The sequence below is a fragment of the Uranotaenia lowii genome, chromosome 2 (assembly GCF_029784155.1).
Source record: "Uranotaenia lowii strain MFRU-FL chromosome 2, ASM2978415v1, whole genome shotgun sequence".
Classification (NCBI taxonomy): domain Eukaryota; kingdom Metazoa; phylum Arthropoda; class Insecta; order Diptera; family Culicidae; genus Uranotaenia; species Uranotaenia lowii.
In genome coordinates, this window is record NC_073692.1 from 371700542 (window position 1) to 371944334 (window position 243793).

Genomic DNA, 243793 nt, shown 5'->3' on the forward strand with positions numbered 1-243793 from the left:
CTCTTTTTGATTCTTTTTTCACTTTTTGACACCTTTTGTTTCTTTTCAAACCTTTTTAACTGTTTTAACTGTTGAACTGTTGAAGAGTCAGAAAGGGTCTAATTTTGATTCTTTTTAACTCTTCTCTGTACAAAGAGAAAAAAACAGTTTCAAGACATTTTTTTTCTTTTTTTGACATTTTTGTTTTTTTTAATTTATATTGACTCCATTGATTCTTTTGACTTTTTTCTCTTTCTCCCTTTTTTTCAAACTCTTTTTAACTCTTTTTTTTATTTGTTTGACTCTTTTAATTTTGTTTCTACAATTTTGGATTTTTTCTTTTTATCCTTTTTGGTTCTTCATGACTCTTCTTGACATTTTTTACTTTTTTTTACTCTTTTGATTTTTTTTGACTGTCTTAAACTCTTCTGAACTCTTTTATATTTTTTTTCTCTTTTTGACACTATTTTTTATTTTTGACACTTTTGTTGATTCTTTTTACTCTATTCGACATTTTTTTAACTCTTTCTCGCTCTATCTTTATATACTCTTTTTGATTCTGTTTGACTCTTTTTGACTTATTTTTGAATGTCTCAAACTTTTTAACCAATCTTTTTTTCTTCTTCTCTTTTTGACACTATTTTTTTCTCTTTTTCTCTTTCATTCTTTTCGACTATTTTTACTCTTTCTCGCTCTTTTCAACTCTTTTAAACACTTATTTTATTCAGTTTGACTCTTTTTGATCCTTTCTAACTTTTTTTGACTCCTTTTGACTCTTTTAATTTTTTTTCTCTATTTTGTATTTTTTTTTCATTCTCTTTGGATCTCTATGACTCTTCTTGACATTTTTACTTGTTTTGACTCTTTTTGACTATTTCAAACTCTTTTGAACTCTTTTATATTTTTCTCTTGTTGACACTATTTTTTTTTATTTTTGACACTTTTGTTGACTCTTTTTACTCTTTTTTAATCTATTGAATCTATTCAATATTTTTTTTTTTACTCTTTCTCGCTCTATTTTTTTAACTCTTTTCGAATCAATGGACTCTTTTTAATTTTTTTACTCCTTTTGACTCTTTTCATTTTTTTTGACTATTTTGGATTTTTTTATTTTTACTCTTTTTGGATCTTTATGACTCTTTTTGACAGTTTTTTACTTGTTTTGACTCTTTTTGACTTTTTTCGACTGTCTTTAACTCTTTTGAAATCTTTTATATTTTTAATTCTCATTTTGACACTATTTTTTCTCTTTTTGACACCCTTGTTGCCTTTTTTTTTACTTTTTTTAACACTATTGATTTGTTTTTACTTTTTTTTACCCTTTTTCGCTCTTTTAAATTGATTTTTAATCTTTTTTTCAGTTTGATTCTTTTTAAAAAATTTCAACTCCTTTTGGTTCTTTTAATTTTTTAAAATTATTTTGGATATTTTCTTTTCATTCTTTTTAGACCTATATGACTCTTATTTACGTTTTTTTTTCATTTGTTTTGACATTTCTTTTTTACTTTTTTTGACTGTCCAAACTCTTTACAAAAAAAAATTGTCTCTTTTTGACACTATTTTTTATCTCTTTTTGACACTTTTGTTGAGAAAAAATACTCTTTTTGAATCTATTGATTCTTTTAGTTTTTTTTAACCTTTCTCGTTCTTTTCAATTCTTTTTTACTCCTTTTTGATTCAGTTTAACTCTTTTTAACTTTTTTCGAGTCCTTTTGACTCTTTTAATTTTTTTACTATTTTGGATTGTTCCTTTTTATTTCTATTTGGATTTTCATGACTTTTCTTGACAATTTTTACTTGTTTTGACTCTTTTTGAATATTTCAAACTCGTTTGAACTCTTTTATATTTTCTATTTTTATTTTTTCATTTTGACATTTTTATTTACTCTTTTTGACTTTATTGATTCATTTCGACTTTTTTTTTACTCTTTCTCGCTCTTTCCAACTCTTTTCAACTCTTATTTGATTCAGTTTGACTCTTTTTAAGTTTTTTTTCACTTCTTTTGATTCTTTTCATTTTTTGACTGTTTTGGATTTTTTCTTTTCACTTTTTTTGGATCCTTATGACTCTTCTTGACATTTTTTTTTGACTCTGACTTGTTTTGACTCTTTTTGACTGTCTTAAACTCTTTTGAACTCTTTTATTTATTTTTTTATTTTGACATTATTTTTTTTCTGTTTTTGACACTTTTTTTTGGCTCTTTTTACTCTTTTCGTCTCTTATGATTTTTTTCGATTTTTTTACTCTTTCTCGCTCTTTTTAACTCTTATTTTATTCATTCTAACTCTTTTTGACACTTTTTTAAGTTTTTCAATCCTTTTGACTCTTCTTTTTTGACCATTCTGGGTTTTTTCTTTTCACTCTTCTTGGACCTTTATGATGCTTCTTGACACCTTTTTACAATTTTTGACTTTTTTTACTCTTTGACACTTCCGAATTTTGTTCACTGTATTTGAATCTTTATGATTCTTTTTCACTCTTTTCGACAGTTTTTGAATCGTTTTGACATTTTCATTCTTTTTGTCATTTCATGACTATTCCTCACTTTTTCAAACTATTCTTGATTTTTTGACTCTTTTTCAATATTTTGATTTTTTGTGACTCTTTTAGACATTTTTATTTATTACTTTGGGCTCACTTTGATTGTCTTCAAACTTTTTGATATATTTTGATTATGTTTGTCTTTTTTATAGTTACTCTTTTTGATTCTCTCTAACCTTCTGTCTTTTCAATATTCTGACTTTCTGACTCTCTAACTTTCTGATTCTCTGAAATTCTGACTTTCTGACTTACTGACGTTTTGATTTTCTGGCTTTCTGACTTTCCGATTTCTTAATTTCCTTATTTTCTGACTTTATGACTTTCTCACTTTTTTCTGACCTTCAGTCTTTAAGTCTCTTTCAGTTTGTTTCAATCTGTCTGAATCTTGTTCAATTGTTTTCGATCTTTTGCAGTATTTTTCATTCAAAATTTCAGTATTTCAGTCTTTCAGTCTTTCAGTCTTTTAGTCTTTCAGTCTTTCAGTCTTTCAGTCTTTCAGTCTTTCAGTCTTTCAGTCTTCCAGTCTTTCAGTCTTTCAGTCTTTCAGTCTTTCAGTCTTTCAGTCTTTCAGTCTTTCAGTCTTTCAGTCTTTCAGTCTTTCAGTCTTTCAGTCTTTCAGTCTTTCAGTCTTTCAGTCTTTCAGTATTTCAATCTCTCAATTTTTAAGTCTTTCAGTCTTTCAATCTTTCAGTCTTTCAGTCTTTAGTCTTTCAGTCTTTCAGTCTTTCAGTCTTTCAGTCTTTCAGTCTTTCAGTCTTTCAGTCTTTCAGTCTCTCAATCTTTCAGTCTTTCAGTCTTTCAGTCTTTCAGTCTTTCAGTCTTTCAGTCTTTCAGCCTTTCAGTCTTTCAGTCTTTCAGTCTTTTAGCCTTTCAGTCTTTTAGTCTTTCAGTCTTTCAGTCTTTCAGTCTTTCTGTCTTTCAGTCTTTCAGTCTTTCAGTCTTTCAGTCTTTCAGTCTTTCAGTCTTTCAGTCTTTCAGTCTTTCAGTCTTTCAGTCTTTCAGTTTTTCAGTCTTTCAGTCCTTTTGACTTTCTGACTTTCTTACTTTCTAACTTTCTGACTGTATGACATTCTGACTTTCTGACGTTTTGATTTTTCTCTGACTTTCTGACTTTCCAATTTCTTAATTTTCTTAGCCTTTTCAGTCTTGTTCAGCCTTTTTCAGTCTTTTTCAGTCTTTTTCAGTCTTTTTCAGTCTTTTACAGTCATTTTCAGTCTTTTCGTCTTTCAGTCTTTCAATCTTTCAATCTTCCAAGATTTCAGTCCTTCTGACTTTCCGACTTTCTGACTTTCTAATTTTATGACTTTCTGACATTCTGACTTTCTCACTTTCTGACTTTCTAACATTTTGACTTTCTGACTTTATGACTTTCCGATTTCTTAATTTCCTTATTTTCTGACTTCATGACTTTCTGACTTTTTTTATATCCTTCATGTCTTTCAGTCTTTCAGCCTTTTAATCTTTCAGTCTTTTTCAGTCAGTTTCAATCTTTTTTAGTCTTTTCCGGTCTTCAGTCTTTCAAACTTTCAATCTCTTGGGCTTGATTTTTTTGCATTCTACTTTTGATATTTTTACTTTCTGACTTTTGACTTTCAATTTTTTTACTATCGGAATTCGTCAACTGTTAACGATTTTCAACTTTTTAGCTTCTGACTTTCGACTTTTGACTTTGGACTTACGATTTTCGACGTTTGACTTCCGACTTACGACTATTGACTTTTACTTTCGAATTTTAACATTCGACTTTCGACTTTCGAGTTTCCACTTTCGAGCGATTTTCATCGTTCGACTTTCAACCTTGTCTTTCGAATTTCAACTTTCAACTTTCGGTTTTTGAATTTCACTTTTAATCTTTCGACTTTTCTATTTCAACTTTCGACTTTCGACTTTTGACTTTCAAATTCAGACTATCTGACTTTCTGACTTTCGACTTTCGACTTTCAACTTGTTGTCTTGGCACGATACGAACATTTGAAGAAGAGTTCAGAAGCTCGGAACAAATCCCCTAGTCATGTTTTCCCTTCCAACAAAACTAATATTCTAAGAATGTTTCACCCTTCAGCCCCAACAAACAGAAGGATAACCGAAAAAAAAACAGGACGCGCCAGCGAAAATGAAAATAGCGAAATCGTGTCAAGAGCTGATTTGGCGGTAATAAATTAGAAAAAAATGCTTCGGGTTAGAATTTATTTAGACACAAAACCTCCGACAGGCCGATAGAAACATAAAATAAATGGATAGGATACAAAGGGAAAACAAAAATAAACTTGAAACGACGACGTTTGTGGTGGTGCTGCTGCTGCTTCTACTATGTCCCCTAAAATGCGATTAATCTTCTTCAGTCGAATCGGGACGAACAAATGCGATAGTCGTATCGGGAAAATCGTGGCCGCGAGTTTCCTTAAAAAGGAAAATTATCAATTTTTTAGTTTCGATATCGAAAATTCGCCAAAATTGAGTACTACATGATGCTCAATCGGACCGCAAAATTGCGGCTTCAGCTGGTAAATAACTATTGTCAACTAACCAGAGGATAGCAAATGGATTATCAGTGTGCACAACTTGGATAGCTCAAAGGATAAATTGTTTATGAAGTTAAATTATACTATTTAAAACTTTGCTACAGCCGTAGCTCGGGAGTTCCGGAGAACTTGGGCCAAACTGCAGGGCGGCATGCAATCTAAAAAAAAAAAGTTACTCCACAAAGCCACGGATGGAATATACACCACGAGTTGATTTAAATTTGAACAACACCGATATGTGGATTAAGTTTTGCTTTTCCGATTGAAAGTTTTAATTGTTGATAAACAATTATGGGGCGGAAAAACTTCCTCGTCACGTTTCGGCTGCTCGGGATGATACCGCTGTATGGAAGTCGGTTTAATTTGGATTTGAGGCTCTTTGAGGAATAATATAATTGTTGATTTGATGTGTACGTTAAAAATAGCGCTAACAATATTAAGGCTGAGGGAAAATAAATGCCTATTTTTTTGCTTTTACTATGAATCGTTTAAAAAAGGTCAACCGTCTTAGGAATTGTTGATTACGTTTTTGTGTAAGAAACTGGTTCTTAACATGATTTGCGTTTGGCGTTTGGAACCAGAGGGATATTAGATTACCCTTGATGGCATAATCTCAAATCTGCAATGTTATTGCATGAACGCAAACAAAAATGATTAAATTTCGGACATGTTTACCAATTCTACTTCATACAGTAAGAGATGAACCAGCTGAAAGCTGAAAATCTCTATAATGAAGACATTAAAAAAAAATACATCATACAAACTAAATATAATTCCCTCGATCTCTTGAGGGTGCTTTTAAGAGTTTCCAAATAATACATTCGAACCTGGATAAGCGAGAACTGGATAAGTGAAAACCCTCTAAAAGTGAGAGAAAGCCATGGAGAGGGAGGGGTTGGGGGGGGTTTCGAAATTCAAATTAACCTTGAAATAATTAAATAAAAACAAAACCAAATTACAAATTCACAATAAATATGTAAACTGATTGATTTACGTGGCCTAATGGCTAACGTGTTTTGTTTATAAGTCAGAGGTCCAAGGATCGAAGCTCTCCACCCTCGATCTAGAATGAGAAAATTTTGTTGGTCTCCGGACGGAAAATGAACACATATATAACGAAATGAAATGATGCTACAAACAGAACGGAAATTGTAAACTCTACGTAGTACAAAAAGATCCTAGAGACGAACCAGCTAGAGTGTTCTACCCGGGATTTCCCGGTCGGGAATTTCCGTGAATTAGGAAAATTCCGGAATTCCCGATTCCTGGGAAACGCTTAAAAAATCCCGGGGATTCCCGAAGCCAATAAAACGTGCTAGATTACTAAAAATTTACACGTTCAAAATTGGAAAAATTAATCGGATTGAGCAATGTAAATGATAGTTCTACCTTGATGGCTTAGTCTTAAATACTATTTTTCTTAAATCTGATTATCACATTGAATTTGATAAAAAAAATGTTTTCCAATCGAAAATTTAGTGTTAAAGTGAAAAACGACAAAATATCTTTAAAACCAAACAATTTCAATAGTGAAACGCTAAGGAAAGAATCTGAATGTTCTGTTTTGCAACACTCATCATTTAGAACTTCCGTTTCGGATGTTGACAGGTGCAAAATCATCAGCAAAGAAATGACATATTGTAAAACAAATGGACAGTTATCTGAAAATCTACGATATTTTATGAATAACCTGAAGTCTAGCTAACTAATTTCTATCGATAGTGAGAAATCTTTCACAATTATTCCAGATTTTTGCAGCTAGATTCAAACCAGTTTGTCGGTTAAAATGCTTTGTTTTTGCGTCTTCGGTTTGCTTATTGAATTTTTGAACCATTAAAAAAGTTTGAAATCTTTTGCAATACTAGGTCCTACCTTAGATTTAAAAATACCATATTGGTAAGGATTCGTACGCAGTACCTAGAAGGTAAGAATCTTCATGTTGAAATCTTCATTTTCAATTTTTCCCGGGATCCCGGGAATTCCCGGGAAAAGGATCGTCAGATTTCCCGATTCCCGGGAACGCTAAAATGGCCAGGAAACGGACACTCTAGAACCAGCCAAAGCATGAGAGTCTCTATAAAAAAGACAGACAATTGAATTTATTTCTAAAACCATTTTCCATACTCATAGTCATGACCATCACAAACAATCAAAAAAAAATTCCAAATGATACGATTCAAAATGAATTAGAATCAAAGTTTCAAACCAATGCTATTTCCGATAAGTCATCAGGTTAAATTCTTCAAAATGATGTTCCTTATTTTAAACTAAATGTTTTCTTGAATTAAATTTTGAAGCAATCTAGTTTGCAAATTTCAAATCAATATTTCCGAAATACCATAAAATGAATAAAGGGTGATACGGTCAAAATTTGGTCAATATCAACTTGACGTACTTCTTTCAATTTTGCATTTAAATACCTGAACACCCCTCATTTTGAAAGTTTGTGTGTGTAGAATGTTGCTCCTATTTTGATTTTGGAATTCACTCTTCAGTTGTCAAAATGCCGTCCAAGGAAGAAGAGCAGCGTATCAAAATTTTGCTCGCGCATCGCGAAAATCTGAGCTACTCGCACGCAAAGCTGGCAAAATCGCTAAAAGTTGCCAAATCTACCGTTACAAATGTAAATAAAGTGTTTGGGGAACGTTTGTCGACCGCCAGGAAGTCTGGATCGGGGGGAAATCGAAAACCGGAAGCCGCTGAGACGACAAAGAGAGTTGCCGGTAGTTTCAAGCGAAACCCTAACCTCTCTCTCCGAGATGCCGGAAATAAGTTGAGTGTATCGTCTACACCAAGGTCTTTTGATACACTAGGTTTTCCGACTTTCACAGTAAGTAGGCGAGGAGTGAGCGGGGCTCTCAATGAGTTTGTTTATTTTTTGCTCAGCTTTTCGGCGGTTTGTTGGTAAACAAACTTCATGAGTTCCGCATAGTTGCATAGCCTACATAGCCAAAAGGGCTGAATCGGGAATTCGATATTCGGTAACACCTCCTGAACATATACACACCTTGGTCTACACCGTGCATCGAGCCAAAAACGAGCCGGACTATCGACTTACAAGAAGGTAGTGACTCCAAATCGCGATGATAAACAAAATACGACGGCCAAAGCGCGATCCCGGAGGCTGTACACGACGATGCTGACGAAGTTTGACTGCGTGGTAATGGACGACGAAACCTACGTCAAAGCCGACTACAAGCAGCTTCCGGGACAGGAGTTTTATACGGCAAAAGGAAGGGGAAAGGTAGCAGATATTTTCAAGCACATGAAACTGTCAAAGTTCGCGAAGAAATATCTGGTTTGGCCAACCATCTGTACCTGTGGCTTGAAAAGCAGCATTTTCATAGCTTCCGGGACTGTCAACCAAGAAATTTACGTGAAAGAGTGTTTGAATAAACGTCTGCTGCCCCATGGAGATTTTTTCCAAGCGAAAATTTTCACCGTAGTATCGAAAAATTACTTGACCTTAAAAGGTTAGAAATTTGGCTTGCCTCCGGCGGAATCCACTCTTAAATCTCAAAACTAAACATTTCATTTCACGACACTATATGACGTCTACGAATCGATACAAATTTAAAATTGTTAATTTTGATTTGCATTTTAATTAACCTTTTGTATTGAAACTCTAAACATAAATTACAAAAACCCTACCTCGTCTTTAGTGTAGAAATTTAACTAAACAAGAACAGAGTTGGAAACGAACCATTTTAACTTGAAATTTAGTTATTCGAACACTAATTTTATACTTCGACAAGTTGGAAACCATGTAACAGGCGTTTAGCTCTCCCAGAATCAGCAAAAAGAAATCTTAAGTATAATACCTTTTACCTTCTGAAATTTTCTTCAAGAAACCAAGTTTCAAGTTTTGATAAATTACACAAGGTCAAAGAATTTGTATTTTTCCTAGGTGCAATGAATTTAAAACGTAATTTTGACTTATTTGAGTACTCTGAATCTAAATATGCCTTTTTTCTATCAGCTTTTATTATTGAAATAACTTTTCAAAATAGGTTGAAATTATTTATGGAAGCTTTGCACTTTTTTGACAAACTTGAAACCAAAAACATAAAATTTTGAAATAAAAGATTTGAATCAATTATCAACTTTCATCAACACTTCAAATCATATCGAGTTCTGCGATAAAAGTTACCTATTTGTTTACTTTATATCATTTAACGAATTTTTAAGGAAAATTAAACCAAATGGACTTCCGAAGTTTTAAAAACTGATGAATATTATGGGAGAGTGGGGAATCATGGGCCACTTTTTTTCGTTGTTCCATAGCTTCTTTATTATAAAAGATAAAATGAAAATAAAAAATGGTATGGTTTTCTACATTTTCAAGGTATCATAAGGATTTTTTTAAAAATTTTAATAAGTTATTTTCCCCACATTCTGACTGTTTGAAAAAAGCAATATTTTTTGAATTTTGAAAAATGGTGGGGAATCTTGGGCCACCAAATCCAATTGACCAAATAACATACAAAGTTTATGAGTTGACCCAAAACTGTGATTTCCTAATTCATTTCGTTATTTAAAAGAAATTTCAGATGATGAATTAAAAAAGAGAGCTGTGTATGATCGCATAGATTCCAAAACCTGGCTCGCGAACGTTTTGGCAAAATTTCTTATATAGGATGGACAAAATATTTTTCATAACTCTTCATTTGGCATAAGAAAACTTTGCAGATAGGTTAAACGTATTTTAAGTTCTGAAAGTGTATAAAAACATAAAAATATAGGTGATTCAAGATGTGTGGCCCACGATTTCCCACAAGCTATGATTTGCAAATTGGTTTCGTTTGTGTGACTTATTGATGTTCCATCAAAAATTCCTTTTCCATGTGAAAGATCATGACAAAACTAAGATCATAAGCGTATGAGCATATTTTTGTTATGCACTTTAGGTTCCTCATCGATGAAATTAGCGGGTGTTTTTTTAATTATGTAAGTAAATTTTTCTAACTTTTTTTTAGCTTGAAAAATAAAAGAAGCATATGATGCGTATTTCAGTCAACAACATATAGGAATATATGCTCACGCAAAGCGACGACAATGACAGTTAGTTTGAGATTTTTATCTCAACACACATCTGAGATATTTAAAAGGGGCCCACGTTTCCCCATGGCCCACGATACCCCACTCTCCAATACTTTTTAGAACATGCATCATCTTCATCATCAAAATATTATTTGATGGTGAAGATGATGCATGATGAATGAAATATAATAAACGAAATCAGAATCAGAATTCTTATTAAATGTAAGTTTGATAGTTAATCAGTTATCAATGATTGATTTCACTTAAAACTGTCACATTTAAAACTTCATATAATCAAAACTAATTGTGTTAGTTCAAATTTAGACAAAAGATTCGAGTTCAGGACGCTAAAATCTACCAAATTAATCATTGAAACATAAGCACTCAAATGCTGTTCCCAAATCTTTAAGTGTTTTTATAACGGTAATACGTGTTTATTGAATAAAAAAGTCCTTCTTTAAGGTTAAAAACCTATCATTCCCATCTTCATATTTTTTTTAAAATTTTCAAATCGAGTAACCAAATTTTCTAGTACAGTTTTTGAAGTTTTGAAATAAATTTATCGACAGACAAGCTGTTTAAATTTTAAGAAATATTTTCGATAAGTTTGTCTATGATTTTCAATTTTGATTTTTTTTTATATTAAAAACATAAACCTTTAAATTTTTCCCTTATCAAAAATTTACATTTCAAATAGCATTTTTTTTTTAATTCAAAACACTTCAGCTGAATTTTTCAGAAATGTCAATTAAGATGAATAGTAGATAACAATTATTGTCATTTTCCTAACATTTTATCATGGTTAGGGGAGAGTGGGGATACTTGATCCCCTTTTCTTATTTTCACCATATCTTTTTGGAAAAATTTAGCAACTCGCCGTCTTTGACATTTTCTGACAGCTTGTAAGTTTTTTTGCTCCAAATACTAGAACGATACTTGAACCCGTTGATGAACTAGAAGCCTTTTCGTGGGAGTAAAAAACTTGCGATTTTTTTAAAGTTAAGGGAAACTTGATCCCCTATTGAAGGAGACTTGATCTTTTATTCAGGAAGCCCTATTCCTTGTATAAAAATCAAACAAAACCTCAAGATAGAATGTTAGTTGACTATTTTGGTCATGTTTGTTCTCATTTCACAATTTATAGCAGACATAAGAAGAAAATTCTATAACTTTGTCTCAACGCTAATAACATTGCATACTTAAAGGCGTTATTTTTTTATAATTAAGAGAACATTAATTACACTAGTTTACAGCATTTTTGAACTCAGTAAACTGAAGGTCATTTCCAATGTAAAATCGGGCGCTGAATTTGAAAATGAAATTCAAAAAAATCTCAGTAGAACCGTTTTTGAGCTATGCTCCAAATATGAAATTTCGAAAAAATTAAAAAAGTTCTTGTACTTAGATTAAAATATCTCGGACGGCATAACAGTAATTTGAAATCCCTCTTTTGCATATTGAAGGTGATTAAGTTTTCTATCGATCATCTGAACACTGTTTTGGCGTTTGACCAACAGTATTGTTGATATTAGTGACTTTATGAGAAAAAAAATTATAAAAAACGCATTTTTTTAGAGAAAATTTTGTTGTAACGAAGGTTTTAGACTCGATGGTAGCATTTAAAAAATCTTATTTTCTTTTGCGCTTAAATGTCAATTTAAAACAAAGATTTCAAGTGGTTATTTATCAAAATCGGTTGAAAATTGAAGAAGTTATGGCTACTTTACCATAACTGAAAATTTTTGAGTTTTTAATAATTTAACGAACCGCAGTACACTTATCATAGTATAGGAAGAATGAAACATGATAAATCTCACTCGCTCCAAGTCAAAATTATTTATTAGCTTACCAGAAGGTCACATGCCAAGTTTCAGGAAGATCTGACCATAGGAAGGGGTTGCTTAAGTCTCAAACGTGAATTAAATTTTTAGGTATTTTGCCCGGAAGGAACGAAAAATACTGGTTTTTTATCAATAACTTTTTTCATCCCTAGCTGATTGTTTTTTATGGTTAATTTTCTTAAAGCCTAAGTTGAGACAAATATTTTACCCGAAGACTGTAACTCGATTGGATTTGAAACAGAAAAGTTATTGCGGTTCAAAGATTGTATTTTGGACAAAAATTGTCGTATAAAACGCAATGGGTAAAAAGTACTCATTGCGTGTTGGACAAAATTTGCGGCCTTTGAACCGCAATAACTTTTCTGTTTCAAATCTAATCGAGTTACAGTCTTCGGGTAAAATATTTGTCTCAATTTAGGCTTTAAGAAAATCAACCATAAAAAACAATCAGCTTGGGACGAAAAAAGTTATTGATGAAAAACCAGTATTTTTCGTTCCTTCCGGGCAAAATACCTGAAAATTTAATTCACGTTTGAGACTTAAGCAACCCCTTTCTATGGTCAGATCTTTCTGAAACTTGGCATGTGACCTTCTGGTAAGCTAATAAATAATTTTGACTTGGAGCGAGTGAGATTTATCATGTTTCATTCTTCCTATACTATGATAAGTGTACTGCGGTTCGTTAAATTAATAAAAACTACAAAAAATACTGTTATGGTAAAGTAGCCATAACTTCTTCAATTTTCAACCGATTTTGATAAATAACCACTTGAAATCTTTGTTTTAAATTGACATTCAAGCGCAAAAGAAAATCAGATTTTTTAAATGCTACCATCGAGTCTAAAACCTTCGTTGAAACAAAATTTTCTCTAAAAAAATGCGTTTTTTATAATTTTTTTTCTCATAAAGTCACTAATATCAACAATACTGTTGGTCAAACGCCAAAACAGTGTTCAGATGATCGATAGAAAACTTAATCACCTTCAATATGCAAAAGAGGGATTTCAAATTACTGTTATGCCGTCCGAGATATTTTAATCTAAGTACAAGAACTTTTTTAATTTTTTCGAAATTTCATATTTGGAGCATAGCTCAAAAACGGTTCTACTGAGATTTTTTTGAATTTCATTTTCGAATTCAGCGCCCGATTTTACATTAAAAATGTTGGTCAGTTAATCAAGTTCACGATTTTTTTAAAATTTTGTAAACTAGTGTTATTTTTGCTCTTTTCTTCAGACAATTGTTTGAAAAATATTAGTTTTTGGATAAATATTAGTAATTTCGTAATCAGCAATCATAACGATCAATTCAGAAGAAGAATATGCTGTTTGGAAGGGGGATCAATTGTACCCAAGTCTAGGGGATCAATTGTACCCATAATCAACATTTTAGAAAAAAATTTCTGAAAACAGTTGAGAGTTTGCTTTGAAAATATGGAATTATGAAGTTCATTTTACGCTCGAACGATTGATACATTGTAACAAATATTTTTTTCATAATTTTCCCATGTAAGGAACATTTTAAAGTGATGAAAAAAGATCTTCAAGTTACATTTTGTGAATTTTTTTAAACAAAGTTCAATTACTCAAACAATTATTTTGTTAAAAAAAATTTAACTACAAGCATTGTTATTTTGCTCATTTCGGCACATTTTTCTAGAACATTTGATATTTGTAAAACATTCCAGTTTCGAGATATAGCTAAGGAATCAAGTATCCCCAGGGATCAAGTATCCTCATTCTCCCCTAATGTTTTACCTGATCTTACATTTATTCTTACATTACATTTTTTTTTAAATCTTGTTATAGAAATATTTATTTCAAATTTGAAAACTGGATAGCTTAGAAATTTTTTTAGGACAAAATTCCAGTTCAGCCTAAGGAACATCATTTTGAAATATTTATCAATAACTTCCCGAAAATATCATTGATTTGAATCTTCCATTGTGATTTGTTTTGGAAATTTTGATTTATTTTATCAGTAAAATTTATTATTTTAGAGTTTGTGTGAAAATCATGAGTAATAAAATGATATTAGAAATTCATTTTCTTGTTAATTGTGTATTTTTGGTTTTGCTATTATTTTCAGCGAAATTTGAAATTCAAACCACCCCCTTCCCCCTCCCCCTTTCAAATCCTTACGGCGGGCCGCACTCAAAATATCACTTACTAACAATTTGTAAAGCTTCATGGATAGTAATAGAGAAGTATTAAATGTCACTCATTTATTATAACAATTTTTTTACGGTAAAAAATACTGTAAAAGGAAGGCAAACGAATTCGTATATGTATTATTTATTTGAAATGTTTGAAAGAAAATTCAACACGATTTTTCAAATTCTAAACAGACAATACCAGCTCGAATTGATAAGGTACATCACTAAATTTTAGAAAGTTTTTATGGAAATTTGTTGATTGATTTTAACTTTTTGCAAACATTTTTTCTTAAGTACAAACAGAAACATCTTTCTGTTTGCTTTTTTTATCAAAGAAGAAAATTGCCGAGGCTTTGTTTAAAACAAATTTGAACTGTTTTCTGAAAACAATAATTCTATTTGTACTACTTCTCAGCGCTTTAAATTCTTCTAGAAAGATATTTTGATTTGGAAATCACTCTCTTTTGAGCGTTGGACCTTGAATCTCTATAGAAATTTATTGATTTAAATTCCTTTTTCCATAATATAAATTTTTCCGAAGGCATAATTTCTAGCTACAAACGAAGATAAACCAATGTTTTAAAAACTAAATTCTGTTTGAAATAAGGCGTTGAGGAAAGTTTAGTAAATTCACAGATATTAAAACGAATTTCGTTCAAGTTTCAGTTCCCAATCTTGATTTCTTGAATCCGAGGTAAACTTCCCGGGTTTTTTTTTATTAGAAAAACCGTCATCTGTAATCTGAGTGTTACTTTCTCGCCTTTCAAAAGATTTTCCATTGTCCAATAGCATTTCCACATTTTCCCCTTTCTGGATAACCATCATTTGCTTCTATTTTAATTTAATCAAAAACGAAAATTTTAAGCCTTTTTTGGTTTGTGTACCAGTTTGAACCGTTTATTCGAAACAAGTTTTTTTTCAAACAGATGGTTTTTTTCTTCATAATGAACTTTCAAAAGCCTGAAGCTATACCACAACGATGACAAATAGCTTGCAAAGTATATTTCTAGTTTTAAGAGATATCTCTGTGTCCTCAGCATTAGATTACTTCCATTGGAAATTTATTCACTTAAAATTTCCATTTCTGTTCGTATCTTCGAGAAGTTTTTTCGCGAAGAGTCGATTTTATCATACAAGCAAGGTAAAAACTGTTTTTTTAATTCGAAGTTCCGTATAAGATCAATGAATTGATTCTTTTTAATAAGGTTTTCCCAGAATAATTTTTACCAGATTTTTAAACAAATTTCTCAAAAATTACATTTACCGTTATTGATTTTTGATGGATTTAACAGATTTCATGGATTTTCTTAATAAATTCAGATATCATTGGGATCGGATTTTAAAGCTAATCTAACTTAGATAATGTGGATTGCTTATTTTAAAGTGAAATCACACACTTTTTGAGCAACGGACTTAGAAATGCTTGTGATAATCTATAGCCTTCCGATTTTTTGTTTGTTCTCCCGGTTCGCTTTCATGTTTTCTTCAAATTTTAAAGTGATAGTTGAATAACGGGGATAAAAATGTCATCTGCATAAAAAAAACTCAAATTTTGTGTTTCGCCTATCAATATTGCACTTTCCCTTTAAAAGAACATAAGAAATTCCTGAATAAAGTTAACCATCTGAATCACTATGGGACAAGGTTGCCATGTCATTTTTTTTTGTTTAGTATGGATGGACTAGTGTTTTAAGACAATCATCGAAGAAAAAAGTCGAAAAAAAATTTTGAAATAAAGCTTCGCGAGCCGCATTGTTTTCGAAGAATTTTTTCAAAGTATAACTTAAACGGCCATCCAACACCTAAATTCAACTTTGGCAAGGGATGAATAAGCCATTGAAGCATAAATAAATAAATTCAACTTGCATCGGATTTTGAATAGATGCATGAAAATGTTCGTGATTGATTGAAACTAAAAGTATTGATAGAGATCATAAATCTGTAGTATAAACAGCGATTTAACAAAAACTACTTTTTAACGATTGAATGAGATTTTTGCATTTTTCGGCATGTCTCAACCAATTTCTCTAATTAAAATTCGAACAAATCGAACAAAATCTTCAAAAATGACCCAAATAACCAAAAGTCATATAGTTACTTAATTTTTACGTTAAAAGTTCACATTTGGCAGAATAAAAGTTAATCTAGAGAAATGAAAACCGATTTTCGTAAGTGCTCAATTTGTACTTCTGAACGATCATGAATGGGGAATTTCAACTCTCGTACTTTCTAATGAACTCCTACGAACTTTTTGGTTCCATTCTGAGTAACTAACGAACTTTTTTTTTTCAAATTAGAAAGGGTTACTAACCAAGTTTTGAGATTTTTATTTGGAATTATGGATTTTGCGAAATCATGTGTGTACTGTTTTGAGACAATGTAGAGCAGCATCCGTTTGTTCTTGATTGATGTGGAAAAAAATACATCGTTTCTCAATTTGTTCAATCAGAAGCACATAGTGCAAAACAATGCATTTTAATCCTAACTTGAATGACGTATGACTCCCACCTACATTTTCGTTCACAGATAGACAAAAGTATCACTTGGTTGGATAATAAATTCTGCCTGTGCCGCATAAATCTGATAAGATAATCGATTTTATTCGCGTCTGTCGTTGCAAGTTGCAGCAATCGTTATGAACCTGCAAATAGAACACACAAATTTGTTACCGCGGTTGAGGTTGATTTTTTTTCTCCTTCCGATTGACACGCAGTGATTTGTCTGCTGATCGTAAACTTTATTTGCTGTCTAACTTTTTTACATCACCATTTGGGTTAGAGCTAGCGCAGTGGAACATCAAAAAAAGGAAAGAAACAAAAACGCCGACCTGAAACCAAACAGAAACAATTGCGGTCCCATGATTTATGTTTCTTGGTTATGACTTCTGAAGTAAGCCTTCCATTCACTAGGTATTGTCCCGGTTTAGTAAGTTCCGATTGGGCCAGAGCTGTTGTTGGGGAGGGGGTGAGGAGTTAGTGTAAAAATAATTCGGGCTTTGTATTATTGAATTATTTTTTGAGCTCGAAGGTTGAAAGGAAAGGATTAGGAAAGACAAATATAGCTTAACGGGATACGCGACTCTTCATTATTTTCGATCCTGTTTATATTACAAGATGGATGCATGTACCAACTTCACACTATTTTTTGCGATGAGTACAATTTCGAAAGTCTAAAAAAAAATTTCTTTTTGAGTTTATTCCCGAAGTATACACTCAAATCTAATTTAGCTTTAGAACACATCTTGATCTTCAACAACATAATCATCATACACCTGTATTTTAAGTTAAGCATGATTAATTCTTCAAAATAGCGTGTGTACTAGACTGCCCCAAATTTGTATAGGAAATTCAAAATTTGTATTTGTAATAACGGGAAGGAGTCGCTCAACGAGCCTGAAGTTTGTATGGGATTTTGAGACATTTTGTTCAGGAGAAACATGAAAAACCAGTTTTTCATCAATAACTTTGGTTTCCTTCGGCCGATTTCTTTTAAAAATAGGTTTTCTTTAAGCCCAAATTATTACAAAGATTTCATCCCAAGACTGCAATTTGACTCGAATTTATATAAAAAAGTGATTAGGCTTCAAAAATGGGCTAACTTTTTTAAGGATGGTATTCATAACTATTAAACATTTCGACGCAGCATTAATCGTGATGAATACCAGTTTTAAAAAAGATAGCCCATTTTTGAAGCCTAATAACTTTTTTATTTTAACTCGAATCGAATTGCAGTCTTCGGATAATATATTTGTCATAATTTGGGCTTTAAGAAAACCCATTTTCAAAAGAAATCGGCCCAAGGAAACCAAAGTTGTTTCTCCCGAACAAAATGTCTCAAAATCCCATACAAACTTCAGGCACGTTAAGGTACTACTTCCCGTGATCCGATCTGGCCCAAATTTTACATGATATCTTTCACTAGGCCTAGGAGTAATTTCAGGCTGCAGCACATAACTTTTTTGAAAGCCGGGTCATTAGGGGCTCTCTAATGTGTACCAAATAATTTCGATTACATTTTGGTAAGACTGTCAAAGATTTAATCAATTGTTTATAATCAATCTATATATATAAAAATGAATGTTTGTCTGTCTGTCTGTTCCCTATAGACTCGGAAACTACTGAACCGATCATCGTCAAAATTGGCATCTGAGAGTTTTTGAGGCCGGGGATGGTTTCTGTAATACTCAAAACTCCATCCGACTTAAGAAAGGGGGGGCTTCCACACAAAATATGTAATTTTTCGAAACAAATTAAAGTCATGACATCCATTTTCTCGAGATTTTTTCTTTGGGCGGTTTGTTTTTCGTCTCCAAGGTCGAGGCGTCGCAAAAGGATAGTAACCCAGGCATAGCATACTGATCAGTGGGAATATTTTGGCGCGTATTTCTCAACCAAGAATATTTTCAATGCAAGGGGTGGCGATATGAAGCCTTGATGTGATTTTTTTCTACATGATTCCTAGCTCATTTGTACTGCACATGGTTATGTACATGGCATTAATTTTTAGAGATTTTCTTTTCTTTAAGGGTTTGTTTTTCGTCTCTATGGTCAAGCAAACGTCGTCGCAAGTGGATAGTAACTAAAGCATACTGTTTATTGATCGCTGGAAAAATTTAACAATCAGGCGCCTGTTTCTCAACCAAGTACCTTTGTTTCTTATGCACGTGGGGGCGATATGCAACCAAGATGTGTTTTTCTTGCCTAATTGCACGTGGTAATAAATGACGCCTAGATGTGACACGGATTGGTATTTTATCAATCGAATCAAAACCAATTGAAAGATTTGCAAAAATATTTCCATATTTAGTTCGTGCTAATGTAGGTAGCATTCGACTTTTCATTCTAGGAACATTAGAACATGTTCAAACGTTCAACTTTTTCTGTTAAAAAAAAAATTAAAAATTATGTTTTCTTCTAGAAATTGTTACTTCGGGCCAAATACACAACTGAAACGAATTTAGAAATGAAAATTATTTTAAATAATTCTGAAAAAACCATCGTACTTTTTGATTATATACCAATTCAAGTACGTACTTAACATGAAAAGTTTTTTTGTGTTACATGGCTGCATAAAAGAGACTTTTGATCCACTACGTTTTTGAAAAGCGAGACTTTAGAACTGATATTCAACTGGACGCAAAATTTTTATGAGGAATTTTTAGTATACCTTTGAAGTGTTAAAAACAATATTCCCTCCTGTCAACTTACACGGTGGGGCAAGGGCAAACGTCCAAGAAATTCATCTTCAAAATGATTCAATATGTTGGAAAGACCAGAAGGGGTATTCCGAATGTTGCAACTGAAGTGGATATTGAAAATTCTTAAATGTCTTTGTAAATGAAGGTCATTCCCTTTGAACAGCATTCGTTAAAAGTAGAGTAACAAACATAAATTTATACTGCAGGAATACTGCAGATATATCAGTGAAACTTAATAGAACAAAAAACAGGAATACTTATTAAATCCATTTTAATGCCATTACTCTGACGCATCTGTAAATAATCTTTGCATTGGCACTTGCCCCAATATACGGGACAAATGTAATCTTAGAAATTTGTTTTTGTCAACATTTTTCAATATTTGACTTTCAAAGAGAAAGAAATATACTCAAAAAACTGTCTCGATTCACGCTATTCATCGGTTTTAAAAATTCTATCTCCATTAAGTACAATTTGCAATAAATTCCAATATGCGAATCTTTTTCTTTCAATTAGTCATTTATGTAAACTCGAGCCGATTAAATTTGCCTACCTTCTTCAAGCAGTGGGGGAATTTGGGGAATTGGAAAAGATGGGGGATCTCTCATGTAAATTTAAGATCAAGAGCTTTTCAAAGAAGGGGTCATATTTAAAAAGGTTTTTTTTTGGATACAGAGTACAAATTTCAGATCTTGAAAAACGAGTTTAGAGATCAAGTTTCAATAAATAATATATACCAATTTTGAATTGCAATTCAGAACTGCAGCTGCAGCTCTCATTTCAAAGTTGTTGGTTCTGAAGTATGATGAGGTTTGATTTAAAAAAAAGCTCTCTTAAATATAAATTTGAATAAATTTTTACAAATTACATTTATTTTCGGAAGGTGTAGCAAAGCACAACGGGTCAGCTAGTGTTTTAATAAATCTTTCTTCAGTTTTAAATTTGAACAACGAAATTTGTAAAATTTCAATAGAAATGAAATGATAACTTCATGATCACATCTTAATGTTTAGTTTAGTCTAAATTGAATTAGTTACTAAATAGGGAGGTAATCTAAATTTGATATGGAACCACAAAATTTGATCTACATTATCAGTTCAGGTGCAGTTTCTTAAATAACCTTTAGTAAATTTTAAAATCGATATCAAAGTGTTCAATACTTATATAGCATAGAAAATATCGTGTGGTGCTTATAGACTTTAATGGGAGAAGAGAGTTTATTAACAACATTATATTTGTCCCGGAAAGAAAAGGTTGTTATTTTTTGTCATTTTTGTCATTTTTATAATTTTTGTCATTTTTTCATATATGCATTTTTTGCACTTGATTTTTGTGTGTGCTGTTAATAGTTCACAACTTGGTGTAATTTAACATTAAAATTAAATTCCTATTCCGTTTTTCTGGTCTTTAAAATATTTTTGAGGATTGCCCTTTTAAAAATGAACGGACCATTCTAGTGGAAAATTATTTTGAGAACTTGAGCTTGCTTAAACTACGGTTCACCTACGGCCCCTCCTAGCCTATGATATGATGGTTGCACTCCGTGATTGATTCGAGGTAATCAATATTGCACAATGAACCAAATGAAAGGTGACGGAAACAAGCATCACAATCTCACTGTACAATTTTTAAATTTCACTTTAGCATAATAACGATGCTGGCCAAGTCCATTTAATCGATTATGTCTCGTAGAAGGCAGTTTCTGGTACCGTAAAACGGGGTAGCTTTGATCACCGGGGTAAATTTGACCAACAATATATTTTTCCACATTATCATCAATAACTCAGTCTATAGTTTGAATTTTTGAAAACTGTTTTCTACGTTTGAAAGCCTATTAATTGAATATCAATTAGGCAACATTTGGTTTGTATTTGACATTTTTTTCTGTTAGTAAAAAATCTAATTTCAAAATCTTAAAATATCTATTTTTCCAAGGCTCGCAAACAAACAGCTCTCCTTATGATACCAAGAAGCATTTAGAAGCAAACGGGTTGTTGAATGTGAAAGAACAACTTTTTTCCTTTGTATATGAACAGTTATATTGCTATTTTTATATTCATTTAATGATAAATTGTTGACATTTAAAAAATAAGGACATTGTCCAAGAGTAAGCCCGTATTGGACAAATGGAAAGGAACCCTAACAGATCGTTAACTTTGAAGAAAAAATGAAAATGGAAATAGTGGAAAGGCCAAGGAGAATGTGTGAAGGTAAAATTTCATTTGTATTTTGAATAGTAGAATAGTCGTCATGACAATTAAGAAGTAACATTAACATTTTATCTCAGAATCCAAATTTAAACCAAATAATTAATCTTATATTCCATGAAGATACAGATATAAGACTTCAAGAGAAAAATTCAAAACCATAAATCAGATTTTATCCAGAACCACAATTCAGTGTCTTAAATTCAAATCATAAATTCAAATCAAATTCAGACACGAAAGCCCCAAGGGTGCTAAATTGTCGTCAGTAAAAAAAATTTAAAATCAATACGAACTACAAATAAAAATTAAAATACAAAACTGCAAATTGAAAAATTGTTTGATAAAATGTTTTAATTTAATTTCATATATTGAAACACAAAAACGTTTTGACGTAATGTGCCAAAAATTTTAAATGTAATAGCGATTACAGTTTTCAATAAAGAAAAAGATTCTCATCAGATCAAATATGAAACACAAACTTTTCTGAAAAAGTTCTTGTCGATGTGAAAACAGTTGAAAACATAAATTCTGAATGGCGATTAGATGTTTGAAACACGGAATCACTAATTAACCCTTCAAATCATGATTAATTATTTTTCGTCAAAAATCATTTCAAACAGTTCCAAATGATGTGCGCATCAAGAAAAAAATTCACATAAAATACGATTTTTCACTTTTTTCATACAATAATTGTTGCTAATTTGTTACTTCATGAAACGAAGGGTATAGTTATTAGGTATTTAAATATTTAGATAAGGAATCCACATAAGTTTAGTACCTTCGAATATTATCTCCAGTCTTCAATACTCAGAAAAATCATGAAACTGAAGGAACAACACCAGACTTGAACATCTCAATGAATCTAATCTCTGTTTTATTTATTTATTTTCAAAGAATCACTCATGAAATTTTGCAATTCCACTACGAGATTTTTTTTTGTTATGAACATAATTTCAGAATGGAATGTCAATTAGAAAATGATACGCTGAATTCAGGATATTTATTTCAGCGGAGGATAAATATAAAATAGAAGTACCTCAGGATAAAAAATATAAGACTTTGGTTCTATCAGCTGGAAAAGTTTCAATTCGTATTTCGAATCTTATACTGGATTTGGAATAGAAATTCAATAGAGAAACTCGGTGTTGCCGATTGCACAAATTTAAGCAACTACAATAGTTTTTTTTTCCACTCTTGTTGTTTTTTCTCAAAATTCATTAAAGAGAGTGAGTGCATACATGAATTTCGCATTATTTGTATGCTTATACTGATTCTTTTGATGGAGGACTGGCAACTTTGCCGCGTGTTTGTCGTGTTTTCGAAATCGGTGATATAAATTTACTTTTATCGTGTGGAATACGATGTATTTATTCCTATTGAATAGTTGTTCGGTTCTGTGATATTGTGAAGTGAGGGGAAAAAGTGAAATATCTATGAAATAAATGTGATTTGATGATGTTTTCGCGTTTTATGGATTGATTGAAAAATATTTCCGAAATGGCGGCGCGTTAAAGAAGTGTTCGGTGATTTGAAAGCTTTCGTTCAAAAAGGATACGCTTCGCGTATTAAAAGCTCAAACTTTATTCAACGAACGTTACAAACGAGTCACAGCGTTACACCATACTAATTTAACGAACATTGGTTTGTGCCTTCGCTGAACTACTCCCATGGTGTCTGTGGATATAGTGTGTTTCTTAAGGAGGATGTGACAAGAGATTGATGCAGCAAGATGAAAGCTGGTGAGATTGTTCCCTTTTTTTCATTTTCTTTTAGAACAGACTAACTTTTCATATCAAAACGGAAAAAAATCGGAAGAATAAATAATTGAAATTGAAATCATTGATTGTTCGGAAATTTGAAACATTGGAATTTGGTTTATTCCTTTAAGAAATTTTTAACCTTATAAAATTTAATAATTAGAATTTTTAAAAATTCGATCAATTGAACTCTTTTAAAAAATTTGAATCGTTTTATATTTTCTGGGAACTAAGATTTGAAAATTAAGAAACATTCAGAAAATTCTATACCTAATATTTTTTAAAGACAATTTATCTATTTTAGAACATGAAAAAAATAAATCATATGGAATTTAGATAGTAAGATAATTTTGAATATATTGAATATTACAAATTTAACTTTGAAAACAATAAAACTGTAATTTGGAAAATTAAATGTAATATTTCTCGAATATTTGAAAATTTTAACTTGGTAATTTATAAATATTCATAAAAAAGTTGGCTTCTTTATTCAAAACTAAGGAATCAATAAAAATTTTCAAAATAGCGAGTGTGAAAATTGTGATTAAGGTGTTCTAGAATAATAAAACGAAATATTCCGATCAAATAACATTCGTAGATAATTAATTGTTTTTGCTTATAAATTTATAATACATTCTGGGGCATTGGGGGGGCACCCAAATGAAGCGATCCTTGAGGAGAGCATTGGGCTACCTCACCAGCAAGGGATCGTGGATTGAGGGAGGGTCCGTCTCCCCACCCAGTGGAGCGCTTAGCTTTATAACGGCTCGAATCAAACGCTACATAATTTTAATATGTTCTTTCGGTGGAGACAATTTTATTCCTTTCCCTACTTACAAATGTAAGTGCCTCTGCTCACATTTCTTTTCCCTTGTAATAGTTCACTCAAAGTCATTTTGGAATTTTATAGTTGATGAATCTTGGACAAGTTATGAAGCAAAAGTTGCTCGCTGCTACCGGCTGTGCCTTGCTAGCTGGGTGGTAGAAATACATACATACATACATACTGATTCTTTTGAAGTAAACATTCTTGATTGCCAATTTTAATTTTTTTTATTTCCAGCAAAGCTCTGGAAAACTCATAATTTCGAATAGGTCTCAATGTTTTTTCACTGTCTTTGATTTTTTTTTCAAATTTGCAACAATACTTGATTTTTACCGGATATTTCCTGTAATTTCCGAATTTGTAACACTCCTTTATTCGTTCGAAGTTGGGCGAGTTTTAAATTCCTACGGGTACAATTCGATTAACAAATTATAATGAAGTTGTATATAGTTTTTCTTTCTTACGTTTAGTGGCCTTACAATTCGTAACCCTTTGCCTGAACCTTTCAGCTTTGTGCCTCCGTTTTTCACCTGAACTTTCAAATTGTACATTAAGAACGCGCTTCAATAAGTTCTCTAAATATTTCTCACCTTCGCTGGATTCTTTTGCCGTTCAACAAACTTGCGCACCACCGTACTACCTGGTTAGCACTTTAGCCTACGTTCGAATAACGTTAAATTAAAAAAGGTATACAATCTACTTTCCGTTGGCCTACCTTAGCTGAAATGTAATAAATTTCACTTCTACTCACTGCCGTACTAACGCACAAAGGTGTACTGTTGATTAGCACAAACGTTTGGTGCGATACAATCAACTTAAGAAAAAAAAACTATTTTTGCGTTTCGCAATCCACCTATTGTGTTTGTTTACAATTTGACCTTATGTTTTGCTTTCGCTTTCCCGCTTAATTCGCAGCTTTCTTTTCTCCCTCTCTCATCGTCCCAATTTGAGAACTGTCATCTCTATGAGTGCGTTCAATGCTGTCGGCACGTTAGGCCCGTTCAGTGACATTTCCCGTTTAAAATACTGGAGTATTTATTAAAAAAGTCTTTAATTTAATTTAGGTAAACAGAAGCTTTCTATAAACTGCATATTTATGAAGTTCCTCACAAATAATGTAAGTTTTCAATTATCTTACAATTTTACATGACGTTTGTACTAAATGATAATGAGAAATGATTTTTTTTTATTCTACATCTTCTTTCTCCAAAAACTAATAATAACTGTTGTTATCTAGTAAAGTTTCTTAAAAGCCAAGAAAAAGTGATTTCAGCCACAGCAGAATTCGTGAATTTTTTTAATGTGAAGAAAATATTTAAAAACCAATCCTAATGTTTGATCTACTGGAACCTCCTAAAATATATTCCTAATTCAATATTTATTCAATTGCCCACATTGCCACCCTCCCTTAATCCGGCGTTGTGTGCAACGTATAGCTCTTAACTTCAGCTTAGTGATAAGATAACGCAAAACTGAACCTTATAATTGAATATTGTCTGTGACATATTTTAGTTGCATTACAAGGTTTCCAAAACTATAAATTTTGTAAAAATCGGTTGGGAAACAAGAGAGTTATATTGGTTCTAGTCCGGGGTGTCAAATTGACATTCCAATTTCGAAACAGATAAAGATTATTTTATTACCTCAAACAAATGCAAAGCTATCTCAACTTATTTTGTATAAATCTATTTATCTTAATATGCTTCAAAAATTGTATGAATACCTAATTATCTACCAATTTTTTGCTGCTTTTCAACATTCACAATTATACTGATCTGATTCACTATTTTTGGTTATCAATTCCATTTTCTTTGAGGCTCCATAAAAAATTTTCGGGAACAAATAATAGCTACAAAAATATAATATTTTCGATACCAGTTAAAAAGATAATATGCTCTAAAATATTTTTTTTTGTTGGGGTGCAATCTGTATATTGATTTGATAACAAATAAATTGGTTAAAAAGTAGGAGAAAGCTTTATTTTGTTCATTTATTTGTTTCTACAAGCAGAAACTCTTCAATTTATCTTTGATTTGTTATTCATTTATTCGAAAATAACAACGTTTTGAAAATTCTCAACTAATTTCAATATGCCATTGAATTCATTTGTTAAGTTGATTCGTTTTTCTCAAAAATACAAGGCGAGAGGCACAACACTGGCAATCAACCAATTGACAAGCATGCTAATAAAGATGGTGAATTGACTGTTCATCCCGGAAGATTCCGACAAATCACGGCAATACTACGGAAACCTTTTCAAGAGAAATATTTCATGCTCGAATTCAAAGAGAAATAAGGAAATGAAAGGTTATGAACTTTAAAATTACCAGCTCCATAATAATAAATATTTATCTAAATGCTAACACTATTCAATATAGAAAGAGATAAACGATTGACTTATCTTGTAAATCTATAGGAACGCTCTTAACTAGTCCCTCGCGATGGGTATACTTTTCAGCAACATTCTTTCCGTCCGTAGGGCGCAGAACCGACTCTTATTTTTCCAAACACTTGAAACTAGAACAAATGCACTTCACTGATTTCAATACAGTAAACCACACTTTTAACGAAGAATATAACTTATGACACTTATATCCAATTTTGAAAAACTCCAAAACTCACCATATTTTTAATCGCGACAAAGGGAAAAAAGTTAACTCGGCGTCCGGAAAAAACGTCCGTTCTCGAGCACGGCTTGCTGCGACCTTGTGAAAAGTAATGTTAAGATGTCATATAAACATTCAACGGTTTAAAATTTCATTTGGAGCTTTTTGTATTTTATTTTATATGGCAACTCTGAAATACTCCAATGATTTTTCGAAAAACGTTCCAGAAAGACGATTTTTTGTCCATTTTTTTTTTTCGAGATAACACCTGATTTCGACTAAATTCAAATTTCGATTTTCCTGATTTCCTAGTACCTCCCTTAGTTGATTTTTGAGGGAAATAAATCGAAACTTTGAGTGCTTTGAGGCACCTAAGTCAACTCCGATTGGACTGAAATTTTGAAAAGGTCAGTTTTTTGACCCAATCTTCAAAATGTAGATTGAATGTAGAACTGTACAATGCACTAGACAGTTAACAACTATTCTCAAATTAAAAATTATCCAAACTATGTCTCTGCTCTGGTTTTCGAATTCAGGATACCTTTTATTTGAATTCATTTAACTGTTTGTATAAAACAACATAAAATCATGTTTTGAAAAATTTATAGCTCTTACCTACACATATATTTTTTGAAAAGCGAAGGGGTACAGTTCTCTGGCTTTCTTCGTTCAACTATTATAAATATTTATCTCGAAATTTCGAAAACTTTAGCTAGTGATTTTTGATCCTTGAGTCCTGACTGTACGCAGTAATTTTAGCCAATCTAGAAGTTTAGAAATAACAAAACATGAATATCGAGTTATTTTGATTACTTTTTCAGAAAAAAATGTTTTTAATGTTGGTACACTTACAAAATTTTATTAAAAAAAAACTTTTTTAATTACTTGAATTTCAGGGCCTTCTCCATTTTCGGAAAACTATTTAAAAATAAAAAGTCATAATTTGAAAATGAGTTTCGTTGTTAAAAATTATTTGGCCTCATGATCTTTGCGCTCAATTTTTATAATTAATTACTAATAATTTCATCAATCCCTTCCCTACTTCCAGCGCGAATCGCAGAAGAAAACACTCCCGGTCACGATGAGCAACGCCCGGAAGCGGCCCAAACCGTCGAAGCTGCTGGTCGACGAAATCGAAGTGGTGGGCAAAAACCTACGTGATGAAGCGCTAAAATACATGAAGGTAAAAAAAATAGTTAATGCTGGCTGCCTGAAAAAAAATACAGTTCGGTCCCATTCGGGCAACTACAAATGACGAAGCGACCGACACGAGCTTCTATCACCGAATGTTTTTGCCTACTCAACACAACTTGAAGGCTAAAGCTAAGGAAAAAGCTATTTCCGGACCTAGAGAGCTTTAGGTCTACTGACTGATCTAGCACACGGATTAGAGCAAACGAAAACCGTCTCAGCTTTCGTCAACGTTTTTTTTGTTATGATTCAAGCTTGTTTTGTTGTCTTCCCTGTGCTTTTTCAGGTGCGCAACTTCAACAAAGCTTTGGGCCTGTACAATCAGGTGAGTACTAAAAGCTTGGTTTAGTTTAGCACACTTTAAATGCACCTCCCGATAAACTGCATTTCTTGGTTTTGGGATTCCGGTGAAAAACTTAATGAATGCGATTATTTTAATATTTTAAACTTTTCAGATCATTTAAAGTTTGAAACAAGCCTGATAGGGGATACACCTTCGTGGTATCCTTTAATCCGTTTTAATTCATGAATGCTTGTTCTAGAGCCGAAAAATCACTTAACACTTCAATTAGCTACTTTAAATGATAAACTTACGCTTGTAAAACTATTTTCCATCATGAATTTGTTTTTGAGATATTTTATTTTGAAATAACGAAGTGATTTTTTCCCTTTTAACCCTTTTCAGTTTTAATTTCAGAACAATAAAAAGAAAGTATTTTTTTATGATTTCAGCCAGCACGTGACAACTTGTTGGCATCTCGAAGATTGTGTGCGTTCCCCAAAAAGATTTCATTTACATTTGAAATTATTGAGCCAAACAGTCATTCGTAGTTAAGAATTATAAATCCAATCCCAACACAGTATTTTGAAGATAATGGGGGGAAATAAACATATCGACATGCCATCGATGATTTTTGAAGGACGTGCGAATTTATCCTCGTCAAACAGAAGGAAGGTTTGTTTGGGTGTATGCATGACGAGGATATATTATTTCTCGACAATAAATTAGTATTACGGTGGTCCAAGCACTTTAAATATGTTTGGATTCACAGTTTTTTTATAGAGCTAAAAATATTTTTTGATGGTTTGCTCTATGGAGCCACCATCCATTAATTTTTTTCTGTAATCTGGTTTAAATTTTATCATTTTCATATGCTTCTGAAAATTTTTTATATTTTCCAAAATAAAGATTTTCTGCAATATCGATTGCAGTGTCTAAAATATGATTTTATAATTTATTCTCTGGAGCCACCATAAAGTACAATTTCAAAGTATTATTTAGGTCAAAAAATTTTGTTTAAAGTTTTTAAGTTATGAAAAAATATATTTTTTATGACATCGACTTAAGACTTACAGAATTTAAAATATGTCTTTGGTAATTTACTCTCTGGAGCCATGATCATTGTGGTGCATTAATTATGATGTATGTTAAAAAATTCCGGTTAGAGACAAATTGTTCCACCTTAACTAAACTAGACCACGTTCGGTGTTCTTGATTTTGCGAATAACGGTTTCCCGCTCTTTTTCTGTCACGCAATGTTCGTTCGTTCTCATTCCGCATAACAACAGTACGATACTTTGGTGATGGGACTGTTGTTTTTGTATCATTTTATTTATATGTGAAACGTGTTGTTTCTATGGGAATCCCGTACCTTTCAGGGACGGGAAACTTTTTACTAAGTCTTATCTGTAATGATAAAATTGGGATTTCGAAACATAAAATATTGGAACAATTGAAGATGTTCAAACATAAAACATATTTCTTATTTTAAATTCTCTTTTAAATTTCAATACCCTAAAAACCTAAAACTCATAAGCATCTATACGGGTTTATTCCTGGACGAAACATTTTTATCCATATTACTTAATAAAAATACTGAGGTTAAAACTGTGGTTCTCAAATTCATCTTTCGAATCTTGTTCAAATAGAATGTAAGTACCTATTTATCAAGATAATGTCAAGATTATGAACGTTATAGGTGGGTAGAAAGTTAGAGGTTTCTCGCTTATCAGGAATGCATTTCAGTCAATAAAATTCGCTTTTTCGAGTAAAAAAGTCTATTCAAAGCAAGGCGGAATATTGTTACTCCTCAACAAATGAGTCAATTTTCAAAATAAGTGTCAATAAACATGTTAGAAAATTAGATCGCCTCCCGCAGAATTTAGTCCTAATCACTCAAAGCCTAAGACATTTCATTTAACGAGGTCTCCAAATCGATATTAATTTTAAATTGAAAATTTCAGTTTGTAATTCAATAGAATAGACCATGTCTATTGAAACTCAAATTTTGACACAAAAATGTGTTGTAGAATGGGCTTTTATTAAGAAGCATAACCAACAAAATTCAGAATTTGAAGCTAAATTACAAATTCATTGATTGAATACTTATTTTGCATGTCTACAAATTGGTAGCCATATAATACTTACGTAAGATAGTCAACAAAATTAGCCAAAAAAACTAAAACCTATAAAATTGAGGTTTTAGTTTTTTGACTCATCACTTTGATTATTAAAAAACGTCATTACACTTTTGCTGCTTATAATAAATATTCTTCAAGAAACACATTTAGCTTCAGTTTTATTTTATGTTTCTTGTTCTTCTAATTGCTCAATTCCACATTCAAAAGGGTTTTTATAAATAACACAAAGCCACAAAATTCACATTTCCCTAAGGTGCGAAGAACTTTAGAGCAAAATATTCAATAAATCAATTGAATCCAAATATGCAATTAGTTTTTTTTTCTGTCAGCTTTTGTTTTTAAAATCACTTTTGAAAATATTCAAAAATCATTAAAAAACACGAAACTTTTCTGACAAAACTTTAAAACAGAACAAAAAAAATTAAAAATAAAGGTTTTCATTTAATTAACAACTTTTTCTAAGATCTCAAGTTATTTTAAATTCTGCGAAAAGAGTTAGACAAGTTTTCTATTTGTTTACTTTTTCCCATACTGTTGAATAAGGGAATTTAAACGATTTTTCCACGAAGTTTCAACAAAAATTCAAGCAAACTTTAGCAAATATGTACGTTTGATTAAATAAAACATTTTTTTACTTTTTTCAGTAATTTCAGCGATAATTAATTGTTATCTAATTTTTTTAGACTGTACAATTTATTTTTTAAGACTATTCACCATCATCATGGTCAAAATATATATATTTATATTTCTATTTCGATTATAGTCGTTTTAACATTTGGCGGAATCTTTTCCCTAATCAAATGAAGTAAAGGGTGATACGGTCAAAATTTGGTCAAGGGAAAACGCGTTTAAATCGGTGAAATCGTTTATTTAAAAAATCATATTAAAATTTTTTTTCAAGTTCAATTAGTATAAAATTCAGGAAAAATATTCAGTTAGGCTTCCGCTTTTCCAAATCCGAATTGCCGGGCCTTACGCTTAACCCCTGCCATCAGATTTTGTACAGCCACCTTGTCCACCTTCTTTTCCGCAGAAAGCCAGTTTGCCTTGAACTGATGCTCGTCCTTAGCAGTTTTTTGGCCTTCTTTAGGTTCCGCTTGACAATATCCCAGTATTTCTCGATTGGGCGGAGCTCTATCGTGTTGAGATGTTTATTGACCTTGGGAACCACCTGCACGTTGTTGGTGGCGTACCATTCCATGGCCTTTTTACCGTGATGGCAAGATGCTAAAATCCGACGGTACGGAACAACCGTGTTTCTACAGGAAAGGCAGCAGACGTTTATTCAAACACTCTTTCACGTAAATTTCTTGGTTGACAATCCCGGAAGCTATGAAAATGCTGCTTTTCAAGCCACAGGTACAGATGGCTTGCCAAACCAGATATTTTTTCGCGAACTTTGACAGTTTCATGTGCTTGAAAATATTTGCTACCTTTCCCCTTCCTTTTGCCGTATAAAACTCCTGTCCCGGAAGCTGCTTGTAGTCGGCTTTGACGTAGGTTTCGTCGTCCATTACCACGCAGTCAAACTTCGTCAGCCTCGTCGTGTACAGCCTCCGGGATCACGCTTTGACCGTCTTATTTTTTTTATCATCGCGATTTGGAGTCACTACCTTCTTGTAAGTCGATAGTCCGGCTCGTTTTTTGGCTCGATGCACGGTTGTAGACGATACACCCAGCTTATTTGCGGCATCTCGGAGAGGGAAGTTGGGGTTTCGCTTGAAACTACCGGCAACTCTCTTTGTCGTCTCAGAGGCTTCCGGTTTTCGATTTCCCCCCGATCCAGACTTCCTGGCTGTCGACAAACGTTCCCCAAACACTTTAATTACATTTGCAACGGTTGATTTGGCAACTTTTAGCGATTTTGCCAGCTTCGCGTGCGAGTAGCTCGGATTTTTGCGATGCGCGAGCAAAATTTTGATAAGCTGCTCTTGCCGCCGACCGTGGCCTAGAGGATAGCGTTCAAGTCTTCTAAGCTAGAGGTCATGAGATCAAGTCTTGATCACGGCAAACATAGTACTCTTTCTGTGGGTTGGTGGTGTTAGTAAAATGCTAGCCATTATATCCTTGAAAGATGTACGCTTAGTCTTAAGTAGAATTTAGATCTCTTCAAAGAAACATGAAGTTTCACTGAGATCCTATATGTGTGTGTGTTCCTTGGACGGCATTTTGATAACTGAAGAGTGAATTGAAAAATCAAAATAGGAGCAACATTCTACACACACACACACCTTCAAAATGAGGGGTGTTCAGGTTTTTTAAATGCAAAATTGAAAGAAATACGTCAAGTTGATATTGACCAAATTTCGACCGTATCACCCTTTAGTAACTTATCGGACTTGGTCTTTTGCATGTGGGCCGTTCAGGCGTTCATCGATGTACTGTTTCTACCTCTCGATTATTCATGATTATCCGTCCGGAAGTCTTGCTTACTATGGACTCCACAAGCAACTGCGGTCGAGAAGACTTAGCCCTCGCACGAAGTGTAACCTGTATATGACGCTTATTAGACCGGTTGTTTTCTATGGGCACGAGACATGGATATTGCTCGAGGAGGACCTGCGTACACTCGGAGTATTCGAGCGACGAGTGTTAAGAACCATCTTTGGCGGCGTACAGGAGAACGGAGTGTGGAGGCGAAGGATGAACCACGAGCTCGCGCGACTCTACGGCGAACCCAGTATCCAGAAGGTGGTGAAAGCTGGCCGCATACGCTGGGCGGGACATGTTGCGAGAATGCCGGACGGCTGTCCTGCAAAACAGGTGTTCGCTACGAATCCGGTAGGAACAAGACGAGCGGGGGCGCAACGAGTGAGGTGGTTAGACCAAGTGGAGCGTGATCTGGCGAACGTGGGGTGCCCGAGAAATTGGAGAACGGTTGCCATGGACCGAGTGAACTTTTGGAATTATGTTCGTGAAGTTATGTCGTGAGACGGAATGCTATGTAAATAAATAAAAAAAAATCCGTCAGGATACTTCCGTTGTTATCCTGTCATATTTAGGCTTACGACGCGAAGCCTTTACGGGATGTGTTGAGCTTCTGATAGAACTTTCGTGTTTCCAGGGAACACGAAGCAGCTGCTACAACTTCTCAAGCTCCTCCTACTCCAGGTGGTGTTTTTTTTTCTCCTGAAAAATTCGGAGTTGCTGACGTCGATGATGTCCGAGAAGTGCCAGCTGTTTATCAAAACGTGGTCGATCAGGTGTACTTGTGTGGAAGGCGGTGCTGGAAAAGGTACTTCGTAAGGCCATTTGTTTGGAGGCGGCGAAATCGATTAGTCTGAGGCCGTTTTCTTTGGTCTGTCGGTGTGCGCTGAACATTCCAAATGAATTCCTCTTTCTGGAAGACCTGAGTGTTAAAATCCTCGATGACGATCTTGATATCATGTAGAATTTGCGACTCTTCAATTCGTTGAAGAGCGCGCGGGCACAGCCCATGAAATTGTATGGGGTCTCGAGGTGCACATTGTCTACCATTCGCCAGCCATCACATAGAGTAATCACAGTTTTCTCGTACCTCATTACTCGCGTATTGCTTACCACTTTCTACTTGTTGATTATTCAGTTAAAATCCAGAATTAGTCGATTCTCATTTACTTGTGGCGTATGGGAAGCGAAAATCCTTGGTAACTCCCAGTAAAACTATGTACAAACGTTACGTGAACAGTTCTCTTTGAAGCTCGAAAGATACTAGACGTGTTCTCTCGAGCTCAGAAAAGCTATTTAAAACACATAGTGTGATCTAATCGCTTTACCGGTGTTTGCAAAATGACGAACGATGAAGTACCAAATACTGGTCAACCTAGAAAACGATATTACCAATCGTCGCATAATGGTCCTTTCATGATTATTGTCGAAGCGAAAGATTAAAATACGTTATCGCCGTCCACGGTAGCAAAACAGTTGATCCAAGTGTTTAAGGATGATTTTGTCAAAGCTATGCCAATGTCGAAACAAAAAATGAAAACATCTCAAGCGGCTAATAGCCTTGTGGACTATAAAGCAAAAAACTTAAGTTTTGTGATACCCCAAAGGCTTGTAGAAGTGCTGGGTGTAGTGCATATTGAACTTAACGTGAAAGATGAAGAAAGCGGTTGCTTTCGATAAGAACAAATATCAGCAAGTGGATAATCCAAAGTTATTGGAATCTCGACGTGTCAAGAAGAAAGAAATAGAAAAAGATATTTGGCCCCAGAGGGCGGCAACGTTACACTTTTTGTCTATGTATCGTGTGACCAACATCTTTTAAATATGTGCTCGTAAATCTCATTTTTAAGCTTTTTTTTTCCTCAGATTTAAGCTTTTTTTTGCCTTGAGAGCATAGGAGATGAAAGCTTAAATCTGAGGAAAAAAGCTTAAATCTGTCAAAAAATGGGAAAAAAGGGGAAATCTGAGAGATGTGCTCCACATGGTTGGAATAGAATTGCCGGCCTCTGGTCCGAAAGCTCAACAAAGAAGAGAAGCAGATAAGATACGTCAAAACTGTTTCTCCCAAGGACCGACTGATTGGTTTTCGAATATGGGGAGAAAAGAAGCTCCTCGTCAAATTCCGAATACACCAACCAACCGTCTTGAGGTGTAATCATCACAAGCAACACTCACTCCACAAATAGTGATTTAAAGATCAAGCAGTATGAAGAACTAGTCGGGTGATACCCAAACAATTTCATCTGCTAGATGACAGAAGAAAAGATGCCTTTCTAGCAGTCGCCTCGATATGCCGTCTTTGGAACTACATCTTGAAGATCAAGTTGGTCAAGTAGTCCAACAATATGTAAGCAGTAAGGCCATGGAAATCTGATTCGGGAGTTGGCCAACTCCCGGAAGTGCTCCAGATGTGATGAAATTCCGAACAAAAGCTGAAGAGCTACTCATGGCGAAAATGAAGCAGGCTCCTTACGATTATAACACCTTCACAATGACCACCTCAAACTCATCAGTCCAACTACAATTCATGCAATGGATTGGAGAGGCGTAACGTCAAAAATAGCGAGTATAAATAGTATAATAAACAACACGAAACTCATTTGGATGATTCGATGAGCTTCAATATACCGGGATTTTATACATTCAGGAAAGATCACACTCGAAACTCGAAGGGAGTTTTAATAGCAGCAAGGAAAGAATTTCAGGCAACTGTTTATTGACATTCCTGAAACGATAGAAGGTGTGGCGTGCCAGATCAAATGTGACATCTAATCCGATGTCACGATTGTATCAATTTATATCCACCCTCACTCTCCGTTATCATGTTCTGACATAGAATCATTTTTGCGATCATTATTACAACCATGTATTGTTGAAGGAAACTGGAACGCGAAACATGCACTGTGGGGTGATCATCAACAAAATTCTAAAGGAACCCATCTGGAAGCAGCACTGGAAGCCTCTGATTACGTTGTCTTAAATTTCGGAGATTACACTTGGTTTGACGGACCCCATGCCCCTAGTGCGATAGACATTACCTTGGTGACATCATCTATCAGCCTTAATTTCGAATGGCAAACGTTAGAACCAGTGCTGCAAATTTTCTTAAAGCACAAATGATACTGACTGTGATTTTCTATCAGTGTAAAAAGCTTTAACTGAAATGAACGGAATAGAAAAGTCAACAAATATAAAAGCTTCTGATCGGCTCGGTCATCTTCGCGCGAAAAGAAAGCTGTGTGAGTGTGTCTATCAGTCAGTAGAAAGCTCACTCGTAAACCCGAACTAACTTGTTTCACTCGAAAGCTATGAAAGCGTCTTTCGCTTAGGCATTTCTGTCACTCACTGTATTTGATCAGTGACTGAAGCTTAAGTATTCAATCAGTGTCAGCGAAAGTTGCTGATAATTTCAGCAAGCATTTGTTTTTGCCATTATTGCAATTTGTGAATTGGGGTTCGAAAAGAAATGGCGACTTGAAAATCGCTTAGACTGTTCTGTACGATTATTTGAAGGGGGGACAAGAGGTTTATTGAGAATAGAATTTATGGTAATTAATAATGACAAAAATATGACAAATGAGGTAAACATATGACGAAAATCTCAAGAACGATTTTCGGCAGAGTTCTGTTAGTAATTATTTTTCATTGTATTGTAAATTTCAGTCATATTTGTCAGATTTTTTTTGTCATTATTTTTTCATACTTTTATCACCTTTATCACGTTTTGTCATTTTATTGCCATTTTTTTGTCATATTTGTGTCATAATTTGGCATAGTTTTGTCCCCCACATTCGTCCCACAGGCCCCCTCGCCAGCGTTCGTCTCGCGAACCCGAACACTTATTTCTAAACCTTCCCACCTCTTTGCACCATTTGTAAAAGACGTATTTTTTATCACAATCCTTCAGAATAGTGATCTCAGCAGTAATTATGAAATATCCGCATGTCTAGCGAGTCGAACAATCTTTGTCACCATTCAACTAAACTTAATGATAATAGAATGGAGCTTTTTTCACTTTCAGCAATGTTCGCTTGAAACTGTAAATGAAGATTGGATAACCTCATGAACCTGCAAAGAGCCTGAATATATACTGAGCACCGATGTTGCCGATTGGTGAATGAGTGTGCAGAGAGCTTTCAGGACCGAGCTTTCTGTTCATTCTCGTATGAATCTAGTTGGCGTTGAACTGACCGATACACTGCAATAAAGTCAGCTGATAATTTCTCACTGACACTGAAAATTTGCAGCACTGGTTAGAACACCCTTTCGGCAGTGATCACGTTCCAATTGTCTTTGGAACGCAAAATATAAGTGGAGCACGTCGAGAACATACAATTAATTATAAGAAATTAGACTGGGAAAATTACAATTGAAAAATGGAAGAGACCGGAGAACGAATATGACCTACGAAGATTTTTTCCAAGCAATACTGCAGAGCCTTCAACAAGCTTCGCCAACATCGAATTCTCGGAAACATCGGAAAATTCCAATGCTTTACTGGGACGCTGAACTAACAACAGCCCTAAGAGAATCGAGAAACAAGTTCAAGTTGTGGCGTAGGTGTTTGGAATATGAAGCTTTCAACGAATACAGGCAAGCGGAAAATCACTTCCATCTGTACCGTTGAGCCGTCAACACGTACGCCGGAGCATCGTATCGTTGCTGTGTACCTGCAGGAACATTTTACATTATTTATTTTTTCCTTACCTGTATTTCAATCAGCACTTTTCAGTGCTAAAATTATTTTCATTTTCTTTTATTCATATTTTCTCTTTTCTTTCCAGCATGGGGAAGTCTTCGGCCGGCTCAAGGGCCGGAAGAAAACGGATTGCTGAACCTAATCCAGGGCCATCTGCCAAAAAAGTTGAAATTTCCAATTCATTCGATGTCCTTCATAACATCGGTGATGAGGAAATATTCATATTTAATTCTGATAAGAGTAATAAGAAACCTTCTTCTTCTTATACTCTTAAAAACGAAAAGATTCCACCAATAACGGTCACGATTCCTGACTTCAATGCCTTTCGAAAAGAAATCGTCACTTCCGTCAAGGATGTGAAGATTTCTTTTCAGATCGGTCGAAGGGGAACTGCTCGTATGTTGGCGGAATCTTTTAATGATTTTCAAAAGGTTTTAAATTATTTGAATAATAAAAAACACCAATTTTTTACGTACGACGCTAGAAGTGATCGTCCATTTAAAGTTGTACTTCGTGGTCTCACTGGCGATCAGACTCCGGATGAGATCACAGCTGAATTAAATTCTTTGTTAGGTTTTTCTCCAATTCAAGTAATTCAAATGAGGAAAAGAACCAACACGAATAATACCAGTAGTGTTGGTTTTGCTCCTGAACTTTATTTGATCCATTTTAAAAAGGATCAGGTTAATAATTTGCAAATTCTTGAAAAGGCTCGTCTTATGTTTCATTGTCGAGTCAAATTCGAACCTTTTCGTAAATCTTCTACCAATTTTTTACAAAACATTACGCAATGTCGTCGTTGTCAAGCTTTTTGTCATGGCACTAAAAATTGTAGAATGAATGCTAGATGCATGTTTTGCGGCTCATTCGATCATGAAAAATCTAAATGCCTTTTTGGTGGTGATAAGCCAAAAACAGAATTTTTTAAGTGTGCGAATTGCGCAGGTAATCACTCCTCGAATTCGCTAGATTGTCCCATCAGGGCAAAAATTATTGCTTCTAGGAAAAATCCCAAAGTTTCCAGAAATGTTTCTTCTCCTCCTTCCTCTTTTTCGTCTTCACACGTCGGGCCGGCAAACAACCTGCCTGTTCGCGGTCAGCCTCGGTCGACATTGGAATCACGGCTGGGTAATACCCGAAGTGATTTTAATGTTACCTGTGCTGAATCTGCGCCCCAGACTCGTTGTTTATCGTTCTCAGAGGTGGTTGAAAATGGGTTTCCCTCTTCAGGTTTAACTAATAAAAATGGGAAAAAACCAAGTCTCAACGTTCATGCGAAGGCTTGGGAAAATCCCCGAAATTCAAATACTTGTTCTTCTCCTTCATTTTCTGATCCTAACAATTTTGTTGATTTGGGTGAGATTACTGAGGAAAAATTAAAATTTTTGCATCAAAATTTAATGGAAATGATGCAACTTATGTTGAAAGCAAATTCAATGTTTGAAGCTTTCCAAACTTCTTTTAATTATGCTAACAAAATTATTATGACTTTACGATTCCCTCATGGATCCAAATAGATGTTTAAATATTATGAATTGGAATGCTAGATCTTTGCTGGCTAACCAAGATGAATTATTTTTATTTTTGAAAACTCAAAACATACATATTGCTGCCATCACTGAAACTTTTTAAAGCCAGACAATAACTTGAAAAGCAATGCTTTCTTTAAAATTTTACGAAATGATCGACTTGATCGACAAGGCGGGGGTGTAGCTATTGTCATCAATAGTCGTCTCAAATTTAGACTTCTTCCTTCTTTCAATACAAAAGTCTTAGAAACAATTGGAATTGAATTAGAAACTTCTATGGGGAAAATTATAATTGTTGCCGCATATTTGCCTTTCCAATGTAGCGGTGAACAGAAAAATTTTCTGAAGGGAGATTTACAAAAACTCACCAGAAATAAATCTAAATTTTTTATTATTTGTGACTTTAATGCAAAACACCGATCTTGGAATAATATTTCATCAAATTCAAATGGGAATATTTTGTTTAATGACTGCTCTGCAGGTTATTATACTGTTGAATATCCTAATGGGCATACTTGTTTTTCTTCAATTAGAAATCCCTCCACAATTGATTTGGTTCTAACGGATTTAGGCGAGCATTGTAGTCAATTAGTTACTCATGCGGACCTCGATTCAGACCACCTTCCAGTAACATTTTCTTTATCTCAAAGTCCCATTGAAAACCCTTTAAAATCAACTTTTAATTTTCAAAAGGCTAACTGGGAACGATATATGAATTTTATTGAACGTAATTTAGATGTTAACGTTCCACTGAATTCAATAGAAGATATTGATTTGGCTGTAGAAAATTTGACAACTTCAATAGTCAATGCTAAAGCCGCTTCAATACCTAAAGTTAAACATAAATTTAATCAACCTTTAATTGATGATGATCTTCAGTTTTTGATACGACTGAAAAACATTCGTCGACGCCAATATCAACGTACTAGGGATCCTTATTTGAAATTAATTTATTGCGACCTTCAAAAAGAGATCAAACGTCGTTTAAATTTCATTCGTAATGAAAATTTTGCTAAAGCAGTAGAGGATATAAAACCCTACTCAAAGCCATTTTGGAAATTAACTAAAATTTTGAAAAAGCCCCAGAAGCCAATTCCTACTTTGAAAGATGGGGATAAACTTCTTTTAACTAATTCAGAAAAGGCTCAAAAGTTAGCCCAACAATTTGAGTCTGCTCATGATTTTAATTTAAACGTTGTAAGTCCAATTGATGCTCAAATTTCCCTAGAATTTGATGATATTCTTTCCAAGCAAAATGTGTTTGAAAGTTCTTGTGAGACAAATATTGATGAACTTAAATTGATTTTCAAAAAATTTAAAAATATGAAAGCTCCAGGGGAAGATGGGATTTTCTATATTCTTATTAAAAAGTTGCCTAAAAGCACTTTAAATTTTTTAGTTAAAATCTTCAACAAATGTTTTCATTTGGCTTATTTTCCCAATAAATGGAAAAATGCCAAAATAACTCCAATTTTGAAACCTGGAAAAAGTGCTTCAGAGCCTTCAAGTTATCGACCAATTAGTTTGCTTCCTTCTTTAAGTAAACTATTTGAGAGAGTTATTTTGAATAGAATGATGATTCACATTAATCAGAATTCTATTTTCCCTGATGAACAATTTGGTTTTCGTCATGGACATTCTACTACACATCAACTTTTGAGTGTAACTAATATGATTAACGCTAGCAAATCTGAGGGTTATTCAACTGGTGTTGCTCTTCTTGATATTGAAAAAGCTTTTGACAGTGTTTGGCACAAAGGTTTAGTAGCTAAATTAGCTCGATTTGATTTTCCTGTATATCTCACCAAAATTATTCAAAATTATTTGACTAGCCGAACCTTACAAGTAAGCTATCAAAATTCATGCTCTGAAAGGACACCCATTAGAGCTGGTGTCCCTCAGGGTAGTATACTTGGGCCAATTTTATATAATATTTTTACTTCTGATCTTCCTGATGTACCAGAAGGAAAAGGTAGAAGATTATTTGCTGATGACACTTTGCTTTCAGCCAAAGGTCGAAATTTACGGGTGGTACGCAGTAGATTACAACAAAATTTAAATTCCTTTTTGAATTACTTGAAAATGTGGAAAATTTCTCCTAACGCTTCCAAAACTCAACTTATTTTATTTCCCCATAAGCCAAGAGCAAATTTTTTAAAACCTAATGAAAATCATTCCATAACTTTTAATGGGGTTTCATTAGAATGGTCTGATCACGTGAAGTACTTGGGACTTACACTTGATCGGAATCTTACTTTTAAAAATCACATTGAAGATATTCAATCTAAATGTAATAAATACACTAAATCTCTTTATTCTCTCATCAACAGGAAATCCAGGTTGTGTCTGCGAAATAAGATGTTAATCTACAAACAGGTATTCCGACCAGCGATAATGTATGCAGTTCCGATTTGGTCTAGCTGCTGCGCGACGAGGAAGAAAGCCATCCAGAGGATTCAGAACAAAGTTCTGAAAATGATTTTGCGGCTTCCACCTTGGCACAGCACCGAAGATCTTCATCGGATTGCGGGAATTGAATCTATCGAAGAGATGGCCAACAAAATCATCTCCAACTTCAGAGGCAAATCGATGCAGTCTTCCATCGCAGAGATTCGTTCTCTTTATGTTTAGTTTAATTTTAAGATAGTGTTTAGTTTTAAGTATAAAATATTTTTGCTATTACTGGATGTTCTCCTACATTAAAAACTTGATTGCGCTCAGCAAATTAAAATCTTATAAATAAATTTTTATAATCTAGTTACTTATAGGGCTATGAACAGTTCATTATTGAGCTGAACACCTAGTTTAATGCAATAATGTAATATAAGTGTAATGATGATTTGATACAAATAAAGACATATTTAAAAAAAAAAAAAAGGCAAGCGGAAAATAATTTCTAGCAAATGGTAAAACTCAAAAAACAAGAGTTAGTTTCAAATAAATGAGATTTAACAAAAAAAAAACAAGAGTCTTGGAGAAAACGTTGCGATGATATTGATTTACAAACGTCCGTGCAACATCTGTGGAGATGGACTAAGCTCTATAAAGGCAGGCAAATAGGTGAGCAAAAATCGATACGAAATAAAGATCAACTAATCGAATTTTTAGATCGGCTAGCGCCGCCATCATTATTTTCTCCTTGTGTCGAAAGATCGGAATGCTTGTGTGGAAGAAGTACCAACTTTTTTACAATACATGACCTACAACTCAACATCATAGATGGAAAGGACACATCTCCAGGCGTTGATATGATAAGCTACTCCGCTATCAGAAATCTTCTTTATTGTGCCCAAGTTTGTTTGCTGCAAATCCCAAATGAAATCTTTAATACGCAAAGCATCCCAGATTCTTGTAAAATTTTCAAAGTGGTACTAATCCTCAAGCCTGGTAAACCTAGAGACAATCCTAGCTCTTACCGCTCAATTTCACTCGCCTCTTGTTTACGAAAACTGTTTGAAAACATGATAAGAACCCGACTAGAATTGCAACTTGAAACGAACAAATTTATTCCAATGATGGCTATCAACGGCTTTAGGAAAGGGAAAGGGACTATGGATGCCCTGCACTTGATGAAGTAACTTCGGATTTTGGTGCGAGTAAGCACCAGTGTGTAGCGTTGACATCAGAAGCGCGTATGACAACGTCAAGATAGACATTCTAGCTCGAGAACTGAAAAGGCTCAGAGTAGACGAATGTCTAGTGCGAATGGTTTATTTTTTGTTTCGGGAGAGAATTCTGACAGCGTCAGTTGATGGTTCCGCTTATGTGAATCGATCAACATGGATGGGTCTTCCTCAAGGTGCACCGCTCAGTCCTCTATGTTTCAACATTCTCATCAGTGGTCTAATGGAACAAACGATAAGTAGATCAATTAAAATTAGCTTCGCTGACGACATTACCATTGCAGTAACTGGCACACTAATTACTGATAGCGTCAGAATACTGCAAACTGCTCTTGATGAAAAGATCAAAGGAATGCAAGAATTGGGACTCGACATTTCAGCAAGCAAATGTATTGCAATGATCTTCACAAAAAACCGAATAAGAGCAGACGAAGCGCCCCGGTTATCAATCAACCGATTTTTCGTTAATTATGAGAATTGTGTAAAACTTCTTGGATTATATCTCACCCCACCCCCCTCCCCCCTTTCATGGGGAACTCATTTCAAACATTTGAAGAAGAAAACCTCCCTCTACACTAACTTCATGAGGTCGGTGGCTGGCCAAAAGTGGGGATGTCATCCTAGCGCACTGTTAGCTCTATATAAATCTTCAGTTAGACCAGCTCTCGAATATGGTGGAATATTCTTTGCTGATGCGACAAAAGAGGAACTCATCTTACTTGATCGCATTCAATGGAATTGCTTACGAATTGCTGTAGGTTCAATCAAGACGACACATACTGCTTCACTAGAAGTGATGGCGGGCATCATGCCGCTAGAAGAACGGAGACAAATCGCCGCACAAAAGTTTGACAATCGAAGAATTGCCTTACAAGAATGGAATACAAAATATGCTACTCCTGCTCTCGAAGGACGAAGACCATTTTCGAACATAAGGAGGGCCATTCTTCTCATAAGAACCACATTTGGACCAATCGAAATACACTCAGTTCTGCCCTGCTTCAGGTATTCTATAGAGAGCAGATTTGAAATCCTATCAATAGATCTAATAACTCAGAATGCAATCAACGGACAGACCATAAGAAACATTCCACGAATTATCGGTAGCATAATCCGCAGAAAATATCCCAACTGTTTCGTACTAGCAACAGACGTATCTAAGGACAATATATCATGTGGATACGCTGTTGTCGATGAGGATAATTTTGTGAAGCGTGTTTAAATCCCAGCATTTTCCTCCGTATACTTGGCTGAATTGATGACGATCTACCAATCTGTTTTATACATAGAGGTATCAACAAACAGCTTTCTAATACTAACGGACAGCCTAAGCAGTTTGAAAAGCCTGAACAACAGGGAAAAAATCTCAAATCAACCAAATGTGTGGTATGAAATCCGAATGAAAATTTATCAGCTGCAGAATGAAGGTAAAAATATCAGCTTTCTCTGGGTGCCATCACACACTAATGTTGAACTCAACGAAAAATCAGATCGCGAGGCCAAAGTGGCTTGTATGAATGAAGACCATCCACCAGTACCTATTACAACGTGGGATGCTAGCTACCCTAGCCGAGAGAAGGCTTTAGTTTAATAAATAAAATAAATAAATAAATAAATAAATAAAACTTCTTGGATTATATCTCACCCCACCCCCCTCCCCCCTTTCATGGGGAACTCATTTCAAACATTTGAAGAAGAAAACCTCCCTCTACACTAACTTCATGAGGTCGGTGGCTGGCCAAAAGTGGGGATGTCATCCTAGCGCACTGTTAGCTCTATATAAATCTTCAGTTAGACCAGCTCTCGAATATGGTGGAATATTCTTTGCTGATGCGACAAAAGAGGAACTCATCTTACTTGATCGCATTCAATGGAATTGCTTACGAATTGCTGTAGGTTCAATCAAGACGACACATACTGCTTCACTAGAAGTGATGGCGGGCATCATGCCGCTAGAAGAACGGAGACAAATCGCCGCACAAAAGTTTGACAATCGAAGAATTGCCTTACAAGAATGGAATACAAAATATGCTACTCCTGCTCTCGAAGGACGAAGACCATTTTCGAACATAAGGAGGGCCATTCTTCTCATAAGAACCACATTTGGACCAATCGAAATACACTCAGTTCTGCCCTGCTTCAGGTATTCTATAGAGAGCAGATTTGAAATCCTATCAATAGATCTAATAACTCAGAATGCAATCAACGGACAGACCATAAGAAACATTCCACGAATTATCGGTAGCATAATCCGCAGAAAATATCCCAACTGTTTCGTACTAGCAACAGACGTATCTAAGGACAATATATCATGTGGATACGCTGTTGTCGATGAGGATAATTTTGTGAAGCGTGTTTAAATCCCAGCATTTTCCTCCGTATACTTGGCTGAATTGATGACGATCTACCAATCTGTTTTATACATAGAGGTATCAACAAACAGCTTTCTAATACTAACGGACAGCCTAAGCAGTTTGAAAAGCCTGAACAACAGGGAAAAAATCTCAAATCAACCAAATGTGTGGTATGAAATCCGAATGAAAATTTATCAGCTGCAGAATGAAGGTAAAAATATCAGCTTTCTCTGGGTGCCATCACACACTAATGTTGAACTCAACGAAAAATCAGATCGCGAGGCCAAAGTGGCTTGTATGAATGAAGACCATCCACCAGTACCTATTACAACGTGGGATGCTAGCTACCCTAGCCGAGAGAAGGCTTTAGTTTCGTGGCAATCAAAATGGCAGAATGGGATTAAAGGAAGATTTTTCTTCGAAATCGTTGATCGAGTGTACCCTGAGCCTTAGTTTGGTGCTTTCAATCCGAATCGCGGAGAAATTGTCGTACTTTCAAAACTCATCAGCAATCATTTTCGAATACCATCACATCTCAAACGGAACAACATCATCGACGACGATAGCTGTGATAATTTAAGACGGGGCTACGCGGGCCGCATTGACCAAAGCCACGGGCCGCATGCGGCCCGCGAACCCCAGTTTGACATGCCTGATGTACAAAGAACATCGAAGGGACGTTTGGACGACGCTTAGAATGGAGAAAACGTTACCACAGATTCAACTTATTCTACAAAACCGGAACCCTAAAGTTTTTAAAACAGTGGCAAACTTCTTTATAAAATGTGATATAGACATGTGAACCACAAAATCGAAACACCTGGTCCAAAAATGTGAAAACAAGAAGCCAAATTATTAATAAAAAAAAGTTACGTGATATCACGACTTTTCCACTCGATCAGAATGTCGAAAAGTAACAGCCCCACATAGTTGCTGGGAAGGCAATGCGAAAATTCAAATTTGCAAGGAAGCAACATTCGTGCGATTCGTGCCAAAAAGCCGTCCAGGTTTTTGGAAGGCAGCCCCCTCATACATATGACAAATCGATTATCGAGTGCTATGTTTCCATGACTTTTCCATCTCCACTATAAAGAGATCATCAATGACTGGCTAGCGTGCTGCACCTTGTTGAGGCACTTCGCTCCAGGCCAACCGACGAACATTGTGGATGTGGTGTGCCGTGTGGTGGTATTTCCGGAAAAGGAACCGGTGACGCGTCGTTCCGTCCAACAGCTATTTTCCAACCTCATTTTTTTACACCTCTCTCTCTATGTCGGAATGCCATAGGAAGTCAGTGGCAAATACTTGAGCACATTCTTATGCATGTTGTCCTTTTTCGCGTTTCCAATAGCAGTGCGGCGACGATTCCGGTACATGGGGTTTGTTTAGTGTTGGAAGTTAGTACTTTGGTAACACTTTGCAGCGAGGAAGTTTTTCGCCCTGGCACCGTTTGCTAGCTGGTTGTAAATTTTCAGGAGTGATAAAACTGTGTCACCTGGTTGAAGATAATTGATTCGAAGAACCTTACCTTGGACTGGGTATTTAGATAGCGAAAACTTTCCCAAAAAGAAGTTAAATTAAACAATGAGTGGAAAAACTGCCGTTGGAATACTGGGTGGAGAGGATGAGCTGCTGCAAAGTTTCGTGCGTGTAGGAATGGAGGGTGATGATGGCCACAGTCGCCACATTCCACGGATTCAACATCCGGAACCTTCCTCGGGGGGTGGTCATCATGCCACCGGAGCTGGAGGTTCGAACAGTGCTGGGGGTGGTAGTGGTGGTGTTGGTGGGGCTGGTTCTGGAACCCATGCCGTGAATCATCCGGCACCACATGTAGAGAGGACCAACACTCATCATCAGCTGATGGTCACACCGAAGGTGGAAATTCAACGGCAACATTCGGAGCATTTTTCGGATCTTAGCGACAAGAATGCTCCCACCAAGTATAGGTATCATGCATAATCGAGCAACAATCCATAAACTTGTAACACAAATTTAAGTCCAATTTAAAAAAAATAATTAAGGTATACACTTTGAATTTAAAAAGCTTTAACTTATTGTATGGCAATTGGGGGTCTTCAACACACGATTTATCGACAGGTTTCTTGTCTAGAGGATTGATAGAAAATTTTCATTCAGTTTAGTTAACAGTTTGATACTTTTTATCATTCATCAGAATCTTCAAGAGTTAATCAGGAGTTTCAATAGGATATTCAGGCATTTAAGGAGATTGAAAGGAAAAGGAGTCGGAGTAGGCGTCGATTTTTTTCCATCCTGCCAAAACCATTTTCTAAAGTGAAAAAGTAGAAAAACAATTAAATTGTGAATTGTGGACATTTCAGTGATGGTTCCTTCCTTCAGTTCCTTCAGCTGTTGCACAAGCTCCAAGTTAGGTTTGCTGCGTAAAAAAACTTTCCCTGAATGCTATTTCCTGTTCCAAAAACCGGATCCATCGGAATGTAAACCGAAGATAGAAGCACCAGTTTTCCAGGCCGACTCATTTAACTTTAGGATTGGCATTTCCGATGAGCCCGTTTCTTTATGTTACCGTAAAACGGGGTAACATTGATCACCGGGGTAGCTTTGATCAACATGGAATTTTGCCATATAATCATCAATAACTAAGTCTAAAGTTAAAATAGCTTATAACTTTTTTCTACGTTTAAAAATCTAAATGTTGAGTTTCAAGGTAAAACTTGGTTTGTTTTTGAAAATTTCAAATGTGTGTAAAAATGTGATTTCAAAATCTTGGTTGCGTGTTGTTCATTCAAACCACGGATTTAGTAATTTTACTATGTTGCTTGTGTAGGAAGAAAGCACCTCAAGGCACTTTTTGTAACTTAGTGAATCCCGTGACTATATGTATTAAAAATTTAATCAAAAAGATACATATAATTAGCCATACATTCAAGTGGAAAACTGCCTTTTGTGAATTATCTAAAAGGCTACGGTTGCCGAATAACCGTGATCATGAGTAGGTTTGGGTAATTGGATTGATGAAATGGATTTTCAACCTAAATGGTACTGTAAATAAAATAAACTTGAAAGGCCTGGTTGTGACAGGCATTGAATCATGATAAAATTGCAGGAACCTCTTCAACGAGCCCATCGATATGAAGAAGCGACGATACTTCGACGAGGTCTACACGGACAAGGATCGTGCTGCTGCCGTAAGCATCGGTAATATTGGCTAACAAATCATGTCCACCGAATGAAGTTAACGATGATTTGTAAATTATACCCCTAATATCCTTCTATAGGAAGCTTCGACATCAAGCAAAATTTGATGAACAAACGACGCCAGGAGCAGAACCAGCAGACGGCAATCCCGGAAGAAGCGGACCCAAGTGCCATCCTCGCCCTCGGAATGCGTGAGATCAAGAATCGTAACCTGGAAAATGCAGTTTATTTCCTCTCCAAGGCACTTGCACCAAAATACGCTAAAGCTTGTTAATTCGCGCCGTTTTTTGTTGGCTCCATACTGATGGGTTTCTTTTTTTTTTGCATATTTTTGGTCCTACGCACAATACAGGCTCTGGAGATGAACAACAACGACCAGAGCGCGCTGGTGGCCCGAAGTAAATGCTATCTGCAGCTGGGAGAACCGGCCAAGGCCTTACAGGTTAACCAGACGTTGATGATCATTTTTGGGGTTGGCTGTTTTAATTAATCCGTTCTGCTGATTGTTTTCTTTTAAGGATGCTGAAACTGCTTTGCTGCTGGACAAGGGAAACATCCGGGCCATTTACCAGAAGGCCGAAGCCCTGTACTATTTGGGACAGTTCGAGCACAGTCTGATGTTCTTCCACCGGGGACTCAAGTTGCGGCCGGAGCTGGCCAGCTTCAGGTTAGGTTGGTATAAAAATGACAAGAGACAAAAATGACAAAAATTACAAAGATTATGAAAATTATAAAAAATTACAATAATTACAAAAATTACAAAAATTTAAAAAATTACAAAAATTAAAAATTAAAAATTACAAAAATATAAAAAAATAATAAAAATTACAAAAAATAACAAAAATTACAAAAATTATAAAAATGATAAAAATAACAAAAAATTACAAAAATTAAAAAATTACAAAAATTACAAAAATTACAAAAATTACAAAAATTACAAAAATTACAAAAATTACAAAAATTATAAAAATTACAAAAAATTACAAAAATTAAAAAAATTACAAAAATTACAAAAATAACAAATATTACAAAAATTACCAAAAATTACAAAAATTACAAAAAATTTAAAAAAAATACAAAAATTATAAAATTGAAAATTAAAAATTACAAAAATTATAAAAATTATAAAAATAACAAAAATTACAAAAATTACAAAAATTACAAAAATTACAAAAATTACAAAAATTACAAAAATTACAAAAATTACAAAAATTACAAAAATTACAAAATTACAAAAATTACAAAAATTACAAAAATTACAAAAATTACAAAAATTACAAAAATATCAAAAATTACAAAAATTACAAAAATTACAAAAATTAAAAAAATTACAAAAATTACAAAAAATACAGAAATTACAAAAATTACAAAAATTACAAAATTACAAAAATAACAAAAATTACAAAAATTATAAAAATTATAAAAATTACAAAAAAGACAAAAAAGACAAAAAAGACAAAAAAGACAAAAAAGACAAAAAAGACAAAAAAGACAAAAAAGACAAAAAAGACAAAAAAGACTAAAAAGACTAAAAAGACAAAAAAGACAAAAATTTGATAAAAAAAACTAAACATTGCAAAAAGTCCAAAATGTCAAAAAATTAAAAATTACAAAAATTATAAACATGTCAAAAATTTAAAAATTACAAAAATATAAAAAAATACAAAAATCACTCTAATTGTATATAATGACAAAAATAACAATATCGAAGAAAAAATTACAAAAATTACAAAACAGAAGTTACAAAAATTTCGTAAATTGACCAAACACAAAAATTTAAAATAATTTTAAATGTAAAAAAAATTAGAAAATTTAAAAAAAACCCAAGTTTTGCAAAACCAAAAACAAAAACATCAATAAAAATATAATCAAAATCACAACAAATACATAAATGATAAAGATATAAATAAAATATGAATAAAAAAAATCAAAATTTAGTTACTAAAAATGACAAAAATTTCCCAAAAAAAATTCAAAAACTTCAAATATTCCAAAAAAATTACAGAAAAAGACAAAAATCAAAAGTATTATAAAGAAACAAAAATCACAAAATTTACAAAAATGAGAATTTCAAAGCATTCTAATATATCATTTCGTTTTTGCCAATTTTATGTACCGCCTTCAAGAAACTGATGATAGTAAAAAGTATTTTATTTTCTCCATTTTTGCGTTTTTTTATCATAGAAAATTCCAATAAATTCATAGATCAGAATTTTTCTGAATTTGAATTTTTTGTTTTTGTCAATTTTTATTAACTGCTAAACTAACAAACCGACATGCACGATTTAAACGATTTAGAAAAATTTTCTAGTTCCAGAAATACATTGCATAAAAAAAACTGAAAAACTACAAATTTCTGTAAATTTAGTTTCTTACATCGGTAAAGAACGTCTATGAGTGTTTGAAATTAAAAAATTTGATATATTTTATATTTTGACTTATGTTTTTAAAAATATCTAAGATTCCTCCGAGACCCGAGATTGAGTTTTCCTTACAAAGTTTGCTTAAGCTCCCTTATTCTTCAAGACGAGTAAAAATTAACAAAATCCGGTTTTCGAGAAAAATGATCATTGATTTAAAACCTTTATTTTCGATTTCTTTTCAAAATTCTATAGTTATTATAATGTTTACATTTTTTGAACTTACATAAGTTTGCATTTTTTGAAAGTTAACTCTTGAATCTTAAATTTGTCTGCAAGGCAATGTGAATATTCGATTTGCGTGCCTACATCAAGGCGTTTTAACCCTTTAAAAAGCTTTTTTTTCCTGAAAAAATTGCTCAGTTTTAACGTCTACAAAGAATTCAACAAAAAAATTTCATTGTCGAGGAATTTTGTTTTACCTTTTTATGAAAAAATGCATAACAACAGGGATCAAAACTCATATCAGAATAGTTGTAACTCTTGACTGTAAATAGCTTTTTAATGTCCAAAAATACATGGACCGAGGATGTCTGATGTCACAAAAGAGGTAGTTTTTCGAAAAATAAGTTAGCATACCCTGCCACAAGGCAATGTTGCGTTTTCGAGGGTTAATATTAAAACGCCTCGATGTAGGCAAAAAATTCCGAGTATGAAATATTTATATTCCTTCCCAAACGAAGGTGTAAAATGGTGATTATTCGTAACAAAAAATTTATAGGATTTTGTGTGGTTTCTGGATGCAATGATAGCAGAAAAAAAATTTAAAAAAAAGTGACCTTCAAGAGTTTCTCACTCGTAAAATCACTAATCACATGTACCATTACATTTCAGGTGTGCAAAAGACCCAGGAAGCGATCGAAAATACGATCGGCAGCAATCCCAAGAGCCAACCGCCCCCAGTCAAGAAAGCTCCGAAAGCGGAAAAACCAAAACCCGCCTCAACCGGTGGCAACAACAACGGCCACGGAAACGGAAACGGCAATGGCAATGGGAACGGTGGCAAGAAACCGCCGCTCACCCAGGAGGAAATTGAACGGCGGGCTGCTCGGCGTTTGCTGGGCGATCTGTACGTAGACAAAGAGTACCTGGAGAATTTGCTCAAACATCCGGACCTGAAGAAGGCCGACACCAATACCGAGGGAGTCTCCGAGTATGCCAAGGACGCGATCAACTTCCTGAACAATCGGCAGGAATTTTGGCGCCAACAGAAACCCTGCACCAGTCTGAACTCGGCCAAAATCGCCGATGGAGGTGGAATACCGAAATGGTAAAGGAATCGAGACAGTTTCGAATCGTTCAACAACGGTTGTTCCGGCCGATACAAATATTTTGTTTATTTATGTCGTCCGTTCTTTAGAAAAAGAATTGCATTTAAGCAGAGCATCACTTTCAAAAGAAAAAAAAATCTTCTCATTTTTAATATTATTTGATTGCCCCTCCCTTCAAACAGCATTATAACGATGGTCTGCAGGACATAAACAATATGATAACATTTGTATCTGGGCCATTTCCCCCAAAAAAAAAAAAACAACAAGTTATTAAAAGCATTTATTGACAGACATATTATTGTTACTAATAATTACACAGGCGCGGTGCTGTTAGAGCTGTGCAAAGCAGTTTAAAGCTGTAGGAGTTGATTTTTCTATACACTTTCGAAGCAGAAGCAGAACACACATGTGATGGTACGATACAATATGGTACTATAGTTAAGTTTTTGGCTTGATCGAGTCGCCTCCCCCCTTGCGAGTAGAACACGCTCACGAGTTTTGTTTTGAGGATGTTTTTTGCAAATGAAATACACGTCATTATCGAAAATACTTTGTTGTTTTATTGTATTCCGTTTTCTGTTACCAATCTCACATTTCATGTTTTTTTTAAATCCAATATTCTCTCGTTGCCTATATTCAAGGCGATTAATTTGGTCTTTGAGTGAGATGTTTGACATGGAACATGTTTGTCATTTTTTTGGAGTAGACGTTCAGGCGCTCGCTTACAGTACCCAAAAATCAATCGAGGGGTATACATTGATTTTAAATGGGTTTTAAAACAGTTGCTGTTCAATTTAAGGGATGAATAATCCGGATAGGGTGAAAATCCTCGAAAAAGAATAGACGAGAGAATTTTTCAATTTTTATGTCCTGAGGTATTTGGACATTCGTAGATCTGCCAGAGTATTTACAGATCCTCGAATATGCTTCTGCGGTTTGGTGCCCATATTATCAAAACGGCTCTGATCGCATCGAAGCCATCCATCGACGTTTTTTGAGGTATGCCCTTCGACACTTAAACTGGCAAGACCCTTTTCGACTTTCCAGCTACGAAAGCCGCTGCCGCCTGATCGACATCGACACGCTGCAAGCCCGCAGGACCGCCACTCGTGCTTCTTTCGTCGCTGATCTGCTTTCATCAAGAATCGACTCTCCTGCACTTTTGGAAGTTCTTCCACTTAGCGTCCGACCTCGTGGTTTGAGGAATCGGGATCTTCAGCTCTTCGTTCCTGTTAGACTAAACAATTACGGGTCCATTTCTGCAATAATTGGCGTCATCAAGACTTTTAACCGCTTCTCAGAACATTTTGATTTTGACGTTTCGAAGGTTTTATTCCGAAGAAGAATTCTTAGTGTTCTAAGTTCAGTGTAGATTTGTATTTGTTGTTAGTTTTTAATTTTAAAATATCATTTGGATCAATATATGATCTGTTGATTTAATAATAAATAAACGTTAACACTTGAAGTTGCTCAATTCAGGAAAACTTTAAATTCGTAACCTTTTTCGATCCCAACCTCATAACATGCTTCACGGCATTCCAATGCTTGAGACATGGATTTGTGTTGAATCGGCTGAGCATGTTCACAGCGAACAAAATATCTGGACGTGTACTTTGGGCCAAGTACATCAGACAACGCACGGCTTCTTGGTAGGGGATGTTCTTTATTTCTGCTGCCTCTTTCTCCGAATTGGGACACATCAGGTTCGTCAACTTCTCGGATGCATTCATCGGTGTACTCGTTGGTTTGCATTGAACCATGTGGAATCGTTTTAGTAGTGATTCAGCGTAGGCCTGTTGATCCAATTCCACACCTTCGCTCGTCCTCTCAATCCGAATTCCCAGACAGCATTTTGCGGGACCAAAATCTTTCATCCGGAAGTTCGAGTTGAGTTGCTCCTTCAGCTTTTTCGTCGACGCCTCATCGTTGCTAAGAATGATAAGATCATCTACGTAAATTGCAACCATTAGTATCTTACCACCTTTGGTTGCAGTGTAGACACAAGGGTCGAATTTCGTGGGTTTAAGTCCGAAACGCTTCAAAGAACCATTAACCTAACCAAAGAACCTTATGGTTCCAGACTCGACTTGATAGTTTGAGTTCGTAAAGTGCCTTGTTGAGCTTGCAGACAAGTAACTGCTTCCGTTGGTCTACGAATCAAGCTGGTTGCTCCGTGTAAACGTCTTCCTGCAGCTCCCCTTGAAGGAAGGCTGTTACCGTATCCATTTGATTGATGACTGTGGCATCCTAGATATGCCTCTGGCTCTCACAGCCAGCATAGTATGAAGAGACAACCTTCTCATCATCAGCGACAGCAATCGCTTGTACAACTGAGCCTCAAAGTAGCTAGGCTTCGATGATGTCAGTTGTGCACCAGTCTCGAGAGAACCCTGTAAACGGGCCCCTCGGGATTCCACATTGGCGATCCATGCCAGATATTTTTTTTAGGTTTTTCCCTTTGGTGAGAGGGAGGAACAGGGCTAGTGCTTGTGGGCAACCTAAGCACTGGCTGTACAAAGCCGCAGGGCAAAGAGGGATTCGACCAGCCTCAATGGCACAGCTCGTTAAGGCAAAGAGGGATTCGACCAGCCTCATTGGCAAAGCCCGTTAGGGCAAAGAGGGATTCGACCAGCCTCATTGGCAAAGCCCGTTAGGGCAAAGAGGAATTCGACCAGCCTCATTGGCACAGCCCGTTAGGGCAAAGAGGGATTCGATCAGCCTCATTGGCAAAGCCCAATAGGGCCAAGAGGGTTTCGATTGTCCATTAGGGCAAAGCTTAATAATGCTTAGAGAGACTAGTTAGTATTGTTTATTGAAAAAGAAAAATATAATAAATGAACAGAAAGAAAATACAATAGAATTAACATAATGTATAATTTGAATAAAATAAAATGAATGAATATATAAACGACAAAATAAAATAAAAGTAAAAGAGAGAGGGTTCAGCCCATGCAAATCGACAATAGCCGGGTTTCAGCCCATGGCAGTCGATCAATAATAAAACAGCCGGGTTCGGCCCATGGCAATCGACAATAGCCGGGTTCTAGCCCATGGCAGTCGATCAATAATAAAACAGCCGGGTTCGGCCCATGGCAACCGAAAGTAAGCCGGGTTAAAGCCCATGGCCATCGGTAACAAAACAAATAATCAATGAGCCGGGTTAAGTACATGGCAAATAAAATACATAAAAAGAACTAATAAGAACAAACTTAATATAAACTTACATTAGAATAACTCTAAAGAAAACCTGAAATAAAAATAATATCAATCGATTTGAATAAAGGGAGAATGTGGCATCCTAGATATGCCTCTGGCTCTCACAGCCAGCATAGTATGAAGAGACAACCTTCTCATCATCAGCGACAGCAATCGCTTGTACAACTGAGCCTCAAAGTAGCTAGGCTTCGATGATGTCAGTTGTGCACCAGTCTCGAGAGAACCCTGTAAACGGGCCCCTCGGGATTCCACAATGACCAGTTCGTGTTTGGCTGCCAAAGCAAACAAGTATCGCAGCGAGCTATATCGAACGACCGGGGCATAAGTTTCGGTATAATCTGGTGTATTCCTTACCGTTATCCGACCGGATTGTCATCAACTTGCCATTAGTTTGACGCTCCGCCAAAGTGAGAAAATTCTTGAACACCTTCAGCACCTCGAACTCGGTTTTGGTTTTCAAAAAATAAACGAAAATGCGCCTCGTTTTATCGTCGATGAACGTTATATAAAAACGATTTCCGCCTAGAGAGTAGAGGTGTGCACCACCTCGAGCACTTCAGTCGCCCGGTGTCCATTCTTGAGAAAGGGTAATTTAGATTGCTAACCCAGTGGACAGATGGCACAATCTTCTTCCGACTTTCCAGTGAGCTTGATTCCAGTAACGAGACCGTCCGCCAGTTGTTTCAAGCTTGCTTGCTTCGCCTATGTGGCCCAAACGTCTATGCCACAGTCCACTTCCAGCATTTTGACACGCCACCGCTTTACTCGGTTTCGCCTTTCCATGGACCATTTTGAACTGGTTGTTGGTATGAACACCAGTGACTACTAAATTGCCATCCGAGTTGTACACCTCCGTTGTTGTCGAAATTCACCTTGTACCCCCTCTGGACAATTCTGCTAATCGATAAAAGGTTCGTTGTAAGACCGGGAATCAGTTGCACGTCTTTAACGGTAACGCTTTCTGGATTGACATCATGATTCGGCTGGAGTCTGACAGCTCCGCTGGCCACTATTTCCATGGTTCCACCGTTCGCTGCCACAACTTGTCCGCTTGCGTCCTCCAAATCGCACCAAAGCTTTTCGTTGCTCGTCATGTGTGCGTATACCGCTGAATCGAACAACCAATCGTCAACATCGTGCTGCTTGAAAGTCGACAGCGACATAGACAATGTGTCTCCTTTCTTCTGCTGCCTGCAGTCCCTCGCAAGGTGTCCAAATTTTGAACATTTCCGACATTTCGGGCCTCTGGATTGGAAAGGGGTTTCCTTTTTCGGTTGCTGTTCTTGTTGCCAAGGCTTGTTATTTTTCACAAACCGTTGCTTGGTTGCGAAATTTTGTTGATTTTTTTTGGTTATAGGTATCGGTTGCTCTTGGAGAAGTTTGGTTTTTATCAAATCTCCTGTAATAACCACGCCTGAATTTTCAAGGGCCATGATCATTGGCCGATATTCATCCGGGAGTCCGGCCAGCAGGATCATGCCTATCCAAAGTTCCGGGAGCTTGAAACCTACGCTGTTGAGCTGGTTCGATGTCGATATCACCAGGCTCACGTACTCTTCCATAATGCTACAGGATTCCAAGTCGGATTTGATGAGTTTGTGTAACAAACCGACTTGTCTCGTCAGTCCCTTGTCTTCGAAAGCCTTATCTAGTTTCTCCCACGCCAAACGCGCGGTTTCCGCATCTTCAATGTGCACATACAAGATCGGATCCACCAACAATATCAGCTTCAGCTTGGCACGAAGATCGACTTTTTCGTCCACCTCCTCGAATGTTCCATCCGGGTTCGGTGTAGGTTTAATAGCACCCCACAATCCTTCGAGTTGTAAAAACGTCTTCGCCGCAAACTTCCAAGATGACATTTTGGCTCGGCCAGTTAACCGCTTCATTGACGGTAAAGAAGTACTTGATCTTGACGAATTTTCCATTTCGTGAGCGATAGGCCCATAACCTATCAGCAGAGCTTAGTAACAACTACTTGTTCTGATTGTGGTTACTAAGAAACTAATTTATTAACAAGAAAAACTTGTTCTCTAAATATTCAAGGCTTGCTAATCTTCGATTCCAACATAAATATGTTGTTTTCAATATATAGATCACTCATTGAATCGTTATTGTAAAGTCGGAAATAAAACAGTGGAGATAGAAACAGAAAATTTTAAAGCGATTGAAATTATTCAATAGAAAACAAAAATCTCCGTAACAAGAAATTTGAAAAACGACACGGGAAATTTCGAAACGTAAGTGCGTAAGTTGAGAATGTTATAAGTATATAAGTTTCATAAAACGCCTAGATGTAGTCATACTTCAGTTTCAGATGGAAGAAAAATATACGTGTTATTTAAATCATTCTTGTGCAGTGAATAGTTGTATTGCAACTTCAACTTTTCAAGAGATAATATTTTCCTTAAACGAACTTTTTTTCATCAAATCGGTATTTCGCTCATACGAAGCTATTAAATTTGTGGTACATTTTTGCTTAAGGGAAAAGTGATTTCCGAATAGGCGCATAGATTGTGAATTAGAATGTTTTGGGATCTGGGGCTATTTATAAACGCCAGTTAGAATAATTTGAACTTTTCAGAATTTCGGACGATTTATTTGAAACAACACACACTTTTTATAACCTTTATCTATAATAAACTTCAGTTTCCTGGCTGCCCTTTTTTATTACTCGGCATCGGAATGTTATACGAATGATTTAGCACAACGATTCCCACGGGCGAAGTGATCCAAGGCAGACGAAACAAAATGCGCGTTCGGTCGTTGTTTTGTTTACGTCCGACTGGGTGGCGATTCTATGCTGTTGCGAGCAAAATTATCGCGTTCGTATCTTCATCAAATATATTTGAAGGTATATATATAGGTATATATATATATATATATATATATATATATATATATATATATATATATATATATATATATATATATATATATATATATATATATATATATATATATATATATATATATATATATATATATATATATATATATATATATATATATATATATATATATATATATATATATATATATATAAGGTATATATATATATATATATGGTAGGCGTGCTAACTTATGTAATGTAAAAGCAGCACCTAGAAGTTTATTCTTCGCCTGCATTCATGTCCTAGAGCTTAGGTCTTTCTGTGTTCGAAATTGCAATGGATGTTCGGTAATTGATGACAATTTCGATTATTTTCATCGCAAACTTTTATCCACGGGACAGTTCCGATCAATCCCTACCACTGGATATCTATCCCGTCAACAACAGTATTCAAAACTCCTGAATGTAGACTCAAAAATGTGGGTTTAAATTTTATTAAAAGTTGATAATTTAAACGCCCATGCGTAGGCAACGCCTTAATTTGGATAACATTAAGCTGACGCATTTCTCATGAATATTTCGATTTTTTTTTTCATTATAAAACCTTTAATTTTCCACTATTTTCAGATTATTCTGAAATAATTTCATTTTTTATGTCAGTTTTTTTTTGTTTGTTCAATATTTAACGCCCCATTTTTAAGTACCTTATAATAGAAAAATTTGAAATTTTTTTCCAAAAAATCATTACTTTTCCTGCGTGTACTTTGAGTTTAGCATGCTATAATTTATGCTCCTTTAAGCCTAGCATGCTATAATCGAGCCCGCATCAAAATGTCATTTTACCAAATCGGCAGATCACACGAACACTGATGCACCATTCATGCATCCAATCCAACGAACGAGCAAGTGTCAAAACAACACTCACACACATGCTGCCACATAAGAATATCCACGAAGAGGGTGACTGCATCTTTTATGTACCCGCTTAATTATATTTTTGTTATTTTAATTTTTAAACACCCTCCTAAAGTAGGGTGCATACGTATGAACTTATTATATTTTTTAATTTACTTGTTACTTTGGGGAAAGTTTTCGCTGGTGTTGAGTACGAATAAAATAATCCTTGCCACAACCATAACATGTTTTGATGCGGGTCTTGTGTCGATAGGAGGTGCACCAACCTTCACCAAACACTGATGTTCGTTGTTTGTATTCATATTATGGTGCTTGTTGTTGGTGTTTGAGCGATATAGAACGAAAAGGAAGGAGAAAACTTTTCAAAAAAAAGTTTGTTTTCGACATTCTTCCACACAGCGCCACCGCGAAAGTTCATTAGAGTTTTAATCGAATACATGAACTGGATTTATTTTTCCTGTTTTAAGCGAAACATCAAATTCTAAATTACTGTAAGTGTTGTGCAAAGGTTCGATAGTGATAAAAGTCGTTCGGGTTTGACCGAGAATTTCGCGACAGTCCCGTTTCGTTGAGGTTCGCTAAGGATTGCGGATGGTGATTTTTTCTTACTTCCACTTGGTGCGGATAGTGACCAGATATGGATCCAGTGAAGGATCGAAGAATAATACATAGCGAAGCGCAATAGCTCAGACTGCCAAGCCTTTTACCGAAAAATCTGCAAATCGCTGCTCAAGAAACATCCAGCAGTCTTTAATCGAGCAATTTTCGCCCCCAGATATGTGATACCCTAAATCGTCACACCTATATTCTTTATGGCTCTGGTGTGTTTTTTTTTTTTTGTTCCAATATCTTTTTGCAACACACCAGCTAAGGCATGTTTTCGAATGCTGATGATGGCTTAACAGCAGTATGTTCAGCAGCGATTGAGGAATTTGCAAAATGATGCCTGCGATGCTCATATAATGATGGGTGGTGTTAAGCGTTGAAAAATATTTTCAACATGTGTCATTTCCGATTTCCGGGAAGTGTGCGATGCGAAGAGAATATCGACCTCGGGGAAACCCCCTGCATGCATGAATGTTTTTTCGGGGATCGTCGCTCCCCCGCGGGTCATCGTATCACTTCCTCTCTGGCCCGTTTGCCCTGTTGTCCACACCCGTCTCAGCAGCACCAGTGAATTCATGTCAAGTGTTGTGTTGTGTTGTGCTTTGCTTTGCCGAATCGATTTTGGTGTGGTACCCTACTGGCTAAGTACTGCTTGCTAGCTTGCTGGTTACATGGATTAGTTGCAGAATTTGGATGTGCCAAAATGTGGATTACCTGCTTATTTGGAGAAGAAATAAATATTTCGTATACTTAGTTGAACAAGATATCATCGAGGATACAATTGCAGGGCTAGAAGCGACCATGAGGCAAAAAAGTAGGTAAAAATAGTAACTTTTAAGTAAAATTAGGGTAGAGATAGTGACCAAATCAAGTCAAAAAGTAACTCAACAGTGATTTAAAAATTCCTATAGAACGATTCCAATACAATTTTGCTTGTTGAAAATAAATTTTTTAAAAGGCTTTTGGCCTCACTAATAGAAAGGCATATGTTGCACAAAAAGGAACATTTTACCTTAAAGAATTTTGATGATTTAGGAATATCGACTACAGAATCCTAAAGTTCTGAAATATCAGAGGGGAGAGAACTGAAAGATCGTACCCTAAGGGCTACGAGAACTGAGCCCGACGCATAATTCAAGTTTATCCATTTTATTTGAAAAAAAAAAAAAACAAACCTTTTCCAAATTCACCCTACACCCAAATCAGATTTTTTTTTTTCAAAGCCACTAACATAGTTGAAGAAGACTTAAATAAAAATTGAAAATTCTACAAATGTACTGAAATTAGAAACTAGCACTTGTTTGATGAAAACCTTTAAAAAATAAACTCGAGATTAGGGGTAGCACAATTTTGAAGAAAAAAAAATCACAAATAAATAAAGAATGTCGTGATAAAAAAAATTGGAGGATCCTTATAAAAAAGTGACAACACATTGATATAAGATTGAAAATAGCTTTGCAGTATGTTGACCGAACATTGAGACTCCCAGAAGCTTAGAAAAAATTAACGAAAGATTCAAGGTAATCACACGAAAAAGCGCAGAAATTTCACTAGAATAAACTTATACGTAGAAAATATTTTTGTTAAATCAAAACTAACTCAAAGAACATTTGTCATTAATAATGAAACATAAAGCAGAATATTAAATAATCATAAAAAAAATTAAAAGGTTTCATGAAGTTTTAGAATGTCTCGAAAACTTTGCAAAAGTCCATGTTTTTTTGGAAACATCTCAGAAGTTCCTCAGAATGCTGTAGAAAATTTATGAGCCAACCTGCAAAAAGGTAGAGATATAACTGGAATAGGTTTGAAATCATTAAATGATACCAAGCTATCTTTTAAAGGATAATGTCTATAAATATGCTAACTTTGAAGTAATAATTTTCGATTCGATTGAGTCACTTTTCACAAGTTCACCTCAAATTGAATTCAACCAAAAACTTGATTAGCATGACAAATGTTACCTGCCATGCCATTTTTAAAAGTTCTAATACTTTTAGCAATTTTGCGATACAGCACTCGCTTTCATCATGATATAGAATATGACATATGCATATTTTTGGAAGCTTTTAGAGTTAGGTGTCGTGAGTATTAGTTTTCATAATACTTGTTGCTTTGCGAAGTTCACAGCATCGACGTGCTTTGTATTTAGCAATTATGTACACTAGGTTTACGGAAGAACATATCCATTTTTGTTTAAATACAATTTTTCCAACCAGAAAATGATCAAGTTTTAACTATATATCAAGGCAAAACAATCAACTTCCTTACTGGATTTGAGTCATTTATTCAATTTCGATTGTGTGAACATACTTACTACGTGTCTTGAAACGAGTGACATAAAACGAAATTTTAAATAATTAGAAAAAAAATGTTTAAAAATTAGCACAGTTGCTAAGTTATTATTGAAAAATGTGACTTTAGTGACCAAATTTCGAAATAAGTAACATCTGAGTGACCAGTCTGAAAAAAGTGACAAAGTTACTAAAAAGTGACCAACTTCTAGCCTTGCAATTGGATATCTACAGCTGAATTATCTATTCAGGATCAAGATAGTCCTCATGGAGTAAAATAATTGCTGGAAACAGTTGTAGGAACAAACCCATATTATTAGTCTCTTTTTGTCATCCTCTTAAATGCCTGCTTATCTTCAGAGTTTTTTCAAAAATTCATGATAGGCACATATCGATAAATAGTTTTACACTACAAGCATTGCTAAATCTCATTCAAATTCCATCCTAAAAACTATTCATACGTTAAGGGCACTTAAACCCAAAATTTGTCTTCTGTTAAATTTTAATAACTAATATCGACTTAGGATTAAATATTCTTGACTTATGAATCTTGATTCTAATATCAATGTGAACCCCATTATGAATTTGTATTCTGAATATCGATCCTAAACTCTGATCCAAACCATTTCTGCATGGCTCTGATTCCAACCTTTGATCCTGTAGTTTTAGGTAAGTAGAAATCTTATTTTCACTTATATTTTCAAACTCTGACTATAGACTCAAATTTTGGATTCTGATCGCAATTCGAATCCTGATGATTGATTCGAAATTTTCATTCATGCATTTTTCTGAATTAGATGTTTAAATCCTGATTCCGAGCAAGTAGCATTTTACTTGGTTCAGATTCTTCAAATTCAGAAGAACTCCACTCTTTAAAGATTTGCCGTTTTAATTTACTTTTTACTATATAACTACATAATTTCTGCATTGAGTGAGGGGGACAGGTTTTTTCTGTCATCGAAAAATTAAAGAAAAATTCAAATCCCGGAAAATTGACTGAACTAACAAATCAAGTAACGTAAACGGATCTCCCGGAGAGCAAACAATCTCCCCCCTCCAAATTGAAGTAGCTGTTTTGCCGAACCGCGGACTCCTTTACATCTATAGATCCTATAGGATTGGCATTTTGGTGAGCCCGTTCCTTTATTTTACTCTATTTATACTTTCTATTTATACTTTAGTTAGTTTTGCAGTGTAAATCCATTTTAGTAAAATATCTTTTTTAAAAATTTAGATTTCCGTTCGTGATCAAAAATTTAAATACCTGCTGATATGAGTTTTTTTTATTGGCAAATATTTAACGTAAGATTTGTAAACGTTTGAGTACATGTCATAAACATGAGGCCGCTTTAAAACACGATAGCTGTTATTTATTTTAATTATCGCTTCGCTTTCAATGTAAGGTTTTGCCTATAACAAATGATAGTTTATTTTCTAGGTTCAATGTAGGTTCAAACACTAGAAATCTTTTGTAATTTTTGTGGATTACTTCAAATGTGTCATACGGTAGCAACCTCGAATGTTTGTTTTATTATTCTCAAATGAACGATAATCACAATTTTGGTGTTGTTTGTAATCAGGTTTCGCTAGGATTTTTTTCATAGATAATCTTCGAATGGTGTTTCAGGAAAGCTTCGAATTGTTTAAATCGCATCTTAAAACTGTAAAAGGAGAGGTATGATGGTATCCTATTTATCTCTCTTATCTTGGAGTATCTAAATTTTAATTCAACTGGTAGATAGTTCAAGTAAATAAACTGGGTTGTTATTGAATACAACCATTTTCTCTTGTTTTAAAGTTACATGAAAATTATACGATTTTTGTACAAAAAATGTCGAAAATTTCATTTTTCTTTAAAGTGCTTCAAAATGTTGCAAATAATAGGGATGAATTCTAATATTCAAACGATGCGTTTAAATCCAATCTTTTCTTAGTTAATATGTTAGAAGTGGTTTATAGCTAAATTAGTTTATAGTTGGCGTTTTACACAAACAATAGGAGTACAGGAGAATATTTGGTTTATTTTTTAAGATCACAACACAGTCAAAAGTGTCTCCAGATCATATCCTTTTGCCCACTCTTCTTAACAAAATTATTTGCTAGGATGCAGAGGTGACCTCGGTCCTAAAGCGCAAAGTTATACCTTTCATTCCTTTCTCTATTTTTCCCAACTATCTATTGACTACTAGGACGTGGCCGGCGCCTTTATTGACGATCAAAGAGAGAGCATCAGTTTTGTTCAATGAGAATTAGCTACTAATCCCAAGTACCATTCTTTTGACCTTTGTACAAAATTGATGGCCTCGGTCAATCACGGAGTAGCAGCCATTGGCAATGTTGGCAACTTGTTCTACTGAGCCACGCCTGCGACTAGGGAGTTCGAAATGCATTGCATTATTAAAAAAAAAGAAATGGATCTCTTTAAAGGAAATTTTCTTCCATTGAGATCCTTATCGTAATATTGTTTAATTATAGCATACATTTCCTCGCAGTAAATAATAAACTTTTGTGTTCTCAGCATGATTAAAATTTTGTTCGCGTTGAAATTTCTTTGTTTTGCTGCCAGACGTGCTGAGAACAGTAGCGTCCATTACCAGGGGGCTCAATTGAGCCTCTTGGTGTGGGGGAGTGTGGTGGGCCGCTACAAAAAAAAAATGCATAAATGTGATTTTAATAGTAAAGTTGTTGAATGCCGTACAAAAATATGATTTGTTTTGATTAACAAAATAAAAACTTAATATGAAGCATTTCGAATTTCATAGTTTAAGGTGGATGTGAGTAGACAACCAAGCTAAGCTAAGCTAAGCTATAACTACATAATTTCTGCATTTTTGCATGCTTGAAATTTTGAAATGTAGAAACATAAATTTAACACTTTTAAAAAATGATTAATGAATTTAAAAAAAAAACTATAGAGAATTTAGCAAAAAATTAATAACATTTATATAACACATATTTTTATAATTTGACTGTTGCGTTTTGACTTGGCAGTGCGAAATTCAACACAAGATTAAAGCTCAAAGATCTGTCAATTAAAAATTAAAGTTCTGAATATCTTATCCATTTCATACTCGGTATCCTAACTTTTGAGATTGAATTAGCGGTATTTTGATTCTCAATTTGATTGAAGTCTAAATGGATTACCCAAACCATCTTCCTACTTATGATCAGCACATAAATGCGAAAAAATAATAATTATTATTATCATATTGAAAACATTGTTTTCGAATTTCGCTAGAAATTGTAACAATACCAAAAATCTACAATAAATAAGATTTCTAAAACCATTTCCCTATGACCATCACGCAAATATTGACCCGACTTAAAATTAATCAGAACCAAATCTTCAAATCAATGCTTTTTCCGGGGTAAGGTACACCGGGGCAAGTGCAAACTCGGGGCAAGTGCAAACGTTCAACTTTTCTCTGTTACAAAAAAAGTAAAAAATATTTCTTCTTCTAGAAATTGTTGTTTAGACCCAAACAAACAATCTGACATAGATAAACTAAACTTTCTTTAAATTTTTCACTAAAAACACGGCACTATTTGATCACACACGAATTCAAGTACGTACTAGACATGAACAGTGTGTTTTTGTTTTGCATATTTTGGCTACAAAAAAGGGCATTCAAATCCGAATTTTCGTTAAAAGGTGAGTGTTTGAGACCGATATTCAAGTGAAAGCAGAAAATTTATGATAAATTTTCAGTACACCCCGAAAGTTGTGAAAATAATATTCGCTCTTGTTAACCCACACTGTGGGGCAAGTGCAAACGACACTACCGGGGTAAGTGCAAACGCATCTTTAAGCCATGTAACATCAGCCATTTCAGAAAATTCATCACCAAAATGGTTCAGCATTATATTAAAATGGTCAGAAGGGATATCCAAAGTGTATAATTTTCCAGTTTTTTGTAAACGTTGAGAATTTTCTTTCGATGGAAATATTTTTATTGCCAAAACATAGATTTATTTTTCAATAGTTTAAATTGTTGAAAACTTAAAATAATCTATGAAATTAGTTTTTTTAAATTATAAATATAGTTTGCAATGTTTGACAGTACTTAATCATGCTAAAAATATTTTTAAAAAAAGTTCGAAATCAAATATGAAGTCGTATGTAGTAGAAGACTTAGAAATGTTTTTTTTTTAACTTTTTATGACTACTACAAAAAATTACATTGTTTCCTTTTAAAATTTCTTCAAAATTTGCAACTTCAAAATCTTGCCTTGAACTCAAAATCCATAAGTCCTGATGTCCAGATATTTTAAATATTATAGGTAGTTTATTTCAAATATCAATCAATTTAAACTGCTAAATTTAATTATACTACGTTTGGAAAATCGAAAATTAATGTTTCTTATTTTTATAGATTTTACTATACTTTTGATTTTATTATAATAAATTTAGAAATCAAAATTTGAAATTCCTTTTGCAATTTCTTCTATATTCATTTCGAAACTCAAATTCCTCAGTTAAAAATTATGTGTTTTGTAACTAGTGGCATACACAATTCTATGAAAATTTGGAATATCCTTTGGAAATCCATTAATTGACCTACAATAAGTGCATCTTACAAATAACCACATGTCAATGACTATGCCAAATGACTGAAAATTTGTGATGAAGTAGATAATTATAGATAATGTTTTCAGTGTATAAAAGTTAAAATTTTTAGCATTGAATTGCATGAAATACAATTATAATAACTATTCAAAAATGTAATAGGATTTTTTGGCAAAAATCTGTACTGAATTCTAAGAATATATTTTTAAAACTAAGCTTAAACAGAAGACAAGCTCTTCGGAAAATGGTAGGGTCAACTAGAGGTATCATGATCAAAGATCATCCTTTTTTGTTTTTATATTTGTTAATTATTACCCAGATTAATATGGGGTAATAACATTTTTACTGAATTTACAAAGGAGTAACATGATTGAACGCCCTAAGAGCAATTTTAAATTCTGGAGACGTGGATTTTGTGAGCTGTAGTAACACAATTGATATATGTAACATATCAACAAAATTTGTAAACATGATTTAAAACCCCTTAACGATTTTATGTAGGATGTTTTTTCTATCGTTTATATAAATGCGATGAAAACCTTAAGATAGAATCGAATTCGTCTAAGTCATAGGTCGGCAATCTGTGGCTCGCGAGCCTCATGCGACTCTTTGGATGCAAAGCTGCGGCCCTTTAGCTCACTTTGTTAGTATCTATAATCTATATATATAAAAATGAATTTCTGTCTGTCTGTCTGTCTGTCTGTCTGTTCCCTATAGACTCAGAAACTACTGAACCGATTTGCGTGAAACTTGGCAGATGGGGGTATTGGAGGCAGGGGAAGGTTCCTATTATGGTTTGAGACCCCTCCCCTAACAGGAAGGGGGGGAGGGGCCTCTAAAACAATAGTCAATTTTTTGCATAACTCGAGAACCAATCAAGCAAATGGTATCAAATTTGGCATGGGGTGGTATTTGGGACGGGGAATATTTCTATGAATATAAGGTACCCCTCCCTCCTCTCAGAGGGGTGATAGGAAGGGGGGAGGGGGGCTACCATAGAATTTTTCATATAACTCGAAAACTAATCAAGATATTGGAACCAAATTTGGCATGGATAGGTATTTTGATACGAAAAATATTTCAATAATTATTTGAGACCCCTCCCTCTTTCCAGTAGTAAGGGGGAGGGGCCCTCTTTCATATTTTTATACATAACTCAAAAACTAATAAAGCAAATGGAACCAAATTTGGCATGGGAGGGTATTTGGATGCGACAAATATTACTATGATTATCTGGGACCCCTCCCTCTTTCCAGTAGGGAGATATAAAGGGGGGAGGGGGCCTCTTTTATAGTTTTTACATAGCTCAATAACTAATTAAGCAAATGGAACGAAATTTGGCATAGGCGGGTATTTGGGAACGTGACATATTCTTATGATTATTTAAGACCCCTTCCTTTTTCCAGCTACAACAGCAAATGGAGCCAAATTTGGCATGGAACGATATTTGGGTACGAGAAATTCTTCTATGAATATTTGGTATCCCTCACTCCTTCAAAGAGGTGGATGAAAAGGGGGAGTAGAGGTCTCCCTTACAATTTTCAGTATAACTGGAGAACTGATCGAACAATTGGAAACATATTTGGCATGTGAGGTTATTTGGATACGAGAAATGTTTCTATTATAAATGAAAGCCCCACCTTTTTTCAGCGGAAAGATATAAAAGAGGAAAGGGGGGATTCCATACAATTTTTTAGCATAACTCTAGAATTAATCGAGCAAATGAAACCAAATTTGGTTTCATTAAGTATTTGAGTACGAAAAATACTACTATGAATATAAAGTTCTCCTCCCTCCAGTCAATGGGGAGAACGGAAGGGGGATGGTACTTCATTTCAAGTTTATGCATAACTCAAGAATTTACTAGGCAAATTAATCCAAATTTGGCATGGGATGATATTTTAATACGAGAAATTTTTCTATGTGAAACAAGGAAAGGGAAGAGGAAAGCTTGCATTTAACTTTTTTTTTTACAAAATCCAAGAAATGAACAAAACTTAACATGAAAAATCATTTTGGTATGATTCAATGATTATCTGACACACCATCCTCCTTAAAGTGAGTAGGTACATAGGATGAGGGAGGTTAGCCCAACACAATTTTGTTAGCATAAGTTCTCAATTTATGCTCACAAAGCCAATAAATGGAAACAAATATGGCATGGAAAGGTACTTGGTTATGAGATATGTTTCTACGATTGTTATAGACCCTTACGCTTTAAAGTGGAGAGAGAAGGGGAGGTGTTTTGAAAAATGGGTATGATTATTAAAGACCACGACCTTCATTCAGCAGAGGATGATGAGAAGGACAGGGGGGAGGGGCTCTCTTATCAGTTTTTAGCATAAATCCAGAACATATCAAGCAAAAACAACCATATTTTAGCGTAAGATTAATTTGAGACCCTCCTTTTTCAGGGCAATGCTAAGAGAAACAGATTTAAATTATCAGAACTAATAGAAAATTAGTTTAAGTCATCTTTGTATTGCAATTCGAAACTCCAGCTGCAGCTCTCATTTCATAGCGGTTGCTTTTGAATTATGTTATTATTTGATTCAAAATAACACCAATAAAACAATAAAATTTTGAATAATTTCATTTGTTTTTAAAAGGTGTAGCAAAGCACACCGGGTCAGCTAGTTATATATATTTTTGAACAAACTATTTATCAAATCGTGCAAAAAGTGATAATTGCGTTTTGTAACCGGGCTCACGGAATTTCTTAGGTCCAGATGAAAATTTTACAATTACATCCACTGTACGTACAAGCGGAAAGGTCTAAATAGCAAAGCAGTATTTTATGAAGCTTAATTATTCGCTTTTCACTGTTTTTGAAGCATCAGCATAGAAATCAAGATTGTATTTATCTTTATCCTTAAATGCAAAAATAATTATTGTTTAAAAACAACAAAAATTAATATCAAATTATTTATTTCCAACACCTGTGTATATTTTTGAATTAATCGAACAAGTTAATCATTTACAAAAAAGTAGGTTAGACAGCCTCTGTTTTGTTATCAAACAAGCACATTGGTTGGATTGAAAACGATAATTTAAATGTATCTGAATATAGATACCTCATTAGCATTCCAGATTGCCCGGTTTTAACCGGGCTTGCTCAGATTTTCAAAGAAAAAATTGGGAATTGCTCGGTCCCGTCCGTGATATAGAGGATAAAGGTCTGTTTTTCCAGGATTATTCACAATTTCTACGACATTCCAAATTTTCAACTTGTTTTAGTGAAATAAATTTGCATTCATTTTTTTTTTTTAATTGTAACGCCGCTGATGTGCCTTGGTAAAAATAATTTTTCATGTGTTTAATTTTCAGCTTTGTTCTTGCCTTTTTTATGGTAATTTAGAAACCCAATGCCCGGATTGGCCAGACCTGGATACGTACAAAAAAAATCTGAAAAGCTTGCTCAATAAATAACGGGTTGAAAAGTGAATAGATCCATGAATTTCGCATACAAAAATCCAAAACTATGAATTGAGAATAACAATTTAAAGTTTTCAAACTCGAATCGTATTGAGAATTAATGAAATTTTTAATTTTAAAAATATTTTTGAAAACATAATCACAGGCTAAATACTTGTAATCAATGACTAAATAACCTTTGAATCTTTGAACACATTTACAATTTCAAGTGTGATTCCTGCAGCCAATATCAACCAAAATCATACAAATTTTGAACGAAGTTTAATTACCTAACAGAAATATTTTTTCCATTTTTGATTAAGAGTTATTCATCGTTGATTTATTTTTATAAATTTTTGTTTCGAAGTTTTTAAAAATATTCTTGAATTGATTTTGCCAGTTAAAATGTAATGTTTCATTATAATTTTAAACGAATTTTTCTATGAAGGCTACAAAATCACATTATTACAGATTTAAACTGGCCAAACCACTGACTTTTCTCCAGTAATTAAGCTTAAGCAAACATTGATGAATATTGAATGTATTAAATTTAATTTTTCATTCAATCAGACGCACAATACTGAAGAATCACATGAGACATAAAAGGAGAAATTTTGAAAATGCATAAAATTCTGAAGACACTCTCGCTTGATGTCATGAATTTTAAAAATTCTACCAGTTGTCAGGAGCATAATTTTTGAAGATTAAAATTTACGGCTACATAAGTTTTAGTTGAATTTAACCTCATACTTTTGGATTTTGGAAAGGATTAGCTAAGTCTGGGGAATGTCATAAAAAAGCTTGATAATTTCAAGAACATTTATTTCCTTTTATTTTGTTATTTAAAAAACTTTCCTTTACCGAAGAATTTATAAATGTTCTGTTTATGTAAACATGTGCAAATTTTTCACTTTATTTATAATCATGCAAATTCATTTAAGCTTTCTTGACTCAATATTTGCCAACGCATTAAAATTGAAATAAAATCAAGCCATGTTAGAAGAACTGACGATCCAGAAGAGAATCCATATCAGAAACAAACTTAAAAGAAATATACAAGAGTTAGAAGAAAACTCTAATAGTAAAGTTATTAGATGATTTAATGTTATTGTTTTTCGGCATATCAGTCTTTATTTTCTTGAAACGATGTTTTAATTGATCCTACGATTCAATGCTGATTGGCATTTTCCTTAGGGAATTAATCTATCGTTCTGCGTGAAATTTCTGTGCTTATGTGAAGCTTATTGTCCACTATTTTATTCTCAGCATTTTTTCAAAATTATATTGCTTAAAAAGTTCGATCATGAAATGTCGTACAAAAATTCGAAATAAGTTCAAACATACAGGGACGATTAAAGAAAAAAAAAATAAAAAGGGGACATATTTTTTTTGTTAAAAAAAACAATAAATCTTTAACGTGGCTCTTTCAAATTCTCACATTTTGCTAATTTTAAGTTTTTGGCTCTTCCGACTCAAAAGGTTGCCGATCACTGGTCTAAGCGATCAATTATTTTAGTGTTATGAAACAACCAAATCAATGAAATAAGTTGAAAGTTTTGCTTTATGCCGACAAAAATGGTCAATAAAAGTCTGGAAAAACCTGAATTTTTGTTCGGGAAAAAAATGAAAAAGTTGTGGCCACCCTGATGTATGAGACTCCCGTCTCCTCTTCCTATCTCACTCAAGGATGTAGAGAAGGGTCATAAATAATTATAGAAAAATTACTCGTATCAAAATACAATCCCATACCAAATTCGGTGCCTTTCGACTGATTAACTCACGGCATTTAAAAAAAACTGCGGTGGCCCCTACTTATTCCTATTTTTTGATTGGGATCAAGGAGAGGTTTAAATAACCATAGAGTCTTAAGTTATCGTCCAAAAGTTTCGGATCATTCTTTTAAAAACATGCAAATTTATCTCATTCATATCTTTCTTATCTAACACCGTATTGCAGATCTGAAGGGTTCATTTGGAAGATTAGGAATTGTTGTTTTTTCATAAATTCATACAAAAATTATATTTTAAAGTGATAACCATAAAAAATTTACCTTAAGATAATTGTTTTTTTTTTTTTTAATTCACACTTATGATTCTGAATTTTTTATGGTTATCGATTTAAAATATAATTTTTGAATGAATTTATGAAAAACACAACAATTCCTAAGCTTTCAAATGAACTCTACAGATCTGCAATACGATTTTAGATGAGAAAGATATGAATTTGTAAGCAAATAAGATTTAGGACTGAACGAGAACCCCTGGTCACAATCATTCACCACAAAGTATACAAACAAAACTTTCCTTCAGCATTTCAAAAACAATTCTTTAAAGTATTTTTTTTTTGTACTGTTAATTTCCGTGTATACCAAGTGACATTTAAACTGATTTAAATATTCTCGTATCCCAACATCTCACACAAAAATATTTTGTATTCTAAAGCAAGTTGAGAACTATTTCACTCTATATAATTTACTACGGCAAATTTGCAGCCATTCCGTGCACCTATGTTTAAATATCCATTAAATTATTCAGTTTCATAACTTATGTCTTGAAATATGAATAATGAATACAAAATTCATAACTATTTTACTCATACTGGTTTAGTATATAAGATATTTATAATCTAAAATTACTCAAATTACTCGAAGGGCATGTATCAATATCAAATCTACTGGGAGCATTGTTTTGAATGAAGATTGCGAATAAAACTAAAAGAAAGCGACGAAATATATCTTGTTTGAGTTCTGTTATAGGGTTGTGAATTTTACCAGTCCATGGTGAAATTTATTTCGCTTATTAAAAGAGACCATTTTAAAGATCATTTTGACTGGTGCGGTCTTTCTAGTGTTAATGCGCAATAATAACTTAACTCTTTAAATCAATAAGATTCTTTTATTTATTTGCGTTTGTTTAAATAGATTTCCTAATTTAAAAAAAAAAATGGTATGAATGGATTAGAATTTTTAAATATTTTTCCTGATTTTTTCATTAGTTGTGGTTTAAACTCTCACGCGAATCATCATTCTTGAGCTTTTCAACGAAACATTAGGGCCACGAAATTTGTCCCAGCTCATTCCTGTATCGTTGGCCTTCACACCCTGTCCAAGATATCTCCCATTGAGGTTGCTGAAAAAAAGTGATCAGATTGTAAAATTGAGTGGAACATTCCAATGTTAATTCAAAATGACATGAACGGTTTTTGGTATCTCGGCTTAAAATCACTGCGCACCTTGTATGACACCCAAAATCTCCGTACCACCAAGCGCCAGTTTTTTCGATTGCACAATTTCGCTCCCACGAATCGTTGTCCACATCGAAGGTGCTGAACTTTTTATGGAGATGCTCAGAGAGCCCATCCCCTGCTTTGCCACTGTACAGTCCGAGACTCTTCAGTGTGTAATGTTCTGCCTTATCGGCCACGCGGAAATAGTCGTATTTGGCCACCACGAATTTACCCTCAAAGTCATTCAATAGCACGTGCAACTCATGCGGCTTGGAATAGGTGAGCTGGTGGATCTTCTCCAATCCTAGCCAAAATTCACCTCGCAGATCTCCGAAACCTTCTTCGTAGTCCTTCCAGCCTCGGTAGAAGTCCACGGAACCGTTGAATCGGTTTTGGATCACTGTCCATCCACCACGTGGATAATCAAAATCGCATAAGGCTTCGAATGATTGGTATTCGGCTTGTGGCTTCAGCCGGTATACACCGGTTTGCATCTTAGGGATATCCGAGCACGTTTGTGGAAGTGCGGTGTTTTGCAGCAATTGTTTGATATCACTATCGGTTGAAGCAGAAAAAAGACATAATTCATAAGAATCTTTTTTTTCCTCTTTATAAAATCACTGCACAACATACTTTCCCAAGTCTTCCGTAGATTTCATATTTCGCCGAAGTTCCTCAATATCTGTCCGATACGTCTGATGGTGTTCTGACAAGCTTTGAGATATATTCTGTAAGCTAAAACGTTTGGAAATCAATCAAAATATAAATAAAACATAGAGAAAATGACACGGATCTTACTACAATTTTATGGTATCCAGCGACGAGGGCTCAAAAAGCTCGAATCCGAAGACGCTCGATGATTTGGGCACAGGGCCACACAAAACAAGTGCAACGAGACAAAACCTCAGATTGAGTTGTTTAATCAACATTTTGAACTGATGACTGTAAATTTTTGGGGTGTCATCATGCTTTTTATATCTAGAAGTTCGTGTTGCAGTTTGTGCAAAAACTCTTATCAGTCCACTCAAGTATGTCCGTATCCGGCCACGTGGTTCCCATTTTAGCTGGCACTATTTTTTCATGCGGTTCAAAGTTCACACGAAAACGTCCTCAGCCCCTTATTAGGTCGAAAAAAGGCAATTATATGTTTACATCATATTCGACTTCATTCAACCGCAAGCAGTTTGGATCGTTAAGTTGCTATTGTTGATGATTTTTGTCCACCGCTCTAAGAAGATCTTATCAAATTTGGTTATTCCGAAACAGCAAATCGTTAGCTGATGATGATTTCTCCGGTTCAGATAGGTTTTGAAAGGATAGAAATATTATGTTTAGACGTTTTAGTTATTCGATCGAAAAGCAGCAATTTCCTGAACATTGTTGGTGGAGGTCTGCGTTCCCAAACTAATATTAACAATTTTATCTGTTCAAGGATGCAGAAGTAACCTCAGTCCTTAAGAACAAATTCATTCCGTTCTCTTTTTACTACCTATCTTTTGACTACTAGGAAGTGGCCGGCGCCGTTATTGATGTTCAAAGAGAGCAAAGTTTTGGAAAAACGATTTATCGGATTTGATAATTACTTCATATGAAAAACTCTGCAAAACCACAGTAATTTCATCTAATTTCATCTAATTTCAAGAAAGTTTTTATATAAAATGATAATTTATTGACCTGAAGCCCCTACTGCTCTTCAATTGTAAGAGAAAGGGTTCAACTTAAAACAGGAAAAAGTAGGAAATTTCAACTGATGTTCATCAAAACTGAAACATTAAACAAGGACGTAAAAAGTAGTTTCTGTCTACAAATTTCAACAAAACGAGAAGATCTAAACGCAATTCATATGTAGGTATAGACAGTAGTTCAGAAATAAATGGCTCCATATTTTTTACACCTGCAAGCCGTTAAAAAAAATCTCAATGACTACCGTCCAAGAAATTGACAAGTTTTTAAATTGTTTTTGAGAACATTCTGTTCAGTAGAACGCTACTGTGTAGGTACAGAGTTTTCACAGTATGAATCATGTAATAAGTATTGCCGTATAGTTTCCAAGAAAATAGAATAGAAATATATTTTATTGGTTTGTTGTTTAACATTATTTCAATTGTAGATACTTCAAAAACAAATATTTAAACTAAAATCTGAATGTATAGAGTTTACAAGAGTTCAAAATAAATCTGGTTTGAACTCCAAATGAAGCCTTCAACATCCCGCATTTATTTTTAACTAGCTGACCCGGTGTGCTTTGCTACACCTTTCAAAATCGAATGATATTTTCAAAATTTATTAAAATTTTTATTGTTTTGTTGGCATTATTTTAAATCAAAATAAATCATTATTCATAAGCAACCGCTATAAAATGAGAGCTGCAGCTAGAGTTTCTGATTGCTACACAAAAATAACTTAAGCTAATATTCTGAATCTTGATTTGTGTTCAAGATCTGATAATTTTGATTTGTTTCTTTAAGCTCCGCCCTAGAAAAGGAGGGTACCAAATAAATCGTACGCAAACAACCCAACTGATAAAATATGATTGTTTTTGATTGATATGTTCTGGATTTATGCTAACAAACTGATAAGAGAGAAAATCCTCCCCCCCCCCCCCCCCCCCCCTATCCTTCCCTTCTCCATGCTGAATGGAGATCGTGATTTTTTATAATCATACCCATTTTTTCGTTCACAAAAATCTTCTTGTATCAAATATTGTTCCATTCGTTGATAATTTTTTAAGCTCTACAACAAAATTTATTTGGAACCCCCTCCTTTTTTCTCCTCTCTACACTGTAAAGCTAACGGTCTATAACAATTGTAGAAACATATCTCGTAACCAAGTACCTTTCTATGCCAATTTTTTTTTTATTTGTTGGCTTTGTTAGCATAAATTTAGAACTTATGCATGTATTGGGTTCACCTCCATCCTCCTATTTACCTACTCACTGAAAGGAGGATGGCGTGTCAGATAATCATAAAGTCATACAAAATAACTTTCCATGTTAAGTTTTGTCCATTTCTCGGATTTTGTAAAACAAAGTTAAATGTTAGCTTTCCTCTTCCCTTCCTTTATTTCCAATTCTATCATCCCACTGCAAGAAAGGAACTGTTTGACATTAAAAAATTGCTCGTATTGAAATACCATTCCATGCCAAATTTGGTTTTATTTGCGTTATGCATAAACTTGAAAGGAAGTACCAACCCCCTTCTATTCGCCCCGTTGAATGGAGGGGCGAGAACTTAATATTCGTAAAAGTATTTTTTGATACCAAATTTTATTTCATTTGCTCTATCAATTCTCATGTTATGCAAAAAAATAATGTATGGTAGCCCCCCTTTCCCTTTTATATCTTTCCGTTGAAAAATTTATTTATTTATAATAGAAACATAACATAATAAAAACATTTCTCGTATCGAAATACCCTCACATGCCAAATATGGTTCAAATTTGCTCGATCAGATCTCTAGTTATACTGAAAATGGTAAGGGAGACCTCTTCTCCCCCTTTTCATCCACCTTTTTGAAGGATTGAGGGATACGAAATATTCAAAGAAGCATATCTCGTACTCAAATATCGTTCCAAGCTAAATTTGGTTCCATTTGCTGTTGTAGTTCTTGAGTTATGCAATAAAAATTGTATGGAACTTCCCTCCCTCTTTCCTTTCTCCCCGCTGGAAGAAGGAAGGGGTCTCAAACAATCATTAGAACATGTCACGTTCAGAAAAATCCGCCCATGCCAAATTTGGTTCTAATATCTTGAATAGTTTTCGAGTTATATAAAAATTGTAAGGTAGTCCCCCTCCCCCCTTCCTATCACCCCACTGAGAGGAGGGAGGGGTACCTAATATTCATTGAAATATTCTCCGTTCCCAAATATCACCCCATGCCAAATTTGATACCATTTGCTTGATTGGTTATCGAGTTATGCAAAAAATTGTCTTTTGTTTGGGAGGCCCCTCCCCCCTTCCTGTTAGGAGGAGGGGTCCCAAACCATAATAGGAACCTTCCCACGCCTCCAATACCCCCACCTGCCAAGTTTCACGTAAATCGGTTCAGTAGTTTCTGAGTCTATAGGGAACAGACAGAAAGACAGAAAGACAGACAGACAGACAGACAGAAATTCATTTTTATATATATAGATAGATAGCTTAAAAGAACTGAACACTATTAGGACCTGTTTCCAACAGAAATGATTTTAAACAAATCATTTAACATAACTATTAACATTGTCGGCGCGACTAGCAACCCTGCTCGGTCGAAAGATGACGAATCACCCTGTGCTGCTGACGAAGAAAAACAGTTTTTTTTAACTCGGCTATCGTAGTTCAGAGTTTGCCGGACAAAAGTGCGCGTCAGTTCAATCGCCAAAAGTTTAAGTGCCGCTTTAGTTTGCCAAGATTAGCTAGCTCACAAGTTTCTCCATTTTTGGGACACCTTACCGTTATTGGTATCAAGAGAAGATTGTCGTAAGTTTATAATTGTTTAGCTAGAGGCGTTTTTATTGATTGTTGTTGTTGTCTAGTGGTAGTTCCACCAGGATTCCTTTTTGACCATTATCTAACGCCGATTAAAACCATTAGGGCCCGGAAGAAGTGAAAGCTTTCCTCCTTCTCATTATTCAACCGTAAGTAGCCAGGAAACAAGCGGAAAGTAGAAATATCTGATGAAGTTTTCTTTAGAAGGCAATTTTCACACGGTCACACGATAGGCCGAAACTCAATCCGGAAAGCGATTCGTAGGCTTAAAAGTATTTATCGCACTAAAATGTAAGTTTTCTTTTAATTTGTAACTCTAAACCATGCCACTGAAATTAACCTCACTTTCAGTTTTGAAGCTGTAATAAACTTAAAATACTGCTATCAGAAGTTAGTGGTTTTGCCTGCGTTTTCGATTCCGGAAGTCTCAACATTCTTCAAAAATTTTAATCCACGATGAGTCTGATCGGAAACGATGTTGGTCAACGAGGAGGAGATCCGGAACCAGCGCGAACAACAAGAGGCGAGGAATCTAACCTCAATTATTGTCCAGCTTGTGACAAATCGGAGTCATTTGATGACATGTGCCAATGTGATTCGTGTCTGATTTGGTGGCACTATAGCTGTGCTGGTGTTGGCGCATCAATAGCGGAACGGGATTGGGAATGCCGGAACTGTACCCTCCGGAAGAAGGCCCCAAGCGTAAACAGCAAAATTTCTATCTCCAGCCGAGCAGAATCGTTGCGTCGGCTACGTGAGCGGCAGGAACTTGAGCTCCAGCGAGTGTCGCTGGATATGCAGCAGCGTTTTCTTGACGAACGGGAAGCGCTGATGAACGAAACCGGTTCTAACAGGAACGATCATCGAACGGAAGAGTGGGTAGCCAACCTGGTCCCAACTGCTGGTGCAGTGGGTGGCGAGCCTGCTCCATCCACAGCAGCGTTGCTAGGTGAAATGTCACGATGCTTCGTGACGATGCAACGTCAAATGCAAGAGAGTGCAGGTGAGCACCAACCGACGCAGACACAGCTGATGAGTATGCGGAGCCAACTCAAGCAGTGTCGAGAACTTATTTCAATGATGGCAACCGGGGGAACGAACGACGTTCTTTCGGTAGGCAGCCAGTCGGGTTCAGAGCGACGGCAGCTCGCTCGTCCGGCAGCAAGTAGCAACATGGCAGCCAAGCAGACAGGTCAACATGCTTTGAAGTCACTCACCGGGACAGTGCCGAAAAGGAAATCGGTTACCATCGAAGCTCCTGAGTTAGAGGGAAGTATTGGACCACTTGGTTAGTGTCAAGCCTTTGATTATGCTACAAATATTAAAAGCCCCACAACATATGAATCAGTCTTGGTGATTGGGCAGCAGCGAAACCATGTCGCGCCCCCAGAACCCGATATTTTAGAATAGCAGCGCAATATGGTCGCACGCTCCACCCACACAGATGTAAACAAATTTGAACCCCAATATCAATCCCCATTTGCAAACATTGAGACTGCACATCGACGACAATCTGGAAATGCTAATTCTGTGCCAACGATGGTTCAGCAGCCCTTGTCTAATTTTCAACAAGTTCCCCCAACGACGGTGAAAGAGTCATTTGCACAACATTTACCCCCACAATTAGGAGTGTCGCAGCAATTTATGCCTGATCAATTAGCGCACTCGTTGCCCAATTTAGTGCCTCAGTCTGTGCAATATAATATCGTACCAACTACTATTCCTTCTTTGCCACCTTTGACGTCTTTGCCCATTGCGACGTCACATGCAAGCCAATTGCTAACATTTCAACCAACACAAATCCACCAAACCTCCCAGTCAAATGAAAACTTTTTGCCCCAGTCAATCCCGCGAAGTAATGGAACCAGAATTCAGTGCACTCCAAGGAACGATTTCGGTGCGCCAACGAACTTGACGCCCCAGCAGTTAGCAGCCAGGCAGTCTTTTTCACGGGATTTGCCTTACTTTTCCGGTGATCCAGCGGAGTGGCCGATATTCATCGCGAACTACGACTACACAACGGCGGTGTGCGGTTTCTCGCATGGCGAGAACATGCTGCGTCTACAACGATGCTTGAAAGGACAAGCCCTGGAGGTGGTGCGGAGCAGCTTAGTACTTCCGGCCACAATACCTCATGTCATCGAAACGTTGCGATTGCGGTACGGGAGGCCAGACCTGTTGATCAACAACCTACTGCAGAAGGTGCGTGCGATTCCGATGCATCGGGTGGACAAGTTGGAAGGGTTGATAGAATTCGGAACGGCTGTACAATCACTGTGTCACCACATCGAGACAGCCAACGAGTATGACCAGCTATGCAATCCTCAACTGCTTCAAGAGTTGATTGCTAAATTACCGGATGATCAAAAGTTGTTGTGGGCTACCTATCGTCGTACACTACCGGTGGTAAATTTGAGAACCTTCGGAGATTATATGGCAGAAATAGTTCGGGATGCAGCGAGTGTAGTTCCTTTCAAATCCGAGCAGTATAAGGCAGCCAATCGTGAGAAACCTAAATTCAGAGGGTTTGTGAACTCTCATTTTTCATCACCCGTAAAGCATAACCCAGAGAAGCTGAAGGACTCCGAAGCGGTAGTGAAGTGTGTTTGCTGCGAGAAGAGTGGTCACAGTGTTTACCAGTGTTATAAGTTTAAAGCATTTACTGTGTCAGAACGTTGGACTTTTGCTCGAGAATCGCGTCTTTGTTTTTTGTGTTTGTGTAACCATGGAAGGCGCCCTTGCCGAAGCGGCATCAAGTGCGACATCGAAGGCTGCGACATCACCCTTTGCTACATTCGTCGCCAGAAAATGGGACTGCTCAGACTGCTGAGAACCACACCCATCGACTCACGGATTCAACAACTCTCTTTCGCATTGTACCTGTTAAGGTGTATGGAAAGTCTGGGACGGTGGATACCTTTGCGTTTCTAGATGAAGGATCGGATTCGACGCTTGTGGAAGATGGTCTTGCAAAACAGCTTGGATTATGTGGTAGTCTTCAACCTCTATGCTTACACTGGACAGGAAATGCTTCGCGAATGGAGCGCGATTCACGCGTAGGTAGCGTTGAGATTTCGGGTTCCGATGATGGAAAGCGGTACGTCATACAAAACGCTCGGACTGTAGGATGTCTGAACTTACCGAAGCAGAGTTTCCAGGCGGAGGAGGCAGCGTTGAAGTACGATTATCTCCGTAGAGTTCCGTTATCCAGCTACAGTAACGCCGAGCCAAAGATTCTCATCGGAATAGACAACCTTTGTCTGACGGTACCCTTAAAAATAAAAGAAGGTGATGAATTCGGGCCAATAGCAAGAAAGACCCGGCTTGGATGGTGTGTTTATGGTGGGCGCCGCGGAAACAGTAGTACTTCCTTTAACTCTTACACTCGCAAGGGTAAACCAGATGAATCCCTCAACACTGTTGTGAATCAGACGTCTATTATTGACGACGTTGAAGCAGCGATATCGAGGCCGCAATCAGAACAAGATACGCGGGCACTTGCGAATCTGGAGCAGACCACGAAGCGTGTAGGTGATCGCTTCGAGACAGGTCCATTGGAGGTACACGGCAATGTAGTCCTCCCGCATAGCAATGACATTGCCAAGCGGCGCTTGAAATGCTTCGAAAAAAGAAATCTGGACCAACATGAACCGACAGCGGCGATAAAGACCATCTATGAGCAGCTCCAGCTGGAAGTCTACCCGGGGGAGATCACTGCTCTCCAAGAAGGCGATAACGTTACGGAAAGAAGTTCGCTCACTAGCCATCTATCATTACTTGACGGAAAAGTTATGCTCCGGAACAGAAGCCGAATTCGTCTCCGTATTGTGACTCAATGTATTAGCGGTAGCTGTATGGCCGTGCGAGCCGTGCATTTTGAGGCGGTGTCCTCATACTCCGCCACTACCAGTGTTCTTGCATTCGGACGGTTTGTGGGACGCCGCGGTGCATCGGCTAAATTCTTCAGCAGCTTCGGGACGAGCTATGTTGGGGCATCAAGATCACTTCAGCAGCAGATCAATCAAGGGCTCTTTAACACTTTAACAAACGTCGAGTGGAAGTTTCTGGGGGCACCACACCTAGGGGGCGTGTGGGTAAGACTGGTGAGGTCTATCAAGGTGGCAATTGAAGATGGGTACTCTGAAGGGAAACTAGACCACGGGGGGTTCAATAAATTAGTAGTGGAGGCTGAAAGCATAATCAATACAAGGCCTCTGACCTACCTTCCCTTCGAATAATCCGAAATCGAAGCTTCAATTTCAAACGATTTATTTTTGGAGTGTTCGAACTATTCCAAACAATTCACGGTTTCAATCGAAAACCTGTACTGATTTTAGCTGAGAAATAAATTTCTTTTTAAATACTTCAAAATAAAGGTACATTTTTTTTTTTAGGTTTCAGTAGTGTAGTGACAATAGTTTTGACCACACTAGTCAAAAGTGTCTCCCGATCAAATCCTTTAACCCAAACCTCCAAACCAAAATTGTTTTGCTAGGATGCAGAGGTGACCTCGGTCCTAAAGCACAAAATTGATCTGTCATCCTTTCCTACCTTTTCCAATCGATCCATTGACTACTAGGACGTGGCCGTTATTGATGTGTCAAAGAGAGATCATCAGGTTTGAGCATCATGAATGTGTTGCCAATCCCAGGTTCGATTCATTTGACCGCTGAACAAAACTGATGGCCTCGGTCAATCACGAAGTAGCAACCATTGGTGATGTGAAACTCGTTCTACTGAGCCACGCCTGAGATCGTGGAATATCGAAATGTTTTTATTTTTTTATAATGATATTTTCCAAATTGAAAATATTTTAAAATAACTAAAACTTGCGTTGGTTAATTTATACGAATGAAAATGGTGATGAAGCATTTCGGATTCAATGAATAAAGGTGGATTTGAGCGTTTGTAATTTTTCAATCAAAAGAGTAAGGTTTAGTAACATTTGTGATTGGTTAAACACGTTTTCAACTAGTTTCAATCAAGCTAAGCTAATGCGCAATGATAACATAATTTCTTTTTGCTTTGCGCTTTCAATATTAACAACAAAACTTGGTATGTATTCCGTTTTTTATCAGTTTCTTATTGATCATTCACAAACTCACCCATTTCCCAACATGTACTTTGTCAGTATAACGAACTATATTCTGAAATTCTAAATGAACCTTTAAGCCTTTTATTTTGACAACTGGAAGAATTTTATTCTATTAAAATGTTTTATCAATGACTGATCACTGGCACTCTTGAAATAAAATTTAATATACTCTTCTTTTTTAACAAGTTAAATTAAATTATCAACTAATGAATAAACTCTCCTTAGTTCAAAATGGATTTTTTTCTAATCAGAAATTCACATTTTAAATCGCGAGTTTTTTTCAAATTCAAAATACTATAGCGGAATTTTTCAATCAATCTTTCAGTTGAAAATGAAAGAAAAATGGAAATCGAGATGGATAATAAATTTAAGCTATTATCATTTTCCAAAAAATTAATCATTGTTAAATTTTGACCTAATCTGACATTTATTTTATAACTCAGATTTTCTATTGAATTTGTGTTTAGGGAATACAAATTTGAATTTTGAAAACTAGACTGCAAAAAATGATTTTAAGCAAATTTCTAGTTCAGAACTTGAAACATGATTTTGAAAAAAAAAATATCAACGACTCATCGAAAATAGCATTGATTTGAAACTTTCATTGGGATTTGTTTTGAGTTACTTTATCCGTTAAATTTTTTTTTAATTTTTGTGGTAATCACAATTAAGAAAACGGGGTTAGAAATCCGTTTCCTTACTTATTGTGTATTATTGGTATTGTATTATTTTTGGTCGAATTTGAATTAAGAAAACTCCCCCAGCCCCCATGCTCCGCATAGGCCTGGTGCTGTGACATACTTACTGGATATGTACAAATTTTATCCAATGTTAACCTTATCTTATCACACGCATAACTACTGAGCTGTTTGTTTTGATAGAAGATTGATTCGATTTTTTGCCATCCAGACCACTTCGAATATCCACAAAGCCTGGAACTCGTAAGACATTGAGTGTCTATACTGTCGGCGAAAATTGCTTCTCGATTAAGCGAAGTCTAAAGCAGTTAAGCGCAGAGGACCGATCGCAAAGCGTGGAGTACAGAAAAAAAACTCTTTCAATTGTATCTCCCCGAGACGGAGGACGCGCGATTCCATGATTTGTCAATTCCCGATAAACAACGACGACGACGACGAATGACTCAGCCTACAGCTTGGTTGTTTAGTGCCCCGGTCAAATGCAACAATTTTTTTTAAACTTTTCTTTTCATATTTTTCTTTTGCAGGAGCAATGTGAGTGGAAACACACCCAATACACAAAAGTATCCAGCCAGACATCGAGAATCGCGCACGGTATCATCCATATGTATGATAGCAGTAGAAAAAGAAATGTGAGATGTGTGTCAAATGCAGAAGCGCCGTTCTTGGACGATTGTGGAGTGCTCTTTTTTTAGTGTGCAAAGTAGTAGAGTGATAGAAAAAGTTGGGCAGCATCAACAGAAGTGGGGAAACGTGAAGAATCTTTCCTCCCCTCCCTGATCAGCAGAAGCCTCCTCCTTGGGCTCCTCCGGGAAAGCACCCCGACCATAGCCAATAGAATCTTATTAAGACAACGACGACAGAACGTTATTATTCCTACCACCAGCTAGAGTTAGTAGCAGCAAGCAAGCAACAGGCGCCACCACAGAACCGCCCCATTACTTGGTGGGAAGGCGCGGATGATCTACGGTGGTGGTTCGTCCCCCGGACCATAACTTGCCGGAAGACTGGACGACTGTGCAATATTCAACCTTCATCAAATCATACGCGCTGTAGAAACCATCGACGAAGAGCTGCGGAAGGGCACGGGAACCGGAATAATGCCACGCAACGGTGAAGCTTCCGGCGGTGGCGGCGGCCTGGATAAGGGCTTCAGCTGCAAACCGACACCGGACTGGCTACATCCGGACCATGTCATCATGAACGAAGGTGTCACGTTCGATGTGCGGGTAAGCGATTTTTAATTAGGCCTTCTGGCCAAGTCGAGTCGAGCCGGCTCTCTCGTTCGTTGTGTTCTCTTTCTCCTTTTCCCTATGAATGTTTAGTGTTGGATACACAATTTGGGCACTACCTTGTTAGCTGGGGCGCATTTGCATTTATGATTACGCAAACGAAATAAAAAGAAAGGAGGAAAGACGGGTCCGCCGCTATTATGCTTATGCACTTTTAGTTTCTATGCCGCCATTCTATTCTGTTTAGGTACCTACCTACTTAGACTGATTCGTTAAGCACCTAGGGTTGGGATTATTGAAGAACGAGGACAGTTTAAAGTGGCGTTAAGCTGCCAATTTGACTAGGACCTTCATCTGAGACAGGCGTTCTCGACGAGAGTTTAGGATAATTGTTTTATCTAGGAGACATTTACCGTTTATTGATAATCATGGGCATCCGTGGGTTCAATTCTAGATGAAATCGCTCCACTTGGGACTAGTAAATGTTATAATTTGTAGCGCACTAGTTTTGAGATCAAAACAGTGAATCTTTCACGTACACAGAGGAAATCTTATTATAAATTTCATAAGATACATCTTATGAACCACTTTTTTGCGTCCAAACTAATTCTTCATAAGAGTCTTATGAAATTCTTTCAATTTTCATACGATGTTCTTATGTAAAATAGAAGAAACGGCATTGTGAAAAAATGATGAACACATTCATTCATAGCATCAGTTTTTTTTTTCATCATCTAACAGTACGAAGCAATCGCCAGTTCATAGTTATTATAGTTTTCCTTCAATGTTAAATGTTATTGTTATCTCCGGAATGGTAAGTTGGATTTGATGTTTTTGGTGTGAACGTTGAATATATTAGTAAACTCGTCATAAGACAATCTTATAAATTTCATTAATTTTTCTTATGGCGCCACTTCATAAGAGAATCTTATGGCATACATACATAATAGTATTTTTCTGAGTGTACGTGCGAGGCGCGAGGTATCATGAAATTGAACCCTATACTTATACAGAAGATTCTAAAATATCATAAGATGGTTGTTTTACAAAAACACTCATTAAAATTTCTTGGATCAAGTCAATATAATCGAATGGTTTGAAATAAACTTACACTAACTTAATTTTTTTTTATCATCTGTACGAAGTTTCACATTATTAGCTACTCGCTAAATTTGAAATACTCAGAGCCCGGCTAACTTTTACTCAGACGTCGCCACATGTATGAAGCAGCCGACGGCTGATCTTAACGAACTCAGAAATCAGCGGAAAGATTACTCAGACGTTTCCTGCCGTCTGAGTACTGTCGCCACTCAGAGAACTGGAGTGCTTGAAGGCGACAACTGAGTAAATGTTGAACAGTTTGTGCGAGGCGGTTGAACTTGGTTGGTTTTGTGCAGCAAAAACTTGAAATTTTACATGGTGAATATATTGATTTTAAAGGTAATTTTTAGATGTTGATACGGTTTTATTTATATTACAGAATTCTGCGACGAAGTGATGATGGTCCAAATAGATTTGCCATCTAGTACGGCATAATGGGTCCCGACCCGGGAGACAAAACCAGACGGGCAGAAAAAAATTCAAAAAGTTTGCGGATTTTTTTTTTTGAATAAAGGTGTATGAACAATATTTTGACTTTTATTATTCATCAATCAACAAATCCATCATTTGTCTGAATAATAATACAGGTTTTAGTTATTCTAGCATGAAAAAAGCGGCCAAAAACCGCTTCAGAATTATTCACGCATTCTGAGTAACCATGACTCAGTTTTCGCGAAAAGGGCTGTTAGTCAGTTCTGAGTAAATGCCGTTTAGTCAGAACTGAGTAGGTGCGGTTTTGGCGACAACTGAGTAACCGCCACTCTGAACTGAGTAGCTGAAAGTTAGCGAGTATTTTTTTTTTTTTTTTAAATATATCTTTATTAGTACCAATTCATCATTACATTTATATTACATTAATACATTAAATTAGGTGTTCAGTTCAATAATGAACTTTCAGAGCCCTATAGTTTAATAATCACTAAAATTTATTTATTCGACTTAAATTTGCTGAGCACAATCAAGCATTTTTATAAAGGAGAACATCCTGTAGTGAAAAAAAAAATATTTTAAACTAAAAACTAAAGCTATCCTAAAATTAAACTAATTGTAGAGAGAGCGAATCTCTGCGATGGAAGACTGCATCGATTTGCCTCTGAAGTTGGAGATGATTTTGTTGGCCATCTCTTCGATAGATTCAATGCCTGCAATCCGATGAAGATCTTCGGTGCTGTGCCATGGTGGAAGCCGCAAAATCATTTTCAGAACCTTGTTCTGAATCCTCTGGATGGCTTTCTTCCTCGTCGCGCAGCAGCTAGACCAAATCGGAACTGCATACATTATCGCTGGTCGGAAAACTTGCTTATAAATAAGCATCTTATTCTTCAGGCACAGCCGGGATTTCCTGTTGATGAGAGAATAAAGAGATTTAGTATATTTATTACACTTAGATTGAATATCTTCAATGTGATTCTTAAAAGAAAGATTCCGATCAAGTGTGAGTCCCAAGTACTTCACGTGATCAGACCATTCTAAAGAAACCCCATTAAAAGTGATGGAATGATTTTCATTAGGTTTTAAAAATTGAGCTCTTGGCTTATGGGGAAATAAAATAAGTTGAGTTTTGGAAGCGTTAGGAGAAATTTTCCACATTTTCAAGTAATTCAAAAAGGAATTTAAATTTTGTTGCAATCTACTGCGTACCACCCGTAGATTTCGACCTTTGGCTGAAAGCAAAGTATCATCAGCAAATAATCTTCTACCTTTTCCTTCTGGGACATCAGGAAGATCAGAAGTAAAAATATTGTATAAAATAGGCCCAAGTATACTACCCTGAGGGACACCAGCTCTAATGGGTATCCTTTCAGAGCATGAATTTTGATAGCTTACTTGCAAAGTTCGGCTAGTCAAATAATTTTGAATAATTTTGGTGAGATATACAGGAAAATCAAATCGAGCTAATTTAGCTACTAAACCTTTGTGCCAAGTTAGCGAGTATATTGTCTTAAAATAACTAGAAGTACTGCAGAAGTTTTTCTCATCAAACTGAAAGAAAAAATCTTCACTGAAGGATCCATATATTTTTTGGTTTCAACCAACAGATATTCATTTTGTACCAAATTGGAAAAAAAAATTCGAACAAATTAACATTGAAAAAAGTAAGTATAAAAATATGACTGAAAAAAAATAGATTGTAAATCTTTGTTGATTGGTGAACATTCATTATTTGCTGCAATTTGAATGTTATTAATAGCAGCATGTTGTTCAAACATACAGGGAGATTGATCTTTTTTATCTATGCTTTGTGGACTTATTCACCCTTTTAAATTTATCATTGTTTTTCATACATTTTACTGTTGACAACAGAGATTTGAGATTCATGCAATGCCGCATTAAGGGGAGACGAAAGGTGCAATTGCCAAGTTTTAACATTTAACATTCTACAAATCTGCGGAATACCTGTCGTAAAATTTATAACATTGATAAATGTGATACATTTTTTCAACGGCTGCGTAAATGATTGACTCATTCGTTCATTTGACACATACACGAACACGAAATACATTCATTACATAACAGATCACACGAAGCCATGGTGTAATATCTATAATAGTTTTTCTCTTATATAAATTAAGAGGGCTCCCTAGAGTAAGCAGTGAAGAAGTTCTCCCGCATTTTGCGGGTTGAGAATACGAACATCTTGGTATTTAATTTAAAAAATTTCAACCAAAAATCTGGACAAAATAAAGTGTGAACCGAAAAAAAGAAGAAAATGACTGGTGATCTGCCATGAAAATTTTCATTCATTCACGTGGACGGCGAAATTGATTTTGGATCAGATCACTATACCCAAGAAAATATGATCATTCATGAGTCATGTCATGATAGAAATATTCCGATAATGTATGATGAGAATTATATTCATAAAAATCTCATGAAAACGATTCTGTTTTTGTGTCTCAAAGATATTAAATCGAAATACACATTCGGTGTTATTCCTGCTTTGGCTCTGATTGTAACTTCGAATCTTTTTTTTTACATTTAATTTGAATTTTGTTTCTCAAAACATGATTTGAAACTATAATTTAGATTTGAGACACTGAATTGTGGTTCTGAATATAACCTGATTTTAGGTCTTTGAATTTTTAAACTCTTTTATCTACAGTACCGTTCACAATTGTATAGAAATTGGAACCACGCCCACTGTCACTTCGACTTTGATCTTCCATAACTGTTTCCTCTGATGATATTTTTTGATCAAATTTTCCGCGCAAGATATATCAACTATCACACTATTATATCACAAAATTGAGCTTTCTAAAATTTGTATGGCCTGAGATACAGTAATTCTACTAAAATCGGACTGTTTGGACTTTTACTTTTCAAACTGCAATATTTAAGAAACTGCGCTACGCTTTTATTGAAATTTTGCATAGTGATTGTTGAAACATAAAGCATGCCTGAAGTTTTTGAAAATTTCTATCGATGGGATCAAAAGTTACGCGATGTACAATATTTCAGACATGAAACTGAAAATGGGATTTCTTTAGAATTTTGGACGATTCTTGAGAACAATATCTTTTCCATTCACAAATCAGTAAAAAAAAATGTCTGACAAAAGCTATAAAGAAAAGAAAAAATGGAGTAAATGATCCATTTATGTTATGAAATCAGAATATCACGATATTGTTTTAAGCTTTTGATAGCAATAGATTTACCGGTTGTTTAACATAAGATATGGTTTTCCTATGGAAACATTCGTCTAAAATTCTATAGAAATCGCATTTTTAGGTTCATGCCTGAAATGTTGTACCTCACTTATTATTTTATAGGTACTTCTTTGTCGAAGACTGCGAAGCGTTTTAATTAAAACTTTGAAAAATATCTAAAATTTTGGTTTGAAATTTCATTGAATTCCGTGTTAACAGAATGGAAAAAAAATTAAATTAAATTTCTATAACTTCAAAGTCTAAAATACTTGCTGTCTTCGGGAAAGTTGATAATTGCGAAAAAAAATTTAACTTTTTAAATCATGTTTTATTCTACAGTGTTGTTGAAAAGGGCACAAATTTCTCAAATGAATTTTAACTTACTTTCAAAAGTAATTCAGAAAATCAGAGTAGGAAAACTAGGTATATAGGAAAAAAATATTTAATTGAGCATTTGGATTGCGCCTCCAAAGAAGTCAAAACCTATATTCAAATTTTTGGCATCACGGAAAAATTTAAATTTTGTTGCCCCTTTATTATCGCACCTTTATCTGAGTCAATTTGATGTTCCTATAATATTTGTGACGTAAATAATTCAAAATTCATTTGAACTACAATATTAAATTTTTAAACAACTGTTGAATGACATATCCCTTATTTGAAAAACGCTATATTTCGTCAGTTAAATGTGTGATAGCTGGTCAATCTTTGATTGAAAATATGAATAAAAGGCATGCAAACAAAAAATATCGCGTTTGAAGGTTGAAGTGAAAGTGAGCATGCAGCTTATTTAAAAGAATTATGAATGGCACTGTATATCAGTATCACAACATTTTACAATGATGACCAAAAAACGGAACTTAGTTCGGTCATTTTATCCTGATTTATCCTGATTTTTATTTTCAAGCTCTCTGATTTTATGAAAAAAAAATGTCGGCAACTCTGATCACCACCCATCGACTCGCACGCTCCTTTTTTTAACTCAAAATTAAGTAGTTTTGGTTCAAAACAGCACTTCAGTGGCAGCCCTCAACTTTGAGTTTGACTGGACAATCGCAAAACTAAGTTCTGATAGGCATACTCAATACTAATTTCGGCAGCCGAACTCAAATTTATCCTTTTTATTCGAGGGTTTTTTTATTTTCAGGGAATTAAAGGATGGTTAAAAAATTTTGTACCCGGATTTTTGTACCCGTTGCTGTTCCGGTACATTGAATTGCAATTACAAAGCGGTGGAAAGTTTTGACACTGGCGGCCAAAGAAAAATTCCGGATGTTACTTCCCACGGGAAGTAAATAACATCCGGAAGTTTCCGGACATTCGAAGCCGCTCACCATATGATGACAATAACGGACAGGATTTTACGCTGACACGATGGACATTCCATTATGAAGTTCCTTCATAGTCTTCCGGTAATTGTTCCAGAACGACAAAATTTTGAGTCGTGTTCGTTGGTTGCTGTTCCGGTTCGAAGTGAACTCGCTAAGTGTTTTCAGTCCAACAAAAAGAGTTCAATTTTTAGTTCATAAGGTTGAACTCAGCTTTGCTTCCTCGCCGAAGGAAAAAAGGGATAAATTTTAAGTTCGCAGTTCGAACTCCGTTTTGAACCATCGCAAGGAGGAAAAAGGGTAACTTTAAGTTGTATCGAACTATGTTTTGAACCTCGGTAGTACTTAGTTTTGAGTTAAAATAAAGGAGCGTGCGGCATTTTAGCCGAGCGCGCACATGGTCGATTGTCAAACCCGAAGCAATCGACCATGTGCGCGCTCGGCTAAAATTCCGAGTCGATGGATGGTGAATTGAGATGCCAATGTACCTGATTTTTCAGGATTGCCTGATTTTTCGAGATTTAGCCTGACAACCTGATAAGCCATTGAATTTGCTTGATTTTTGAAAATATGCCTGAATTTGCCTGATTTTTGCGAATTTGATGAAAAATGGTTAGTAAGGAAGTGCATTAGGTACTATTGCTGAAGTTAAAAAGTGGGAATGAATTAATGAAAATCTTTCGATTGCTTTGATTCAGTTTAATTAGTAGAATCATTCAACCAAATAGGCTCACAACACATATAAGAGTGAAAATTAGGAGCGATGACCAAAAAAAGGTCATCACTTTGAGCGAAATTTCCGTTACTTTAACGTTGCCTGATTTTTAGTTCACCAGTTCCCTGATTTTTGAACAAAAAAGTTGGCAACCCTGGGCATGGATGGTGTGCCGTACGGTATGAGAGTAAAAACCAGTCGGCCGCCTTACTTTTATACCTTTCGAAGACCGGGAAAAATAAGATTTTTCATTTTCGACCATCCAATCAACGATGAGCAGGCTTGATATGTCTTCTAGAAAAGATGTCCTTTAATTGGAAAGTTTTCGTGACGCGAGATCCGTTCGTGACTTTCAATTTACCCCTCTATGGTGTTGCCGTAAGACGTAATTCTACGTCAAAAAAAAGTTGGCAACCCTGTTGGTGAATGTGGTGATTGAGAAACAACAGAGATAAAAATAGTGGGCCACATCTCGGCAATGTTATTCAAACCGTGTGGAGCACATCTCTCAGATTTCCCCCTTTTTTCCCCTTTTTTAACATATTTAAGCTTTTTTTCCTCAGATTTAAGCTTTCACCCATCAAACATAAAATCGCACTAAAATGATAACTCAAGTCATTAAAAACGTTACTGCGAATCGTAATTCCAACTAACGCGTAAAAATCGTTACTCGAAGTCGGATTAAATGGTTTAAATCGGATATAATAAAAAGTCCGCCATGTTTGTAGATTTTGAAGACGATTTCGTTCCTTTGCTTTCTCCCGCGTGGGTCAAGTGAGAGAACAGTTTTGATGTTCTCTCAGCGACCAGCAGTGCAACCAGATTGCTAAAAATCAGATCTTGTATTTGCAAGAATTGCCCAATAACAGAAGCAGTAAACATTGTCGCTGGCAACGGCTCGCATGCATTGAGAGAAAAAACTTGTGCTCTCTTGCATTCTCTTAGTGTGTATGAATATGGTGTCGAATATCGCCCAAATCGTAAACTATTATCGTTATAGCCAGGAGTTGAAAATATGTACACGCAGAGAAAACTTGGATTTTGATACAAAACAAAACTGACTTTGATTCAAAACATTCAGTTTTTTGAATCAAACTCCTGTTTTCTTTGAATCAATGAATTATCGTTCTGATTCAAATGAATAATTTTTGAAAGAAAGAATTAATTTTTTGAACTGAATAATTTTGGACTTTGATTTTAAACAAATTCTTTGATTCAAAAGAAATTTGTTCAATTGCACATTTCGTTAAAAACAAAGTAAATTTTCTTTCAACCAAAGAAAATTGTTTTCAACAGAAAGGAATAATTTCTTTAAATTAAAATTTTAAACTTAGAAGATATTTTGGATTGAGCAAGAACCGAATTTCGAATGAAGTTTGTCCGGTTGTGTTGAAAATCAAAACTAGTGAATCAGAGATAGCTTTAGGAGGATTCAGGATGAAGAATGGTAAGTGTGTGTTAATCCATTTATCAAAAAGTGAATGTTTAAGATTTTATAAAAACTCTTGCATTACAGGACCACGGCAGATTCCGCCCCAAATCCAGCGGTCTGATTATCTTCGGCCCGATCTTCAGCGGTAATGACCAGTTGGATGACCACTAAAGCTAGCAACCGGAGCTGCTTCCGGAAGTCTATTGAGCGGCCCAACAAGAATGCCTTCAGGCCAAAATTTGGACCAAAATTATAGTGAACCAGTGTTAGTGTTAATTTTGTGAATAAAAATGAATTTAAAATGTAAATTCTTTCTTTTTATTATTCAAAATTCCTAATAGGAACTTCGGGACAACAGAAAATATTTCTTCCAATTGGAATAAAAGGAAAATTGTTCAATGAACCAATCCTTTTAAATCTAAATCTAAATTACATTGTAGCAAACGAGAACAACTTTGCATCAAATGGAACTGTTTTTTGTTTCAAAGCATTAATATTTTGATTCAAAGATTTTTCAAAAGAAAAATTCTTTGAAACAAAGCAAAATGCCTTTGAATCAAAGGAATTTTTATTTATCCCAAAATCAAAGGAAAAAATCCTTTGTTTTTGCGGCACTTTCCTTTGAAATAAAAAATCTTTTCGCTGCGTGTACGTATGTATATTGCCTCCACTTTTATGGGTAAATGCTGTTTTTTCGAGTTTCATACGATTATTTTATAATGTTTATGAGACGTATAACAAAGTTGTTGAGAAACATACCTACGAAAATGCTTGCTGGGCATCTCCTATGCTCTCAAGGCAAAAAAAGCTTAAATCTGAGGAAAAAAAGCTTAAAAACGAGATTCACGAGCACATATTTGAAAGCTGTTGGTTACATCTTGGTTGGTCAGATACATAGACAAATCGTGTAACGTTACAGGGATCTGTAGTGGGCAAAGAACACGTGCGAGATATACATACATGGAGTATCGATAGAAGATCCAGCGGTTCACCGACGGAGCTCGACATGTACGCATACTGGAGCTTAATTCGTCACGTTTACCGTGGTGTAATTGGCAAACGCGCCGTTGTGCTGAAGCGGAAATTGCGTGTTCAAGTCCTGCCGGTTTTATCTTTTTCGAGTAATTTACGGCTTATTTTCTTTCTTTCCATCATATTTCATGTTTCTTTAAGAAGTATTACCACCTTAACAAATATATACTATACGTTACTCTGCATTTTCGCGATAAAATAAGTTGTTTACAACTTGTCATTCCCTTTAGGGGCCTATTCTACAATCCCCGCGACTTCGCGCGATAACTTTAAGACTGTATTAGTTTTCTGTAGTTTTTGTTAGAGTGATTGACTCACGCGCTCGACTTGCACCTCGTGTGACTTTATAACTGTCATGAAATAGGCCCCTGAGTTTTCAGAGAACGCTCCTTGAAAATTCAGCTTGAACTCTAATTTGTTTTAATTCTCACACAAATATTTTAAATTACAATTTTTTTCAGTACATCGGTTGTTTGGAGATCAAAGCATCGATGAAAACCCTGGATTTCGCTACACGATCACAGGTTGCAAAGTAAGTGTTTTGCTAAATCTGAGAGAGGCTCTCTTTTCATTACTAAATCCTTTTTTTAACCCCAGGGAATGCATCAATCGGGTATGCGAAGCCGCTAGTCTCAAATCATCCAAGAAACGGCGGGTCGACAAACGGGTGCTGCAGTGCATCTCGGACACCCCGGACATGGAGCACGCCGGCACCAACGTCACGCTGACCGTGTCCAGCAAGTACCTCTCCCTAGTCAGTGTGGATACCGGTGATGTGATCGCACAGCACGACATGCCACGAATATCTTTCGCCTCGGGCGGGGATACGGTAAGAGTTTTGTTATGAATTACTCATAGATGAACATTTTGTAACAAATAACTGTTTCCGTTTCTAGGATACATTGGACTTTGTAGCCTACGTGGCCAAAGATATGGAAGAATGGCGTGCCTGTTATGTGCTCGAGTGTGGCGGCGGAGTGGCTCAGGACCTCATCGCAACCGTTGGGCAGGCCTTTGAGTTGCGGTACAAAGAGTTCTTTAATAAGCCTGAAACACAGAACAAATTCCGGGAATTTGTCAAAACCGATAAAGAGTATTACAACGATCTGCCGGACAAGATGCCTCCGGACCTGTTGACGGAAAACGATCACTCCTCGCAGTCTCACAGCTCCTCCAGTGTTAGGGTACGCAAATGAAGATCTTGACCTTTTCATGAGTTCTTCAATCGAATCCTTTTCTTTTTCAGACACGAGAAAGGATATCTAGCAATTTGATAGATCTGAACACACCACTCCCCAATCACGACTACGTGAACGACAAACATTCTAATACCAATTCGCACAGCAATAAGTCAATATCTTCCAGTTCTATTGTGAAGGATGTTTTTGATATGCGTAAGTTCAACCTCATCTTAATACAATAATACATAATCAAATCAACCTCTTATCTACAACGCAGAACCATTTACGCTTTCGTCGGAGATTCAGAAGTCGCAGCTGCTGACCGAGTCCTGGTACCACGGCAATATCAGCCGGGCCCAGAGTGAGCATCTACTGAAGAACGACGGTGACTTTCTGGTGCGAGAATCGGCCGGGACGCCCGGGCAGTACGTGCTGACCGGGATGCAGAACCAACAGCCCAAGCACCTGCTGCTGATCGATCCGGAGGGTATTGTAAGTATTGAAAATCGTAGCTGAATTTTTCGTTCATAATTTCGAGTTTTTCGTCCATAATAATAATTTTGGGGAAAAAAATCAGACGTTGCAATTGCTTGAAAACTGGTTCAAAAATATTCAATTACTTATCGCAAAACACAGGGTGTTAAATAAGTTCGAATAAACTTTTGGTCTTATTGTTGTGGAAAACCCGTAGCACATATATCAAATATTTACTACAGTAATTTTATACTATTATCAGACAAACTATTCCTGGCGTTGAAGAGTTCATTTTCATTAAGTGTTCAACTTAATCTTCCTTTTTACTTCACAAGTACTGGTACAGGCGAAAAAAACGATATTTTGGACCACAATGAATGGCTCCAAGTGCACTAAAAATAACTCTTTTGGCTTAATTCTCATAATCGTTGATATTGTCGAGAATAAACGAGTACAGAATACCTAAACTTGTCTCATTTGGTATGAAATTTCTAAAAAGTATGTGCGCGCCAGCTGATTTCCATAGAAAAGATCATCAAAATGGTTGAGAGTAGAATTGTTCCACATCCTAACAAGAAGAAAAACTTTAAATAAGTGCTCGTGTAACTACGTATTAAGTTTACATTGGCCATTCATAATTCTTTGGGTTTTTTTTGCATGAAGTGTTCATTTTTTAAAACACTTGTTTTTGGAAATTTACCGGAAGATCCGGGATAGCCGTCAAAACATTCGTTAGACCCTCATATATTTATAATTGTCAGATAAATGTGTTCTTGGCGATTCCAAAAATCAATGAAACACTTAAATACAGCAAAGCTGGCAGAAGTTAAAGCACTTTGAAAATAAAATTGTTTTTATGAAATTTTTTCTTCCGGAGCTCAAACATATCAACTTGATTTTAAAATGTATTGAGAAACTAGAATAAATTATCTATACAATGATTTTAATAACATCAACATCGATTTATATTTGCCACGAGGCCAAATTTCCCAAAAAAGGTTAAAATAAAAAGTTCAAATAAAGTAAAAGTTCCCCATCCCTCCAAATCTCACCCTCATGGATTAATTCGGTATGTCATACATATTGTCAAGTACGATGGACTATGAAAACTTTTAAAGCTTCTTATAAGGGATTAAGGTTAAATTTCATCAAAACAAATGGTGAGATTGATCATTAGATCAAGCTTACCATTTAATTTTTTTTATTCTGGACAGTTGATTTTAAATTATTGTGATCTTAATTTGTATTCGAACTTATTGAACACCCTGTAGATTGTTTTGGCACTTGCGCCTTTCTGAGTTTGGAAACCTCTATTGTGAGGTGAAAAGCCAACTTACATAAAAACTATAACTCACTGAGAGGATGTTAATAATTCAACACAATCTTCATTCAGTTTCAAAGCAGCTACCCCGACGCTATATATTTTAAATTGAAAAAAAAAACACGTCCATGTCAAACATTCTGCGTGTTTCACCTTTCTTTCAAAATGTGCCAAAATATATAAATCTACCTCAACCTGCATTCCAATTTTCAAAGACAAATATTGTTGCTCAGTTTCAGGGTCAGTTTAGGAATGTTTCAGATTATTTTCAGTTTGCTAAAATTTCATTGAGAGATTCATTTTCAGCGAAACCTCATTTTCCTGTAATTTTGGGCATAATTCATTCCGGAGAATCACAGGAGATTCATTCAAGTCCGTTTTTTTTTGTAAGTCGGGTTTTATTACCTCGAATTACAGCTACAACCATTTTGAAATTTTTTTTTTTTGAGAAAAAATAATCATAAGTTAAAGCCCATTTACAGTTCTCGTGAAAATGAACGGAAAAAAACGACGGGATCCACAACAAATCAATAAATATATGTAATATTTACTTTTCGTATATATGAAGTATGAAGTATATAATTTTTTTGTGGAACAAAAAAATAATAAAAAATAATAATGTAGAAATATAGCTATGAATCAGTCCTAATTTTTCAAAATAAGGAAAAAATATTCAAAATTAAATTCTTTAGTCCCTGCAGTTAAACTATTTTTTTCAAATGTTTATAATTTTACTCAATGAAACTTGTTTGTCGTATACTAAGGGCAACATATGTAAAAACAACGGATCGATTTCGTATATTTCTCGATTGAAACTTTACATTTTCTATGTTTTTTTTTTTTCGAAGATATTAAGATAATTGTTGTAAAATATCGTCCACTGTGTTGCTGATGCAGAGGAGAGAATAACGATGGGAGAGTAGACTGAGTCGATTTGGGGTCATTTTTAAATTTCTCGAACCCCCCCCAGGGCTTCGTTTTGATTCAAAAGTCATCCATTATTTTTTGCAGAATTTTTAAGTTACGTTTACATGAGTAAATTGTATGGGAAAATTGAATATTTTGTACTGAAAAATCAACATCATTTTTGTTTCTTCTGTGGAACCGAACCTGCTTGAGATGTTTTTGCCAATTTAAAAATTCTTTAAAGGATTTTTTCCGTTGAACAACTTTTATTGGTGATTGATGAAAATAAGTTTGAAATGATGTTTATGACGCATCTAGATAAAGATAACGTAAGTTTATCATAAGAATGGGCGATAGAAACGCTGCCGAATTTAGGTGATGGTTTTGCATTAGTACACGTGGTATGCAGCTAATATTTCACCCAACTTTTGACATATCTTAAAACAAATTCAATCGTGTTGGGAAAAAGAAGTAGAAATGTTGACACTTTTAGCACATTTTTAAAATTTTACCATGCTAAAACATTTTCGAGATCTGCGGCTTTCAAGTTTTTTTTACAACACTTGTTCTATTTTCGCATGCTGTGATGCAAAAATATAATAGCGCCAGCACTAAATTTTACTTCGGAAGTCCGGACTTCCGATTTCCGAAAGACTTCCGACAAAGAATAGTGAAGTATTAGATTGTCTGTGTTTTGTTGCCAGTTCACCAGCGACGTTTCTAAATTTTTTATTTAAATTCACAATAGCAATATTTCAATCACATACGGCTGAAATAGAAACAGTGCTGTAAGAGAAATACAACGCCCAAAGATCTTGAAATCATCTTTACATGGTAAAATTTTCAAAATGTTCTCAAATTGTCCAAATTTCTACCATTTTTTCCCTACACAAGTGAACTTGCTCTTACTAGTTTTTCTTAAGGAGAGAAAGAATATTGTGAATTTAAATAAAATTTTTAGAAACGTCGCACATAGAAGTACTCCATGGAAAAAGTTGGCCAAAACCCGCTAAAATGATTAAAAATCTTTTTTTCGTTGTTTTCAAGTATACACAACTCATTTTTAACCAAAATTTCAAATTTCATAATTTTGGTCTTTTCGGGTCATTCGCTGCACCCTTATAAAAAGTTTGTTTTTAAGCAAATTCGAAGCAAACCAGCCGATCAACTATCAGAAATGATGAAAAATACAATTTTTGAAACAAACAAATCAAACCCATTAAAAAACGTGTGTATAACACAAAGTAAATGCACGACATGCTCGCTATCTGAATCAAAATTAGGGACAAAATACGCTTAAATTTTGAAATTTCAAAATTGAAAATAGATCGAGTTCGCAAATATGCGCACGATTTTTCTTTTGGACATGTTTAAGGAAGTTAGAAGCATTCGTGTGATACGTGAAATTTTTCCCGGCGGAGCCCGGAAGATATACTTAAACAATAATTTGTGAAAAACTAATACAAGTTTTTTCGAAAATATTGCACTACTTTGTTTAGTTTCTCTACTACATGTGTTTATCAAGAATTAATCGCAATTTCAGCCACAATTCATTGGTTATATTAAAACTGAAGATTTGTAGAAGAAACTTTGTTCATAGTCTCATTATTGTGCGTGTTACGCAGCCTGTGATTGTACATGATTATACCAAATTTTGGAAAACAAAATTTATAATTTTGATACATCAATGTTACGAGTTATGCCATTACGAACTCACTATACTGATGGTTTAAAATCGATAATACTAATATGCAACAACTATCTAAAAACCGAAAACCCGAAACAAAATTATATTTTTTTGAATTTTAATTTCGAGGTTTTGGCCAGGATTTGGGGTAAAATACTCCTGTGTGCGTCGCTGGTGAACTGGCGACAAAATACAGACTTCCGACAATCTAGTACTTCACTTTTCTTTGTCGGAAGTCGGAAGTCCGGACTTCCGAAGTAAAATTTAGTGCTGGCTATAACCTTTTCGAATTCATCGCCTATTGAGTAGGGCTAAAAAACGAGGAAAGGGTAGGCTATGGCCGAAGAAAGATTTAATCAAACTTCAAAATCAGGAAAAATGGAAACCGGACGAAGGAAGACTGGATAATCTTTTATGATGGAACAAATTTGGTGGCATCCAATGGTACTTTCGGAAAGTAAACGATCCCGTCCTTCGAAGATTCAAGAACCAAGTTCTTTGGCGGACTCCTCCAACATCTATAGGAATGGCATTTTATTTGGAATTCCTGGTGAGCCTGTTCCATTATTTAGATTTTACATTTTTTCCTTTTTTTGTAAGCACTTCACTAAGGTTCTGAGGTACATACATATTTATTTCATGATCTTCAGACAAGATACTATAATTTCAATCATATCTTTTATTTCTATTTTTTTCTGGAAATGAATTCTGATTTTCTAAGGACAGATTAATTTACTTGAAATCAAATGCAAAGGAAAACTTTTGAATTGCATCTCAGACATGTTTTCCAATCAATTCCTTTTACACCACTCTCAACCAAAATTATTTTGCTATGATGCAGAGTAGACTGCCTCAAATTTGTATGGGAAATTTCAAGCTTGTGAAATGTTATGCGCTGCAGGCTTAGATTGATCCTAGGCCTTGTAAAAGGTCTCATGCCAAATTTGGGCCAGATCGAATCACGGGAAGGGGTCGCTCAACGAGCCTAAAGTTTGTATGGGATTTTGAGACATTTTGTTCGAAAGAAACATGAAAATCCAGTTTTTCATGATTAACTTTGGTCTCCGTCGGCCGATTTCTTTTGAAAATGGTTTTTCTTAAAACACAAAAAATGACAAACATTTCATCCGAAGACTGCATTTCAATTTGACTTATGATAAAAAAGTTATTAGACTTTGAAAACGGGGTAACTTTTTTCAGGGTGATATTCATCACTGTCAATGCTGCTTCAAAATGTTCGAAGCAGTGTCTCTCATTAATAGTGATGAATATCACCCTGAAAAAAGTTACCCCATTTTTGAAGTCTAATAACTTTTTTATCATAAGTCAAATTGAAATACAGTCTTCGGATGAAATATTTGTCATAGTTTAAGCTTTAAGAAAACCCGTTTTCAAAAGAAATCTGCCGAATAAGACCAAAGTTATTAATGAAAAACCGGATTTTCATGTTTCTATCGAACAAAATGTTTCGAAATCCCATACAAACTTCAGGCTCGTTGAGCGACCCCTTCCCGTGATCCGATCTGGCCCAAATTTGGCATGAGACCTTATACTAGGCCTAGGATCAATTTAAGCCTGCAGCGAATAACTTTTTCAAATGTCGGGTCATTTTGGGGTCCCAAAGCACAAAATAGATCTTTTATCATTTTCTCTTTTTTTTTTCAATCTATCTATTGATTAATAGGACGTGGCCAGCGCCGTTATTGACGTTCAAAGAGAGAGCATCAGTTTTGTGCAGTGTGAATGAACTGCTAATCTCAAGCACTTTTAGCGAGTCCTAGAGGATCTAAAAGTGTGCTAATTCATTCTAATTTTCACTATTCATGAAGTGAAAATGATTGATTCCATGAAGGTAGGGAATATTAGAGGTTTTATCAAATAAAAAAATTTAGATTTTGGAAGCGAAAAAAAAATATTAATACTCGTTCATCTAGCTGACTAACAAACACGCCTGACTTGACGCAATAAAAAAGCTGCCGTAGAAATAAACAAAATGCGGTGGTCAAATCGTGCACAAAATATTGGAGCCGGGGAGATACTTTGAAGAATTACGTAAAGGACAGCAAAACAAACTCTTTAGCAGGCACCTGGTAGTTTTCCAGTCAGAAACTTTTCGTTGGCAAGTCTCGCTTGGATGTTCTGGAGATGAACAAATAGAAAAAAATTAAAAATTTGATGTCTAGCATTTGAGGTGGCTGACGAACTGTGAAAGCTGCAAATCAGTCTATATTACATAACTATTGTCCGGTAGGAACAAGACGAGCGGGGGCGCAACGAGCGATGTGGTTAGACCAAGAGGAGCGTGATCTGGCGAATGTTGGATGCCCGAGAAATTGGAGAACGGTTGCCATGGACCGAGTGAATTTTAGGAATTATGTTCGTCAAGTTATGTCGTTAGACGGAATACTATGTAAATAAATAAAAATACATAACTATTGACACAATAAATGGCTAAATTTATAAAGAAGGTTGCCTCCAAATGCGACCTTTTTCCATGAATAACACTTCCATAGATCCTACAAAGTTGATGCTATGTTGTGTTTGGATCTGGAATGGATCTGGAAAAGCTAAACTTAGCTTTTTAAAATATTGAAAGCTTTTTTTTTACTTTACTGTACAAAATCTTTATTTTATCCAGTCTAACTTTCGTAATTTCAATAAATGCTTATTTTGTCGCACACGTTGTAAAATTAACGTAAATTAGGGGAACAGATTTAAATTTTAAAGGTAAAATTTACGACAAGACATTTGTAATAAGGCGGCATCCATAAATTACGTAACGCAAAAAGTGCACTTTTTCAACCCCCTCCCCTCCGTATGTCACAAATCGTAACACTTCGAAGTACCCCCCTATGAAAATTACGTAACGCTGATAATTACCCCCCCCCCCCCATATTCTCATGTTTTTATATACTGATTTTCAAAGGTCAGAAAAGATTTTAACATAAAATTTTTTCACGTTCTTCAAAACGGAATTAATATCTATCCAAATCGCTTCTTAATAATCATTGATGATAACTCTCTGATAAACTTAAATTATTGTCTTATTCCGAGTTGCTCTGTGCTTGTTAACTGAGAATCTACCTTATTTAATTTATTTTGTTCAAGGAGAATAACTTGAAATGCAAAATATACTCCACTTAGTAATATTCGTCGGAATAACCAAAATTGCATTTTTCGAATCAATTGAGAAAAATAGTAAATTTCCCGTCTCAAGGTTGAATTAAGTTCTTGGGGGAAATGTACCTAATATTCGGTTTTCCAACGGATATTTCACGGATATCCAATACACATTTTAAAGAGTGTATCTCAGAATCTTTAAAGAGGAAAGGTTAAAAACTAGGTTCAATCATGTTGAAGCTTACAAATTTTAAGCTGATTTTGGTTCGCTTATTATTCTGCAAAAATTGCATGACATCAAAATAGCTGCGCTGATTAAGCAAAACTTTTTAAGGAAAAATCGTTACGTAACGATGAGCATACCTCCCCCCCTCCCCTATGTCACAATTCGTAACGCTCGACCTTACTCCCTCTCCCCCCTAGGAGCGTTACGTAATTAATGGACGTCCCCTAAACAATAAAAAACCCTTTGTTGAAAAATATAATTGAGGCGCTTAGGATCAGAGGGGTGCAAGTGCCGTAATGATGATTTCGAGAAAACGGGCCTCAAAGTTTTTTTTCTAAATCAAAATTATGAAACCAATTTTTTTACTAAATTTTCGATGGAGTGTGTCTCAAGAGGTCTAAAATGAACGATTCTGAAAGAAAAACCAAAGTTTTTACGATATTTATTTTAAAACGGCGAACTACTTTTATTGATATTTTTCACTTGCACCCTTCTGATCCCAAGAATGACACTTGCACCCCTCTGACTCCAAACAATATGATAGCATCCTTTTGAAACCTGTATGTAACGAGTATTTTCAGTATGATACTAGATGTTTTGTTTTTGTTCACACATTTAATTTTCTGCGTTTTCGGGCTTCAAATTTCTATGCAACTCATAATGAACGAGGTTTGCAAGTTCCACTATCCTAATCCCCAGAATTTGTTGAAAACTTTCAATCTCTCTTTTTCCTTAATGGATACACAAGAATACCTGCATATATGTTCATTCATTGGAATCAACTGTTTAGCTGGTCGCTTTTTCCGGTAGAACCGACGTACGCTTCCCCTTGGTTTCGTAGCTTTTTCGCAAGATGAGTTTCCAGACTGCCTGATTTCGTTGGCGTTTTTGGGGTCTTGATGAATGGCCAGTTGACTCTCCAGGAATGGACTCATTCTTGCTAGCAACTGCAGCAGCAGCAACTTCTGATTCTCCAGAAGAACCATGGATGTTTAATTTTTCTTTTTTTTTTGTCTAATTATACCAGGCCTCTTTCCTAAATAGTTATGTAAATATTCCTTAAAAGACTTAATGTAATTTTTTATAAACTACCTGTCGCAACGACTCATCTGAACTTTTCGAAGTTTCATTTTGTTCCGTGGGATAGGATGTGACATTATGATCAGAGCCTGTCGAAAAATCTGAATCCTCTGTGCTTTCATCCGAGAGATTTTTCTTAGATATATTTGCCAAAAAATTATTGTTAAGTGCGTTTCGTGTTTGCCTTTTATCATTATTAGCATTAGCTAAATTTGCCAAAAAAAAAAAATATTTTAGAATTTTTTGTATACCTACATAACAATGAGATTTTCACGCCGACGAAGTTACACCTGAATCTATTTTCATCACTTCTCTATCTGGGGACTTTGGATTATCCTGGTCTGAACCAGTAGAAAATCCTAGTCGGAGTCGGAGCTAGATGATGTTGTTTTCAACTGACAAAAATGTATACGTTCAAATGAAATCAGCCTAAAAGTATAATCCCTTGGTGTCAGAAGGATTTTCATTAACACGTTTTTTTTATAAATAGCTTAAAAATATCGAAATAATTTTTCTTTTGACCTGTGTCTTCTACAGAATGTTAATCTATACTTTAACTATCCAAAAAACAGTTAATCTCAGTTTTGATAAAAATTCACTTGCACCCCTCTGATCCTAAGTGCCTCAATTGAAGTCTCCTTAAGCCTCCTTCTAGGATTGACTTCAATTTTTATTTTGTTTTTTGTATTCATTATTTTTATCTAGTTTTATCTTGTTTTTTGAAAAAATCTTGATATTTACGGCTTATGGTCCTCCTTTTCCTTGATTCTCATGTTTCTCTATAATTTTACACAATCTTTGAATTTTTTTATAAATACTATGCAATTGTCAGTTGTAAGTTATTTTAAAGTAACATCTAATTGTTTGTATTGTGTAAATTAAGTTTTCATTCTGGATGTATCCAGGACATAGCAACTTACGCGGTTTCTTTTTGTGCGGTACATTTCTTCCGCATAATAAAAGACCTGAGTGTATATGTTCTCTCTCATGTAATGGAATTTCAAAAGTACGGAGTGTTGAAAATTTTTTTCAGGCTGACTAAGCTGGAGCTTAGTGAGCCAAATATGATTCTATTCGAACAAAAGGATGGTTTCGTTCGAAACCGGTTTTCGTTTGAAAGGAAAAGGACCCTCAAGAACTGCCTAACGCGCAAATGTTACCAAAACCATATTATTCGTCCTTCCTCAGGTGCGAACCAAAGACCGAATTTTCGAGAGCATCAGCCACCTGATCAACTATCATTGGACGAACTCGCTGCCGATCATCTCGGCCGAAAGTGCCCTGCTGCTGCGGCATCCGATCCTCCGGACCACGGATCTTCTCTCCAAAGCCAAACAACAGCAACAGCATCAGCAACAACAACAACACACGACGCAACAGCAACATCAGCAACAAGCGCAGGCGCAACAACAACAACATCTGGGACTTCAATGAGGGTGCGAGTGCCAGTGCTGCTCGCATGGCGGCGGACAATCGCCGGAGCGGGCGGCCACTGGCTGCAGCAGTAGCAGTAGCGGGGGAGGTTACAGGCAAGGGAAAAAATAGAATCAGAAAAAAAACGCAACACTGGTGTATTATGTATTATTGTAAATTACTGAGAAGAACTGACAGGGGGTTAGGAAGGGAGAGAAGAATAAAAAAAATACAAAACTCAAAGAACTGTAAACTGGAAACTCTATAGATCCTACATATATATATTTTTCTTTTTACTTATATTTAACAACAATATAAAAAACAAAAAAATACTATACTATTTCATGCTACAATGAAAGTTCAGAAAATGTTGAGTGACATTTACAAAACGTATCAGCAAAAGATAAAATTATAGAGCAAAACAAAACAAGGAGCAAGCAAGCACTTTTAAAGTTATATTCCACTCCACTTGAGACACCTGATCTATCAGCATTGCGCGCATGTGTTGTAACACAACACGCACTGAACAAAGCGAAAACGAATAAAGTTTTGACTTCGAATGAAACAAAGAGATTAACAACATTATGAAAAGATATAACAAATTATAGAAACAAAACAAAAACAAAAATATTCTACCGCAAGCGGAGTCTGACATCAGAACAACATTTAAGAAACAAAAGTTTAGAAGTTAGTAGATTTCTTCTATGAGAAAAAAAACAAAACATACAATTACTGCTACCCAAAATGGTAATAAAAAGAAAGAAAAAAAATCAAACAAAACTAAGGATTATATATATACTGTTATCAATTACAGTGCTGTTGGTTGAAATCAAGATTACATTAAACAAAGTCAAACAACAAACGAAAGAAGAAAAACACACTGAGTAGAGCAATTTATTTTTGAAATGTCATATTTTCCTATTCTTCTTTACAATTTTCAGCTACAAGCAACCCAAATAACAAATGGAACAAAGTTAAATGGAGAATCTAAGAAACAAAAAAAAACCACACACACACACACACACATGAATACAGACGCGTACACCCAAAAAACAAGCTAATAGTATTACGCTAGTAAAACAATTTCGAACAATGATAAACCAAAAAAAACACACACACAAACCACATCAACAAATGACAAGTTAAAGCAGAAAAAGAATAAAACAATACACAAACAAAACAATTTACTCAATTCAATATTTTACTCTCAAAGCATACAACAGAAAGCAAACCAACAAACAAAACAAACTTGTGAATTTGGAAGTTCAAATCGAACATGTGGAAGAATGTGGATGTAGTTTTACGACGGAAGTTCGCTTTCAAGTTGCTTCTCGAATCGATCACAATTATTATTAAAATTTTCAGTTTTTCAATGATTTTTGATGAAATGTGTTTTCAGCCTGTGAGTCAAAAATATTTTGTTGAATATAAAAGCTATGAATTTTATCTGTAAAACAAATAACAAGCAGGATTTCTGAATTTTAAATGTTATCTGGACATTTTTTATCAAATCGAGATTTAAAAAAAAATATGTAATACGCAAAAAATTGATTATCTTTGAAACGTTTCAAAGAAATCGATTCTTTACATCGGCTTGGAATCATGGAAGATTTAGTTTTATTTTTGCAATTTTTAACAGTATTTCATCGACAGGTATTCAATTTTCACCGATAAACTCGAACTTGGAAACTAAAGTCAGTATAGATACTTATTACTTGGTTTAATTTTAATACCGAATTATTCGAATTCCTGTTAGCGTTTTTTTCGTCAAGCCGATTTCAGCTGGCTGGATGAGATCAAATCGTGCTTAGTTGAAGAACGTTGACGAATGAAAGAAGAACTACTGTATATGATCGAGCAAAGTATAAACGAAAAATGAAATAGAAATCAATGAAAAAAATAGGAAGCTAAAGCGAAACACAAAAAAAAAACAAAAATGGTCAACCAACAAGCAAAGCGACGAATAGGTATATGGTGGTGAATGGGAAAGCGCATTTGTGAATGGCTAGAAAGAAATTCTGTGTGTGAGTAGTAGGTAAAAGGTGAGGTGCGGGTGTAGATTTTGAAAGTTACAGAAAAAAAACCGAACAATTCTAATTATTATATAGTAATTATTACCGAAAAAAAACAAACAAAGAAATGGTATTACAAATTGAGGAGAAGACGAAAAAAAAACATTTGTGGGACAGGGGAAAGAAAAACAGGCCAAGAAAATTATGACGAGTCAAACAAAAATTTACCAGTAGTAGATTGTTGCGAAACTAAGCAAAAAAAAAACATGAGAGCCAATTTAGAGAAAAACGAAAAAAAACTGCGATGTAAACAATTTACTCGTACCTACAGAAAAGGGGAAGGGGGCGTAAATAATAGGAATGGAGAGAACAGTTGGAGAAACAATGCTTGACAAAAATAAATGATTCAAATACAGTTAAATTTTAAAGTAGGTAACTCTGATGGCTGATGACCTTCCCTGAGAATCGATACTTCACGATGATTTGCCCTTGTGAAATCACAAGGGTTTTTTTCTATCTTTGTTAAAGATTTAAATAACATCTATCAATCAAGTAGTGAAATAACAATGTATCATATGTGTGTAACACGTGGTTTCGCCATGGTTTTGAGGCCAAAACCGAGGGTGCGTGCTATACAACTAACATTAATTTAAAGTGCATTCATTTCCTCTGCCTTCAGCAACGCTTGATTGCACGCGGTTTTAAAAATTTCATCCTTTGCGATGTCTTATAATCGGTACGCCTTCGAATTCTCATCAAAACCAGTGAGAATATATTCGATCGCCGTCTTGTCCCACTTCTTACGCTTGCACTTGGGTACATGTGCCATCACGGTAGTCCCGAACACTCTCACGTGTTGCAGGTTCGGCTTGCGCCCAGATCACGCCTCTTCCGGCGTAACATCGATACCTTTCGTGGGTGATCTGTTTACCAAATAAACAGCAACAGTGACCGCTTCGGCCCAGAACGGTTTCGGAAGATGCGCCTCGAACAGCATGCATTTGGCGCGCTCGACTATAGTGCGGTTGACTCGTTCAGCGAGTCCGTTCTGCTCAGCAGTATACCCGACGCTTGTTTGATGCTTGATTCCGTATTCCTTCAGGTGAGTTTCGAACATCGCGTGGCGATATTCTTTGCCGTTGTCCGTTTTCAATGTCTTGATTTTCCTTCCGGTTCGAGTCTCGGCCATACTCTTGAACTCCTTAAATTTTTGTAAAACGGGCCGTTCAAATATTACGTAACGCAATTTTCAATAATTTTCAACCCTCCCTCCCCCCTACGTAACACATTCTTATCCTATTTTCTATTAAAAAGTCTCAAATGTAACAAACTGCTATACCCCGTCCCACTCTTAACGCGTTGCGTAATATTTGAATGGTCCCAAACCTCTTTTTGGCTCTTGGTTTGCAAAAAATAGATGAAAAACTTGCGGATTTTGTCATCGATAAAGAACAAATAGTAACGCCGACCTCCCAACGATTCCTCTTCCATTGGACCAAATATATCGGAGTGGACCAAATCCAGAATACCAGTAGCTCGCGTTCCGACATGACTGAACGGCAATCGAGTTAGTTTGCCTTCAGCCCACACCTCGAAATCTCCACATTCTTGACCGTTGAACTTTACACCATTGTAGCGAGACCATCCTTCAGCAGCTTCAGATTCTTGATACACATGTCTCCCATGCGTTTGTGCCACAATCCAACAGAATCTGGAGTTAGACACGCCAGGACAGACGACTTCTTTTGATTCAGCTTGAACAAGTCGTTGGATCTGCAACCATCTGCAATCAGCTTGCCTCAGGAATTGTGAACCTCACATCCATGCTGGTCGAATGTGACAGTGTGACCTTGTTCTACGATTCTTCCGACAGACAGAAGATTTACGGCTAGATCTGAAACCAATTCCACATTCTTGAGGTCTATGGAATACTTGTTGCAGGTTGGTTTAAGTTTTGCTATGTCTTCGCCAACGATTTTCATGGACTGTTTGTTGGCATCGAAGATACTCCCCGTCGATTCTTTGATATTTTCCAAAAGGGCTTCGTTTTTGTTCGATGTTTCACCGCTCCGGAGTCGAAGTACCATTCGTTGTCCTCGGTTGTATACAGTGCTGACAATACAACACAAAATGCCTCACCTTTCTTGTCGACTTTGTTCTTGGTTGGTTCTCTGGCCATACAATCCTTGGCGATGTGCCCGAATTTTTTGCAACGACAACATTGGGGTCCTTTCGCTTTATTCGGGCACCTGACGAATTTTGAGGTACCTTACAGTTGTTATTCTTCAGCTTGGAAGGACGTCTTGAAACAAAGGGTTGAGTGGGATTGACCTCGGGCATCTCGATCTCCTGTGGCAATTTGGTTTTTATGACGTCACCAGTAATTGCAATGCCAGAATGTTCGAGACCCATGACCATCGGACGATATTCCAACGGCAATCCCGCCAACAACATCATTCCAATCCACCTGTCGTTCGAGGGAAAATCTATTCCTGTCAGTTGATTGGCGGTTGTAATCATCCGATTCACGTACGCTTCCATGGTTCCACAACTTGATAAATTCGTCGAAATGAGCTTGTGTAGGAGAGCCCATTGACGAGTCAGACCGATGTCTTCAAATGTGTTGACCAGTTTCGTCCAAACCTCAGCACTGCCGTGTTACGCCGAAGTGACGTATAAACCATTTTCGTTTTAAGCGAATAAAAGCGATTTAATCTTTTTCCTCTTTATTCGTTAATCTGAGACTTTTCATAAAATGTGATCTGTAGAATTTATGCATAGATACATGACAAATGCAGCCTTTTGAAACACAACTCTTTATTTTGCGTAAAATTCGTATAATTACTTCAAATGGATATGCGTCAGTTCGGCGTATAAACGTTTGTTTTGATTAGACGATTCTCCGTCGGAGTGACGTTTATCCTTAGTCTTTTCGTGCAGTTAGAACAAATTTCGTTTTTAGTTAAAATGGCCAGTGCGTTGGATCTTCTTGAATTGTATTCGAGTGAGGAAGAAAATTTTAGTGATGCTGTCGGAGAAACTTCTCAAGGTATGTATTTCTTTGTACATAAAAAACAATTTCCGTTTGTTCGTTTGTTAGTTTTTTTTATTTGACCTCAATTGCCCTCTCAGTCCTAGTTTTAGCGTTAAGATAAGACCTAGACAATAAAAAATCGGTATAAGTGGGTGCTAATTATTACCAGGAATGAAGGAAAATGTCAGATTTGTAGAAGACTCATAATGTTTTACATTGGATTTAGATGAAAATTGACATACAGTTGCGTTCAAAAAAGAATGAATTTGCGCGAAGCGGCGTACCCACTTCCAACTTTGACAAGCTGCCATTTCTCTCTCGGTTGATATTTTTTCATGAAATTTTCACACAATTTAGTTCAACTATCTAATTAACGCTCTACGAAATTTGAAGTTTTTACAATGACTGGAAACAAAGATTTAAGCAATCCGTTTTTAAGAAAGGTGCTCAGCGACCAAAATTGGCCGAAATCAAAGAGGTGAAATTCGTCAGAGGATCGTTTTCGTTTCATTATAAATCGTGCTTTAAAGGAGATTGGAAGGGATTTTCATTATTTACGGTGAAACAGCTCAAGGAAGTATCGCGGTGACTTTGACCTTCAATCTTCTCTTCACTTCAGAAATGAAAATAGAGGAATAGAGGTTGAAAGAAAAAAAAACGATTTTAAAGAAACTTTGTCCACTAATGCCAGATAATAAGAAAGATTTTTGGGAAAAGTTCGAAGAAAAAAAGTTTCTGGAAGAATTCTAATTTGTAACTTTTGTTTTTTTAATGATTTTCTTACTAAATGAATATTTGAATTTTTTAAACATTATCTCATTTTTGAAACCAGAATTCTTCTCGTTAATAAAATTAGAGTGCACAGCTTTAAAAAAAACAACATTGTTGCTTGACAAACAAACTTACCACAAACAAATGACCACACAAACAAATTTCTTTGTAACAAAAACAACGCAAAATTAATGAAGAATAAGTTTTGTTCTACAAATGTTAAATAATTTCTCGAATTTTTTTAATTAATGTAGATGTCGACGTTTGCATTCAAATTTTATTTATCAAAAAGGCTCGACAACTACTTTGTTTGAGAACCCTTTATACTAAGGAAAGGGGGAGGGGGGGGGGGGGCTTTTTTATTTTATTCTCAACCGATTGTCATGTTAAAATATGATTTTTTTCAAATCTGAGGAATGTCGCCTGTAAATTATACGGGTTATTGAAATTGTTCTGTATCACTTTCAAAAACGCATGGATATACGTCACTTCGGCGTATAAATCGCACTTTTGGCGATTCGTTTTTATCGATTTTCTCAAAAACTGTTTGATATTTTCTAGATTTGTTGAAAGCATTTGATAGCTCATAGGAAAACGCACACAATAGCGTCAAAAAGTCAAAACCGAAAAAAATGGATAAACGTCACTTCGTCATATCACGGCAGTGCAGCAGTGGTGTTCAGTTTACGGCGTTTACGGGTTCGAGAAAAAGAATGATTCTTCCTCGCGCTATTCGATCCTTCCTTGGATCCACAGCAGGCAAAGAACCGTCCGGATTGGCAATTCGCTGCACCACGTCCCAGAGTTCTTCCACTTCCAGATAGGTCTTGACTGCGAACTTCCAGGTCCTACAGTTCTCCCGACTGACCAACCGCACTATCGCTGGGTGGCCCTGGGTGGCAAAGTTCTGGTTCCGAGCTTGCGGACCATCTCCGCTTCCGCCTTGGCTAGCAGCAACTCTTGTCGTTGTGCTCATACTGTTTTAACTACTTGCTGAAACTTCTTGCAGAAACGCTTCCTGATTATCGTTACTTCTCTGGGCCCATAACCTAATGGGCAGAGTAAAATGAAACGCGTGTGGTTTTCGTAAGGGCAAGTAACATAATGAAAATTTTAATTATTCTTCATAGTAACCAATGTTGTTTGAGAAAACCTGATTGCTTCGATGAGAAAACTTCTTCAAAAGTAACCTTAAGATATTTTATGGAGGTTACTGATCCGAGTGAGTTTTCCATTTAAAACGTAGTCGCAAATGATTGAGGATCTACTCCTGAAGAAGCTTATGCACTCACACTTTCTGCCATTCCACTCCACCATGCACCATTAGACTGAGTCGATTTGGGGTCATTTTTTAATTTCTCAAACCCTGGGGTCTTAAAAGCTTCGTCTTGGTCCAAAACTCATCCATGATTTTTTGCAGAATTTTTAAGTAGATTTACATGAGTAAATTTGAACTTTTAGGTTTGTATGGGAAAATTGGATATTTTGTACTGAAAAATCAACATCATTTTTGTTTCTTCTGTGGAGCCGAGCCAGATGATGGTTTTTGTGCCAATTTATAAATTTCCTCAAGAAAATTTTCCACTGAACAATTTTCTTGAAGACCGTAACTTTGTATTTTATTAGACAAAAAAGTTATTAGCTGTTTAACAGGGGTATGTCTTTTCGCATTGATAAACAATAAACTCAATTGACATCACTGCTGGGTGCCTAGCGAGGTATTGCATGACTACTTTTCATGCATGCAATACTTCGCGAGGCTCCAGCAGTGATGTCAATTGAATTTATTGTTTATCAATGCGAAAAGACATACCCCTGTTAAACAGCTAATAACTTTTTTGTCTAATAAAATAAATTTATGGCACAAAAACCATCATCTGGCTCGGCTCCACAGAAGAAACAAAAATGATGTTGATTTTTCAGTACGAAATATCCAATTTTCCCATACAAACCTAAGTTCAAATTTACTCATGTAAACGTTACTTTAAAATTCTGCAAAAAACCATGGAGGAGTTTTAGAGTAAGACGAAGCTTTTTAGACCCCAGGGTTTGAGGAATTCAAAAATGACCCCAAATCGACTTAGTCTAATGCACCATACCAGTAATCTGTCGATGTCATCTTAAAGCGCAGCGCAATCCACTATCGAATCTACGATTCGGTAAATTTTTAAATCATCAGCAAACAGTAGTTTTGGTGATTGAAGGAATGTTGCTAAATCGTATATAAACAGCACGAAGATAAGCGGTCCTAAGTGGCTGCCGTGCGGTACAGCAGACGGCATGTTGAACACAGAAGAGTGAGTACCATGGATGTTGATAAAACCATGACGATTAAGCAAGTACGACGACAATCATTTGGTTACCCATATAGGAGAGCCGTAGAGAGTAAGTTTTTCTATGAAGATTCTGTGTGGAACTGTATCGAAGACCTTGACGAATCCTATGTACATATATTGAGTCCATTTGCAGTTTCTTATACGTTGCGGTGTTCAACATCGCTTCGGCTTGTGCCATCGTCTTGACACCAAACACCTGCACATGCGAAAGATCCGGTTTGGTACCACCCCAGGCGTCCTCTGGAGTCAATGAATGCCCGTTCAGCCCAAAATTTCTTCGTAAGAACAGCAGTCAACGTACCCGCTCGGCCAAACCATGTGTGTAAGTGTGTAATCGGTGGACGTCTGATGCACAATGATGATGCCTTTGTGACCTTGATGTCGGATTTTGCTTCAGAAAGTAGATGAATATCGCAGCTGCCGGTCGGACTTTCAGCCTCTTTGCTGGAATCGAACTTCGTATCCACGCAGAGAAATTTGGCTCACAGAGAGCAAATTGCTGGACATCTTGAAAATATACGTCACGTCGTCGTTAACTTGAATTGAATGACCTGGTTGATACTTGCGTTTCAATTTAGGAGAAATGCCTTCTGAAGAGTAAAAATCCCTTTTTTAACCGTTCCGCTTGCTACGATTCATTGCACCTTTATCGGCAGCTATGACGACACCGCTCGCTGTTTGAGGGTTACTAAGCAACCATTCGTTTTTCCAACCTTCGTCTTCTCCCACGGTATATTACACCGTATTCGACACCGTGGTCTTCTCCCTTGTGGCCAGTTAACAAATCACTCCTTGGATAGGTGCCCAAACTTGAGGCAACGTTTGCACTTCGGTCCCTACGGTTTGTCTGATGGAACAAGCCCCTATTAAGGTAAGTGTCAATCGAGGAACCCTGACACTGAAGTAGTGGTCAGTTTCCTCAGCACGCTGTCAGTTTGAGTAAAATCGGTCGGGATCAAAATTTTTGTGCAGACAACATTCTGTGACATGGCGTATGGTGCTGCCTATACAAATTTCAGGCCATTTACTCAGCCCCAGCCGGAGTGGTGTTTTTTAGTTTCTGTTACGATCAGCAATCGTGTATGGGCGAGCAAAGAATCAAACAGTCTTCGTGGAATCATCGAATTTGCACATGCATTTGAGTAATGTATGGTGGCCTTAATGAAACTCAGTCAGTGAACAGACCAATTAGTTTGTAGTTCATCGAAAGATTCACTATTCCTAAAGAGAGAGTTAAAGTTTTTCTCTCTCAACACCCCCATAAAAATTCATTTCTATTGCAAGGAGACGAATCACTACAGGTAAATCATTTGATTTATTTTTTATTTTCATACTTGATTGTTAATTCTGAAAAGCGACCTTTTGATAAAAGTTTGCCACTTCTTATCTCGATAATCAATTTGTCACCTGTAAAAAAGTCCCCTGCATAAGCGCGTTTGCGATTTTTTTTTGTTCCTAAATCCGGCTAACATCGATAATATAGAGATTTGACGCGCCCGCAGCTGCACAGCTGTTCATTATGATATAGGTCTCTCTCTCGCCTCGCATGCTTTTGTGGCCGGCTTCTCAGCTGACACCAATACTCATGCAATACGCGTGGCACAGAAAAGTAATCTCCACATTTCGCATCCCATCCATCATCCATCGTTTGAAGATTGCCATCCGCATCGCAGAAGCAAACAAACTCCGGTTCCACCGAGTCGATTGACGAACAACGATCCAATGTCCTCTTGAAATTCGAACTGTGTGTGACCTTTGGTATCAGTGTAAATTAGAAGCGGAAGGCATACCTGTTTTCTGGTCTTGAGGGTTTTTGTTCTAACAATCACCAATCCTGTGGCCATGCTGCACCGGTTCATCACGCGAGGGCTCTAGAGTTCCAACAACATTGTCGTTCGGCCGAATCAGTTCCCCCAGCTGCAGATACGCGTCTTTTCCAATCAATTTGTTGCCGCAGCCGGTGGTCGTGAAACAACAATTGATAATCGTGGGGGATTCGGCATAATTGGAGTGGCTCGCTGCAAACAGGTATCGTTAGTGTTTTTATTGCTAGGCATATCTGGCATTTGAACTGGAAGCTCACATAAACGTGTTCCGCTTTTCGAACGTTGGCTCAATAAGCTATTACTTTCACCGAAATACGAGTTTTATGGTGTTTATGTAAAGAAAGTAGTCTTATTTTAGATCCATTTTTTGTTACAAAGTGCTGACAATTTAAGATTTTTTTTTTTAAGTTTCAATCATTTTTTTCTTTTATACATTACAGCCCCTCACGATGACCACCAGGGGAAAAAGTTCAAAGGCAACAACCGGTAATATCGGAGTCTACAGTTTGACCAAAAACTTGCACTTCTACAGCTCTAGTCGAGATAACTGGGCCAAAGATTCTAAGACGTTAAGGTAAGGGTTCGTACAATTAAGGCAAATTGAAACCGAAAAATTTATTAATTTAATCACGTTATTGACACGTGCGGCTAGTTGAAACTAGAAGAATTGTTTATGAGTGAAGAATAGGCAAACATCAGATGAGCTTTCTAGGATAAATTTTTATAGTTGGTTAAATTGTAGGTCTATTGGCAGATTTTTCAGAAAGCACATGTGTAATACACATTCCATCTGGCTTCATGTGTTTACGAATGCGGTAAAGAATTTCTATCACACATATTTTATACATTTTACCTGTCCATAAAATATAGTGTGTTCAGGATCGCCCCTAATGGCATGGATTGATAGCATCAGACTGGCAAACGGCAGACCATGTGCAACTCGAGACCTCATACACCCAAAGGTAGAGGTCATATCACCTCTTGTCTTACAACTTCGATTCTCAGGTCGGGTGTCCAACCCCGGTGGATGCTTTGGGTAATAAAATTCAAGCAACGAACAATGAACAACAAATTTCGGATGGAAATCGGCAAAGACCCAGGCACGCGACGGAAAGGGACCAGCGATTGGGAACTTGGAACATGCGCCGATCTCCAATTCGCGATAGAGCTGCAGGGGGTATGCTGGAAGGGCTCCACCAAGATGGTCATGCGAACTATCAGAGCTGCAGCAACACACACGAGCTTGGAAAAGTGAGTTTTATAGTGATGGGGAAGATGAAGAAGCACGTGATCGAGTGGAGGCCGATCGACCCAGGAATGTGCCGGTTGAGAATCAAGGGTCGGTTCTTTAACATCAGCATCATCAACGTGCACAGCACTCACCTCGTAAGTACCGGTGAAGACAAACACGAATTTTACGCGCAGCTGAAACGTGAATACGACCGCTGGCCAAAACATAATATCAAGGTCGTCATCGGGGATTTCAACGCTCAGGTCGGCCAGGAGGACAAATCGACAATTGGAAGGTTCAGTGCGTACCAACGAAAACGGCCTCAGACTAATAGATTTCGCCGCCTTCAAACGAATGGCCGTACGTAGTTTCTTTTTCTAGTACCGTTTCCCACACAAGTACACCTGGAGATCACCGTACCAAACGCAATTACAGATCGACCACGTTTTGATTGACAGCCGGCACTTCTCGGACATCATCGACGTCAGATTTTGTCGAGGCGCCAACATCGAGTCGGACCATTATCTGGTGAAGGCGAAGATGCGCCCAAAACTCTCCGTAGAGAACAACATACGAAACCGACGCCCGCTTCGGTTAAATATCGCACGAATGAAGCAACCTGAGGTCGCGACAAGCTACGCGTAATCGCTCGAAGCAGCGCTGCCGGCCTCTCGAGGACTGTTGAGATACCATCAAGACAGCCATCAACAGCGTTGCGGAGAACGTCATCGGGCATGTGGTACGAACTCAATTGAACAACGAGGAAGGTGAAGGCCGAAGAGAACGCCGCGTGGGTGGCTGTACTGCAAAGAAGCATCGTCGAAACGAGGAGAATCACCAACAGCGGAAAATTAAGCGAGTCCGAATTTTCCAGGAGAGAAAGAGCCACCTGGAGGAGTAAGAGCTGGAACAGCTGCAACGCATCCCACAAAGGCTTTGTGCCGCAAGCCGAAATGTGCCAGGATAAGGACGGAGGCATCCTGACGGATAATCGTGAGGTGATCAAAAGGTGGAAGCAGCACTTCGAAGAACACCTGAAGGGTGCACGTGCAGATCAAGGAAGCCATTCACCAGCTGAATAGCAACGAGTCGGCAGGGAAGGATGATATCTTATGTGAACTAATCAAAATGGGCCCGGACAAGTTGGCCGAATGCCTACACCGGTTGATGGTCCGGATCTGGTACATAGAATAGCTAACGGAGGAGTGGAAGGAGGGGGTAATATGCCCCATCTACAAGAAGGGCGACAAATTGGACTGTGAGAACTACCGAGCGATCACTGTCCTCAATGCCGCCTACAAAATGCTGTCTCGAATCCTACTCTGCCGCCTAACGCCACGGGCTAACAGATTCGTGGAAAGTCATCAAGCCGGCTTCCTAGAGGGACGGTCCACGACCAGATTTACATAACGGCAAATCCTCCAAAAATTCCTTGAACACCAAGTCCCTACGCACCATCTACGATTGATCGTGACGAGCTATGGAAAATCAAGGCGATCAAAGCGACGATGGATGGAACGCTGTGCTGTGTGCGGATTTCAGGTGAACTGTCAAGTTCATTCGAGTCGCGCATGGGGCTTCGACAAGGCCTGCATGATGTTCAACGTGGCGCTAGAAGGTGTTATTCGAAGAGCGGTGGACTAAATTCGGGGCACGATCTGCTTTGCCGATGACATTGATATAGTCGGCAGAACATATGGAGGTGGAGGAGATCTACCGCAAACTGAAACGCGAAGCAGGAAGGATTGGGTTGATGATTAATACGTCCAAGACGAAGTACATGCTGGCCTGCGGATCCGCGACCGGCCGAACCCGCTTGTCCAGTAATAACAAGGTCACGATCGACGGCGACGAGCTGGAGATAGTCGAAGACTTTGTCTATCTCGGCTCACTGGTGACCGCAGACAATGACACCAGCCATGAGATCCGACGGCGAACTGCGGTCGAGAAGACTTAGCCTCATTAGATCGGTTGTTCTCTAAGAGACGTGGATATTGCTCAAGGAGGACCTGCGTACACTCGGAATATTCTAGCGACGAGTGTTAAGAACCATCTTTGGCGGCATTCAGGAGAACGGAGTGTGGAGGCGGACATGTGGCGAGAACGCCGAACGACTGTCCTGCAAAACAGGTGTTCGTTACGAATTCGGTAGGAACGAGACGAGCAAGGTGGTTAGCCCAAGTGGAGCGTGATCTGGCGAATGTGGGATGTCCAAGAAATTGGAGAACATTTGACATGGACCGAGTGAATTCAAGGAATGTTGTTTATGAGATTATGTCGTGAAACGGAAAACCATGAAAATAAATAAATAATGTTCGGCTTTCGGTCTTTCGGTCAAGAGTTCATCCAACAGCTGTTGATGAACATTTTTTGAAACACGTCTTCTAGTGTTGATAGTTAGTTACAGAATGAAGAAAATTTTGTTGTACATTAATAATTCCTATTGCTTCACGATTCATTATCAGCTTCACAGCGGCGCACAGTGGGCCAGGAACCTCACTTTTGCGGTCAAAATTGACTACAGGCCAGAGGCTTCGTTGTAGCTCATCGGTGTCTTCGACAAAGTTACTCGACTATATTTGCGCTATCTATTGATGGATTGGAATTAGTTCTATTTTTCTCCGCAAGGTGGCGCCAAAATCTAACTTTTTACAGAAGCAAGATACAGGCATGGTTTCTTCTACAAAGTTGTTTATTATATCTTTTACATTAACTTTGTAGAACATTGTTAAGCTCTATGTTGTGTACTTACCTTGCAAAAATAATAATTTAAGGAAACCTCGCGAAAAATGGTTTTTTTTTCACCTTTTTTTGTGTTTAGCTATACAATACCTCAAATTTCCACAGTATTCGATTGGAATTGACTTAAATGAGATATTTTAGTGAAAAACTTATTCGTTTCGTAGATTTCTTCTGTCAAAATCACAAAAAAATGGTTAAAATTATACATTTTTCAAATTGCAATAACTTGCTTGCGAGCAGTTTGGCGCACCTCATTTTTCGAGAAGTGATAGTTGTGATTATGATCTAAATGCATGTAAAAAATGTCGGTGGGTTCTCGTGGGTTCCTTGCCAAATGATTTAATAAAGTTGGTAAATTTTCAATACAAATCCACATATTTTAAGACCTTTTTCAAAGAAAACATCCGAATTTCTCTTAGAAAAGTCGAATGTTCATTATTCAGCACATTTTTCGCACTTTTGATCAAATTAGAAAAAAAATAAAAATTTTCAAAAATTAATTTAAATAAAAACAGTTTTAAATATTTTTTTTATTTTTTTTGTTTTGATAAATTTTACCAAATGTGCTCAATTGCTTAATTTAGCATCGCAATGGACTAAAGCAATAATAAAACGACGAAAATTCGATTTTTCTACGAGAAATGCGGATGTTTTCTTTGAAAAAAGTCTCAAAATGTTTGAATTTGTATTGAAAATTAACCAACTTTATTAAATCATTTGGCAAGGAACCCACGAGAACCCACCGACATTTTCTACATGCATTTAGATCATAATCACAACTGTTACTTCTCAAAAAATGAGGTACGCCAAACTGTTCGCAAGCAATTTGAGGTATTGTATAGCTAAACACAAAAAAGAGGTGAAAAAAACCATTTTTTCGCAAGGTTTCCTTAAATTATTATTTTTGCAAGGTAAGTACACAACATAGAGCTTAACAATGTTCTACAAAGTTGATGTAAAAGGTATAATGAACAACTTTGTAGAAGAAACCATGCCTGTATCTTGCTTCTGTAAAAAGTTAGATTTTGACGCCACCTTGCGGAGAAAAATAGAACTAATTCCAATCCATCAATAGATGGCGCAAATATAGTCGAGTAACTTTGTCCAAGACACCGATGAGCTACAACGAAGCCTCTGGCCTGCAGTCAATTTTGACTGCAAAAGTGAGATTCCTGGCCCACTGTGCGGCGTTAATCCATCAGCAAGTTGCTCCTCAGACGTAACGTAGTTGATGTTGATCACTCCTCTCTCCAGTGCATCTCGAATATAGTGATGTCGTACATCGATGTGCTTTGTTCTTGCATTGTAACCACCATTCTTAGCCGCCGCGATTGTACTTTGGTTATCGCAGAGAATAATAATTGGTCCGATTTTCTAGAACTGTGACATCAGGCTCTTCCACCACAAAGCTTCTTGGACTACTGCCAAAAGTGCCATATACTCTGCTTCACAAGTGGATAATGCTATTGCTGGCTGGCGCTTACAGCACCAAGAAAACGCAGCCCCTTACAGTTGAAATATGTAGCTGCTCGTTGACTTCCGATTGTCCAGATCAGATGCCCAGTCAGCATCGCTGTAACCAATAACCTCCTCGTTCGCATCCTTCTTGTAAACCAGTTTCAGTTTCGAAGTTCCACGCAGGTCGCGGAAAAGATGCTCTACAGCACTCCAATGTTGTTGACTAGGATTTGAGTTGTAACGGCTAAGTTGATTCACGGCGTAGAGAATAACCGGTCGGGTAACCTGCGCTTCTTAATACGGAATGTTGTCCATCTGTTTCCCATCTTCGGTTGTTTCAGGGGACATATCTTTGTTCAGCTTGCCCACCATCGGAATCTTTGCAGGTGTACAGTTCGCCATGTTGAACCTAGCCAGGATCGCTTCGATGTAAGCTTCTTGATCAAGAGCAAAAGCGTCGTCGGTCCGACTGATCCGTATGCCCAAGCAACTCTTAGCCTGGCCGATCTTTCATCCGGAAGTTCGTATTCAGGAACGTCTTGATGCGCTTGATCCAGTCGTTGTTGCTCGAGAAAATCATCACATCATCGACGTAGACCGCCATGAAAATAGCCTCTTGATTTTCGACAATGTAATACACGCATGGCTCGTAGTTTGCTTGAGTCAGACCAAACTTCTTAAGCATGGAATCCAGCTTGTCGTTCCAAACTCGGCTCGACTGTTTCAGCCCGTCGGCATACCAGCTTCTCTTCGTGGGATCCTCAAACATCAACGGCTGCTCCATAAATATTTCCTCTTCAAGTTCTCCTTGGAGGAACGCCGTTACAGCATCCATCTGTTGAATCTGCCAACCGTATAATGAAGCCAGCGCAAAAAGGTACCGCAGTGAACTGTGACGCACGACGGGGGAGTACGTTTCATCATAGTCCACCCCCTTTTATCACCAGGCGCGCTTTGTATCGGTCCACATTTCCGTTCGAGTCGTGTTTGGTTTTAAACACCCATTTACACTTGATCGCCTTTCTGCCTTTTGGTAGTTCCGCCAAGGACCAGGTTTGATTGCTCATTAACGCATCGTACTCCTCCTGCATGGCTACCTTCCATTTGCCTGCATTGAGACGGGACATCGCTTCCCGCGGGGTGGTTGGATCATTTGAGAAATGTTGCGGAGTAGCCACTCCACTGAATTGGCTCGGCTCGGCATGACTCTGTAGCGCACCTCGCGCGGCAACAAACTGATCATACTTGCCTGGTAGATGGTACTCCCGACCGCTTCGCCTCAACGCCAGTGACTCAGGCGGATATGAAACTCGGCGCGGAGGGAGCACAGTCACATTGGTAAAGGTATCTGTCGATCTACTACTAACATTGCTAAGCGCCTCATCAATATCGTCATTTTCAAAACTGCTCTCTAGGATTTCCAGGTTGCGGTTTGCGATTATCGGTTGCGCCTTCATCGATGAATATCACGTCTTGGCTCTTGGTGATCTTCTTGGTCTTCAAGTCATACAGACGGTAGCCCTTGGTGTCCTCTTCGAAACCAAACAAAATACCAGGTTCCGATTTGGCATCCCACTTGCGTAGTTTGGGCTTCGGTAGATGCACCATGGATTGTGTTCCGAAGATCCTCACGTGCAATAAGTCCGGTTTCTTTCCACTCCAGAGCTGTTCAGGTGTGCCATGATGACCTCTCGTAGGGGAACGATTCAAGAGATAAACCGCAGTCGATACAGCCTCAGCCCAGAAAATTTTCTCCAGCTTCGCTTCGAATAGCATGCATCTCGCACGCTCGACGATTGTCCGATTTGTTCGCTCAGCTAGGACGTTTTGCTGTGGCGTGTGGGTAGTTGTTGTCTGTCAAACTTCCGGTTTGTATACTCCAATCCGTTGTCAGTTCGTAGAGTTTTTACCTTACATCCGGTTTGCCGCTCAGCCATCACATGAAATCTCTTGAAGATTTCTAGTACTTCGTCTTCGGATTTTGTTTCAAGAAAATAGACAAAAATCCTTCTAGACTTGTCATCTATAAAAGTGACATAATATCGGCTTCTTCCGAGCGACTTCACCTCCATGGTGTAGAGGATATAGATGGAAAATTAGAAGATAAAGAAATGAAATAGAATTGAGCATCCATATGCATACAAAACAGGAAAAGTTCTGAACGAAAAATGTTCTCTTTATCAATTTTAATCCAGAGAGTAAAAACCCATCGATTTGGCTCCGCCCATTTCTCTGACGCTCGGGTATTTGACGCTATAAAAAGAGCGTACCCAGCGCAGTTGGGCTCATTCGTTTAACTAATCTCGAAGTGAAAGCATCGGTTTCTCCAAGATGACGGTTCCTCCAAGATGACGGTTCCTCCAAGTTGACGGTCCCTCCATTCTCCAAGAAGAAGGCATCAAATGGAGAAGAAATTGGTCTTGTTTGGTTCAGCAGTTTTCACTGCTGCCAACAATCAAAGAGTTTCCTCGATATTCATTTCAGAATAATTGTAAAATTACGACACATGGGTCCGCAAATGTCGGAGTGAACTATTCCCAAGAGATTGGTAGCACGTGTGACTGTCTTATGAAATGGTTGACGACTATGTTTACTCATAGCACAAATGCAACAATCAGCAACCGTCTACTCGCTCAGTTCAACGCCGGCAACCAGACCATCTGCCATCTGCTTTAAACTTGCAGAATTCAAGTGGTCCATTCGGTGATGCCAAATGTCCAGGGATACTTTTAATGAGCACGTCAGTGCCCTGTTGCCTACACCGTATTGCTCCAGTTTGAACAGGTCATTCGTATGGGTACCTTGAGCCACTATGTTGCCATTCTGGTTCAGCACTCTACAGCCCGCGTTGTTGAATACCATGCTATATCCATTTCGGACAATCCTGTTGACGGAGAGTAGATTCACGGACAATTGTGGAATGTATCTCTCCCTTATTGACAGCTACAACGGAAACATTCGAGGGCTTCAGAGCCTTCAACAGCGCCTTGTTGTGAGTCATGTGCACTGTTGCTCCGTAATCGAAAAACCGATCGGTGGCGTTGCGTGACTCGATCGTAGAAAAGACAGTGCAAAAAGCTTCACCTGATGTATTTTAGCACTCTTCGGACCTCTCGATTCTGCTTTCGGATAGTTTGCAATTTTGTGTTGCTTGTTGAATACTCCACGCTTCCCTTTAGTCAGTAGTGCCGCATCCGCCGAGGGTACCTGCAGCTCCTGCAGTAGCTTGGTTTTGATGGCATCTCCTGTAATTGGGGTGCCGGAGTTCTCTAAGGCCATAATCATTGGCCTGTAATCCTCCGGAAGACCACACAGCAGCAACGCACCATCCATTCGTCCGAAATTGGAAATCCGATCCCGTTGAGTTGATGTGCCGTAGAAACCACTTGATTCACGTACTCCGACATTGAAGAACAGCTTCCGAGATCCGCTTTGACCAGCTTGCGCAAAAGTTCTACTCGCCTGGTAAGACCCGAATCTTCAAATGCCTTCTCCAGGTTTTGCCAAACTTCCATCGCTGTCGACGCCGATTGCACGTGGATATAGTTTGTCGGATCAAGTAAAAGGATGATCTTGGCCGTTGCTTTTCGGTTCTTCACAGGATCGACATCGTTGAAAGTTCCCAAAGGTCCTTAAGCTCTAGATAAGTTTGCATGGCAAACTTCCACGTCACCCAATTTTCCCGTCCGCAGAGCCTTTCGATCGAAAAATCTTTGCTTGCCATAACTTCGGAGTTTCAAGTTCAGAAACGATAGGTCCATAACCTATTGAAACACGTCTTCTTGTGTTGACAGTTAGTAACAGAATGAAGAAAATTTTATTTTACATTAGTCATAGCTTACTACTACTACAATAACATTGCTTCGACCAGGGGCACATGTTCGACTTCGATAAAGCAACTGTTCTCGATAGCTCCAACAAGCACCAACGGCATCTAGAAGTACTCGAGATGTGCTACATACAAAGCACTCCGAACACCGTCAACATCCAGAGTGACACAGATGAAAAAGCGATCTCCTACGGCGAAGTGTTCAACACACTCCCTCGGACTGCTCACAAGCAATTATTTATACTATCACCTACCGCACTTTATTTGTTACCCTATCTATTGTTCATAAATTTATGCTTCTTCAGGCTAACAACCCAGCTGGACAAACCTCTAGTGATAATTTTCGCCTGGCTGCTCGCTTCGGAAAAGCATCTGAAAAAGTTTTCCGAATTTTACCTGGAGCAGGGCTTCGAAGTTCTGGTGGCCCATCTCAGTCCCTGGCAGCTTATATGGCCTGTTCACGGATCTCAAGCGATCGCCAACGACGTGCTGGCATTCCTACGCAACAACGACCTGGAGCACGGAATGGTAATTCATGGGTTTTCAGTCGGTGGATATCTGTGGGGCGAATGTCTAGTCAAAATTCACCATGATGAGGCGAACAAAGTCATTCTGGACAAGATCAAGGGTCAAGTTTGGGACAGTGTGGCCGATATCACCGAAATTCCGGTCGGAGTGCCGCATGCCGTCTTACCCAAGAATCCAACGCTCCAGAGCGCCCTGAGGGGTTACATGAAGTAAGATCCATTATCAGTGGAAACCCATTGAACCCTTCACTAATGTACTTTCTCGTACTTCCAGTTATCATTTGAAGTTGTTCCACGAAGAGGCGACCCAGTATTATGATTTCAGCTCTAAAACGTTCTTCAACGAGCCGAGCCGTTGTCCGGCCCTCATGCTGATATCGAAGAGCGATCCAATCGGGACGGAAAGCGCCAATCAACGGCTGCGAGCCACTTGGGATGCTTTGGGAATGAAGGTATTTATTTCGTTTATTATGGTCATCTTATTTAGGATCAAATACTTTTACATTAATGTTAACACTTTACTCCTACAGACAACCATGAAGGTGTGGGATCGTTCGCCGCACGTAGGCCACTTTTACAAGTACAGGGATGAGTACATCGAGCTGTTGCAGGCCCACTTGAGCTCTCTGCAGCTTACCGGTGTTCAAGCGCGTAAAGCTAAGCTTTAGTTACCTATCTACCAAAGGTTTTTAGTTGAAGTGAAACCCCTTTATGAAGTAAGAGTGAAGAAAAGATCCCTAAACAACCAACACTCCATGACCTGTGATACCCCGAATTGACCTGCGCGTAATTATTCGCGCCAGTTTTCAGTTAGCAACAACAGACAGTCATACCATACCATACTTAGTCCAGGAGAAATCGAACCACAACAGTGCGTGACGTGTAGATCCTAATCTATCAACCTTCCAAAAATACCGAATCTATCACGGGTGTGTGCCTCCGTTTTGTTTTTGTTACCACACGAATAATCTAATGATTGTGATTATGAAAAACGCTCTATCTAGATAAGGTTTGAGTTTTAGAATATCAACAGAATAAAAAATTAAAAATAAAACAACCATTTACGAAAATCTGATTCGCGCTAATCTTTCCATTCGAACGCCCTCTGCCAGCTCGTATTGTTGAGTGCGCAATTCAAGTGATTACCGAATTCGGTACTTACTAGCAGTCCGTCTGTCTGGATGATGGAGCTCAACGTGAGTAATTTACATAGAAGATTGGAAGTTGAAGAGTGTGTGAAGTGAATATAACAAAATAGTGAGGAATGGAATGCAACTTAGTGGATTGCACTGGCAGGATTGGTAACACTCACGAAAATCAGAGTAATTAAATTAAATAAGATTTTGCGAAGTAAAATTACAGGTAAGTGCGTATTTTACTTTCAATTTTCCTCGGGAAATTAAATTATTGTTGAAGAACATAAACAAAGTTGTTCCTCAACATAGCAATTATTACGGGAGCATTCCCTAATTTATAAGATTGTGGAGTGATAAGTTGTACACTTACAGTTATTGTTGTCCCAGAAATCGGGCTTGTGATATAGCTCAGTTGGCAAGTCTGTTGTCTCCTGAGCCGATGTCCGCGAGTTCGAGCCCAAGAGTAAACATCGAACGCAGTTGTACCGGATAGTTTTTCAATAACTGTCCGCCAACTGCAACGTTGATAAAGTCGCGAATGCCATAAATATGGTAAAACGAATATAATCGAAACAAAAAAAAAGGTTATCCCAGAAAGGGTTAAAGAACACTCAGAACAGGTGGAATATTTTAAAAGATAGTTTGAATGTTGGATGATTAGTATACGAATATATGTTTAGCTTATTTTGCTTTTTTTTAATTTAGCTAATCATACCTAGACAATAAATTTTGAAACGGCATTACTATTGGTTATAAGGTTTGCAGCACTTACGGCGTGTTCGTAAATTGATTTTTTTTGATGATGCATCAGTCGATCGATTTTTTCGGTAGATGTCAAATTACTTTCCAATGCTTTTGCATACGTTTGTTTATAATTTACGAACGCTCAGCATCGATAAAAAAAAATCACTTCGATAGGAAAAATCAATTCACGAACACGCCGCACAGTATGGCAGGACCTATGAAAGCTTGGCCAAAACTCCTTTTCGTAAATTTCGAAAATTTATTATAAATTTATGCTTTTCAGAAACATTACATCGATCACAAATCTGTCAAACATATCTTAAAATTCGTTGTTTTATACAATTTTCTACGTAGGTGAAGTTGGGGTTTGATGCTCTTGCAGTTTATCGCAAAAACTAAACAAAAGAATTTTCAATACTTTACTTAACTTTTATTTCTTAAAGAAATAAATAAAAAAGGCATGGTTGTGTTCAGAATAACATGAAATTTAATTATTTTAGGTTAAAGAATTGAAAAAAATTTTTGTTTTCGAGCAAAAACGTATAACTTAACGTTATACGTTAATTACGAATTTTCATCATATTTGGACATCTGGAAAACCCACGAGACCCCACTTCCATTCCTACTCAAACATTTAAATGGAAGTCTTAGCTATCCAACAAAACAAAACTAATTGCCACTTTTTGCCAGTTCAAAAGTTATTCACGTTTTCGTGAAACGTGTTTTTGGACAATTTTCCTTCTATTGGGATTGCTTTTGATAATGTTTTTGCCAGAAAAATTTGAACTCAATCGAATTTCAAGTTCAACTCATTTGAGTTTTTTTTAAATTTATTTTCCTCTTAATAATTTTGATAATACTATTTCGTTTTTTTAATGTTTTTTTTATCAACAGACAAGCAGATAAGATTCTTTGAAATATAAACTTTATATAACCTTCTCAAATTTTCTGTTAACAAACTTAATTTTTTATTCAACATTTTTTCTATAAAATATCTCTACAACATTCGTTCGAAAGGAAAAAAAAAACTAGATCTTCGAGTTTTATTAAAAAAAAAATAGGTAGAAATTAAGTGCACACTGAATGTTTGGATATTTAAAAAAAAACAATGCAACCATGTTTTATTGCTGTCATATTAAGCAACAGCCTACTTGATCCTTCTTCTTCTTCTTCTTTACCAACATAGCCAAAACGTGTAAGCCTCCTGGAAAATGAAAAGACTTGCGTCCTTCATTTTTCTTTTCAACGTTATCGCTGTTACATAAAACATGCATTGCAGAGATAACTACGGCCAGGCCAACCATGTGGTAATTACCGCAAGAGATTCTGGAGCAAGGGGAGGAATAAAGCGTGGAGTTCCCTACCAAACGCTTCATATGGATTACTTAAATACCTACAGCATAATTTGAAAATAGCTACACTAATCTAATGACAATGTGTATTAGGAAAATAACGTTTAGGGGTTTTGGGGTTGAGGGGGTTTAACAGAATTAACTCTTACATCACCCTAGACTTAAGATACTCAATTTTACGACACTATATGACGTTCACGAATTGAAACTTATTTTTAATTGTAAATTTTGATTTGCAATTCAATAAACCTTTTGTATTGAAACTCTAAACATGACATACAAAAACCCTACCTCGTCTTTAAAATGGGTTTTTATTAAGAGGTGTAACTTTACAAAAACAGAGTTTTAAACGAATCATGTACCTTAAAAATTAGTTCATCAAATACTCATTTTACACATCGACAAGTTGGACTCCATGTAATTGAAATATATATAGAAGTTCTGCACTTTTTTGACAAAACTTGGAAACAAGAACATAACAATTTCAATAAAAGTTTTGAATCAATTATCAACTTTCATGATGACTACAAGTAATTTTGAGTTCCACTAACAAAGTTATAGAAGTTTTCTATTTGTCTACTTTTCCTAATTTAACGAATTTTTGAAAAAGTGAACCAAATTGAATTTTACACACTTTAGAAGCATAAATCTAATCGTTTTGCAAATTCTTACAAATTCTGTAGTAATGTCAAACGTACTTGTTATGATAACTTTCCAAATTTTTAAAAACTGTTAAATTTTACTTTTTTAGAACATGCATCTGTTTTAAACGAAATGATAATCAGATTTCATCTTAAATGTAAGTTTTATAGTCAATCAGTTATCAATATTTAATTTCACTTAAAACTGACATATTTTAAACTCCATATTATCAAAATTAAATGTGGTAGTTCAAATTTCACAAAAGATTCTAGTTCAGGACGCTAAAATCTACAAAGTCAATCATTAAAACATAAACACAAAAATCCTGTTCCCTTGAATTATCAATTAAATGCTATAAATAAATTTTTATAATGGTTAGAGGTGTTCATTGAAAAAAAATCTTAAATGTTAAGAACCTTTTATTTCATTTTCATATTTTGTTTTAATTTTCAAAAAAGTTTCCCGAATTTCATACTACAGTTTTTTTCAATTTTTAAATAAATTTACCGAATTTTAAAATTAAGCTATTTAAATATTTAGAAATATTTTTGACAAGTTTGTCTATGTTTTCCATTTCTGAATTTTTGTGTTCTTAAAACATAAACCTTTAAATTTTTTCCTATCAAAAAATCATATTTCAAATCGCGATTTTTTTTTCAAATTTAAAACACTACATCGGAATTTTTCAATCAACCCTTCAGTTGAAGATTATGAAAATAAATGTAAATTAAGATGAATAATGATAAACAATTGTTATCATTTTTCTAACAATTAATCCTGGTTGATTTTTTACCTGATCTGACATTTATTTTTTTATTCAAATTTTGTTGTTAGTCTGTGTTTTGGAAATGTTTTTTTTTTTCAAATTTGAAAACTAGACTGCTTGGAAATAATTTTGAAGCAAATATTTAGTTAAGCATAAGGAACATCATTTTGAAAAAAATTTCAATGACTTACCGAAAATATCATTGATTAGAAACATTCATTATGATTTGGAATTTTTGTTATATTTCATCAGCAAATTTTATAATTTTTTGAGTTTGTGTTATAATCATATGAGTTAGAAACTGATGTAAGAAATTCATTTCCTTGTTTATTGTGTATTTATGGTTGTCACGAATATACGTCGACACGTCTCATCTCAGCGCAAACTTAGTGATGACGCAACAATAATACATCGGCTTAAGCAAATGTCAGTTGAAACGGAATGTTAGGTATATGAATAATAATTAGCAACGCAAAGAAGATCAGAAAACTCAAAGTCATTCTATTGTGATCTAGAAGTACCTTCTCAAAAATTTAGGGAATTTATAATAGATTTAATTGAACTTCAGTGAAGATTTGTGAGCACCCACATATGAATATTTCTCCAAACAGTAAGTTTAACTTAAATTGCACAGTCAGACTTTAACGCTGAATATCATGAAATTCACAGTACTTTCGATCATCAAACTGACCACTTAGAAACACGAGAACATCAACCGATCACTATTCGGAACATTCGCAGGCCTTAAGGTGAATACTTGTGATTTGAAATGTACCCCTTTTAAGTAGTTATTATCACAACAGGCGCGATACGATACAATCCGTTGGTTTCAAACAGTTCTCAGACAGGTACAGAAATTCGATCGGAAATTATCAAGGTTATGATATTCACAACGATTCGAGGTCGCTCACATATGAGTTTATAGGAAGAAGCAGTAAACGTAAGACATTTATATTACTTTAAAGATATTCTTTAACCATTGTTATTTTAGAAATATTTTAATACACACCTACGTATTAAACTATTGGAATCGTTTGCTTCCCGAAAACTCCACAATGGTACTGTTATTATTTTTTGCTAAATTTGAATTTAGTGGAAAATTTACCGCCAAGTTAGACCCTGTTGGAACTATTGGTCTTAGGCCGATGACATATGGCGTATTTTTTTTTTATTCCGGATTTGGCTCTGGAACCGTCAGAATAAAAAAGCAAGTTTCGGGTTTCGAGTTATTCCATACGTAGGTGTGCGTGAGAACGAGCGCAATGTTTACATGCAGCTGTCATTTTGTTCTCCCTTCTGGATATTTTCATTCGGTTCTTCACATCCGGATTGCCGTTTTTCGTGTCCGGATTGCACTGGACTGCAGATAGTACGATTTTGCTTGGCTGAGAGGTTCAAAATCGCGGCAATAATCATTTGCCCGTTCATTATTTCAACTGTTTTGTTTTCAGCCAAAAACAGCTGTTTAATGTTTTGACAACAACGTTGAGAGTATTGGTGAACTTCTCGCAAAACTGACTTTTTCTCAGGGCGACTCCGTCCCTTTTTCGAGCGAACCTAGGTTGCCTCTCGAGCAATAAATGAGCACGATGACAGCAGATAGAGCGAACCTAGGTTGCCTCTAGTTTGCCTCCAGGTGAAAAAAAATACGGTAATAGTGAGAGCGATGTGATGCGAATTTACGGAAACAGCCTATGCGAACTCGAGCGGCGGAACAAATTGACATCTGCTTCGCCGCGTTGGGTATATCAGGTTTAAGCGATTCACATACATTTTTTATCAAATGTGGTTCACCGCATTGAATCGCATTCGCCGCATTGCATCGCATCGTTTTCACTATGTCATTGACCTTAGCACCCAAAATAATTTTCACTTAAAAAATAAGTGACATCTGTAGTAAATTCTCGCCATACGTAATTTCATTTGAATTTTAAGTGATGGGTCAAGTGAATTCACTTAAGTGACCGGTCAAGTGAATTAAACTAGGAAATTCAAGTGAAATTTATCTGAGTTTCTAAGTAAGTTTCTACACGGAAAAAACTTTTGACATGAACGCTACGTGAAAATGTACATGGATTTTTGCCATCATGAAAATCACGTGGAACCTACGTGAACTTCAGGTAGCAAACAGAGCTCACACAGCAAGCAGAATTCACGTAATTTTCATATGCGTTGTATGTGAAGATAACGTAGATCGAATGTGAATCATTTAAATAAAAAATATTTTATTTTTAAGGATTTTTATTATGCCACATAATTTACACAACACTGTGCCATTTTTTCACTTTCACAACTACACTATTTAGATACACTTTCACTTTTCATTTAATTGACACAATGACATCGAAATTGATGTGCCTCCATAGCGGTTATCTGAAGTTGCAGCTGACCCGATTTCACATTCTGTTTAAATAGAAGAAATAGAAAAGGTTGTAAATAACAATCAAACAGCTAAATTCTTTATACTTACAAAAAACAGCTTCAAAATGTCTCTATTTGCCTGTAACAACTGTGCTAGAACTTGGAACCACGCCATATTGAGTCGGTATTCTTTTACAGAGATTTAACGTGAATGACTAATTAAGAGCTACGTGAACATAACATAGAATGCACCCATTCCGTCTATACTTGCCGGATCATTGGATTTTCACGTAAATCGAATGTGTCTTCATTTTGACAGAATATAATTATGTGAGTTTCACGTAAGGATCAAGTGTATTTTTATTAACCTCTAAGTGATTCACGTAAGTCAAGCAAAAATTCACGTAACGAGCGCCTACGTGAAAATTCAGGTGAATTTAACGTTTCCTTTTCGGATGAGTGTAGTTAATTATCTCACGCGTTTTTTAAATAAAAGAACATTTATAGAACACCACTTCGATTTCAAATACTTACATTACGCTTTTGCCATAAATTTATTGATTGGAAAATTCTCTCGTAATCCCAAGGCAGATCGGTTACTGCGGATAGTGCGACTTCTAAATCTTCCCTGCTGCAAACCAGAAAATCTGTTCAGTTCAACCCACAAGCTGAAACATGATAACACCTTTAAATAACTTATCCTCACATCACGTTTAACACAAACCACCGCCAAAATCGCCTAGTAAAGAGTTGGGAAAATCCAAATCCAGCATAAGCTTTAAACGCTGCTCTTTAAAATTTACCATTTTGAACTCTGAAAATAAACACAACCGACCCGACATTCACTTGAAATTCAAGTGATGGGGAAGTGAATATTTTTTCTCACTTTAAATTCAAGTGACGACTGAAGTGAATGTGGATGAATTCACTTGAAATTTAAGTGACTGCCAAGTGAAATGTATATGTCGCACTTGAATGGAAGAAAATCACTGGATCCTTGTTTTAAGTGAAAAATCATGTGTATTTTAAGAGTGGATTTAAGGTTCAGTTTAGGGAAATTTTTCGAAAACATGTTTTAGATCTCCGGTTACATTCTAGGACAAAAGTATTTTTTACAGTGGCTCAAAGGGATCCCAAAACTATGAAAGTTCAAGATCAAGTCATCCGAACTGGTTCGAAAAATTTGTTATAATTGTGGAGCAAAACAATGAATAGCCCCAATTTCGTTGGATTCATTCCAACATTTTCTGATAACTCGTCAATTTGATGTGAAAAGCAAAAGACCACGCATTAAAAAATAGAAATTTGATTGTTTTTTTATTCGCCATGATTTTATATTGAAAAACCAATATAACAAAAAAAACGGGAAAAATCATCATTTTGAACCGGGAAAACCGAAAAAAATTTGGAACGAAAAATTTCTAGCAACCCCGTTAAATCTTCTTTCCAGGAAAACTTATTTGTATTAAACTTTAAATATAGCGTTCACATTCAGAATTCAGATTCAGATATCAAATTAAAAATTCAGATTAAATATGACATCTAGACTCAGTTTGGCAAGATTTCGTGAAGATTTTGAACTTCTGTTTTAGCCTCTGTGGTTATGCATGTTTTGATTAAATTGTTATAAAAGCGTTAAAGTTTTTCGTAGAACATAAGCCTTTTTGTATTCATGAAATAAACTTAGATTCAGAGTTTAGATTCAGATCGCAGTAATTAGAATTGAATTTTAAATACAGACATGAAATTTAAATTCAGAGGTCAAATTCAGAATAGATACAGCCGAAAAAGTACTGAAAATCACGTTCTTTAGCACCTTTGGTTATGCAATTTATGAAAAAAATGCTCAACCTTTTTCCTTAGCGACTTCTGTGGATTTTAAAGAAAAATAATGGGTTTGAGAGAGTTCAGAACAAGAATTTATAATGCAAATTCAGAGCTCAGATATAAAATTTAGATTCTGAGTTCAATAATTAGAATACATTTTGAGATACAGATTCGGATTTCAAATTCATAGGTCAAGTTAAGAATTCACCATTCTTTTTAGAATTCAGATTAATAAATTTAGTCCTCCATTAGCGCGGTTGAAGCAAAACCGAAACAGGCGTCGATAAAGAATACAAAATCAGATTTTTTATACCCCCTTAGTGTTAAGTTTCGAAATTGAGGTTTAAAGTTCAGATTTAGATTTTTCTCAGATATTTTTTTATTAAATGGCTTCTTCAGCCGAGCTTCTATTCGAACTAAGGATTCGAAACTAAAAAAATCGATTTTATAAAATTACAAAGTTGACGGAAGCTATCGAATTTAGAGTCCAGATTAGATTTTTTTTTGAAATTTTGAAAACAAAGAATTCAAATCGGAATTCAGATTTTAGTTCTGCATTCATCTTCAGAATTCGGATTCAGAGTTTTTTAAGTTTTCTTTGTTTTTCATCTGTTTTTCAGTCCTATTAATAAAAATTTCATCTTACTTTTAGGAAATTGATAAAAATAAACATAAACTGATGTTCAGCAACTATGCCCCAACTATTTAGTAACAGGAAAAGTTACATATAAAAAGGTTTAACTCTTCAAAATAATAAGGAACACGTTTTTTGTCAATTTAAACCACTGTGTAACAAGGCGTTTCAAAGCGTCCCAACGCACGCTTCTTTCATTTAGAAAAAAATCGCCTATTAATAGTCGCTGGGCGGGCGACACTAACTATCGCTAGTGCAGTATGTATTAATGTAAACACTAGTCAAAAACAGTGATTGAACACAGAAATATGGGATGAATAAACCCAAGAGGCTTAAAATCCCAAATAAAACAACAATGAACACAGAAAGTACTCGTGTTTTTCTCAATCAACCATTATTGCTTAAAAGGTGTTTATTGGAAATGTCACAGGACCAGGATTGGGTCGGATCGGAAGTGCAGTGTTCTTTGAAGGTCCAGCTAATGGAGAAGCATTTCGGAAGCGGATTTGGATGAAGCTGATTGACGAGAGGGTTACTTTTGTGATAGTATAGAGTAGTTAACGACGAGCTACATGAGCTCGTATTCGGATGCCGAGTGAAAAGCATTACTTTACTTTTGTGATTTTAAGCTGTGTTGCGGTTAGCATGCGTGTACTGATTGATATTTGACGGTTGAAAGTCTAGGAGAATTTATTGGTAAAAAGGAAGAGTTCAGGTGGACAATCGAAGGCGGAAACGAAACGGTTCTACAGTTGTTTAACAACTTACATAATCAAAACAAATCGGAAGAAAAGCAAGACTCTTCCAATGAATCACCCTAAAACCCCGATAAAACTTTCCTATAAGAACAAAACGGGGTAAATGCATGTATTGGTGGTCGGGTCGGTCCGGTCCGGTCATAGACAAAGGAACAACTTCTTCCCATCTCGATATAGTGGTGTTGGTGCAACAAGGAAAGACGAGCGAAAACTCATTCGTTATCGTCGTGTTTATTAGTGATTGCGTTTTTTCTCAACCTCAACAGCAGTTGAGGAGCAGCAGTTCATTCATAGCCGTTCATTGCGGCGGATCATCGTCGGGCTAGTCTGGTTGAGGTGTTCGTTCTCATCGATTCGTAGTCGTCGTAGTGCTTTTTTTTTGTTTCAATTCGACCTAATATCATCTAACAACTCAACCAACTAGAAAATAACTGTGTGGTTTTCGTCGGGATCCGTCGACTCCAGAAGAACTGTGCGCTGACGGTGAAGCAACTACATAAGTCAGTCGTCGTCGGTCGGTAATTGAACTGGACTCGGACTTCGATTAGACGAGGTGACTATAGGTTATTTTGTTTCGCCTTTTTTTAGCTTTAAAAAGCACCTCTAAAGCGCTGGATAAGTGCGTGAAAAAAATTTGCATCATTCGAGGGGGTTGTTCAAGTCATCTAAGTAGAGAAGTGTGAATACAGAAAAAAGGGCAAATGGCGTTTCTATCGATTCGAATGGTGGCAATGGCTGCTGTCAAAAGTGCCAGCGCTAATGGTGCGGGCACCAGTTCCGGATCGCGACTGCTGAAATCTGGTTCCACACTACTGGTGGATCAGCATATTGGATCCGTGTCGCGGTTCAGTGCATTGGCTGGTGGCCAGCAGAACATCCGGAACCAACCCTGCCGATCGGTGGTGGCTTTGAACGGCAACCAGAAAGTGAGTGTTGTTCTACACAGTTACACAGTAAAAAAGAAACTTGTGTTTTGGAAAAATGTGCATAACAGAACAGCCTGATGTGTGACCATTGGCTTAAAACCTCGTATATTAGGTACCCACTTATGCGAAATGCATTCAAATAGTTTTCGTTTGGAAGTGTGTTGTGGTGTTGCCAGCCACAATTGAAAAGTGGTTCGCGAGGGTGAGATTGTATGTGCGAAAAGTACGAATTGTACGGATTTCTCCCACCCAACTGGGCGCCGTTGATCGATAAAATGACATAAGAGCCAATAACGGCAACGCGGCTTGCGAATGGCCGGCTGCCGTCGAGTGTACACAACTAAATGCATAGTTTTGTGTTAATTATGTTAGTTTGGGGTGGCCTCTTCTCAACCTTGACTTAAGAAAACGAATCCTTACTATCTTTACTGTGGAAAATATGCGTCAAAGGTCTTCCAATTTTACCTAATTTGAATTTGATTTTTTTTTTTTTTTTTTTCTCAAGGGATTTTAAGCAACAATGGCTTATTCATCCCGAAGTTGGTTGTTTCACGTATTGTATTCTTCTTTTTTTTGTGTTTTTTGTTTTTTTTTTTGTATTTTTTTTTTGTTTTTTGTTTTTTTTTTTTTGTTTTTTGTTTTTTTTTTTTTTGGGATTTGAATTTGATTTTTACCTGATTACTATCTAGATACAATAAAGGTCAGTTGTGCTAGCGATTGCTCACCATCGCTTACATATTTCTTGGCTTTCAGATACTCTCTTTTAGCGTGAGAGAAGAGGCATATTCTAGAATGCCACAGTAAGTAACAAAAAGTTACAAATTTTAAATTTTTGGGAAAATTTTGAAACCGGCATTTCACATTGGCGATCCACGCCAGTGTTTTAGGAGTTCCTTCTTTAGTTGGAAAGAGGAAAGGAGCCTGGGTTGCAGGGGAGCCCAATTCAGTCTTTTCAAAAATTCCCTTAATTGGGCAGAGATAATTCGACCGCCCTTAAAAGGGCAAAGAGGTTTCGATCGTCCTGCAAAGGGCAAAGAAATTTGATCGCCCAAAGGGCAAAGAGGTTTTGGATAGCCTGGAAGTTGGAAATCAGAAAACCGATTGCTGGTTCCCAGCAAAAACATTGGATTGCTGAACATTTCCAGCAATTTTTTTGCTGGAAATCGAGGCAAAAATTTACAGTGTATATAGGAACGAAAAAACGCGCTAATAGCTTCTATTACTTGCTAATATTATGTTCAAATAAAATTACTAAGTATCTATGGAATAAATACAATGAGATTAAAAAATCTTTGAACATGATAAATTTTAAAAATAAACGTTTTGTTTCATACAAATTCATATTCCTTTGAAGGAAAATAAAGTTTTCATAAAATTAATTTAAAAATAGTGTCCTTAATTTAAACTTCCACCTCATAGAATGTTGCTAAAAAATCCAAATCGAACCCCATATTCACATTAAATCCCACGAGGAGACTTTTAACTGAATAACAAAATTAAAATAAGAAGGTACTAGCACAGGGTTTCATACAATATTTGGGCCAGGTTTTACAACGAAAAGGGGAATTTAAACCTATTAAACAGTTTTTCACCAATAATTTTGGTCCTTATTCACAGACTGTTCTCTTAATTTCAGTGTTTTAAAGCTTAAATTTTAACAATATTTTATCTGAGGAACTCATTTCGATTAGAGTTATCATACAACAGTAAGATATTAGCTTCAAAACAAGTATATAACCCATCAGAAGCTTATTTTTTAAACTCAATATGTTTTTTTAAACCATAAACCTTATTGAAATATAACTTTGGAAAAACTGTGTGTCATAACGAAAGCTCTGTGAATGACTATAATGAAAACAAATCACCCGATAGGGACTTCAGAAATTGGTTCAAAATTGGGTGTTCATTTTTTTTTTCCATTCAAATTTTAGGCTCATTGCACCATCTATTTCCGTGGCCCGAACCCCCCAAATTTAGCACTGGACTTTGTGCTAGGCTTGGGATATTTTAGCTTCTCATAAGTCGGCTGATTTAGGCACCCTAGTGTAGGCTTGCCAGATACTTTCAGAAAAAAGCGGGACATTTCTCGAAAAAAAGCGGGACACAGCCGAAAAAAGCGGGACATTTTAGAAAATCTTAGAATAGCTTAATTGTGTAGCCCAACTTATACGTTAAGTATTAGCCAAAGTTGTTCATAGAAAGTACACTAAGGTTTTTCTTTAAAGCAGAATGATTTTGCTCAGTTTTTTTTACATGACTTCTATTATGTCATATGCACCGTCATTTTCCACGGTTCTAGCAAATTAACACGTTATTTGAGAGAAAATATTTCAAGTCGTACATATGAGCTTCGGATTTGATACAGCGTAAAAATATTTTGTGTAATTTGTATAAAAATTAGTTTGTTTGGTAGTTTGTTTAAAAATTTGAAAGAAAACTTCCATATTTCTATACTTTGGACAAATAGGTCGAAAAAAGGTGGTGGCACCACCTGTATATTAGGCAATTTAACTAAGATTCCGGCGAAAAAAAATAATCCCTATAATTCAATAATCTATAATTATTAAGAAGCAACCTAAACAATGTTTTTTCATAGATTGATTGAAAGTGCTCCAAGAACACTTAACTGAATCAGAATCTTGCTGTAATGCTAAGAGCTTCAGATGTATTCAGTATTGTCTTATATAAACTACAAAAATGCTGCTTATTTTGAGGAAAAGACGTATTTGAAATATTTTCTGTTCGTCACAGAATTCAAATTGAAGCTGAAGTTTGATTTTTTTCCAAAGTAAGACAGTAGCCTTTGTAAAAGTTTTCCAAGTAAAAAAGCGGGACATTTTGAGGAAAAAGCGGGACAGCGGGACATGTCCCGCTTTTGCGGGACGGATGGCAACCCTACCCTAGTGTCCATTAACTTACTTTTAATAGTTCGCAGGATTTTTAAATTATCAGTTATTTTTCCTTTCCTTTGCAATTAAATATTGAACAGATTCAGAAACATATTTCAACGCTTTTGCTAATTAATATTTCCTAGCATAAGTTTTTTTTGAATAATATTCACATCATAGCACAAATAAATTTCGAATAAATTGATGCGCGCAGTGTTGCAAACCTTATCTGCTTATATGAGCCATTTAGATTCAATTCCCTTAATTTTATGAGTATAAATGGATCGATTTCATCACCAAATCACATTATTTGTTGAGTTTTTGAGCATTTTTAGTAACTTAGGCATTAATTTTAAGATTATATTTTGATTTAATTCAAGTAGCTGACCATAAAATTTCGAGACGTCACAAAAAGGTTGCAAAACCCTGCTTAAACAAATGGCGCGTTGTGACGTCACGAAACTGAATCGCTCTGAAGTAAATTTAAATCAACATTTGAAAAAACCAAAAACAGCGATTTGTTGGTTGTAATGAAACGATACATTTCTGAAATTTCATAACATTTGCTCGAATAGGAGAGCAGAAAAATGCGGTTTTGTAAAAAAAACTGAAAAGTGGAAAAAGAGCGTCGCGTTGTGACGTCGCGATTTCTTTTGCTTATATTTTGATAACTATTTGTTCAATATTATAGCGCCAGCACTAAATTTTACTTCGGAAGTCCGGACTTCCGATTCCGAACTTACTTCCGAACTTTTGACAGTTGTGTTTAAAAAAATAACAGTGTATTATATGCAACGTTGCCACACAAAAATTTGTATCCTCCAGAGTATCTCTACATACATTAGGCGGGCCACAGACTACACAAAATTGGTACAAATGCGATGAAATTTTGTCGCTGTGAATACGATTTGCATCGTGTATGGCACTGCTTGTATGAGCGCCCAAACGGTTTAAGTAAAATCGGTCGGGATCGAAATATTTTGTACAAACCACCCTCTGTCGGGGTGGAAATGTTTTTTTGTGTAGCTGTTGCTGTTTTCGCCAGCAATCGTTTGTGTTCACGTGAAATATACTCTTACGTACAAGAATGAAATACACAAACGATTCAAATGAATTTGTGGCAACGTTGATTTATGTGAATTTGAAAACAGAAAATTTCTTGGCGCACGCTTAAATAAAACGACTCAATATGTTTTGGTCGGAAGTCAGCCATGATGCCAGTTCACCAACGACGTTTATAAATTTTTTATCTGAACGCACAATAGTTGAACTGAATCCAAGCAATCGAAAGATTCCCTTTAATTCCCTTTTTAAAATAAGAATTCAAGGGAATCTTTGGATTGCTTTGATTTAGCAACATTTCCACTTTTTCACTTTAGCAATGATACCTAATCCAGTTCCTTACTACCCATTTTTCACACGCAAAAATCAGGTGAAATCAGGCATATTTTCAAAAATCAGGCAAATTCAATGGCTTATCAGGTTGTCAGGCAGAGCCTCGAAGAATCAGGCAATACCTGAAAAATCAGGCACACTGGCATCTCTGGTGTAGAGTTTTAGAAGATGAGAGTTTGACAGGAACCGAAAGGAAACTGCAAATCAGTTAACAGACTAATTCTGTAAGCGACGTAACACGTCATTTTTCGAACGAAAAAAAGTTGAAATTTTAGGAAGAAAATGGCAGAATTGAAAGGGAATGTTAGAAGTTAGGAAAATATTGTGAAAACAGATTCAGGATAGGTTGGTCGGTCTCAATACACATATATAATAGCGCCAGCACTAAATTTTACTTCGGAAGTCCGGACTTCCGACTTCCGAAAGACTTCCGACAAGGAAAAGTGGAGTACTAGATGGTCGGAAGTCTGTGTTTTGTTGACAGATCGCCAGCGACGTTTCTAAAATTTTTATTTAAATTCACAATAAATCAAATTGTAACGAATTAAATTCTGAACTTGGCGGTATAATTTTTTCCAACTGTAAAATCTACAAACAAAATACCAAAAAAAAATGTTCTGCAAACGTTGTGACGTCACGCTGGAATGGGTCATGTATATTTGTTGTTTGGCAGTTCTTAAGCTTACGAGTTTATCAAATAATAAGCCACTCGTGAGGTGAACAAAACTGGTTGTTAAAAATTTACAGTAGAAAATCATTACTTTTTTTTTCTTTGACTTTGTTGAGTTTGTGAGCCATTTACCAAAATGGATCCTGATCTCTACCTTTCACAAACTAACACAACTCCTTCCTTGGATACTTGAATATGGATTCGCAGACGTATAGACGGTTTCCATAGTGGGTGATACTAGCTTGTTTTTAGTTCTGACTATTTAAAAAAAAAATTTTTTTTTGAGTATGCAAGAGCGAGAGGTTGCTAGTTGAACTTAAAGAGTATCTTACTATCAATTCTTCCCTTTTCCCCATAGACTACTAGGACGTGGCCGGTGCCGTTATTAATCATATAAAAAAGGGAGAGCATCAGTTTTGTACAATGAGAATGGCTGCTAATCCCAAGCACCATTCTTTTGGACTTTGTGCAAAATTGATGGCCTCGATTAATCACGGAGTAGCAACCATTGGCGATGTGGAACTTGTTCTGCTTAGCCACGCCAGCGGTCATGAAATTCGAAATGTATAGTTTGAAATCAAATGAAAAAAATACGAAGTTCTTCTAGAATCTATTTTAATAAAAAAAACCCTGTAAATGAAGCATTTCGAGTTCAATGATTTAAGGTGGATATGAGTAGTCAATAAAGCTAAGCTAAGCTGAGCTTTGACTTTGTTGAGTTTGTGATTTTTGTTAAGTCAACAAAATCGTACCAGCAGAAAATATTTCTCTACAGCACGTTCTATCTAGATAGTAATTTTTTTTCTAAACTTCGTAACGCTTATGTGATAACTTCACTTGAATCGGTATTAAATTTATTTTCTAGTGTTATTTGGTTCGTGTAATACCTAGTTATTCCAATGAATCTAAATTTAAAAAAAAAAGCGCAGTAGGAAAGTTGCAAGATAAGACAAGTAATAAGACATTTAAAATTCAGGTTCCAGTGTCAAGTTATGCACATTGATAGCCACGGCTGATTCAAGCATTTTAATATGATTTTGTTTGTAAATAATGCGCAGAAAGCATCAGCCCATGGTAGAAATGATAAGACAACAGCCGCCCGAAATTAAACATGCTGAATACAGACCGCAGTCGCAGCCAGGAAGTAAATTGTGCATACCGTCACACAAAGATTGTCGCACTCAACGATGGTGAATAAAAAAAAAATTACATTCCAGAATGAATTGAGAATGTATAGAAAACTTAAACATTTGAGAATTCGCTAGTTTTAAATATTTTATCATGGATCAAACAAACAAAGAAGTATGGTCGCCTCGTCTCACGCACTTATAAGTTGTTTACTTTCCATGCACTGGATATAGGTAGGCCAACTGTTTTATAATCGAACTTGTTAAGCTCCCAACAAACGGTTTCCTTATTTTAGTTGCCCTGCGGTACGATTTATTGGTGGTAGTTTTCATTTGCAGAGAAAGATGTGCAACGTAACATTTAGTCACGTACCAACATATGTACGTAGGTAGAGTACGCCAACGACACTGTAGACTCTAGAAGTCGTACAAAGTCCATCGTCATAATAATCATCAGCATCACCGCCGTAAATGCCACCGGAATCTTTCTCTTGGCTGCACGAATGGTCGTAAGAATGACACAATTGAAAATTGTTAGAAATAAAAGTTATTCTTTCATTTATATTCATTTATAATTTCATATAATTATTTCGAACCCGAATGCACAATTGTAGAATACCATTCCTCAGGTATTTTTTTAGAAAATAGTAACAGAATAAAAGGTGTGAGTCGCTAATAGCTATACAGGTCGGACTCGATTATCCGGAGACTCGATTATCCGGGGTTCGATTATCCGGAATTTTAGACTCGATTATCCGGAGTTTTTAAAAAAAAAATTTTTTTTAATTTTAATTTTGATTTTTTAAATAATTTAGTACAAATACAAAATAATATTTTCATCAGCTTTGGACGGAGTTAGGGGGGTCAGGGGCTAGTATAGTAGTTGTACTTTATATTAAAACTCCCGCATGGAGCGGTATTATACAATGACTATTCTCATTATCTTCTTCCCGAGACACACAAAAGATTACATCTATAGTTTTGGATTAGGCTGGAGCAAATATCAATTTCTTCTTTTGTCACCCCCCCCCTTTGAAATTTCCAAAATCCCGAAGGGGGGAATAAATAAAGTTTGAAGTATTTTAAGTAAATTTCAAATAAAAATTCAAATATCCGAAAGATTACAAGACAAAGAACCAACTTTTGGAAGATGCAAGTTAATTCACGTTTTGTATTCTTGATTTTATTGAATTTTTCGATAAAAAAAATACTTGATTAATAGGTTTTATGCAACAATATAGTATGAAATTTTGTTGCATACAAGCTTTCGTGCAATTTATTCCAATTTATTTGTTTTTCGCATTATTTTTTATTGTCCCCCCCCTCGCGATGTTCCAACTCCGAGTGACAAAAGAAGGATTTGAAATTTGTTCCGGCCTTATTAATATAAGATAAGGCTTATCATTTTTTCATGCAATGGAATCGTTTGGACGCACTTTACGATACAGGGAACGGGTCGTTAAGTAGAGTTACTATTCAATTTTTTTGTTTTTTTTTCTAGGCTTTCCTGGATTGAAAATCAAGAGGTATCATACATTAAATCTTCAGTTAATCGTTCATATCACATATTTTTGACGCTACAGCGTATCTTTACAAGATCGTTTGGCTAATTGGCTATGCGATCGGTTATCCACAGTGTATTGTTCAAGATCAAACTCATTAACTCTATAATACATAATATAAATATGTGGTCAAGCAAGAACGTAGCTAGAAACAGGAGGGGTAAGAATAAGAGTTGTCAATGTGTTTAACCCTCTACATCCCATGGTAGCACAAGTGATCCACAACATTTGCGTCTTTATCAAGTTTGTAAATCTACTATGATGCAGTCAATAATTGTATAAACTTCCTTGTGTACTCATTGTGCTTGTCTATAAGCTTTCTTGAAATTTAGATTTAGTAACTATTGAAAAACAATCTAACAACTATTGAAACAATCAAAAACTTTTTTCAACGAATTACAACTTTTGAGGCCATGGGGAACAACTTTTGTTCAAGCTTTTTCCTTACAAAAGCTTTTTTGTTGTTCAAATATTTAAAAAAAATCGTGGGAAGAAACGGGTTAATTATTTATTATCTAGTTTAATTAATTATCGAGTGTCTTCGGTTGAAATGAGTGGATTTTGAAATGTATTTTAGTTTATTTACAAAGTATGATCAAATGTACAGACGTGAAAGTAGTAGGAAAAAAAGGGACTTAAGCAAGGGTGTCATTTCAGTATGTTCCCCTTTTGATATTCTTTTTTGTTACATTCTCATTTTGGTTAAATAAAATTCATATTTCTTGTCAGGAAACTTCTCGTTGATTTAAGCTTAAAAACAAATTCATTCATTGAATAACGAAGCATGAGAACAAAAATCACTGCCGAGATGTGTCAGGTCAAGGTAAAGTGAAACCAGTAATTGTTTAATATTACATTTTTTTTTCTTATCACGACTTTACCCCTTTTTCCTATAAAAATTATTTCTGGCTAAACGCCACTGCATTTTACAAAAATAATGCACAAAAAAATTACAATTTACCGTCCTCAGACTGAAAAAAAAACATTATTTTATGATTCGATTATCCGGAGTGAAAAAAAAATCGACACTCCGGATAATCGAGTCCGACCTGTAGTACAGCCATGACGTTTGGAGAATCCAGTATAAATTTAAATTAAATGGGAACCAGCATGCCCGCTATTTGCAAGTTTTATTATAGGTAAATTTTAAATTAGATAAGTATGGCCTTTTTATTGAAAACAAGCTGACACCTTTTAAAATTAAACCCCCCCTCATGAAGGTCCAGAAACAGAAAGCGAGGTTTTCCACTTTACAACAAAAATTATAAATTTTTAATCACATTTTGATGATTGAGTAAAGTTATTTAAGTGGAACAATCTTGATTCCAAACTGATGCGAAACCCGTGAAAACTAATCCCAAATTCAGCATTCTGCTTAAATTTTTTTAAATTTTCTCACTTGTTGATAAAATTTCAAATGACATTAAACTCATTCTGTAAATTCTGGTCTAAATTTGATCTAAGCATCAAAATTGTCTTTCTGTTTTCAAATTTACCATTCTGTATCCAGTTAAGAATCCTTGATCTACAGTTCAAATCAACATTAGAAATCAGAAATTAAATGCTGTTTTGAAATATTGGTTCAAATAAGATTAAGAATTTTATTCAAAATTTGATTCATGCTTTTCGAAACTCATATTAATTTTCAATAGTAAGATAATAAAAAATCGAGTATAAAAAAAAATAAAATAAGAATCCATTTTAAATTTTTCTCTCATATTCATTTAATATATATTAAACTTAATTATTATGCAGAATTCTAACTTTCAATCCTTGGAAAAGGCAATTCAAAGTTGAAAAATCAGAATCAGATAGATAGTTCGAAATTCAAAATGAAATTTAGATTCGAAAGTTCGATAAACTGAACCCAAAACATCAGAATTTAAATTATAGAGGTCTGAAGGGATTGGCTGCTCTGGAATAAATTTCACTTTTTGGTTTATATTTTAAATTCTGATCTGGAACATGAAATCGTTTTTTTTTGTTCATTTAAGAAAACGTATTAAAATACGAAAAGATTCAGAGTTGAAATTTTGAATTCAGATTAATAATTCAGATTCAAAACTACATAAAAATGAAAATTCAGATTCAGCTAATAATTGAGTTTAATGAGTTTAATATCAAGACCATTATAAATTAAATCACAAGAATAGCTGAGGAATTCAATTTGCAGATTTACAATTTTAATATTCAATTCAATTTGAAAATTTTATATGTCATGCAAAAACAGTTTTTATTCACAATTCAGCTGAAATTTAAGGTTTATAGTGGAATTTCAGTTTATTCTGCAGGTTTTGTTAAATTAAAAAAAAACTGATTTAAAAAATTTCCACAGAATTTAAGTTAAGCAATCGGTTTATTTCTAAACATTATTTGCTAAAAAAAAACATGTTATTTTGACGTAAAAAATCTTAAGGGAATTTCATATTTGCTTAGTGTATTGTATAACATTATTGATATTGCAGTTTTTTCAAGAACCAAATTTCAAACTAAAATCTTAAATGTGGATCCAGGTTGCAAGAATCAGATTCTAGCGCAAAATTTTAATTTCTTACTTTTAATTTTGAAAATTTGATTTATTTTTACCAAAAAACCAATATTTTTTTATATATATATTCAAGAGTTTGGTAGATTTAGCTTAGTTGATTTGAACATATATTTTAAAAGCCAATAAGGATTTAAATAAAACTTATTCTATCCTCAAATCAAAAAAAGAAAATCTATCAGACTCTTGAGAAAATCAAAAAATTTCTACCATCGATGAAAGTAAGTTCCTGTTTTGTTACCTAAAAAATGAAGGCTTTACAAATGTAGATAACCTAAGCTTGCCAGATTGTCCAATTTTATCCAGGTGTGCCCGGATATTATGAAAAGAAGTCCGCTCTGGCCCAGATACCCGATTTTCATTGAAAAAAGCCTGGATTTTTTTCACTTCATTTGCCAAAAATAAAGTTAAAAAAAATTGTGTTGTTAATTTTCGTTTATTTGTGCTTCCGAAATGCAATTTTTACAGCAAGTTTTATAAAAATAATTATGAAAAGGAAGCCTAAAACACAGCTGTACCCAGCTAACATGAAATCGTAATAGAAATGATAATCCAAATCGAACATTAAGACATTTTCAATAACCACCGTAAACAAGTTGGAAATGAGTGTTTTTCTATCATTCATTTACGACAAGCTTTGCCCAAAAGTAGTTGAGTCGGATAGCAGTTTAGTCAATTCGTAAATATGTCTCCAAAAAGTTGGGAATATGCTAATTCGACATTTACGATTTGAGTGAACTGATTTACGATAAATGGGCGGTCCATCGATTGAAACTCTATCCGATCTCGCCCTTTCTACCTATAGAGCTATAGCGTGAATCATATCAACTGATGAGTTGGCACCGTGGTAAGATATCAGACTGCGAACTCAGAGGCTGAAGTTCAAATCTCGACCGGGGATTTTTTTTTTCGTTTAACTCAAAAAAATCGTTTATTTTGCATTTTGTGGGTCTTGTCATTGTAGATATATCGCCTCCACTTTTGTAGCTATATGCCCTTTTAGTAAGTTTAATACTATCTTTTCATCTGGTATAATTGTTTGAATAATTCTGTTGTTCCTGCGATATACCCCCTTAAATGTTTGCTGGGAAATGTCAGATCCTTCTTTTGTCACTCGGAACATGGCGAGGGGGGGATATTAAAAAATAATGAAAAAAAACTAATAAATTTGAATAAATTGCACGAAAGCTTGTATGCAAAAAAATTGCATACAATATCATTGCACAAAACCTCTAAATCAAGTAATTTTTTATCGAAAAATTCAAGAAAATCAAGGACACAAAAGGTGATAAAACTCCCATCTTATACAATTTTTTTTTGTTCTTGTAATCTTTCGGATATTTGATAATTTTTTCGAAATTTCCATAAAATACTTCTAACTTCATTTTTTCCCCTTCGTGTTTTTTAGAAATTTCTAAGGGGGGGTGGGGTGGTGACAAAAGAAGAAATTGATATTTGTTCCGGCCTGATCCTTCCCATGCAAAAATTTCTTTCAAATAAGTTTTCTAAATCAGGATAAAAACATTCCTCGTACTCAAATAACTTCCCATGCCAAATTTGGTTCCATTTGCTTGAGCAGCTCTCGAGTTATGTAAGAAATTGTACGATAACCCCCCTCCCCTTCCATTTCCCCTACAAAAATCATACAATCATTTCTTGTATTCAAAAATTTACCATCCCACGAAGTCTAAACGCTTATGACACATTCCACGCGCTTGTACCGCTCAAAAGTGATTTTTATCCTTTCGCGTATCAAAAAATCTCAAAATTGTCTATAATTTTGATAATTTAAATCACACAAAACCAACGGAAAAAAGAGGAAAAAGTTTTTTTACACATGTTTTTGATGATTTTGAAAATCAATTTTTTTGTTGGAAAAAGTGGTTATTTTAACAACTTTTACAAAATCATTAATTTGAATATATGGATGATTTTTTTTTGAATTTTTTTAGTATGTTTTAAAGCCAAAAAACACGGCTTCATTTTGTAGAAAAAAGAATTTGTTTATATCCAATGTATTTGGTTTGAAAAGCGAACAAAAACAGTCGCAAATGCATGAATTCACGTCACAAAAAAAGGGAACTTTTTAATTTTACGAGAAAACTATGACATTTTTTGAATAATAAAGTGATATTTTCTTTGAAAATTATAAGACGATTCTGAAACTCTAAAATTTATAGAAGTTGGTTGGAATCTAGCTGAGTTACAACAGCGCGAATGAGTGAATTCACGTCACAAAATTTGATTTTTTGTGAAATTTTATATGAAAAATATGCTCGGAAAGCCGTTTTACCCTCCAGATGCTCGGATTTTCACAAATCGAGCATAATTTAGTTGATTTTTTTCAATTATTATTTTCAAATAAAAATACAAAAAGATTGAAAAATAAAAAAAATTTTTTTTTTTTTGTGAATCTTTGAATGAAGACATTAGTAATTTAAACATATGACCCCTCAAAATGTTGCTAATCAAAATAAGGAAAAAGTTAGGTGCAGATACTGAAAATGTATGATTGTAAAAGTCCGAACAACCGAATATCGTTTTTGAAAGTGTACATAAAATTTGAAGGCTCCAAAGAAGGGTTCAGTATAACCACAGGTATAACTTTATATTCGTGACGTGGATTCAGTCAACTACCCTGTTCTGTTTGAACTGAGTGAATTCACGTCACAACTTCAAATAAGCATAACTTCGTCCGTTGTTGTTCAATCGAGAAGTTCCGTACATCAAAATGTGGGTAATTATTTTCTTTACAACTCATTCGAAGACGCCAATATTCTATTTCCACATAGAGAACAGGAAATCAAAGATGCATGTACTAAAGTCCGAAATGGTTAATTCTAGCGTGAATTCACATCACAAAAGTTATCAATCACAACAAAAACAACTTAAATTTTAAAATGACCAAATTATATTCAATTTGAAGGCAGTTCAATTTGCGACCGTTTGCTACAATTTTTTTCATTTTCAAGGTAATTGGTTGACTTTTAGAATGATAGCAGTGCAGAAAAGTCCGGAAAAGCGATTTCACGTCACGGTGGAATGTGTCTTATGTTTATCAATTTTTATTAACCTGTGCCAAATTTGAACAATCGTTCGAGTTCTGTAACATTTTACAATTGATTTGTAAGGGCCTCCTCCGCTTTCCAAAAAATGGGATTTTTCAATACAATTACTTATCCAAATATAATAAAAACTGTCAATCATCATAATGAATCATTGAATTATGTTATAATATGTTTGTCTAGATAATTTGAAGAAAATAATTTGTAAAAGAATCAGATTATTTAAAAATAAATTTCTGTCTGTCTGTCTGTTCCCTAAAGGCTCGGAAACTACTTGAAACTTGGTAAGTGGGTGCTTTTGAGGCATGAGAAGATTCCTACATGGTTTGAGAACTCTTTCTCTCACTGGAAAAGGGGAGAGGGTCTCTGAAAAAAAAAACAAATGTTTGCATATCTCGAGAACTTTGGCATGGGGTATATTTGGGTATGAGAAATGTTTCTATGAATATTATTATATCCCTATTTCCTTTCAGTAGGGAGATAGGAAGGGGGAGGGAGGCTGCCTTACAATTTTTTTACATTACTCGAGAACTTATCCCGCAAATGGAATCAAATTTGGCTTGTGTTGTAATAAATAGGCCGATGATTTATACAACTAACATATTAAAACTTTATTACACGATTGTTACAACTAAAAAGAATAAACGGTGTGGTTCTTGATTAAAGTGGTGAAATAGAATGACTTGCACAATTGGTGTTCTTGGGTGGTAGACGTCAGTCGCTCTGACAGAATGTGTCAGACGATGAGCCCACTGATAATGATGATGGTGATAAGGTTGTGTAGGGGTGTCCTCCCAACAGCTTGAGAGGGTATTTGAGTACGGTACGAGGAATGTTTCTATTAATATTTGGTGCTACCGCCTCCATCCAGTGGGGTGATAGGAAAAAGAGAATGGGGCTCCTTTACAGTTCTTCGCATAACTCGAGAACTGATCAAACAAATGGTACCAAATTGGCATGGGAGGACATTTGGATACCAGAAATAGTTGTATGCCTATTTAACACTTCTTTCTCCTTCAATTGGAGATAAAGTTAGAGAAAAGTGAAGCTTCCATACAATTGTTTTGCAGAAACCAAGAATTTATCTAACAAATGGAACCATATATGACATGGGAAATAATTTTGCACGAGAAATGGTGCTTTGATTATTTGTAACACTGTCCTTTTTCAAGAGAGTACACAGAAGGTGGGGAGGGGGGCCCAATACACTTTTGTTGGTATAACTGGAGATTAATAAAGCAAATAGAATCAAATTTGATATGTGTACCTAATTGAGTACGAAATATGTTTCTATGGATGATACACACCCTTCTGTCTTGCAATGTGGAGAGGAGAGGGACAAAGGGGAATCCATATGAATGTTGTTGTATTGCTTTAGAACTTATCAACCAATGAAACCAAATTTGAGAGGGCCAGCAGTTTCGGATGGAAAGGAGAAAGGGTGGCTACCATATGTTTAAGTTTTTTAGCATAAATCGAGTATCTACTTATCAAGCAGTAGGACAATATCAGGCGCTTGAGATAAGAGGGGTGCAAGGGCTTAAATGATATAGTTTCGAGAAAACGCGCTTTAAAGTTGTGAAGGTGCAATATTTTTCATATATTTTACGAATCGAGCAGTTTTAATTGAAAAAATTTATAAAAAAATCGAGTTTGGCACCAGATGTACATAGAAACATGAAAAATCGTTGGGTATACTTAACTCAAAATTCATGTTTTAAATGCTTTTCAGTTTATAATAATCATTTTTTATATCTCTCCCTTCCTAGGTTGTTTCAATGATTCCCAGTCGAGGGCTGGCCGTCCAGGAAATCACCCGGTCACTTCAACTGATCAGCGAGGACAAACGTAGCATCGAGAAGGATCCCAAAACGCTACAGTAAGTCTATATATCCCCGGAATACCTAATTTATATGTTCTCAAACAAAATGTTAAACGTCGCTCGCTTCCAGGCTCAAGCGCAGCTCCGACAAACCGACCGTTTTCATCATTTCCTGGCTGGCGGCCAAGCAAAAGCATCTGCAGAAATATGCTAAAATATATATAGACCAGGGCTTCGATGTGATTGTGGCCCAAATCACCCCCTGGCAGTTGCTGTGGCCCATGAAGGGTTCTCAGGTGCGTTCAGAAACGGATTTGTTAATCAAAAAATTTTCAAATTTAATAATTCTCATTTTCCTAACAGTTGGTGGCAGCGGAAATTGTGAAGTTCTTGAAGAACAACGAATTCAAAAACGGTCTGATCATTCACGGCTTTTCGGTTGCCGGTTACGTTTGGGGCGAATGTTTGGTGCACATCGCTCGTGATCTAAACCAATACCAGGTGGTGTTGGATCGCGTCAAGGGTCAGATCTGGGACAGTGCGGCAGATATTACGGAAATTTCCGTCGGAGTCCCGACGGCTCTGTTCCCCCGCAATCCGACGCTTCAAAATGCGTTGCGGAAATATATGCTGTAAGGCGCAGATTGAAATTGTTGAAAGACTTACCATATTTAGAAAATTTCTCTCCATTTCCATAGTTATCATATGAAAGCGTTCCACGAGCCGGCCACGTCACACTACATCCGGTCCAGCCAAATGTTCCACACCAATCTGTTGAGATGTCCGGCGCTGTTCCTGGTATCGAAAACCGATCCCGTCGGAACAGAATTGGCCAACGGGCGCGTTCGGGACAGCTGGGAAAGTAGTGGAGTTAAGGTAAAGTTGTCATTTAGATAATTGTAGTTCAAACCTTACCTAATATCCGGTTCCGTTTCTTCCATCTTGAAGTGTACTTTCAAAGTGTGGGACAGGTCGCCGCACGTGGGCCACTTCCAGCGGCATCCGGAGGAGTACGTCGAATGTGTGTTCGCCCATCTGCGGCAGCTCGATCTGACTGGAACGAAACAGGCACTCCGGGCCAAGCTGTAATAATCACTGTTTTAGTTCTGTGATACTTAAATGAACGAAAAAAGTGTTATGACAAACAAACAAAAATGTCGAAATTTCGTTATTCTGGGTGCATCTATTGGTTATCAGACGAGATAATTGGGTAAAATTTATCGTTTCTTTTATTCATTTTGGTTTTTCGAAAAAAAGGTTCTATCAATTGTTCTGGTCAACTCAATCCTCATCATAACTAACAGATGCTCCCATTATGACAATCATGGGAAATTTCTCTCAACAAGGCAGGACACCGTATTGTTTTGATTCCTTTTTCTTTTGAATCCCCACAATCAATAACATGTAGTATCATCCTACAATACAACAATAATCTGCACTTTTCAAAGGCAGTAGGTACCAATATGTTTCTTAAACGCTGATATATAGACTTAGTTTTTCAGAGTGGCTAAATAAACGTTTGCAATCCCTGATAAGTTCAACAGTTGACCAATTTCTCATTTGTACAGGGTACCTGCAATCATTCGGTGGGGTAAAAACGATGTATTCATTAATAGTTGACTACCTACCTTTCAATTGGAATAAAAATAAAGATTAGACTAGTAAAACTGCCCAGTTCTTGTCAATGTACATCCGAACTTAAAGATCCTAACATCCATCCTCACCCCCATAAATGGTATTGAAAAAGGTAAAATTTTCCGAATTGAACGATATTGTCCAAAGAAAAGTAAAAAGTAAATTCAACAAGAATTGGCGTACCCTCGGTACATTTAAACTTTGTAAAAGTAAAAGGCTTTAATAAACTAGTTGTAAATAAAAAAAATTGGCGCGACGAGACAAAAAAAACTCGTAGTAGATTTGTTGGCTAGTTCAAGTTTGATTTAATCATCAGCAGCACGGTAATACCGGGATTGGTTTACTACTGGTCATAGGTGCAAAGAGCTATGTAGCATGCAGCGCGCGACTTTTAAGCCGATTCTAACAGCCCGAAGTGCAAAATGATTCTTTCTCCCTTACGAACAAAACGTCGTCTCCAAGAAAAAGTCAGCCGTGCGATATAATCCTTTGACTGCACGTTCCGAAAAATCTTGCAAGTCCAAAAATAAAATCACTTACAGTCAATCGCAAAATTGATCGTACACCCATTACTCATCCTTGAATTTAGAGTTTTTCGGGGTTTAACAGTAAATAAGTAAAAACAACTTCAATCCATTGAAAAATACCTCCTTTTAACTCTTTAACTGTAAAAAGAAAAATACAAATTATTTACATTTTCACTTCATATTTGAAACACAAAAAAACACCATTTCAGATGTGGCAAAATTGATCGTACAGTACTACTTTTTCTTAAAATTTCAATAAAAATCAATTCATAGAAAGTAACAAATATTATAAAACAACTAAATTAGTATTTGGCATGACCGTCTTTGGCATCTAGCACTGCTTGCAAGCGTCGTGGCATCCATTCAACGAGGTTTTTGATAACACTAGATGGAATGTTCTCCCAGATCTCCTTAATCGCCGTTCCGAGTTCTGCCTTGTTCCTACAATTTTTATTTTTCAGGCGATTCTTGTCCTCCGATCAGAGGTGTTCTATCGGGTTCAGATCGAGAGACTGCGGAGGCGTTTTGAAATGGTCAGGGGTATTATACAGCAACCAACCCCGTACGACAATAGCGGTATGTTTGAGGTCATTATCTTGTTGGAAGTAGTATTCACGAGGTAGACCCAATTTATTCACGGAAGGCGGCAGGTTACGTTTGAGGGTGTTCAAAAAACCCATCTTGTCCATCGTTGAGTCAATGAATTCCATGATTCCAGGTCCAGAGGCCGACATTGAGCCCCACAACATCTGGTTGCCGCCACCGAGTTTTACATTTGGGACCAAATTTTTGGGCTGGAGCTCCATTCCAGGTTTTCTCCGCACCATTTGCCATTCATCTGATCCGAAAAGGTTCATTTTTGTTTTGTTGGTAAATAGAACTTTGTTCCAGATGTCTTTAGGCTTATTAACATAAGCCTGTAAGCTTTAGCGAACTCCAGTCGTTGTATTTCATTTTTCCCATTGAGATAAAGGGCTTCTTACAGGCTACACGATCTCTCAAACCGATGCTGTGCGCTACCTTCCGGACAGTTCGCTGACAGCTCTTCCGATGGTCTCAGCGACTTCAGTGGCCAATTTCGGAATACTTGTTTTAGGTTTCCTTTTCAGAGTTCGCACAATTACCCATTCATCTGTAGAAGTCAAGATGCGTTTTCGTACTCTTCCAGCGATATTTTTCACGGTTCCTTCGTATTTCCACTTTTTGATAATATACTGCACTGTAGGGTGGGTTCGCTCGACAGATTCTGCTATTTCCCGCAATGACTTTCCGCGACAACACATACTTTTATCAACGATCGTGTCGCAATTCCGTTTCCTTGCGCTTGTTTACCATTTTGATCATAACTCTTCGAAATTCAGCAAAAAAAACAAACATAAACACTGCCCAAGGGACTGTTCACTAATTACGTAAGCACATAGGGGGGTGGGGGGGTTTCCCTTTTGCTTACGATCTCTTACTAGGGGGGTAGGGGGGGTTTCCAAAAACATTACGTAAGAAATGTTACATTAAAAATTCATCACAGCTACAACCACACGAAACCATATTACTCAGGTTTTTTTTACTCACTACCTATTTTTTGATTAATTTTGATGTTATGATATTTTTCTTTTAATATCTTTGAATTAAAAAAAATTACAGGTTCTATAAAATTTATAGAGAACCAATTCAAATCAACATGCCATCGAAAACACTAAATCACATTATTTTAAAAGATTGTCGCTTTTCGCTTTCTACCATAACAACATTTTTAATTGAGAATTTTATAGAAACAAAATGAAAAATGGCACGTTGTGACATCACGATTTGAATCCATCATATTTAGAAAATGACTTCATCCAGAAAATTGTTTGAAAATCAATATAAGGCGCTTTAAATAATGAATTTCTAGACAGGTTTTTCAGTGATAGACACTACCAACTCTAAATTTTACAAACGATTTACCAAAAAGACCCTAAAATTTAATCGCTTACCGCTGAACGAGTCTGGGCTTTGAGGTTAGTTGACGACGTGATTATCGTTAAACATTTTTGCCCCAATTCTAGTAGTATAGAATTATATTTTTTAAGATTTTCATGGTTTTTCAGGAAATAAACATAACAATTTTTTATGGTACCTTATGCTCACCTGATCTCTCTTTTTTAAATAGGAATTTAGAATTTACATTGTATATTCGATTGTGGAAACTTATTGAAAATAATTGTAACCCCAAACATGCTACGTCTTGGATAATGTTTTCTTTAATCGTTTATGACATTTCATCTGTTGTTTTGTATAGATTGTGCTTTTCAAATAAAGTTTTTTAATCTTACTTAAAAAGTGCTTTGCTCTGTAGCAGGTACGTTACATTTTTAATATTTTCAATCTATTTTTGAAAAAAACGTGTCAGTTTCTCAAAGAATAAAAAAAATGTAAGATCTTACTAGGGGGGGTTTTGAAAAATCTTACTTTGTCTTACCAGAGGGGGAGGGAGGGTTGAAAATTTCCAAAATCGTGCTTACGTATTTAGTGAACGGCCCCCAAGTAGCTGCTGGGTGTTGACATGAAACACTGACAAAAAAAACTTTCGCTTATCCACATTGGTATTGTTTACACATCAAACATTTCAGGTTAAATAAAAGGTGTACGATCAATTTTGCATACCTCTCATTTGGGATTTTTATCAACTTTTTGAGTTAAAAAATAAGCACAACATATTTTTCAAAATCGTTGCGATCAGATAAATAGCTAAATTTGTAAACAATAAATGTGCATCAAAATCATAAATGTTGAACCATTTTTTCACACCTAATAAATGAAAAGAGTTAGTAAAACATGTGTGTACGATTAATTTTGCGATTGACTGTAAGTCGAAAAAAGCATCATTTCCCGCACGGTAAAAAAGACAAGGTAGGCTACTCCCACGAGTAAACAACTCGTTTGAATGTAAACAAGTGACGTCATTGCTATCTTCGAACAGCGTGCATCGCAGTATCGGTAATGAAGGCAATAAGCTTCGCACGCGTAAGAGAATGCTGCAAACACCGAGGCTCACTTGATGGAGCCAAAAGACTTCACAGTCACAGCTTTACGCCTCATGACGATGAAAGATCTCAACCCTGGTTCCCACGCACTACTCAGCAACTGTAAAATAGACGAATATTCTCTTTACCGTGCTATAATTACGGAAAACGCATGTCGAGTATAAAAACTGTGCTACTTCCAAAATCCTTTTAAAATTTTTAATTTGGGACTACAGATCATCTCTGAAATTTGAAACAAGTAGACATGAAATCTGAGACCTGAGACCTGAGACATGAAATGTGCAACCTGACACTTGAAACCTGAGACAGGGAACCTGAGGCCTGAGGCATGATAACTCAGACATGATACCTGACTCATGAGGCTTGAGACCTGAGCGAGATCTGATACCTGAGACATGATGCATAGAATATTAAACGTGAGGCATGAGACAGTAGACTGGAGGAGTAAGGGGCCGTCCACATACCACGTGGACAACTTAGGGGGGGAGGGGGGTATGGAAATGTCCACTCTTGTCCACGGAGAGGGGGGTAGGGGTTTGGGTCATGTCCACGTGGACATACTTACTTTCAAAATATTTTCTAAAGGTGAATAAGTATTAGGATGTTTAAATCAAAATCTATAAAAAATTCAAAGCTCTCCAGTTTAAGTTTATACAACTAGTAGCTACTTGAAAGCATGTCATAAATATGATAATTTAGAAATTTTAAATTTTTAAAATTATTTTATATCAGGAAATGATTAACCGGTTTTTTTTTAAATTCGTCATTTCAATAACAAAAAGGCAAAAAGTGATGTTTTCTATTTAGACAAAACAATTCTAATCTGTCCACGTGGACATCCGGGGAGGGGGTTAGGGGTTTGCCAAATGTCCACGCTTGTCCACGGAGGGGGGAAGGGGGTCAAAAATCTATTTTTTCTGTCCACGTGGTATCAGAACGGCCAGTAAGACGTGAGAAATTTCATAATTTTTTTTGACCCTGCGTTTACACGGTTCTGTCGATTGAGGTTAAGCGCAATTGATTGATCTACCTATCTTGCAAACTTATTGCATCTCCTGCTTTCCTATATCACTTCACATGATAAACATCTCACGTCTCACTTCTCATATCTCAAGTCTCACGTATTACTTCTCACATATTACGTCTTTTGTCTCACTTCGCACATATCACTCATGTCGCATATCTCATGACTCAGATCTCAATTCTCATGTTTCAGATCGCACGTCTCCAGTGTCAGGCCTTAGGACTCAGGCTAATAAAATCCGATTTATACCGACAGACTAAAACTGTTAACAAAACGATTTGATTGGAATTTTTTTTAACGATTTTTACGACAAATCGACACGCTATACCAATTAATGCATGCATCTGTGACGCAATAATTGATCAGTTTATTTAACGTAACGATGAACAGCAGAGCTTATGTACTTCACATAGGCCAAGTTTAATGCATTATTTTAATTATTATTGTTATTGAAAAACTTATCCGGTACAAATGTGTTCGATGTTTACTCTTGGGCTCGAACTTACGGACATCGGCTCAGGAGGCAACTTCCTTGCCAACTGAGCTATATCACAAGCACATAATGATTCTACAATTCACGTTTTGCTGTCATGAGGATTTGCGTTTGCATAAGACAATCTGTGAAGCGTTTACTGGGTTTCGAATGATGGGAAGGTAGAGTTGATTTTGCTTCCCGCGAGAATAATTTCTGTTAAGGAAGCTACTTGGCTATGGTTTACAGTTATTAACCATCGGATGTTGCAGAATCAGATTTAATGGAAATATGATTCAATTTTATTTCTGATGTAAGTTTTCAGCTTGCTTTTGAATTTTCGTGGGTTTCTTTCTTCTCTGAGGTTTTGGGTACTGAGTTAAAAAAGACCTTGCTATAGTAAGGCAAGGCTTTCCTTGACATTTCGCTGTTGGGTCTACTAATTGAGGGGCGGCTTAATTACGAAGCTCATACGCGTGGTTGGGTTGCTCGTACACTACGTTGTTATGTATCAGTTGGTCGTTCAAATACAAGTGGATTATCGATGTGGCTTGTAGGTCTCTGAGAGCCTGAATTGGAATTCTACTGTCGTCAGCTTCAGAATACAAGTTTTTTCTAGGGTACAACCAAGGACGATTGTAGACAGCGGTTCTGAGCTACTTGAAGTTTTTTTAAGTGAGTATTTGTTGCGGCACCCCAAATGAATACTAGATACTGTAGTTTTGATTGTACGAACGCCTGGTACAATACGGTCAGCTGTTAGTTTTCTGGGGACGAATCTTTTCTTTCTCCACAATAAACCACAGGTTGAACTAATTTGTATCAGGAGCTTTTGAATGTGGGAATTCTATTTCAGATTGTAATCGATGTCAAGACCTCTATATGTATAATGATTTACTTTTTCAATTGGTATTGAGTTCACTATCAAATCTTGGTGCGCTCCTTCGGGTCTTCTGGGTGTTGTTAAAACTATGTATTTTGATTCATAAGGTACAATGACAGAAGATTTTCGTCGAAGTAACTACTTAAGATTTCCATGTCATTCCACATACTTCTGATTATTGTGAAAGAGTCGTAACCAGTGTAAAAAAGGGATGTATCGTTAGCAAACAAACGTGGCTTCCCGGTTATATTCAGTTTAGGCAGATCATTCACATACACAAGAAATAGAAGCGGTCCGAGATTACTTCCTTGTGGAACTCTTACTTTTAAAAGTTGGATACTGTTTTGTACTCCGTTGATAGATACAAACTGACTTCTACCAGTTAGAAAACTTTTCATCAATTCCAGAGGTTTCCCGTGTATGCCATAATATGCAAGCTTTTCAATCAAGATTTCATGGTTTATGGTGTCAAACGCCTTTTTCAAGTCTAGGAAAATCGATGAGAAAAACCATAATCGTTAAAGGGAGTATAAGATCGATTCTCCAAGGAAGGCAATTTAGAGTAGGTACCTAAATTAATTAAAAAACATCGTATAGGCTACCTACCATTGGAAATAACTTTTTGTACCAAATGATAAATCAAGGGGCTCGAAAAATTATCTTTTCTAAAAGGCGTCTTCAACTTAGGTTGATAAGATATTAGACAAAGTTTTATCTCTTCTATTTTTTTTCTGAAGACTTACCAATAACAGTCTAATAATAACATCGCGTGATTTGCCTCCATTTCATATCAGCACGTCTGCCAACCTTCAACTGATTTTAAATCTTCGACTTAAGATAACGGACACCCGCCGCCGCCGTCGTCGATATTAATCTACCTTATCAGCAGTGGTGCTGCTAGCGCTTCCTAGTGGATCAGCTTCTTGCGGATTTTCTTGCTGCGGATTAGGCTCCCGCTCCAGCGAGCCCCCGGCAACGTTCAACTCTCCGATCTGCTTGATGACGGATTCGATTTTATCCGGCAGCAGGTGTTCGATTGGTTGCAGAATTTTCTTCTGTCGGAAGTAGGTGATACCGTGCTTCTGGAGCGTCAGCACGTTGATCCCCAGGTGATTGCTAATAGTAACTGGGGGGAAAATGAAATGAACGCATCGCTGAAGGTAGGGAATGAGGTCATACGCAAAGCAGGAGCATAGTCTCATGAAACACTCCCGCTCGGATGCGCTGAATGCCTGCTGTTCCTGGCGGTAGAATGATAGGATGTTTCGGCTAACTGTTTCGAGGGATGACTCCAGAACTTCGGTCACGGTTGAAGCGAGAGCTATTGGAGCGCATAAACGAAGCTCGTTGAACACTGTCAGAACTTCGTTACAGTATACTGCAAGCGGTGTGAAGTCCAGTAGGCTTTCAGGAGGATGGTTGCTGTTTTCAGAACTATCAGATTGTTTGTTCCGTTTTACACCGGCAGAAATTTTATTAATGAGGGTATAACGTTCGATTTCCTGTTCAAACTGTCGGGTTACTTTCATAATGGTATTTTGAAAGTTTTGCGAAATAACCCGCATAAAAACGGGTGCAATCAAAGATCGAAAATCAACACCAACTCTGCTGAAGGAGAGTCCGAAGTACATACATTGACCGAGAATTGTGTCGTACGAGTTGATTTCATTGGAGGCCAAATCTTTTTCCAGCGTGTTGATGAAGTCAACGATCTGATCGTGGAGCCAGCTGTGGAAAATTTTACCACCATCAATGCTGTTGTGGTCCGATGGAATGCTCGATAGGCCTGAGGAAGTTTCTTCATCCTCCGGAAAGATGGCCCGGTATTGCGTTATTATGTTGAACAGATGAACGCGAGTCGCTTCGATGGTTTTGGTCAAATGAACATTTGCTACAAGAGAAGGTCGAATTAGGATTGATCATATTGTTTGAATTCAAGTACGAAAATTACCATCATCTTGCGGTATTTTGCGAAGCAGTTCTTTGAACCAGGCAGTTCGAATTTGAAGGAACTTAAGCTTCAGCTCAGGAGTCGTGAAAGCCTGCATTCGGCGCAGATAACCGACAACCTGAAGGCATTTGGGCAGCTGAAGATCGGTTCTCAGCTGAGACAGAAGCTGGACCAGCATGGTGTGCCAAGCTGCCTCCACCGATTGTTGAATGTTCTAATAAAAATAATAAACCGCAGAATTAACAAAGGATAAAAAATTAATTTAAAAAAAATTAAAAAGACAATATTTTTCTTTCCTTGTTGGATCGATACTCACCGCAATGATCGGAATGTTTCCGTGCTTGGTGCCAATCCGCTGCACGTAGGCAGCCAGCTCCAGCGCTTCCTCGTACTTCCCCTCTCGGATGCAGGTTTCCATTAGCTGGGGAAGTTCCAGAATTTCCAGCAACTCGGCATTGCGGGTGAGCGTGAGAGAATTTAGCCGCCGGGCACTGTTGATGTTGCTCGAATTGGCCAAAAATCGCTGACAGGTGGCCGTGAAATCGGGCAACTTGTCCGATAAACTCTGCACCCGGTGCTCGGTTTCTACAAACCTCTGATAGATCTCCCGGGAACATTCGGCCGTGGCGATGAACGTCTGATAGTTGTTGATGGCCAGATCCTGTGTGTGCTCGATGTTCTGCTTACTTTCCTCCTGAAGGCGGGCCTTTTCCTTCTTCAGCTCGTCCACCTTAAGGGATCCGAGTTTGAACATGTACTCTGCCACATCCGGTGCAGTTTCGCTTGCCAGCAGTTCTGAAATGAAGGGTACACATTATTTGGGGTGATTTACAAAGGAAGCACGCGGAACAAACCTTCATGCTGATTGGCAAACACTAATTTCAGCACTTTTTCGTTCTCGTAGTCCATTTTTGCGAAAAACCCGGAGATTTCTGTAAGTTTTGTTTACGTTTTGCTCTGTGATGTGTCACAAAAGTTCCAGTCCAGCTGAGGCGGTTTTGTTTGTGTTGGTTTGGTATCGAAAACATCGTGCCTGCGGGAGGGAGAGCTTTTTCCAAACTCTCACAAAGCTTTCGCCAAAAGCTTCGAAGTCAGGGTTGCAGAATGCACGATATTGATATTTGTTTTTATATTTGCCCATTAATTTCAAAAGACCACAAAAAAATATTTCCGCAATCAGCACAGTTTTTGTACACGGTTTTCCCAATAACTACGGTATCTGAGAGATAATATTCCTTTTCTATGGAAAAAAAACTAAGCAATTCTTGAAATTATGAGGAGTTTGTGTTTGAGGTTCGAAAAGTGAGACCTGAGCCATGAAACCTTAAAAATTGAGACCTAATAAGGGGCCGCGTTCAGATACGACGTGGACAATTTAGGGGGGAGGGGGGTATGGAAATGTCCACGCATGTTCACGGGGAGGGGGTAGGGGCTTGGGTAATGTCTACGGTTTTCGTACATGGTTTTTCCAATCAAGACGGTGTCTGAGAGAAAATATTCATTCTCAATGGAAAACACTAAGCAATTTTTGAAGTAATGAGGAGCTTAGCTTTGAGGCTCGAAAAGTGAGACCTGAGCCATGAAACCTTAAAAAAAGACATGAGGTATGAAAATATGTTTTGAGATCGGAGACATGAGAACTAAGATAAGGGGCATGAAAAATAGGACTTTAGACATGGAACATGAGTCCAGAGTCTCAAAACATGAAACTTGAGAGCTGACGTAAGAGACCTAAGACTCGAGACATGTAAACTGAAACTTGAGTTCTGAGACATGAAACACGAGTCTTAGACCTGAGACATGAAAAATAGGACGTTATATCCGAGACTTGAGATCTTGGGACTTGAGATATGAAGAATGATGTAAGCAAAGAGCAGTGAGATGCAGCACAGGGAAGTGAGAAGCAGATGAAAAATGGGAAGTTAGAAATGAGAAACTTGCCCTCGGTAGGTTGAACATAAAATTTTACCAGGCACAGCACAAATTCGAGTCAGTAAGTGATGTGATATCTGCAATAGAAATGGAACACTGTAAACTAAATTTTAATATATTTATCATTTGTTTTATTCCGACAGTACGATTATACCTGTTTGATTTTCCATTTATCATCAATATATTAACACAAACATTGTTTGTCATTGTATTTAGAGTTACAAATGCCTGTGGTACAGCATCGGCAGTATGTAAGTAAGAAGTACACCTTACTTCAACTTTCTAACTTATCATGAGGGCGTTTTGCACATTGGATGAATTTTTTTCTCGTATAAATTGTCTAGAAACCACAAAATCTTCGTCATTTTTTATTCTTACCCTCTACGGTATGTTAGCTACCAAGTAAAACATAAAAAATAATGGGTCGAAACTTATAAATTCACTGCTGCTTGGGAACAACGTGTTCGCAGTCTGTGCCAATTTCAAGAGTGGTCACTTTAGATAAAACTTTCGATAAATTGGTTGTGTAAATTCACTACAAACACCCTGTTTTTTCGCGTGCCCAGTTGCTTTTTTTCCTAATGTAATACAGATCTTTGAGGGGTCCGTTTCCTAAAAAGATTTGTGAGTTTTTCTTATAATCATTTCTACAATTTCCGAACAATTGGTTTTGTGGTTTAGTTAAAAAAACAGATTTACTTATGCCAATTTTTGTAATGGGAAAATGTCGATTTGTGCAGCGCGATTTATTAAAAAAAAGTAAGTTAGTACCTATAACGAAACAGGTATGGAAGATTTACATTCGTGTTTCAAACTTTTCTTCATGAAGAGTGATGTTAGAAAAAGTAGATTAATGTTGTAGGTAGTGTAATATACACGATAGTTTGCTGATTACATAGATTAGCTAATAAATTGCGTAAAAGTCTTTTATAAAGATTATTTTCTTGCCGGTCAAACACAACATCGATGCATAGCTTTACTACTTTCTGTTTGGGAGAGTTAAAGTTGGATAGTTTTTCTGATTTATTTTTTTAGATAAATATCGTTTGCAATATCGGAATGAATCAGTATCATACAGATAAGAAAACTCACAGACACAAATTGTTTACTTGTTTTTGTTCAAATGCACGACTGATAATATTTGTATAATTTTCCGGGAGGGGTTCATATCCAGTTTGTTGAAACCAATTTGCGTTTTAATATCTGTGGTCCATCGAGACAGTTTTTTTTTATATTTATTATTAACTAACCTTCAAAGATCAACACCTACCTTAGGAGCTATCATCTTGATTTGCACTAACATTATCTAAAATAACTGGATTTGTTTTGTTTTTTCTCCATAATATTACCACAACGTTTTTTAAACATGTTTGCTAACTTTTATACTCAGACTTTAAAAGACCCAATAGAGACAAAATTAGGTACAAATTTGCACTTTTTGTTGGCCTGATTTGTGTAAACATATTTTTGTTTTATTTGTTATCAGAATTTTATCAATTCGGCTTACTATATCACTGTCGATTGGATTCGTATTTTATTCGAACTTACTTGACTATTAAACACCATTTTTTTCCTCTTCACTTATCTCAAATTATTATAACTTTAGAGAACAGAGAAAAAAGAAACACTGGTGACTGACACGACGACACAAAATGTAATACCTTTTAAGTTGATTTTGTCATTTTGTTACACAATATGGTTCAATAAACTATGTAATAAAGAGCATCGCTCAGCTGCTCCTCTACTTCTGGTTCGAGTATCTTCGTTTTATCATTGTCATCTTTTCCGTTTCGGGGTTTTCCTTCTATCGTCATCGGTATCAGAGATCCGGTTCAACGAACGATGCCGGAAAGAGACCGGTCTTGCCGGTTCGCTGATGTGTTCCCTTGTACCAGCCGTTGTCTCGCTTTTTGTGCACCAGTACGATGTCCCCTATTCGTAGCTCCAGCTCATACTCACTGTTCGGTGGATACGGGACGATACATTTGAACCTAAAAGAAACCAAAGAAGTTTGTTATTCTGAAATTTTGATAATGCCATTTAAAATAATTAAAAGCTACTGAACCTTCACCCGAAAACTATCGAACCATAAGGTCATAACATTTTTCAATCGCTTCATTTCACGAAATACTTGCGTACTTTAAATCACCTCTTTATCGAGGTCTTGGCAGCAGTATAAACTGTTGAACCCTCAAAGCTTCGTTCAAGACAATCATCAAATGGGAAGTTACTGAGAAATCCTTCAAAAAGGATGTCCGTTCAAGAAACAACTATTACACAATTTTGCGAAACCACACCTTTAAACTGCTGTAAATGAAGCCTCTCTTTCTTCCGCTTTAAAGAGTACTTTTTCCCGTGATTTTCAAAGATTCATCTTTGAACTTTGAACAGTTCTATTTTCCAAAATACTAAAATCAATGTTTCAGAATAATATTATTTTTACATGAAACAAAAATGTTGTAAGAACTATAGAAAGTTTTAGAAACTATAAAAAGAAGGTTCAAATCTCACCGTTCCCTAACGGCGTGCGACTTGGACGAGGACTTCGAGGAAGGCGTCCCCCCACTGTTGGTGGCCGCTCCTGCTCCTCCCCCGCTCATGTGCGAGATAATGGCCGAAGCGTCCAGGCTGTGCGACTTGCGGTGGTATGCTTGGGTCGTCGTTTTCGGCGGGGCTGTCGCCTCGGAACTGGAGTGACCACCGCAAGCCGCTGTTGCCGAGGCTGGAGCTTCGTGAGATTTCTGTTGCTGCGATCCACCGGAGTGCTTCGACGACGAACTCCGGCCAGCAGATTCGTGTTTTAAACTGGGAAAGGAGAATTTTTTGCTTAAGTAGGTAATTCTACTTGAAAGGTCTAGTAAGGGCTCTACTCACCCATGCATCGATGGTCGTTCTTTGTGCGGTTTCACTCGCTGGGAGCCATACATGTAAGGAACATTTTCGCGACCTTGGGCCAAATGAAGATCTATAGGGAGATTTTGAAGAAGTTGACTGGGACAAGAACCGGATCTGTTTGAACGAAGAAAAAATACAGTTAAAAATCGAAAGCTCACTCATTTATCCAGAGAACTCACCGAACATGAACCGGATTGATGATCTGTTGAAGATTCGGTTTCACCGTGGTTGGCAGACCATCTTCGAACGCAGGATTATCGCTAGAATAGGCGGGATTACTTGTTCCACCTTCCTTCGCCGTTGGCGATTTGGAACGCTTGATGTTGGTCAGCCGTTTCATCAAACTGACTGCCGACGAATCTTTCTTTTCCTTGTTGCTACTCGTCGCCGATGGTTCTCCATTGGTAGGCGTACCTCCGGACGTCCCCACAGAACCGGAATTTTTCTCACCACCAGATTTTCTTCCGAACAGCGACTCGATATAGTTGCCGGATTGGTTCGCTGTTTGCTGTTTGGAGCCACCACTACAAGTGGCACCGGTATCCCTCGGGGGTAAGGCAGGCAATGTGACTTGGTTGTTAGCTAGGTTGTTGGTAATGTTGGACGGATTGTTGAGTGATGGTGGTTGTAGTTGTTGCTGGTGAGGGAGGACACCGGCGGTGGCGACAGCAGTTCCGGTTGTTGATGTTGCCGTGGCTGATTGGGTTGAAGCACCGAGTAGATTGCGATGCTCATTGCGACCTTTATATACGGTCACGTAGTTGCCGGGGAAAACTCCGACCTTCTGCTGCCGGTTGGCTCCTTTGAACCAGCCATCCTGGCATCGTTCGGTGACGTAGTAGATGGCTAAAAAATACGTTACATTTTATTAAGTTAATTGGGTTTCATTGAATTAGAGCGTAGGAATTTCCAAGATAAAATAAGAAGATCGCAACACTAGTCATAATTGTTTTGCTAGGATGCAGAAGTGGTTATTCTCTCTTCTCAAAACTTTCATTGGATTGCTAGGACGTAGCCGGCATCGTTATTGATGTTTAAAGAAAGAGCATCTGTTTGGTAATGAAAATAAGTCTAATTTTTTGCGCATCTCTAGTGAAATGTCAAAGCATGAGCAGAGTTACTCACGAACTCACCACTCACCAATTTACCGTCTCTCTCATGCTCAGTTTGGGAGAGGCGTAAACAAAAAGCATAATTGGGATTGGGCCTGCTGAAAAGAATAAAGCCTGCTCTTTACTCCTACACAGATTTCCATAAGAATGACAGCTAATCGGAGTGAAATTGGAGTGAAGGCTATTTCTCTCTCTGTTTAACACACGAGAAATCGTATACCGGGACTGCGAGCGCGCCCATCGCCCATTGAATACAGTCAGTTTCCTACCTATAAAGCAGTGTCGACGCGTTTCTACCAATCGATCCGAAACTCCAAGTCCAGGCAAAATAAAACCTTCCCTCACAATCGGAAACGGGAATAAAGTATTACCGAAGTGAAGTGTTACCGATCCCCTTCCAGTGATAAGTGTTATACCGTCCACAAAGTTGAATTTGAGGGTTGATCTAGAATAGTACCAGTTTTGGAAATTGTCAATGTGCAGCCAATACAAGGTTCCATTCTTTTGACCTCTGAACAAAACTGATGGCCTCAAAAAAGCAAGTCGATGTGAGCCATAATGGTGTTTCAAGTCTAAAGCGTTGTACTTCGTAAATTGCAGCTCCCAGCAGTTTTAAGAAAAAAAAACCGGTCAATTATCAACGTTTATCTTCATACCGTTTGCATCAAGCCTATGGTCTTTTAGCTCTTGGCAACAGATCTGCAAATCTTGTAGGTTTACGACACAGAGAACTTCGTTGAATGCGGGCGTCGGATGCATCCTTTAACTTGCGCCGGTCTGAATTTCACCTTGGGCCTCGTATAGGTCCAGCCAGGCCTGTGTTAGGTCACCGAAACGAATAGGCAGGAAATTATCGAAGACTACGACGTTTGCAGCGTACTCTTCCCCTTGAATTGGGAACCAAAAGACGACAAAAATATTAAATAGTGGCGAGTATAATTGAAGTTTTGATACTAACGAATCCAAAGAGGCCGAGGTAATAGCAACCGAAAAAAGCAAAGCACTAATAGATGTTGAGATTCTGAATGAATTCGTCAAATTTGCCTCGAGATTTGCAAAAGCTGGGCTAAGCTCAGAACCAGACGCTTGTTAAGTCAGACGTCGAGTTCCAACGAGGCGAAGGGAACGATGCGATCATTGTTAAGGTCGAAGAAAGGTCGTATGCGAATTTCTTGGGGTAGAGTAAAAATCTCACGCTGGCTGATTTGGGCGAATACGTCGTAGCAGTCAAAATGACCCGTGCAGGTCATTCTGAATCTCATCCGTCGTAAAGTAAACTCTCAGGGTAACTATAAAGCACACTGACATTGAAAGTTTTCTGGACAATCTAAGTTAAAAGGATCCGCATAACAGCGAAACACAAAGGGCGCTGCTTGGAACAGTGAAAGTGAGATACTTAGTAGGGCATGAATGAGAGAAAATAAATTTTATCCCCACGTGTTTCGAAAGACGATTAAATAAAATCACAAACTTCATGTGGTATCCTGATGGAAGATAATCCCAAATCAAAGTAAGCCATGAGCGGCAAGAGCAAGGTAAACGAGAGTATAAATATTGAGATCTCTCTAGAGCAAAAGTCAGTATTACTCAGCAGCGTTGCCAACCTTCCAGATTTTACTGGAATCTTCCAGATTTTTATGTGTCATCCAGAAATACAGACCTCATGTTGTCTGGTCCAGACTTTTCATAAATTATCCAGATTTGTCCAGAAATTTCTATAAGTTCAACGTTTTAGTTAAAAAATGCTATTAAAATCCAAATGCTCATAACCGCAAGACTGAATTTACTGTGAAGCAGAATACAGAAGTTATTTTGACAGCTGAATGGGTTAAAGCTTTCGGTTGTTCAAGCTTTCGTTCACACAAACTTCGACATTGATTATTTTCAAGGAATGAGTTAGACTACTACAATATTGCGATTTGACGACCAAAAAAAAAAAGGTCATCACCTACAAAGATAGCCATCCAGACTTTTCCAGACATTTTTTTCAAAATCTTCCAGACTTTTCTGGAAAACAGTTGGCATCCCTGCTAGTCAGTATAAGTAAGACAGGCAAACACGTAGGATCAAGGATATTACAGGTAGGGGAAAAGTTCATATAACGCCCCATGTGGCTAATACGCGCCACCCTTGTTTTGAAGAATCTGAAGCATTTTAAGCCTGCAAAATATTAGCAATTTGATCTAAATGCTGTGATTGGTCATGGCAAGTATGAATTTTTCCTTAAAATGCTCCTGTGTCGTGATAATTTCACAATTTAGGTTTTTCTTCATTTCGATCTAAATTTTAAAACACTTCCAATAAGGTGTCAACAAGCAGAGAAAACCGAATAAGACAATATTTTCTGACACATCGATAGAGGAGAATCTAAACTACGATTTAATGCTAAAAAATTATACCGAACTCGCTATGGTATGCTTTTTATGGGTATGTTTTATCACGGCCCATGCGCTCGTTATAACGCGCCAATCGTAGTAGGCTGAAAATAGCATTATTTTTTCAAAAAGGCCAATTTTCATTGAAAATGAACAGAAAGTCTAAAACCTTATTTTGAACGTTATTTCAGCCCAAAAAGTCTACTTTTATTTTTTTTTTTAATTTTGATTAGTCCATTTTGATTTTATTTTCATTCAAAGTGTCTGTAAGTATTGGTGTGTTTTCGGTCTTCGGCTGTTTTCGGGTGTGTTCGGCTGCTAGGCGCGTATTGAACACACGGCGGCGCGTATTTGCAACACAGTTTGTTCTGTGGCTTTGAATAAGGTTTTAAAAAATCAAGTTTTTGAAGCAACTATAGCTATTTGAGTAATACCGTGGACGCGGGTGGGGGCTCATTTATATCTGCACCTCTATATAAATGAGTTTACCTTGTCGTATGAGAAATTTATATTCTGATAGTAAAATATCACAATGTAACTCTCATAAGTACCAACGGATCACTAAATGAGCTTTAGTGAAACGGAAAACAACGGTGCTGGTTCCACGGCTTTAAACCAACGCCCACCCATAAGCTCAATGGTCCGATCAGCAATGATTGTTTGACCTGTTTATTATTCTACGTGATAAACCTTTTTAATGATATTTTATATTTCAGGACAATATAAGATTCTATTCCTACAGAGACGGATTTGTAAAACATCTACCAAGAAGTTCAAGCATTCCTAACTTGAAAGTGTAGGTAAAGCGGTATCAAAATTGTACCTCTCAAGTAAGTTATTTTGTTTTTCTTGCTCTCCATCAAGATCGGCTTTATTATTATGGGCTTGGTTATGTACAGATTATTGATTTTTTTACTAATGATGTTGTTCGTTTCAGATACACACTATTACACATCGTAACAAAAATACTCAGCCCACAGTGGCTATTATTTGTCTGTTACATTACACAACGCAGCATCACACATCGTAACAACAAACTCAGCCCACAGTGGCTTTTATTGTTTGTTACATTACACATCACAGCATTACACATCGTAACCTCAGCCCACAATGGCTTTTATTGTTTGTTACATTACACATCACAGCGTTACATATCGTGACTACAAAACTCAGCCCACAGTGGCTATTATTGTTTGTTACATTACACAACACAGCATTACACATAGTAACAACAGACCTCAGCCCACAGTGGCTATTATTTGTCTGTTACATTACACATCACAGCAATACACATCGTAACAACAAACCTCAGCCCACAGCGGCTATTATTTGTCTGTTACATCACGCATCACAGCAATACACATCGTAACAACAAACCTCAGCCCACAGTGGCTATTATTTGTCTGTTACATTACGCATCACAGCAATACACATCGTAACAACAAACCTCAGCCCACAGTGGCTATTATTTGTCTGTTACATTACACATCACAGCAATACACATCGTAACAACAAACCTCAGCCCACAGCGGCTATTATTTGTCTGTTACATCACGCATCACAGCAATACACATCGTAACAACAAACCTCAGCCCACAGTGGCTATTATTTGTCTGTTACATTACACAACACAGCATTACACATCGTAACAACAAAACTCAGCCCACAGTGGCTATTATTTGTCTGTTACATCCCACAACACAGCAATACACATCGTAACAACAAACCTCAGCCCACAGTGGCTGTTATTTGTCTGTTACATTACACATCACAGCAATACACATCGTAACAACAAACCTCAGCCCACAGTGGCTATTATTTGTCTGTTACATTACACAACACAGCATTAGACATCGTAACAACAAACCTCAGCCCACAGTGGCTATTATTTGTCTGTTACATTCAGTGATTGAATTTTGCTGAGCATGAATTGATCAACCATCTCTCGCTCAACGCTTTACTCGGAAGCAAAGGTTGCTTTGAGGCAGCGAAAACGACAAAACCGATGATGCATACGCTCTCACATGGCCCACCTTCAAGAAGCAATATACATTCGAGGCAGCGAATCCAAAAAACCAAACGAATGGCTCTCACTCATCTCCTGTTACATTCTTGAGGGAGCCGAATTCAAAAGGCAGAGCAAACCCGAGTCTCCTCGTTTGTGCCTGGATCGAATACCCGAAGTTTTTCTGCTATTGCTATTATTGCACAGCAACCGCACGCAGGCAGCTAGTTTTTTCGTTTCTTTTCCTCCCCTCTCCTTGCTCCATACGTTGCGGGCCTATGCTATGCAATAAGTTCGGTTCTCCTCAACTACAGCTATCGGCTTGAGTCCATCAAATTCAATAACGTAAATGAGTATGTGTGCCTCGTTTACTTCATGCATCATGTAGCGACCGAACGTTGAGAGAGTTCGTTCTGAGCAGCGAACGGATAGTGTCTCTCGGAGCAGATCCTCCTCATGGGGGGAGGTTTGAATGAATGTATATGTATCGTCTCCTGTATTACTATACGAGGCCTCAAAGTGTGTATTTTGAATGCCTCTGATGAGAAAATGGTTGAGGATTTCAATCACTGGTTACATTACACATCACAGCATTACACATCGTTACAACAAACCTCAGCCCACAGCGGCTATTATATGTCTGTTACATTACACAACAAAGCATTACACATCGTAACAACAAACCTCAGCCCACAGTGGCTATTATTGTTTGTTACATTACACATCACAGCATTACACATCGTTACAACAAACCTCAGCCCACAGTGACTATTATTTGTCTGTTACATTACACAACACAGCATTACACATCGTAACAACAAACCTCAGCCCACAGTGGCTATTATTGTTTGTTACATCACACATCACAGCAATACACATCGTAACAACAAACCTCAGCCCACAGTGGCTATTATTTGTCTGTTACATTACGCATCACAGCAGTACACATCGTAACAACAAACCTCAGCCCACAGTGGCTATTATTTGTCTGTTACATTACACATCACAGCATTACACATCGTAACAACAAACCTCAGCCCACAGCGGCTATTATATGTCTGTTACATTACACAACAAAGCATTACACATCGTAACAACAAACCTCAGCCCACAGTGGCTATTATTGTTTGTTACATTACACATCACAGCATTACACATCGTAACAACAAACCTCAGCCCACAGTGACTATTATTTGTCTGTTACATTACACAACACAGCATTAGACATCGTAACAACAAACCTCAGCCCACAGTGGCTATTATTTGTCTGTTACATTACACATCACAGCAATACACATCGTAACAACAAACCTCAGCCCACAGTGGCTACTATTTGTCTGTTACATTACACAACACAGCATTACACATCGTAACAACAAACCTCAGCCCACAGTGGCTATTATTGTTTGTTACATCACAGCAATACACATCGTAACAACAAACCTCAGCCCACAGTGACTATTATTTGTCTGTTACATCACACAACACAGCGTTACATATCGTAGCATCTAAACTGCAACACATTTACACATTTACATAATGAATAGTAAAACCCTAACTTTGCTCGTAATACAGCTCCCTGACCTTCTAATTTATCAGGGAGCAACCAGTGTTCAATTGAGTGCCAGTGCTTAGTCCCTCTGGTGTATTACGGTCTCGTCCAACTCCTTCCCAATTCATGTACCTAGCTTTCCCCCGCGGTGAGAAGTTTTAGCCTCAAAAGGGCTCTGTGATTTCTCACAAGCTGCCGCATAAAAAAAAAAAAAAAAAAAAAAACTATAGCTATTTGAGTAATAAAAAATCATAGGCATTTGTAGAAAACAATTTTCTTCAACGATTGCACCCATTTTTAACACAATTTGTACGTGGAATACATAGAAAATCAGCGATTCGCTTAGGTGGCGCATAATAGGGCATGTTCCCCTACCTAAGCTGCCGCTCATAGCAAGTCCGTCCCATTTGCGTTTTTGTTGAAATGAGAAAAACGGCATTGAAAAATCGTAAAAAGTCCAAAGTAATCAACAGAATATGTCACTGCAACGACTAATGAAAGATTTTCGCTTTATAAGAATTATAATTTTGTTTTGATTCGTTGGAAAATCTTTTGCTGGGCTCTTATGGCAATTCCCTTGAAACTACAGATAAATTTGAAGTGATTCCAGCAATAAACTGAAAAATGATGAAAATGCAAATGGGACGGACTTGCTATGAGCGGCAGTAAAAATTCAGTAGAGCAGCAATCTCGAGCAAAACCAAGGGCGCGGAATCTTTACGAACGGATTCTGGACATCATCAAAAGGTGCATCTTAATGGATGACGAAACCTACGTCAAACAGGATTCAGGAACACTTCTCGGGCCACGATTCTACACGAAATCGACGGACGAGGAGGTGGATGATGCCGACTGTACGATTGCGATGGAAAAATTTGGATAGAAGGTTCTAGTATGGCAAACTATTTATACCTGTGGTCTGCGGTCAAATATTTTCTTCGTCAAAGGTACAATAAATGCTCAAGTTTACGAAGATGAATGCTTGGAAAAGAGATTGCTGCCCTCTAGAAAAAGCATCAGTATCCCCCTTTCTTCTGGCCGGATTTTGCATCTGCTCATTACGCCAAGACTGTACTGCCGGACAAGGATCTATTCCTGATTTCAAATTTTGTATCAGACGACGGAAAAAAGGGTTCGTGCATATAAACTTATAAATGTTTCAGAAATAATTTCGTTATTATGCATACGAACAAGACGAATATTCTTCGGAATCAACAGTGGAAGTTCAACCAGCCAGCCAGGAGTCAATGCAATGGAAGGATATTACACTTCATAATGACAGTGAATACATTTTTTTCTTTCGTCATTCACTACACAGTCATTCAATCCACAAAGTCGTGACGTTAACAAACATTCTATCAAGTCAATAGGATTTTTCATGATTGGATGTACTTTCTATACTACCAGACAATTAAAAAATTTTTCTTCCGAACTTTTAGCAATGCCGTCTGGACGTTTGCGAAATCAACTCAATATGACTACCCTGCCCCTGCACGGTTAGGCGTGTCCGAATGATAAAACGCCTCTAAAAGCGACGATTTTAATTGGTCGGCTTAATACTTTCTTTATAGACTACGACCTGGAAGAAAAATAATGGAGATCCCCGGCATGCAATGTTTGTAGGGGATAAAAACGCCCAGGCGTTAAAATCCCAAAAAATCATGCGTTGTGTGCAATTTCAACTCTATCATGATCTCCGAAATTAGATGAGTGAGTTTTTCAAAAGTTCACAGTCACTAGTAAGAAAATCGAGTGATATTTTTTCGACACTCAGTCACAGATTACTATTTTGACTGATTGGGCGCAATGATGGAAACGTCAAACGTAGAAATTGAAAGGAAAATTATTTCACTTTCATCCAAGCATGTCAACAGTCTTGAGCACTGGCCGCGAATCCTCGTGAAGATCCTGAAGAAAGACGATCTGCCTGTGATAGCGTTGATCTGTACGGCCCTCAACAAAGTAGTCTGCAAAGTGATCCTGAACAGGATCCAGGAGAAAATCGACGCTACACTCCGACGGCAACAAGCTGCACTCAGCCGAAATAAAAACGTTAAATTCACCTAGATTTTCACGTAGGCGCTCTCTACGTGAATTTTTGCTCGACTTACTTGAATCACTTAAAAGCTAATACAAATTCACTTGATCCGTACGTGAAATTCATATGGCTGATCGCTGTCAAAACGAAGACACATTCGATTTACGTGAAAATCGAGTGATCCGCCAAGTACAAAGGGATTTGGTGCATTCTATGTGACGTTCACGTAGCTCTGGATAACTTATTCACATAAAATCTATGTGACAGAATACACTACTCAAGATGGCGCGGATCCAACAGTTGGTGCTATCAGAAAGACAAATTCTAGATGATGGAGAAGCCGATTTTTCTTAAGTAGTTGAAGATAAGTTGTGAATTCGTTATTTATATTTTTTGTTATTTTTCAGAATTCGGAATTGGGGCAGCTAGGACGACCAGGCAATTATTATGGAGGAAACCCAAATGCCGTCTTCGATGCGATATTATATGTTAGGTATGTGAAAAAAAGTGTACAAAGTTTCAATTGAAAATAAAAAGTGCATCATGTATTAGAAAAATTAAATGTCCTGCAAAATCAACACATTTTTTTATTTATAAGATCCGAAAAAACCAACTACGTTTATATTTCAATAAAAGCTACGTGAATCGCATGTAGCAGAACGCATCCCTTTTCACATTCGACCTACGTTATTTTCACATACAACTCATATGAAAATTACGTGAATTCCGCTTGCTGCGCCAGCTCCGTTTGCTACCTGAAATTCACGTAGGTTTCATTTCACGTGATTTTCATGGTGGCAAAAATCCATGTACATTTTCACGTAGCGTTCATGTGAAGAATTTTTTCGGTGTGGATTCCGATCCGGACGATCATGTCTGAACCTACGAATCACACTGGAACAAATCAACTAATTCCAGCACTCTCTTCTGCTGGTGTTCGTTGATTTCGAAAAAGCATTCGACCGACTTAACCATGAAAACATCTGGGCGGCTTTAAGGCGACGAGGAGTCCCAGAGGAACTAATCCATCTCATCGAAGCACAATACGAGGCATTTTCGTGCAAGGTCTTGCACGATGGTGTCTTGTCCGAACCAATACCGGTAACTGTTGGAGTGAGACAGGGATGTATCTTATCACCGCTACTCTTTCTAATCGTAATGGAGATTCTGACTGGATCGATCGACTGTGCAACGAACCGAGGACTGCCGTGGAATCCTTCAACAGCGGAGCAACTGAACGACCTTGACCTGGCTGACGATATTGTTTTGCTCGCCTAAACACAACCGGATAAGCAGAGCAAACTCGACGACCTCACCGAAAGTTCCAAGGCAGCAGGTCTCAAAGTCAATATCGGAAAGACCAAGTCGATGGAGATCAACACAGGAAATCCTTCCAATTTCATGGTAGCTGGGCAACAGGTCGAGAAAGTGGAGTGCTTCCAGTATTTTGATAGCCGGATAACGCTTGATGGTGGTACTAAGAAAGACATCGAAACCCGGATCAGAAAGGCCCGATTTCCATTTGCGAGTCTCTGGAACATCTGACGCTCACGTCAGATATCTCTACGAACGAAAATTTGAATCTTTAACACGTCAAATCCGTATTGTTGTACGGATGCGAAACGTGGTACATATATGTGGTAACGATGCGAAAACTGCAAGTATTTGTAAACCGCTGCCTGCGGAATATCATCCGCGCTTGGTGGCCTGGCAACTGGATCTCAAATGAAGAACTACACCGCCGGTGTCATCAAAAAGCGCTAGAAATAGTGATTCGGGGACGTAAGTGGAGATGGATTGGGCACACGTTGCGAAGAGATGAGAACGAGATTTGCAGAGAGGCGCAAGATTGGAATCCAGGAGGACATCGAAGAACAGGCAGACCCAGAAACTCGTGGCGGCGAAGCCTAACCGCCGAAACCCGAACTGTCGATGAGAATCTTGACTGGGACCAAGTAAAGACGCTGGCTCCGGATCGTCAACAGTGGAGGTCTTTTACCATGGCCCTATGTACCGGAGGATCGGCGCGGGAACATTAGGTAAGTAAGTTTGAGGCCTAGCAGTACAATCTCGAACGTAGAGCTATATCGCCGGTACTATAAAAGGACTAGAACTCGAGATTCGGGAATTGGAGATGGATTGAGTACACGCTGCATTTGTTCATGCGTTTAAGGTAACGTGATCCGCACCATTTGACGATGTATTTTGACATGGGATTTGAAGAACTATTACTTTTATTGCCAGTTAGCTACTCTGGCTGGATGTCCACAATATTCCATTTAATACGACGAATTAGAGGCTAAAATTTTCAAAGCATAATCTCAGCATGAGTAAAATTTTGCTCACGTTTTTAGTTTAATATTTCTTTGTTCAATTGCTCAATTGCTGCCAGACGTGCTGAGAACAGTAGCGTCCATTGCCAGGGGGCTCAATCGAGCCTTTTGGTGTGGGGGAGTGTCGTGGGTCGCTACAATAAAAAAAATGAACTTACATCCTTTTTTGAGCTCCAGTTCGTCCGGCTTCTGCGGTTTGTAGGGATACAGGGCGATGTAGGTGGCAGGCAGGTGAGGATGCTGATGGTACAGCTGACTAGCTGATTTTCCGGATTTACCATGGAAGTTTCCGGCTGCAGAAGGAGGTGGTGGTTGGGATTCGTTAGCTGCAGCAGGTGAAGCTGCAGCTGCACTTGAGTTACTACTGCTAGCATTGACTGCTGGTTGGGACTGTGATGGCAACTCGGAATCGGGCGTGCTGAGTATCTCATGGCTGTGTCTAAGAGAAAGATGATTTACGATTTAATTTGAGAAATCTTTAAAATAAAGAATTTTATTTCTTATACCTGTTGGGTTGAAGAAGCGAACCGCCTACGGCAGCACTCGGACCGCTAGAGCTCGCTAGAAAACTGGTCAATGAATGTCGTTTCTCTTTTGGATCCTTGCTTCCAGGCCCGGAAGCTGGAGTGGCTGTTGTAGCTGCCGCTGCAGCGGTAAGAAACTGGGACGTTGGACTACTGGGAGCCGTACTAGATGTCGAACTGGTTGTACTGTTAGACGTATTGGGACTAGTCGTTACACTAGAGCTTGTCGTCGTATCGCTGCCGTTCAAATCGAAGGGCGTCGGCGGAACAGTTCGGTTGTTCGAATTGTTAGCTAGCAATCTATAAGAGAAATACTTTAGAATATTTTCCGAAAAACTATCAAAATAAACCTACTGTTTCAAAGCAGAATCCATCAACTGCTTTCCGAGGAAGTTCATCTCAACGAAGGAAATCGGAAAGATTCCGATTTTATCCCCGATACGACCCTCGGCCCAGTTCTGATCGACCCGTCGCAGCACATGGATCAGGGCGCCCTTCTTGAACGTCAGACAACCTTCCTCGTCGTTCGGGCCCATGCTGAAATCGAACAGAGCTTTGCACTGGGGGTATGGCAGCGGAATTACAACCTGCAGGTGGTTCAGCGGGACGGCACCTTCCTTGCCGTTCACCTCACCGATGCACCAGTTGTGGTCGATCTTTTTCTTGAGGATCACGATGTCACCCTTCTTAAAGCTGATGTCACTAAGTAAACAAAATTAAAAATATGAATCAGTATAAATTGATTCGATTAGCAGCAGCAGGAGAAAAGGTTTTGATTTCGTTTTTTTATGAAAGTATTACCCTTCACCGAATTATTTAATTCAGACTTAAAGGGACCTAAACGGCTAGAGCATGGGTGGCCAAAATATTTTTTTTTAATTTCATTTTTTAAATATGTTTTAAATATATTTATTGAATCGAAATTATAATAACACATTTAAAAGTTGTAAGAAACATCCTAGATTTTTAAAGAAATTGTCTAATAATGAATGAAATATTAAAGAAGACATGCAGAAAAATTAATAAAAAAACAAAACGAATCTGGCATTTTTTTTGGAAAATTTCTAATTCCTACAGATTTGTAATTCTAACAATTTTTATTTACCCTTAAGCAATCACAAACATTTTCCGGTGCTCAATGAACAATATTTGGTTAAATCGTATTGAAAAAAATTAGCAATTTCAAAAATTATTTTTCGAATTTGATAAGCCATAACTTTCATAAGACTCAGAATTACAACTTGTTCAGTTGTGTTATTCAAATTAAATTAATGGTATTTCACTGAATTAGTAATTGCTATAATCATTCAAAAAAATGTATTTAAAAATTGATATCTCGATTAATGTTGTTTCATTGCTACCTAATAGTTTTCCAAGTGTTCATCAGTTATTCGTGCTCTTGTTGAATTGGTATATAGTTTGGAACATTCGATTAAAAAGCTCTTCACATTGATATTTCTCACAGTGATATGTTTATCATTATTATTTTAAATTTAACTTCGAGCTGAAACTGAATCTGATTTTTTTATTCGAATTCCGGATTTGAATCCTGCCGTTTGAACCTGAGTTCAAAATCTAAATTCCGAATCTGAGTTTCAGATAATAATTTCTTTTAGTTATGAATTAAAAAGCGAAATTTGTATCAAAACCTTTAACAAGAAATCACTTATAAAGATTGTGAAATTCCGCCTGAGTTTTTTCTTCAGTTGTTTATTTGAAATTGAATTTGTAAATCTAAATAAAAATTGCGAACGATTAAACTATTCCGGATTTTTTAATTCTAGATCACCATTATAAAACTTTTTTTAATAACAATTTTGCAAAAAAATAAAATTTGAAATGTTGTAATAGTTGCAATTTTTTTTGTTTCACATTCCGAAATGATGAGTTTTGAATTTGGAAAATGCATATAGTCGAAGTTTAAAATGCAAAACCAAGGTTTTTTTTCCCAATGATGATCCAAACTGGATTTCAACAACAACAAAAAAAACTGGATAAAGAATCCGGAATCTGATCAGAAACATCGGATTTTTCATGTGCATAAGCAAATTTGGAACTACAAAATCCGGATCTATTCTAACCTAAGCATACCAGTTTTTTTTCTAGCAATATATGGACCGAATGGGTTATTTTCTCCAACATCCGCCATTATGGAAATAATTTAATAAAAATAATGAAGAAAAGCACTTGGAAATCTGTACTTTATACCAAAACACATCAGTCAATTTTAAACCATATTTTAAGTTTTCAAAAATTCGTTCATGTTAATTTTGATAAAATTTGCTCAAAAATTTGGAAGCAAAATACTTATGAATCAATTCAAATTTTCGTTTCATTTTGCAAATAAATTGAACAAAATAGGGCAAAATCTGGGAAATCTGATTCCGGCTTCAGTTCTAAGTTTTTGACTTTAGTTCTAAGCTGAGATTATTATCTATACTTTTGAATCATTTTAGTAGTTCATCAAAATTTTATTAGGAATTTGAAATTTTGAGTTTAGAGAAGAACATTTCGCTTGGCATTTTTGGAACCTTATGGGGGGGGGGGGGGGGGGGGGGATTAATCCCCAAACCCCCTCCGCCCCTTTCCTTCGGCCATGCTATAAACCCCCCTTTGTTTAAACAAAAAACAGGCTTTTTTTGAATACGTTTTATGTTTACTGAAGCTTGACCTTCAAAAAATCTCAAAATTTTTAATTTGGTCGAAGTTAGGACAAATTAAGCTGATTGTCCTTCTTTGATTTTTTTCACTTTACCACAGTTTTAGCGTAATGGCACTAGTACCTACTAGACATCGGGTTAAGATTTAAGGAATTCCTTTTGCTGTTCATCGCGAAATTTAAAAAAAAAATCTCCCTGCTAGTGGTCCTAATATTTTGCGCACGTTTCTACCACCGTATTTTGTTTATTTCACCGTTAGGCAGCTTTTTTTACCTTGTAGAAATGAAGTCAGGCCTGTTTATTAGTCAGCTATGACTGACCAGTTTGAAAAATTTATCTTTTTTATCACAAACCCTATTGAAATTATTTGATAGCGCTTGATAAAACCACTCACAAGTCCTGACCATAAGAGTTTTAGTCAAAAACTTGATTTCCAGCAGTTTTAAGGTCTTCCACTGGGACTTACCTGAATTTTCGACGATCATGTTCAAAATTTTGGTCATTTCGGCCAACGAGCTTGTTCATTTTAAGCTATCTCAGAAACCACTTAACAGATCGTCACAAAAATTTCCACATGTTAACATTAGGTACATAATAAGGTAGATTCGCTGAAAATTCTATCATTTTCCATCCATGCATTCAGAAGCTATCACAAAACAAAGTGTTGAATTTTTTCGAATACACTCCTTATCATCAATTTTGACTAAGAGATTTCGTTACATAAACAAAAAATAAGATACAGGTTAAATGGAAGTCGACATCCCAAGTAACACAGATTAAGTCAACTGACTTTCTTGAGTTTTAATATTGTTTTATGAAGACTTTTCCATGGCATCCAATTTTTAAAACGGTTCTATTGGAACATGTGAAATGCTTCATTTATCGTGTGTTTTAAATGAGCCCTGAAAGTTTTGCTAAAACTTGAATAAAACACTATCTTAAGAGTGTTGTAAAAAAGTTGCAAAAGTATTGCTTAAACTTCAATAAAACACATACTTTCCTGTTTTCATTAGAGCTTTAGTACCAGTTTTAATAATGAGCTGAATGCGCTTTTTAAACTAGCGTTCAAGCCATGTTGAAAAACTGTTTTATTGGACCAATGCACTGACCACACTGACATGGCACTTAGAACAAACATTCAACCATTTTCTGTCTAATTTGTTGTTGTTGTTGTTGTTGTTTGTTGATTTTGCAGATTCGCAATACCGACGGTAGGTGGCGAACATGAAAAATTTGACAAAAAATGCCCTGTAGGAAAAATGGTTCTGTTTAGCCCGATTTTATCGTAGAAATTGCGTGTTTTATTTTTAAAGTTGGGTGGCATTTCCTAACTGGGATAGCATTTCTTCAAATCGATCGATGCGCACTCTGGAATCGACATTGCGTACTGTTGGAAAAATTATCCAGAAAACGAAATCGAGTGTCCAGTCAGTATGGTCAGTGGTGAATGTAGGCATGATCAAGGTGAGTATATATTCAGGAGGTGTTACCGAATATCGAATTCCCGATTCAGCCATTTTGGCTATGTAGGCTACGCAACTATGTGGAACTCATGAAGTTTGTTTACCGACAAACCACCGAAAAAAGCCAGCAGATCGTGGCCTAGAGGATAGCATCCTTGTCTTCTAAGCCAACGATCATGAGATCGAATCCCGGTCGTGACATAACCTGGCACACATAGTATGATGAAGGTTGGCGGTTTTAGCATTAGTGAAATGCTAGCCGTGTATACCTTGGAATTGTACGCCTCAATGATGCAGCACATGCAATGTGGATGGATCTTTTCAAGGGAACTTAGAATGCACTTGGAGATCCTACCTAGTTATGTGTGTGCTCGCAGTGCTACCGGTAAACAACTGCAACTTCAATCAATAGTGCAGGGGTTTCAAGTAGCATAGCAGAGTAAAAATAATAACGCGAGGTAAACTCAACGCTCTCCCCAACAGGAAAAAAACCACCGAAAAGCTGAGCAAAAAATAAACAAACTCATTGAGAGCCCCGCTCACTCCACGCCTACTTACTATGAAAGTCGGAGAACCTAGTGTATCAAGAAACCTTGGGCATGATAAAACTAATACCGTATTTGTTTTCTCCCCTTGATCAGTGTTCCACAGTACCCGACAAAAACAAACACAAATCGTCGCCAGTGTATTGCTACCTCACTCACTCACACGCTCTCTCGCAACACTAGCAAAATTATCGGTGGGCCACCGTCCCACAGTGGGCCAGGAACCACACTTTTGCGGTCAAAATTGACTGCAGGCCAGAGGCTTCGTTGTAGCTCATTGGTGTCTTCGACAAAGTTACTCGACTATATTTGCGCTATCTATTGATGGATTTGAATTAGTTCTATTTTTCTCCGCAAGGTGGCGCCAAAATCTAACTTTTCACAGAAGCAAGATACAGGCATGGTTTCTTCTACAAACTTGTTCATTATACCTTTTACATCAACTTTATAGAACATTGTTGAGCTCTATGTTGTGTACTTAACTTGCAAAAATAATAATTTAAGGAAACCTTGCAAAAAAATGGTTTTTTCACCTATTTTTGTGTTTAGCTATACAATACCTCAAATTTCCACAGTATTCGATTGGAATAGACTTAAATGAGATATTCTAGTGGAAAACTTATTCGTTTCGCCGATTTTTTTCTGTCAAAATTGCAAAAAATTGGTTAAAATTATACATTTTTCAAATTGCAATAACTTGCTTGCGAGCAGTTTGGCGCACCTCATTTTTCAAGAAGTGACAGCTGTGATTATGATCTAAATTCATGTAAAAAATGTCGGTGGGTTCTCGTGGGTTCCTTGCCAAATGATTTAATAAAGTTGGTAAGTTTTCAATACAAATCAACATATTTTAAGACATTTTTCAAAGAAAACATCCGAATTTCTCGTAGCAAAGTCGAATTTTCATCGTTCAATTATTGGAGTTGCTGCTTGAATAAATAATTCAGCACATTTTTCGCACTTTTAATCTAATTAGAAAAAAAAAATAAAAAATTTCAAAAATTAATTTAAATAAAAATAGTTTTAAATTATTTTTTATTTTTTTAAATAAATTTAACCAAATGTGCTTAATCGCTTAGTTAAGCATCGCAATGGACTAAAGCAATAATAAAACGACGAAAATTCGACTTTTCTACGAGTAATGTGGATGTTTTCTTTGAAAAAGGTCTTAAAATATGTTGATTTGTATTGAAAACTTACCAACTTTATTAAATCATTTGGCAAGGAACCCACGAGAACCCACCGACATTTTCTACATGAATTTAGATCATAATCACAGCTGTCACTTCTTGAAAAATGAGGTGCGCCAAACTGCTCGCAAGCAAGCTATTGCAATTTGAAAAATGTATAATTTTAACCAATTTTTTGCAATTTTGACAGAAAAAATCGGCGAAACGAATAAGTTTTCCACTAGAATATCTCTTTAAGTCTATTCCAATCGAATACTGTGGAAATTTGAGGTATTGTATAGCTAAACACAAAAATAGGTGAAAAAAACCATTTTTTTGCAAGGTTTTCTTAAATTATTATTTTTGCAAGTTAAGTACACAACATAGAGCTTAACAATGTTCTATAAAGTTGATGTAAAAGGTATAATAAACAAGTTTGTAGAAGAAACCATGCCTGTATCTTGCTTCTGTAAAAAGTTAGATTTTGGCGCCACCTTGCGGAGAAAAATATAACTAATTCAAATCCATCAATAGATAGCGCAAATATAGTCGAGTAACTTTGTCGAAGACACCAATGAGCTACAACGAAGCCTCTGGCCTGCAGTCAATTTTGACCGCAAAAGTGTGGTTCCTGGCCCACTGTGTCCGTAAGCAAAACTCCACCAGGTCAAAACCAGTGCAACACCGTCCGAATAAACAAACAGTTTGACAGCACCTAGTGGTGCACCAGTGCAACACTAGTGCACCACTCGGCATAAACAAATAAGGTATAAGTGACAGATGATTTGACAATCGAGAAGAACGTATACACGCTTAATTTTTTTTACCTATTTTTGAGATAGCATTACCTGTTTTGAAAGGATTATCACTCAAAATTGAGAAAAACGGGCTATCAAAATGATCTAAACCAGTGGTTTTCAAACCTTTTTCAATCACCGCCCCCTTTTGCAAAATTTTTGAGCTCAAGGCCCCCCTGGGCAATTTTTTAGAAAATCTTAAAATAATGATAATCTGGATCGTTGAAAAACCATTAGCATTTGGCTTTTTGTTGTTGTAAGACTCAACACAAAATTCATTCAAATCTATACGAGACCCTCAGAGCCAAAGTGGTAGGTGTAAAAGGTAAGTGTAAAAAATGGTCGATTTTAATTTTATATTGTCAAACGATTCTTCATATTTTAAACTATAGTTCGTGATTTTTCAGAATTTTAGAATATTTTTAACATACTATTTCGTCCGAAAGAAAAGTGCAAATTTTCGAAAAATATATGAAAAATGACCAAACATAAAAACTTGAAAGCTTTTGCTTCAAACCTCCAGCAAACAATTAATTTAATGTAAAATTTGTAGAACAATTACAGACCCCGTTTGATTTTGGCAACACGCCCGTACATTTTGTGTTGCCAAAATCGAATGTTGCCAAAATCGAACGGTTTTTTTTTCTCAACCGTTTCTTTCGTCTTGTTTCTTTGTTTGTTTTAAATATACTAACACCCTCAAAATTGCCTTAAACTATCAAAGCGTAAGTTCAAAAATTAAACATCAAATTTCTGACAAACGACATAACCTCGAAGTACTTATTTTATTTGGATTCGAAAATATTTTATTCTAATTTGACTTTCAATTTCAACTTTTGAGAATCGGGAATTTTTCTATACAGAAAAAATTCCGGAAACAAAAAAATAAAATCCAATGCCACCATTATATTTAGTTAATTAGTTAACGCACAGAAGGCAGAAGGTGTAACAAACTACCAAATTTATGTGTGATTCCTGTATACATTTTTTAATTAAACCAGTAGGATTTCAAATTGAAAAATTGAATAAAAACATGGATTTTTGGGATAACACTGGAAATTCAGACTTAGGATTTAGATGAATTTATCAGAATTTAGGTAAATAGATTCAGGCATCTAGAACTCAGCGCATTCTAAAATAAAATTTAAAGGTATACAATAAAAAAAATAATTCAATATGAGAATCGAAATAAAATTTCAGATTGCTTGGCATGAATAAGGTTTACCAGAATCTGTTTAGAGAACAGGCGGCGGCGATTAAAATAAGATAACAGAATCACTTGGCTAAAGAAGGGGGGAAATGGGATAACAAAAATTACAACACAATTCACCACTATGCATTTGGCAAAAAAGTAAGGCATCGGATGGATAATATGCGAAACAAAAAGTAGCAACCATCCGATGTACCTAAAAAAGTAGCACGCATCGATAGAATTGGCTTAGCAATAGAACAGCACATGTGAGCGCTGCTTGGGTGATTTTTTGCCCGGTCGGACACAATCTCATGTGTTCGACCCGTCCGTGTTTCAATGTGGGTAGGAATGCGAAAGGTTTCTTCATCGCTTCCTATCAACAGTGAAACGGCGCGCGGCAAAGAATCACGCAAGTAGTTCAAAAGCTGTTCACAAAACAAAAGCCCTGCTCACATTTTTACCAACTATTCAATTTCTTCTACCTAAAGCGCTCTAGCTTTGATCTTTCCACCTATAATACTTTCATGTTCTTTTTAAATATTCTACCTTGAATTATCATAACTCGCCGAAATGCCAAAAATTAAATAAGAGAACTTTAAAAGAAAAATATTAGAATATCAATCAATAGTCAAGGTAGAAAATCAATTTTGATTTCTTATTCCGAAAATAAAATTAGCGTCAGAAATTTGAATTCAAACTTGAAATTAAGTTATTCAATACGAAATTTATCGCGCATGATTATGTTTCAAATTTCAGAATTTAGAAGCAAGATTTCTACAGTAAAATTCAGTATTTCGACTTGAAATGTTAAAAGTATTATATATGTATATCATATCAAAACTATAATTTATCTCATGTTAATAATGAAAATGAAGTATTTTCCTTTATAATAGACGAAGATGGTGTGAAAAACTGAAAAGAAGGTAACAATTTTGTTTAAGGTTAGGACAACTAAAATTATTTTCTTACCGTATTACCATCACCATACTCTGGATAACCTTTGAGTTTCAAGATCTAACTAAAAAAAAATATGTACTCTCATACTTTTACGTCCAACTTGCAAAATTTTTTTTTTATTTTTGGTCAAAACACCTGATAAACATATTTATTTGCACATCTTGAAACAGGGAAAACCATAAAATCTCATTCGGGAAAACCGGGAAAATACCGGGAATTTGAAAATATTTAGAAACTCGTTGGCCACCCTGCTTCATATGCTCTTCATGATTAAATTAGATTTTAATAAGGCTGGAACAAATATCAATTTCTTCTTTTGTCACCCCCCCCCCCCCCCCCCTTCGAAATTTCCAAAAACCCGAAGGGGGAAATAAATAAAGTTTCAAGTATTTAATGTAAATTTAGAGAAAAAATTCAAGAATCCAGAACATTACAAGGCAAAGAAAACCAATTTTGGAAGATGGAAGTTATTTCACCTTTTGTATTCTTGATTTTATTGAATTTTTTGATGAAAAATTACTTGTTTTTTAGGTTTTGTGTAATGATATTGTATACAACTCTGTTGCATACAAGTTTTCGTGAAATTTATTTCCATTTATTTGTTTTTCACATTATTTTTTATTGTCCCCCCCCTCGCGATGTTCCAACTCCGAGTGACAAAAGAAGGATTTGAAATTTGTTCCGGCCTAACTGAATTCCAGAAATGTTAATGATAACTGAATAGATTAAAAGTTTATCGATTGTAAACGGTACAATTGAAATAAAGATGAACAAGTAAGAACTTAAAATAAAAATGCTCTTACCTAAAAAACATTTTTTTTTCAAATTTTCTTTCAGAAGAGCTATCACTAAATCACGTATAAGTTATGCTATAACACTCTTTTACACAGATTTTTTCGAAGGTTTTTTTCTGTTTATCAGTTTTTTAAGACATTAAAAATTATCAAGCCTTTCCATCTAAAATTAATCTTATTTAGTATAACCCGAATTAACCATACAAAACATGATCAACATGTAGAGGGTACACAAAATCTGTGACAATATTTAAAAATCTTTTAGATACATTTTTTGAAAAAAAAATTGAATACTAGAAAAAAAATGTGTATCCAGGTCTGTGAAATTATCGATATTTTAGTTTTAAACCTGACCTGATGATCTGTAATGAAATTTCATTGTTTTGCATTGAATTTAATTGTTTCCAAATCTACGTTGTTTCGTGATATGTGAAAATGTGAATTACGACCTCACCGCCCCCTGAGCTCTTCCAACGCCCCACACAGGGGTAAATGAACCTAATAAGCGATCAAAATTATTTGCGCACAAACGGTAAACGATAGACATTTGATGTCTTCGCAACATTTTTATATTTTTTGATGATCTATCAAATTCTTGAAAGAAAAAAGTGATTTTTTCACCTGGAAGGGAGATAAAAAAATTATTTCTTGAAATAATTAGCTTAGCGTCTTGATGTCTTCACAAAAGTTGTAGATCTTATTATTTTAAGCAACTTTGTTGAAGACATCATAAAGATCGCATGAAATTCAAAAAAGTTACGAGCATTTAAAAAATAACGAAAATTTTAACAAGTAATTTTGAGTGTTTATTTAATATCTTTTTAAGTACACGATTTTCAAACCTGGTATATTTGAGAAAGTTGTTCAAATTGTTAAAACACAAAGTTTTGTAGAACATTTCAAATATATATTTCAACTAAGAAAGGAGATATACTGCAAAATATCCAAAATAATGCATTTTTTCAGTAAGTTATAACCTTAAGAGTTCGGATAATTTTTTAAGTGGGTTTTGTTGGTCAAGTTATTGGCTTTCCATTGATATATACATTAAACATTAGTTTTGAATAGATTTTGTTCAAACAAGCAATCAAAAATGAGCTTTTTCCTCTTAAAACAGGAAAAATTGAGGTTTTTTTTCTTCGAATTTTAAGTGTTTCTAAAGGAAAAAGCTCATTATTGATTGCTAGTTTGCAGAAAATCTATTCAAAACTAATGTTTTATTTATATATCAATGGAAAGCCAATAACTTGATCAACAAAATCCACTCAAAAAATTATCCGAACTCGTCCGAACTCTTAAGGTTATAACTTACAGAAAAAATGCATTATTTTGGATATTTTGCAGTATATCTCCTTTCTTAGTTGAAATATGTATTTAAAATGTTCTACAAAATTGTGTGTTTTAACAATTTGAACAACTTTCTCAAATATACCAAGTTTGTAAATCGTATACTTAAAAAGATATTAAATAAAAACTCAAAATTACTTGTTAAAATTCTCGTTATTTTTTAAATGCTCGTAACTTTTTTGAATTTCATGCGATCTTTATGATGTCTTCAACAAAGTTGCTTAAAATAATAAGATCTACAACTTTTGTGAAGACATCAAGACGCTAAGCTAATTATTTCAAGAAATAATTTTTTTATCTCCCTTCCAGGTGAAAAAATCACTTTTTTCTTTCAAGAATTTGATAGATCATCAAAAAATATAAAAATGTTGCGAAGACATCAAATGTCTATCGTTTACCGTTTGTGCGCAAATAATTTTGATCGCTTATTAGGTTCATTTACCCCTGTGTGCGCCCCCCAAATTTCAAAATTGAGCTCACTGCCCCCCTGGAAGCTCTCAACGCCCCCAAGGGGGCGGTAGGGACCACTTTGAAAACCACTGATCTAAACTAACACATCTGAAAAGTAAAAACAAATTATTCGCTCAATTCTTAGGGTTCGAATAAAAGCACACTGTGAATAAACGTTTTTTGTGATTCGACAAGAAAAAAGTTATAAGACAGTTAATTTACAAGTACGCCGAATAAACTACTTGTTTTACTTATCCATCTATGTCTCTCGATGTTAATCTATATTAACGTCTTCCAATCCAGAGTTAATAAAATTCTTTCCGGATAAGCAACCCCTTGAACATTTCTAGAAGACTGCAGCCACCGGCTTCTCCTCAGCAAAGACGGAGAAATTGAGCTTCACCACAAACGAAAATGCTCATTCTAAGCTTTCATCAGTCTCAACAAGTTTCAGATGACATAGACAGAATGAAAACCACTAGTATTGGCCGATCATTGAAAATAACGATTTATTTAAAGCATAACGCAGTTCTAATTATCGTAAGCAAAACGTTTTATAACATCGTTTTACCGCTTTCAATTGCAACAATAACCGTTATAGTTTGATATGTTGCATATCATTAATAAATAGCGCATCCTAAACCGTTAGCATACTGTTTGCAGAAAAATTTTCCCATACAACTGTTCACGATTCAGGCAATGTATTTCTCAATTTCTATAATTGTTTGCTGAACGTTCTATTACGCTTCATTAATCGTCGTTTGACGACTTTTATGACAAAAAATGATCTATTCCAAAACAGTCTGAGATTATTTGATAACAATTAATACCTACTTGTTATTAAAAGATAATTGACCATTCTCTAATCATAGTCAAAAGGTAACAAAACAAAAAGTTGCATGAATCGCTTCTGCCAAGCAACAAATCGAAATATTCTCATTTATTTGCGAAAAACTTCTCTCGAAAATGGATAAATCCATTATGAGCGTGTATTCCGTTTAGAGAAATGTCAAACGAAGCTGTGATTCAAGGTCTCTTAAAACCATTTTAAAACTGTTTATTGAAATTGTTTTATTACAATATTTTTCTAACCGGCATAAATCAATTTTACAACTGCCTTAAGATTTTCAATATTAACTTACTGAACGCCATGTTGATTGTAAAATTCGATCGAAATTACTGAAGCCATCTTGCTGGAAATAATATTAGAATACTAAAAACTAGACATTTTCAACAAATTTGACAATGTTGCGGTACTATTTGTTTTATAGGTAATGAATTTCAATGCAAAACAAAAATTGCATTATTTGAGCAAATTAATATGTAACTTAAATTATAATTTTTTAGTTTAAAAAAATTCTTAAAATCTGGTCAACATTACTTTTCTTTGAGGCGCGCTTATGTTTTGATGCTTATATTTCACCAGAAATATATACCAGGAAGTTTCATGCTGAGATATATTGAAAATGAAAATATTTTTAAAATAATTGAAATGAAATCTTCACCAATCACCAAATGCTTGGGAGAGTAAGTGATAACACGAGAAAAAAAAAAACGGAACAGAAAGCTCCCACAGTAAAATATCTATCAGATTTCACAGCTCCCACAGTAAAATTCCTATCAGATTTCTTGACATTGTTTTAAAAGAACTGTAGATAGTCTTAAGAGAGCTCTGAAGGGTTTCTCAAAGCTTTGTCTATAAGGTCGAATAAAACTATTCTGTTTTATGTTTTATTATAGCTTATAGAATTAGCTTATAGAATTAGGAAAAAGTCCTAAGCAAGCTGTGAAGGTTGGCGTAAAATTGTGTTGTAAATTGTTACTTGGGATATCAAAGACTACAAAGAAATTCAAACAGAAAACTCTCATGTTTTTACAAACTATTTCTCGGTAAGAAATGAACTGGAGCCATATCTTTTTCATGTTTGAGTTGGTCATAGTTTCGGGTTTAAGTTTCCAGAACATGGTTTGAGTGTTAATTTCACATTTTCCAGTTATTCTCGAGCGTAAATGGCACTGAAATATGTGTATCCATTACCCCGATGGATTTTATCCCAACTTTTTCCCAACTTTCTTGAATAAGTGACCACGCTGTGAAAAGAGCCGGTCAAGTAGGTACCCGATTTTAGATGGGACAGCACTATTAGCACTCACTTCGAGTAAAAATGACATTCGCGTCATAAACAGGATGTAAGATGCAGACTGGTTAAAATAGGGAACATGTCAACAACTGGGCAGCGTACCCAGCAAGTAAGTATTTTTTCGGTCGATCCAGTCTAGCTAGCCCAACCAAGTTTACATTCTACGCGTCTAGGTTAATTTATGAACCTACCTGGTTTCACTGGAGGCGAAGTCGTAGAATGCTTTCGCGTGTGGGATTTTCGACAGATCCAGTGCATTGTTGCCACCGGTTGCAATAATCCGCCCCACGGTTGCATGTTGACCTTGCGGTTGCTGTTGTTGTGGATTCTGGATTCCACCGACGCCTCCACTTCCACCATGTTGCTGTTGTTGTTGCTGCTGCTGTTGGTAGTGGGGGTGGTTTTTGGCATGTTGCAATTGCGGCTGCTGCTGCTGTTGTTGTTGTTGTTGGTGTTGTTGCTGTTGCAGGAGTAGTAATTGATGTTGCTGTTGCAGCTGAGAAGAACCTTGGAAAGCTATGCTTGGATGGTTCTGATGATGGTGGAGGTGCTGGAGATTGAAGATGTTTGCAGCTCCTCCGATTCCTCCTGTAACGCCACCCCCAGCTACTCCTCCGACTCCCGTCCGAGCGGCTTTGTTGATGTTTGTGTTTTGGTTATTCAGCTCAGCTGTTTTCATGCCTGGATGCGCCACCACCGGACAGCGAGCATCGGGGGTTTTTTGTAGATGACGAACACGCATGGAAAGATAACAAATGGATTCGGGGGGATAAAGACGAGTTACGGTTACGGTTCGATAAGATGGCCACAATTTAAATATTTCTAATTTAGTATTTACTAAGTTATGAGGTAAATTTTATCTAATAAATTGGAGAAATTATGATAATAAAATCAATCAGACTCACCTTCCAAAATCCGCATCAGCAGCACATTCGGCGGTAGTTCGTCGATTTTGACGTCTACCAGCACTCGACACTCGGGACATCGTAGCTCCTGGTGGCTGGCCACAATTTCCTGCAAAGCAAATAGGAAGAAAAGATTTTATTATTTTTTATGTGAATATTTTATATCTTGTAATGAAAAAGTTTTGCATATTTGCTACAACAAAATATTATTCAAACACGAGCACCGTTTTTCATAAAAATTTCAAAAGAGGAAAGAAAAACTCCCTTGGATGTTTTGATTAAAAACTTAACACTAAAACTTAAAAGTTTAATTATTTACTGGAAAATGGAATACAAATAATAGAACGAAATAATTAAAATACGAGATATAAATTAAAATGAAAAAAAAAAAGGAATAACAATTCAGATTTTGGAACGATACCTACAAAGTTAAAAAGTCAAAGTTTTAAAAGGTACCAAGAACTTTTATAACAGTCATCTTTAAAAAGTTGAAGGAAGTCAAATTGAACTAAAATTAAAAGGGTTGCTAGCGATTTTTCATTTTGAAATTCCAATGTTTTTCCCGGGTTTTCACAGGTTTTTTCCGGTTCAAAATGATGACTTAACCAGTATTTATCATACTAGTTTTTTAATGTAAAATCATGGAGATTAAAGAAAAATAATGTTATGCTCTTAAATTTCAACAATTGTTTCCCAAAACACTATGAGCCGGTATGAAATTATGACAAATGCTTCGACGTCTTTAAAAGACGTCGAAGCTTTTTTGCTTCACATTGACAGGTTTCCATAAACTTTTGGAACGAATCCAATGAAATTGGCATTTATTCATCGTTTTGCTCCACAATTTGAACAATTCAGCTAAAAAAAGTCCGGTTAACTTGTTCTTGAAATTTTAAAGGTTTTTTAGTTCTTTTGAGCCAATGTGAAAATTTCACTTTTTCTAGAATTTGTACAGATCTGTAGAAAAAAAAAATTCTCAACGAAACAGTCATCTCAACATTTTTCCCTTAATTGTACAAATTATTTACGAGCGGAATCTAAATCTGAATTTTGAATATGATTTCTGAATCTGAACTTTGAAAAGGAAGTCAAAATTTGAATTTTGAATCTGTTTCCAAATTTCAATATGATTTTTGCAATTCCAAATCAGAATTTTAAATATGAGTCAAGGAGTGAATGTAATTTCATGAATCTAACCTATACACTGAACCCAAATTCACTCTTAAAATATACATGATTTTTCACTTAAAAACAAGGATCCAGTGATTTTCTTCCATTCAAGTGCGACATATACATTTCACTTGGCAGTCACTTAAATTTCAAGTGAATTCATCCACATTCACTTCAGTCGTCACTTGAATTTGAAGTGAGAAAAAATATTCACTTCCCCATCACTTGAATTTCAAGTGAATGTCGGGTTGTAATTGTGTTTATTTTCAGAGTTTAAAATGGCAAATTCTAAAGAGCAGCGTTTAAAGCTTATGCTGGATTTGGATTTTCCCAATTCTTTAATAGGCGATTTTGGCGGTAGTTTGTGTTAAACGTGATGTAAGAAAAAGTTATTTAAAGGTGTTATCATGTTTCAGCTTGTGGGTTGAACGGGACAGATTTTCTGGTTTGCAGCAGGGAAGATTTAGTCGCACTATCCGCAGTAACCGACCTGCCTTGGGATTACGATGGAATTTTCCTTCCGCCATAAATTTATGGCGAAAACGTAATGTAAGTATTTGAAATCGTAGTGCTGTTGTATAAATGTTTTTTTATTTAAAAACGCAAGAGATAATTAACTAGAAACTTACTTAGAAACTCAGATAAATTTCACTCAAACGTCATAGTGTAATTCACTTGACCGGTCACTTAAGTGAATTCACTTGACCCATCACTTAAAATTCAAATTAAATTACGTATGGCGAGAATTTACTACAGATGTCACTTATTTTTAAAGTGAAAATTATTTTGGGTGTAGGTAATTTTAATTCTGATATTCCTATTGAATCTGGTTTTTCAATCTGACTTGTGAATCTGAACTAAGGGCAAGTAAGCCATGACATTTAGGCAACGCACGCGTTTTCGTTTTCGTCCATCAAAATTGGGAATTAAATGAAAGTTAAATTTTAGTACTAAACAGTGGAAAAGTTTGAATAAGTGACCAGCAGAAGTTCCCGGTGTAGTTTGTACTTTTTACAGATGGTTGAAGAAATCTAAACGACAGCCGCACAGAGAAAATGGTTTTTAGTCGAAAACAACGAAAATGTATTTGATTTATATAATTAAATTGCCTTTCTTTTGCACAAAGCTTTATTGCGATAACCTCAGAATCCAGTGGAAAGCCGAATTTAGCTGCTAGATTAATCTCAGAAAACGCAAATTGATAAAAATGTCTTAAAAACAGCTACCTTTGAATACTTGTCAAGAATTCTGTGTTTCGTGTTTTATAAATCTAAAGGTGCCAAAATGTCACAAATCACGTCAACTTTCCAATACACTTTTCAAAAATTTCCTATTGTGACTGAAACAACTTTGGCGGCTGATCCATTTAAAAAAAAAACGGTTTTTGTACTTTTTTTTAAACACTTTCCGTGACCATGACATAAAGAAATTAAAAAAAAAACCAAACTAAAGATCGGTTGAGAAACAAGTGGTATATACAAAGTGTCGGTACGCTTAGTGTTAAATAAGTGTTTATGAGGTGAATCTATATCAAGATTCGAGACTGCCGAAAACTACTCTTAACCTTCCTTTGCGGTTAGGGTCTATTTGATCCGAACTGCACTTTCTCGAAGCGATATCTCAGGAACGATTAAAGCTATAGTAAACGTTATTCATCTCCCACTCCGATTATATGAAAAAATTCTGAAGGCAAAAACTTGATTAAATTCATCTGAATGGAAATCAGAAAAAAGCCAGGTTTAAAAGAAACGGATGAAAAAATTGATTTTTTTGTAATTTTGGTATTTGAAACGGCTCATACCTTGAGGCTTTAAAGAGCCAAACTCGTTTTGTAAATTTACAATCGTTTACTTATGTAGGTCTCCTTTTTGAACAGAACAGAAGATAGATAGAAAATACGACAATAAAAAGAATTATAGACGAAGATCAATAGCTTTTAGGAAAAGGTATATTTCGAATATGTAACCAATGTCTATCGCAGCTAGTACATCTCTTAAGTTGCATTTACAGTTCTTTCGAACGTGAAAATGAAAATACTTATATTCTTCATAAACTCGACAATGCTGTATTTCATGGCTGCGAAACTAGGTGGAATAGATGCGGAATGGTTGAAAGATTATTTTTGAACTGATTTCCTTGTTCAAACCCCTTTAAAATAGGATTTATTCCAATTCCCCCGATTTTCACTGCGGAAGATTTTTTCCGCGCTCACTGACATTCCGCTCGAAGTGAAACGCACTGAGCGAACGTGAAAACGGAAAACGAACAAGAGTGGTGAATATAAATTCCACGTTCATTTTCACGTCCAAATGGCAATGTGCATTCTGAAAATATTTTTCACCGATGACGGAAAATTTTTTTGCTCCATAAAAATTAGTTTTTAAATTGCGAGTGGTTGGTTAGCCGAAAATGAAACATAAAGAAGTGAACTCGGCAATTCAAAAAGCTGCCTGAAAGTGTTTAAGCCAATGAATGGATTTTATTTTTCTTCAATTAAAATGTGTTTTGAAGGCCTAGTTAAAGTATGATTTGTGTAATGTGTATTCGATGAATGTTTAAGTTTTAAGGTGTTAGGCGTTCGGGTTGCTTCAAAGAGGGCGGAAGAGCTGTGCCGGGGCATTGGTCTCAGAAATAATTCAAATCCTAGGCCTTGTTTATCCCCAGGGGTGCGTGCCCAGCAAACATAACATCGCATAAGAAATGTCAGCTCAACTCGTTAACAATGTTAATGCGAATCGTAATTCCTACCAAACCAAATAAATTATCGTAAAAATGGTTAGTTAAAGTCTACCGACTCGTATATGACAAAAGTCCGTCCTGTTTGCAAATTTGTCTCCCGCGTGCGGGATTCAAATGAGAAAACAACCTTGTTGTTCTCTTTGCGATAAGCAGTGCAAGCAGGTTTCTAAAAATCAGAGAATCCATTTGGATAAACTGGCCAATGAGAGAAGCAGCAAATATTGTCGCTGGCAACGGTTTGCATGCATTGAGAGCAAAACTTGCGCTCTCTCGCATACTGTCAGGATGTACGGTAAAAGGTGTTGTATATCGTCCAATTTTTACAACTCTTATCGCTTAAGCCAGAAGTTAAAAATATGTATGTATATTGCCTCCACTTTAGTACGTAAATGCTGTTTTTTCGAGTTATATAAGATGATTTTATAATGTATATGGAACGTATAGCAAAGTTTGTTGAGAAATATACCTACAAAAATGTTTGCTGGGTGGTTCTGAGCTGTTGATAGAATGTTAAAAAAAAACTTAAGTGTGACGATCAGAGGTGCAAAGCATCGCATCATTTTGCATGCAGCGTTCGACTTTTTCCCGACCAGATCAAACTAACTTTATCTTCGGAAGCGTCGGCTTGCGAACATAGCACGCCGACTTTTGATTGCAAATGAACGCATCGCAACGACGCTGTGGCACGATTGGTTCAAATGACTGCATCTCTTAAGTTCATTCCGATGCTTTGCGAACAGTTCGCCTACTGATTTTAAGGCGACGTCAACCGAAGGATCCGTTCGTTTGAATTCATCGGGGATAAGTTCAAACAACCTTATCGAGATAGGGTCGTTTGAACGTTCAATTGAATGTTCACTTTTGAACGTTCAATTGAATGTTCGTCTGATGCGTTCGGCAGCCTAAGGCAAGACGCCGAGCCGTGTTTGGATGGGATGAATTATTGATATGGTGCATTGCTTGCGTGTGATGTTCGGTCGTCGCTCGACGATAGAGGGTGTCGGGTGTCTTGTAGCGCGCGGACGACTTGGTAAAGAGAATGAGGCGCAGCTACAGTTTCATTTAACGGTGCAATTTTACTGAATAAAATGCAAACCGCCCAACTACGGTTGGGCTTGTAAGGCTTGTAAGAGATTTTTTATTCTTTTTCATTCCATGTTAGGTTCAGAACTGAAGCAAACCGTCAAGACCCGCGAAATTTAATTCAAATTTTCAGATATCAGATTCAGATTTCAGATTTTAGATTTAGATTCCAGATTCAGATTTCAGATTCAGATTTCAGATTCAGATTTCAGATTCAGATTTCAGATTCAGATTTCAGATTCAGATTTCAGATTCAGATTTCAGATTCAGATTTCAGATTCAGATTTCAGATTCAGATTTCAGATTCAGATTTCAGATTCAGATTTCAGATTCAGATTTCAGATTCAGATTTCAGATTCAGATTTCAGATTCAGATTTCAGATTCAGATTTTAGATTCAGATTTCAGATTCAGATTTCAGATTTTAGATTTAGATTCCAGATTCAGATTTCAGATTCAGATTTCAGATTCAGATTTCAGATTCAGATTTCAGATTCTGATTTCAGATTCAGATTTCAGATTCAGATTTTAGATTCAGATTTCAGATTCAGATTTCAGATTTTAGATTTAGATTCCAGATTCAGATTTCAGATTCAGATTTCAGATTCAGATTTCAGATTCAGATTTCAGATTCAGATTTCAGATTCAGATTTCAGATTCAGATTTCAGATTCAGATTTCAGATTCAGATTTCAGATTCAGATTTCAGATTCAGATTTCAGATTCAGATTTCAGATTCAGATTTCAGATTCAGATTTCAGATTCAGATTTCAGATTCAGATTTCAGATTCAGATTTCAGATTCAGATTTCAGATTCAGATTTCAGATTCAGATTTCAGATTCAGATTTCAGATTCAGATTTCAGATTCAGATTTCAGATTCAGATTTCAGATTCAGATTTCAGATTCAGATTTCAGATTCAGATTTCAGATTCAGATTTCAGATTCAGATTTCAGATTCAGATTTCAGATTCAGATTTCAGATTCAGATTTCAGATTCAGATTTCAGATTCAGATTTCAGATTCAGATTTCAGATTCAGATTTCAGATTCAGATTTCAGATTCAGATTCAGATTTCAGCTTCAGATTTCAGATTCAGATTTCAGATTCAGATTTCAGATTCAGATTTCAGATTCAGATTTCAGATTCAGATTTCAGATTCAGATTTCAGATTCAGATTTCAGATTCAGATTTCAGATTCAGATTTCAGATTCAGATTTCAGATTCAGATTTCAGATTCAGATTTCAGATTCAGATTTCAGATTCAGATTTCAGATTCAGATTTCAGATTCAGATTTCAGATTCAGATTTCAGATTCATATTTTGATTCAGATTTCAGATTTCAGACCCTGATTCAGATATCAGATTCAGGTTTCATATTAAGCATTCAGTTTTAGGATTAAGGTTAAGATTTTGGGTTAAGATTTTAGATTCATATTTGAGGCCCTTGGAGCCAAAAGGGGTATAAGTGCAAAATGGAAAAAATTGAGTTAACCATCTAGAACAAATCTTCGACTGTCAAACATCATATGCTGTTTTAATCACAATTTTATTTCGCTATTTTCTCATGTTTTGATATTGTTGAAAAAATCCTGCTTACTGAAAATTACTTTTTGTTTGGAGCCAAAGGGGTATAAGTGCAGACCCATTTGCTACCAAGTAATTTACTTATACGGTATAAGTTATACCCCTTTGCCACCAACCCTAACGTCATTTCCATTTAAAGTGTTCATTCCATCGGGATGAAAAAAATATGGAAATTAATGGGCATTTGAAAAGTAAATCATGTTAGAAAATCTACCACCAACAGTTAATCATTTCATTACATTTAGTGATAGTTCTGGTGAACAAAATATTACCAAATTTTTCATTTTTTCTATTCTAACCCCAATAAATGAATTCCAAATTTCTGATTTCGGGTCTTAATCAAATGGTGTACGCCATGAATTTGGGACTCAATATATTTAATCATCAACTCATTAACTCATATATGTTAAACATAAACTCATATATGTAAAACATCAACTCATAATGAGCGGAAGTCCATTTCCAATCTGAAATCTGAATCTGAAATCTGAATCTGAAATCTGAATCTGAAATCTGAATCTGAAATCTGAATCTGAAATCTGAATCTGAAATCTGAATCTGAAATCTGAATCTGAAATCTGAATCTGAAATCTGAATCTGAAATCTGAATCTGAAATCTGAATCTGAAATCTGAATCTGAAATCTGAATCTGAAATCTGAATCTGAAATCTGAATCTGAAATCTGAATCTGAAATCTGAATCTGAAATTTGAATCTGAAATCTGAATCTGAAATCTGAATCTGAAATCTGAATCTGAAATCTGAATCTGAAATCTGAATCTGAAATCTGAATCTGAAATCTGAATCTGAATTCTGAATCTGAAATCTTAATCTGAAATCTGAATCTGAAATCTGAATCTGAAATCTGAATCTGAAATCTGAATCTGAAATCTGAATCTGAAATCTGAATCTGAAATCTGAATCTGGAATCTAAATCTAAAATCTGAAATCTGAATCTGAAATCTGAATCTAAAATCTGAATCTGAAATCTGAATCTGAAATCAGAATCTGAAATCTGAATCTGAAATCTGAATCTGAAATCTGAATCTGAAATCTGAATCTGAAATCTGAATCTGGAATCTAAATCTAAAATCTGAAATCTGAATCTGAAATCTGAATCTAAAATCTGAATCTGAAATCTGAATCTGAAATCTGAATCTGAAATCTGAATCTGAAATCTGAATCTGAAATCTGAATCTGAAATCTGAATCTGAAATCTGAATCTGAAATCTGAATCTGAAATCTGAATCTGAAATCTGAATCTGAAATCTGAATCTGAAATCTGAATCTGAAATCTGAATCTGGAATCTAAATCTAAAATCTGAAATCTGAATCTGATATCTGAAAATTTGAATTAAATTTCGCGGGTCTTGACGGTTTGCTTCAGTTCTGAACCTAACATGGAATGAAAAAGAATAAAAAATCTCTTACAAGCCTTACAAGCCCAACCGTAGTTGGGCGGTTTGCATTTTATTCAGTAAAATTGCACCGTTAAATGAAACTGTAGCTGCGCCTCATTCTCTTTACCAAGTCGTCCGCGCGCTACAAGACACCCGACACCCTCTATCGTCGAGCGACGACCGAACATCACACGCAAGCAATGCACCATATCAATAATTCATCCCATCCAAACACGGCTCGGCGTCTTGCCTTAGGCTGCCGAACGCATCAGACGAACATTCAATTGAACGTTCAAAAGTGAACATTCAATTGAACGTTCAAACGACCCTATCTCGATAAGGTTGTTTGAACTTATCCCCGATGAATTCAAACGAACGGATCCTTCGGTTGACGTCGCCTTAAAATCAGTAGGCGAACTGTTCGCAAAGCATCGGAATGAACTTAAGAGATGCAGTCATTTGAACCAATCGTGCCACAGCGTCGTTGCGATGCGTTCATTTTTTCCAACCACAAGTTAGGCGTCGTAGCTGATCTTAACCTTTTCAAGAAATAATCAGCTTGCGACTTTTTCTCGACGACGTTTGCGCTGAACGTTCATTTGCACCTCTGGTGACGATGAATAGAGAGGATGAAAAGAAGAGAAAGTAGTACAAAATTTTTCAATGGATGACCACAAGATTCGAAAATTCACGTTCTGATACAAGCCGTAGCTTTGTGAACGAGCATTGGATTCAGTGATGGTTTCGTTTTGCGTTTGCTGTCTAGTGAACAACCTACTAAGGAGTGCACGTTGAAGGGCAGTAGAATAATCTCGAAAAAAGGCAAGAGTTTCCATCTGAGAAAATTAATGAGCAATATTGAAGTACGAGAATGAAGTCAGCTAAAATTTGGAAACGAGTCTTATTTTTAATAAGTGTAAGAGGTTAATAAGTTCGTGAGAATAATATTTGGTTCGCTTATGATAATAATAAGAAGAAGAACAAAAAAAAAAGAAAAACGATAAAATCGTCGTGAAAATTCTTCCCGGGGATTTAATTGAAAAAGATGGGAAATGGTAAAAGTGTATGTATGTGATCACTATTTTGAGTACATATATTACGGTAGGTTTGTGAAGCAGTTAACAGTTCATACTTGGAGTTCCGCGGATTCCCTAAAGCATTATACGTAATACGATCAGATGGAAATTGAAATCGTTATGAAATTGAATAAGGTCGATTACAGCTACAGGTAAGCTGAGAGTGTCAACAGGTAGGATTGGTAAAAAGGTAAGATAATTTTACCATACAACTATTTCATTGATTGAATATAGGTAAGCTGAGAGTGTCTAGAGGTAAGATAGGTAAAAAGGTAAGATTATTTTATCATACAACTATTTCGTTGATTGAATATATTATAAAAGAATGTACAAACAGTTGCCAGCTGGGCAGGTATCTACACGAATGCGGAATACCTGTCGTAGATTCTTAACTCTAAATATGTTATGAATTTTAACGGTTGCGAAACGGTTTGTTGGTTCTACAAATAAGACAAACACCCACACGAAACATTTTCATTACATGACAGTTCACACGAAGCCATGGTGTCGGGTATGTGGTGATTTGCATTGAAGATTGGCCGAAATAATAATCTCAAGGATGCAAGTTAGCTCATGCGTTGACGAAACTGCGGTGAATCCGTGCACCCATGGTAGATTATCTACATAGACATACATACATAAAATTTAGTTTTTAAATTGCAAGCACATTAGAAGGCAATGAAATGCTTAAAAATACTACGAGTTTGAATTGAGACGCATTAGATAGTTTTTTTTAATGTTAAAAAATCGCTTGGGCATCATTCAATTGTACCTATTGAATGGGAGAGTTTCTCAACGAATGAATGTAAACAAGAACCATGCGAATAGTCAGAGTCCATTGAAATTTCAAAAAAGTAGAATCAGCTTTGTTCAAATGTGTGCTTCAGAAAAGGTATGGAAATAAAATTCTTGAAATTTTCAAAAAATATTTTTTTAAAGAACTGAAAATCATGAGCAAAAGTACAGCGATGCATTTGAATTTCATAAAAACTTTTCGATTGTTTCTTCTTATTAAAAAGTAATTTTGATAACCTTTTTTTAGCAAATGTTTGATCAAGAACAAAAAAATTGGCTATTTTGCAAAAGTTATTCATAGCGTTTTTTCAATAAGTTTTTCAAATTCCAATAATTCCAGCAGCCAGTTTCTAGAATCCATCGTTCGTTCCAAATTAATTTGCGTTAGCCTTACGTACCCCGTGTTATCATGTTCCCAGTTGACGTTCGCCAAATAAGACCAATCCCACAGAGCGACAACGCTCCTGAATCCATCAAATTAGCTTAAAATATCGGTCCCATACGGTTTGCATTATCCGGTTTCATCAGCTGTCACATCATAACAGGGCTCGGTGTGACTTCTTTTGGGTTTTGGCTCAATAATTTGTACTTGTCAACCGAACTTCGTCTAGTAGGGGGCAGTTTTGGGTTTGTCACAATGATTAGTAGTGATATGGGCATGGGCACTTTGATTTCTGAGAATCGACGTCCACCGAAAGGTCTTGTTTTTTAAGGCGACTGTCATGAGCTTTTATTGAGTATTGACTGAAGTAAATCAGTCAGATATTGCTGATCCCAGGCATTTCAATGATAAAAAATCAATCTATCAATTTCAATTAAATAAAAAGGAATTATTCTCTATAGATCAGGAACTTAACTTAAAGGTAGGGTTAATTCGTTTAAGTTTCTTGAAATTTTTAAAACTTGATCTAGATTCAGAGCTATACTCCTCATGGTAAGTGCCGAATCATCTCAACTACTTAGTAGCGCAAAAAAAAACATTTTAAACCACCCGCCCTAATGACAGTTTTATGGCCTAGGTCACAGTCCAGCAAATTCTGCAACCGGTCATTAGTTACGTAAGCCTCTAGCAAGAGTCTGCCAGCTATTTTTTGCTATATTTATTTGCAGGCGAGATTCTTATTGATTACAGCCGTCTCGTTGCGACCCCTTCCTTCCACTTTTTTTTCTGGCCCATTCAAGAAAAGATGCCCTCCGTACTGATTCTATGTGTTAGACCTGGTGGCTGAGAATTGCCTCCCCGTGACACAAATAACTACTTACACAGGTCTTAGTTACGGACTGCCACTAACTAGTGCCGCTTATTTATGGGTGTGTTCTAAATTGCCGCCTGGTCGTGTGCCTTCACTTATAAATTGAATTCACACCGGATAGAGAAATAATATGTATTGTTGCCTGCCCGATTTATTTCAGGTCGTTAACTTGTCTAAGTTTTTTGGACGATTGAAACTAACGTTGTGAACTGGATTTATGTTTATTTTTAAAGAAATTAAACTTGCTTTGAGATTTTAACTTTTCTTCAACTTTTTGTGATTTTTAGTATCAATCGTATAAATCGTCAGACTGATAACATAATCTTTCATTGAGCCCTACACAATGCTATTGCATTTCTTTTTTTTTTATCTAATCCAAATTACCCATTTACGAAGCTAACCCTAAGTTAATGATAAATTTACGATCATAATATTGGAGGTTGAGGCGCCCCAAGAAGGCTTAAACCTATGGCTGGGCAGATTGCGTTCTTCGAACCGACCCACTTGATAAGAGTCACATGTGCAAACAATTTTCCCGGTGAGATAAGAGAAGGTACTACAGTTTTGATGATAGAAATAAAAGACAAGAATGATGAATTCAGCTGTTATTCTCAGGTGAAAAAAGATGCTTAATTACAGCTACAATTCTAATAAAGAGAGCGCAAAAAATCATAAACTAGTGAACATTATAAACTAGTGAAAAATAAGTACCCTACAAATTTTCCAACTGAATGTAGAGTTGGCTGGTCCCAAAAAAAGTTTCGGAAACAAAACATCGGACTAAAATTGTTCCTTGATCTGCCTGATGGCTCCATGCAAATTTCATTTTATGCACATCATTTGTTCTAACTAAACTGCAAAAGCGATAAAGTTCACTTTTTTGGTTCTTAGTTTAACACCCATGCATCGGGGTGATTTTGAAATGCGGTTAGCATTTTAGTGTACTTCAAACCTCTTAAAAATTATACTAGTTTCCACTTGAAGACTCTCAACGCCCCCAGAATAGTGGAGGCAACTTTCAATACCACTGGTGTGAAGTAACTGATTAACAAATATTTATTGCATTATTCGTGATTACAAAGTAAAAAAATACGTAAAATGTTGTAAAAATTGGAGAATATGAAAATGTTTCTCTTTTGCTTGGTAAAGTCGGTTTTTTTTTAAATGATGTAGAAGAAAAATATTCAATTCTGAAAAAAGCATCGCGGGCCACAAAAGGACAGACGGGGGCCACATGTGGCCCGCGGACCATGGTTTGGCCACGCATGAATTAAGATGAATCAGAATCTATTCTAAGGTTGCCAGAATTTTTCAGTACGTATCCAGGCCGGACAGATCCGAGCTATTTTATCTTAAAACTGTCGTGATTTTACGAATCTCAATTCAGAGATTCACTTAAACACGTCTGTCGCTCACAAGAATAGATCAATGACTGACTTTGTTTTGTTTGTTTGTCAAGTGCTACCAAAATAGCAAATGTTGTCATAGAAATTTATTTTATTTTATTTATCTTCAGTGTTGCCGAATACAACTTTTATTTTATTTTATTCTTAATTAAATTTGATTTATTTTCTGAATATTCTTCACCTCATCCCTACAAAAACCTGGCAGAATCCGGGCATTTGATTTCAAAATTGTCCACTAGAAATCCATGCAAATTTTGTAAATACCCTGGAACTACTCAACAAAAATCAAGAAAAAAAATTGAAAAAAATCCCTTAACAATTATGAACCGATTTTAACTTGTATTTTAAGCTTCAAACAAACAAAATTTGTTTTTTTTTTGTTCGATTCGTTAAAAAAGGTGAGAAAATCCGGGCAAAATTCGTGCATTTTTCAATGAATCCGGGCAACCAACCGGACCGGACTTTTCCCAAATTTTGTATTAAATATCTGGCAAGCTTTATTTATACTTGATGTGACCTAGGCAAATGTTTTTTAAGCGTTTTTAAAATCTGCAGGGTGGCCACTCAAAATCAAATTTTTATTTCCCGCATTTTTCCCGTTTTTTTCCCGCATGGTCTCACGAAATTCCCGTTTTTATACAACAGAAAACCAAACAAAAATCCGAATATTCATTTTTGAAACCATATAAACGAAAATCGTTTAAGCTTTTTTTAGTGGTAAATGATCTTTAAATGGTTTGTTTCAGTAATGTTCACCAATTAACCTAAAAATCATTAGATTGATAAGCAGGATTCAATTTTTAAAACTATATAACTTGATTCGAAAAAGAGTTTATTAATTAAAATATGTTTGATTATCATTTTTCAAATTTATTTGTATCTCATATATTTTTAAGTGCTTTAATTTTTCGTCCATTAAGCTTGCCTCTCTATGGGCGTCGGAAAGCATCTTCAATTTTTTTTGCTTCCTTAGCCTCCTTTTCTGCCTCTCGCTTCCGGTTCGCTATAGTTTTTTTTTCAGATTTTCTTTCATTTTAAGGATTTTTTTTCATTTTTTTTTTTTGCTTTTAAGGACTCGACATATCTCGAGTGAGAATTGCGGGCATACTGGATTAACGATTTTGTTATCGTTATAGCTATCACCCCCCGAGATTTATTTCTGAGAGTTCAATTCCAATAAGTGTTTTTGATTTTAAGTTCAGGCGTTCAGGCTTTACAACTTTCTCCATCAATCTCTTACAAGCCCGGTTAAATCATCGAAGAGAAACGGAACCATCGGTGCTTCTGTCTGATACTCGTGTAAAAAGAACTCAACAGTCGAAGCGGCCGTAACAAAAAAACTCATTTTTGGTCCCAGCAAATTATCATCTATAGCTTTAGTGACAATGTCAAATACCTTCGACCGGGAAATCGATGGAAAAGTTTGCTTGAAATTTTAATGGTTTTCCTTAATCTTTTTCTGCTCTTGTTTTTTTTTATCTCGTCGACAAACCGTTTGAGGTACGGTAGCATTTTGGCAGCACGTTCTGCGACGCGTTCATTTTCCACTCAGCGAACGTCACAAAATTTTAACGGAAATATAGTTGAACCCGTTACTGCAGTATAATCTGCCCTTCTAAGTGGAATGTTTTTGAACAGGCTAGAACCTCACTAGTTAGTTCCTTGAGCATTTTCCAATTTATTGCTCCATCCTATATGCATCCATAGAATACTGGATCACTTGTTTCAGTAGATCAGGATTTTTCGAAAAACATAGTTTTACGCCATTTAGAAGGTCATTCGAGCGCGTCGAATAAGAATGTAGAACCAATATACCTTGCTTCAACTAGGTTTGTGTTTTGATTCCAGAAGCGCACACTAATATCTACATATTTGTTGCATCTGCACAATCTTATTTAACGTTTCGTCAAATCAGAATACGAACTCGCTGCAATTCTGTAGTAAATTGAAAACTTCATTCAAAAAATAGAGAGCAATACCGTGTGGAATCAAATAGCTTTTTTTCCATTTCTATTCGATTAGCAATCTGGCTCTTCGGGAACATCCTTTTGTTGTTCAATGAAGCAAGTTCAAACTAATTGAAACCGATCCAGTTCAGCAGGAGGATTCGTTTCGACCTGGTAGAAATCGATCGAAATCAATTGGAAGGCGACTGGTGATCAATTGTCAATCCATTTCTACTTGTTTCGACCTATTTCGACTAAACTTCATTGAACAGATTTCAACTGAGCCAAAAATTCCCGACTTCTCGAAAAAATTCCCGGCTTTTTCCCGCTTTTTTCCCGTTGGATTTCAAATCCCGTCTTTTTCCCGCTTTTCCCGTTTTTCCCGGATGGGTGGCCACCCTGAATCTGTTATTATTTGTTCTGGTTAAAATCTGTTTTATTTTTCGAATATTTCAGAACAATTTGTTTTTTTGGCCCGCCAGCCAATCTCATTTCTGAAATTTGGCCCGCCTGTTGAAAATGTTGGCCACCCATGGTTTAGAAAGCAATCAAAATCAATCATTTGAAGCCAAAAAATCATAAATTTACTGGATCAGTGGATCGTTAGCTTTCATTTACTGAACAAATTAAGAAAACAGAGCTATTTATCCCATAAATTGATAATAAATTATCAGAAAATTAATGAAATCACCTCAAACTTGGCAACAATGTTTGGAAGCTCGCGAATAGCATTCCAGAAGTAATTTTTGAATTGCTCAAACCCTGGGGTGTTCAAAGCTTTGTTTTTTCAAAACTCATCCATGATGTTTTGAGGAATTTTTAAGTAACGTTTACATGAGTAAATTTGAACTTTTAGGTTTGTATAATCAAAATAATTTTTCTTCCTTTTGTGAACCAAGCCTGGTAATGAGTTTTGTGCCAATTTATTCAAAGGAAATTTTCCGCTGAATAACTTTGTCCAAGACCGTAACTTCGTATCTTATTAGGCAAAAAAGTTATAAGCAATTGGCATTGAAAATCAACAAATTCAACTGACATCACTTCTTGTGCCTAGCGAGGAATTGCATGACTTCTTTTCAAGAAGTACTTCGTGCAGTACTATTGTCGTGAATTCCGCATTGCCCAATGATTTTCTATATTCGACATGTTTGCGAAAACCAGTTTCCAGATTGTCTGAGTATTGTTAATAATGCTCTACAATCATAGAAAATAATGTACAATAAAAGAAAATTTACTTTTTTTATTGTTGATACAATAGAAAAAAAAGATATTTTGTATTAAGCTCTCTGTATTTTCTTGCTACATCATAAATACGTAAAAATGTCTATAAAAAATTCAAATTCGTTGCACCTACAGTAGGATGTGTCGTTTTGAAACTTTTTCGAATTCCACAAATCCTGGAGTCTTAAAAGTTTACTTTTTGTCAAGACGAACGACAGAATTTTTGCCGATTTTCAAAATGAGGTTCAGGTACGCGGGTTTTGATTTGAAAATTTGTTTGGAAAAACGCGAAATTTTGTCACTTTTTCGGTTTGTCTTGAATATATTGCTCTTACGCAATGCAAATGAAGTTCCAATATATGTATGGAGCTTACTGGAAAATTTTCTGGCTACAACTTTGCCCAAGACGGAAAAGTGGTACGAGTTGCGAGAAAATATTTATAACGCCCCAAACAGAGCACTAATTTTTCATGAAAAGAAACTAGCAAAACTGACGGATTTTCCGTCCAATTTTCAGAAATATTATCTTAAAAAACAAGAAAGTCATTGATTTCAGATAAGTAAAATGTTCTGATGAAATGATCTACATTAGATTCTCATTAGATTTGCAAAACAAAATTAAGGTTTGACCAGAAATTAAGAGTTTCCAGATGCCATGATTTTGCAAGAATTAAACATAAATCATGTAGAACTGTCTGTTTTTTCTTCACATTTTGATTAAGAATAAATATGAACGTGGAATTATTTGTAGAAATTACATTCTGAATCAATTTTAAGAATTTCCAATGGTGCAGCATGTTGCGATCGAACAAATCTACGCTTTTTTCAAAAGAGTAAACCTTGTCTTAAGCCTCCCCCACTATTTAGTATGTTATGTTGAATATTTTAAGACTCTAGCATTAAAAACTTTCTTGTTGAAATAATATTTCTGAAAATTCGAAGAGAAATCTGTCAGTGTTGCTAGTTACTTTCCATGAAAAAATGACATTAAATCAAAACAGGAATACCTAAATCTCATTTTAAAAATTTGCAAAAATTCTTTCGTTCGTTTTGACCAAACAGGAAGCCTACTGGAATTTGAAAAAAGTTGCAAAACGGCACACCCTAACGTACAGTGACGTAAAATGCCAATATTTTCAGTTTCTAAAAATCTTTCAAAATTTCAATTAGTTCAATTGGCTGGAAAGCTGGTAATTTCAAGATCATTTTAATTTTTTTTTATTTTATTCTTATTTCTGTAGCAATAAGTTTACTGAATTGCATTATTTACGGGTATGATATGAAAAAAATACTTAATGGTTTGTTTAATTAAAAATAAAACAAAAATTGTAATTTAATTTTGAAATTACCAGCTTTCCAACGAACGCATTGATTTTTTTTTTAAGATTTTGAGAAACTGAAAATATCGGCATTACATGATTAAAAATATGAGTGGATTTTTATTTGTGCCGGTCACTGTATTCAGGAATCTACCAAATCATATCATATTTTACACTGAAATTGATAACACTGATACTTGGTGAGCCAAAAGGTATCGAAAAAACGTGAGGGAACCTTATGTCGAAATTTTCAGCGGTCGAATGTATGCTATGAATCTTATGCTATTTTTCAAAATCTTCCCAATCGGATGACAAGTAGAAATTTTCTAGAAAATAATTTAAAAAATAAAGTTTGATTTTTGAGCTACCGACAAGCGGCTTTTCAAATCGTTATTCGAAATATTATTCGTAGTCTTAGAACATAACTTTTTTCTGATAACAATAACTCTTGTTGAGCTTGAGATTTGTCTGTATTGTTTATATCGAACACATTAAATAAATAAAACTATGAAATTACTCAGGGTGGCCAGCGAGTTTCGATTATCAAATTCCCGCTTTTTTCCCGGTTTCCCGATTGAAATTTATCCAGATTACTGTGATATTTGTTGATATTTTTAAAGTTTCAAAGTTTCAGGTTAAAGTTTTGATTGAATATTGGTTTATTAAAGGTATATCATCATTAAAATATATAAAAATTGTTTTCTGTCTGTTTGTTCCCTATAGACTCGGAAACCGATTTTTTGAAACTTCACAGGTGGGTGCTCTGAGGCCGGGGAAGGTACTTATTACAGTTTGGGGCCCCTTTCCAAAACAAAAAAGAAATGTTTGCATAACTTGAGAACCATTCGAGAAAGTTTTTTTTGTGGCGTTTAAAAAGCTGTGGGAAGCTGACGCTGAAAAGGAAATGTGGGTAGAGGGGTCAGGGAAATAAAAGTTTAGAGTAGGCAGCTTAGAATAGTAAGCGATCTTGAGACGTTGGCTATACCATCCTGCACTTCCTTAAGTCCACTTCGGAAGAATATGAACTTAAAGCAGAACAAGATAGTAAACGAACCCCTCATGATACCAGTTCGAGGAAATACTTGAGAACCATTCGAGCAAATGGTACCAAAATCGGCATGGAAGAGGATTTGAGTACGAAAAATATTTCTATAAATTTTTGGTACGCTTCCTTTTTTCCAGAGGGAAAAAAGGAAGGGGAGAGGGGGGCTCTCTTACAATTTTTATCATAACTCGAGAATTAGTCAAGCAATTTGAACCAGATTTGGCATGTGAAGGCATTTGGATACAAGAAATTTTTCAATGATTATTTGAGACCCCTCCCTTCTTCCAGTAGAGAATTTGAAAGGGGGAGGGGGACTTCCATACAATTTTTATTACAATATTTATTCCATACGATAACTATTCGAGCAAATGGAGCCAAATTGGCTTGAGAGGATATTTGAATATGGGAAACGGGTCTATGATTGTTTGAAACTCTTTCAGATTAGCATAGGCAGGATAGGAAGAGGATAGGGGCCCATACAAATTTCTGCAATACTGGATAACTGATCAAGCGAGGGGAGTCAAATTTGACATGCGAGGTTATTTGGGCGAACGAAATATTCCCAAGATGGTTTGAAGCTCTTCCCACCTTTCATCAGAGAAACATGAAGAGAGAGGGTGCTCCCATCCAATTTTTTGCATGACTGGTGAAATAATCGAGCAAATGGAACATGGGAGGATACTTTGATACGGAAAAAGACTCTATGGTTGTTTGAGACCCCTCCCTGATCCCAGTAAACGAATAGGAAGAGAAGAGGAGGCCACCACAGTTTTTTTTAAAGATATCGAGAGTTAATCAGTTGAAAGGCACCGAATTTGGTATGGGATTGTATCTTAATACGAGTTATGTTTTTGAAATTATTTGGGAATAGAGAAGAGGTAGGCTCTCATACATTTTTTGCCTAAATCGATAACATTTTCTTTTGAGTGGTGAGCTTGAAAAGGGAGTGGGGTGCATCCATACGTGTTTTTAATAACTCGAGTATTGATCGAGTAAATTTTGCATAGAAGGGATTGGTGTACGAGAAACGTTTTCTTGATTATTAAACAGGGAGACTCTAATAATTTCATTCTTGATGACTTGGAAAGTGGATTCCAATTTGGGTTGGGAGAGGAATTTAATACAAGTAAAACATTTATTGCGGCAGAATATAGGAACTTATAAATAAATAAATACAAAGTCTTAATATTAGATACAAATAAGTGATGAAAAAACAAAATTTAGGACAGGATTTGAAAAAAGAAAAGAATATTTAAGAAAACAAAAATTAATCTCTTTTGATAAATTTCCATCAATTTTAGAAGATGTAGCAAAGAACACCGGGTCAATTAGTAAATAATAAACTTAAAAAAATCTGGACATGGAACTAAAACACTTCAGAAATGAATGCGCTAAGCTCAAAAACCCCGGATTTTTAAAGAAATTCCCGAGTTTTTACAGATTTTCCCTATGGAATTTAAATCCAGATATCTTCCCGCTTCTGAGAAATAAATAAGTAATGATGAATTTAATGAAATTAAAAATTCAATACGTTCATGCATGGAAATAACCATCCACAATTTTTTCCCGGTTTTCCCGGTCTCATTTTCAATTCCCGGTTTTCTCCCGGTTTTCCCGGGTTTCCCGGTTCGCTGGCCACCCTGAATTACTTCTCAACGGATTCATAACTCAGGCAGAAGAGGGTTTAAAACAAGCAAATCAACCTCAACGAATCAAAACCTTTTGGTGGTTTAAAATTCAGGGCTCGTCAAATAACTTCAAAAGTCAGGAGGAATATAATATATAATTTAAGAATAATGCTAGATTTCTAACCGATGAATAAATTTCTATTTTTCTTGAACTCGCCCCCATAAAATTTACACCGAATAAAGAATATTAAAGGCTGGGCTTGATATCTTTAATTTAAAAGTAGGAACCTATTTAAATAGTTTCATAATTTTTCTTTCTAAATACGAAACTAGGTAGTTATTAAAAATTTCTGTGCGGATAGTTGTTTTTCATAACATTCTGATTGATTACTTGTAGAATGAGAATTCCTAAGGCTAATTAGAACGAGATACTTTTGGAATTTTCGTTAAAGACAGCACTCGATTTGCGAGGACCACACCAACCCATAAACTTGGTTGGTGGTTTGGTGTGGCCCTAACAGCGACAATCAATCACCCGAGTTCTACTGTCATCATTCACTGCACGTTCCTTCAAATGACTGAGCAGAACCCCTACACTCTCTCTCTCCCTGGGGAGGTCAGCTAAGCCATTGCGTGCTGCCCCATGCGTGAATGAAATTGCGGAAAAACAACCACAATTAGTCCTCTGCAAAGGAACCCACTATGCCATGACACGTCGAGCCGCGCGTCAAACGCATTTTCTAAACAAACGTGGATCGGGCACGAATCTACATTATATGTTATACGCGAGGAGTGTTTCGTATTGACGGGGGCGGGAAAATCTCCCCTCCCAGCTATTTTAGAACAAGTCCAGCGTGGTCTGTTGAAAAGATTAATAAGTACGTACAGCCTCAATGTAATAACCATCCAGTGGACGATTTTACATATCAACATTGAACAGGCAGCATCGAGCGAAGAAGATGTAATCCGCTCTTGGCAGCGCGATGTTACTTATGGACAACTGCTTGTCAGTCTGTCTGGCTGTCTACAGAAATGTTTGTTGAGACTCTTTGATACATTAGATGCGGAGCATAAGACAAGTTTTTTTTTCACACTCTCCCACGTAGAAGCCGAGACAGTTCACATAATCGTGTCCGTTGTCTGGGACGACGACGGCGTAGATGATGATGAGAGGACGCGACATGAATTACTGAAACTTAAACGGCTTACGGCCAACATATTTCTAACGGCAACCACACAAACTAAACTGAATCAAACGAGTAACGTTTGACAGCAAGTGTTTGCTCATTCAAACGGCTTAACCTAGATCTATAAGAAATCTTTGCTGGATTCTGTTAACTATATCATCACGCAACATCTTTGATGAAAAATGTTTCAAAAAGTTACAAAACGTATCTTAAAGGATATAAAAAATAGTTCTAATACAGATAGATTTTGCGAACAAAAACTTTGAAAAAATCACTAATCACTTATCGTACTTCCACAGCCAGAACTTACGTCCGATCCCGGAGAATAATAGAAGATTATTAGGGTAAAATACCCAGATTTCGACAGTTTTGGCTTGATTTGTCAGAAAAACCATGTAAATAAACTATTTGACTAAAGTTTTTCATTTCAAATGTGATTGGTTATATGAATCAGATTGTTTTCTTCATTCTCTACCTTTTTATTGATCAAAAGTATTTTATTAGCATTTTACTAAAACCTCTCGATGATCTAGTTTCCGACATTCAATTTTAGTTTTCGACACAAAAAGTTTTAGTTTTCGACAAGCATATTTCCACCTCCTTTGTTAGCTCAGCAATATGAATATTTGCGTATTGGAATTGCTTGTCTACTTCACGGCGTTTTTTACACCATGGAAACAGTATAAATATACAGAAGTCGGAGTGGGTGATATAGAATGTTACTTTTAAATTATTTATTTACAACTATTCAAAAACTTATTTAGAGGAATTTTTATATTCAAGGTATACTAAAGTGGGAGAGCAAAAATTGAAAAATATGAAGATAGATAGCTTGAGTCACCAAACAGAAAGATAAGCCTTTCATTAAAATTTTGTCGAAAACTAGCTCCTGTCGAAATCTAGAGTATCTACCTATCATTCTTTTTGTCTTTGTTCATGTTTTTTATTATGTTAACATAAAAACATTGAAATAATAGAAAAAATAAAAAGGCCGGGCCCACTGTGGAGCAGAGAACGCAGAGACATCTGGAACAAAGGAACAGAAGAAACGTGGACCACCAGTACCGTACGTTTCAAATGGGCAGTATCGTTGGAAGCATGCTAAGAAAAATGCTCCTTGATGAACAAACAATGGGTGATGTGAAGTAACTTCGCCAATCACTAGAACAATTTTTCAGGGTTACCAATTCTTGAAACCAAAACGCATAATATGTCGAACATGCTTCGAATTTTTTCCTGAATAACCGGTTTGAAAAAAAAAAACAATTACACAATTCTCCTATACTTCCTAGTTTCTATTACCTATTAGGTAGTAGAAATTTTTCTAAATTTATCTAATTAATCTAATCTTAATAAATCTATTTTTTCTATATTTCAGAATCAATAAGGCTGGAACAAATATCAATTTCTTCTTTTGTCACCCCCCCTTCGAAATTTCCAAAAATCCGAAGGGGGAAATAAATAAAGTTTGAAGTAATTTATGTAAATTCCAATAAAAAATTACAATATATGAAAGTTTACAAGACTAAAAATTAAATTTAAGAAGATGGAAGTTATTTCACCTTTTGTTTTCTCGATTTCATTGAATTATTAGATGAAAAATTCTTGATGTATAGGTTTTGTGCAACAATATAATATGAAATTTTGTTGCATACAAGCTTCCGTGCAATTTATTCCAATTTATTTGTTTTTCGCATTATTTTTTAATGTCCCCCCCCTCGCGATGTCCCAACTCCGAGTGACAAAAGAAGGATTTGAAATTTGTTCCGGCCTAATTGAATGAAAATTTGTAAATACTCTTTTGTCAAATAAGGGCAGATGCATCAGAACTTTTAGCTCAGAAATTTTGACCAAAACATTCTCTTAATTCTAAGTTATGAACTTTTATTTTTATTTCATTCAAATCTTTTGTTTCTAATAATCTTTCAAATATATGGTTGTTATTCAATTTTTGGTTGACTTCTAAATAACCTTTTACTTAATGGTTGTTTTGATGTTTTATTTCCATTTCAATTTTTCATCAACTGTTTTAGTTTTTTCCTGATTTATTTCATCATCCGTTCAGAATTATTTTACCAATATTTTTTATTGTATTTTTTCCCTTCATTTATATTTGTTTTAATTTATTATTTTCCTTGTGCCATCATTTTTTTCACTTTTAATATTATTTTCATACTTTTCCTTCACATTGAACTTTTTTACATGTTTTCCTTTTATTTTTTTTTAAATTTTAACCTTTTTTTTAAATTTTTTCTATTTAACTTTATTTTCTCTTTTATATATATTTTTTCTTTTTGTCGTTTTCATTTTTTTTTCGTTTTTATCTTATTTTTTTTCGTTTGTATATTATTTTTTTTCATTTTCATAATTTATAAATTTTTTAGATTTTTATCTCTTTAATATTTTTTTCTCTTATTGTTATTATTTCTTTTTTAAATTCTTTTTACTTTTTTTTTATTCTTTTTTCTTATTTTTGGTTCTTTTTATTATTTTTTTCTTTTTATTATTTTTCCTTTTTTTCTTCTTTATATTTTTTTCTGTTTTATACTTTTGTCTTTTTTTTTTACTATTTTTTATATATTTTTTAAAATTTTTTAAATATTATTTTACTTTTTATATTTTTTTTTTTACAATTTTTTCCTTTTGAATATTTTTTTTTTCTTTTTTATATATTTTTGTCTTTATGTTATTTTTTCATTTGTCTGTTGTTAAATTCTATAAAAATCTTCAATAATTCAATTTAATTGTATTTTTTTATTTTATTGATTTTTTTGCTTTTTTAATTTTTTTTATTTATATCTTAATTTTTCTTTTTAAATTTTTTAAATGTTTTATTGTATCTTTTTTAATTTATATTATGATTTCTGTTTATTTTCTTCTATTCTCATCAATTTTTTTATTTATGAGTTTTTTATAAGTTTATTTCATGATTATGTATTAAATTTCACTTTTTTATGTATTTATATTTTTTAAGAACTTATATCTCGTTATCCTTTTTATTGTTAAATTTTTATTCTTCGTTATTTATTTTATTTCATATTTTTATTTTTAGTTATTTATTTTATTTCATATTTTTATTTTTTATGTTATTCGTTATTTTTGTCAACATTCGATGTTTTTCGATTTTGTCTATATCCGAAAGGTTTTTGAAACGACTTTACCTTATAGTTATCGCTATAAAGGATCAATATAGTTTAGACAAACACCATAAATGCGATTTTACGTTCTTATATGTTGATAGAATACAACTACAATGACAAAAATTTAAAAAAAACATGAAGTACTCAAAAATGACAAAAACGATGAAAATTTTATAAAATTTAAAAACAAATACAAACAAAAGACTACAAATGACAAAAAATATGAAAAAATGGTGGCGAATGACAAAATAGCAAATATGGCAAAAAATAGATAAATAAACAAAATAAAAAAAAACTGCTAAAATAAAAATGATCAAAAATTTATTGAAAATTACGTTAATAACAATAATTATTATTTTGTCGTAAAAAGTAAAAAAAAAGTTGAGAAAAAAACCGTTCATTTTTGGTAACAAAAAAAGTTCAGGCGTGTTGCAAAAATTGAATGATCTGTATTTATTTTCATTTATTTAATTTTTATTGGTATTTTTTACTTTTAGTTTTTATAAAAAAAAAAGTTTTTTTTTATTTTTTATGTTTTTGTTAGTTTTTTTTTCAATTTTTTCAAACTTTGTTTTTTTTTTATTGGTATGTTTTTCCCTCTATTTTTATTGTTCTTTTATATATTTTTTAATTATTAAACATTTAATTTTTTAATTTTTATATAAATCTTTTATCTAATTATTTTCTAATTTTTCAGAACCACGTGATTTTTTTTTAATTTTCTGCGGCTTTTTCGTTATATTTTTAATTGTTGTTTCTTATTGATAAGTTGTTTTATTTCCCCAAATTATTGCTTTTGATTTTATATTCTTTCTTTGTATAGGTTTTTATTTCTTTCATTTTTTTTCTATATTTTGCATTCTGTTTACTTAAGCGCATTATTTGTTTTTTTTTTACATCACTTAAGTTATATTTTTCCCTTTTCGTATGATTTATTATCTCTTCGTAGGTTTTATTCTTCTTCAAAATTAACATTTTGATTTTTTTTTCGGAATGATAGGTACACGTGTTTTGATTTGGTTGTTTACTAAAATTTTCATAAATTTGTATTACATTATTTTTTCATAAGATATGTACATAGAATATTTTTTGACTATAAATTTTTCTATTCATTTCTCTAGTGGTATTTTTTGATATTTTTTTTATTTATTGTATTTCTTCTAGACTTAAATAAATTTTGTATTGTTTCGAACCAGAAAATAATCACCCATTTGGCAAAGTCAAAAAACAAGACACTGTTTGATATAGTTTATAGTTTTAACAAAAGCTTTATAAATCAGTTTAATTTTTTTTTTTTCAATTATACCAACATTCAGATATAACATTGAGGATGATGTTTAATAACTCGTTCTTAACAAGAAATTCCAAAGCAAGAGTTTAAATTCATTTACAACAAACAGAGCATAGCGACACTAATTTTTTCAAACTTGCACCTTGGAGAAACGTCTGACACAAATTTAATCTCGTATAAAGCGTATACCCCTACTGAAGTCGAACATACTGTTTGAGAATTTTAAATTTTGAAAAGATCGGAAATTCGTCTGGAAGATGAAAATTCTCACTTTTTAATGAATGTTAGAAAACACATTCCAGAAGTAAGGAAATCGAACCACGGAAACCAAAAAAATGGATTGAACCTGTGTTTTCGACAAACATAAATTAACACATAAGTCCTGATTTCAACGTGTCAAATGACATAAACCAAAGCAAAGCCGTTAATGAAAAAAAAAAACATAAAACGGAAACCGAAGGCGACAAAAATTCTAGCGATGTTTTAGTTATAAATCAATTACAAGGTTGAGTTAAGCTTAATAAATTAAGACGATCGATAGATCACACAATAAAAAAAAACAATGTAAATCAACTTAACCTCGAATTGCTTGGCGCTATGTTGAGAGCGCACGATGAGTTGCGATAGATTAGGTTTACCCTCTCGGAAATAAACACATATCAGCTGAACATCAATTTCATAACGCCCAGCTGCCGCTGGAAAGAACCGAAAGGCGGATGTTTAGAATGATGAAATTCCTGTATCATTCAGATTCAGACGGTTCGTTCATTCCCACAATTTGAATGTTCAATCGTTGCTCGCTAAGTAAAAAACGCTGGAGAAAAAAAAACAAAGAAAACCGTCGGTGTTGTACATTAAAATATCCGACGCCTCATCATTCTAAGTAATTCCAAATTCCGTTTCATCCTTCCTTGCTGCGCCCGATTCCTAAAGCAAATACGCTGCTGCTGCTGATATGTTTGCTTTCCTTGTGCTTCGTCGGGCGTTCCTAGTTCTTTTTTTTCCGCTGAATTTCTCAACTTTCAAGCTTCTTCTCCCCCGGCACGGAATCTTCTACTCCGGTCCAGAGTCCATCATCTTACCTACTTGCTGATGGCGGTGGTGCCGGAATTTATTTCGAGATAAATATTGTTCAGCTGAGAAGTGCAAATATGGAATCAAATAGAAAATAATAAGCCAGTCTGTCTGCAACGCGAAGAGGAGAGAGCAATGAGTCGAAGCGTGAAACGACGAGACGTTCGATTCCAGCAGAACAAGACGAATGGATGCTGTGAGGGAACCGCTTCAAATGTGATGATGATGATGATGATCAAAATGAAAATGATGATCGATTATAAAAATGAGCTCAAATAGATAAAACTTCGGTGAGTAGAGGCAAAGTGGAGGATATAAGTCAAGTGGTTTCTCTGAAAACTCTTCGCTCAACGGTTCCGGGGTAAACTTCGAATTCGGGTTTGATGGGAATCGAAGGTTCAATCGATCGTAGTGTAAAGTGAAGAAAAGCAGAGATCTTCAGAAGAACAAAAAAAATATAAAAAAAACGAAACATAAAGGTAAAGTTGCTGTTTTCAATGTCGACCGGGCTACCACAATGTCTTACCCTTATTTTGAACAGCATTATTTCTTCTGAATGCCAGGTTGAGTTTGTTTGCGATACAAATTCGACGGGGAGCGATTTTCAACGGTTAGTTTCTTTAGAGGAGCATGAATTCAGTAATGGCAGAGGCACCTGTTGTTGTTATTTCCTCAGTTGTATAATTTCTACCACTGGGAATTTTAACCTTCCCATGCCGTTCGGGTCAATATGACCCGAAGCGCACATTTAAAATCTCTTTATCATCATTCCAATATACTGAAGAACTATGAGTTTTGACAGACCAAGTATGTTCTATGAAAATAATGATCAAATTAACGTCAAAAAATTGAAATTTGAGTTTTGAAAATCGGTTCATTGGGAAATGAAATACAGCTAAGCAAAGCAAAAAATTGATATCGTTTTTTTAAAGTTAGATTTTTTTCTACCGGAAGATCTGAGATTGCGGTCAAAACTTTCATTGGACCCCAACAAATCTTTACACTGTCGAATAGATGGATTCTTGACGATTACAAACATCAATGAAACACTTAAATACAGAAAAGCTGTCAACAGTTATGAGCATTTTAAAAATAAAATTGATTTTTCGGACTTTTTACTTTCTGAACCAGTTTCTGATAACTTGGTAATACATATCGACTTTATTTTAAAATTTTGAGTAATAAGAACAAATTACCTACACAATGAATATAATATCATCAAAATCGGTTAACATTTACAGCCAGGAGAACGAAATCAAACTACAACTCAAATTTCCCCGAAACGGATATTTTGCGAACGGCATGGGAAGGTTAATTGAAGTGAATCGATCTGATTTAAGGGGATTTGTGGACTATTGTTTCTACCTATATTTTAATTCAATAACTTTAGGTATAATATTTTTGAAACGATTAGTAAATTAAAAGAGTCTTTCCATTTATTATAATTCCGAATCCTTGTCAAGAACAACTGATAAAACTATACGAATTTTGGAACAAAGTTTTATACTTAAGTATGCTGAAGACCAAACTTCTTCATCGTTACTAGGAAGTTACTGAAGAAATATTAACCCTCATCCATCCCTGAAATTTTTACCCTTTACAGTCCCTGTAGTGACAATTTGACATTCGTGACTAAAACCCATGTTTCTCTCTTGTTTCACAACCGATTTTTACCAAATTTATAGTTTTGGAAACCTTGTAATGTAGATAACTCAAATATGTTTCTCAGACATTATTCACCTACAACACTTCAGATTTGCGTTATTCAAAGTCTAAGAAATAAAATTCGAAAAACATGCTTTGGAAAAAAAACTGAACAACAGCTACGGAATGCTGAAAAAAAATCACTTAATGTCCAAAAAAGCTGAAGTTAGAAGCTATACGTTGTACATAAGGACATACGTTTTAGAAATTTTCTAATGTCATGACCACAAAAAATGTATAAAAGTTGTAAAAGGCGTACTTTTCTATCAATAAACCGTCAAAATTGTTTAAGTCACACCAGTTAAATTTTGAAAAGAATTTTGCATTTTTCAGATTGTCAAAATACGAAACACAGAATTTTTGACGTATTTTTAAAAGTTGCTGTTTTTCTAACTTTTTGTCAATTGGCAATTTCTCAGATTTTCTTGCCCTAAAATTCAACTTTTTTACTGGATTTTGAGTATATTAACTCGAGATTGCCGCAATAAGTTTTTATTCACTAGCAAGACAATTTCATACAGATCCTAGTAGTGTGGTTCCCAAAACTATAAACTTCATAAAAATCGATTGAGAAACATAAGAGATATAGCGGTTTTAAGCGAGGAGTGTCAAATTGACACTTAAAGTCTGATTAGGGAGTTTTCTTCCTGGGCTTTCATGGTGCGTCCATAAAAAAGTAATGATGCAAAATTGAAAATTTCAAGCATCCATTGAGGGTCCCCGATAAAAATTGTTTGATTTGAATGCACCCAAAAAAAGTTGTAATGAAATGAAAATAGTACTACTACTATGTGTTTCGCTTGTTAAAATATGTATGGTTGATATTCGTCAAAATTTTCTTCTACAATCGTTTGAAATTGTCAAACGGATGATTTAAACATAAATTTACGTTTTTTATGAACAAGGTGCTAGCGATTTTTCGATTTGAATTTCCAAAGTTTTTCACGGTTTTTCCCAGGTTTTCTACCGGTCATAAATGCTGCCCGTTTTTGAAATAAAATCATGGTAAATAAAAAAAACTCAATGTAAAGGGCTTCAAATTTCTACTAATTTTATCCCAAAACTCGTTAAACGGTTAGAAATCATGACAAACACTTCGGCGTCTTCTAACATGTAGTCTTTTCGTTTAAAAGGTTTTTATGATTTTTTTAACAAATCTAACGAACCTCACAATTTAAACAATTTTGAAAAAATAAGTCCGGTTAAATTGATCTTTAAACTGTAATGTAGTACTTTTAAGCCTATATAAATTTTCTAGATTTTTTAAAGAGTTCTAGAAAAAAAGTAGAGTATGGTGGTGTTAAAGTACGACCTAAGTGCTATCCTCCCCCTCTGGAGCAAGAATTCGAATGATGTGGGCTAAACGTACATTTATTCAAAATTCCACATTTCTGCATGAAGTCAAGAGGAAAACTATTTTATATCAATTTTTGCCTACAGCTTCTGTGTTCATTTCGGATATCCTTTACATAGGTAAACAACCTGAGCTAATTCGGAGTTCTCCACTAATTTTTTATATTCGTCTGGTTTACGAAGTGTTCATCGTATCTCATCTTATTTGAGCAATCTTTCGCGCGAGCAGGTCTTTGTAGATTCAAAAATATGCGCTGATGTTTCCAGTGCACTTTAAAAAAAGTATAAACTATGGATTCTGGATATCATTTGTACTTTTGCCCCATTTGCAGTTTGTACTTTTGCCCCTTTAAGATTTTTTGTGATTCATAAAATGCAACTTTCCCTCATTTTTGGGAGCATTTTCAACTTCTACGAAAAAAAAAGTTATGTCTAGATGTAGGCAGTCCAAATCATTATCAATCCCCGCCAGAGTTTGGAATTTTGCTGTTCCTAGTTTGTGACAATCTTAACCCTCCAAAGCTGTTCGGGTCAATATGACCCGAAGCGCACATTTAAACATCTTTATCATCATTCCGATATACCGATGCACTGGTTATTTCGACAGACCAAGTATATTCTATGAAAATAATGATCAAATTAACGACAAAAAAAATTAAATTTGAGTTTTGAAAATCGGTTCATTGGGAAATGAAATACGGCTAAGCAAAGCCAAAATTGGATGTCGTTTTTGAAAGTAAGATTTTTTTGTACAGGAGGATCTGTGTTAGCGGTCAAAACTTTCATTGGACCCCAACATATCTATACATTGTCGGATAGACGGATTCTTGGCAATTTCAAACAACAATGAAATAGTGAAATACAGAAAAGTTGTCAGAAGTTATGAGTATTTTAAAAATAAAATTGATTTTTTGGAATTTTTACTTTCTGAACCAGTTTCTAGTAACCTGGTGATACATATCGACTTTATTTTAAAATGTTGAGTAATTAGAATAAAATACCTACACAATCAGTATAATATCATCAAAATCGGTTAACATTTACAGCCAGGAGAACGAAATCAAACTACAACTCAAATTTCCACGAAACGGATATTTAGCGAACGGCTTTGGAAGGTTAAAACGTACTTTTACCCGATTCGTACTTTTACCCCATCTTACTCTATAATTTGTATAGAAATATGTTAACAATACATCGAAACAGTATCGAACAGTATCGAACGAAACAATACATCGAAACTAGTATAGAGATTTGTCGTAAAAAACTTAAAATTATCAGATTTCAGGAAAATATTTAGTTATTTTCTAACCCAAAGACATGTTTTTGAAATAAATGTTTTTTTAAATACAAAACAATGAATAACTTAAATAATAGTCATTTGAACTAAAGATTCGTGAAAATATATAAATCGTGTATAAGACAGGGCTGAGCTTTAATTGTTTGAGTGTAAGATATTATTTTTTATCAATGTTAAGACCTTAGATTTCGGAAACTTCAAATAACAGCTTAACGTAGAATGGATTAAAAAACTTAACACTTGCAACGTAATGCTTCGTTCCTCAGGCCAATTCAAACGAAATACACAACAACATCAACATTGGAAAACCAATATCTTTTTTCTGGTGAAAAAGAGGTGTAACTCTGCTTGAAAAACGTCTTACGCTACAAAATTTTTTGCTTGCGGAGAGCGAAAAAATTTGATAACTCATATTTCTCCGCAATTAGTTAAAAAAGCGATTCAAACTTCGTTTGTTTACTAATGAACGAAAATAAGCGTTTATGAGAAAATATCAAACATGTCAATTTTCCAGGTGAGGTGCCGAAATTCCCGGTATTTTCCCGGTTTCCCGGTGACGTGATGAAATTCCAAAGTTTTTTCCGGTTTTCCCGGTTCGCTAGCAACCCTGTATGAAGCAATTGGCGTTGAGGACTAAAAATATGAAAAACAAGTGCGAAATAAGAATAGTACCAAAACCCAATTTTATTTTTTAAAATTTTTGCGGTAAAGTTAATAATAATGCTTTCACGACCTTTTTGAATAGACAACTCCATTTTTGGGCGATTTCAAGAATAACAAAGGATTTGAAGGGGCTTGTAAAAGATTTTCCTCTAGCACTATGGAATTTAACAATTGAGCTATAATATTTTATCAAACAGCTGAATTTCTTCATGAACATGACGTGAAATGAAGTAAAAAAAGTTCTGGGTTAATTTTGAATCAGAAAATACAAGTTAAAATTCAAAAACTTCGATTTTATTTTCAGTAAACCACACTTTGTTTCAATATTGATTTTCCGAGTAGATTTTGGCCCATATTCATCATTTCAAGCAAGTTTTCCAACACAGTTTTTTTTTTGAGTTCACGGTGAAGAAAAATTATCTGGATTTGCAAAAACTCACCAGCTCAAGAATTTACCATCACCCAAGTTTCTGCTCATCTCCACTTCCGATCTTATTGCAAATTATTCAAATAATACTGCTGCCATCTGGTCCATCAAGCTTCATCGGACGGAAAGTACAACATTTTTCTAAATAACGATCCGTATAATTGTTCTTTTTAGTGACCTTGATGCAATTCTAATTATTTCATTCAGTGATCTTAGATTTTCCAAGGCGTTTATGTGGTACCAAGTACTTTTTTCTTGATCAAAATCATTCAGCACATCTTACTTAATCCTGGTTAGTCGAAAATGGGTCTTAATTACGTTTAACAGCAAGATAGTGCTGCCCTCTACGACATCAAATTAGGAAAATAGTGTTAGACTGATAAAAAAATAATATTAAGCTTGTTTTAATATTATTTTTAGCTTGTCCAAATTAATTCAGCCTAGAATATATATTTCGTCATGTCACTTCATTTTCATGAAGAAATTCAGCTGTTTGATAAAATATCATAGCTCAATGATTGTATCCCATTTACCCGAAAACTATTGCCCAGAATGACATTTCCCCAGAATGACAAATACCCGAAATCAAACCCCAGAATGAACCATTTCCCAGAAAAAAATTCCCCAGAATGCACCATTTACCAGAATTTTTTCCCAGAATGGAACATTTCCCAGAATTTTTTTTCCCAGAATAGAACATTTCCCAGAATGACACAAATCCCAGATTATTTCCTCTTGTATTTTTTTTTGTGCTGTTAAATCTAATGAATTCTTGTAAATTTCATATGATTCGAAATTAAATTTTTCAAAATGATTTTTCAAATGAAACCAATTGTTTGAATGTTTCCAACAAAAATTATTTCAGAACCGATATTATGTTTAGTGGTTTGGGTGCTTGAATTAATTTAATGCCTACCATGGTCCTTTGAAAACCGTTTTAATATACGACTCCTCACGCTGCGCGTTCGAACTTTAAAGAAATATTGTCCTTCACCCTAAGAGATCACCCCTAGCTTTCACGCAGACCTAGGAAGCCCCGGCAGACCTAGACCAATGTAATGGGGCCGCCGCTTCCGACGGCGCACATAGGAGTACGTAGAAGACAATTAAAGTTGGCCAAAAGTGTTTTTTAGGTTTGAAATCAATAAAAAAGTTTATTTTGACTTATCAAACGTTTTTAAGATGATTTAATATATTTTTTACCGTTTTCGTAATTTTTCATAATCATCTATTAGAAATTTTCTAACATTTATATGACATGATAGATAATCCAAGTCAAAAAAAAAAATGTAAAATTAAAAAAAATATCAATTTTTTTATTTGTTTTTGAAAGTTAAATAACATTCAAAAATATTCGAAAAAGAACATAAATTTAACTGAGCTTTAATTTAAAATAAACGAAGCCCTAGGTGACTTTTTTGTGGAAAAATGTATCAATATTTTTAAACTTCAAACTTAAAAATATCAAAAATGCGCGAGTTTGCGCGAGTTTTTTCTTTTGCACATGATTATTGAAGTTATCATTTTTCAAATGATATCAAACATTTTGCCGGGACTTGTTGGGAACATAAACAAAAACACTATTTTGTAAAAAAATCAACGTTTAAAACGAAAAATAAATAGAAGAATTTTTAAAGCATTGCATATTGTCTCTATAACCATCGATTTTTATCTATTATACTTAAAAATATTTGAAATCCTTCTATTGAAGTTCTCTATTTAAAATTTTCATTTTAAGTCGCTTAAGAAAGTTTTATTCATAGATTTGACCAAGTCGCGCTGATTCAACGATTTGTAGAAAAATTCTATCTCATAAAAATACTAAAGTTTGGACAGCTGATACAGCTTATAAACAAATCAGATGTCAAAAAAATGACCGGTACATGGTGTTAAATTTATTCAAGAATCAAATAATCATTGACATAAAAGTAACCAATGAAACTTAAATTTTGTTTTTGAGTGAAATACTCCTGTGTGCGGCGGGTCGGCGGCCACCTCGGATTTGGGACCATCGGCGGCTTTGTGCCGCCTCAGCCCCTTCATCCTCGTTGGTTGCGGCTTTGCCGAAAAAGAATAAGGTTATGAAACCCCATTTTTTTGTAACAATTTTCTAGGAAATGGTTCTTCTGGCGAAAAAATCCTGGTAAATGGTTCATTCTGGTGAAAAAATTTCTGGTAAATGGTACATTCTGGCGAAAATTTTTCTGGGGAATGGTTCGTCAGGGGAAAAAAAATCTGGTGAATGGTTCTTTCTGGCGATTGAAATTCTGGGGATTTTTTATTCTGGGCAGTGGTTTTCGGGTAAATGGAGTACAACCAGCTCAATTGTTTAAATTCTTTAGTGCTAGAGGAAAATCTTTTAAAACGCCCTAAAATGAAGTTATCTATTCAAAAATGTCGTGAAAGCATTATTATTTACTTTACCGCAGAAAATTTTAAGAAATAATATTGGTTTCATTTCCATCATACGAAAATCATAAGAAAATCATACATGGTAAAATCTTATTTCGCACCTTTTTCATATTTTTAGTCCTCTACGTCAATCGCTTCATAAAAAAGTAAATTTATATTTAAATTATCCATTAAATAATTTTAAACGAATTGTAGTAGAAATTTTTTGACGAATTTCCATCATTCATATTTTAACAAGCAAAACACATAGTGGTACTATTCTTGTTTCGCTCCCTGTAGTTTCATATTGACATTCAAGAGCGGATTAGGGAATTTTCTTCAATTAAAACTATAAGAAATTTCCAATTTGTTGAAGTTTGACATGATTTCCCTATAAACTTCATAGAAAAAGCGTCACAGAAAACCCTCACAGAATTTAAGATTTAAATCACAGAATTCGAGTTTTTTTTTGTCAAAAACACAGAGTTTTTTTCGGCAACCTTGATGAGCAGATATTTAGGTACGAGATATGGTTCTATGATTATTTTAAAACCCCTCTCTACTACCATTGGGGAAACAAATAAAAAAAATGGAGGCTTTTATACATTTGTCTTTATAACTCAAGAACTAACTCAAGAACAATCACTAAGTGCTTCCAGTACTAGATCAAAACCAATAATTGCATGCCGGAAAGCAATCGTAGAACATGCTGAAGGCAATGGATTAAACCTTCTATGGGTACCCGGACATAAGAGAATTTTGGGAAAAAAGGGGGCCGACAAAATCGCCAGAGTTGGGTCGGAAAAGAAATTTTGCGGACCAGAGCCGGCTGTCCCAATATCGCCATGTTGGTTCAGAAACCAAATTCAAACTTGGTCTTCTTGGACACTTGTAGCCAAACTAATTGATTCTTAGAAAAACCATCTCCAATCATATCGAGTTACTTGTTAACTTTGAGTAAATCTGATTGCAGCATCCTGATCAGAGCACTTGGCGGTCGCACAACATTCAGCGTGCTGAATCTCCAGTATGTGGTAGTTGTGTATCAGATGTGAAACATCCTTTCCATCTTATATGTAACTGTCCCTCATTAGCCAGACTTCGTTCTCGCACTCTAAGATTTTACGCTATAAGCGAGTCTGAGTTTAAGAAATTAAACTTAAAAGACATACACATTCCTTTCAGAATGTGGAAAATAGATTTTATGCTAAAAATCCCTAAGCGGATAGGCTTTATGCCACCTTAAATAGATTGAATTTATTTCTTCTTTTTATAGGTTTTGCAGGTTTCTCAGATAAATGATGAAATTTTGGATAAAAAAAGGCTAGGCACAATTTTCTCGTATGTTTGGATAACGTGCCTATTAAGCCTACCCCCATTCTGGTACCTGATAAGTAGCTATTTTATATATTTTAAGTACATTGCAAATTTTTCGCACAGAGATAAACAACTGTAATTTAATTAGTATGAAAAAAGGATTCAAATGCAACTCTGATGCAACTGATCGGGTTTAAATTTTTAGTTCGGTTTTTGAAAAGTGTCCCAACTTTGAGCTAAATGTAAGACTTATAGACTTTTTGAGATATGACGAATTTGTTGATATTGAACTACAAAAAAATATACCGTGTCGTGCGTCAAGATGACTTGTTGATTTATTTTTAATTTTTGTCTTGGGTTGAATCTTGAATTTGAAAGTTTAGGGAGAATATAATTATATAAGCTCCTTTTTACATTTCTAATTTAGCAAGTATATTTATATTTAGCAAGAAAGAGTTCTGAATTCAAAATTTATCTTTAATTCACTTGTTTTTATATGATTGATAGTTTTTTTCAATGATCGTCATGACATGATGACGTGATTATCAAGCGTGTAGCGTTATACAACCAGCCGTGTGACGAACATTTTTCAGATTTAAGCTTTTTTGATCAGAAGTAACCTTTTTAGATGTTTTTAAGATTTCATCTCCAATTCAATCAAGGCAAAAAAGTTTAAATCTGATCAAAAAAGGCTTGAAAACGCGATTTGGTCATACTTTTTATAGAGTATTCGTGTAACGTTGCATACCTGTGCTTACCACACATTTTTTGAATTGTTGTATTCTGACATGGAAATTTAAATTATAATTCTGAATTATGAATTTTAGATTGAATCCCTGATCTTGAATTCAAAACTGATTTTTGGTTTCCTTTTGTAAATTTTCCTGGCTTTGGGTCTGTCTTCTTTACTCAAATAATTAGGTAATTAATACCTACTGTTTCTTTTCCATTCTGAGTACGTCTACAAATCCACGTTGCATGTGAACCATTTAAAATATTAATTTGTTTCCACACCTCCAGCTAGCAGGATTTGCGTTGCAAACATGTTCAAACGCGATCTAACCATGAAACGACCAAGTTACCCTCCTTCTTCTGTCTCCTCCGATTTCTAAGCCACCTTCATTTAACTAAGCCAAGCCACGATCCAAGCGGTCGCATACTGGTTGGTGGTGAACCTTATCCGACTGAATGCTCTTTCTTTGCCCACTTGAAGCGAAAAAACTATCGGTTCAGTCTTTGAGTCACCGTTTTTCCGACCGATGCGATGCGAATATCGGCTAAGACAATCTCCTGCTGCCTTACTGAAATGGCTGGCTGCCCGGAGAACTGGAGCTGTGGTGGTCCCAAGGAGAAAAAAACAGTATGATCAAACCGGATCTTGCTTCTCATACTTACGAGAGGGGGCATAAACAAGTCCTCTGAGCGACCGACCGATTCGTGCACGCTGCGTTCTACGAAGATCATTGCAGTCGGAGCGCGGTGACCGGCCCAAAGGTTGAAACGCTTTATAAAAATATGTATGAAAAAAAGTGCTTACATTCTCCACAGCAGCAGTGCCGTAAAAGGAGTACGGGTTTGTAAATCTCTATGCCAATCTGTGCTATCTTTGCGCCAAAAATGAGATCAACGAATGATCGAAACAAAAAATATTTAATGCCACCTACCTACATACGAAAATTCAAGCAAATTTTCTAGCTAAATGCAATCTCTTTTCCATCGAGAGTGAAAAGTTTGGTTTCACTATCACAGACTGACACAGACAGACTGTCATTTGAAAGAATGTATAGAATTTATAAGGAAATTTGTACAGTGTAATTTTTTCCCATGGAGATTATTCAATTTTCGGACATCACTTTTTGCCACCAAAAAGGAGGATGCGACTTTTGGCTTTGGATCTGATCGTAGGGTGTAAAAGTAGTTTTCCTACACTTGGAACGTTTGGAAAACTTTGTCATAAGTACACACCAAAAAATTATGAAAATTATAGGAGCCAGAAACGCTTGGAGACCTAATTTTTTCATTGATTTAACTTGAAAACAACCTAACTATACATCGTTTCAATCGCACGTACCATAAAATTATGTCAAGAATTCGAAAAATCATTATTAAACCCAAATGTATGTCTTCTATGATGTAAAATTAAGTGCATTAAAGCCTAATTTAAGATTAAAATAAATGAGCGTGCAAATGTTGACATGAAGTAAACAAACCAAATTTCGCGAAGTGCCGTGTCATGGAATCGAAGTGATTCTACGTATTTATTCGAGTTAAATAAGGCTGCAATCATCGTTGGATTAGTTCAGCAGTCGTATCGTGAGTCTGCCCGCAGTTTATTTGATAAAAGTCAGTGAGTAGTGCTATTTTGCTAATCTATACTTATTTTCATTACTATTTTTGCTTCGGATTCCTTATCGATTTTCGATGGGTTCTGACTACCGTGGGATTGCAGGTATACGGGTAAACATCACATTAGTCACTGGATCCATTTAAAAGATCCGCAAAATGTAAGTATGTACTATGAAATTATAAGAACATAACAATAAAAAAAAACATTTCCGAACTTACGATGGAAGCTACAACGTCACAATTTGTTACTATCTCTTTTATTTCCGTTATTTGCAGACTGCAGAGGACGAGAGAAAACGACTCTTTATTATAAAAAGAAGGTCTCAGGTCCGATTTAGATGATGTTGGCGGCTTAATCATCCTGAAAAAAGTTACTGGAATGATTTTGTTCCTGGAGATTGGAACTGATCATTCGTCAACCTTGTCCTGTCTTTCTGCTTTTCCAGTGCTGTGGGCTATTTCATCCTGATGATTTTTCCATCAAGAATTAAGACTGTGCAAGCATAGTTATCCAAGAGGTTCCTTAAAACGCGTGTTGAATGCAAGAACTCAAATTACCGCAACGGAACTTAAGTTTTAAAATGTAGGTATGTATTAGAAGTGAACATATTTCGAATTCTTTTTGCAATTTATGCATATCATAAGGCCAGATGTTGTTATTTTTAACGTACTTTTGCAGGCAACGCTAAATTGGCCAACAGTTAAGATTTCAATAACATACTTCCGAGAGGCCGTTCAAATATTACAGAACGAAATTTAAGACCCTTCACCCCCTCCCCCCTACGTAATACATTCGTTTCAGATTTTCAATCCATAAACCGTAACAAACTGCTATACCCTTTTTACCCTTAACGTGTTAAGTTATATTTCAATGGTCCCCGATAAGTTAAAGCGGGGACCATTTATACACTATACATGGGTTGTTTTTGTATGAACGAAAACAAAACAAATTGTGTTGTCATGTTCCGAAACAAACAAAGGCGATAAAAAATTCAAAATAACAAATTTTGTTCGAAGGACTTTGCTATACGGCCTCATGTCAGTTGATCGCCTTTTTTTAACCAATTTCTGCTTTTGAACTAAGTTTCCGAAAGCTGTATGCTAGAAGTAATGAGGTTTAATTCTATTTTGCAGTCAACGTCCGAGCAGCCAGTGGTCTATGGCCGTACGAGTTTCGAAAGCATTCGGACGGCGGTTCCTTCGCGACGGCCGTTAAACTTTGTGTTTCCACAAAGGGATACATCATGCCAACTGTCAACAAAACAGAAGCTTTCGGTTTATGTTACGGAAACGACAGTGCGTTAGGCAATGTGCAACGTTGTCGAAAATTCTACCGGAAACTAAGAACAGCAAACCCACCCAAAAAAGGATAACGGGACCTGGAATGACCGGCAATTGCCTTGTACCATCTGCCACTGGGTGCATTAATGCGCGAGCGTCTCATTCATCGTTGTTCCTGCTTATCAGCGCTTTCATTAGTTTTGACTGTATGTTAAAAATCATTTTCGGCTGTTTTAGATCAAGCAACTGGAAAGCACATTTAACACACTGATGAACAGTAAAAGTGTGGAACAATATGGAAATGAGTAATGCTCGTGCCGATGAGAAGAAACTTAATCTTCCGATTTGAAGAAGTTATTGATATCCAACACGGGTGGTCGAAATATTCTGATTATTAACTTTTAGGCCGTGAGTATAACTATGCTTACATCAGTTTATTTTTTTCTTTCCAAGCTAACTAAAAGTACTTTTTTTTAACAGTACGCCGAGTCATGAAGGTCATGTTAAAACGGGGGATTTCTCAACTCGCATCAAGATAAATACGAAAAATGTTTTGCTGGATCCAATATCAACGAATCCAATATATTTAAAGTGGTGGTATCACAACTTTATCCGGAACGTCGGGCCCGAACCGCCCTAAACTGGAACCTCCCGCATGAGAACGAAAAACTGAAATATTTGTTACCAATAGTAAATGAAGTAAGTTATAACTATAGACTGTAGCTATATACTTAAGTTTTAGAAAAGTTTACCGATGAATGTTAAGGCACATCAAACTAATTATCTTTACATTGCCTTATACCACTTAATTATAGGGATAATTGCTGTGAATTTCTTCTTCTTTAGCGTTTTTCAAAAACATTAAAAGTCCTTCCATTATAACGTTTGCAGTCATACTAAATATCAATCAAAGTATATATTTCCATACTTTTTTTAAATGGTGAATAATTGAATTTTAAAATGTATGTCTTAATTTTGATGAACTGGTATTTTTGCTAAAAATAATGAACACAAGTTAAATAATTTTCACTCTGTTTTTAATTAGCTAATAATTTCAATGGTATAAAATATTTTATCGAAATCAGTTCTGATAATAAAATTTAATACTATTATAGCGATATTTCTTTCACTTAACGCTCATGCATTAAAAGACAAAGAAATATTTGGGCAGCACATTCAAAACATCGCGTCTAAACCAAGCAACCAACATATGATGTCAGATGAAAATTTTTAATTATTCATATTATATAATTTTTGAGGCTAATTTGTTTTCAAAGAAATTTACTGTAGTTATGTATAATACAAATCTATATTACCAAAATTCATGTCTTCATTATTTTATGAGAAAAAACATTCCTTAATTTATGTCCTGAAAGTTTATGTCTTTAGGAACGTATGGCTCTTTAGATTTAGATCAAAGAAAATGTAATTTTATGCGAATTGCGATTTTTTGATTTTGTGCATCTAATTTGACATAAATTTAAGTCTTGCAGATATTATGGCTTCAAGCGTTTCTGTCTTTCCTATTATAACTTTATGTCAAAAGTGATGCTTCTGTTTTGTGCATCCAATTTGACATAAATTTACACCAAAAATTTAATAGTGTGTAAATTTAAATGGTGAAGGTTACTCATTTATGATCTGTTAGGTATACGATTCAATGCATATACAAATATTTTTTTACTAATACAAACATATGTTAATGTGCCCGAAGCTGCTATCAAAGGCATGGTTGATTATTTTAACCAAGACTTCAGCCTTTTGTAATGTGCATCGATAAATGTCCTTTGACAGATATTATTGCTAACTTGTCTACAGTACAGTAAAATTTGTTGTAGCTTTAGAACTATGAACCATATTAATGATTTCAAATTGCTTACTTAGATAGCCTTTATCTTGGCCGACTGTTCCTTATCTTGCCCATTTTTCAGTTCCTAAAGTTGACCCTCGTTAAAAACATGAGTATCAAAAAAAAGGGCATATGAATTCATTGATATTAAATGGAATTAAGCAGCAGAAAGTTTTTTTCTTATCTTCCATTAGCCTGTACTATTCTACTAAACCACAACTTTTGTAAAAAAACGAATATAAGATTTTAAAATTTAATAACAGGAACTAAAACTTTTCTCTCCATTGGCCTTTACAGACAAGCAAATGTGTCCAAGAGGGAAATAGTGCACATTACATTCATCCTATTCGCCCCCGGAATGCAACGAACTAACGGACAAGCACACTTTTCAAAAGAAGCAAACAAACAAAAAAAAAACAAAACCTGAATCATGAATGTTGTATCCACGGCCAACAGAGACAATACACCTTTGGCTCGCTCTAACGACGATCGTCCAGTGACTAAATAATGTGCCGAACGAACCAACGGCAACGGTTCTGTCCCGCGTCCTGCCTGGGAACTGACGGAGACCACATAACGCGAAAAATATTTGCATCACAATTTGCAAATCGCTGGTTGCGCTCTGGATCCCCGGGACTTTTGGGGTCTGACTTTCTGGTCCCCCCATACACACATTCGTTTGGTGTGTGGCTGCTTTGAATTGACAACAACTTGTTTTCCGTGTTTGAAAGTTTGATGCTAACTTGGTACCGTATAGGTTAGGGTGGCAGCCAAATAGGTCATGTCAAATTTCGCAAACCGACCATATACATTTTGGCGCAAAAACTGACCTGTGCAAAATTTCAGCTCAATCGGACTTGATTTTGAGGTGCCTCAAAGAGCTCACAGTTTCGATTTTTTTGACCCTCAAAAATCCTCAAGAGAGGACCAAAGGAAATCGAAAAAATCGAAATTTTAATATTGATGCGAAATGACTTAAAAATTTAAACTACGAAATCTGGTGTTATCTCCAAAATTTCTTTTGTCAACAATCGACTTAAAAAATTTGAAAATCACGTAAGAGGAGACCTCCACACGTAAGACACGTAAGAAAATCGGAATTCTAATTTTGATGCCAAATGACTTAGAAATGCATGAAACTTCGAGATCTGGTATTATCTCTAAGAAAAATTTTTGGTCAAAAATCGACATTCTGGGACTGTCGATTTTCCGAAAAAAGACCTAGTCCAAGAAGTCGATTTTTGACCAAACACCAGATTTAGAAGTTTTATGCATATATAAGTCAATTAGCATCAGAATTAAAATTTTGATTTTCGATTTCCTTTGGTCCCTTTATTGATTTTTTGAGGGTCAAAAAACCAAACATTTTAGGTCTCCGAGGCTTCCTTAAATCCATTCCGATTGAACTGAAGTTTTACACAGGTCAGTTTTTCGAGCCAATTTACAAAGTGTATATGGTCGGTTTTCAAAATTCGATCATGACATTTTTCCCCCATGCATACATTGACACCCTAGTATAGGTAGGTGCGAGGCATTTGTTTGGGGACGCTGATGAAAAGTTGATTCGTGTGAGGACGGCCTCATGAAAGTTGTTTTGTGGATTCGAGATTTTGTGTGAGCAAATTGCAGTTAATTCGGAGAATTCAGTAAACTTTCGCTTGCTTTAATTCTAACATTATTGTACCAAATTAAATATTCAGAAAGTAGAGCAGTTTCAAATTTGACAACACTGGGATTGGTCTCTTAAAATTCTTAAAATTAATGCTGAGAACTAACTCAATTTCTCGGAGGAACTCTCTTGTCAACTGGCAGCGCAGATGAGACGAGGATGAGTTGGGTAGGTGGCTTTACTCGATTATTCCAAAGGTAAGCCTTAAACCCTGGTTAAATAGATTAGACCTGAATCGGGATTTTATTCGTATATTTTCTCGCCTTATGTCCAATCATTATTCGTTGAATGCGGTACTCTATCGTATAAATATTGCTGGCAGCAATTTATGCGGTTCCGGCCTAGATTACCATGACATTGAGCATATTTTTTGGTTGTGTGAGGACCACTTTGTCGCCAGAACGAACTTCATAGATTCCCTTCGGGCCCGAGGAAAACAACCCGACGTTCCAGTGAGGGATGTGTTAGCTGTCATGGACTTGGACTACATGTTAGAAATATATCTTTTCTTAAAAGCTATTGATCTTCGTCTGTAATTCTTTTTGTCTTCATGTTTCCCCTTCTATCCTCCTTTTTCTTCTAAACAAGTGTTAAGCTAAGTATTTAAATTGTAAAAATACAGAACGAGTTTGGCTCCTTAAAGTCAAATAAAGAATTTACAAAAAAAAAACACAGAGCTCAGAATTCAACATTTTATAATGATTTCAAATAAAAAATTTGTTTAAAATTTGAATATTCTACGTATCCCAGAAAATGAACTGACTTAAAATCATGAACATTTTACTCGAATCCTAAAATACGATTCGAAATCTGCTGATGTGTTTTAGCTTAGCTTAGCTTAGTTGACTACTCATACAACCTTAAACCATTGAACTTGAAGTGCTTATACATGATCGTTCATTTAAAACTTCAGATAGCATATGTGATTAGACTTTGCTCAATTTACGCACTTCAAATTCCATGATCGCTGGCGGGGCTAAGCAGAACAAGTTCTACCTCGCCAATGGTTGCTACTCCATGATTGATCGAGGCCATCAATTTTGTGCGAGGGCCAAAAGAATGGAGCTTGAAACTAGCAGTTCATTCATCTGAATCAAAGCAATCGAAAGATTCCTTTTAATTCAACCACGGTAAATGAAAAGTTCATATACCAGTATTTCGATAGCAACTTACTACCTTCTTCAGTGAATGTTTTCGATTGAAAACATTCACTGAAGAAGGTAGTAAGTTGCTATCGAAATACTGGTATATGAATTTTTCATTTACCGTGGTTGAATTAAAAGGAATCTTTCGATTGCTTTGATTCAGTTGAATCATTCAACCAAGTAGGCTCATACCACAACAGAGTTCATTCATAATGGACAAAACTCATACTCTCCCTTTGAAAATGATCAATAACGGCGCCGGCCACGTCCTAGTAGTCAATGAGGAATGATGGAAGGATCGTTAGAAGGATACTCTCTAGGATCAATCAGATTCGAAAGCTGCTGATGTGTTTTAATACAATAAGAATATTTATAGATTTTTTCTTCTAGATTTTTATTGAATAATTCCTCAGTTATTCCATGATTTACCCGGATTTGGTTCGAAAATTTCGAAATAAAATGGATGGATACTTAAGGGAAATTTTCTGTAAAGATCATTTTTTTTTTGTCTTGAGACATGCATCTCTTCGTCTAGTTCAAAATGTAAACATAAACAAGTCTCAGCAACCGAAATCGCTGTTTAGTTGCCGAGTGTGGGCTAGGGTTTATAAAGCATTTCTAGCGTAACATTTCAAAAGAGCGAAACTGGCAATGTAAACAAATCGAGTTAACGGTCATTCCGGATGTACGCGATTGCACTTTACCTTATAAATGCGGTTTCATCTTAAAATCACTCAAAACTTTCAAAAATTTGATAAAATTCACTTGAGCGAAACTTCCTGTTGATGCATTTTCGTTGGAAGACGAAGTTACGCCTATGGGGTAACTGGGGTTAATTTTTCTATTCGTGTAGGGTCAATAGGCGTTACTGAGTTGACCGTGTGTGACAAAACGGCCTAATAAGGTTTTTTTTGTGTAGGAACAAAGGGTGTAGCTTCAAAACCAAGGGATTGCAGTGGAGAGAGAATTCCTTGCATTTGGAATGGTAATGATCAAAATTCCACAACGCTTCACAAATTGCAACAATTTGCAACAATTAGCACATTTTCACTCTCTCTGAGCACTGGTTTCTCTCATTTTAACTCAAACCTTCTCTTTTTCCCTAACAAATTTCAACAAATTACCACAAATTCAATCATTGGCTTCACAATTTGTGTGATCATTGACGATGATTCTCCGTTTATCTCAGTCCCCTGTTCAAAACAAAAACGGCCATTAAATTGGGCGAAACTTGCAGGCGTAACTGGAATCGGAAAAAAACAAAGGGCAAAACTCGAAAATATGTATCTGAAATTTAGGGAAGAATGTTAAAGTTTTTGATAACCAACGAACATAAAGTTAATATTATGCCATTTCATAAATTTTGTTAAACAAAAGTGGTCGATTTTTTAAATAGGATTTGATAAGATGTCCGGAAATTTCAAACGCGTTTTTATCGTTTCGAGCTAACTGCTAGTTTTGCCCTTATGAAATGTTACGCTAGATTTGTGATCATGAAAAGTGTTTATTAGTATTCTTTACAAAAATAATTGATTTGACTTCAAATGTTTCTATAGTAATTTCACGAATTTTGTATGAAAAATTGATCAATTGTTAGTTTTGTAGGATTTTATATAACGTAAGATTCAGATCATGTATAATTTTGATACCTGCACAATGCCAAAATAATCGAGACCCACTCAATAGAAAGCGTTTTTTACCTCTATAATCTTGAGGAAAACCAGAACTTCTGTCGAATGCTCAAGTAATTGAAGGTGATTTTCAAATGTATAAGCTTTAATGTCGTTTTACACTTTTTACTTCAGCATAAAGTAGCCCCCAGGCAGGACTCCTTTCGATTTCAGATCGTTTGCTTCGATTTTTTAGGTGGGTCGATCCTGGAACCATTCAGTTGAATCGATCGTTTCCAAGATCCAATATCGAACAATTCTAATCCAAACTATCATTGGTACAATAAACTCTTGGATTAGGATACAAAATTTCAAATAATTCTGACGCCTGTTATTCGTGATGGTGTTACGAAGAAAAGGCCTTCGTTTTTATATATGAGATGTGTACAAAAATTTGAAAAACTAATATTAATAATCGTTTTTAGATAAGTAAGTTACTGCACTCATTTAAAAAAAAATAAAAGAAATTAATTTCACTTTTTGCTTTAAAAATTTCGAGACCTTCACGTTTCTTTTACTTCTAGAGGTGTCTCACTTATTTAGGTTCGACTAAACATTTTTCGACACCGAAAACCATCGATTACATAGTTAACTGGTCGGGATTCGACCAGACCGAGCTGAACGCCATCAGCATTTTTTCGAGACACTTGAACTTCATGTGCAAATATTTTCAACTAGAAACAAAATCTTTGATGTTAATGAGCTAGAATCAATAGTTTATAATTCAAGGAATTCATTTTAATCATTTGTATTCGGTTTTGTGATCTAAGATATGAATAAATCGAGATTTAGTTTCAGTTGTTGCTAAATTTTCTAATGGCGCTCAGTTCGGTCTGGTCGAAGGTAGGCCAACTATGAGTTATACGTTGGTTTATTTACACATTATTTTGCTAGTTATAATTAGTTATTCGTCAGCCCAAAAAAAAGGTAACCTGATCGATGTTATATTATGGCTATACGAATTATAGGAAACAGTAGATTAAACATGTATTAAACGAACTTGAAATGAAATAAAAGGTTTTATCGGAAGGGATTATTTGATTGATGAAAACTAAATTCCTCTTGCCTTATGTACGTTTTTGATTCCGAAATTTTCTTTGAATATTTTGCAAAAGGTGCCTATACAAAAAAAATATAAAAGCAATGACAATGAATCTCAAAATCTCCGGAATAAATAGAAAAAAACTTTAAAAGATCGAAAATAAACCGATTGATTCGATTTACCATTTTTTTTGATACAAAATCGATCAAAAAAGTCGGAAATTTGTGTTAAAAAGACGATCTCGCAACGATCGACCAATCCTAGTTTGTATAATAGTTTCGAGATTCTCATACTTTGGGCTCTCATACAAAATTTACACAAAAAATTGACACAACTAAATAAAATTGTAAATAAAATGTTCAGGTATTTTTTACGAAAATAGATTAAAAAGAATGAATTGACATAAGGAGTTGATTCATTATGTAGAATGACCCTTCTCGCGAATAATGACTCAAAGCAGGCGCGGTCCTATGGGGGGGGTGATCGGGGTGATCACCCCCCCCCCCAAGCGGCAAAAAACCGTTACAAAATACCCGTAAATGCTCGAATTTCTTTAAAAACTTTGAACTTCACCTAGTAGATGTGCTTTTGAATTTTCAAAAATTTTCCACTCCGTGGGGGTGTTTAATCAACGAAAAAGAAAAGTCGGTCTACCAAACTCAAGCAGCTGTTACTTGCAATTCTCTGGACCGAATTATACCAATCAACTTCTGCTGAATTACTGAGAGTGTTGACTTTAAATTTTCTAACCTTTTATCTTTTTAACATTTTAGTAAGGTAATGAAATGTAGGGACATTTTTTTTAATTGTCACTTATATCCCTAAATATTTCCTAAATTTACATGAGCAAATTGTGATAAATTTTTTTATTTACTTCGAAAACTGAGCTTTTTTTTTTTTTACTTTAATTCAGTTTATTGAGACCGAAGAAGTTTGAAAAAAACTGTTGACGGTCCCCCGACGGTGATACATTTCAAGTGTAGTGTGTGTTTGCTTTTTGCTTATCTTCTACTTAAAACTATTCACTTTTTGCTGCCTTCAGGTTAAAGGGAAAAGGAAGGAAGGGATAAAGGATGGGATTCGGGATTAATTATAAGGAAGGAAGGGTAAAGGATGGGATTTAAGGGTGATACTTTAAATTTCCCACGCCAGGTTGCACACGGTTATGAAGACCATTTCCTGTCTTCTCCTCCCAAGAGTCCATGGTGTTGACAAGGTTTACCGCGCTTGTCACGCGTTACTTTTGTGGCGAACTGTTTCTTAGGCTGATGTCATGCTGAAACAACTAGCAACGCAACGCAACGCAACGTTCCAATAAGATTGCGTTGCATTGCATTGGTATGTCATGCTGGCGCGACCTGTCACTTTGAAATTCCCTACAAATCATCACTTCTCTACATCTGATAATGCTTTGAATCGTCTCCTTTCTTTCCGGAGCCATCAAAAACTCATCAAATCACGACCCGGAATGCAGGAATGCCGCAATTTGAACCGACAAAATTCCTTGTTTTTTTTGCCGGAACTAAGAATTCATGAAAATTTTCTCGCCGATTAAGATAGTTTTTAGTTTATTATCACAAGTTCGGATAGATCTTCGTACTATTGTGCTTAAAACCCGGAATCACTGCTTCAAATCGAGAAAAAACAATATTCCTATTGGATTTCCTACTAGTCGCGCTACAAAACACATTGGCATCAGATTGGTCGCGCTATACAAAGCGACCAGTATGACAGGTCTGCGCGATTTCCATGGAGATCAAATGAGAGCTGGTTAGTCGTGTGAACGTTGCGTTGTAGGTCGCGTTGCTAGTTGTTTCAGCATGACATCAGCCTTCCGGTTGCAATAACATCGCCGCATTGGTTGATGACTTGACATCCGGTGTTCTTGAAAACCACGGTGTGACCTTTCTTTACAATCTGATTGACTGCGCTCCCTGCAAATCTGACAGATTTGCAGAAAGTTCAGGTAGAAATTGGACTGCGGCAGGGCGAAACCGATTCCGTTAAGCTGGTGGGCTGTCGAAATGATCTAGTTGACGTATTCGGCCATTGATCCACACGAAGAAAGTTCGGTCTTGATGAGCTTGTGGATAAGGGTCACTCGGCGATATAATCCAGAATCCTCGAAAGTTTTTCCAGCTCAAACCAAACTTGCTGGGTCGCTGGTACATTTTGGACGTGCACGTAGTTGATTGGGTCAAGAAGCAGAATAATCTTGGCTCTTGCTCGGCGATCCTTCGCGAAATCGACAGCCTCCAACGTTCCGTCCTCCTTCTAGTTCGAGCTCCAGGAACGTTTGGACAGCAGACTTCCAGGTTGCCCAATTTTCGCGACCAATCAGGCGTTCGATGCCAGGAAACCCCGGCGAATTCTGGACTGCGTTGTTTCCAGCTGCGCTCGAGGAATTGCTTGAACAACTTGAAGCCATTTCTATTTGGTTTTACTTCCTGAAAATCTTCTTGAAAAACTCTTCAGAATAGACCCATAACCTATTAGCAGATGAGGGGGCGCAAGGAATAAAAGTGACTTGCTTTTTAGAGAGTCCTAACAAGAGTGAAAATTTCATTGATTGATTACGCCTAGTTACAATTCAATGATTACTAAGATCGATATTAACAGATCAATGCTTGCTTTTCGAATAGTTTCGACTAGTTTTAACTTGCTCCATTGAACAACGGCTCGTTGAACATCTACCAGTTGACAGAAACCAGTTGAAACCGATTTTTTCAACCATTGAACGAAGCTATGGATCATCAATGAAAAAGTATACGATATTGAATCACCTTTTAATTTATTTTCTATGATCTCATATCGAATAAGGCTACGTGCAACCGCCCTATCAGGTTTATGTTAGTTTAGAGTCTGTTTCCAAACCGCCAAATTCCATAAATACAATAATGCACGCCGTCGCCGTGACCCATATAGCCTAGGGTACAGAGTAATCCATATTAATTTCTTGTTTTAAAATATCTAATGCTTGCCAGAATACTTGAAGATTATAGAATACTTGTTACTGTCAAATTGTATTACCTTGAAACTTAAATCAATAAATAACAATTGCAATAAATATAAACTGTTATGCTAGTTGAATACATAAACGTGCTCTTTATTCTTACCTCCAGACATTTCCGGCAGAAAGTATGCTGACATGGTAGAACCTTGGAGGACGTATCCAACCGCTCCAGACACACGGAACACTCCAGCAGATCGTTCAGCAATCGTTCATCCATATCTCGTGCTGAGGAATTGCTGAAGATTACCACAACGATGATCCAGCTATTTCCGCAATAGTATTGGTTTTAGTTATCCTTAACATAACTCTTCCAGCTTGAATCCTGAACTTTTTTTTTTCTCAGTGGAGATTTTTTTTATGTCGTTCTCCCGTATCGTCGTTCCACAAAAACTGTCCCCGAGGCTATCAGGCACAATTCAGAAATTTTTACATCCCACCATCACCATCATCGGCATCGTCGCGTTGCTGCACATTCTCAAATTGCCATATTACTTCTTCCCTTGCTTTCCCGTTTTTAACTTTTTTTTTAATAATTCACTGTGCAGTCGTTGGGGAGCCTTCTTCTTCTTCTTCCTAAATATACGAGGGGAGAAAGCATAAGCGATTCGTCGTTGGGTTCTTAATTTTAGGTATCAAGCCTACAATTACTGCTGGTTATGATTATTGCACAATATCGAAACGGCCGCCCGCGGGAATTGAACTCTTGCCACCCCACTATTGCTCACAACCCAGGAACCAGTCCTGGTCCTGGTACAGGGTATGATATAGGTACATATATTCCCATCGAACGGATGATGGGAGTTGGCACTGATAAATAAAAATAAAACTCTCGAAACCTGTAGCACCAGATTCTGGCTGGACAGACTTCTTTCCAACTACTTCTTGCTGTGGCCACGGCCATCATCATCTTCTTCTTGATTGCACACACATAATATTGGAAAGCCCCCAGCAGAAGCATTAACTTTTGCTCGTTCTTCGCCACTTGCTCTTTTGGATTCTTTGTGGACTCCTTCCTTTACCCCGCCCGTCCCGTGTGTATCAACTAACTGGGGGGAGCTTCTTGGTTACCTTCCCAGCAGGAATTGGGGCTGCAAGGGGTTAGAGCCACCACACTCACACATAACATCTACTGCGAAGCTATCCAGCTGAAATTCCAACTTTAGGCAACGAGAAATTCTTGTGGATTTTTTTTGGAAAGGCTTCCTTTAAGCTCTCTATTTTTATCAACCTTTTTTCTGGAAGGATTTATAAGGAATTCTCTCTCTTACAGTGACATTTTTGAATTGCTTTTTATGAAGAAACTATTAAGAATTGAAGGCTGCCTCAAGAAGGAAAATTCCCCGGATGTATCCGTAGGTCTTCCCCCGAAACATGGCTCACACACAAAAAAGTAACACCTTTTCCATCTCTTCAACATGCCTCCTTTCCCCGTCTTTTCGTCAACATTTCATCTACCAAACCCCTTGGGAAAAGATAACATCTCGATGAGCCAGTCAAGCCAGAATCGATGGGAATCGAAACAAACGCGTTTGCATAACTATTCCACCAGCCAGCCCACAGGTCAATTCCACCCGTCATTATCGACTACCCGCCCCATTATTTCCCGGGGATAAAAATACAAGAAGGGCAAGGAGACGACGTCAAAAAAAGACCGACCGAATCCGAAAGTTTTTGAGCAATTACACCATTGCTGCTGCACCACCTATATGGGTATCTCTTGAGAGGGCAGTAGCAGCAAATTTTCATTAATGGAATTCCTTGGCCCCGTTCTCGCGCCTCTGGTTGGCTGGCTGGCAAAATGGTTTCGGGAACCTAGGAAAAACGGTAATACCTACATACACTTAAGAGTAGACACCAGCCACCAGCCGGAGTGAAAGAATGTGGTGCTGCTGCACTTGAATGGGATTTTTTTTGCTGTTCCTCCAGCTCCCAAATCGCTTCTCGCGTCGCGATACGCACCACCAGCACAAGAAGTTTTAAGGCAGATCTGCTGCTGCCACCACCAACACACAACCGGAACAGAGAACGAGGGGGACCACAAACAGCGCGAACACGACGACCGCGAAAATGATCCGATCCGCCCAAGGAGGCATTTTGAACTGAACTGAACTGGACGGACGGACGGAACGAATTCGCTGCTTGCTGGCTGATGATGGCCGACTGGGACGAAATTTGAGAACAGTTGAACGGTTCGAATAACCACTAAATGGGAACTGGAAACTGGACCGACAGTTTTTCTGCAGTGTAGGAGTGTCAGTCTTGCCAGTTTTTTCTTTGGCCTATAATCTGAGAAATGAAACGAAAATTATTGAACATTGAATGATTGAATATCGCAGTTTTAAAACGAACTTTTCATCGTGATAAAATTTACCCAAGCGGATATCAACCTCAATAAAATTCAACAATAATCATTTCACAAATAATGCGTAGATTTCATTGGGTGATCCGCTAAATTCTATGATTCCATCAATTCGTAGATCTGGCAACGCTGATGTTTTTCCGGTGTTCCTCTCACGGAAAATAATAAAGAGGTAAAATTTACCGTAATAGCAAGGTGAACTCTCGTGAAAGC

The 243793-nt window shown here is 35.9% G+C and overlaps 7 protein-coding genes and 1 long non-coding RNA gene across 20 annotated transcripts; 5 read left to right on the forward strand and 3 right to left on the reverse strand.

Annotated features, from left to right (window-relative positions):
• The first annotated feature begins 46055 nt into the window (after positions 1–46055).
• Positions 46056–52313, forward strand: LOC129749993 (outer dynein arm-docking complex subunit 4). Of its 2 annotated transcripts, none has more exons than XM_055745174.1 (7): positions 46056–46865; positions 48005–48096; positions 48177–48361; positions 48449–48538; positions 48615–48768; positions 51351–51786; positions 52107–52313. In XM_055745174.1, the coding sequence occupies exons 1-7, from the start codon at positions 46501–46503 to the stop codon at positions 52147–52149; spliced, it is 1365 nt and encodes a 454-aa protein (XP_055601149.1). In that variant the 5' UTR covers positions 46056–46500; the 3' UTR covers positions 52150–52313. The 2 variants fall into 2 exon arrangements, with proteins under 2 accessions (XP_055601149.1, XP_055601150.1); XM_055745175.1 differs by having other exon boundaries at positions 48177–48337.
• Positions 52314–59089: 6776 nt separating this feature from the next.
• LOC129742808 (SHC-transforming protein 1-like) lies at positions 59090–107444 on the forward strand. Of its 6 annotated transcripts, none has more exons than XM_055734746.1 (8): positions 59090–59242; positions 83644–84345; positions 94065–94135; positions 94201–94432; positions 94500–94787; positions 94850–94997; positions 95062–95276; positions 104787–107444. In XM_055734746.1, exons 2-8 carry the CDS (start codon positions 84217–84219, stop codon positions 105030–105032), a joined length of 1329 nt encoding a protein of 442 aa, XP_055590721.1. In that variant the 5' UTR covers positions 59090–59242; positions 83644–84216; the 3' UTR covers positions 105033–107444. The 6 variants fall into 6 exon arrangements, with proteins under 6 accessions (XP_055590721.1, XP_055590720.1, XP_055590722.1 ...); XM_055734745.1 differs by having other exon boundaries at positions 59133–60171; XM_055734747.1 differs by having other exon boundaries at positions 59133–59369.
• On the reverse strand, positions 72543–132625 carry LOC129742810 (microfibril-associated glycoprotein 4-like). 2 transcript variants are annotated; one of them, XM_055734751.1, is made up of 6 exons: positions 132503–132625; positions 132313–132446; positions 73656–74085; positions 73491–73592; positions 72864–73412; positions 72543–72760 (listed from the first exon to the last, which is right to left on the reverse strand). In XM_055734751.1, exons 3-6 carry the CDS (start codon positions 73784–73786, stop codon positions 72634–72636), a joined length of 909 nt encoding a protein of 302 aa, XP_055590726.1. In that variant the 5' UTR covers positions 73787–74085; positions 132313–132446; positions 132503–132625; the 3' UTR covers positions 72543–72633. The 2 variants fall into 2 exon arrangements, with proteins under 2 accessions (XP_055590726.1, XP_055590727.1); XM_055734752.1 differs by lacking the exons at positions 132313–132446; positions 132503–132625 and adding an exon at positions 83220–83324 and having other exon boundaries at positions 73656–73974.
• On the forward strand, positions 114760–125861 carry LOC129742811 (transmembrane protein 53-A-like). Its single transcript, XM_055734753.1, has 5 exons — positions 114760–115192; positions 115431–115564; positions 124556–124987; positions 125052–125229; positions 125308–125861. Exons 2-5 carry the CDS (start codon positions 115440–115442, stop codon positions 125443–125445), a joined length of 873 nt encoding a protein of 290 aa, XP_055590728.1. The 5' UTR covers positions 114760–115192; positions 115431–115439; the 3' UTR covers positions 125446–125861.
• Positions 132626–135256: 2631 nt separating the features above from the next.
• On the forward strand, positions 135257–152664 carry LOC129744786 (transmembrane protein 53-A-like). Of its 4 annotated transcripts, none has more exons than XM_055737488.1 (7): positions 135257–135515; positions 135586–135923; positions 150945–151054; positions 151128–151293; positions 151361–151629; positions 151696–151873; positions 151946–152664. In XM_055737488.1, exons 2-7 carry the CDS (start codon positions 135699–135701, stop codon positions 152084–152086), a joined length of 1089 nt encoding a protein of 362 aa, XP_055593463.1. In that variant the 5' UTR covers positions 135257–135515; positions 135586–135698; the 3' UTR covers positions 152087–152664. The 4 variants fall into 4 exon arrangements, with proteins under 4 accessions (XP_055593463.1, XP_055593464.1, XP_055593462.1 ...); XM_055737489.1 differs by having other exon boundaries at positions 135257–135511; XM_055737487.1 differs by having other exon boundaries at positions 135257–135923.
• A 6617-nt stretch (positions 152665–159281) lies between these two features.
• Positions 159282–161495, reverse strand: LOC129742546 (conserved oligomeric Golgi complex subunit 8-like). Its single transcript, XM_055734455.1, has 4 exons — positions 161367–161495; positions 160829–161307; positions 160513–160726; positions 159282–160452 (listed from the first exon to the last, which is right to left on the reverse strand). The coding sequence occupies exons 1-4, from the start codon at positions 161419–161421 to the stop codon at positions 159431–159433; spliced, it is 1770 nt and encodes a 589-aa protein (XP_055590430.1). The 5' UTR covers positions 161422–161495; the 3' UTR covers positions 159282–159430.
• A 1089-nt stretch (positions 161496–162584) lies between these two features.
• Positions 162585–243347, reverse strand: LOC129742544 (E3 ubiquitin-protein ligase SH3RF3-like). Of its 3 annotated transcripts, none has more exons than XM_055734452.1 (11): positions 243061–243347; positions 241325–241794; positions 191699–191807; positions 190985–191474; positions 177633–177980; positions 177261–177578; positions 176913–177193; positions 165519–166185; positions 165319–165453; positions 164956–165249; positions 162585–164435 (listed from the first exon to the last, which is right to left on the reverse strand). In XM_055734452.1, the coding sequence occupies exons 2-11, from the start codon at positions 241436–241438 to the stop codon at positions 164264–164266; spliced, it is 2928 nt and encodes a 975-aa protein (XP_055590427.1). In that variant the 5' UTR covers positions 241439–241794; positions 243061–243347; the 3' UTR covers positions 162585–164263. The 3 variants fall into 3 exon arrangements, with proteins under 3 accessions (XP_055590427.1, XP_055590428.1, XP_055590429.1); XM_055734453.1 differs by having other exon boundaries at positions 243057–243347; XM_055734454.1 differs by having other exon boundaries at positions 243053–243347.
• Positions 229560–232117, forward strand: LOC129742547 (uncharacterized). Its single transcript, XR_008736544.1, has 4 exons — positions 229560–229710; positions 229829–230139; positions 230687–231241; positions 231314–232117. It is a non-coding gene; the product is annotated as an uncharacterized LOC129742547 (long non-coding RNA).
• Positions 243348–243793: the final 446 nt, after the last annotated feature.

Excerpts from the sequence above, each read along its gene's own strand:
- LOC129749993 (XM_055745174.1), top strand. The coding sequence starts at position 46,501 with ATGAGTGGAAAAACTGCCGTTGGAATACTGGGTGGAGAGGATGAGCTG. Across the intron at positions 48,362-48,448 it reads TTGCACCAAAATACGCTAAA|GCTCTGGAGATGAACAACAA; the intron begins GCTTGTTAATTC and ends CGCACAATACAG. Across the intron at positions 51,787-52,106 it reads GGAGGTGGAATACCGAAATG|GCGCGGTGCTGTTAGAGCTG; the intron begins GTAAAGGAATCG and ends ATAATTACACAG.
- LOC129742810 (XM_055734751.1), bottom strand. The coding sequence starts at position 73,786 with ATGTTGATTAAACAACTCAATCTGAGGTTTTGTCTCGTTGCACTTGTT. Across the intron at positions 73,413-73,490 it reads TCTACGGAAGACTTGGGAAA|TGATATCAAACAATTGCTGC; the intron begins GTATGTTGTGCA and ends TTCAACCGATAG. Across the intron at positions 72,761-72,863 it reads GATTTTGGGTGTCATACAAG|CAACCTCAATGGGAGATATC; the intron begins GTGCGCAGTGAT and ends ACTTTTTTTCAG.
- LOC129742808 (XM_055734746.1), top strand. The coding sequence starts at position 84,217 with ATGCCACGCAACGGTGAAGCTTCCGGCGGTGGCGGCGGCCTGGATAAG. Across the intron at positions 84,346-94,064 it reads GTGTCACGTTCGATGTGCGG|TACATCGGTTGTTTGGAGAT; the intron begins GTAAGCGATTTT and ends AATTTTTTTCAG. Across the intron at positions 94,998-95,061 it reads GAAGGATGTTTTTGATATGC|AACCATTTACGCTTTCGTCG; the intron begins GTAAGTTCAACC and ends TCTACAACGCAG.
- LOC129742811 (XM_055734753.1), top strand. The coding sequence starts at position 115,440 with ATGACCACCAGGGGAAAAAGTTCAAAGGCAACAACCGGTAATATCGGA. Across the intron at positions 124,988-125,051 it reads GCCCTGAGGGGTTACATGAA|TTATCATTTGAAGTTGTTCC; the intron begins GTAAGATCCATT and ends TCGTACTTCCAG. Across the intron at positions 125,230-125,307 it reads GGGATGCTTTGGGAATGAAG|ACAACCATGAAGGTGTGGGA; the intron begins GTATTTATTTCG and ends TTACTCCTACAG.
- LOC129744786 (XM_055737487.1), top strand. The coding sequence starts at position 135,699 with ATGGCGTTTCTATCGATTCGAATGGTGGCAATGGCTGCTGTCAAAAGT. Across the intron at positions 135,924-150,944 it reads CTTTGAACGGCAACCAGAAA|GTTGTTTCAATGATTCCCAG; the intron begins GTGAGTGTTGTT and ends CTCCCTTCCTAG. Across the intron at positions 151,055-151,127 it reads AAGGATCCCAAAACGCTACA|GCTCAAGCGCAGCTCCGACA; the intron begins GTAAGTCTATAT and ends GCTCGCTTCCAG.
- LOC129742546 (XM_055734455.1), bottom strand. The coding sequence starts at position 161,421 with ATGGACTACGAGAACGAAAAAGTGCTGAAATTAGTGTTTGCCAATCAG. Across the intron at positions 160,727-160,828 it reads GAAACATTCCGATCATTGCG|AACATTCAACAATCGGTGGA; the intron begins GTGAGTATCGAT and ends TATTTTTATTAG. Across the intron at positions 160,453-160,512 it reads CAAAATACCGCAAGATGATG|CAAATGTTCATTTGACCAAA; the intron begins GTAATTTTCGTA and ends CTTCTCTTGTAG.
- LOC129742544 (XM_055734452.1), bottom strand. The coding sequence starts at position 241,438 with ATGGATGAACGATTGCTGAACGATCTGCTGGAGTGTTCCGTGTGTCTG. Across the intron at positions 177,981-190,984 it reads TTCGCCTCCAGTGAAACCAG|TGACATCAGCTTTAAGAAGG; the intron begins GTAGGTTCATAA and ends TTGTTTACTTAG. Across the intron at positions 165,454-165,518 it reads ATCAATCCGGTTCATGTTCG|ATCCGGTTCTTGTCCCAGTC; the intron begins GTGAGTTCTCTG and ends TCGTTCAAACAG.